Source organism: Seriola dumerili, unplaced genomic scaffold, assembly GCF_002260705.1.
Source record: "Seriola dumerili isolate Sdu_G_001 unplaced genomic scaffold, Sdu_1.0 BDQW01000161.1, whole genome shotgun sequence".
Classification (NCBI taxonomy): domain Eukaryota; kingdom Metazoa; phylum Chordata; class Actinopteri; order Carangiformes; family Carangidae; genus Seriola; species Seriola dumerili.
This window is the reverse complement of record NW_019174416.1, coordinates 1468939-1757296: the sequence shown is the minus strand read 5'-3', so window position 1 is coordinate 1757296 and position 288358 is coordinate 1468939. Positions and strand designations below refer to the sequence as shown.

The following is a 288358-nucleotide window of genomic DNA, read 5'->3' as shown; positions in this document are numbered from 1 at the left end:
GGTGAAATCGGTATGTTTGGGAGTATGCACGGAGACTCTGAGTGTGTGTGTGCATGCGTGCAAGATGCGACGCACTCATGGCACGTCTGGCAGACCACAGACCTTGTGCTGTCATCCTCTGTTGAGGAGGCGCGACTGAGGTGACATTCACGTCCCCAGTAATTATCAGGACCATGATGTGGGAACATTAATGATGTATGAGGGCCCAGTGAGGGGTGAGAGCCGATGCTTCACAGGGCCTCATTACTGAGAGATACCACCAGCGAGCAAGACTGCACTGCCACACCCAGTACGGACTCAACTGAGCATTCTCCCACACTTCACACTCAGTTTTGCTTGGATTTTTTTTTTTTTTTTTTTTTCACTTTTGTCACTGTTGTTGTCACACAATAAATTAACTTCCAGACGCTGGCATCAACATGATTCTGTGAACACATCCCACTTCTTGCTTTTGAGGAGTAATCATGTATAGCTTGTCAATACTGACTTATCTGCTCTGTACAGGGAAAAAATCTTGGATTAACAATGTTGTCAAATTAAAGAAATTGGAGTCAGAATGTCAAATTGAGAACTTTGATCCCAGCAGACCTCGATTTTGCCCTCTTGTAACTAGAATGGACAAGATGTCTGATTATCTCTAATTAAAAATGATTAAGCACCTACTTGCTGCAGTCAATGACCATTGATTGAGGGGAATGCTGATGTGGTGAGTGTGGCCCTGTTTTGGGCTAATTCCAACAGGCTGTCAAATTTCTCATTTCAAATCAGAGAAGGTGCTCATTGACAAGATTTAAATCATTAAAGCCATCCACTTCTCTCCTGTAGGGGGATTATGGATCTCTGGGCTCCCCGTGCTATCCGCTTCATGCATGCTGAGCAGAGGGAATAGGAAATGGAGCCAGTGAATGTGAAAAGCGAATAAAGAATTTAAAAAGAGAATAAAGACAGAGGACAGAGGGGGAAAAAAGTCGATTACATCTCTGGATTGTCAAACATTTGATCATGAACCAAAGTCAGAGATCAGCAGGAAAAAATGAAAAGTCAACATCTCTGTGCATCACTGGGCGATGGAGAGAATTAAACAGGATAAAAGGCGATTACATGTTTGCAGGCTGATAAACAGAAACTATTGTGTTGGTTTTTGTTGTTGTTGTTTTTTCGTGTAGTACAGGTTCTTGGAGAGATGTCATCCGGATCGTCTTGCTGTCACAATCCAGAGGGCACGTGCATGACTTCATGTCTAATCAGGTGTGGTATCCATGGAAACTGAGGTAGCGGAATGTCATGTACAGCATCTTGTGTCATAACAGTCTTGGCAAACAGCGAGGCTGCGGGGCTGGTGGCCCACATAGAGCATGTTAGCTGTGTTCAGAACAACACATCCCATCACAAACACGCCACCAGACCCGGCTTCTCCAAATCCTAAAGGCTTTCAGCTACGAATTTAGAAGCATTTGGTTGGACATCTATCTATCTATCTATCTATCTATCTATCTATCTATCTATCTATCTATCTATCTATCTATCTATCATTTCAAGTTATGATGAATATTTCTCCACAATCTTTTTGCTAACAGTGTGAAGTTCGAGCTATCATACTATTATAACATTAGCTAGTATGCACAAATCCCAAAGTATAGTAGTGAGCAAACCAATGTACTGGACGACTTGAAATTTTGATCTGATGATCAAAGTCATTCAGTTTCATTGTCAGGGGACCATTAACCAAATTTAGTGCCAATGCTTCCAGGATGTTGAGATGTCAGAGAGAATAAATGAATATTTTGAAATACTAATACTACAGGAAGAGTCAGGGGATCACCACAGTCAGTGCGATTCATCCTCTGGGGAATATGAATGTCTGGAACAAATTCTATGGCAATCCATCCAATAGTTGTTTAGATATTTCAGTCTGGATCAAAGTAGTGGACCAAAAATCCAAACAACAAGAAAAAATGTATAAACTAACGGTAACTGTCTGGTCAAAATTTTCATAAGTGATTAAGGGGTGCGTTTAGGAGCCTCACTATTCCTAAAATCCTGACTGCTTCCAACAATCTACTGTAAACAAAGCAGTGTTCTGTATGAAAATGACACATAGATAAGTCGTCATCCCACAATTTTAACCAGGCAGCACGTATGAAAGGGGAAATTATGGATAAAATATATTATTGGGGAAATAGGTTTTCACAACCATTCACCTTAGTTTTAAACTCCAAATGACTACTTTTGATAGTTGGGGTTCTTTGGACATTTATTTGTGGAAACCTAGTAAGAGGACATGGTCATTGTTCAAAGAACACACAATACAGAAGTGCAACCACTTTGGTGGAGTGCCTTTAATCTGAATGCGAACAATGCCCACAACAAATTTACTCCCAGCAAGGTCCAATTGTTTCACTCCACAGCTGAATACAATTGCTTTCTGATTGTTCATATGTGCCCAAATGAGCCAAACTAAGGAAATCACTGCAGGGTGTCTTCCATAAACAAACTAATTCACTCTAAACACACACTGCTAACAATTAAGTACCATTTTACCAACAAAAAGACTGCTACGTATAAGAGAAAATGTTTGAATATAACTTTGTTGACACATATGATCGAATATGAAACAGTAACTTTACACTGAAAACAATCTAGGACATATAAAGGTTAAAGTACATGTGATGAAGGTTTTCGTACAGCTATCCATCTCACAGAGTAGATAGAAGTAGACTGAAGTGTATACTAATTTCCATCATAGTTACCATCATTTTTAATTTTCATCAGAAATAGATCTATGATTTGCAAATATACAGAAAGAGTCTCCATCCTGTGACTCATGCCCAAATGATGAGAAGAAAAAGATTCTGTAAAGTTAATTCAAATGCACTGCATGCTGGGAAGTATGCCAGTGAGCATAATTAAGATGTTCTTTCAACTTACAAGTTAAACTCATAGGAGTTCTGAAGCTGATAACTGGCAAGGGAAAACTGACAAAAGCATGAATAAGAAGTGAATCACTGATTAAAGATGAATCATTTTCTCTCTATTGTTTGAACAACACATGTTCAGTGTCAGGCAGTAACTCATGGTCATGTGTTGGTATCATGATTACTTTTTCAACACTTGCTACGCTAAAACATTTTTGCTCGACTGACGATCTGTACGTTTTTGACTTTGACGAGCCCTTTTCACAGCAGACACTTTGACTCGTCTTAAGCACAGGTGTTACTGATAATGTTAGGGATGGCTCAGTAATGCCGCGTTCATGTCATATCATTTAAAGCATAATTACAAGCAGCTGCAAAAAACACCTCACGTCAGCCTCTGACGTGTAATTCCAAGTCAGAGATATCCCGAATTTCTGACAGTGACGATATCCCCCACTTGGTGAAAAATAACTACAGATGTGTCAACAAACTGTTGACAGCTACATCAAAACAATACAATCCATTCAGCTCATTTTACAGGACCTATACACTTAGCTTGTGTTTCAGTTTACTTTGTAATAAACTGCTACAAATATGTAACGCAATAAAAGAAGTTAATTTATGCAGTTTATCTGGTGTGACGACAAGGTTGGCACTCAAGCTAACCATCTTGAAATAATGTCTAAACACTTTTGAGTCTCAATAAAGGATGTTTTTTTTCTCTTCTCCCCATGACAGTGTGACAGCAAGCCAGCATGCATAATACCGTGACCCTGAAACTGAAGCCGACAAATGGAATTCAGCTTTCATTAATTGTACTACTTCTACCTGTGCTTTTCTTATTGTGACATGTCAAAATGTCCTCAGTGACAAAAGGCTTATCTATGAGTCATATGACTTTATCTGCCAATCAGATGTTATTTGCGCCTGTCATACATGTTAGTGCAATAAGTGCTTTACAGGCGACTGAGAATGAAAACCAAAAACATATAAACAGAAACATGAAAACGTGTTGTTCTGCCATGTTTTTCTGCTAGCGCTCTGTGTGTATACTGGATATACAGTCATGTCCTACATAGAGCTGGACACAGAAGCCTCCTGTCTCCTGGTTGTAGGAAGATTTCTTCTTTTGTAAAATAGAAATTAGTTGTCGTAGTTAAAACATCTTTTTCTAGTCAACTTTTAGTCGGTGGACATATCAGGTACAAACCAACTGAGCAATGATATCCTCTTAAAATGATATTCCTGTAGTACCTCATGTATTATTTGGAATAATCACGCTCAGGGTCCCCTTTCCTTCAGAGGAATCTGTTGTTGTCTCTGACCTGCTGATTGTAGTTTTGCTCTTTCCCCTGCGTCTGCTCCTCTCGCCTCCTCTCTCTGCAGGTAAGGATTTTGTGGCTAAATGTCCTGCACCGGAGCTTCCGAATATTAAATGTAAATTGCCAAGACATAACCGTGGAGAGAAAGGAAGATTGAACCGAATGAGTTTTAGCCCACATCTTCTCTTAATTGTATCTGTGTGGACAGTATGTAAAGCCTGCGGCTGGTAATGTGCCCAGAGCTAATATCAATTAGCATGCAATATCAATTAGCTACCAATCTCACAGCACATTAGTAGGGATAATGGGTTGACCCCTAATACCATTCGTCCACTTCACTTCAGTGGGTCTTTCTAGACCACTCTTTATAAACACTACATGCTTGAAAAGCTAGGACTGTTTGCAAAAACAATGCTGTAAAGGACATTAATTATTTAAATCATCTGCTCCTGAGGTCAGAATTTTAAAATTCAGGTATCACAGAGCTGCACCACAATGAGGAATATTGCTATTCTTTTATCCCCTGCTTACTGCAGGAGCTGGCCTCGGCCTGTATAGCGACTGAAGGGTCTATAAATGTTCTATGCTCTGCGTCCCGTGAGTTACAATGCTCAGGGCAGGCAATAACTCACACCATTAAACATAACGAGGGCTTAGACAGGGCTTAGGCATCAGCAACAACGAAAAAATAATGTCTAATCCTTCTATGATGTGGTGTAATATTCTTTTCTTTAGTGTTATCAACCAGCAACAAATCCAGACAAACCCAGTAGATGGTTGTGTCATGCAGTGACTGACAGCATCCCTGCAGGGAAGATCCATCTTGCAAAAGATCGATTAATCTGATTTGTATTAGAAGCAAATACTGTTATCTGAAGTGATCTGCATTAGCCTATCACCATATGGTGCAGCTTTTTGGCAAGAAAATTCTTGAAATGAGTGAAAATGCACCACGAACACAAACAACAGAAACAGCTTTTCAGATTTAAAAGATTTAAAAAAAAAGATTTAAGAGTTAGTCAGCCTTTGTGATGTCATTTAGAAAGCGGCAATCCTTAGAAACCAGACAGTCTTGAGAAAAATCAACTGTTGTGATGTCCAGATCTACAGTAAGAAATCGAGGTTCAACTTGAAAATAACAGGAACTCTAGCAGAAATAGTTCAAACTCTCTCAGATGGAAAAAAAAAGAAAAAAAAGAAGTGAAGTTCAGTGGTAGATAGCCGTATAACACAGGCATGTCTTCAAAAGTCCTAAAGGTCACGTTCTTTGATGTATTGCAACATGCAGTATGATTGTGTTTTTTTAATCTCTGAGTCATATTTTAGAGTGGGCGCTCTAAATCCCACTAGCTCTGGGATATGGGAGCTGGTTTAAATTTAACATCATGAGATGAGGATGATGCAGTTCATTGACATATACAGTACATGCAGAGTATTTGTTAAGCTAGAGGGAGTTCATCTATTATTTTTACTCATCCATGATATGTAGATTTATGTCATTACATACCTCTGTGATTAGAATTTCTTCACTCTGACACCATTGTGCCACACCAGACTGCTGCGAGCGAGAGATAGCGATCTGTTATCTATCTGTTAACGCCATACTTTCTCCTCCACATTCATCTGTTACAGCATGACAATCAAAATTCAGCAATTAACCTGCTCTGTCACCCCACACTGAGAGGGACTGCTGGACTGAAGCTGAACTTCAGAGGTGGCAAATGAATTTAAAAGGGATGAGGGGGCGGCGGGTAAGCTTCCAAATGAAAGCTGACACGCTGTGCTCAACAGATACCGTACATATTTTATCAGTAAGTAGAAGATATTTCCAAGATGCTGTTAGATAACAAACATCACTTTTGTTTCTTATTCAAAACACTCACTGCAATTGTCGGTACAGAACATAATATTAATTATCATGGGGCAAACAAGACATTTTTTGATTACTAAATATTCAATTTCATGGGATCAGTCTATTTTATTAATAGGGTAAAGTTGGTGTGAGTGTTATTAATCACAGAGACTAAAAGCAATAAGCTGTAGCTGGACAATGTTTTCTGATATGGTAATTCCTGCTTTGAGTGCAGGCCAAATGTGGTCTCAATATTAAGCTTATTACATGTGCATCCATCTAAAAAGAGAGTTTTATGGTGTTCTGTGTGTGGCCTGCTATCATCACCTTTCAAATTCATACACCTTCATACAAACCATCTGTAATTTTTACCAGCAGTCAGACAAGAAACAACTCAGAGCTTCAATGCACACTTTAATCATTCAAAGCAGCTCTGAACAATTTTTGGCCGCACATTATCACCATATACAGCATTTACTGTGAACACGTTAGCAAACTGTTTCCTATTTATCCGACACACATGGAACATTTGCAGTTATTTGGCGTCTCCGTCGACCCCACAGGGAAACATCTGGTTCTTTAGCTGATAAATGTTATTCATAACTATATTCACCAGCTAATCACTATATCACACAGCTTACAGGTGGTTTATCAGGGCGCTCTCACCGAAAACAACAAGGTTGATGAGAGCAGTGAGCGTGAACCGAAACTATAAAGTTGCAGGCCATTAAACCAAATTTTGGGGTGATGATTATCTGTAGGTACATCGCTACACTGTGGTCATTTGATGTTTGGTTTAAATAAAAATTTTGATTGGTGCAGCTTTCTGTTTGATGGTCGCTTTAGCATATATCCTTATACAAGTGCAGCAGCTAAACCTTTGTCTTTATCTGTTGCAAGTTTTTCCAACAACACAGCATGCAGCTGTGATGTTAACGCAGTGGATCAGCTTGTGTGTCTGTCACAGCGGGGTTTTGTTGTGGCCTCTTCATAACCCTGCAGGGTGGAGAGCAGTCAAGGAGGAACCTGAGACTCCAGCTTGTTCTCCAAGCAGCGTTTGAATTACATAATGTGGGTGAAATCCAATTGTCTCCAGTCATCTCAGGCTCCCATGTTATCCATCATTTTTATTAGTGCAGCAGTGAGATAAGACTTTGTTATGTTTCTTGGGGAATCCATTTTCACATGACAAAGAATTCCGATTAAATATGTTTTAACTGTGAGGTTACTTGAATCACAGAGCTACGCTTCCTCTGTCCAGGTCGGTACTTCCGAGGCAGAGAAATATATCACACAGAGAAGAAGATAATGCTGATTTTACTAAGTTTGTATATTCAAGTAACAAATCCTTCCTGCAAAAGAGAAACTGGGATGACTTAAAGAGTAGAGCGGGGCCTGGCAAAGAGGCTGTTGTACAGCACAGGGATTTATGAAATTGAATTTCAATGGCACATTGAGCAGTTCATTGAGAGCGTGCCAAAAGTGAGAATCCTATGACGGATTGAGACAAATCACTGCCCAAATGAGCTGACAACAAGATGCCTGAGGCATTGCTTTACTATTCAATTAGCATTTAAGAGGGCTTTGGGGAGAATTGTTTTGTTCTATTTTGCAGATAAAATATGAGCATCTCCCACAGATTTCTCATTAGGGCCACTTCGAGGGTAACTCTCACCCCATTTATCTTCTCCAGTGTGGACCCCTGGTGAATTGCAAGCTTCAGATGGAGAAGAGAGGAGACACGCTATTGAGTTATGCTCATTGAACTGTGGTGTGATGAGTAGTTAACTACTTTCCCTTCAGTTCCTATCTGGATTGGTTGATGTTGAATGTGTTGTGTACGTCTGTAAACATGATTGTAGTGATAACAGCATCCTTCCATATTCAATTTGTTTAGGTTTTGATGAGTAATCACACCGGTGTCTCATGTCTCTTAGTCTCCAATGAAACTCTCTTTGACATCCCAGGTTCCATCATACCATCACTTTCAATTTAGACCACTATCTATCGTCTGCTATTTTATAACACAGTTTTCTCACACTACTGTGTGGCCTTGAAAAAAGGACCTCCAAACTGCAAAAATGCCCACTTTTACATCATAAATTCTGACTAATCTCAGTCATCAGCTTATGCTACTTTCATTTTGTTTTTTATAAATCCGTTATGAAGACTAATATGCGTGAGAAACATTTTCTTCAGTCTCATGGCGCATTAATCACTGGAGCTCTAATATGCTTTTGTTCTGATTATGGCAGTGGCTAGCCCAGAGCTGATAAACACCTATGACGTCTGGTTAGTGTCCCTCCTGGGCTTCTGTGTGACAAAGAAGCCAAATAACATCAACACAGTAAAGGCCAGTTAAAGTCCACTACACAAACGAGGCTTCAAAGAGCACACAGCTCTATTCAATCTCTACCTACATGAACCTTTTTTTTTTCCCACAATCAATTTGATTTTCTCTTTTTAATTATGGCAGGGTGATGATGTATGCTGCACTAATAAGACATGAATGGGAAATGAAAGGTCGGTGAGACCTAGATAAATGACTCCCATTATTTCACCAATCGGATAGAAGCCCCTCTATATGTTCTAATTTGAATGATAATAAAATTCTGAATTGCTTTGTCCTAGCAGGCCACTTTCTCCATGATAAGCAGCCCGGCAAGGTAACCTTGTCCTGTAACCCAGGCTCCCATCGCCTTCAGAGACCTGTAATTGTTTTAAATTAATGCACAAAACACACACAGTTCAAGGCTGCATCTCCTCTGAAGATCATATGACTAAATACTGTCTTGATTTTGCATTTTTGTATCAAATGGTAAGAAAATTAAGTTTTATGAAAAGATATGCATTTTCCAAGAAGGAGAATAAATCAGCACCTCTCAATCAATGGTTATATAGAATTGGTTAAAAGTCTATTATTAAATAATATATGTCCACTGTACTTCAAAGCACATTACGTCGAAGATGACAATGTCAGACTGAATAAAGCACAAAGTATCCATTATATGTGCTTAGAAGTCCTAAATGAATTGTTTATTTTTAGCCTGCCCATTGGCAGAAAAGGATAAGGTGGCTTTGGGAGTATAAATAATAAATCACATTGTCCTTGTCTTGGAATACGTTTGAAAAGCAATGAAATGTGATAAAGTGTCTCATCCGGGTTGTCTGATATTTGTGGCAGTCACTTGTGAGTTGACATGCGGTGCTGTATAGGTTACTGATGGCACAGCAGAGCAAGTCTCAGTGGGTCTATAGCACAGGAAAGGCGAAGGCAAAACAAGTCGATCTCAGTCTGTAACTGTGGAGCAGGGCTGCAGGAGCTGCAGCTGTCTCGATTTAACACATCAAACGCCAAGTAACACACTTCGTACTATTCCTAAAACTACTACTTTTACTGCTAGTAGTAGTACTACTTCTAACAATAATGATAATAGTAATGATATTAAAACAGTGTAATGCTTTACCAATTACTGTAAAAATACAATAAAACCTAACTAATGGCTAGTGGATACTTTTCTGACTTGGGCTGCTCAACATTCTTTGTTTTTCATTGTCTGAAATGTAGACGTTTGAGGTATACTTGTACTAGGCTTGATTACTGGGCCTATTTCTATTTTATGCCACAATTCTACTTTCTACTCATTTCTGATGGAAATATTGGATTCTTTCACTCAACTACATTTATTCCACAGCAGTACAGTATAGTTAATAGTTAGGGACTGTATGAAAATGATTGGGGTGGGGAAGGAGGGGCGCTGAATCTTGTGGTTTGATTTATTTGCTTGTAATTCTTGCTTTGTTAAGGTTATGTACTGTAAGTATAGGAATTATACCTAAATACCCTTACGTCAGATGCATGACTGTCCATCAGAACTAAAGTCTTTTGTCTGATAAGAAGCAGCTTTAGATTTTATCCACAAAACATGATGGTACTCAGAAATGTATAAAGTTATTTAAATGAGTTCCACTTTGACCAGCAACATTAAGCTGCTGTACATGGATGTATAAGTAATCATAATGATTTTTTTTTTTTTTTTACACCTATAAGTGAATGCTTCAAAGTTTTATTTTAATTGCAGGACATTTACTTGTAATGTAGTGGCATATTTGTAAATGGTGGTGTTACTACTTTTACTTAAAGGATCTGAGTATATCATAAGAGATCCATTGGTGAATTGGATACAAATACATAGGGAGCTAGCTGTATAATTTCAGTGATATCAGCCACCTGTACATTACCGTAGACACGATATAGGGGCCTATAAGGACTTTGCCTCAGTTCTAACAAATACAGTGAGTCACTGTAATCACTGTATCACAGCATTCAAATTACCCACAATGCTCTACAAATTAAAGTGCTGTCAAAAATGTTTAACAACATAAGACTGGGCATTTTTGCAGTATGTATAGCAACTATGGACATGCTGCTTTTGATAAAGGCCAATACAAGTAAATGAACTTGAACATAACTTTGTCAGCGTGACATCCAACTTTATGGCATCTAATGTATGGCACAAGTGAAGCCAGATTTGCGTCATGCCCATTTAACTTGCTGTAAAAGCAGCTTGGCTGTGATATGTCTGAGCCAATTGAAGAGCTAAGTTGAGCATAACTGGGTATGTCTTTTAATTAAGTGGGAATAACAGGTCAGTGCATGGATATTGGAAAGCATCATACCAAATTGGAGAAATGTGTTTTTGTAATAAATAGCAATGATGTGGTTTTGTGGATTCATTTATTTTGATTAGGTCCAGTATTGTTCCACTTTATGAAATTAATTGAATTCCTCATGCGTTTGAGTAAACGGACAAACAAATTTATCAAGAACTGGCAAATGGGTCTCCATTCAGCTGTGCTAGGAATTTGCCATTATGTGTGTGTGTGTGTGTGTGTGTGTGTGTGTGTGTGTGTGTGTGTGTGTGTGTGTGTGTTCTGTGCTTGTTGGTAGCAGTGTAGTTGGGTTCTGTGAGGATGTGCTTTGGTGTCTGACCCTGTCTGAAAACTTGAAGAGCTGAAATGAGTTCAGTGACAGTAACATCAGAAAGATTATCCCACAGCAAAAAATGGACTTATTTCACACATGTGATCTGTGCCAAAGCTTTCTGTGAGCTCTCTACTGGCACATATTTACTGTTAACTCTCTCTCATCTCTCCCATTTTCATAACTGTAATATTCAACAATCATTATTATTGAACAGCATTTGCCATCTTCTTTACAATTACAATCAACCAGCTGGTGTAGGCTACAGCTCAACACACTGCAACGAAAGAAAATTAGACAAAACACGAGCACAGGAAGAAAACATCTTCATCGATGTCAACACGTGTGCGGAAAATACAGAGAACAATCAAAAACAGAAAATAGAACCAGATACTGAAAACTCAGAAGAATACAAAAGAAAACCAAAGTAAGTTTCAGCAAGAAAAATTAAAAACTGATGAAGTCTCCTGAGCATATAACCTGTATCATGTAATAACTCCATGTTTGCTCACGGAGTTATTACATGATATAGGTTCTATACTCTATAAACATTTGCAGTGCAGTGGGTCTAAAGCAGATATCTGCAATAATATATGAATCGTGTAAGCACAATGTTAAAAGTGAAGTAAATCAAAAGTAAGTCAAAAGCTAAACTGGCGAAAAGATAACCATTCAAACGTTTGAACTAACACTGTAGTATAGCATTGTCGTTTTAAAAAAGTCCAGACTAATCTGGATAACTTTCCTGCCAAGTGAACATAATGGCTAAAATTAGCAGTCTGATGGTTTACGTGAACCTGGGAAGGAGTCAAATCCGCAGCCTGAATTATTGTTTCTGTCCCTGTCGGTATTTGTTTGTGTTTTCTGTATTTTGCAGTACATTTATGTATTCACAGTGGGTTGTTGTTGTTGTGTTTGCTGTGCAGTTCTGCATCTGGTTGTACTGTGTTTGTTGTGGTGCTTCTTTATGGTGCAAATTGTGTTGTGACATTTCTTAATTTGTTTTCTTTGCAGTATTTTTTTTTTCTTCTATATGCTGTTTTAAGATGTTTGTTCATCTGCTTATGTTTCATCTATTGGAACATGTTTTCTTGGAAACCTGTCTGAATTTTGCACCCACCACAGTTCTCAGTTTGCTACAATTCAGAGGAAATCAGGAGCTTAAAACTTCATCTTCTTATCTGTATTTTGGCTAATGGCCATAAACTCAATGAATTAATTATATGTAATTTAACAAACGATTTGTTGCTAATTTGCAAGAAAATTCAAATAAAGTTTTACAGCTAGATTTTAAAAAGTTAAAGAAAAAATTCCTCCTCCCCCCCGGTCATTACAGGGAAAAAAGGGGAGAGAGCGCTGTCAGAGACATCAATGGATTTTTTAAAACATATCAAAGCACAGTTGCTCTGAGGACATGATAGGGTGGTATACCTGTTTTTATCTCCGAATGCTGCCCTGATGTTTTCTGAAGCCTGCCTACCCCTGACACAGCCTTCAAACTATTATCTCTCTGCTTCCTTCCTCCTCACCCCGCCGCCCCCCCACCCCCACCTCCACCCCCCCTTCTCCAACCCCCTGAACATAAAAAAACACTCTCTGCAAGTCCCTGTCTCAGCAGAAAATTTTGTGAGATATAATGATGATGCGACACGGGGAGCAGAAAGAAAAAAAAAAAAAAACACTTTGTACTCCACTGCATGCAATTTGTTAAAAAGAAAAAAAAGAAAGAAAGAAAAAAAAGTGATTTAAAGAAAAATAGAAAAATGGTTGGTTTTTAACTGTTCTCAAAATACAAACACATGTATGAGACAATATTACCATCTCAGCTAAAGTGGAGAGGATGAGAGGTATGTTTTAATGGAGCTAAATTTAATCTGAGTAAAGTAGCGATTATGTAAATTCCTCCACACAACAATGGGATCATCAATAAGAGCGGGATGTTCATTAGGCTCAGCAAGCTTTAATATATGGATGTTTTGGCTAATACACAGAGCAGATTGGTAAGCAAGCTCGCTCATGCATGATTTCTCTGTTAATCGCTTGACTCTGTATTCCAATGTGTCAGCCGCAATGGGATGTTACATCTTATGCTCTTCTTACAAATCATATTAGCAGCCGCAGCTTACAGAACCAGCAAATGCAGTCACTGCAAAATGAATACGGAACTCCTTTCTGCCCATAAAGCCCAATATTAAAGACAAGTGTTCATTTTTATGGATAAAATGAAAGACAGAAACTATTTATCTATCTGTGGAGGAAAGAAAGCACCTGCTAAGCACCGCGACGATCAAAAAGTAATTGGACTAAAAGTGATGTCTCAGTTTGTTGATGAATACATAATGAGACAAAAGTTATTAAGAGATCAATGAACGTTCAAATTGAAGAAACTTATTTGCTGATTCCGCCTCCTTCCACCCTCAACTGGATGTTTACACAAAGACACACACAGTGAGGTCAAATGAATGTTATAAATATATCAGAGCAGGGGTTCGGAAGTCGGAAGGACTCAACAAATCCAGAAGAGAGAAAAAAAAATGTGAACATTATTTCCTGCGGTTGTTTACACTTATATCAAACTGACAAAATAACAGATTATGATTGAATTGGATTTGTTTTTTTTTCTGATAATAAAACAGTTGTACATTCACTACATTAATGCATTTATTTCAACACTGAAAGACAAACAGCCACCAGACTGACGTTTATACTATAGGTGTTACAGCTGTTTTTATGATGATTAAAAGAATGAGAAATTCTATGTAAATTGCTGCATTATTAATGCACTAACCCCATAATCACATTTATCTAGTGATATGACAAATAATGTTGTGTTTGCATCTGTACTACATAGAGCACTACACTATTCTTACCTGTCTTATCTTCATCTTTTTTAGGAGAGTATTAAGTGTAAATAAAAGACATAATGGTGATAAACATGCAGAGGAGTGCCTGCAGTATTCCTCTCAGGAGACATGAAGCTCCGACCACCTCCACCACTAAGGTTGGGTGTACTGTGTGTAGTCTGAGAGGTGAAATCTGAGGTTATTAGGCACTCACTGCTCCTCTCGTCTCTCATCTTGATCCTGGACAGTCAGAGGACACTGTTTAGAGATATTTGTTATGAGCAAATCAATCAAACTGAAACAGTAAAATAGCATTTTGAAAAGTGAGGCTGTATGTTCCCCTCATCCCAGGAGGAAATTACACCCTTGAGTCAGTGTAATAAGAACTTCAATAAAATGTTAATGTCATCCATTTTTTTCCCCCACTGTGATAATTGATCCTTATAGGAGAATTTCACAGCTAGCAGCCAACAGCATATTTATAAATCACACAATATATATGTGACATGTTACCAACCGCCTGCATGGCCTCCGTATTGATCCCAGGAGACAAAAACCAAATGCAAAACATCCTCCCACTCAAAACCTGCAATTTTGAACTTGTTATTTAATGTATAAATACAGTAGCTATGGTATTAATGTGTAAAGATCAAATCTAGCCCATGGAAAACTGCAGCACCGAGAGCTAATGGCAATGTGTGTGTGTGAACATATCTGGGGCAGCTGTGAAAGTGACATAACTTTAGGTTTATCTGTCTCCACCATCATTCGATTTATTGCCTTCTTCACCGACTCAGAGCTGGAAATAAAGAAGTCGATGCTTTTTCTCTGTCAGAAGTCATTGTAGAAGCAGAAGTAAATGAGGAAGGCTGAAGGGAAGTGGGTACACCACAAAAGTAAATTACAACACTTCGGATATGTAGCTGTGAGAGTGTCTGAGCTGGCCGGGTGTTTGCTCTGATGTCTTGGCTTTACCACCAAGTCAGCGACTTTTCTTTTTTTTTTTTTTTTTTAGAAGTGTAAAGTCTGTGCATTTCAGCAGCGGATGAGTTTTAACCTTGGATACACTCTGCACTGGTGTAGCTGTGTTTTTGCAGAGGAGTTGCCCAGTTATTGGTGTATGTTGAAAGCATGATGCAGTATGTTGCTGATGTTGTTCAAACAGACCTCAAATTCCCTCAGTCTAAGGAGTCTCAGTGAACACCGTCCACAGCAACTCATCAGACATCATCCGTACTCATCTTGACTTCACACTTCAGCCAATCTCACTAACTACTGTCTAATGAGACAGCTGACCTCGCTGGCCTGGGGCATCCCACCCAGCAGAGCACAAACAGTAATTCAGAACTGAGACAGTAATCGGTTAATGGAAAAAAAAAAATCAATATGGACAATTTAGAGGGCTTTAAGAAACAAGAGTATGAAGAAAACATATTTTTCCTTCTTGAGAGCCTCTAAGTTTGATTGCATTTTGCTACAGGGAATGTTTTATTTCTCACTGGTGAAATGATCAGCAGTGTCATTGCAAAATTACCCCTCTGCATTGTCTCACGCCCTCCAGCTCCTGACCTCTCTTTCTATTATCAATGCTCGCCGGCAGAGGCAGCGCCTCATCTGTTTATTTATTGTCACAAATGGCAACAGATCCCTGTCCAGCAGGACTTTAGATGCATCTCTTAAGGAAAAAACGGGGATAAAAGAGACAAGTGAATTCATCCAAAGGCCTGCAGCATCCGGCTGCGCTGCTGCTGCTGCTGCTGCTGCTGCTGCTGCTGCTGCTGTTGCTGTTGCTGTTGTCTAACTTCTGACTGGCGTCTGACGGCCGTGGGTGCAAATAAGCACCAAGGAAAAAAGGAGTACAGCAAAGGGTTGTGAACTTTCTCTCTCTGTTTTTGAGTGGCAGAATGTTCCCCCCTCCCATGAATACCAAGGGCAACCTGCTTCCATTATTCATAACCCAGCTGTTCTAAGGTGCTCATATTTACACTTATATTGCAGAAGCAGCAAGTGGCTCTCCCTTCTTAATATTGTGGCTGCCAGCCCTCTCTGACTTCTGCAGCTGAAGGACCAGCCAGAGTTGCTCTGGGGCAAAAAGTGTGCACTGATGGGTGGCAGTGTGGCGAATTTATAAACAATTCCTGGTAATATCATATTTGCTCTGTGAATTATTGAACAGAGTTTTATGATGCTTTTTAAACTCCATGAGAATTTGATTATAATTTGATTATAAGCCAGCTATAGTTCCTGAGGATGTCGACTTGATTAGGTTATTCATACGGTTTAGACCGCAGCTCTGTGCCTCGCTTAGGGATGTCTGAGGAATAATGAACCGCCGAATTTACCGGGGCGAAAATCTCAATCCAGTATACAACTGCAGTGATCAACAGTCATTACATGGCCAGCAGCCAGCAGCTCAGGCAAATGAATAACACATGAATCCCTGTTGATGAAACATTGGAGGGTAGTTACCAGTACCCAGCTGTCTCATTGAGATAGTATTCATCGCCAAGTGGAGCAGATCTGGTCAGAATACAAGCCAAGCAGGTGGTATGTAAGCCTCATGACACCATGGGGGCGACCGCTAACAGGTTTGAAAATGACCTGGTCCGGCGACCACAGGCAGATTGTTTCAGTGTCTCTATTTCCCTAATAATCCCTCACAAGGACAGAGGCAGTTTTCTGGTGTCTCTTACACAGACTGAGCCGGCCAACACAGATATGAGTCAGATATACTCTCACTAGACGGCTCTCACTGGAAGATACTGTTCCAGTGAGAGCCGTCCCTGATGGCTAAAAAAAAAAAAAAAAATCTATGACCGGCTTCTGCAGTTTGAGCTGGTCTATCCACTGCAACGTTCAGCCTGCCCGTGACTTTGGATTATACCCCCCAATCCTGTTCCACCCCCCCTGGGATTCAAGATGAGAACATGGTTGAGAGCGGAGACAGGATGAAGTTACTGAACGAGACACATTTCTTATTTATTGTGTGTGGTCAGACTGCACGGGAGGTTTGGGCCTTAGCTGGAAATAGCCATTTGTTGCTGTTGTTTTTCATCATTTTCCACAAGGGACACCTTCAGCTGACACCATCTGAGACAGTGTAAACACATTTTGATGTGAATTATACACCTACATGAAAGGGTGTCTGAACATCCTATGCTCCTTTTTCACCATTTCTATATATTATATGGAAACACCTCTTTGCAGCACAAAGTGAAATTTGACGTGTGATGTCAAACTGAGTTGCATGCAGGGATTACTTTCTAATAAGGCGCCCTTTATAAAGTTGTAAGTGAAGGATTTTTATTATCATTATTAACAGTTAATTTACTGCTTTAACACTTACTTTCTCATTATATATCAGTTATGTGTTATACAATACATTTAGGTTGTGAACACTCCCTTTGACTTGTTAAGCCTACAGTTTCCAAAACTTTTGACTTAGACCACAATTCATTCATTAACCTCCTATTCACATTTATAACTGCAGACTTAATGAGTTATCAAAAAGTGAGAGACCCATGAGCATTTATTAGTGGATTACTAACATTTCATCACTGCCCTGTGAAAACTATGTATCAGCAAAACATTAACTTTTGTTTATTCATTATTCATTCAATTAGTGGGAGATATTTCTCAGGCCATAAAGAAAAACTTCCAGGAAAGCTTCAGTTTTTCTGAACTATTTAAATCACCAAATTAGGAGATACTTGGTTTAGCTATAACTGCAGTATTACAAATTAAAAATGATGAATATACCACTTATTACTTAGGCTACATTACTTATCAACAAGACATGACTTACCGGCCTATTATAAAAGGGTATAAAGTGGTGACGTAATGTCATTTTCATATTAAAAACATAACCAAAAACACATTGTGATGTCAACAGTCTCTTACTTTTTTTCTGAGAAGTTACTGCAGCACTAATGGAGCTCTTGAGTGAGACTCTGAGGAGAAGACGGCTGTGCATCAACATGTCTACACAGGTAAAACCAAGATGTTGATACATCTGAGATAAATGGGTCACGGCTGCTCAGGGGGAGACAGGGAAGCAGACAAAGATGCAGAGGTGGGGAAAACTGAGGACGGAGGGAGGGAGGGAGGAGGCGTTAGAAAGGTGCAGTGCATCATTTGCATGGCTGCGGCTTAAGTTTTGTTGCTGTAATTGTTGTTGTCAGTGTTGTTGAGTCACAGGAGAGCGGCGGCGGAGGTGATGATGTCACGGAGACTGCCTGGCATGTAGGGCAGCAGCTGCCTCATTTCTGAGCCGTTCCACATTTTTGCGCATCGTTGTGAAGGAGATGTCATCTGAGCAGAAACCTATCTGACAGCTGAGAGTGAAATGAGGTGAGAAATCAAAGTCACATTCTATTTGGGAACGTCTCCGTGGTGCCTATCTGCAGACTGAGATCACCAACAGCCTCCCTGCCGACCCCCCCCCCATCCCCACACCCACCCTCTCTCCCTCTTCCACTCTTTCCCTGTGGTTCCATGCAGGATGGGCCCCGGTCCCTGCTCTCTGAAATAAGAGGTTATTATTGAGCGCGAAGGAGCACACATAAATATCCAACATGTACACATGCGTAGGCGCTTACAGCTGGATTCTGTATGTGCGGGAATGCATCAATTTTCCAATTCCTGGGGAAATTGTTTTTCTAGTTGCTGTGCTGAAAATGCAAGAAAAACAATGTCATCTGTATTTAAAAAAGACTGCAGGACTCTGTGCAGCTAAAGGGGATCACTTCCTCCTCCGCAGGCTGTATGCCACAATATGTTAAATAGATAATAAACCTCAAATCTAACACTGGGATCTATGTATATTTAGGTGACACGAATAGTTATTCTATTGAGCTTGTTTACTTTTAGCATGACTTTCCCCCAGAGAAACTTGCATGTAAACACTATAGCTTTACCTCACCACCAACAGGAAAGTAACCAGTTATTGGGCGGAGAAACTAGCAGGATGGATGGCTCCTTTCACAGTCTGTCTATTAGTTTTCATTAGGCAGCCCAGGGAAACCTGGAGATTTATAGTGCACATTTGCTTTAAATTCAGCCCTGCAGGGTTTCACCTGATTGCTGCATGGGACAGACAATGATCAGCTCCCATCCGTCTCAACACTGCGCTTCCATTTTCATAAATTCTCCCTGTCTGTGGGAGAACAGGAGCCTGTCATAGTCTACAATGTCACAGCGGAGACATCCACCCCAGCTGGACTTCTAGTTGCTCCAATCCCCAGCTTATTCTGCCAGGGCTTAGCGTGGATCACTGCTGACAGATCTGCACCTCGAGTTGTTCACGTCTGAAGACATGTCAATCACGACTGTTCAGGGACACTTCCTTGTGAAACAAAAATGCCTTTCTCTCTCTCTCTCTCTCTCTCCCTTTTCTTTAGTCGAGGCAAATTTTCCAGCATGAATGTTGCAAGCCATTGATTTGCCGGATGACCCAGCAGAGCCGGCAGGTCAATCAAAGATGTTTGTCACAGAGGGAAAAGGGTCATTTTCTCAGAATGAAAATAATCAAGCCCCTCAATGCATTCGCTGGAACACATTACACATTATTCCAACCACCGCTGACACGGAGTGCCCATTATTCATCAGACAAATAGTGAGACGAAATAGAGGCGAGAAACTTTTGAAATAATTTGATTGGATTTCTCTTCTTTGAAGTGACCAGTTAAAACGTTTTCATTTATATTTGTCGCACTTGTTTTCTAGCTTTGAGTAATAATTCCCTCATCGTTATTCCAAACTTCTCTCAGACAGGGTGTGATTGCTGCAGTTATGCAAAGAAATGTCATACAGCGCGTCCAGTGATTAATCTGAACTGGCATGGTGATATAGGATTTCCTCCCCACAGCGGGATCAATAGCCTCTTCCTCAGCTGGGTAAAGGCTGAGATTTCATTAACCCATTTAGAAAGACTTGACCATCTTCTGTGAGTTATTATGAAAGGGTAAGAAGGCCAAACACATTCTTTAGCCAAGAAGACATCCTCTTAGGTTGTTTTTTTTTTTCTCACCACATTGGCTGTTAGCCTACAGAATAGAAATGATGATGATGATTTATGTGCATTTCAGTCAATGGCAGAGAAATCCCTGTGTTTAACCAATCAATAATGCTGCGATCCATCAATTGTATTTCACTATTCCTGTCAGAGACGCTCTCCTCCTTTAAACAATATTTTGTATTCACTGCACTGGTCATGAATAAATGTTTTGCTTAGAAATTCCAAACCTCCCATTTGGTCGGCAGCCATGTTACTTCAGACCTCCTCCATGTTTTATTCATCTTTCTTCCGTCCAGGCGGCCGAACTTAAAAGCAGCAGACCTGATGTATTTGATCCCTCTGATGTTTTGATGAGATCACTCACACTCCGAAGCATGTTTTCCACCTCTCTGTCCACTGTTTCATTCAAACCTGATGACTGAGCTCCATCTTTTTCCACAACATTAGGCTACAACACATTAGAATTGGAGGGGTCTATCTGTTCGAGCCAGGCAGCCTGGCGTGGCTGTGAAAAGAGGCAGGCGGCAGCCATCTTCATGTGCGTCTGAATGGCCTCGTCTGTGAGTCATTCCGCCCAGTGAGCTGCTTCTTGCTGCCTGTTGTCGAGATGAACAGCTCTCCTTCTCTGTCTGATTGTTGCTCCTGTGGAGCTGAACCGCCTGCTGTTACCAGGCCTGAGGGACAGCCTGCCTCATCCACAAGAAGAAAGAAAAAAAAAAAAAAGACAGGAGGAGTGAAAATCAATTTCTCATTAAACAAATTTGTAAAAGCTGCATCAAAAGGTGTTCAACATTTGCTTTGGCACAGCTGTCAGTTTGATGTGACCTTGAGGATGCGATGCGTCGCCTGACAAATAGCGTGCATGCCTGTTGAGGAAGAAAGTGATGCTTTTGTCTTACTCTTGATTGATAGTTGGGTCATCGCTCCCTTCACTTTCTAACATGGAGAAACAACGGCTCGGCGACTCACAAATCAGAAGGCAAATCAATAGGAGGGTGTGTGTCCATGTGTGTGTGACTGTCTGGTTGTCTGGGGCTAAAGTCTGGATATTTGCGAGTTTGAATTAAACCCAGAGAGCAAATAAGAAAGAGGAAGTGAGGGACAGAAAAAGCCAGAAGAAACTCTGAAGTCCCGTCACAGGCCAGAGGAGGGAATGTCATCTTCTCCACGTCCTCTCTTGGCAGAGGAGTGGAATTACCCATCCTTATGTGCTCATACATCTTTTCTTTTACAGATGACCAGCTTTCCCCTTTGGAATTGACACCCACAATTTATACTCATTTCACTTCTCTCCACAGGCCGCACAAGGGCTCCTTGCTGAGGTGTACCTGCCACGGCTATCAATAGAGTGAGTCGTCATGGGCTAGCTAATGCAGCCCACTCCCACTGAGGTAATCCTTCAGAGGCGTCCCGCGGCCTGAGAGAAATGTCAGAGTGCTGCTGCGAGGATCAGTCTATACTTGCATACAGAGATGGAGATATATCTTATTTAAGCCTGATTTAATTTGGGCTGCTTGGCACTGGCAAGGGGTAGTGTTGTGTGTAGAACAGAGGGTGGGAGCTGGGGATGCAAAAAGTCTGTCTTTATTTAGAGAAACTGGCTTCGGTACAACACAGGCCAGATGTACCGCAAACCGAACTGACAGATGTAGTGGTCACAGATATTTCTCTGCTCAGATTACCACCTGTACGGCCATATGAATATTTACTGAATGCTCGACCGTCTGCTGTAATGCGGCTTCCACAACCGACTGTATTCTGCCATATTGTGCCGTATATAGGGAATGCTGCCAGCGTTTGACAGTGTTACATTGATAATTCATTACACTCAGTAGGGGGCTGAATCAAAACTTATGAATAAAACTTTGTGAAACATCTAGTTTCACCAGGGTTTCACCTGTTTTCAGTTCCCTGTAGTAAAGACGTTCCACCGGGATCTAAAGAGGGTTCACATTAGAGTCTTCTCTTGGTTGACCAGGATAACAAACCCCTGGTGGAAAACAGAAGTGATACCGATGATTTTACATGTTTTACTATGCATTGAAAACACCTAACCATCTTCCAAAGCATGAATTCAGTTATTAGAGTTATTTTTTACCTGTTGGTTTCCATTTATTTCTGTTTACTTTTTAAATTAACCTGCGTAAACTTGAAACTTGCTACTATAAGCAGGCTAAGCTATCATAGTGTCTCACCAAGTTATGTTATCTTCGTGTGGTACTGAGGAGGTAAGCTGGCACCGTTTCTAACAACCCTTCTTGGTGATGCTTCAAGGAAGAACACAAATCAATGTTCGCCGGCCAAGAACTGCTGAGTTGTCAGTAAATCAAATCCATACTAGCAGCAAGCAAACATGGACATTGTAAAGAAGATCATGTAAATTTGGCAGTTACCACTGAAAAGGTCGCCACGCAGCAGCTGGCTCACTAATCTCAGATGTTGTCGGATCTTACTGTAAATGCACCAAGAGGGAGATTAGCAATTAAAGTTTCTGCTCACAACTACATGACAACTTTGAGTTTAAGGGGGAAAAAAATTAAAAACAGCATGGTAGATTATACATAAGTGAGGAAAGTTCTAGTTTTAAGTAATTTTTCAAACACAGTAAAATGGATTGAAAACCGTGGCTCTCTTGAAGGCAGTCAACCTAAACACTTACCAACAAGTATATATACAAGTATAAGTATATACAAGTATATATAGGTTGTTCCTACCTCCCCTCAGAGACGTGGGGAGGAGTGTACCAGCGGCAGGAGTACCTGACCTTTGTCGTCATAGTAACAATGATAAACATGCAATTAAGATTGTGGAAGGATCATGGTTTTGTTCATTTTGGGCACAAAAACAACTTAGTTAGGTTTAGGAAAATAATGGATTAAAATAGTTCCTCCTTAAGGTAAGAGGTCCTTTGTTGTCATGGTTACAATAACAAATATGCGATCCAGTGTTTTGTCAATCCATCCATCCACCCCAACCTCCTCCTAATGCAGACTTTATCTCTCTTTATCTCTCTTTATCTCTTTATTCTGACTTCCTTCTTGGCTCCAGTCATAATTACAACAACCACTAGAGGTCGCATAACTATAAAACTATGGGTCGTAACACACTCTGTGCACAGACGACCTATGGGCTCGTTTTTTACTGGACAGTCTCAAACTTACTGTATGCTTTGGAAAATGTAGTAAAATGAAACAAAAAAAAAGATAAATAAAAATGTTCTTTTAGTTAAAACTGTGCACAAGTTCCACTTTAGAGCAATGATTTGTGTAAGAAGTTACTAAGATGTCTGGACTATACATTAAATTCAGTACATTTTTCCCCATATAGAAGACTAATTAATATGTTGTTTGTTATGGCAAGAAAAATTGCTTTTCCTTTTTGAAGTTTTTCATTTGAAAATAAAAGTATTATTTTAAAATAGTGCCAGACATCTGCTGCTTCCCTCAATTTTTTTTTTTTTTTTACTGTGAGAGATTAAATATTTTTGGAATGTTGTACTTTCTACTCCACTACATTTCTGTGATGCTGGCAAAGTTTGAAGATTTTACAAGAAATCACACAGCATGACAGCACAATATGCTTAAATATAAATATAAAACTTATGACACAGTGCTTGCATCTACTTAACAGCACACCTTGTTCCATCTGGACCGGTTAACACTAAAATATCAGTTAAACATGATACTTCCATAAGAAGAGCTAATCATAGTCTTCCTGAATACCTTGAATGCACAATGAAATTTTCAATCTCTTACTTTATATATTATTACACTGTGGTTTTCTTCTTCTACCTTTGAGTATTTTTGTAAGATTTATTATTAATTGTACCTTAAAGCTTGACAAATCAGGTTAAAATATTTGTCTTGCACCATCTCTCTAATTCTGTGTAATGGAGACCTTCAAACACAGCGCGCCTCTGAATTCCCATATCAATGCACACCTTGGCTGTCATCAAATATGTATAACTAATATCGAAAATAATGTTTTATCTCTTGTATGCATGGCTGCAGATATTTCATGAGTTTGGAGCGGCATTGGGAGGTGTTGTTCTGTTTCTGAAGTTTTCCAGCTCACTACTCTCTAATCCATACTGACAGAGGAAGCTCTACAGGAAGGCAGTACAACAGGAGCTCAGCCTCCACAAGTCTGCACTCTGCTGGGAGAGAGAGGTTCTTCTTTTTTACGTGGGATGTATTTATTATGCCTCAATAAAGAAAATTGTTATTTCCTGCCGAATGAATAAATCAGTTAAATGAATTCTGTTGACAAAGGAAAAACTTTCCTCAATGATGTTGCCCCATGGTAAATATCCCCATCCATTTCTGTTGTTATTTATTTATGCTGTGGGAAATGTAGTGTTAATGCTCAGAGGTCACTAAGAGCCGGATCCGTCTATGTCTCATGTCCTGTTAATGAAGGTGCAAAGGCATTCACCCTCTCTGTTGAGCTCTCTGTCTGGTAGATGGCTTAATAGCCACACACAAGAGGAGAGATGATGCCTCGATGCATACAATGCTCACAATCAGCCCTTTAATGGCTTTCTTTTTTTTCTTCATTGAGCCAGCAATAGTAACAATCCCTTGTAATAACTACTGATACAGTAGAGTGAGCAAGGGGAGATGAAGAAATTTTCAGCAAAACAAAGAAACCCTGTCGGCTGATGCAGTCATCTACAGGAGTGAGGATGGGTCAATAACAGATGGAGGGATGAATTGTTGGCCCTGTTAGCAGTGAGTGGATCTGAGATGGGGATGAGCATTATCAGCGAGGGTAACACATTCCAGTCCATATCTAGCAAAAATACCATTTGTTTCACACAGAGAGTATTGTTTTGGTGATGAAAAGGATCCAGCTGGAATGCTCTGGCATGTTCCTCCTCTTGGAAAGGATCACAGTTAACAGTTTAGAGCAAGCAGAGCCTTGACTAAATAGAAAATCCTATTATTCTATTTCATCTCCATCGCTGAAGACTGTGAGTGTGTGTAATATATGTACAGAGCAGTAAATAGATCAATCAACACATGCAGCCGTGGTCTTGGAGAAGGAAATTCAACAGGAAAAAAAACAAAAACAACATACACATACATACAATCGTTCCCTCTTTTTCTCTCACCTCATTGCTCTCACACACACACACACACACACACACACACACAACACACACACACACAACACACACACACACACACACACACACACACACACACACGCAGACACAACACACACACGACACACAGACACAGCAGACACACCAGACACACACACACACACACAACACACACACACACACACACACACACACACACACACACTGAGATATTTGTGGTACTTTCAGACCTGTTGTCTGGGAGACCATTCCTTGTTTAGATGTGTTGTCAAGGAAACAAAGATGGCAAAAAAAAAAAAAGAAAAAAGAAAAAAAGCTGCTCGTTGAAATTTTTAGAAAATCCATCTGCTAGGTTGGAACAAGAAAAAAGTAACGCTGGAGACTAGTTGGGTGAGTGCTTCCAATAAAATATATCTTCCAAAGGGGAAGGGGTTTTATCGATTTTGCCACTGTGTTATTAATATAAAAATGGAGCCTGGTTGTTGTAAATAAGCCCGGTGAATTCCTTTTATTACAGGCGAGCTGAACCTTTTACCTATTGAGCTGAAAATTGTGCGAGACAAAAATCTACCATATAAGTCAGGTAACCCGCCTGCAGGATAATTACCGCCTTACTGGCCACCCCTCTCTATAATTCTGAATAACAGGATGTCCAAATGCTTATAATCACCTATGATTACTGGTGAAAGGTTAAGCTGATTCAATCCCCCATCCCAGTTCGCTACAAAATCCATGAAAATACTACAAAGACTGGGGGATTTGTGAGTCTGCTCGTTAGGGACGCTGAATGATCAGATCGTTGCTTTGGGAGAATAATAGCATGTTCTGCATAAGGAGTCACAGCATCATTTCATTGCAGTCGCATTACCCAGGAGAACAGCAGCAGCTGGACATCTGAGGTAGCAGACATGCTGCATATTGTGCAAGCGATTAAAAAAACCCAGTGTGGCCTAAATATCCTCCCACAGCCTGGTTTCCTCCCTTTTCACACATCCCCTGATTCTGTCACATCTTCACTGTTCTACTCCACTGCCTCCCCTCCCTTGCTCCATATCTCCCCGTTTCACATTGTATGTTCAGAAATGTATGATGCAGTCATTCAATAATCATATCCTCCTGTTACCCACATGCTGATAAACCTCGCAAACATCATTTCCCATCTTCCTCTGACAATCACAAGTTTTTACAGAGGATGAATCATTTATTCAGCATGAGAATTGCCTCTGAATTGGCCTGGCTGCAAGGTTCAGGCAGTCGCATGCTTGAGAATCAGGCTCTGCCATGTCCCCTGGTGTCACCTGGTGCTGATCTGTGGCAATCAGGACTGACAGCAGCAATCAGAAATGGGACAACCTGCCCACCGAGGACCTTAAACTTAACCCCAGCGCTCTGCCACAAACACATCAGAACTCATCAACACTGCAGCAATAATTGTTCAGTTATTCTTTGAGGAGACTCCTGGCTTTTTTATTGTGTGTGTGTGTGTGTATGTGTGTGTGCGTGTGTGTGTGTGTGTGTGTGTGTCTCTGTTGTTTGGTTTCCACATGAGGCACTCCTGTGGTTTCTGTTAAGAGCAGAGGCTGAGGTGCCATCACATGCCGTGATGCTTCTGCGCAGCCCGGGACACATCAGCTTCCTTCTGGTTGCATTCGAGTGAGAAAGCCCTGTCAACACGCCCAACACAAGGGGCTCGTCTTAAGGAGTAGAGGGAGACAGAGGAGAGAGGTGGAGGATGACAGAGGGAAGGAGGAGGCGGGAGAGGGGAGGTAGGAAGCAGGAGAAGTCCAGGTCATTGCGGGATATGACAGTGGAGGGCAATGCCAAGCCTCATTTAGAATTCACTCCCTGAGAAGCAGCTGTTACATCTTTTATTGGAGGAACAAAAGAATGGCGTGCTATGTTCGTATGAGAGCAATTTTCTTAAGAGTAGCATCTAAGGGGACAAAAAGGAAACAGGAGTGTCTGTGGGGGAAAAAACGAAATTCTTCTTTCCGGAACACAAAGACAACCAACATGCAGCTCATTACTCGCTGCTTGCTGCTCACTGCCTGTTGTCTCCAGTGCAGGTTCTCACCCTGTCATTGTTTGGGTCAAAAGCCACCTCAGATGGATAGCCAGGAGAGTTGTCTCCAACACTTACAGACAAATCAATAACTGAGATCCTATTTTATTTCTGCAGTAGCCCTCTTTCCCTGAAAATACACTTTTGGCACACTTGTTCAGTCTGAGTTTCATTTAATTAAAACAAGGAATCGCTCAAGCGTGAAGTATAATTACTGTAAAACAATATGTTAGATGCACACACACACAAAAAAAAGGACACACTACATATTAGCGTATGGCAGAGAAGGCATCTCTCTCTCTCTCTCTAGTCTCTGAAAATGAAAATGGAAATTGCAGTTGCAGCCTCCCACTTTTGGTCAACAACCGTGATTCAAAAACTCATTATGATTTCCTTTGCTTGGCATTTTAATACACTGTGGGGGTAAATAACAAGATGGTCCACCGCTGTTTGGAAGGCTAGTGGGTAAATTCGTGTTTTTAAACGTTGGACAGATGCACAGAGAATTAAGCTTTCCAACAACAAGTGAGCAGAGGAAAGCAAATCAAGGGGCTGCCTGTATCTATATCCAGCAACAAGCTGTAATAAATTACTATGATGATGCCAGTAATAATGCTGCAGTTACCAGTTGAATGAACCAAAAACTGACCAGTCTTGTGGCCTAGTTCAGAAACATGTTTATATGCTATATTGTTCTTCTGTGAATGAGCCATTTAATAGAGGCTCTTTAATCTTATTTGCTGTGTCTTGGCACAACACTTTGCTTGGCTCACGTCTGTTGGTTAAACTGTGAATGTTTCATCCCTCACCAAAGAGCACTTATGTGATTACACACCGCACTGCCACATATGTTTTTTATTATTTAAAAACTGTTTCACACCTGTCTCCTTCATTTTCCTCAGATGAAGACACCTCAAAAGAAAGGTGTGTGTGTGAGAAATGTAAGAAAGGTGGGGAAGTATTTACACTTTTTGAGTTTGTGAAGGAAGACGATGTGAAAATATTAAAATAACTCTAACTTTACTGATTTGTCATTGCAGTGCTATAATATTTTTTTTAATAATCAGAATTCATGCAGCAGAACCAGAGAGATCGTCTGTCTTATTCCACACATTCTTCTTCCTTGTCAAAACTTGGCATCTACCCATAATGCAACCTGACCGCTGATAGTTTGGTCAGAGATTTGGGTGTGTTATGGCAGTAGCAGCTAATGTAGCTTTGACCCTTTAGCCTCAAGCAGAAAAGGAAGAGTGGGCTACCGAGGTCTGCTAATCTCACTTCCTTCTAACTCCACACCTCCATAGTTTTTCCTCAGCCCCAGCAGCAGACGCTGACTCAAGTGACATCACTTGTGGTAGTTTATCAGCTTTGGTTTAGTAGTACTCCCCTGGAGAAGTCTTTACTGATTTACACTGTTGTGTACAGTTAGTGGACAGTTCAGCGATTGTTTGGGTAAAGGGGAGACAGCTTTCATACCTGGACTGAGAGGTGATTGGTGGAGGATGGGGATGGGGTTCGGAGTAGGGGTATGGAGTAGGTAGCTGGGGAACACAGAAGGGGAGAGGAGGCCAGTGCATGGGCTAAATGTGCATAAAATGTGTTAGCGGCCATTTCTGCCATTTACACACAGGCGCTCTGACCAGTGTTGATATGGCTTTAGTAAAGGGACCTTATAGGAGGAACATCAAGCGGCAACAGTTACCAGTATGGGCCAAACAAGTGGACCTGCTGTGTTGATCTGGCTTCGGCTGGTAGCTGGTTGGCTAGCTAGCTCCCATGCTAAAAACAAAACCAGGTAAGCTAGCAGCAGTCAGACAGGCAGCAACCAGCTGACTGTGGCTTCAGGTTGCTTGTTCTTTAAAATCCAAATTCCAATGACTAAAATCGGCCTCCTTGATAAAATGTATAGGAAAAACAGCAAGGATCATAAAAATGTAGAATAAAAAAGTGGCTTAAAAGTGGAAAAAATGACAAATTATTAACAGAGCTTCTGGTGGTTTGATGGCTGTGTTCACTAGTTAAAGGAACATTACACATTCATAATAGGTATTACACTGAAGTTTCTGTCAAAAAAAAAAAAAAAAAAAGGAAAAACTGACCATGTCTTGTTTTGTAGAAGCATTGTTGATGGACAAGTGTGGTTAGCCCTGACCACACTGACAATTTCATTGCATTTGATTGATTGATTCAAAATAAAAACCACCCTGTTTTTCACCTCCTGAGTGCTTTTAATATGAGCGATGTACACAGTAGGAAAAATTCAGTTTAATTTTGTACGGCTCTGATATGACATTAGGAGAATAAACAGAGAGAGTGGTATCAATGAGATAAAATGCTGGATTACATACATGTATCATTTCCTGTGAATCCCTCATGCATAGGTTGGTCATTTGAATCCCACAGTTGATTATAATGGTGTGCTCTGCCACTAACAATGAAAACTACTATATAAAAAGGTAATTATAGAAAGTAAATACATTGAATGGCTGTTGCAGAGAAAATCCACAGTGGGGTTTGATTTCATGTAGATCTTAAGGATTATAACTTTAAAGTTAGGACACTTTGCTGCATTGATTTTCACTATTGTTTTAAAACTGTCTCTTGAAAGTTATCCAATTTTATGGACTACCCCTTCATTGCCAATTTTGCAAGGGTAAGTGTAGTACTGCACTCAGGGAGCAATTCATTAAACTGAAACAAGCAATGAGTGTTTCACAACTTTTTTTTTAACAAGCTTAACAGTACCTATGTCTAGTATGCTATGTAGCAAAATACAAAACACACACACATTTAATGAGATGTTTTTTTGTCAGCTCAGTCTTTACTGAATAGCAAAGCCTGTGAATGTCTTCGGGTTCAAAGGCAAGGCTAGTTAGCCTTTCTCATCTACGGCTCACAGTAGGGTGGGCAAGATCAATCGGAAGTAATCTGAGAAATGTCAACCTTCTATTTTGTTTTGCCCCAACAGAGGCTAAGCAGAGAGGAGAGGAATCATCACTGTTAATTATGAAGCCCATTAAATTTTGATCTATGTGAAAGCCCTGTCAATAGAGAGGTGCTATTATCACGCACCCATAGCCTGTTTGCCTTGAAATAATTTCTTGGAATCTGTTGTCAAATATCATAATACCCAGTGAATAACAGCCACAGTGATTTTCACATTGCAGGGTTGTCACAGCGCATATGGCAGAAAAATAAACAAATATTAAAGGACATTCAGCAGACACTTTGGACCGTTGTCATTGTTTGTGCTGTGGCTGATAATAGAATAGAAATGTCTGCTTGTCAGGCTGTGTGATTACAGTGGACTGTGGGTAAGAACATTTTCACAGGGCATATTTCAGACATGTTTCGTGTTTCACTTCAACAGTAAATCACAATTTAGTGGTAAGCTGCAACACTGGCAGTATATAGTTTTCTTCAGTTGTGCTGAAGGATGAAGTATGTTCCTGAAAATGGAACAGAAACGAAATTATTCACAGAAAATGGAAATCGAGTGTTAATGTGATAATATTTCTCTGCCTCTCACAACTAAAAGATACAGCAATACATCAACCTCATCCGCCCAGCACCTTGAATCTTCTGCCAGGTCAGAAAAATAGAGAAGAGAGTGATGATTCTCTTTGTTTGTGAGGCAGAAGAAGAAAGATTTACATTTGTCACCTGGCATGATAACAAGATTATGTTTCATGATTAGATTTTTCTCAAGTGGTGTCAACTGCTTCCATGATCATGATGAAAAATAAATGGATTGGCACATTCGGACTCTGGAGGAGGGTGGCAAGTTGGCTGAGACATAAAGAGGCCACCCAAATACCAGTGTTGTCAGTTTGATCCCTGCCACTCGGAGCTGGGTGCGCTCCAGTCGCATGCTGGTTACTGGAGGTTAGCCGGAGTCAAATCTGTAGCTACAGTACAATCTCCCCATCACGACTGCTGAATGGTTCTTGAGCAAGGCACCGATCTTCTCAGTGTCCGCTGAGGTAAAGTAAATGTTTTGGTAACTATAAATGCAAGACTGGAACTGTAATGACCTATAGAGAATACGCACAGATTGTAGTTTATTAAGTACACCTAGCTAAAACTAATGCCGTCTAAAACAACAGTCCTGCAATAAATCCTCCCTTCATAAAGTTTATAATGTTCAGTTTTCACTAAAATAAGTTTTCTTTTTTGTGGCGCTGTTAAACTGTATTGTAGAGAGGTGTTTCTGTTATTTAGCCTATCCTCATTAATATAAATGAGGGTTTATCAAGAATAACCATACCAAAGCCACCTGTCCATGTTGTTACTTAGCAACAACATGTACATGTAGTTTGCACCTGTATGACTCACAAGTTATTTTGGGTTTTGTCCCCTAACACAGGATATATGCCAGCACTGTGACATCAAACTTTAAGAGGCCACTTCACATGCAGATCTTCTTTGCATCTCAACGGCTTATTAAAGTTTTTAACCATGCTAACAGCGTTACACTAGACAGGCAATGTTGGTTTTATTCAGACTGAAATACAGAATTTCAACCTCTATTGGATGGATGACACTCAGCCTCAGGTTTACTTTTTGTTTAGTGTATAGTGATCATGGTAAACATTATACCCGATGAACATCAGCAGGTTTACGTTGTGTGCAGGATGGCAGGCTGATGTTAGCATTCAGCTTAAGACAGCATGGCTGTAGACTGTTAGGTTTGCTTGTCAGTAAGCCTCGGTTTATATTACTTTGGTTACACAGCAGGAGGAAGCTTCGCACATCTACTCTGTGAGGCAGGTGTGTAGGAACAGTATGTGTGATCTTGCCTGATGAAGGTCTTAGACCGAAATGTCGTGATAAAATTGTTTGCTGCAAGTCAGATGGCGTGCAGGATTTTTTGAATACCACTTTGGTTACACACACGATACTTCTTGAGAACCTGAGTTCTCCTCATGTGTATTGGCTAAGTATTGATTTACAACTGTAAATTAGTCATACACCCAGTCAACAAGTGTTTGCAGTATTTTTGCAGTATTTGTGATTTTTTTGTGATGAAAAAATACTTTAAATCAAAAAATGTTTAACTTACTTTCAGCTGCTGTTGACATGATAGCATTCAATTGTTTTTATGGGCACCAGTAAAAATGGTTCAAAACTCTATTCAACATCATAATAAAGGACTCACTTGCGTTTCTGCAGCCTATGGCAGGAAAGGCACAACGTACTGACTGTGCAAAGCCTAGTCACAACTTTGCTGATAATTGTTGCCTTTCACTAAAAAGCTATAAACTCATAAGCACATAACAACACATGGCAGAGCTTCATTTTCGTTTAAAGCCTGTTGTTGAAGGTCTCTCTCACACCTGACTGCTTAGTCTCATCCCAAATGAGCAGAAGACAACATCTGGAGTCTTACAGGAAGGAAAAGCTCGGAGGACAAAGAGAAAGGTAGAACAGACACACACATATACACATACACATGCGTTAAAACATGGCTGAGGTCATGAAAAGGTAATGTATACATCACAGCACATCCCTGTCACTGTCCAGTGAGCAAGTTTTCTGCTGCTCCCATATTAGATTAATATAATCAGTGCTCACAACAAAAGTGAAATCCTTTTAAATGAATCACTTTCGGACAGACAGGATATTATACTGCATGACTACTCAGACTGTATTATGCAAAGGCAGAGGGTCAGAATGACACTCCATTACTCTTTCAGTCTGAGCGAACTGTTGAGGAACACAAATGTTTATGGTTCAAAGCACAGGCAAATAGAAAAGGAGACAGAGCTCTTTGTCTTTTAAGTGCATTACAATTGGAATTCAAAGCTGCACAAATGAAAGGGTCTTTAAAAGGTTATCGTCTCATTGCGCTGTACACAAAACAAAAAAATGTTTATCTTATCCGTTGTATCTACCCAGACTGCATTTCCCTTGTGAGTAAAATGTTTCTAATGTTACATTATTTGATTATAATGTCTCATATTAGATAAGCAGCAAAGTTAAAGGAATAGTTCAACAGTGTTCTTTGTGTGACGGCAAGGCCATAGCATGTGGGAGGAACGGTCCCGGAATAATGAGTGAACACTCGTTATACACAAGTTTTCCTGTCCTTCTCCCTCTGCCAACATTGTACAAGCACAAGAGCTGATTAGCTTAGCTTAGCATGAAGACACCTCTGAATCTCACTAATTAACACATTGTATTTGTATTTATATGTATTTATATATTGTATATTTATATAATACAGCTAAACTGCATCAGTAAAATGTTCACAGAGAACCTATTTGTTTCCCACCAAAACATCCAATCTTGCTGTACAATATCCACCAAGTGACTGCAGCATTATTAAACTTGTCTATGGTTATTTATTTAGGCACTCACAGCTCTTGTGCAAAGTTAAAGAAAGATTGTGGCCTGGTTTAATACAGAAAAAGTTCACAGTGATTTCAGACACACCATTATTTTACATTTATTTACATTCTTTTGTGTGACAGACGTGCACTTTGTACGTCCACCATCCACCTTAACCCCCCTGGTAGTGACTCTGCTGCCCTCAATAGCGCTTCATCCGTTCCTCTGCACATACTCCAACTTGCAATTACACTTCCTATAAAACCAATTTGCTGTTGCAACTTGCATGGCGTACCAAAGTGTACAAAACATTGCAGCTGAACATAATCCAGGCAGCAATTACATTTCCTTCAAAATGTATTTGAGGAAATCTACAGGCAAAACACACAAGTGATACATAAACATATATAAACTAGATTATAGTCGATCATCTAACTCTCACCCAGTCAGCAAATGAGAGTATACTTCCCAAAATGTCTAACCATTCCTTTAAACATATTGCACTGCTACTTGATAGTTCTGGTAATGTTCATTTCAAGGAGGCGGTCCATGTGTTTGATGGGGGGGCCCAAAGTAAGAACACGCCACCGATGTTGGCACAAAGTGTTTATGGTTGCCTGTCACTTAAATGCCATGTTGACTCGGTTTATTTATATCTTGATCATTCCATGCATGCATGTGTGTGTGTGTGTGTGTGTGTGCGTGTGTGTGTGTGAGACAGAGAGAGAGAGTGAGAGCTAACATGATGACAGCCAATTAATTCAGCTCTTGGGGACTTGGTGAGGAGAAACAGTGACTCGCGGGCTGCATTAGTCATGCAGTATGGCAGCACTGGCATCAGGGAGCTCTCATACACACTTTAAAGGTGACTGTGTGTGTGTGTGTGTGTGTGTGTGTGTGTGTGTGTGTGTGTGTGTGTGTGTGTGTGTGTGTGTGTGTGTGTGTGTGTGTGCGCGCCCACATTAGTTGTTTGCCTCTTCTGCTATCCTGTCATCCCTCCCTCACCCAAGGGGGCCCAGCATGAAACAGCCTCATGACTTAAGGATACCGTTGGCGGCGGCGAATGCAGCCTGAGAAGCTGAGTGTCAAACTTCCAACAAAGCATTTAACAAGCACAACAGTGCACAGTGCTAACAGCTCGTTCAAAGACTATCGCAGAGTTTACCCCCTACAAGCACACAAACAAACAACTTTATTATGGTTGATGTAATGCTGAGTCCAAAGGGATGTGAGGGAAGTTTTTAAAAACAGAGGTACTCTGCAGAAAGCAACAGCGCAGTGATATAATTATCACCGTGAAGTGGGTCACAGAGCTGTGTACAAGTAATTAAAGGCTCAACTGTATGCTTGCTGTTATTGAATCTGACCACAGGACTAAGCAGAACAGCAAGGACGTTCAGGAAGGAATTTGTTTCAGACAACACACACACACACACACACACACACACACACACACAGGTGTGTAAATATGAAGTACACACACACGTAACACTGCTCATTGAATACATTTTATACTCATTATCCATAAATGCTGACCATGAACAGCGTGTGTAAAAGCTTGAAATGTTCTATTTTAAAGCCACAACCAATCACAGATTATGCATTAGCCATTCAGTTCATTTTCCAAACCTCAGTGTGTGACAGTCACCAAACTGTGTGGCATCAGGGCGTTCGCTTTATCTTCAGAAGTCAGGAGTGAAGGCATTGATGCTCGTCTGAGTTCCCTGTCATCCAAATGTCATCCACTGTCGCACAAAATAAGTGCATAGTCATACATTTGCTTGTGCGTCTGTTTACTGTGTGAATGTATATGGCTATGTGCATAATTCCTTTGTATTGTATTTGTATCGTTATGAATATGTTCATTATAATTAAATTAAAATTGAGGTTAAGCTGCAACATTTAAAGCTGGGTTACAACTGAGACACATTACATCTTGGTTTACTTTAAATTCTTAGGTTTACCTTACTCATGTATGTTGTGTGATTCAGTTGTATGAAACGCTATGGTAACTTGATTAGGTTGGGAAATTCTGCTATATTAGTCAAAATGTTGCAGAGTTAAGTTTTATTATTGATACTCTTTTACATCAGAGTAATTTTGTTCTTTTACAGGGAGCAGTCTGATGTGACCCTTGACGAACTGAAGCTGGGTGTGTTTACTGTCCTGCTGTCGCTGCTTATCAGCCGGAGTGACTGGAGAACGATACCCATCAAGGATTCAGGGTTACATAAGAAAGCCTCACTTTATAAATGTTTTATAAGCTGTCTTTATTATTCATCTTTAAAAAAATGTAATAAGCCCTGTATGATGTCAACTTTTGGTTTGTTATGTTGTAAGAAAATATCCATTCGGCTAGTTATCCTCCTGCGTAACTTGCATTGCTTCATTAAGTAGCATTTCAATTCATCAGGAACCCTTCCATCAGATAGTTACCCTCTAAAAAAGAGCTGCAGTGCACCTGGACCAACGTTTATCTGTTAACAACTTTATAATATTTAGAACTGCAAATGTTTTATCTTATTATAAAGTGAGAATCCAATAAGCCTTTAATTTATGACTTACTGACATCACTGCAGGGGTGATGTCTCATTTAAAAGGAAGTCTTTGATATAGAGTCACGTGTGTCTCATTTTATAGGTCTGCAGTTATAAATGGTATCACGTCATTAATAAATTGTTATAATAAATATAATAAATGGTAAATTGTTTTTCCACCATAACAATACATCAAGTTTGGAGTTGTTATGTTAGTAAACTGTTGACAAATTGATTGTTGTCCAGATGCTTATAGCCTTTTTACAGAAGGTGAGTAGTGAAACTGTCATTTGGAGGTGTTTGCCTAATAATTACAGAGCTAGATAACTTTTTAAAACTTGGCATCAGAAAATTTGTCCTAATTAGTGTCTAAATACAGGACTACTGTGGAAAACATATAAAATAATTCATCAACCATTAATAAAGCCAACATTTAAACCTTGTAAAATGTTGTACCAAGTAGGGGTGAGTGCAAAATAAAGTAGTCATTATAATTTCAGTGGTGGAAACCTGTGGTCTCCCTGCCTGCGGTTTGATGATCCTCTGTTCTGCAGGTTGGAGGCGGGATGTCACTGTGAGAAACAAATGATGAGGAGGACCAGTAGGTGGCTGGTGCGCTGCCTGTGCCAGTGCTCTGCTTACAAAGGGCCATTAGCCAAGGTCTGTAGCTGACAGATGAAGGCCCCCTAATGGTGCAGGATCATGCTGTGATTTACAATATTTATATTTAACCAGAGAGAGATTAATTATTGCCGCCAAATTGACAGGTCCAAGGAGGTGAGGGAGGTTTCTGACTGACACTGCCATTCCTCACAGTGCTTCCTGCCAGAGGGCATTGCTCCTGACCTTGGGATGCCAGGCGTCTTTTTTCTTTAATGACCATCCTTTATTCTCCGCAGGGATGCCGATCACCCCGAACGAACTTATAGCCTGACAACGATTGTCAAAGTAAAGCGAAAATTCCCTGTCACACAGAGTTCACTTCTGTTTTTGATCATGGACGCTTTATTGTGGACTTGTGTTCAAGCATGTGTGTGAGAAAGCGTGAGTGAGTGTGAGAGAAAACAAGTCTTGCCCAAAGCAAGAAAATAAAAAGGCCATGATTCCTCTCTGTGTTTTTTCACCCTCCTGGTTTACTGATGCCCTGCAGATGTCCTCGACCACTTTTTCTTTTTTAAAGTATTGTATCTTGTGTGAGGGTTTTTGTCATGTCTTGCGCTGTGTTTGGGTTGCTATCTAGTGTGTGATCCTTCATGCAGGTGACAGGCTTGGCCCGTGATATCTTTGTGGTGTACATTTAACAATAGGATGCAAAATCAATTTTCCACTGTGGGGACAATAAAAAAGCCATAATATGATGTGCTTAGGCTGTAAAGTAATAAAAACCATAACAGTCAGCTCTGAGACTGTAAAAGCCCCCATGTTTCCCTCTTACACTGCTACAGTTAAACTGTTTTTAATTTTGTTCTTCAAAATGTCTAAATCTGTGCAAAATGAAACGATATCCATCTATCTCCTCTAAAGCTCACTAAGTAACATGATAAATAAATCCTTTCAGAAACAAAAGTGTAAAACTGACACATTGTGATTTTACAGTTTTACCTTTTGACATAAAACAGCTGTTTCCTGTTAGCTAAGATGAAGCTAACGGGCTGCAGGTTCCAGCTACACAGTTAGCATACACACATGGAAGCAGTACTGATCTTCTCATCTGGCTAACTCTTGGCAAATAAAGCAAATGTATGTGTGCGGGCACCGATTTTATTACATTTTCAACATTTGTGTTTTTTTTTTCCTTTAAAGGCAGAGAGCGAAAATTTCCAGGAAATCGAGTGTGATTTCTGTCAGCAAGTTCAATCCACTCACAGGCATGTTAGTCAGCACGTAACACCAGTGTTGCTTTTCTGTCAGTTTACCGTCTATCTCCAAATGAATAAATCATACAAACGTTATTTGGCTTCTTATCTACCACATGTGGACACAGCAGGACTCTGACACTGAAATTCCCTTTTGAAGATGAATTTAAAAAAAGAAAAAAACAAACTTAACTGGGAGGGTCATGTTTGCAAATGATTGAGGTAACACAGGAAAAACACATCCCTTACACCTCTCGTCCAACACAACAGCTCCCACCTCCGGACCACACACTCCAGCTCTTACCAGTCTTTTTCACTTTCCTTCTCCCTCACCCCTCACCTTTGCCTTTCTGGTCTCATCCATCTCTGTTCACGGCTTCTCATAGTCAAGAAGCTCACCTTATGGCACTCTCCCTTGCCACCCTCGCCCTCACCCTCCAGACTGAGGATCACAATGAAGGACAAGGTGCTAATGATTTCCATTCACTTTAGCCCCGAGGCTGGGGAATATATGTCCTGGATAAACCCCAGAGATTTATGACATCAACATTTTTATCTTCTTCTACGACAGAGAAGAGGGCCTGCGAGGATGGACAGGGAGCGCCATGCAGGAACCTTTACTAATCCTTTGGCACCCATACCATCTCAAATTACAGATGGAAATCACCGGTCGACTATTACAGCGATTTAAGATGCAGTTTCACCTCTCTCTACCTCCCTTCATTTCTCTCTCCTTACCACCCTTGCATCACACCCTCCTCTATCTACAGTTAGAGCTTTAAAAGGAGAGATCACACAAATCCAGGGTGTCAGCATGGGAACAATTAGCAGCCAGGTGCAGAAAATTGCTCTTTTCATCATCAAGGTTATTTATACATGCCCCCTCGCAGAGCTGGACATGCTGTCTCATTGTCACCTAGTAAACACTGAAGGCTATTTCACTTTCTGTTGCTCACTTTCTTTCTTCGCTCCACGCACACAGAGACAGAGAGAGAGAGAGAGAGAGACACCCATAATTCAAAGCCACAAATACAAAGATGAAGCCTGTTGCTGCCAAAATCTGACATCAGCTCAGATGTCAGTTCAGACTGAGACATCAGTGATTCTCAATCCAATTTTATTAATCGACCATAGAAAATCCATACTGAAGGTTGATGAACAATCCTTATTGCGAAATTACAGGGATGGCATGATTATAATTGGAGCTGGCTGTGGCTGTCACTATCCGCCTTATGAAATAATCTTGTTGAACTAACCCTCTGACCGTGATCATGACAGACATAATTATCTATCTTTTTTTTTTTTTCCAAATATTGTGCTTTATTTCTAGATTATCCTGTCAGCATGGCGATTGTCAGTTAAATGTGCGAAACTCACTTAGTCTCAAAACATTTTGGCGTATAATAGACAGGGTGAGAGATCAAGTCGAAGAGGATGACAGGAGGAAGATGTGAGTGGTCCGTCGTGATTTCCAAGGCAGTTCACTGACTTCACAGGCACTATGAAGACATTGAAGGTCATGCACTTTCAGGAAGATCGCTTACTGAAAACTGGCTTCGCATGATTCGTCCACATGACTTCATAACAGCTCTCACTTTGTGCAGCACATTTAATTCAGCCCGCAAGGTCAAAGAGGTCAGTGGACAAAGTGTTGCTCATCTTATCTGACTAACAGCCGCATGCTGCTCCACATGCAGCTCCCCTATACAAGCACAGAGCACTACTGCTCTCTACTGACAGCTGCCTGACACTGGCCGGCTGAAATGACTAAGTCTTATCCAAGTTTACTCATGAAAATGACAGGAAATGACTGGTGGGACCATGATTCCTTCCTCTGTTTTGGGCTGGAGGAAGTTTTTGGAGGATCTTCTATTTTTTATTTGTTTCCTTTTTTTTTCTTTTTTTTTTAAGAGAGAAGGTTTTAGAGTAGCAGCTGCTGTGCTCAGGATACGATCCCATCTTGTAATTGTCCGTATCATGAGGGATGTAATCCCCAGTGAACTGAGCGGGGCCTTATTACGATAAGATACACATCATCCTCACAGTAAATAGCTTTCTGATTGTTGACCACGGTTGAAGCCTCCAGAGATATCCCCTTCTCAGACAACTGTCCATCTCCTGCAGGATCTATGTCTGGTAGATGGGTGATAAATACCTATCAGCTCTTAAAGGATCACTTAGCTTGTGGAGTGTGTTATGGTATTTATATAATCATTAAGTTTGTTTTGCTTGTCTGATTGAAGAATGAAACCGCCCTTGATATTTAAGGAACACTATGACTGGCAGGTATGTTGTGTTGTCTCCATCTGCTGGTGCCTGGTGGTATTACATTATTTGATTTTATTCACGTGCCTTTTTTATGTCAGTCTGGTCAGGTACATACTCATAAATTCTTCATATTCATATTCATATCTTTACATATAACATTTACTTTACTACTTAACTGGTCACCTAAAGTTTACTGATTTTAGCTCTCTGTTCATATCTGCAACCAGACCACAAGCAAATCAGATTCTGAAGAAAAAAAAAAAAAAACCCACTCAAATAAATCCCATAAAATAAGAAAAACAAGCAGTGGAGACATAGGTGATCACAAAGGTTATTCTCTTTTAAACTGTACCATAGAATTGGATATATGTCAAACGAACTGTATGATGAAAAATTCAAGTTTATGAGTAGCCTGAAAAATAAAAACATCTGTATGATGTAATGCAATGCAAGACTTAGAAAGTACAGATATATAATGAATAGATATAATCATTATTTATTTATAACATAAATATATGTGTGTATTATATGATCAATACTGCCTTACTTAAAAAGTGAAGTTTTTGTTGAAAAAGTGCAACTTCATTTCTGTATGTTGGCATGGTGCATTTAGATGCTGCAACCGTGTTTAGTTTACAATCTTTTGTCACCTTGTGTATTTATCATCTATTCACAACAGCAACACTGATCATCATCATCATCATCACTCTGATACAGTGTTAACAAGAAATAGAAATGAAAAAAAGTTGTGTTTAATATAGGACTGTCTTATTGGGTAGCAACCTAGCCAAGCGTCCTATTTTAGATACCCAATATAGATATAAAAATGGATTGTAGATATTTTAATTCACTTGTATTTGATTTTCTCTGCATCAAAACATCATGTAAAGATGTTATTGCAAACACAATAGCCGGAGCATCCATCCACACATTGTAAGTATTTATCCACTGCTGACAGCTCTCAGAGGTCCTGATGCGCCTGTGTCTTGAAGCCTTTATTCTTCTTTTGATGGACTGGGTCTTTACAGCCTACTCCACTATCTGCCATATGGTGTGCTGGAACAAGAAAACAGCACACTCCAAGCTGCATTTTCATCAACTGTCATACATGAAGGAAACCCACGGATGGCCCATTAAAACAATCCACTTCTCTTTCAGGATTGATTTAGCACTCTGAAGGTTTATAGATGACTACACCACTGATGAGCAATAAACTCATTTTACCAAAATAGACCAATTTGATTATGCAGAGGGATGCTGGAGCCTGGATACTGTGCTGGAAGAAGTATTCAGATCCTTTAGCTAAGTAAAAGTATCAGTACCACAGTTTGAATTTATCCTGTTAGTAAAAGTCCTGCATTCAAAACACAAAAGTGTAAATAGTGTATTTTACTTAAACTATAAAAAAGTAAAAGAAATGACCCCATTCACATTGTTATCAGCTTTTTTTATCAGCCTCATAAAAACAGTCAAACAATAACCAAGAAAATAAAATAATTAATGGTAATAAATTTTTTTTTTTGTTCCTCACATAGTAGCATAATTAGGACAAAGTCTGACACTTTCCATACTGAAATTTAAATGGGCCTCTAAATAAAATAAAATAAACTTTTGGTGAAGTGTTGAAGGTGTGAAGAAATTTATTTCTATCAATGGAACAATATTTTTGATATTACTAAAAGCACATAATTACTAATAGGACTGTTATCAAAGCACATTTCTGTATATTAAACTTTTTTTCCATATATTTTGTATGACACGTTTCTTAGAGATGACATGTTTACAATAGGTGTCTGGTGACACTTGTGATCAGTGATGCAGGTCTGACTCTTAAGACGTGCTTTATTGTCCCCTTCACGCGGTGGAATCCCCTGCATCGTGTGTTACAGAACGGCACCCTGCCGAGACTTGATTTCAAGCATCGCGACATTTCGTTCCACCTCAGTAGAGCGCTGTGCAGCTAATCTCCCAATGAGACGCTATGTTTACAGTAAGAAGCGGTGTGAACATGTGGGAGACTGAGGTTATTGTTGGTGTGCAAAGTCGTCACAGGGTCCGGCGCGGTCCTACTGTAAGGAAGTCATCTCTCCTCTTATTGTCGCTCCCTAGGAGTTCATCAATTAGCCTGCTATCACAGATAACATTGACTTAATGAACCGTTACTTTAACTAGAATATTACTTCCCTTCTCCCAAATTAATGAGGCCTCTAATTGTCCTAATTTGCGTCTGAAACCCCGGCATTAAGATTTGTCTCTTTGCTCTCTAGAACCACCTCCGTAGCTTCGGGTGTGTGAGGATAATTACAGAGTAGACTGCTCCCAACATCAAGAGGTTCACTGTTCCTGGTGCACGACTGTGTGACAAAAAACATGGAGACGCTCTATTGTTAGGGAAGGAAGGAGTCTAATTAAAACACAAGAGAAACGGTGGCTCACTGTATTGACCGCTCAGCTCTAATGGGTAGGCGAGGAAGGAAATCTCACTCCAAGTGTCATGGTGGAGTTAAACTCATGTCCAGCTGCTTGTACACTGTATGGCCTACAGTATTAACACATGCTGAAAACAATCTAAAGGTATAGTCAGGGTTGGATGGATAGGCTACAGGGGATGCAAGCCTGGGAAGTACATACATGGTTGAAGTTATAATGTAGCTGTTATTATATTACCATATATGTCAAAAGCCATACTGTCTTTGATCATAATATCCTAATATCTCCCTGGAAAGATAGAATGTTATACTGTTTATAAAAAAAAAATCTATAATCCCGATATATAAATATAAACAGCATTTTCAAGAAATTAGACCCAATCACCAACATAGGTTTAAGTCACAGCAGGTTAAGTGAACAAAACAAATGTCAAATTCGTTCACATGCAAGCACACAATTCAACCTTTAAATGGAGCATTTCTTTTGAGAAAATTCTCCTCATAATTACTACCAGCTTACCTTGTTCTTTCAAAAGAACTTCCTACAAAATTATATAACAATAATCTATTAATATAATACGCAATTAGGGACCCATACAATAAAGCGTTAACATAATTTTGCAGCCATATGTGGCTTGTATGGATGTGTCATATGTGTTTCAGTGAGGTGTTACAGTGTCTTGAACAGGTGGATAATGAAACAGAGACACAATACTTCAAAGTAAGGCCTTTAAAAAATAGTGTTGAATTAATTATAGATTGCTTGAGGCCATGGTTCCCCAACTGCTGTTCCCCAGGGATAATTGAGGAGGGTTTAAGGCATCCCCAGTGAAAAGAAGACTGGTTTTTATTTCACTATTAGGTCTGCTTCATTTACTAGAAATTAGAACAATGACACAATGTATTATCATTGGAACTACTCTCTGTCTCTCTCTATTCTCCAGCCAACGAGTAAAGAATGAGATGGATCAGAGAACCCCTGCCAAAATATGGGTATTTTACATTGTTCAGCTGCAACCATACAGCGTGATGAGTTTAGAGGCATTTGTACTTCCCAACCTTCTGAGTTGTTACACTACACACTGTAGGCGGTTATAGTTATTAACAGTTGAATGGCAGCCATGGAAGTTGTGTTGACACAAGTAATCGCTGCTATGGTTGGCTGCTTATGTTTAGGGTTTGAATTATTAAGAGGCACAATAAGTAAATACGCAGTTGGCACAATCACCAACGTCATGTGGCAGCTGCAGTAATGTCTACAGCTCTCTGGTTAGAGACATATTGTGAAACCGGTGGTCAACTTAGTTGAGAAATTGTTGTGGCATTTTGTGCGCCTTATCGTTCAGATGGTGACGGCATTGCAACATGTATTGTTGTATTAGTAATGTAGCCTCCCATACAGTAAAGTGTTACCGTTACATTCATTTGACACTACTACACAGAACATACAGGAACTCCTCACTGTGAACACACCACTCCACCGGTCTGGGTTTTATTGAGCAATATTGTGGGAACGGGGACCAAGGCAAATATTCTGAAGGAACCCTGACTATAGGCTTAGGTAAAACCTGATGAGGCTAATTTGCTGTTACTAGTGGATGTGGCTATAACATTTAGGCCATAGCTGCAGGTGGTGACAGCTTTGGAGAAACTAAGAGGGGGGCAAAATTTGAGAAGCAGGTTAAAAAAACAGCTGGGATGCAGCTGCTTACATGCTGTTTGCAGATGTGAATTATTATATTTTTTTTTTCCACTTTTCTATTGGTTATTTACAGTTACTGAGGAGATTACCATCCGCATGTTTTTTTCTTTCAGTGATTTACCTGTAGCTTAGAGTTGTTTTGCATTATTTTCACATTGCAAACTGTTGACCACTAGTCTCTGGGTAAACAACAGCATAAATTCCTCAGCTGCTGTTACTTTAACATTGTGAGGGAAACACCACACTTTGTACACCACTAGATTTATTTGTGAGCCAACAGGTACAAGTTACTTTGCAGACATAACATACAAAACAAATGATGAGCTGGTAAAAAGGAAATGATTCAACAATATTTAAAGCAGTTCAGAACAGCCCCACCTCCACAAACCACAACATTAAAATGCTGTGTACACATTAATGCATTAGATTTAACCATCAAATGATATGAAGTGTTATAATACAACAAGTACATACTTCAAGTACATTTTGCTGATGATATTTTCACTTTTGTATTGTATGGTGTATTGTAGCATTGTGTTATACTGCTTTATCTTAGGTAAATACTTCTTCCACCACTGCCCAACAATAATAATGGCAATCGCTTACAGTCAACGCTTTCATTCGTAATAGGGAGGGGAAATTTTGCATTTATGACCCCCAACAAGGCTTTGGACCAGCACTGAAAGTTGCCATAACTCGCCAGTTGACAGCGATCTCCCCCTCCTCCCTCCCTCCCTGGCTGCTTGGTGGGACACATCAGTCTCCCTCTTGCTGCAGGTCAGTAGAAGTTGACCTTTGAAATGTTCCTCACACCTCCTCGGCCTCCGCTGCCACTCCCCCGCTCACGCCCCGCACCAGATGGGAAGTGTAGCCGCATTTTTAAAGCCTGCACGCAGGGTTACAGGCTGTTGCGCTGGCAGTGGGGCTGAAGGAATGAAATATTCATGCAGCCCCAAAAATGAATGGACACCCCGGGACGGAGAGCGTGCCGATTTATTCAACTAAGACCAGGCCTCGTTAAACTGCTGGCGGCGAGGCAGGTCACGGTGATTTTCTTTACCAGTGCTCGACCCCGACTGTCACACACACACACACACACACACACAAAACACACACAGAGAGAGAGAGAGGGGCACTGAATGCAAAATGTGCCCAAGTCGCTATCACCACACAACATCTCAGATCTCCCTCCGGACAGGTCTGCGCTGCTGCTGGAGAGGTTCCTTCTCCTGTAATTGATGACCTAATGAGTGATTAGCTCTTGTGTCAGGGCAGCGAGAGTCAGTGTGGAAGCTGAGCTGTCGCTGTGCGCAGCATATGGGAGACGTGGGTGACACTGGCTGTGACAGAGGTGTGTAGCTTGCGTGGGGTGCCAGGGGACACCAGCTGATAGGCACAGGGCAGGGGCCACGTGACTATAACCAAAATTTGTAGCCTAATTTATCTTCCTTGATTTGGATTAGATTTGGATAAACTCTTAATCCTATAATAATAATAATACTAATACAACAACTACAACAACTACTACTAATAATAATAATGATAATAATAATAATAATATTAATAATAATAATGATGATGATTATAATAATGGATGGTTGAACGTTTTCCAGTATGACTTATGCATGTTTTCCTAGATGATCCATAAATTACCTTCAGACATCTTATCAGTTATCATGGCTCTGCTGTAGACAGGTGTGTCTCAAGCCTTGTCTCCCACCTGTTGGTTTTATTGTTGCTCTGCAAATAAGATCGTCCAGCTTTTACTGTTTGTTTGAGAACAAACCTCAGCCCTGCCAGATCCTTTAAGGGTTAGACCCAATTAAGGACTCAGTTCCTTTGCTCATGAGAAAGATGTCCAAATTCATTTTCCATGGACTGGGAACACTGGCGGAGGTCCATGGAGAAGGAGGAGGAGGAGGAGGAGGAGGAGGAGGAGGAGGATGATACAACTTTGAATGATAGTGTGTGTAAAAATGGATTTAGGGAATAACAGATAAGAAAACTCCTCAAGCTCGAAAGTTGTTCAATTTCCCAATAAACGTTAATTTATATATTTCTGGAAAACTTGAAGGGTTTAGCCAACAGACATGAAGTCTAGACTTTACTGCTAAGTTCATTAGATCACGTCCTCTTTGGGGACGTATAAGCCACGCTCTTAAATGATTAATACTCCGGGTTCCCCTCTGTGTGAGGATAATAACAAGGTCGTGATTGAGTTACAATACACAATAGGAGAAAAAAGTCGCGCTTTGTCTAATTGTTCTTTGACAGGGTCAGAGGGGATTGTGCGATTGGCTGCTGCCTCCTGAGGCTGCAGCGCTGTCAGAGCTGTCTGAGGGCTGGGAGTGACACCAAGGTGACTGAGGGGAGGCTGGAAAAGTATAAATTGCTGGCGCAGTGCAACCCGTTCCAGAGACGAGGGCATCAGCCAGAGTCTTCTGTGTGACCTTTATTCCCTGCCGCGCACGACCACAGGCCATTACAGTGATGACCGCAAAGGCAGAGCTTTCAAGCTGGCAAGAGTACCCAGAGGATTTCACCGCGCTGCAGCAGCGCAGCCTGGCCCACATAAACTCCAAATGTTGGATTTCTTCAAATTCAATCCGTGCGTTCTCCCGGAGGGATGCGCACGGAGCTCCAGAGGCAGGCATCTCACTGCATGAGAAACTTGTGCCAACCAGTAAACTGCCTGACTGCGTGTCCGCTGCAGGCATCACAGAGACAGACTGTGAGAAGTCAGCTGAGGGAGGCAATGCGAGCCACTTTGGCCCCCAGAAACACAGGCGCGTCGCAGCCAACGCCAGGGAAAGGAGAAGGATGCACGGCCTGAACAAAGCGTTTGACGAGCTGAGGAGCGTCATCCCTTCCCTGGAAAATGAGAAGAAGTTGTCCAAATATGACACCCTCCAAATGGCGCAGATTTACATCAACGAGCTGTCGGAGCTCCTGGCCGGCGTGGTTCAGTCGGAGTGCATGGGTCCAGCGGACAAGAGCTCCAGGAGGAGCCTAATTCACTCTCTACGGCCTGCAGCCAGTGCGCAGGAGCAGCTGACCGGAGAGCAGCGGGATCACCTTATCATACTCGGACCTACATCCGACCTGGGGACAATTAAATCCACAGCCTCTTCCCACAGCAGTGATGGGGAATCCTCGCATCTCAGCGACATGGAGGAAAGTCAGAACGGGAGACAGTAACAGAGAACACTGGCCACTGACTATTGACTCTTTACACCGCAGTGTCTGTTATAGGAAGAACCGGGAGAACCAAATATTACAGCTTGTAGAAATGTTGATCATGTGCTAGTCCATCATATATTCTCCTGTCATAATTTATAGCTTAGATGTTGCACTGCCAAATGAAAAAAAAAAAAACAATACAGGAAAAACTTGTTTTTACTTCCCAAGGCCATGATGAGCTCCCATAGGCCTTTTTATGCACTTTATATGCCCTGAACATCATTAATGACATTTTCATGTGTCATTAGTGACAACTGTCTAAATTAAAAACAATTATTTTGATATTTATGTTTAGCTATGGGGTATTTTATAAGGGCTGTTTTGCTAAAATAAAGACATAGTTAAGAAATGAGTGCATTTCAAATTATTTTTGTATGTTTCATACTGAAGTCAGCAAGACGTTGTATACTGAGTCAATGATATTTTAATATTTCTACCATGTGAAGCAAACCGAAGTGTCCATGTACAAAAAAAAAGCAATATTCACACTTGGGTATTTCGTCTTTCTGTATTGCAGAAAAACTCTTGATTTACATGCAGCATCCATCTTAATTCACTTTAAAAAGGAAGTAGAAGAACAAACATAATCTAGAGGAAGCCTCAAAAGATGTCATGCAACTCACTGACTGTCACAAGGAATCATGATATTTTTTTTCTAAACTGTTTCCATAATTAAACAGTCAAACAATCAGGTGTTCTCTCTGCTTATCAACTAATGGTAATGTCACATTAACATTCCAGCAGTGAAAAACAACACAGACTGAATCCTCTTTTCCCAAAGAATAAAATGACAGACTACACTGATAAACATGAACATCTGCAAGACAAAAATCTGATGCCTAATGTTCCCAGCGGAGGGGATTTAAAAAAAAAAAAAAAAAGAAAGAAACTAATTGCACCTTCTGACAATCTATCATGGTTAAAATTGCTCCTTCTAGTCTGTCTGTTAACTAATAGCCTACTGAGAAAATGTGGGGCTGCCCGCTCCAGAGGGAAGAGGTGGCTGGAACTTTGCCAGGTCCTTAGAAATGATTTCTGCCAGCCTGTGTTTAAAACTGCCAGGGGCCTCTGTGGGGTTGACACGGGTAGAGGAGCCAATGGCCTCCTCCATCTCCTTCATGTCATCCTCTGCCTGTGCCTGAGTATTGAACTCTGGCTGGATGAAGTTAATCACAGGGGGCTGACACTGGTATCTGGGCTTGGGTAGGGCGTAAGGAACAGATTGGGGAAGGGTGCAGGGAAGAGGCGGAGGAACAGGTGGAGGCAGGGGTGAGGATAAAGGCTGCAGCTGGGAGTTTGAGGGAGAAATGCTTATTCTCACAGCCGAGTAGATGCACTCGTTTGAATTGTCTATCTCAGGTTTGAACGGCTCTTTTCTGACCACAGGAGGAGTGAATCTCCTCACGTTGTAATAAATGTCGTCCATGTCATCGTCCAGGCTTAGGGCCTCCAGGGAATGACACCGTTCATCCTCATCCTCAACGTCACCTTCCTCTCCCACAACCTCCTTGCTGTTAGAAAGTTGAGGTTTGACAAAAGATAGCGGCTTGAAGGTGTAATTGATAGTAGAATAATGGTTGTCAGACTTGTCTTCTGTGTCCGCAGCAACATCTGCAGGGTTGTAGACAGGAGGAGCAGGTGGTCGGTTGGGTGGGGCAGGGAGAAAAACAGGAGACTGGTCAGAAAATGATATTCTGTGGTTGCTCTTCTCCACAGAGCACTGCTCTAATATAGCCTTGAAGACCTGGGAGCCATGTCTGGTCAGGAAGATGAACACTCCTTCTCCTGACTGACAGCGACGGCCTGCTTCAATGCTGAACCCCCCCTGTAATCACAGCAATTAATACACATCTTAAAGAAATAGTGGTACCACTTTACAGTACGACTACCCTTATAAAGGATTTATGAATGGTTTATAACTAGCTCATTAATAAGCTTTTGAACACTTTATGAATCATTCGATAGCTGTTATAGCACATTAGATAAAAAGGGCAACAGTGACTTGTTGCTTGCCAAATAGTGAGCCCACATTTCTCTGTACTGTTAAGCCTCATATCTCATTAGTTACTAAGCTTTCTTTGTTTTCTCCATCATCCAGCGTTTATGCCTGCTGCTTCTTTACATATCTGTTAAGTGACTAGCAAATAACAACAATAATAATAACACACTCTTATTGGTTAAATAATAATAAATAATTAATTTCATTCGGCACATCAAATTATGGCAAATGAAATGACCAGATTCAAACTCTAGGTCATTGTTGTCCCTTTTATCTAATGTGTTATAACATCTTATGAATGATTTATAAAGTGTGAACAAACTAATTAATAAACTAGTTTATTACTACAAACTATAACTAGTTTACTAAACCAATCATAAATCCTTTATAAGGGTAGTCTTATCATAACAGTTTGATATTTTGAGAAATACAAATCCAAAAAGCATATCCTTTCCAATTTTAGGGGAAGTACTTTACCTCAACCTGTCCGAATTTGCGCAAGAGTCTGTATGGCCAGCTATAGATGATGTCACCGGTACTGCAGGTCAGCAGTACCAAAGCGTCTTTATCTGGGGAGACCAGATACTCCCTGGCCAGCTTGCACCTCCTCGATGCTTCTGTGCTCTGGACAGTCACTTGGTATTGGTTCGGAGGAAGGGTCAGATCTAAACATGAGAAGATATGAAAATATTTACAACTTCAAAATGACAACAGACTGAGACCAGTGCAGCATGACTACACATGAAAGCATTAGATTAACTATATGAGGTCTGAGCAGCAATGCATCAGCAAAGGGAATAAATGCACATCAAATATATTCTCCTAGAGAAACCAGCTGCTTTAAAGTTGTTTGCATTCTACTAATCGCTCCATGTCACTACAGGCAACCTGGATTTTTCAGCAGAAGTTTAATCCATTAGGAAATAAAAAGAAATACATTTGTATAAGATAAAGCTTGCTGACGCTAATACTGATGGTTTTTCTAAATCATTTTCAGATTGTTTGACTGCTTGTGCATCTTGCCCCCGTGTGGCATCTTTTTAGGGACTGTACAAAAATTTTTGGTGTGTTTTCACTTTGTAAAAAACCAAGGCCCTCACCAGGGTTATTAATGTTTTCTATCCCACAATGTGTCAAAATAATATAATAGTGTCAACTTGGTACAACATGTTTAATCATGTTCTTCAATTTAAATCTTTGAACGTGCACCACCAATGTACACAAGAAAAAATTATGAGTATGAAAAAGAATTTAGGACAAGAATAAAAGAGTCTCCACTGCTCTGCCAAAATAGTCAGACTATGGTACTTTCAGCCAAAAGAAAAATTACAATACGTTTTTGTACAGTCCCTTAGCAATGGCTCCGTGTTCCCAGCAGTTGAGTATAGTGTTTAATTAGTCATAAGAAAGCCAAGAAAAACTTTGGACATAAGAAAATGTTATAATATTTTAACTTAACAACCTGGTAGGAGAGTTGATACATCACACTCTGCGCACATTCACTAAACACCTTTTCTGAACTGTTACTTTTGATTGCTTGTTGACTGATCAGCTGTTTGTGTTACCAGTTTTCCAAGATGAGTAAAGGTCATTGTCCTCCATGGTCAAACCATTTCCTCTCTCCAAACCCCCTTTGTCTGTTTCTCCAGGATCCTTCTGTAAACACAGTGGCATGGTAAATATTACACAGAGAGTAAACCAACCTCTTATCGCTGTTTTATGATTTCAAAGTGGTAAGATGCATGAAACAGCAAAGCTTGTGCAAGCACAAGAATTAGAGAAGTGAAGTGACAGAAGTTGCAGATACTGTATTAACTTCCTCATTGTACTATCTATCTCCAATTGTGGATAAGGTTTATGTCCACCTTTCCTAAATAAGAACACTACCACTGATATAGAAAGGAAAAGGAGAAAGCTGTACTGATCAAGAGGAGAGAAGTGTGATACCTGGAAGGCCAGGAGACAGAGGGCACTTAGCCAGTCCTGGCTTGTTGTAGAGGCCAGAGTGTAGGTGCATTGTGTGGTTTTTAAGTAGAAGGCCGTGCACCCTTGGGGGCAAGACTCCTTTGGAGCAGGGGTGACACTCAGGCAATCACTCAGACGCACCACTTTTCTCTCTGGTGTTTTCTGCCGAGTGGCCTTCTTCTGGTCAGTAATAGCATTGTTGTCGAGTACGGTATAGAGCTCCAACCGGCCAACCCCTGTGGAACTGGGTTTAAAGAGCATCAGCCATATTTTCCTCCACGTTCTCTGTTGCAGATGAGGGGACGGGGAGAAAAAGTGACTGTTAGTAAGTGGGTTCCTTGTCACAGTTAGTGGCTGGTTTAAATCTCACATAACAAGCAGAGAATTTGTTTATTTTGGTTCTATTTCGAGAGTTCATTCTTTTCTGTCTGTACGCGCTGCCATGTTGCCACATCATCAGCAAGTATGGCATCTGTTTCTACTATAACACAGGTGACACACAGCTCTACATTTCTACCACACATGAACCTAGGGGTAATTTTAGATTGTGAACTTAGATATTCACATTCAGAGCACCACTATATGTTCTATCACTTAAAGAGTGTTCAAGGTCACAGGAGATTTGTGAAAACCAGGTTGCGCTTTAGTATATGTACATCTTTATTATTGCAACATATTAGAATAATTCATTTACTGTTCCTAAAATGTCTCAATTGGCTGCCGTTAAGTCAAAATAGTTACTTTAGTTCAAGTAAAAGTTAAAGTATAAATAACATTTTCTTGGTCTAACTTGCCTTTGCCTGTAAGAATATTTCATGTATGCTTCCTCCACTAGTTTTTTCAATTCATTTTTTATTGTATTTTTGGTTTTAATTATTTCCCATATCTGCCAAGTCTGTTGTTGTTTACACTTCCACTTGTTTCCTGTTAACTTCACATCTTTGTGAAGCATATGGTTTCATCTGTTTCAAATGTGCCATATACAAAGTTTGTTCTTCTGATTATTATGCAATAGCTGAAAAAAATAATCAACAAATACAGTCCTCTGCACATTATCATACTGCTACTGCTCTATTTTGTTAAAGGTATTCCAATGACAGATCATTTGAAGCATTCTCATAGGTGCTTAAAAAAGATTTCTCTGCGCCAAATTTGTTAATGTCTGTGCACGCATTGGCTTTGGATATGATATGCTCCGTGTCAAGACTTTAAAACTCTGAAAAACAATTGTATCACCATCTGTGCATTTGCTTATTTTAACTAAGCAGTTAGTGAAAACACGGCAAGCTGCTCAGTTGCCGTACTTTGAAAAATAAACAATACAGGGATAAAATGAGCCACAATATTCTCACAAATACGCTGAATGTGAAATTTATGTAAAACTTACTTTTCCAAACTTGACTCCCTGAAGGTACAGCATTCCTTCCTTGAAGATGACATCCATGCTTGCAAGCTTTGTCTGTATATCTTTCACTGTAACAGCCGTTGCTCGGCAGTTCAAAGATGCTAAAATTGGTTTCCTACACGACAAAAATAATTGTTTCCTTTACATCACCAGCAGCATTCATTCTGTCATCTGCTTGGGTATGTCTATCAGGGCTAAACGTCAAGATGTTTCTGATCTGCAATGTAACTGTTGCAAAAGATAGGACCCACAGGTTGTGTGTTGCTGTTTTCTTGAGTCAAACTTCCCTTTGCATTATTCTGCTTGTTTTAGCAACTTCCTCACCAAACAAAACTAGTACCACACCTTTCTCTTTTTTCCAGATAAGAACAGAAAAGATGAACAACAAATACATTATAAGGTGGTTTTATTTACAATTATCAGTATCAGAGTATCAAAAATGTATGTTACAAAGGCAGAACAGAACAAGTATGAGAGAAACTGGGGGAAAAGGTGCAAGGAACTGAAAATCTTATCTAACAGACCTGCAAACAATGACAGCTGTTGATAAAAAAATACACTTCCTTCATTCGATGACATGACACATAAGTGTACGATTTCCTCAGAAATGTCTCTCAGTTCCATTTGGCCTTGGAGAATCTTCCCCCTCATTAAAACCCTCTTAGAAGTCCATTGAGCTATGAGCCAGGTAGTCTTTCCGCCCGATGTTGGTGACCTGCTTGGTCTGCATGGCCTCCAACTTGGGACAGTCTGTAATACGATGACCAAGACCACCACAAAATGTACAGCCCCTCTCTCCTGTGAGAACACAAATACCAGGTACGTTAGAAAGGGTTTGCAAATATTCCACACCTGCATCGGTGTCTGCGAAATTGAGATGATCAGATGAGATCAGATGAGAGAAATATTTTAAAGTTGATATAGAATGAACCCCAAAGAAAGAGATGAAAACTAGATTTGGTGTGAAAGTCTCACCTCCAATGTCCAGCATGGTCTCGTCTCCGGTCTGGAGCACTTGGAGGACAGGTGGGACCTTCTGCTTGGCTTCAACTAGCAGGGCTTTCAGGTCCATCAACACTGACTCATCTACACCAGAGGAAAGGCATGCACTTACTGTTAATTTATCGCCACTGGGATCAACTAAATTTACTATAATACACTGCAAATATTCTGAAAATCATTAATTAGACTGATATTTTTCCTCACCACAGCCTTTATTGATGAACGTTGTGGCGATACCAGTCTTGCCTGATCGACCAGTTCTTCCAATTCTGTGGACTAAAGCCAGAAAATTCCAACAAACCAGCTTGAGCAAAAACACTGAGGCTTAGATATTGTACTGATTTTAAGGGGGCCAGGTCATGGACCTATCCTCTTACCATAGTTTTCTATTTCCTCAGGCATGTCATAGTTCACCACATGCTGTATAGCTGGGAAATCCAGACCTTTGGAGGCAACGTCTGTGGCAACTAAGACATCTTTTTTTCCCTCTTTGAATGCCTCTATGGCCTTTGTTCTTTCCTCTTGATCTGATAATAAAACACCAAATATCACATTAACGAAACAGTATTTTGCAAGACAATGACAAAGTGGAAAATGTGAGGGAGGAGTACGCAGTTCTTTGGAAATGTTTACTACACTATAAAGCAGAATTGTGACATTTGCAAGCAGGGTGGCATCTGGTGGTAATGATGAGCAACTACATCAAAGCTGAAGAGTAAAGTCTGAGCTAAACTTGATGTTGGGTTGGAAAAACCTCCAGATACAGTAATCCTCTGCATGCACTATTACTAAGTCCTAACTGCTATGTATGTTAATGATTAGAATAGAGTTGTGCGTACCTTTTCCTCCATGGATGGCCACCGCCTCCACGCCTTTTAGCAGCAGATACTCATGGATGGCATCTACATCAGCCTTCTTCTCAGCAAATATCAGCACCTGTCATATGAAGACAGAATATTTTGTAACGCCTGACATGTCTGAGTTATGTATTTTAGATATTTGCCAGTGTCATAACATGTGGAAGTACTGACAGGAGGTGGTGTTTTCTGCAGGCACTCTAGCAGGTACACCATTTTGGCCTCCTCTTTGACATATTCCACTTCCTGCACACACACATACACAAAATTGAAGTTCACAGAGTTTTCACATCAGTGGGTTTTTTTTTTTTTTTTTTAATTTGAATGCAATGAATACCCCTGACAGCACAAACCTGTTACAGGGAAAGATGAACATACCTGGATGACATCCAAGCTGGCAGCACCAGCCCTGCCTACATTAATAGTGATGGGTTTGACCAGTGCACTCTTGGCAAAGTTCTGGATCTTCTTGGGCATAGTGGCACTAAAAAGCAGGGTTTGCCTTTGTCCCTAGATAAAGAAATAATATTGTTGCCAGGATACAGTTTTAAAGGTAAGACTTTGGTTTTGTAAAATGTTCTAAATCTTCTGCATTGATGAAAATGGTTGCTGTCATAAAGGAAGACCTCACCTTGAAATAGGAGAAGATGGTCCTGATGTCTTCCTCGAAGCCCATGTCAATCATCCTATCAGCCTCGTCCAGAGCCAAGTAGCGGCAGATGTCCAGACTCACCATCTTCTTCTGCAGCAAGTCCATCAGTCTGCCAGGGGTGGCCACCATCATGTGGACACCACTAGAACAAAGACGAGACACACATTCAGAGGAACCCAAAACACTATTTACTGCTTAAGCTTTTTAAAAATACACTATTATTAATATCTGGGTTTTGAGGTGGCCATGCTAAATGTTTTATACTGCGCAACACATCAATCTTTCGCCATTATTGTTCCTCTATAAATAATTTAATGCAGCTGAATCCTGCTTGTTTTTGTTTGACACCAGTTTAAACTGCAAATTCTGAATAAATCACAAAGTTTTCATTCAAACTTTCCCTCTTACTTACTGTTTTACTACCTCCATCTGCTCCTTGACAGACATTCCTCCAATGCAGAGGGCAGAGCGCAGCTGAGGTGCTCCCTCCTCCTCAAGCAGCTTGCAGTAATACTCAATGATGCCATGGGTCTGCCTCGCCAACTCTCGCTGGAGTAACGGGAAAGGTTTTAAACTCAGATTTGTTTAGTTGCAGAAAAATCTAAGGTTGCTCACAGTAAATGTCATCTGTCTAGAGTGCAAACAGCAAGAAATACTGTATAATTATTTGGGCCTTTGATGGGCCTAATTACAATTAAATGCAATCTGAAGCTCCTAAAATTTTGTCTCTACAAAATACTACTGTGCACATGTACACATGAAGGACAGCATTTAAGTCCTTTTTTGTAACCACAAATCAGACTGCATTAATGTACTTCAAGCTGCGGTATTAATGATATAGCTTTGTCTTGTATGTCTTACTGAAGGACAGATGATAAGTCCATATGGTCCCTCTCTCTTAAAGAATGGCAGCCTTTTTTCCTGTTCCAGGGAAAACATGATGATGGGCAGAGTGAAAACCAAAGTCTTTCCTGATCCAGTGAACGCGATGCCAATCATGTCCCGTCCTGACAGACTACAGACAAACAAAGGTCAATTTACGAACCATTGTACTTAACCATAACATAAAATTGTTCATTTTACAGTGTTTGCACTCCAGAGTTCCATTTACTCTACTTACACTGTGGGGATTCCTTGGACTTGAATTGGTGTGGGATGCACAATCCCCTTCTTTTTCAAACCTTTCAGAATTGCTGCAAATGCAATGAACAGACATTTGTTGCCAGTTGTTAATCATGTGTCACCAAGACAAAGAGTGTGAGAGAGGGAGTGTGTTGTTACCTGGTGGAAACTTCATCTCCCTGAAGCTTTTGATTGGAGGAGGGATACCGTCTCCATCAACTAGGATATGAAACTTCTTCCTGACACGCTCATGTCGGGTGTCTGGCATGTTCAGGATGTAGCGTGGTGCATTCCAGCTAGAGAGAATATCCAGGTTAAATAAAAAGTTTAAAAAAAAACTACACGTACACGCGCAAAATATTGCTTTACAAAATTCACTGATGAAGAACTTACCTTGTTTTTATTGGATCATCATATATAATACCTTTGGCCATTTCCTTCACAGACATCAGAGCTGATAGAGGAGAGGTGAAAGTTTCCAGAATTAGTTTTGCAAGTTTAAACCATTTTGAACAAACATTTTTATCAAAATCAATTTGGCTAATAATTCAACATGGCTTCATAGGAATTGCATAGTGTTTTCATTTTACCTCTGCCCTCTGCAACGCTCTCAAGAATCTTCTCTTCCTCTTTCAGCTGCTTCTCCTTGGCTGACTCCTTTCGGGCTGAAGATACAAAAACACATCACAGAACCAATATAGTCATGGAAAATGAAAAACAGGCAGTCCTTAAAAATCCAGATTGTGCCCTGTTTGAACAGGATACCTTCTGCTTTTTCCTTGAGGTGCTGATGCTGATCAAGGAGACTGATATTGGAGCGTGGACCGAGACCCTCGTCCTCGTCCCTCTGCTCCCCCCCACTGTCCTTCTGCTCCTCGTCCACCGCCTTCCCTCGCAGACGTAACATCTTCTGTAACTGTGACGTAAACATGTTTAAAAAATGCATTAAATCTGAATATGTGGTAACTGTATGTGATTTTGATATACATGAATAAAATAAAAATACAATTGTATTTTAAATATCATAGAACGTTTCCAATGAATAAATGTACCAAATTTTATAATGACATTTACAGAACCAGCAGATTGGAGCAGATCAGTCCATCGCTATTTATTTCTTAAGTGTCACGACAGTGCACAATAACTTACCATTTGTTGTTTTCTAATCTTGACTGGAACGTATGGAACATAATCATCATCCTCTGATCCTTCTGAGCCAGACCGTTCATCCTCCCCAAGGGATCTCTGTACAAACATATTACCGTTATAGTCTTATAACCTCTGCAGTGCAGCAGGGCCTTGGAGAAAACTTGGTTATCCAGTATACCATAAAGCAAACAGCAGCTAGTACAAAATCAGGTACAGTGCAACGTATTATATGTGATTGATCTGTATATACTAAAGTCATATACAGCTATGCTGACATATGAAGCACTGTTATTTGGTTTTATAGTATACATTGCTGTACGAGATTGTTAAATTGTAAACTTTCATTCAGCTGAAAGGATTGCACTACGCCATTTCTGGTACTCTACTTTGGTTGGCTGTAATTTTAGGCAAGCTTTAATCAAAAGTTCGTCAATAGATATTAGTAGTAGATATTAGTATTAGACTCTTGAATGGAGGCTGCTGGCTGCCATACGCGGGACTTTTCTGTGTCCAGACGAATTGTACAAAGCCAAATTTCTGTAATTGGACCTGCATGTTTTACACTAGATATAAGAATTGTGATGTAATTGGTAGCTACTATTATTCCTCGTTTAAAACTAATAGTAAGTGGTTATAAAGATGGCTTCCTTTCATTTAATGATCATCAACAAGTTACCCACTGGAAAACTTCTGTTAACCAGGTGAATAGTTTTCTTATCATGAGAATACAAAGTAACCTAGAGTTACACAGGATTGCCTTCAGTCACCAAACTCGCATCGTGTAGTCGGATGATCAACATAATCCTCATTAAATCGCTTGATGTTGTAGGGACACAATTGAAAAGAAGCCGTGCCGTTTTCGGAGCTCTGCCATCAACTTTTGACTTTAATTTATGAACTGATAACTCACTTAAGTACACTTATATTTTACTCTTATACAAATGGAGACTAATGCTTTTTAAGCAACGCCGTTTCGCATTGACCGTGGATGTTGTGGGACTACATTTTGGCTAGTTCATCATGGAGCTACCTATTCATGTCGACTCCAACTGAAACCCCCGTTTTATTCAAACACTTAATTCACTTTATTAACGTTATTCAATAGGCTGTTCTAATGCTTTTAACTGCCCAGTGGATAACATAGCCTGATGTATGTAAAACGGATAAATGCTCCGATGCTTGACTGGCTAGCTAACTTTAGCAAGCATTAGCTATTGTAACCTCTTCGTAATGTGAACGACAGCCTATACTGAACTTACCTTTTTGGGTCGATTTTCGGTCTCCATATTACTTATTAATGCAGCAACGTTCTCTATCAGCTTAAGACACGGAGTTTTTGACCAGAAACTATTCACACAGTTCAATAAATACACTTAATCCACATGTTTACACAACACAGGAAGCTTTGAGGCTGTACGGAACGCTGAAAGGGTCAAACCTTATCGAGAAGCCGCGTCCAAACACTTCAGTGCGACACAGTCTGGTGTCGGAGAAGCAGATCGTGCAGATGCAGTTATTGAAACCAAACCAAAAATATAAACTTAGAAAGCAAACGCCACACTTTATTTTTGTCAAAAACTGTATTGTTTTTAATCTTTCTGAACGAAAGATTTTTCACAGTATCAAAAGTGAATTTTAAAAAAAGAAACAAGCCAACATACACTTGGCTATTATTGGTATAATATAAATCTACATTCGAAACATTAAGATAATCTTCTCTAATTGAATATAACCTGAAAAGCATCAGAGATGTTATATGAAAACAAAATCTCAGCACAGATTCAGGAAAGAAATCATCCATCTCAATGAAAGCCATCAGCTAAAACATGGTTACTGGTGTATATCCAGAGGCCCTTGTCCAAAATGTATCAAATCTTCTTTGATTTCTCATCAAAAGATAATCAATACTTGGACTTCAGATGGGCAAGCTGAGGTGGAGGGTGCCACCAAGGTCACAGTACAGAGGGGAATAAAAAAAAAAAAAAAAAAAAAAAAAAAAAAAAAGTAGTATGGTTGAAAATATAGCTCATACACACAACCGCCAGAAACGCATGACAAAGGCTCAAAAGGGCCCAAATAATCACTCAATATGTACAAGCATTAAAATTAACTGCGTCAAACAAAGTGTGATGGTTCCAACGTTAAAATGAATACTGCACACAGGTGTACCTGTCACTGCTGGGACTATAGGCGTTACAGTAAGAGTGAGAAAACTGTGGTAAAGGACTTCTTTCTACAGATGGCAGAGTGTATACTAGATAACACTATAAATGAGAGAACTGTTCAGGAGGATTGATATTGAAGCCACAGACGCATTGGACTTTGACCAATACAGGACTAAGGGACAGTATTTTGATTCTTTTCTGTTCTACATGTCATGCATGGGTACCTAATTGGATTAATGTTCTTTAAGATGCATCCTGTGAGCCAAGTGTCATACACAGCAAATTGATATTTTCCCACAAGGTTATATTAGTGTTGTCGGTGTACTGAAAACTGTCAATCATTCATGTTTTTTTAAACATAATTTCATACAAAAAGAGGAACAGTGTAGCAGGTAGGTCATCAAGTGTTTGTCAGTTAATTTTTCTATCACTGATTCCCCATTAACTTGATAAACGCAATTAAAATTTAAGAAAAATATTCAAATTGAAAACTATGAAAATGCACTGCAGTCTGCTTGTGAGTAAAAATCAATGCAATGGTTGCTACCTTTGCTCCCCGCAGAGAGAAGTGTTTTTCCTTAAAATTAGGTGTTGTCTTGTGCTCCTTTTTGTCAGTTGTACAGTATAAGACAAATGGTCTCTAGTGTCTACAGAGATTGGTGTAGTAGGTGATAAACTAGTGATGCAGAATGTAAATGATGATGAGCACCAAATTGAATTGTTTGGAATTCAGAAGTTTAACAACGTTAAAATGTCTCAGATTTGTGATAAAAACATTTATTTCATGTAAGGTAATTGTTTACATACTACATACGTAAGCACATGGATGCAGTGGATTCAGACTTTTTCCATTTTTGCATCTCTCATTTAGTGAACATTGCAATAATAGCAAAGGGTAGAGTTGGCCTTGAGAATGATCCCTGGCTTGTTAGCCACAAGTTATGTTTCAGTCTTTTGAATGGAGAGTATGATTTTGAACCAGGGTCCCTTGGCTTAGTAAGGAAGAGAAGAAAACAGGGAATGAGAGAAGGCCTCAGGCCAAATAGGGCTCTACTGAAAGAGTTTGTGGTGTGAAGTTTTTCTGTCTGGCACTCATCCAAGTTATTGAGCTGCATTGGAAGGAACCTTTTTGAGGCTGAAGTTGGACCAATTCACTGCTACCTTCTGGCGAGTTTGTTTTGCAGAATCAAGGCAAAACCTACAGGGAACAAAACAGACAAAGAAGAAGAGGAGGAGAGAAAGGGGAAGAAAAAACACTCAGTTTTAGTGATGCATTTAATGTTCATCAACATAACAGATTAGCTGACTTTTTTTTTTTTTTTTTTTAAACATTCTGATACACCTCTGTATTGAGCTTACCTTTTGAAGTACTCCACTTCCCGATCAATCTCATCCATTTCTGTTGGATCCACGTCTTTAGGGAGAAACACGTCGTCTAAAAAAAGAAAATGGAGATGAAAAATTAGATGGAAAGAAAAAAAAATCAGAAACATTCATAGCATAGCATAGCATAACATTCACATTCGTAGATATTCTCCCGTACCGATAGCGCTGCTGGATTTTTCACCCTTGTTCTTGTTCTTCTTATTCTTCCCCTTGGATTGTTGCTGTTGCTGCCCATTTGCTGGAATGATGGGATGAGCTTTGCTTTCTGCATCCTGCTCAGATCGACCTCCCCGTGTCTCTGTGTCACCTTTCCCCCTTTGTGCATTCAAGAGGCCACCATTTGCTCCATTTGCTGCATGTTTGGATGATCTGCCCTCCTCAGCTTTCTTAGCCATGTTTCTCTGGTTGTCTGCTGAGTGCTGCGGCTGTTTGTTTCCAGCTTTTGAGCCATTAGATGCCATTTCTTTAGACTCATTGGCTTTCTGTGTTTCACTCCCAGAGGCAGCTTTGGTTGGTTTGTTGGAATTTTGCTCTGATACAGATTGCTCCTGTCTTTGCTGCTGTTTTTTATTCTTCTTTGACTTTGCACCACCATTCCCAACTGCTGTGTTCTTGGGTTCAAGGATTTCCTCCTTTGATTTAGCTGTTGCTTGTGCTGGCACCTGTGGCAAATTGTCAGATCCAGTAGAAGTGCATCTTTCTGGGGAGCGTACCCTTATGAGCTTTGAGAGACTGGGTGTAGTGTGCAACCGCTGGATGTCCTTTGACCCAGCAGTGACTCCTGATGCTGTGGTGGTGGTATTAGGGGATGAGACAGTAGTTGTGTCCTCCCATCCATTAACCAAATCAAGGTGGCTCTTAAAGGATCCCAGTGAAAGAGGAGCAAGGTCGAGGTCTATCTGCTGCAGGTCAGAAGAACCATTGAGATGGGACAGTAAATGGTTGCCCTCCAAAGTGGCTGCCTTCTTTGGGAAGTCATTGACATCCAGATTGAGGTCGTACATGCTAAAAGAGGCCCGGATTGAGTCTTTGATGGTGTTCTTAATCTCTTCGAGCCGACTGGTGAGAAAACTGTTGACGCGTTCAAGCTCCAGCTGAGGCCAGTCCAGCAACCGGCTGGCTTCAGAACCGTCAGGGATGGGCTCGTCGGCAGGCTCAGATGGATTGGAGTGGGGGTCACTGCCTGCAGCACCCATGTTGCCCTGCTGAGCTTTTTCCTGAAACAGACATGGTACAGGTATGAGAGTGAGGACAAGCGAACAAAATGTTACTGAGACAATACATTAGTAGGGCTATGTATCAAACCTTTTTTTTTTGGTATTGACCAAAAACTGTCTATAGTGGAGTATAAAAAAAAAAAAGTACAGAAAGTTGGCATCAAATGTGGATTCAGATTCCTAGTCGTTTACTTATTTTTTTGATAAATTAGTTCCTAATTTAAAATTATAATCCTTACATTTTTCATGAAATCACACCCAGTCAAACCATAGTAGGCATTTTCTTTTTGTAATAATGATTCAATGAATTTATATTATGTAATCACCTTTCTATATAGTAGTTTACACATGAGGGACTCACATGAGACAGTGCATGTATGTAATCCAGTCTACCAATTTTATCTCATTGAAATGAGTCTCACTGTTTTCTGTTCATGCTCTTAATGCTGAATCAGAGCTGTATTAAGTTACTGCCAATGCAAACCAAATACTTCCTGCTACTGCTAGGTCTGAAATCTTGGGGATTACAACTTTTAACCTTTTACAATTTTTGTCTGTTCAGGCAAAGTTCTTGTGGAGGGTATTGTGTTAAGACAACATTTACCATTACAGAAGGGTTTTGTAGAACACATGTTAATTTAAATGTTACTTTGAGTACCTTTTCAAAAGTACTGTTTTGTTACCAAAACACTACACAGTGCAGTAGTATCAAAATCTTAAATCTTATAAGCCCTACATATTCAATGTTAAGTACTCCAATTGAAACAGGAAAAAAACACTGTTTTTAAAGTTATCATACCTTCTTCTTTTGTTTGTGTCGAGCCCTTTTGGCAGCCTTGGCACTGTTAACAGGTTTGGGCTCAGAACTGTTTATGAAGTCTAGCAGCTCGTCCACATCTCGGTTGTCAATGGCACCAGCCACTGTCAGTTCTGAATCTTGACGCTGAGGCAGCTCCTCTTTACGTCGGGTCAGACGTGAGCGGAGTTTCTCTCGGATCTCAGCATAGTTTCGGCTAGTTGGTGCAGCTGGAGGCTGTAACCAAATAATGTATTACAATATTGAATGTCAGCATTTATAAATGTGTAACAGGCATGAAATGAACTCTTAAGTACTACTTCAAAAGTGGTGACAACAAAGTTTTAAAGTACCGCATTATGTCCAAAGAACTCGCAGTAGCAGCAGTCACAGTACTTCCCATCCTTCTGGTTGGTGGAAGAGGAGGCGCAGGAGCTCCTCTCAGAGCTGCTGTCTTCATCCTCCCCCTCCTCCAACTCAGATGAAGGATGACACAACGTCCCATTTGTCATTTTGTGCCCCTTACATGCCTGGTCCCTACAAGAAATTATTGACATAATAGAATTAACGATCAGAAAGCTTTTGTATTCTGGATCTAGACAGATACAACATACTCAAAAAAAAGGAAATGTTCAGATATCAGTACTAACCTGCAGGCCCCAGCTGTCAGATGACCTACATTGGAAGAGGCCACTGTTCCCGGACTGTGTCCATTACAGGAGTGGCTACAGCCTGTGAGAGACGTGCCCAGTTTGCTGTGTTGTGTGTTCACGGCAGGAATGTGGGAGTTTTTGCACGGGCTGGGCTTATGGACAGATGTTGGGCTATCTGGACTGGGAGAATTGAGTTTGGCTGTGGGGCCGTGGAGATTTGGTAGTAGCGGGGAGAAGGGAGCGTGGGCCGCGTGGGCTGCCACACCAGCGCCAGACGAGGACGTTACGTGGCTGTGCTGCCCGGAGTTTGGCTTTGGGGGCAGGAGGGAGGAATGCTGGGATGACAGGCCGGTGGGACTGTTGGGGGGTACCGACAAGTCTGTGTGTTGATGGTGGTCACTGGGGTGGAAGGCTTCACCTGGACAATGTAAACAAGTAATAAAAGTTACTTATAGATCAAAAATACCGCATCATCTTTCCACATAGTGCATCAGTTTGTACTCTGTTGACCACACAGCTTATTTCACTGGATTTCTTCTTACATCCACACTGGAAGTCTATATAGACTACTACTTCTCTATATAAGTATGCCAATTACCACTAATGTCTTTAATGTAAATTAAATTGGTCCACTTTTTGAGTTCAAAGTAAAATATAAACTGTGGTTTGTCAATTTTGTATGGTAAGAAAAAAGACTGGAAGTTATTCTATCTAAGTAGACTACACTTGTTACTGAAATATGTCATATGTATTTAATTCAAAATAATTTTATATCTTGTTCTCCTTATTGTACATAAGATCCCTAAACCTTAAACAGTGTAGATTCAATATAATATTTTAAACAATTTGATGAGCAGATTCTCTTGTTGGGTTCCAATTTAAAAAAATACTATCGATTAATCACCTGGTGGCGTTGGTCGACGGCACATGGTCTTGAAGTGCTTGGGAGTGGTTTTACAAAGGTCTGCTGAGGTAGACAGGGGGTTCCCAGCAGAAGATCCACTGGAATTCTGGGATGACGGGTGACTATAGGGACAGACTTTGGTCCCTGACGTTTTAGCAGATTTCCCAGGCGCTTCATGAAGTCCTCTTTTCTCATGACAGGCTGATCCTGGTGTTACGCCTGGAGGTGGAGAAAATTCAATGACTGTATCAGGGCACTGATGATTCATTCATAGCAATATGAGTATGGTTACAATAATGAGAAATACTCCTTTTGATTACAGCCATCATTTTCACAAACCTTGTTGATGCTAAAACTTGGTTCAGGGCAGAATAAAAACAGTTTCATTTGTTAAGTTTCAAGATTTAGAGGAGCAATAAGGTGAGATGTTTACCGGCCATGACACAAAGTTACCATGTCTGGGGTAGTTTTACTGATTCAATTAATTCCCTTGAGGATTTTGGTAACTTTTGCTCACTTTTAGGCTGTAATTTATGTTTAGTGACAATAATTCCCTCCTTTTTGGAAGCATGTTTAACTGTCCAGTGTTTCTCTTCTGGGAGAAAGAAACCTGTGCTGAAAGAAATATTTACTCCTGTTTGCTTTCCAAATTAGAAATGAGAAAGTGGTGCTACAACATTTAAATAATTTAACATAACAATCACCCAACAACAAGCAGAAGCTGATAGAAGTTACCATAATGTCCATTTAAACATTTTCTATCTTATGTAATAAAGTATATTAAGTAGCTCAGTTTACGTCCAATGCAAGACTAATATTTGTTTGATATTACTTCTAGTTGAAAAACAAAACATTGTTTACCAACATAATTCTCAGCTAAACATCCACTGTTTCACTCAACACCATGACAAATTTTACAAATTAAAGCTGATTAGACATGTGCACATGTGAGTAGTTGCTAAACTAGAAATACAACCACACATATGCACCAGGTCACCTCTATCACATGGTTTGATGAAATCCAAGAACAGAATAAAAGAACGATCAAAGCAAAGATCGTTATGGTTTCATTTTACAAACAACTGCATTTCCCTGGCCAGAAACAAACATCTAACTTTCACATTCAATTTTCCATTTATGATGCTTCTGTCAGGTATTCTCTCTGCCATGGTTAGACACATTTTCTAGCTGGGTAGTGCATCTGAGGTATTTTGCAAGATGGTCCTGTTAAACCACTGAATAGTCAGAGAATTGAGTAATTAATTAACTTAAAAAGGCAGACTTTTTCAAATGTTCTGTATTTGTTAACTGTCTTGTCATGTGAAAATTCATGATTTCATTCTAATTTAACATGCAATGACTTAACTACAAAACCATTCTTGGAGCAACTTAATGTATCTCAATTTCAGAGTTCCACATTTTTTCTTTTTGTATGACAACAATCCTAACTAGATAATCACTAACATCCATCATGAAAAAGTCAGGAATTTGCTCCCATTTTCATTTCTCAACTCTTGCGCAGTTTGGGTATTGCTGTTTCACCAAAGTGTGATCATGACAGTATGTTGTAGCTTGTCTCAAATATATGCAACTTTGAGCAAAACGCCAGGCTTTCCATGATGAACTAACAGGTGCAGATCATTTGTGGTAAAACTTGCAACTGACAGTGATGTTTTATCTTTTCCAAAGTAGAAAGAAGCATTGTCACTAATGTGTAATTTGATTTCCTATGTTAGTTGAATTTTTAACTCTTTAACTGACAGAGCTTGTATACTGATTGTCATTATGCTCCCTCTTCCCCTCGTTTCAACATACAACATGTCTATACTGTAGCTTTTAAATCAGAAAGAGCCTTCTTTATACTTAAAAGCTGCAAGTCCAGGCATGTGATAGATGTTTAATTCTGTAGTTTCTGTGGCAGTATAGATTTTGGTGGACTTGATGTATAATGGAATTCAAAAAGTGAACAGGTCCATGAATAGGCTGAGGATATTTTATAAATGATGGTCCAAGCCATATTTCTCAGATTCAATTAAACAATCTTCACTCTAAATTCTGTTATCTTTATCTCCACAGTCCGTGTGCACTTGACAGTTGTGACAACAAGCCTAAAACATTATTCCACCTTTCATAATGCTGAGCTCTGAGAGCCTTAGAAAGTAGAGCATTACAAGATTTCACAAGATGCCTCTTTGTTCTTCTAGGATGTAGTAGACTAACACCTGAACAAAGAGGTGAAAAATGTATCAAACATTTAGTTCGCTAACAAGCCAGTAGTAGAGCTGTGATTCTGACCAAATTTGTACCTATTTCACAAAACTGTAGCTCATAACACAACCTGCAACTAAGGTTCGTGTTGTTTTCAGAGATTACTGTAACCGTCATTAAATGTTTTCTTGAGCTGTCTTTTACCCTGGGATGACAAACCTTGTTGTGAGTGCGAAGTGTTGTGGTTGCAGTGTTCCCCGCCGTTGGTGTGGGCAGAGTTCCAGAGACCTGACAGTTTGTGGGCTGACAGGAAGGAACTGGGGTCCCAGTCCACAGTACTTTGCTCCGGGTAACCATTCCCACAGCTCTGGGACTTACAGGAGGAAGAGTGTGACAATGGTACCTGATGGACAAAAAAAAAAACAACAAAAAAAAAAAAACACCCAATTAGTTAATCATCTGGCTGTCTACACAGGCTTACATTTTAACACTAGTAGTGCCCAACAGCAGAATCTAGTCTTAATAGCACAATAATAGAGTGTAACAAAACATGGGAAAACATCTAAGGGGTGCACTTATCTAAGTTAAGTGAAAAACAAACAAACATTAACAATGTTTTAAAAAAAGCAATAATTCCCTTTTCTTTTTCTTTGCTGTTCTAACAAGTTTTTGAAAGTTTAAGCCAAATATCTGCAAAACATTTTGGACACCATGGTGACCTGCAGTCACCTACATTTGCATTTCATGGAAAGTATTTTTGTTGAAACAGAAAGAAAAAGCAATTAGCAATTGCTGTTGCTACCCAACGTATTACACAGAAAAACAAATACAAAATTAAGTTCCTCGTGAAGAGATAACAAGTAGAATGTTTGCATGTTTAAACTTACTGAATACAAGGTTACATTCAGAATGACAGATTTATTTAGTGAGTGACCACATGCAAATGCAATACTTTGTATGATGAATAAAGATGAGATTACATCAGTCCACGGAAACAAACAGATATTAACTAGAAAGTAAAGTATTAAGAAGAAGTAGTAAATAGGACCCAGACATGTGACCCAAATCAGTCCCCTTTTATTTACCGGCGTTGGCTGCTCCTGGGTGCTCCGCCTCTCCTCCTCTTCCACACTCTTGCAGCAGCTTTGACAGATCCACAGAGGCACCTCACCCAGCAGGGACTGAGACAGCGAGGGCACAGCATCAGCAAGCTTACGCCCTGGCGCCTCCCGCAATAAGGCCTGGGAGAGCGCAGGCACGGCATCAGCCAGCTTGGTCCCATGTCCTCCGGGGAGCCCGTTCACAGAGCTTGCTCCCCAGTCCTTAAATTCACGGTGGCACAGCAGGCAGCATGTGTGCATAGGCTGGGTAGAGAAAAAGATGATAAAGAGAATTGTAATTTCCAGTTTTCACTGCAATTGGTGACACAGAATTTAGTTTGTTAATTAACAGTATAAAATAGGCCTGCTAGATCTGATGTCTCTCAGAGTAGTTCAACAATACTTGACAATTCCAACTGAATACAGTAGGCAATCAAACAGGTGATTTCTATGTGTGTAATTATTATGTGTATGTGTATAGATAGTCCGTTGCCACTTTATTAGAAATACTAGCTATAATGAATGCAGCCTAATACAAAAATGATTCAAAACAACTTGAATCTTGCAATTCAAAATTTCAGTCACCTTATATAACAAATATTGAACCAAATAAACTGGCATAGATATTTGTTTCTAAGTATTTTCTGAGTATCACAAAATCTTAAAATGTAGAAATACATACATTTTACATTTTAAAGAATAACCGGGTTATTCAAAATTAATTATAACACATTTCTGCCTACAAAGTAAATATATTCATTCTTGTTATGAGACGTGTCTTGACTGTTACCTTACACATGTGCTATAAGGTGTAATTACTCTGTCCAAGCAGCAGTCAGTCAGTTTGTAAATAAAGGTACAGAGGTCAGATGTAAGGTTAGTTGTGGTTCAGCCTACAGCATACCATCCTCGCTTTACGAGGTTAGTGGTCACCCTCAACTTACATAGCTAATGTTACTAACTCTGATTTAGCCTGCGATAGGCATCATTAGCTGATGGTTAACTGCATGCCATACATTGAAACTTTTGACATTAGCTCCTGTCACACCGATAGTAGACTGGAATACAACAGAATGAAGATAAATAGTATGGCAGAGTGGAATAAACAACTCAAACGATGTCTGAGAGTGAACTACCCTAATTATGAACCCACTATCTCTTTTAGCTAGCTAGGTGATTAGCTAGTAGCAGGTTAGCCACTGCTGGATGGTTGGTTCCTGTGCATGAGTTCAAGTGTAGCTCGGCAGCAAGCACGTTTGCAGCACGCTAGCTGGAGATGATAGCCCGCCTAGCCTCCTGGCTAACGTTAGCTGGGCGGATGAAGAGTTGTAAACGCTGGAAATGGGACGACCTGTCCGAGGCACAATGTCACCTGTCCGGCACAAGAGATGGGCAACGCTAGCCACACTGCCTCAAAGCCGCCTGACGGGAACGATTCTGTTCGCTAAGTTGAGCGTATTATTTATTTAATTACATATCAAAAGACGTACAGCTCTACATCAAAGACTACTACGTTAAGACTAAAATAGCTTTCCACCAAGAAGCGGATGTATATAACTTCACCTCTGCAGAATCTAGCCACATAAAATAAAAGCACAATGGAGGATGCTTGGATTAGCAGAGAGGTGCTAGCACATAGGCTAGCTAGCCTATTTTAAAAGCAGCGATTGGCTTGTTGCTAGCTACCTGGTTCGCCCTGGTAGTGGCCAGCCTATCCAGCCCAGCATCTCCACCGCCACCGCCAGCTGCATCGCCGGGAGAGACTGGGCTCTTCGGTACAGTCTGCTGTCCAGGCACAAGCTCCTTCTGGGCGACTCCTTGCTGCTTGCTTTTCTTCCTTGCCATTACGACGGTGTTTATAATACGCTTTGGCCAAGTTTGCACCAGTTTCGATGAATTTAGGAGCACACTTTCGTTTCTTCTCGGACCTCAAAATGTTCTCTATCTCCTCCAGTCAAGACAACAGTCAATATGGCGGAGGACTGGCACACTCAGGAGTTCATAGGTTAAAGATACTGCTGGCAAAGAGGCTTCACTCCCATACGGAGAATGCAACTGGAACGTTACACAGGCAGTGAAGCCAGATACCGCCATATTTAGTAAGGGCAAGCCTCTCCTCCCACTTTCGTCTATGTCTGAAACATAGAGGTCTGCAGACAATTGAACAGCTACACCTGCTCACAGTGGCTATTCAAACGATTGTTTCAGCATTTTAGCATATTTAAATCCTACATTAATTGTGTTCCTACACTGACCATTTGCACTGTTTTGGTCTCTGTAAAGGGACATATTTATTGTACATACGTATATAATATAATATAATATAATATAATATAATATAATATAATATAATATAATATAATATAATATAATATAATATAATATAATATAATATATCATATCATATCATATATATGCGCAACTTTGTACAACTAGCCTACAGACGACCATCTTACACACTGTATGGTTTTAGGTTTTGATTAGATAGAGGCAGATATGCATAAGCAGGTCAATATCGTTGATAACCAATGTAATAGGCTAAATGTTTGAAAAATAAAGGTGTTTTGGAAGAGGAACGGAGCTTCACAATGACGTCTTACGTCGTCTCTAGATGCCTTCAAACGCATTCGGATATGTCATTATCAAAACGTAATGTTTCCTTTAATAGTGTTTATGACATTATGTTTATTAGAAATGGATAATTCCATACTGTATCGTTAAGTATCGTATTATATATTTGCCATTTTACATAAATAGCAGGTACTGCAATATGCTTCCTATCTGTCTAAACCGTAGGGGTAATTGTCACACTTCTTAAAACAACAATTGTTGATAAATATGACCCATAAAAAATATTTTTTAACTTAAGTGAACCAAAAGACTGCAATACTTTAGGTGGCCCATTTTGTTATTACATTCGACAAACCCGGCGCCCACAGGATCGTATTTATGACTGTAGTATGAAATGTCCGAGTTTACGTGGAGCAGTGAAGGCAGCGTCAGTGTTGGGGTTCTGTGGCTTGAGGACGTAGCACAGACACAGCTTCATCTACTTGAGATTACTGACGCTTGAGTCACAGTAGGTTGTTTACCTGCGTTTGTTTTATTTTAACAAAAACAACAATGGAAGGAAACGTCTGCAACATCCAGGTGCTTCTCCGGGCAGCTGAGTTTCTGGAGAGAAGAGAACGAGGTAGGCCTGTGTATTTTATGACAACTGTCAGTCTACAGGGGAGGAAGTTGCTTATTGTTAAAACAACAAAATGCACAATGAAACGACAGTAACTATGCGCGCAAAACATAACACAGGGATATAATACACAGGAATGGTTCGAGATTTCATCGAGATTCTTGCTAGAACATTATTTTAGACGATCTTCCCCATTTGACTCAGTGACCTACATATCGGTCACATCATTGTACTCAAAGGCGCCAATCTGGTCCAGTTTGAAAATGAATCCAAGCGGCGCCGACCGCTCAGTACGGTGAATGAAAGTGGGTCAGAAAAAGGCGATGCTACAAGTTTCACTCATTATTTAGGCTCTGTAGACACTGTATCAGCTGTTTAAATCGGCGAGGCTGTAAACCCGATTTTATAATAGCGAAGAAGCGGTGTGTGATGGCGCCAAAACCCAAAAACAAACCGTCCAGCAGATGATGCTGATGACAGCAGCAGAGTGCCTTTGTCCTCCTCATTTCATTCCAGCCTTGATGTTGATGATGGTAATAAATGTTTGATGTGTAGAACCGGGGTTCATTAACATTAATTATTGGAAATATTTGTATTTAACACTCTTTTGCCGTTGAATTTCGAAGCTGCTGATTGATCATCTGACTGTTTTCTGACACAGCTGTGATGTGTTTTTTCCTGCACAGAGGCAGAACATGGATATGCTTCAGTCCTGCCTCTCAGTCCAGGTCACTCTGATAAGAGGAGCAAACAGAAGAGCAAGAAGATATCTGCTGGTGGCAATAGGTGAATACATTACATAACAGACAACTGACAAGAGGGTGTGGTTTATAAAGCTTGACTTTCAGTTTTGATAAAACAACCTTTGAAACACTAACACCTCACAAACTGTCATTGCTTAAGCTGCAGTTGCATTGTCATAAATGTATATCAGAACTAAAATATCTGTCTCTTCCTGTAACTGCAGGTCAGTTCACAATGAGCTGGAAAAGAACAGGTAATTCTTGTTTTGTCATAACAATAAATAACATCACATGGTCAGTCTTATCACAGTCTTTAACACCCGCTTTGCACATGCTTGGATTAACCTCATCAATTTTTGCATCCTGTTGTTGTGTTGTGTAGAAGAGCTCAACTAAGACACTGTCTGGAGCAGCTCAAGAAACAAGTCCCTCTCTCATCTGACTCCATGAGGAACACCACCCTCAACTTGCTGAGACGAGCCCAGCTTCACATAAAGGTAGATACAACATCCCTGCATTGTACTGATAAGTGGTTTTGGTAGAGAGCACAGCATTGGGACAGTGAAATGAACCCTCGTATTGTTGTTTGACTTACTCTGCCTTGGATGTCAACTAATAAGATTCACCAGATATAGTGACTGCGTCTGCTGACAGTGCTTGGTGGTCTCCAGGTGCTTATCCCAGCCTGGCTGTGTCCAAGGTTTGGTCTGCAGCTCACTGGTTTCTCTCTCTGCCTTTTCATTTCAGAAGCTGCAGGAGCAGGATGAGCGCGCAGAGAAACTGAAGGGCCGCCTGCGCTGGGAACAGAGAGAGCTGCGGGTTCGGCTCGAGCAGCTGCAGAGAGGCACAGAGAGGATGAGGAACAATAGTCAGGGCTCAACCATGTCCTCTGAGAGGTCGGACTCCGACAGAGGTAGGTCTCTCAGACACAAGAAGCCTCTTACCACAGCCTATTGGTCATGACAATGCCAAGACAGTTTCACAATGGGGCATGTAAATATGAAGACAGGTTTTGCTTACTGTAATTATTCTTCCTTCCTAATGCGCCTCAATTGGCAGTGATGGGGGGACAAAATCCACAGCACTCATTCAGTGCAAAATTGTAATTTAAAGTTTATCTCAAGCTTGAATGAGTTTTGTTTTTAATTTTTTTTATATACATATGGAGGTGATGGTAGACAGATTTTGTTACTTATGGACAGAGCCAGGCTAGCTGTTTTCCCCTCTCTCCAGTCATTGTGCTAAGCTAAGCTAACTAGCGGCTGGCACTAACTTCATATTAACTGTATTCTTTTCATGGAAATTAAACTGGCTAACAAAACAGCAGCTTCATTAAAAACACATTCTGTGTGTCTCCTGAAATTTTTTAGTTTCGACACATTTTTGTCAATCATTATGCACAGTCAATATAGTATTAGATTTACATACATCATTTACACTGATCTGGCTGCAGCTGAGCTATAATTGATAATTCTCATTTAGCATATCACGATGACATGATCTTAACATGTCATAACCTACCAAATTCAGTTGCCTTATTAAATAATTCAAAGCAAAATGTAACCATAATATTGTATTTTATCCTCTTGAACAGTTTTGCTGTAATGTATAATAATGGAACACAATTAATTGAACACCAGTTGGATTAATTTTATTCTGCATCTCCTGTGCATTTGCCACATTGTGATAAATATCAATGTTAAACATATATTGTTGTAAGTTGATGCTATTTTGAATAATATGACCCAACCCTAGTTTAAGTGGGTTAAACATGTGAAAGGTGAATTTCCTCATATTTACTCATGCTAATGGATTTGATCTTTGGTTACATTACAGAGGACGTGGAGGTTGATGTGGAGAGCATCGTGTTTGACTGTGTTGACTCTGACGGACTGAACATTACACACACTGACGCAGACCACTGTTACTCCAGCATGGACAAAGCCTGGCTATGACAGCAGTAAACCTAAGTACCTCACTTAATGCCACCGGATGGAGAGGAAGAGGAGAAAACATTCCAAAAACAAGCAAATGGAGGATGAGGGACAATGAAAAAATATGTTACTGAGCAACTGAACACTTGTTTTTTGTTTTTTCTAACGGAAGGAGTAAGTTTTGATGTTCTCCTTTCAAATTATGTCAGACTACAAGCTAAACAATAATGTTCGTTATGAATGAGCTGTGTCCATTTGCACTGAATAGCAGTTAAGATCACTGGGCTGGGATGGATGTAACATTACGCATATATATATTTTGGCATCGACCATAAATGGCTTTTTTTTTTCCTAAGCCATGAGGTGTAACTTACAGTGATTATGTAAGTTTTCTAAATCCAAATAAGGGCTTTTTATTCAAAACTCTTAACTTATTCTTTACTACAGTATGTCTATACTGAATTCTGCCTTAAATCAGATTTGGTCTAGTAGTCAATACAGCTTCTCTTTAGCACTAAGTTCATATTTCAGTAATGTCATGTGTAGCATGCACTTATACAATAATCTGTGCTATGTTTTGTATTATTGTCCTATTATGTAAGTTCAGTCATGTGTTTTGTTCTTTTTCTTCTGTTGCACAAAACGACCACACATTGCACTTGTTTTTATCTCAGAAGGATTGTGGGTATATCCAAATGAAAAACAGTGAAGAGAAATTAACTGGTCACCTTTGCACATTGATATGTGGCATTTACATAACCATGCCAAATATTAATTTAGTGTATTTGTACACAATTCAGTCTGTGGTTAAGTGCAAGAATTTCAATGCCTGTGTGAAAGATAAATTGTGAGCATTGTGGGTTGGGGGCTCCTTGCACAGATCAAATGAGTTTTCTTCACTGCTTATATTCTTTGCAGTGTCCATTAACACAACTGTACACTTCGCTGCTTGTGCATTTGTCAATTAAAATGTTAATTTTGCATGCACCAAATTCACCACAGTCAAGCAGGTAATGTCTACTTGTAATGATTATGCAATTAATGCTGTATTACAAGTATCTATTCTATTCACTGCTATATATTTAATAACTGAAGGTGCTTTTTCCCTTCATTTTTGTATATGCAAGATGCCTTATTACCTTTTTCATAGTATGTATGCATTCATCTGTCTCTCCGCCCAGTAATATTATGTAGCATTTTGTACTGGTGTAATCTTTTTTTTTATTTTTTATGAATAAATATTTTCTATATTTATGTGCTGTTTATGGTTATTTTACAAGACCTCTCGCTTTGAAACTCAGAGGTTCTTCTCCTTCCCATCCTGTCAGATTTGTCCTGTAACCCCTTCCGGGTGTCCCGTTCCCCAGGTTGGGGTCCACTGATTGAACTATACAGAGATACCACTTATTGTGCGAAGTCATCACAGCATGATGGTTACAAATAAACTGTCCATTTATTGACAAGCTGATATTTAATTGATACAGCAAGAGCACATTGTTGCATGGTTTGTATAGTCAGACCTAAGCTGAATGTACAATACAAGGCCATTTTTGTCTTTGTACACACATTCTAAATTTAAGTGACACTGAAATCCATTGCAACCAGATCATACCACAATATCATAAGTGCCAAGTGAGCATTTCTTCTCAAGCTATGACTGCCAATAACACGTACCCTTCAGTCAATGAACTTCAACCTGAAGCAATCAGTCTTGGTTGGACGATTAAGGTGTGGGTGGGTGAACTGAACTAAAACATAACATGATTGTAACTAAACAACAACTTAAGTAAATCACACACATGAATTTGAAATAATAAGATTCTGTATGTTAATCTTAGCTTCTGGACAAGAAGCTGATAATAATATGATGCTACTACAAAACAACATATGACATACTCGTAAAGATACAGAGTAAAAAGCAAACACTGTTGATGGGCACAGAGGTTGAGCAAAGGTCTGAGGAACAGTATCAAGGTTGGCAAAGTGGTTTTATCATTTTATGGCACACAGAGCCACATCTGACCATTCCTTTCTAAGATCCCTATCTCTGGTAAATACTGAGATGATCTGGTTTTTAATGTACAATAAACTCAGTGTGGCACGGACAGGGAGGCTGGAACAGGCTCTTGAACCCAGCTCAGGCCTTTTATGGTCCACCCACCATTTCATTTGGATGCTACCTCACAGAGGTGTCTACCCATGACTGGGATCAGTTTGTCTTACCCTGATGCCTGACTGAACAATGAGAGGGGGTAAAGAAAAATCTGTCCTAGTGTCAGTGGCTGCAGAACCAGTGATTCATGAGGCTCGTCACACATATTGTTTCTTCTGGGCGTGTGAGGCGAGGTCTTTGGCTTTCTCCTTAGCTGCCAGTGCTGTCTCTCTTGCCCGCTCTGTAGCTGTTTCTGCTAGGGTTCTTGATGGAGTTTCACCTACAGAAGAAAAAACATATTGACCTTAATTTGACTGATCTATGTATTTATGTAGGTCATGAATACCAATGCTATTCCCTAATAGTTTGGAATTGTCTCATACAAACAAACAAACAAACAAACAAACAAACAAACAAACAAACAAACAAACAAACAAACACTTAAGTCAGTGTCCAGGGTTTAAACAGAATATAGGTGGTGGATGCAGATGGATATACTTAAAATAATATAATAATGTATTTTTCCTATGTATTCAATGCCTTTACATTTGTTTTGACAGAACTATGTTTTGGATTTGACCAACTGAAAATTATCATTTCCAAACAGCTGATTTTCTCGAATGACTTAGTTACAGCAAAGAAAGAGATACTTTAACTTTATAAGAAAAAGTTACACTTTTTATATTTACTTTTAAGTTATACTTTACATCTACTAACCTGAATGTTAACAGCCTAGCTAGCATCAGAGCACTTGTGCTTCTATATCATTCCTTTTCCATGGCATCATTCCACCAATTAATGCAATGCAATGCACTAATTATTGGTGTTTTAACTACATCAGATGTAAAATTAAATGTAAATACAGATGGATAAGGAATGATTCATTTAATGATGATTTACCTTGCATTTTGGCCAGCACATACTCAAACCCTTTCATGGTCTTTGTAACACTGGTCTTGAACCTTGCAAGGCCAAATTCCTGGAGAGAGACAGCAGTTAATCAAGACACAAAATACCTCTTAGAGAATAATGTGTCAGCAACCTATAACTCATATCGCCACATATTTACTTGTATACACTCAGAAGGTGACAACAATCAATAAATAAATCATTCTGATGTCATAAATCATTTAGTAACTTGGCAGACAACTTCAAGCATTCAGCTGTTGCATCTTCACACTTAGTATTATGTTAGCAATTACAGAATGACACATAGGTGGGTGATTCTCCCTTTCAGATGCCCCACACCATTTCCCTGTGCTGTTACGTAGTGTGGTGCTCCACTTTGCTCTACTGACCTGAATAGCTCTAGAGAGCCCATAGACATTGGAGGAGATCCAAGCTTCTCTTTTCATCTCTGTCCAGCTGCCATTCTCAGGGTTAATTCGGTACTCGCACCGCTCTTCCACAGACTGGAACAGAGAGCGAAAAACAAACAAAAGCAACGTGAGACCATGTTATTATTCTGCGCAATACTGAGTGCAAATAGATGCAAACACTAATGTACCATGAGCCGAGCGTGGCTGATGTTCCATGTGAATGTGGTCATGGTCCGTTTCTGAGGGTCCACAATGGAGTCCTCAATAATGTACGCTGAGCTGGCCATGTGCTTTGGAAGGTACCGCTCCATCCAGCGAGGCGATCGGCTAGTTTTGGTCAACAGACGTCTGGAAATGAGGCAGTTGGTTGGAGTAACCTCTCGGAAAATGATGTCCTCAGTCAAAACATGGTTACTGTGGGAGAGAAGGAAATGCTATGGATCAAGACCTGATATAAAACTTGCGTGTAGAGTTGAAACCAATGATTATTTTCGTTCCAAATGGTTATGTTAATTATTTTACCAATGAAATGGTTAATCATCTAATCTACAATATGTCAGAAAACAGGAAGAAAAGTCAATTTGTGTTCAAGAGGCCTCAAAATGTAAAAGTTTTAAAACTGATTGCTTTGTCTAATCAATAGTCAGAAACCTGAAGACATTCAATTTGAAATAACAAAACTGAAAAAAACCCCAGCAAACTCACAAATAAAGAAGCTGAAATCCGCATTTTCTTTAGCACTTAAGCTTGATAAAAGAAACAATAAATTGATTATCAAAATTTTCTGTTGCTCGACTAATCAATAGGGCTGTAACTAACAGTTATTTTCATTGTTGATTACTCTGCAGATTATTTTCTTGATTACTTTCTTCTTCTTCAAGTTATGTTTAGTCTAGAAAATGTAAGAACATAATGAAAATGTGAATCACAATTTCATGTATCTACTTAACTATTGTATCACGAAGTCAGCAAATATTAAAATCTGAGAAGAAACCATCTAAATTTTTGCTTAAAAACAAATAACTAATAATTGTATCTAAACTGTTGTCAATTTATCAATTGAGTAATTATTTCAACTGCTGCATTGTATAATGTCACATCACTGCAGTCTGGATAAATACCCAACTTCACCTCAGTGGTGGAAGTGGTATTGACATATTTTATTGAGTAAAGTAGCAAAACTATACTGTAGAGGTGCTTAATTACAGGCAAGTGGCATAAGACATAAAAATATTTAACATTAAATGTAGTTAAAGTATTAAAAATAAAATAACTCACTAGGTGAGATTAGAAGGGAACCTGTCATGAGTATTATTGTATTATGCTATTACTATTACTCATGCATTAAGGTGTAAGTGGGATTTTAATGTTTTAGCTGATTGAGGTGAAACTAATTTAACTGCCTTCTATACTGTTGGATAGTATGTAACAGTGTCACATTATATCAGTTCATAGGTTTTGAATGTAAAACTATTATATGATAGTTTGTCTGTAACAGTGTCACATTATATCAATTCATAAGTTTTGAATGTAAAACTATTATATTCAAAATAACTAGCAGACATATCATCAGATATTCAGCAGTAATAGCTAAGGAATATTAAATACTTAATAAATAAGCAAAGCACACTGCTTGAGTAAAGTATTTCATTACTTTCCACCACTGCCTAACCTTCTTAGTATACACATTTTAAGTCAAAATCTCGGTGCTATTTGAATAAGGATGTTCAGCGATGATCAAAGGTGAAAAATGTATGAATACATCCACTGCTCTCATTGTGCTCACCTGTAGGGGTTGGGATATCGTTGCCAGAAAGCAACACAGACTTGGTCCCAGGTGCTTTTGAGTAAATCTGCGCAGCAGAAATATTTCACCATTGTTCCCTCAGTTTACTCTGGCAATATCCTGTGCAGATCCAGAACAAACAAAACGTGTTAATTTGCTACGTTTGTTCAGCTAGTTTTCAAACGACCCCCGAGAACAAACACGGTGACAGCTAATGGTAGACACACTGAATCCAGGGTGGTGTACGGATGAGGAAATGTAAATTTTTGTACTCTAATGTGACAACAAGCAAAACATGTTATTTACAGAAAAAAGCGACAACGACTAAACGATAGGATTTAAGTTTGTTTAGATATGATGAAATATGTAAAACAAGTCATGGCCGTTAACAGAGACACACAACTTCACGAACTTTCCAGCTAAACGCGACATGACAGCTGTCAGTAAAATAAATACTAAAAAAATAATCATCATTATTTCATGAATACCACACCGGGTCTCCTGGTGTGACTAACGACAGCCTATGTGGCTAACACCACGAACACAGACTAATGAATATTTAATCAGTCAGTGGGTAATATCAGCTATAACGTTACTGTCACATTTGTCACGTCCGCACCATAGGTCCGCACTACTTAGCTTCCTCGTTAGCATAAGCTCGCCTAGCATGAAGCAAACGCCATGAATGAATGGCATACTACGACCCAGACATTTCTCTGAACGACATTCAACGAGCAAACTCATTTCAGAGGCAAAGACGGTTACCTGTATGGCGACAGTATTCAGAAGACAACTATTTGCATTTTACACTCCTATCGGGATGAACTTCACCGGGCAGCCACCCACAATTCATCGCAACCGTCTGGGGCTAGAGAGAAGGTCAAGCATCACGACATATCCGGTAGGCGGTGCAAGTGTAATACTCACTTTGAACACTAGAGGGCAGCAGGTGACTGTATAAATGCCGCACACTGTTTAACAGTATCGGTTATCTACAGCGTGAATTTCGATAAGATTTTTTGGGGTGACATGTCGTCTAATGTTATCAAAACCAATGTAAGTTGCATGTAAGGCTCCTTTGAAAGTGCACCACTTACAAAACCTAAAATTTCTCTTCAACTCAAAGGTTTAAAAAAAAACAAAAAACATAATGATTGTTAATCTGACCTTGTATTGCTATTTTTGCAGATACATGCCTTTAAGCACACTTTAAGCACAGTGGAGGAGGATAGATAGATAATTTATTCCGCTTTGCTAAAATCAACCCTGAAAACATCTGTAGCCATGGGTCGAAGCTTAATGTTTGTCTGCTGGTAGTACTGTTAAAGGCTTAGAGCTTCTATAATAATCTACAGCACATAATGGAATATAGGCTAAACCATGAAATCAGTAATGTGGGTGTCAAGAAGAACCAGCAATAAAAATGCAATAGGTATTTTCTCTGCCTTGAAATGAATCACACTGCGTACTCTACATTTGTCTGATTGTTCATTAAATGCTTTATTGGCTGTTATATGGACCCTCTGGTTTTTGTTCTGAATGTCTGAAAGTTTATGTGTAGGGCTGTTTAACCTCACATTTGTATATTAAAAAAATGCCTCAATCGCTTCTATTTTCCCTCTGTTTTCACAACTATAGATGGATTTTCCAGCTGTCAGGTTCAGGGAGTTGAAGTTTATTTTCCCGTATTACTCTTAAGTATGCAGAGTATATCCACTAAGTGGTACCCCAATAAGTTTTGACTAGTCTACATATTGTTCAAGCAAATGTCTCTTTATTTGAAATGGAGGCACGAAACATAATTTCTTCTGAATGTCAAATTAACTCTGGGAGTTGTGTGTACAGTAGGGGCTTGATGTGTGTGCTCAGAGGCCCAGTCATTAATCAGTTAATTCATAAATGTTCATGTTTCCCTTATTAAAAGACCACCAACAAAGGACACTTTATCAGCTCAGAGTAATCATTATGAAACTGCATGACATCTTCCGAATCCCCCTTTTTCTATATATCCTCAAAGCAGCTGCTCCCATTCTGTGATGAAGATATCATGAACTTGTTCTCACTTCTCACACTTCAGTGGTTTTCGATCCCATTCCTTTGGACACAGAGTCCTGCTGGTCCATATGATCAGGAACAGCTGGTTGCCAGGTGAATACAATTAACTTCCTGGTTGGACAGAAAATCAGCAGTAGCCTTCTCTGGATTCCTTGGATGTGGACTGAATGTTTAATCTGCTAGAACACTGTTATTAATTAAATAAACACATCATTTGGATTAATTAAGTGAAATTCATCCAAATGTTTTGAACAACCAAAAAAATAGAAAAACAAGTGTGACAAATTAAACTTGTTCTCACAGTGGCAATAACCACCAGCTTCTCTTCAGTAAGAATGAACACATCAGTAGCCTGAGATAGGCAATGTATGCGTGGAGAGCATAATTAATTGGACATTACTTACCAACAAGAGCTCTGGATCAACAGGAAACACGTTATACATTGTACCAAGTTACTTAACACCTTAGTAAACATCTTCAACACATATTTGAATACGTTCAACAAATGAATTTTCACTAGTACCATTCACAAAGGAAAGAAAAGCCTTGCATAAAGCAATATACATGCAAAGCTTTGAGTCCTCTCCAGTGACATAAACACTCAAGCTCAGACCATTCAAGTCAAAAGGCTACTTCTGTACCACAAGCACCACAAACCAGAGGTGCGTTCATTGTGTTCAATCATATTCTACAGGCTTTTTAAAATTTGTTAATCTCACACAGCAGTGGGAGGATGTCCACCATTACGACCATTCAGAGTCAACCCTCTTATGGAGCGTGTCCTGAACGAGCCCTCAGGGTGGAAAGAATCTGGCTTATCCTCACAACGGAAAACCATAAGGAAGCCATTCCGGTAGTTTTTATTCATCCACCCATACAGGAGAGGGTTGGTAAAAGTCGAGCACATAGCCACAATATGGAACACTGTGTATATCAGTTTGTACTCCTTAAACCTAAGCACCAGGTCCAGATCACTGGCCAGCTGAAACACATGGAACGGAAGCCAGCAGATAGCAAACACCACCACCACCAGCGCTAACATCTTGGTGGTCTTTTTGCGGCGATTGATGCTGTCGTTGCGGCTGGATGGGCTGATGTGATTCTTCAGTTTGACCCAGATGCAGATGTAGGCATAGCTAATGATGGCTAAAGGAATAATGTACTGTAGGAGCAGCATTGAGAGGCTGTAGATGACTCCGTCCCTGCTGGTCCCGTGAGGCCACTTCTCAGAGCAGACAGCGATACGCAGGTTGATGGAAGGTATCTCTTCATTGCGGTACTCTCTGAAGATGGCCAGGGGTGCTGCCAAGACAGCAGACATAGTCCAGGTGAATGCCATGATGAGGAAGCTGGAGTGCCACGTGAGGCGCCGACCAAGGTGGAAGATGATACAGCGATAACGCTCCAGAGCAATGACAGTCATGGTAAGGATGGATACATGCACGCTCAGGGCCTGGGCAAATGGCACCATGTGGCACAACACAGCCCCAAACTTCCACTCATCTAACAGAGTGTAGACCAAAGTGAAGGGCAAGCACAGAGTGTTCACTAGGAGGTCTGCCAGGGCCAGGTTAGCTATGAAGAAGTTGGTCACTGTTCGCATGTTTCTGTAGCGAATAATCATGTAGATGACAAGAGCATTCCCCAGCAGCCCCAGCAGAATGATTAGGGAGTATGCCATTATCAAGGTGATCTGGACTCCAAGGTGCTTGGTGATGTCAGTGTGGAAACCAGGTGGGTGTAAACCCATGCTGTCGTTAAGTAGAACCGCGGAATCGGTCTCACCAGCATCCCCTTCTTCTGTGCTATTGAATGTGTCTGGTGGGCTCATTTTTTTGGATGATGCCAGATCGAGGCTGTGCAGACACCTGAGCAGAGAAAACACATAAAATAAAGTCATTGTTTGAGTGGGGCCAGGCAGAATATTATCCATGCAAGCTGTATAAGAAAATGACAAAGGTATTCACTGTGAAAAACACTGAAGCTTCAGGTGTTTATTCATTTCCACCTTTTCTCTCCAATTTGGAATTTCCAACACCCCTGATATGCATTTCTTCTTCACTGCCAACTCCACTGTGGCAAACACATGGTGTCACCAGAAGGGTAAAACACGTGTCTAACAACCCACATCTAAATATGGATCCAAACCAACCAGTAGGAGTTATTAGTGCAATCAAGAGTACATGATCCCTCACTGGCTTCCCATTGCCAAAGATTGCCAGTTGTGTCTTTGGTGATTGACCGCTGCTCAGGGTGTTTATTTAGTGTAATACCTTCCCTTTCATACTGTACCTCTGTCACCCAGAGAAATAAACTGTTAACATATTTAGATACACAAAATGCCATTATTAGCATTGTACTTAAAATCCTGTCATTTACTTTAAGGGTCTATTTACTTCATCAGCACTGAATGAACTGCAAGAGCTTTGACTAAATCCAACTTTTAATGAAATATGACTAAACAGAACTGATACACATTCACACACACTCATTTCATTTCTCCTCGTATCACCTGAAAAGAGTGCTTTGCATTGTAAAGCTCATATTGTTATTAAAGCCATCTAGTATTCAACTTGACAGCTTGACTGTGCAATTTAGAAGATAAGACACTTCTCTAATGCACACATCCTAATTATAAGAACAATTGCCCAAGATTGCATTGAGGAAGGAGATGTTCTGAAAAGCTAAGAAAATGAAATATGCATTTCAGTTAGATCATAATCAATAGAAAATCAGTTCTTTTGTTCAAACCCCCCCCCCACCCCCCCACCCCCCAAAAAACAGACCATATTTCTCCCTCATACTATTCATATTGAAAATTCATTACCAACAAGTATTCATTTGGTTACAGCATGCAGCGTTTCCAAGGAACATGAACACCTGTGCCATTATGAAGGCTAAAGGAAAACGATGGAGGAAGCAATGTGATCAACCAGTTCAAAGCAACATCATTAGAGCCACAGGCTGCTCTCACACAAAGTCTGAATCTCATAAAGGGTATATTGTGTGGTAAGCCTTTTTTCAGACCAAAAGACTGGTGCTGGCCCGGGTTACACAACTGTATTTAAGTCATGTCATTTCAATATACTATCTGTAGTTCATTATCTTATAATTTCTGTCAGTTTTCTGTGAGAGTCTGAGAGCTCTTGCTGAATACAGAGAACATTTTGTTATGACATGTATAAGAACTACTGTCAATGTCACTGTCAATGATTCTTACTCTCATGAAGCAGATGAATGCTAATTACATTAAGTGACATTAGACTCAGCAAGTGGCCTTTGACAAATCCACAATACTCTCATTTTAAAGGATTTCTTTTTAAGTGTTAAAAACTGGAAACATTTGTCGTTTTTTTGTGTTTGCTTGCACATTTTTTTCATGGCTAACACTCAACATTTTCACTATAAATAGACAGACCATTTACTGAGAGGCCATCTCTTTGGTGACAGACACTCTCTGGTTGCTTTGGGTTTGGTCCTGTGGACTGTTTCTTGACAGATCATTGAACAGACTTTAGTTTACTGACATCATTGCTTTTTCATTATTTTATTAACAATGAAACTCATGAATATTTCAAAAATATTGACTAAATAAAATATTTTGTGGCATTGTTGTGTCGCTTTATTGTCATATTAATCTTTCTGTAACATGAATGATATTGTCCTCAGCAACTGAGTTCTAGCAACAAAAGGTCTACACAACATGTGTGTGTGTGTGTGTGTGTGTGTGTGTGTGTGTGTGTGTGTGTGTGTGTGTGATGGTGTGCATTTCCTATAAATAAAAGCCCTTCATACAGGCTTTGAGTTTCTGAACATTTAAGTACACAGTATAAAATGTTCAGGTGTGAGGACAACTACAGCGCTGCTCTGCCAACGAAACCAAAACGCATGTACAACCTGCCTTTACCCTCTGTCACCAGGGCACGCAGCCTCACAGTGGCACACAGCAGAGATTCATCAGGCAGGCTGCAGGCGACATGTGCATTTTACCAAGCATCGGTAATTTGTCAAAGCACCCGTTTTTGATCAGGTAGCCTCGTCCTTGACTTTAGGCAAGCTTGTGCCCCTGAGGAATCTGTTCCCTTACACCTGCTGGAGCAGAAAGCCGCAATACAACCGGATTCTAATGAACTCTATGCACTGCCGTCGGATTATGATGAGGTACCTGATTCCCAATCAAATGTGCATTGATGCTTCGTTCGTGCGTAATTTGTCGCCATTTGTTTAAGTTACTGGATAGTGCGCATTCAAATACCTCCAAGTGAGCTTTCTGAGCTTATTCAGCCGATGAGACAGGTGCACAAATAACACAAATAGTCTGCTGTGGTTCGTAATTTGGACACTTGTCCATCCTCCTTGTCAAAGGTTTCTCTCATATCCAAATTACGCACATACAGTGTAGTAGTTCAGTAACCACAGGTTGCTGTCACAAAAGAACAGAGATTAATACCTTGCACCTCAGGTTTCTGTCACCAAAACTAGCCTCGCAATATCCATTCAAAGTCTAAATGAACGCTATCTACATATTAATGGACTCACCTTTCCCCCTATATCTCCTTTTGCAAACGGGTCCTCACTCGAGAGTGGCGTGAAACAAGGGGGGAAAATCCCGAAGCTCCTCCCAAGCGAAGCGTCTAGTGCGCATCTTGTGGCTGGACTGTGCGTTCCTGTGGCAGGTCTACAGGATTCAGTGTGAGCGTCCACATCAGCGCTGCGAGATCTGCGCAGGGATTGATCTTTGTAGATCACAGTTTAAAGAATAGCATCTGTGTTATTTCATTTCCACTGCATTACTCAGTAAAGAAATGCCATTAAATATCTTCTGAATGTCTTCTGAAGTGCCAACGCAGCGTTACGTCACTAAGTTTATTACATTTTGCTGTTTTATCTCCATTTATCATTCACTTTATTTCCAGTAAAGCGTTTCCACTTTATTACTTAAAGCCTGCTGTTTCTTCCTCTCATTCTTGTGAACAATTTTGAATGGACTTTGGAACAATTATGGGTTGTAAAACAAATCCTCATATTGGCCTATTGCTTTATTTCAGGCTCCAGGTCACTGTCACCACTGATCAAATTTCTGTAATCAGAAATCTGTAACAGTATTAAATCTGGGCTGCATGTGGCACAATCTCATATTGTTGTGAAATAAGCTATTGTCAGTTAACTGCAGATTTAGATTTAGTTGCTTCTCTGTGAAGACAATGAAGACACAAATCTCTCACAAGATCATTTCTGTGAGCTAGCATGATTTTCTAACAGAATTAAGTTCTTGTTGAATTAATTGAACTGCACATACTGAATTCTGCTGTGGCTAATGAATTCAAGTACATCTGAATATGGTGCCAATTTTAATCAGAATTTTAGTATTTAGAGTGTGCCATTTGTGAAAAGACTGTTCAGGACATTTCCTCAAGGCAGATTTTTTTTTTATGGTGATAAAACCATATAAGTCTGCAAAGAACATTATAGGACATCTCCAATGGAAAGTTAAAGGTCAAATAAAACTAACTAGGCTTTAAGCAAGAGTTACCTTGAAATAAATTTAGAGTGATGAAAAATATTGAAACAATAAAAATGAACATGTTGCATCTCCCATGACTCTGTTTGAAGTTAATTCACCTTATCAGACCTGCAGCACAGACATGTGGTGGGTATGTCATCAGATAATAGGGAAGGACCTGAAATACACTGTCACTTGAAATTAGACGTAAACAAAGGAGCTTTAGTCTGGTGGAAAACCATTTCCATCCTCTATGAGAATATTTTGTGAATTTGATAACAGAACAGGAGATCATGTTTCCCTTGAGCCTCGTTTCTGCACTTCCCCTGAGCCGTTAAGAGCTGCCTTTCACCGTTCCAGTGCCGATTTATTGTTCAGGGAGCAACGTTGGAAGAAATCCCTGAATCGTCTTGGTGGGATTTTTTTGATGATGCAATAATTGGTGCACTGATTGACTCAGCCACATAGATTACCCTTATTGATTGGGTCAGGCTGCCTCTCCACCTCGATTTATTATTTCAATTATGAAGGCCACGCCTCTGCTTCCACATGCACTGGGTCACTCGGCAGTCAAGGTTGACAGCTCTCTCAGACTTGTATGTTTTCCTGATAAAGGATTTCTGTCCTTGCTACAAACTTGCTTATCGCCAACAAATTCTGAAAAGTGGTGAAAAGGTTTTACAGTGTGGCCTTGCAGAAAATTCTTGTTCGCTTCAATCTCTCTTAGTTTAACCACTTCTTTTAGAAGTAGCTCTTTGCAGCATCATTTGTTTTCCTGGGCTTATTTGAATCTACATGCACCTAATTAGTGAGCTCTGTAGGCTGGGGATCCTGTATTTACAGTCCACTGCCCTCAATCTGATCACTGTTTCTGTTCAGCTCCTCTGAGAGCACTGGTGCCAGTGATCTGATCAGAGGCCATGGCGTCCTCACGTCGCACAGTGTACATTTGTGGCTGTTGTTCCCATCTCTCTGTGTGTCTGTATGTCTTTCTGTGTGTGGGCTATGTGAATTATTGAATGTGGGAGTGAAGGACATACAAAGTCAGGAATCCCATGCATTCCTCCTCCATTTTCCTTTTACTCTTGGATTTTCTCACGGAGGTCAAACCTGACAGGTGGAAAGTGTAGCCTAGTGCAGATAACAGCCTTTAATTCTTCAGTGATTAAAAATATTGATTTAAAAGCATGGAGAGTCTGTGAAGTCTTCAAATTGGATTCCTTGGGTAAACATTCGTGTGGGATGCTCCACATATTGGCTACCTCTACTTTTCATTTATTCTAAGACAAGGACGACGCATTTAGGAAAGTAAAAATTATCTAGGCCTGATACTGTCTCTGATCAAGTTGTATGACAATATATACAACATAATACATAACATTATACAACATATAGGCTTCAATATAATATAACATAATATAACACCATGGACAGTCAATTTAGATGTCCCTTTAAAACGTATTGTACGTTTAGCTATGCCTCATAAACAGTATAGCTACCAGTGATGACACCGAGGCCCTTAATATTGTTTCTGGTGAAATTGGGGGTTTTAACAACATGAAATTATTGATAGTGGTTATGAGGTAAGTCAATTACAGGGTCTTTTTAAAAAAATCAATTTTACACATGGACTTCAGTTTCACTTGTTACAGAGAATAATTCCCAGCCTATGAAAACAGCTGTATAGAGCTTTTTACAGTATATTTTTAAAAAAAATCACTTGCAGTTTGGGCTTAGAGGCGACAAAATTGTTGCAGAAAGAATGTTTTACAAACTGGGCGAGTTTGTAAGACATGAGCAACTGAAGATCACATGAAAGTCATTACTGAGCTGCATGATGGGAAATGTAACATCCTGCTTAACCTGTAGCCTACCAGAGACTTAAAGTCATGGATAACGCTGTCTCTAATCCTTCGATTTTAACCATCCTTTTAAAAACATACATAAACATATTGCATGTCTGCCAACTTTATTGAAGTGTAATACTAAATTACCATAGTGGCCCTTTAAACCACAGTATAAAGAAATGATTGAGTATTTCTTCACCAGAATTATATCCTTGAAGCATATATTTGTGGAGATGGTCTCGTGTTAAGGCACAATGAAGGAAGTGAAAATGCTTAATCACAGTGGACTTCAGGCTGTTCCGTAAATATGCAACAGTGAGGAAATGTAGCTTTTGTTTTTAATGCACTCATTTCATAAAGTGACACAGGAGAGGAGTAAAGTGGAGGAGAGAAAAAGTAGCTGGCTATATTTACACACATCCTGATTGCTGCGTGAGACAGCTGGACCAATCATAAGTGGGGTTGTAGTTGGCACATGCGCAGTTACTCGTGAACGTCCTGTTCCCAAACATCAGGCGAAAGGACCAGAGCGCTGCAGAGGAGGCATTTCCCCGAACAACAGACAACGTAAGTTCATTAAAGTGTTACATAAACGTTGAATGTAGTCCCCACGTCAAATATTTGATATGGTTTTGCTTTATGTTGATGAAAAAAGCTGTTTACTGGCTGTCATACGTAGCTAAACAATAGCAGTGTAAAAACCAAACAAACCGTCTGACCAAACGTTGCTTTCACAATACAAATCACAAGCTAGCTTACAGAGTCCCGTGATATATCACCTGGTTTCTATGGTTTTCATTTGAACTGCCTGTCTGGTGCTTAGTATTAGTCCAGGGAGAAAGTGGAGAGTTATTTACACCAATTCGATACAAGTGTTGAACTTCAGATGGGAGGTGCGTGACCAGGATTCAGTGTTAGGTAATGATTTACCTGAACAACAACAGGAAGCAAGTGCTGTAGAATGTGAACTTTGTAATTAGTTTATTTAATTGCTGCTGACTTAGACAAACATGTCGCCCTGTAAACTGTCTTCATAAAGGGAAGGGAGTGTTCATCTTCCCCTCTTTCTCTCTTCCTCCAGGCTTTTACTTTCATTTCCTCAGACTGCAGAGGGAAGGCCCTGTCACCATGGCTGCTGCTGCCGCCGCTCCTTGTGTTGTTTCATCTACCAAAGGCAGCCTAAGAGAGGATCTGACATGTGCCATCTGCTGTGACTTGTTCCGGGAGCCTGTCATGTTGGCCTGCATGCACCACTTCTGCAAACCCTGCATCTCCAGGTACTGGAGAGGAACACAGGGGCCTGTAACCTGTCCTCAGTGCCGAAAGGAGTTCAGCTGTAGGAATTTTCAAACCAACTACCTAGTCGCAGCCATGGTGGAGAAGGTCAGGGCCACGACCTCGGACACTTACATCCAAAACCTAAAGGTGAGTTCACTGCTTTCAATCTCACCTCCACTGCAGGTTTGACCATGATCCTGTTGGCTTCCTTCCATGCCTTTATTCTTGGTCATCTGGAAAGTATTGTTAAGTGTTACACAATCTTAAACAAATACTTGTTTGCTCCAAAGTAAACTGATCGATTAAAAATGAGCGTTCTGTAACCTTTGAGCTATATAAATTGAATACAATTGTATTCTATGTTTGAGTTAACATCTGTGCTCATATCACTTAAGTTCCACCCTGAACTTATCTCACTGGAATTGCAGGACCAAGTTCACTCTTCACTCCCTTTATATTACTTTGTATGACAGGATATATGACTTAACTACAGCAAGGCAACCAAAATACTCTGCCAGAATGTGTAATGCAATCCTGCAATAAATCCTATCTTTGTCATTTTTGTTATATTTAAACATTTACATACTGTGTCAGAGAGGTCTTTATTCAACTTTATTGACATTTTTAAAGGAATAGTTTTACTTTTTGGGAAATATGGTCACTCACTTTCGTGCAGAGTTACATGGGAAAATACTGTGGGGGTCCTAGAGTCTGTGACTTTTCAGCAGCTGTTCCAGCAGTTGATTAACTTATCTTGGCATAAAGACTGGAAACAGGGTGAAACAGCTAGCCTGGCTATGAGCAAGAGTAATAAAATCCAACTACAAGTACCTCTAAGATTCAATTATTAACATGTTATATCTTGTTTGACTTATCTAAGCAAAAACATAAGTATAAAAACAAGTGGCAGTTTTACGGGGCCTTATGTGTCAGACCATTTCTTGGTCAAGCACAGTCCTGTACTTCCTGTAGTCTCCACTGGATGTTGGGTAACCTCATGGTGCTGACAAGACGGCAGGAAAGCAAGAAAACACATCTTAATACGTTATACTATTAGATAGTTGTATTTGTTTCTGAACACTCTCTCTCTCTGTGTCATTGTCTCTGTCCCCACACTGATTTGTTTTGCATATTGTTGTACAGAAACAACTGAAAGAGACTTTGGAGAGCTATCGCCTGAGGAGGGATGACCACAACAACAATATTACCAGAGACAAAGGCAAGATGGATACCATAAAGGTACACTCCTCTAAGTCATGGGATAGCAGCACTTAACAGATAAGAATGCACGTCGCTCCCTAATGGCTGTTTGCAATATGTCGCTGTACATATTTAGTGGTGTTTGCGGATGTGGTAACTGACAGTATGTGCTTTGATATGTAAAACATAATGGTTTTGCGCTTGGGTGCATAAATGCCTTTCTAACCTTTGAATGAGGTGTGTGTCAACTATGCAGAGGAAATCCTCCTATACGGTCTAATTCTCACAGGATAATGATTCTGTCATAATTTTCATTTGGAGAAAGATCTGTGACGTTAAACCAATCACTTAACACTTTGCCTTAAGTTGCCTTAACAGTTGGCAAGACTGTTACATACATGAGAGACTGTGCAGACCAGAGGGAACAGAAACAAAAAAACATATTGTAGAATGTGTTTGAGACAGATGGAAGATAAGAGCTTGAGTTTAGTTGTGCATGCTGTGATGAGATAATGAACAGGAAATCCTTTCCTGCTTTAAGAGTCTGTAGTTGTTTGATACTTAGATCTTAGATGCTAAATGCAGCTTCATTATCCCTTGTGTATTTCTCTCTAGAGATATGTAGAATGTGTACGCAAATTATTTAGAGCTTCAATGGAACGAGCCACATGGCATCTTGGGTAACTCAATTTCTAACTGGTCAATGAAAATGTGGTACTACCTAGAAATTATCACATTATGTCCTCAAGCTGTAACAACAGTGATTCCTCCCCTCAGAGGTTCGGAGCAGATCTGCAGACTCGTGTCAAAGGGGAATTCAGAGCTCTCCATCAGATCCTGGACGATGAGGAGACATGTATGCTGGAGCAGCTAAGGAGAGAGCAGGAGGAGGAGCTTCAGAAGGTCGAGCGCCACCTGGAGGCCCTCAAGGTGGCCGTGAGGGAGCTGGAGGAGAATATGAGGATGCTCCAACAGGCTAGCGCTGCCACTGAGAACACAGTACTGACTGAGGTAAGGCCTTAGTAAGGACAAAAGGTTTAAATAAGAATCACATTTTGTCTGTCTCAAAGTAGATGTCAAGCTATGAATATATAGATTAAATCTAAACTTAAAATAAAAAAAGTGTGTCTTCTAATTTGACTTGTGACTTCTGCACTGATTTGAAACAACAGTTTTTAATGTGATTTTTTTTTTCTTAATTTCCCTCTGTAGCTACCACAGCTAAGGTAAGTGTTAATTTCAGTGTTATGACTGATTGATTGCTTTTGGCATTTTTGCACCTGTCATATGCTTATTTGATTTCTACCTCCATTTAGTGCCATTTATGCTGAGAATAAATGACCCTAACTAAATGTATGTTTGCCTTTCTTTTTTTTCCACAGACCATGTGTGCAGGTGGATGTTGCCCCAGAGTTTGATATAAATGCTTTCAGCAACAAATACATGGCCCCATTACAGTACATCACATGGAGAAAAATGTTCAAGTCTTTGAAGCCAGGTAATTTCCTCTATGATGTGCTTCATTAGACACAAAAAAGTTTCATCTGAAACTGGTTCTGCCTCGAGAATGGGAGTAATTATGGTGAAATTACTATGGAGAATTTACTCAGTTATTATTTAAAGATGTTAAAGTGGTATCAGAATGACAGTAATGACACCATTGTTCCACTGATAGGATATTTTTTCAATTTTAAATGTGAATTGTTTCATCCCAAAGGTCCTTCCCCATTAACATTTGATGTTGAGTCAGCGCACCCGAGCATTAGAGTGTCCAGGGACAAAACCGTGGCAGTCGAATGTGACGGCATGATATTGCACATGGACCACAACAAGCGTTTCCTCCAGTGTGTTAACATTCTGGCTGCCCAGGGCTTCCAGTCAGGCCGACACTACTGGGAGGTAGAGGTGGGCTCCAAGCCCAAATGGGACCTAGGCGTGGCCTCAGACGCCGTAGACAGACATTCGCGGATCAAGCTGAGTCCTGAAAGCGGATACTGGACTCTGCGACTCCGTAACAGGAATGAGTACTCAGCCGGCACCCAGCCCTGGACTAGGCTGCAGCTCAGCTCTTCCCCTGAGAGGCTCGGTGTCTTCCTAGACTGCGAGGAGAGGAGGGTGTCCTTTTATAACGCAGATGATATGAGCCTGCTCTACTCATTTGCCAATGGGCCGAGGGGCAAGGTGTTCCCCTTCTTCAGCCCTTGTATTAGTGGCAGCAGTCAAGAACCTCAGCCTATCAAACTCCTCCACTACCCACCTGTCGCTCTGTCTGGCTAACATGGCTGCAATCAATAAAAGCTTGTCAGTATATAAGAGCTGTTCATTCACTTATTGACCAAGCGTTGTAATTACCCAACTATTAAAAGACAGCGATGCCCTTGTTTGCATTATGGTGCCATATCGCCATACTGTTCTCTTATTATCCATGCTTTAATTACAGGATACCACCAGATGCTTCTATTCTCAATTTGAACTGAACCTTAAGGGCCTTGAAATGTTATGAAAATTGCAATGCTCACCATATAAAAAATTCCATCATGCTGTAATCATTCTGAAGGGGCTCAATCAGTTTCCAGGAGCAATCAGCAGAAACCCATTAAAAAACCCAGTATTTAACCATTTTGGCTTCAATATAGCGGAGCTCAGGTGCCTGTAATTACATTCCTACTTAAGTCCTACTGGCTATACACTGTTCAACCAAGTATCTGTTATAGATGTAGATAGCTGACTTTTCAATCATCTGAGTAATTCTCTCATTAAGCCAGACTGTCTGTAGGTTTACTTGTAAAAGGATTTTTGAATCACACTTGAGTTTAATCAGCAAGGGTTTTTTTTTATTACTTTGGATTTTGTGTCTGATTAAATGGTCCTTCATGCTTTATACATTTTATTTTAGATTTTTTTGTGATTACACAGATGTAACTTTACTGCACCTTATGAGTTCTGTAGCTGACTGTAGCAGCTTCTGTTGATTTGTCATGATTTGTATGTTCATTTATAATATATGTGCCTAAACTAGAACACGTGGTATAATGCACTTGATTGTTAAATTGTTAAGACTGAAGGAAATACTAAGATGCAGTATATTCTATATTGTTATGTCAATTACATGCTCTATCATTTACTGATTAAAAACAAAACAATTACTGTAAAAAAAAAATGCTGATGTAGATAATAAATGAAATTTTCTTTCTTAAAAAAACAGTCTTTGGTTCACTCTGCAGCTGTGACACTGCACACTTCCATGACCTCACTTGAAATAATCGAGGATGTTATTAAGCATCATCAAAGCAGAACACACAATTATGAACGCCATAGTTGATGGGAATCCAAAGCCATTTAACAAGAGCTACAGCGTAGGGTTGTTGACTCCTCTGCACCTGGACTGGAAACTTTTGAATACATGAGCCATCGCTGACACTTAAACAGCAAGAATAGGCGGGCTCTTGGTTATCTTCACAAACACACAAGAGCACTGACGTCCTGTTTCCTGCTGTCAGGTGAAAGGTCAGATAAACAGAGTGACAGTGGTGATGCCTCCGGACTGCTCAATGGGCCTCCGGGGCATGCTGAAGCAGGATGCTGCTGCCTCCTCTGCTGATTGGAAAAGTGGCACAATGAATTCCACCAGAGGGGGACCCATGCTCTTCCAGCACAGTGGCTACATGGGCATGGGTGCACAACAAATCGCACACTATATGACACACATATCACACACTAGACAGTCACTCAGAATGAAGTCAACTCAAGCTCCTGAATTATTGTATATGAAGAGATTATTATTCTCTCTTATACTCTGACTGGAATTGTGCTTTTTGCTTTAAAAAGTGACATTTTATTATACATTATATACATTTTTTATTTTAATGAGGTAAAAATTGAATGTGGTAGATAGCTGCATGAAAGACATTAAAAGTTAAAGCTGCACTAATCAATGTTTTAATATGAACAAGTGAAAAAAAATCACTGACTGTACAATGAGAATAGTTGCTTCTAGTGGTGAATCCATAAAGAATAATCCCCCAACTTTTCCTATTAGCCTCTTTTAGCTAATTGCCCATGCCCATGAATAAAGTGGAGCATTTAGCAGCTAAAGAGACATTTCCATCAGGAGTTGATCGAGAGCAAAAGGGGAGAGAAAACCAACTTCAAATAAATATTATTTTTCTGTATCTGCTCGATGTTTAACTAGGCAACTGTTTGCTAAACGTTCACTTAATCAACTTTATAAAGAGAAAATATGAAACGTTGTGTTTACTGCTTGTTTTGCTGCCTCCAAGTGCCCAGAAAATCAATTAAAGTGGGTTTAAGATAGAACTTCTAGATAAATGATGAGACTCAAACTCCAGGTACCATTTGCTTTGAGCTGCAAAGATTAATCTTCATACACAATGCATTAGCTTCATGGCTAATTAGTTGGTAAATAATTTACATGCAAGCATGCTGCTGTCCTGCTCCTTCATCTAGGCAGGGAGACTGCCATAACTGTTGACTGTTAACCATCGTGACCTACAACTGATGTGAAATTTTGGCTGCCACATCAAAACAAAACAAAAAAGCCCTCTTGAACAGTGACAGCTACTTCAAAGTAGTTTGGCACAGTGCTTTTGTAGTGCACGGGCCCATGAGTGGGAACTTCGGCGAGAGGGTGCGTAGCTTGCATGCGTGCTCCACATCCTTCCTATGAAGGTACCCGTGGATCTGTAATGTGTTTCCTGTTCTGAGGATGGGCCGGATAGAGTGCTGGCACTTCAAGGACGGGTCCTTGAATCCTCAGTTGTCTCTAAGGAGCCAGCAGGATTATAAACTCAAACCTTTTCATCTGACGCAGCAGGGGCGATCATGCTATCCTGCATAAGGGCTATTGTTTGTTATCACTGTTGTCTGAATGCTTATGTGTGCAGTTTATTATTATATTAGCCACTCAAGTGTTTTCATGTGTTTATGACATTATCTGTTTTATATTTGTAATGAGATTTGATAACTCCCAGGACAAAGCTTTGTTAGACTATCAGCACGATTTAGTGTGTTTATTTTCCTCTGAAGCCGAGGGCGCTGTGGGGCTGACACCAGGGGAACATTTTAATTACAACCATTCAATCACAACATTGTGTTTTAAGGTCAGAGAGGTGGATTGCTGTAAGGGATATGGGGGGGGGGGGACGACACATGCCCACAATAACACAAAATGATCCTCTGACTCCCTGTTATTCCACAAACGCCTGACGTTAGGTTCACCGAGAATAACAACATAATCATATTGAGAAAAAATATTTTTTCTCATACGTCTTATCAACAGCTGCTGTTTGATGGGTGGACGGGCTTTCAGCACTTCTGAAGGCAAAGTTTTTATTATCGCTGTAATGAATTTCCAAGTGGAGATTCAGCATGCTATTGATTTCACGTCACACTCCTGGTGCTGGAAAGCAGAGGTGTCTGGGAGTGATTACGTTGACTTGAAATGGGCATGCTGGTTCTTCTGTGGCTCCGTCACAGGTCTGATTGGAGGTCCCGTCGAAACTGCAGATACTGCAGACAGTTAACGAATGAAAAACACACCTTTACTCAAAACTTTGTCCGTGTGTGTGTGTGTGTGTGTGTGTGTGTGTGTGTGTGTGCAATCATCTGAGTGCACACACCTTGTACCCTTTTTGGCTTTTCACTTCTGATTGTATATGGTACATGAGTTTTCAATTTTCCAAATCCCTCCCTGTAAAATAAAACAGTTCTGATAGCAGCTCACCATCGGCATGTTGTGCTCTTAGTACATGATTTTCATTCACACTCTGAGGACTCCCTGAGGAGCATGGTTACATAGACAGATGTGGGGGCGGAGGGGATGAACAGGACTTGGACAAGGCTGGAAAAACTCAGCACAGTTTAGTTTTATTTTGGAGGCATCACTACATCTAACCTTTGCAAGAATAATTACAGACTCTTAGAGAGCTACTCCCGGGGGCACCTCTGCTCGGTTTGTTGAACATCTAGAAGAATTTGTGTTCCTAAGCACACAGGATAACTTTTCTACCTCTAATTAATAGCAAATATTTGAACTGAACAGATAAAATTGCACTGACATATTACTTTGCAGACGAAATACAGCTGACTAGAGGTAATATTCTTCTAATATTCCTCTGGAGTCTGAGTGTCTTTGCTCTTTATGTGGTACCTGTTTGCTTCCTGAGATGACACAGCTTTATTCCTGCGCTGGGTTTCATAAATCTTCTGATGATATTAGGATTACCTGCCGAGCTATTTGGATGTCAAGAGGCATTTAAACCCCATGAAATGAAAATCAATATGAAACAATTTTGCACTGACGCAACAGATGGAAATACCACAGCTTTTCTACAGCATCATAAATTCTCACATTATTGAATTTATTAAGTCCTCATTGTACTTTGTACTATCCTATATTATCTTATACTACCAATCAAAAGTGTTGCAACATCTCCATTTTTCCAGTTGGTACTGAAATTTACATAGTGTAATGTCTCAGTGTACTCTGAAATGAAAGCACAGAACAAATAAGCAATTTCAAAAGATTTAAAAAAAAACTGACTCATTCAGCAACACAAATGTGTTGCACTTGTTGCTTTTCTTTCACCTTGTGTCCAGTTCATTCAAAAGCAGCTCCATGGGGTTTAAGTATGGAGATGTGCTGCTCTTCCATCTTTCTTTGCTTCTAATGTTTTGGCTTTTAGGATGAACCCCTGACCAACCAGTCGGTCTTCCTTCGTTACTTGCCTTTTTCTCACCATTCAGTCAGCAGTTTATACAACTACGCCCTACAGGACAGTATTACCCTAATGTTGCATCGGAGGGTGTAGTAACACAGTTTGTTTCAACACTGCCTTTGTACACACAGAGGGGTTGTTAGTGATCTTCTAAAGTTGGGCACTTGTAGGAATTGCCTCCATTAACTTTCAGGGTTTCACTTATTCTCTTTGCTGCTGGAAAGCTGTAAAATTAACCAATTTCTTAATCCCTGAAAAGAACCTGTTTTCTACAAAAATGTAAATGATTATTCAGCCTTTGGTGTCCTGAACTCTTTTTCTACCTCAGGCAGTTTACTGCTCCTGCCATGTAAAGTTATTTAGTGGACTTGAGCTGCTGTACCTTAAATGAAAACTGAAAAAATAGGGGTGTTGTAACCTTTGGTAGAGGGCCTATAATATGATTACTATAGGTCTTTAACGCAGAGGATAAAACGAATGGGATCTTGCAGGAAGGAAATTTGTCATGGGTGTTAGGGGGGGTCCCCCTCCCCAACACACGCTGACACACACCCCACACCCACCAACACACACACCCCTCCAATCCAGCTTGTTTTATGAAGTGAATGGATGGGTGTGCATGCGCTCCGGTCACGACCAAAGGAAAGGGAAATCATTGTAAATCCCATTCAGCGCCGTATGCATCGTTTTGACAAAAAAAGACGTTTTTTTCCCTTTTCCTCAGCATTTCGCCCCCGTCCTCCCTGTGAGCAGAGTACAGACAGGCATCGATTGACCGACATTCACCTGGGTTTTTCCCCCATCCGCGGACAGTCATTCAAACCACCTCTCCACTGTCTCCACCGGAGTTAAAACTAACACATTTTTTTAAATCAGATACATCGCTCAAGCTTTCTGCGCTTCTGGACCGGAGATCTGGAGATGAAGACAGATTTTACGTTTTTCTGTCGGACTTGGATTGGAATAGCATATGCCTCAGGTGAGGAGACTTTTACAGCGAGTCTGAAAGTTTTGAGCGCACAGGTTTTTATGAAGGGAGAGGTCGAGCTGACTGTTTGCACTGACTTGAAGTAAATAATTGATCCGTGGTTGATTGAGCTTTTATTTTTAGAGGCTCAAAGTTTTATTCATGTTAAGCCGAGGTCTTTAACTGAAGCTGGGTGGATACTGAACTTTGACGTTTCAGAATTTTACGTGCTTGTTTTCAAATTGTGTTTTATTAGGATTGGGATATTTCTTATGGAGTCACTGGAGTGCCATAAAAAATAATAAATCTATAAAAGAATAAGAAAAATGTATTCGGAATATAAACAGGAGTAAATTAAAGTAAATAAGGAGGCTAAGCACAAAAATGTGGAAATATAAACAGAAATAAATAAAAGAATTTTAAGAATGCCTTGACCTATTTCTTTGGCTTTTATCCTATTCATTGCGTTTGCTTTTCCCATGTTGCTTTTGCTTTTACCCATTGCTTTTGCTTTATTCCTGTTACTTCTGCTTATTACTATTGCTTTTACTTTTTGGGGGCCAAGCAGCGAAGCTTGTTTCTATCTTTTCCTCTTCATCTTTTTTTTTTCTACTGCCATGGTAATCTATGTCAGCCCCTTGAACCATATGCTAAAAAGTTTTGAAATTTGGCACACTGATTCGGGAGACTCTGGTGATCCTTTCCACCAAGTTTCATGTCTGTGCCTCAAGTGCTCTAGCACCACCAACAGGTCATAGTTGAAGGTGTTTTCACGCATGTAACTAATGAACCCTATGCCCAGTTTTCAAAAATGAGGTATCATTGTTTGGATCAAGCTGAGTTGAATGCACATGCATGGAATGAATTTCCATTTTAGACTGAAGAGTTTTTTTCATTTCTACTCAGACAAACTTTGTCCAATCTTCTCTAAAATTGGCAAAGATAATCTTCAGAGCAAGTCTCACAAGTGCCAAGTAGGAAGTAAGGTCATATTTTATGTAAGAAAAGTAAACTGGGCACATGGATTTAGGACCCCATCAGAGTGAGATGCAAGAAATCTGGTGCCATTTGACCTCTAGTGGGTGGTGCGATAATAAAAATTGCAATTTGCCTTATAGCTTCTTATGTGTTTGTCTTAAAGCCCAAATTCTTGTGTCTGGTAATATCATAGAAGGGCCTAAGGTTGAAACATGGCCACTTGTCAGTTCAACCTAATTGACGCAGGTGACATTTTGGATTCAGAAACAGTTTTTTCGCCACTTTGCCCAATTTTACTTTTCCCTTATTGGCTTTGCTATTCCTTGAAGGGCCAAGATGACAATCAACTGGCTTGGGGCTCTCCATCTGCCCAATCCAGCTTTAGCAGGTGCTTTAGGCACAGACATCAGGAAGTTAGACATGGACTACGCATTCTCAATTTGAATGTGGTTGCTGTTTGAATCGGGGTGGGAAGGAAAGAAGTAGGAAAAGATTTCTTCCTCCATGTGTGCACTGTCCATTGTCTGGTCATTCACATGGAGAAATCTATTTCAAAGTCGTTGAGGGAAACTGCTGACAGGATGGATGCTTTAAGTTCACCATCCACTTCAGCAGGTAGTCCACAGTCCAGTTCAGCCGCCATGTCACAGAGGATGGTAAGATCACACCACACAACCTCATCAATGTCTGTTAGTCAACGCAGACATTTGACCAAGACTCTCCATGACATCTTCCACAACCCTCAAAAAATAGTCTGTTTCAAAAGTTTCCTCCACATACTGAGCAAGTCTTAAAAGAACTTGGTGAACATCTCTCCATAAATCTACTTCTCCCATTATGTTTCCCTACCCGATTGAATCCTCAACCACATTCACATGAGAGAATCTCAATAGTCTGTGCCTACATCCTGTTGTCCACGCTAAATGCTCCAGCCAAAGCAGGATTCATGTTTGCAGGAATGGACTACTCAGCCTGGGCAGGAAAGCCCACCCAAAGCCAGTTGATTGACACCTTGGCCCTTCAAAGAATAGCAAAAGCAACAGGGGAAAACATTTCTTTTATTCTTTTATTTATTTCTCTTTATATTTCTACATTTTTAATTCACTAATTTATTATTTTTATTTATTCCTGTTTATATTTCCATATTTATTTTCTCCCATGACTCCATAATGTATAAGTTATTTCAAAACTAATGCATTATATTGAGTCAAGATCATGAAATCTTACACTTTACTACTTAAAATCCCCTCCGTTTGCAGTCACAAGCAACAATTTTCCCAAAAATTTTGAATAGAGCTAAACCCAACCTGCATCACCCATAAATAATTGAAAGTTTGGGACTGAGTTACTAACCCAGTAAATGTCTGCATGCAGATAAGCACTAGGGGGAGACATGCTGTTGTTGTGTTTGATAAAGATGCTGCTGATAATTGATTATGCTTAACTCAGAAAAATCCGATTTTGCTATGTTGGGTTTGAGTGGCTTTACATTGAAGTGTGTGTAGGCCTATGTAGGTCAAAATTTTAGAGGCAGAGTGGGAGGAGAGCTGACTCATCTAGACTGGACATGTGACATGAGGAGGGGGGGGGGGGGAATTTTATTTCTGTATACCAAGTGAAAGGTGAGTGAAGCCACTCTCACCCAGTACAAACCAACTTGTTTGAAGGACTTCTGGGTTATTTTCAGTCTAAGTCTGACCTGCCTCCAGAAAATCCATTAAACAGGTAAAAGTAATACGACAGCTCAATGATTTAAAGCACATTGTTTCCATAGTGCTATTTTAAATCACATACTTGAAAGAAGACCATCTGATCGACTACATTATCTGGGAGTATGGCTGAGGTCATTTGCAGTTTTGCTCAGCAACTGAAAATGTGTATGTTTGAGTTGTTCATGTCTGATTGGTGTTGAACAGCTGTTCTTAAAGGGAACAGAGGATACTTTTGAGAGGAGCAGTCACCATATGGCTACCCAAATCATAACCTCAGGGTTGGCGGAATGGCTCTCGCTCCTTTCATGAATATCACTGTGAGCTGTGCTGGGTGGGTCTCATACATTCAGAGGAACAGATGAACTCACTGTGTTTTTCAGAGAGGAGTGAGGACTAATGGCATCATAAGATCCATTTCAGGGGAATCACTGCTCTCAGTAACGGTAAACATTATCGATCCTCTGTGATGATAGATCTTATAATGCGTGACAAATGGTGTTTTGTGAAAACCGAGTCTGAAGCCTCTCTCCTCTTTTCACCTGCCCATATGGACTTTTGTGGCTCTATTAAAACTTTTGCAGAGCCCAAAACAAAGAGAAAACTCACAAGAAATACACATATGAGTTTCTCATATATCCACAATGTGTGTCTTGGAAGTGGGAAGCTCTGTCTGTCTTCTGTGATCACGCAAACCTGATGTGCCCATCAGAGTACGGGTGATGTTATCTGTTGAACTCCCACTTTTCTCAGTTGATGCTGAAAACATGAAGTAGAAGCACAATATCATGGAGGCAGAGAGAACCACTACCAGAGATGCACTTTTTTCAATTACAGCCTCACAGTATATGTCCCTGTGAGACAGAGTGCCACATTAACGTAGGGAGGTGAGAGAAAAGAGGTGTTTGTGCGTGTGTGTGTGTGTGTGTGTCTGTGTGTGTGTGTGTGTCTGTGTGTGTGTGTGTGTGTGTGTGTGTGTGTGTCTGTGTGTATGTGTGTGTGTGTGTGTGTGTGTGTGTGTGTGTGTGTGTCAGAGATAGATAAGCTGGATAATGAGTGAGTGCATGCAATTAACCTTTTGTCTGCATTCTGACATTAAAGATCTTTTGTTGAATAACTTAGGCATTTTAAAAGTCTTGTTATAGAACATACTATTACTAAATATGTATTACTAAATAATATGTCATCCCTAAAATAATACCTAAAATTTGTCTGATTTGTCTTCAGTCTCGCCCCCCCCCAACAAATGGCATTTAAATGACACTTCCAAGTTGGAGACTGATGCAAGTATGATGAGAGCAGTGGCTTCCCATTTTTATGATCAGAGGGGAAGACTGAGGGAGAGTGGATTGTAGACTTGCCAGTCCAGAAGTCATTGCATTTAGGGAGATTCAAGATTTCACCCCAAGCTATTTTCTACCATCTTCCTGTCACGCTCTGTCTCTGGTTTGAATTATGGTGTTTCCAAAACATTTATTACACAGCTACAGAATTTCTGTCTCATTTGAAAAAGACATCTTGGCCCAGCTTCTCTGGTATAGGATACTATTGATTTGAATTGTGAATGACTGATTGATTCATCTCCTCATAATTTTCTTGTTTTTGTTGAATCATAATTAGCTGTTAAAACATTCCAGGTCAAAGAAGCCACATATGAAAGCAGTGAATCTTTTTTTTTTTTCTAAAGCTGAGCTCTAGAGCTGAATGATCTTTGGCTTACCCTAGGTCTTGGGTGAATAGTGTTGATATTGCTTTTAGCAGAGTGTTTTCTGTACGCATACCTCTGCTTGATCAGATCATCCCAGAAATCTGACTCTCAACTTTGGGTATTATTCTTGTCGTCCACTTATAGAGGTTGAGTTGTTTTAGCCAACAATAGCCCCCTATTCTCAGTGCTGATCTCAGGATTCAACCTCAGGACTCCAAGGAGCGGACCCTCGGTGTCTGTCCTTGAGTATCTTGTTCTATCAGCTGGAGAGCAGCTCGGATGAGGGAGGAATGTTGCTGCTGCTGCTGCTCCATGTGGGAAGCTGTCTGCAGTAAAGTCCAAATAAATAGGGAGCCCGGTGCTTCACTCATCACTGGCATGGAGTAGTGAGGCCTCTTGGGCATTTCAATGTCTGGTCACTCACTTTCTCATCATGTTAAAGAACCATCACCCCAAATATGGCAAGAGCTGAGAGATAAGCTCTTTCAACACCAGGAATCTGCGGCAGAAGCCAAATACGAGTCAAAGTTGGTGTTAGATAGTTGATGAAAACCATCTGCGGTATTTTTGTTTTTAGATTTTTGACCCCTCCATGTTTTCTGTGCCCAGTTTTGAGCCACACTTGCAGCATGGTTCTATAGATTGCAATGTCAATCAGTCTGTTCACCACTTTGGTCCAGACTGAAATGTCTCAATAACCGCTGGATGGATTTCCATTAAATTTTGTACATATGTTCATGATCCCAAGGGGTTTGAATCTACCACTTTTTGTGGTCCCTGGATCTTTGCTCTACATTTATGGCTTTCAGTTAAATATCTTGATGGCTATCAGATAAACTGCAAATGGATGTTGTGCCATGAAATGAGGTACAGCCCTCAGGATGAATTAAAATAACTTTGGTCACTTTATTTTTACTCTAGCACTAGAGTTACATCAACAACATTTTGGTTTATGACTATCACTGACCTGAGCATTTACAGCTGCAAACAACCACACTCATCAAAGAGAAGGAGGAGATGCGAGGTCATTTAAATATGGGGAGAAAGATGCTGACAGTCTCTCCTGAAGGTCGTTCATAGCGTTGACTCACACAGGAATAGTTGCATAAAGAAAGAAAAAGGAAACCTGAGAGAGAAGCTCAAACCCCGGCTCCTTTCTCACCTCTGCATAGCTGGCCAATCGCGGTGTGAAATGGGCGTGAATGTCAGATTGTTAATTTCGGAAAGTTATGGAAATTACTTCACATAACCACCCCTTCAATTCTGATGTTGTAAAAATGTAAGGGGAGGGGGTTACGAAGCTGCTCATCCATCCGACAAACAGTCCTGATGAATCACACTGGCAGCTTTAGTCTTGTTATAATGGCAGAGCTTTCTAAATGGTCCTTTCATTGCTTGACCTACAACCACAAAGGACAAGTAGGGGTTGGTACAATTATTGCCCTCTCAATCTAGCACATAACAGCTTCTCAGTCCTTTTAGAATCTATGGGATTGTTGTCTTTCACTGTCAAAGTCTGACTTGCCTGTTAAAGGATGAGTTATGAAAGAGACTCTCTTAAAGGTGTCCATTCAGACTCTTCTCTTCATGGTCATTTTCAGTGTCCTGACGGTGCAAAAGAAATGTTAGCCACAGCAAACTCCCCTTTTTGCTCTGACAATGCACATTTCTCTTTTTCTTCATTCTTAAAATAAAAAAAATATTTTTTTCCCCTCTTTCTCTGTCCTTTCCATCAAGTTCATGCAGACCTGAGTTTCATATTGCAGCCAGCAGAGCACAAAGACAAAATTAATTTCAATTCCTCTCTCATCCGAGCTTCACTCACTGAGCATTGACTCTGAGTGTGCACAATTAAACATATAAGTGCTTTTACCTGGGAGATGAAATAAATGATATATTGCTTCCGCTGTTAATTGAGACCAAAGATGATCATGACGGACTGCTGCACAATTTTCTGTTCATCTTAAATCTTGGCGAGGTACTACAATTACATTGGAGAGATTGGTGTATCACCATATTTAGAGAGTCCAGAATAATTAGTGGTTTTTAATTTACAGCTACAAACACTTATCTTGGTTTATGTGCTAATGAAAGGCTAATTATGAGATCCAGCAGCTGTAAAAGCCAGCAAATAGACATTTATTGTAAGTAGTAGTACTCTAGTGCAGTCAGACACTGAAGGGGAATTACATTGTGGCGTCTCTTTCCTTTATTGGTTGATCACTCTCCACACGGTGTGAAGCCAGAAACTGGATCCTGAGACATGGTGGCTGTTACGAGGATATTACAACACACCAAAGAGCTTGCGTTGCTTAGAAACAAGCATCAGTTAGAGCACTTATCAGATTAACGAGAGCCACCATCACTATTACGCTCAAATTGCTGCTCAGTGTCAGCCAGCTGTGTGTTGAAAGTCCATGTTGGTCACTCATACCTCTTGCCATGCCATTGGAGGCTGCTGAAGGTTCATGGGAAAGAGTCCAATGGCAAACCCTGAGGAAATTACTAGCTTCCCTCCCTTTAGGCATTCGGCACCTTAATTGTTGACCCTGCACTCCATACTCTGACCTTGTTTTTTACAGCAGCTGCCGTAGTGATTTAGCTCACTGCGACATCTGACATCGCAACAGAGACTTGTTTATGACCCAAATCTCCAGGAATTAGGTAACAAGCACAGTAATGGGGCTCCTCAAAGTTTGGCCTCTGAACAGTCACAGCGTGAGTTTTAGGAGCGTGCAAGCCATCGCAGCAGGCCTGGATTGTGCTAATCTTTGGCACTTGCTTGTATTCAAAAACATTTTTTAGATGCTCCCCAACAGAAATGTCATCACCAGGAGCTGGGACAAAGCATTAAACAGAATATGCTCGGTTCCTTTCTCAGCAGAGGAAATAATTTCTCAATGATAAAAATGATGACATGCAAAAAATGGTTCGCCACACAGGAAGCGCTTGAGTTGTCCGGTGTGCCTGTGAGGCAGGTACAGGAAGATTTAGTCAGGGACAGAGGTTTTAAAACATAGGAAGCAGGCCCAGATGGCTTGTTGCCGCATCCTTAATTTTGTACCCCTCCTCTGGCAGGATGTTGGAAAGGCCTAACTCCTCCACTAGTGGAGAGGACAGGGATGTCATCCTCCTCCATGGTAACAATGAAATCAAAGCTGGGCTGCCAGTCAGTCCGTCGCCTGGCTTTGGCCCGGCCTTGTCTCCAGATGACAGAGGAAGCGGAATTTATTTCTCTCAGAGAGAGAGGGAGAGAGGGAGAATATTGTAGCCTGAGGCCGGCTGACTCCACATCCAGAGAGCAGGTCTGCTCCGTGGCCTGCCTGGCCTCCTGTCACTTGCCGGACATACAGGGTGTTTCTATTTCAGAGTGCTTCAGCCTTGGCCCTTTGCCAACTACTGTGGCACTGAAATAACTGTGTAGATGTACTGTCACCTACATGTTGCTCTTCGACCTTAAAAACTTACAGTTTTGCTCTTTGCAGTTCCAGTAATTACAGTTGCTGTCTCATTCAAGTCTGTTTAACCCTTTGAGCATCAGTTGAAGGGGAGCCACAGCTGTGTTCAGTATATGGATCAATTTAAATGACTTTCCAGGTGTTCCACTCATTCATACAGTATATAAACACACAGCAACAGCACGAGTAGCTAATTACAATGACTATTTCTGTGAAAACCTTCGTATTTTTGAAGGACTCCCACGTCGCATCCTTTCTGCCAAACCGAGACGCTGAAAAAAAGCTTTATTTGTTTACACAAGGCTCCTCTTTTCCTGTTCCTGTCACATGACTGATCAGAGACAAAACTACAGAGGATTGAGGAAACACTAATGGCAACATCTCCTTCACTGTCCATGAAAAAGGGAAGTGGGAGAAGCGTGAACATGATAAAAAAGATTTAAAAAACAGGATATTTGCTCGCAATGAAAAACATTGCGCCGCTTTTCACACGAGTTTCAGTGTGGACTGTGACGTAGCCACAGGGAGAGGAGCTCTCGTCTTCACGTGTACCTTTGATGGGGCTCGACTCTTGCCTGCCTTGTATCTGTCTGCTTGTCAGAGAAGCTTTACATTTTTAACTGGCTTAGTGTGCCTTATGGCAGCTACACTTCTTCCCCTGTGTGTGTTATGTGATTTATCTTTACGCACCAGGTGTCCTCCATAAGCTGGGAAGTCCAGTTTCAGTGACTGTGACAAAGCCACCACTATGAGACCACTAAGAGAGCTCAGCAGAGGATAAAATGAGCAGAGGAATTTAAATGGGTAAAACATCTACTGTGTTCACCACCGTGTTTTCTCCCACTTAATTGAGCAATTCCACATTTCATTTTGCCATAACTCTTCTCGACACAAGCACATAATGCATTGGAACTGAAACTCTCTTTGCCTTTGTAACTCTGCAGAGCTACTGTATATTTAGTTGGAAATTTTCCATTATTTCCATTTTACGGCATGAGAAAGAGAAGTCATGTACACGTCTAGACATCAGTAGGGACAGAAGAAGTGGAAACAAGTGATTTGAGATGCACATTTGTTTGATTTATGTATTTCTACTGTGATTTTTAAAGAGTGGGCTGCAATATATTTTGCAGTTTTCCCTTTTTATTACTTTGTAGGAGGTTTGCCTTATTTTGATAGGGTACAGCAGCAAATCAGACAGGAAATGTGAGGGCAGAGAAAGACCGAGTGACGCGTAAAAAAGATGTCCCTGGCTGGACTCAAGTTACAGGTACATATGCTTTTCAGTGTGCATATGATTTTGTAGTTTTAATGTGAAACCTAAGAGTGATCGGAAACCAGCTTCATTGTGCATCCGCATATGTTTTGGGATTGCATTTTTCAGTGTCACTAATTTCATATTTCTAGCATATTTCACAGCACTAAGTTGTTGCAAAACTCTCGCAGCAGTCCTCTGCACCTCTTGGTATTCTAACCCTTCAAGCCTAAGTGCAGAGCTACTGAAGATGTTCCTCTGGCATGCTGTTTACCCATTTCAATTGCCAAGAAGCCAGTGGCACATCTTTCCTCTCTGTCAACCAGGTATGTGGAGCTGACACATCAAAGTGTAGCGTGATGCACATGCTGAGTGAAGAGGCACAATAGTCCTAGAAAAATTCTGACTTCTGGCACATGGCTCACATACATACTGTACGTACATCTGACACTTCCATCATGACAGAGGAATGCAACACAAGAAAGACACAAAGACCAGCTGCGTCAAGCCATATGTCTAATGCAGTCATATCTATATGATCACATGGTGAGCATGTCCGAGAACACGACAAACCAAAGTGTTTTCACTGCCTCATCCTTATCTGTATTACTTTTTATCTACCTAGGCATTTATCATTTCCTCTCTTTTATTGCTGTTTTAAACAAATACCCGCCTGAAAAGTTGTTTTAGGCCACTCAAACCTTCATGTTTACTTGGCACATCCAGCTGGAGCTGGTGCAGGATACACACATGCATGGCTCCCACAGTGAGAATGGGTTTTCACAAAAACAGAGAAATCACATTTCTCAAGCGCAATGTCAAGTTTTTACAAGGGCATGTTCAGTGAGCTGTTTCTCCAAGACAAAATCATGCGAGATGACTCCCAATGAAAAATTATTTTCTGAATCTTCAGTAATTGTTGAGTTTAATTATTTGTGAAAAATCCCAGCTGAACACAAGGTTTTAGAAGTTCATTGAAGTCATTGTCATTTCAAGTTCTTGAAACAAAGAAAACTGGCTACAACATTAATGCTTCACCATCAGAGACTGTTAATGAAGCTTTTACGTGTCTGAAGGATTTTACATATCTCACCTTGTGTGTTTATGCAGTGTATAATAACATGATAACAGAAGGAGTAAATCAGCTTTGGATATACTTAGTTTTATTCTTTGTGGGTAAAAATGTGACGTTGCTTTTTGTTGGTAGAAGCTAATCACCCAAAGCTGCTGCTTATCTCCGCACCACCAGCTGGAATGCATGGGAAAAGAAGGAAACTGAGCTCAAATATTTTTTTGGCTCACTGCCCCGCATGTTCACATTTGTAAGGTGGTTCTCCACGAGCCAATCACCATGCAACGGATTTTTCTTTTTTAACCCTGGCAATCATTCTGAGCAAACAGATGTTGATCTGTCAGATGTTCCTGGCTACAGAAAATTATCAGCAAAACGTATTTGTTTTGTGTGTTTTATCAAATTTTCAACAAATCACATATACTTTGCATTCCTAGCCATTTTGTTTACCACGCTGCTGTGTATTAAACTTTAAAATAAAATCGAATTGTAGATTTTTTGCAACTGATGTGTAATCTGTGATCATCAACTCTGCATTTGTTTTTGCAAGTCCCATTGTCATTATGCGTTAATGCAGTGTGCACTTTTCATATCAATCTCACTGAATTACAATGCAATGGTAATGTACCACTGACAAAAATGAATGCAGACAAGCTCTTCACTGTGATGGATGAAGCAACTCAAGCAAGTCTCAAGTGTGTGGTGTAATGGATTGATTTTCATATCTCACAGAGATGAATTTAAAAACTCGTGGCTTTGTGGTAAGTTGGAAAGATACGTTACACAAAAGAATCCGTTTGAAAATGCTAAACTCAGGACTGAACTGAGACACCAGGCACCAGGCATTTTCGGTTTGAAGCTGCTGCCTTGTGTACAGAGGGATAACATAGTCTCCTTAAACCAGAGTTCACAGCTGCAGCTCTGCTTACTCACTGTCCACCTACATAACTGTCTGTGCTGACTCTCCCCCAGCTGAAACTGCTGTTCAGGAACAAAGCTTGTACAATATATGGAGACTGTTAACCTTTTTTTAACTTCACTATTTAATGAGTAATAAGATAAATGAGGTAACTGAGTGATAACAGTCATAACAATCTGTCAAGAAACGCAGCATGAAAGGTCACGGCAGGAAAATGTGTTTATTATCAGGACAAGATATGTTATCAGCCATGAACTTGTATGGATTGATGTGTTTGGTTTTCTTTGGCATTCGCTTCACATAGCTGTACATTGGAGCAATGTGTGCTTTTAATTATATTTGACAGAATGCAAACACTTGCTAATGGGATTATAGATTTTCTCAAACCCTTTATGTAGCTGACAATCTGTCAGGCCTCCATATCTGGTGTCTCACAGTTTGGAAACATGGTGTATACATTATATAGTACATCCATATGGAAGATATTGACATCTGACACCAAGCATTTTCATCATTGTGAAACATGGGGGAAAGAACTAGCTTCTCATGGAGCATCAGGGCCAAGAGTCACCTACAGTATGCATGGCATAGAAATGCCCTCTTCCCACCTCTCATCAATCTGTGGTGTCCAAACAGTGGAGATGTCGTGGCTGTTTTGGCCCGCAGCCATGTGTGCAACCCAGCAGGCATTAAGTTATGACTTTGCAGCACCTCCCCCAGCAGTTATCAGAGAGCCACTTCACATGACAAGTGATGTATTAGAGATCCAAAGCCTTGACAAATAATGTGGCACACATTAGCCCCAAACTCACCCTGGAAACAGACCATGTCGGGAGTACTGAGCTCGGAGTACACCAGCATATTTGTTATGAATTGTATCAGTTTGAATGATCTGTGAAACGTTCTGCTTGACTTCAAAGAGCTCTTAGCTTGACTCCGTGTGGGTGTAATGGCATCTTTGCCCTCTGGTGTATGACACTCTTGTGATAGACATTTCAGTCAATCTTACTGTACGTTGGAGCATTTCAAATAGCTAAAGCTAAAGTCTTCCCTTTTATAGTAAATGTAACTCATCCAGGTTTCCCTCCCAAATACACCTGCAAACATCTTGATGTCTCTGAGGCCATGCCAGTCAGTCGTGACATTTCAAAAAGATTCACAATTTGCGTTCTGTCTGTCAGTGTGGGCAATCTCTTGACAGATTGTGAGGGAAGCATCCATCACTGAGACTCAGCTACAGTTCAGATTTAGCTCAGAGCTCATCACTCAGTCTGTACATCTGCCAGAGAGAAAAATCACACCAGCACACATCAGCCTGTACAAAATTTCTCCTCAGAGATATATGGTCCTATGTCCTTGTTAAAATCATAACTCAACTCAAATAATTCTGAGGGCATTCATTTTTATTTGTAGGAAAATGGAGAGAGTCGTATCTGTGGTGGTGTGTATTGCTTTCTGCCACAGTGTGTTATTTGATACTATCGCTGGAGGGAGACAAAGCTGGTCATTTTTAAACTCTAAGTGACAAAACAGGTCATTGGCCATTACCTTTAAAATGAACCGTGTAAGTGTTTTCTGACACTTTTCCCCCATTTTCCACAGGAGGAGATCATTTTTTTACAAAAAAGGTTTTCAGATCTGCCACACGTAATGTTTTAGTTTGGCTAAGTTTAAGCAACTACAACATCTTGGATAAGGATAGGTAAAGATTTTGGTTAAAAGAAACCAACATTGAATGTCGGTAGGGAACAGGATGCAAACTGTGGTCCTCGGGGTCAAAGTCTTTCACTTTGTACATCCAAACATCCACCCCGACATCCTTCTGAAGACGTTTAGTAGCCCTAAAGTCACATAACTTACACTTTTGCCTGTCAGAGCAAAATTCATTATTCAAACAGCCACAGGTGTTATAGGTGTTTGAACATCAGACCAATGATAAAGCTTTAACATTTTAAAAAAATCAGTACTGATTAATTCTTCACTTGGGCCAATGCAGCAAGCTGGAAACACAACACTGACATAATCACCTTATAAAGTTCTGAGCAACATTAGCACTTATGTGGAGATAAATTTCTCTTCACCCAACAAATGTAAGTCCAGTATTCACTCACCTTTCACCTCGGTTTCTGGCCTCAAATCCTGAAAAAAATATTTGGCTCTTTAGCAGCCAAATGCTCCACTATGTTCACCAGCTAGTCGCTACCTTTGCCTGTTTGGTGCTGAGCAGCTTTTATACAATTAGAGATTTCAGTACTGATGAGAGCAGTGAGAGTGAACCAAAGGGGTAAAGTTGTTGGCCAGAAAACCAAAACAACGTGCTGAAAGAAGCTAAAACACTCTTTAGAGCTGAGGGCAAATTTAGAGTCAAGCGATGATACTGTTCATCACTGTGGGCCACCAATGTCACAGTACGCATAGTCATTTAATCCATTGTTGATGTAAAAATATTGATTAGTGCAGCTTTAATGTTGTCAAATGGATTTCTATTCTAAATGTACCTCTCACAAATCATTTGAATATTTTGGTCTGTGGCCAGAGTGGAACATCCTGGTCTGTTGAGCACAGACTGAAATCTGACATCTGAAATCTCTGGGATGCGTGGGAGGTCCAGTACTCATCTGTCTGCTTTCCTTTGAAACTGAACTTGCACTCAAGGAGATGAACTCTCATGCTCTCCAACCTTAGCATGTGTGAGGGAAAACTGTTATTCCTAAAATAGTGAAGACGTGAGCTGGTCCTGACAGAGAAATAGCTCTTGGGGGTTGGCTGGAGGCCATAATTGGCCCCTGTGTATGTTTCTCAGACACATCCTGCTGTTTGTCTTCACAACATTTCAGGTGTGAGGACAAAAGCTGTGTTGTGTTGTGGTGGGGTGGTGATGGGACTGAAGCTGGTGGCAGGTTCACATCTGAGCTGAGACAATATGTTGGGAAAACTTTGCTTATCCTCTGGGGCAGAGTTAAAGATCTCTGAACGTTTAAGGAAGGAATACCCTGCTGTGAGCCGAGCTGTGAATGAGTAAAGGACCGCCATCGCTTCCCACTTCAGCTCCTCAACATGTTTGTTTTGTGTCAGTACGACAATACTAGCTGTCCTATTGTACATTAATTCAAGTGTTATTTTGTAGATTTTATGTGGTTTTAAATTAGCATTACATACATATCCGCACAAAGATAGAAACAGGTGTCACTTAATGGTTTTGGCTCAACTCTGATCCCTGCAGCAGATCAACAAGGATATTGGAAATGTGAATGGATATTTTTCACCAGAAATAGTAAAACACATAGGAATAGACATTTTGGGAAATATAATTATTTGCTTTCCGGCCGAATGTTAAAGTCTGGAGCTAGTTAGCTTAGCTTAGCACAAAGACTGGAAGTAGGGGAAACCACTAACCTGGCTCTGTCTGCAGGCAACAAAATATCCCTCTAAAGCTCAGTATCTTTTGTTTAATCTACAAAGTGAGGAATCTTGTTGTTTCTGTGACTCCAGCAAGTCACTGCATCAGGCCAAGAAATATGCCGGACATCAGTTTTTGTACAAATTAAACAAACAAGATACACAAAGTGTTAATTAGTGAGCTTTACTAGTGGCAAGCAGATTCTGTTTGACCTCCAGACAGAGCCAGGCTAGCTGTTTCCCCATGTTTCTAGTCTTTGTGCTAAGCTATGCTAACCACCTGCTGTATAATCAGAATACAGACATGAGAGTCTGTCAATATTCTCATCTACAGTTCGGCAAGAAAGCAAATTTGAATATTTCTCAAAATGTCACATTTTTTCTTTTAAATAAAACTAAACATAACATAGAATTGACATGCTATTGGCAGTAAAAAGCTTCTGGTAAAGTATCTTTCTTAATTTTTATTAATTATTTCTCATTGATAGTACAGTTTTATTGAAAACAAAACCCTTTCAGTGATATAAATAACCAAATGTCAAAAGTAAACAAATGGAATTTGTTTACAATGCAGCAGAAAAGTGGCCTTGAATGTTGTACTGTACTGTCTATATTGTAACTTCACTGTATTTATGACTGGCCGCTCGGAGTTGAGGGTATCTTTGAGTTGAGTTGAGTCTGTTTGTGGTATTGAAGGGAACCCAGGCCGATCAGTCTCCTTCCACTGGGACCAGCCTTTACTGTAAACATGATTAACAAAATATTTACATAAGAATAACTGGGCTCTATTGTGCTCCCTGGGCAGCAGGATGTGTTGGAGGAATGAGGTTTGTGTACAAGAATTGCAGCTGTCCAGAGCTCTGGGTTTTGATTGGCAGCAGGTCATGAGTGACTGTTATGAAATGGTTCTTGCTGCTTTCAGCTGCTCGGGCTGAAGTCTGTCTGTACAGCCTGTTGTCTGTATTACACATGCTTGAAGATGTGTGAGTCATTAATTTCAAAATGTGAATCTGATGCTCTGTTGCACATGCCACCTGACCCCAAGCACTTTTCTTTTTCTGTGAAAAGATAGACTTTAGACATTTGTTAATGGTATGCAAAGTATTTCTTGTTAGCTTTCAGGTATTTGAATTGCTGCTCTGCTTGTCCTTGAATAGTTTACCCTGCTTTGTTTATTATGCTGGGAATCATACAGTACATTAAATATGTATCACAATTGCTTTCAAATGATAAAATGGTTATCATTTGCTTTTATAAATGCAAAGAAAGCCTCTGCAGCCTAATACACACCCTCAGTCTGTGCTGTGTGTGTTTTCATCTGTAATGATATCCAGGTGGGGCATGGTGACACTTTTATATATGATAGACTGTAGGTGTGGAGTCTGGCTAAGTGCTAATAGCACCCTGAGGGGATGCTGGGAAGGTAATGACATTCTAGACCGGCTGTATTAACCAAGCAGAAGTCAGTGAAGTATATGCATTAGTAATGAATCAAGGGCAAATGGTCTTTGTGGCTATGTCAGAGGAGGAAGCAGGGAGCTCTGAGCAACACCACCTCATGAGTGGGCTGTGATTTCTCTGTCTGGGTGTTCTCAGCATGAGTGACCGAGTGCTTTACCCACAGATTGCCTTACAGCTTGTAAATTAATGTAATGAACAACGTGCTATCTGAGCTGCCATTGTGTCAGGTTTCAGATCCTTAATGTGTTACTGGGATTTGACAGCCTAACCAGCAGCCCTGTCAAATCCACTAGGTCCTGACTGACCTGTGTAACATGAAACTAATGTAGTTGCTGTGTTTTCTCCCAGGTCTGGTGATTGGCTTTTCTATGACTCCACCCATCCTTGACAGCTCCAGAGGCGACCTAGTGATTCCAGTCCACGAAACACTCACTATTACATGCAGGTATGTGCAGTTGCAGTGGTGGCCTGTAAACAAGTAGGCTACATTTGATCAAGTACAAATTTCAAGTACTTGTACTTGAGTATTCTCATTTTACTTCGACTCAAATCAGAGAGAGATTACATTTTTTAAACCAGTACAATTGGTTATTTTTATACAAAACCTGTAATAAGCTTAATATGATGCACTGTTAGATAAACTGAACTACCCAGCTGTAAATAAAGTTAGAGATGTTACCGTTGAGATGTTGCCGAACATTTTATGGTGTCAGTTTCTCAAATGTGAGGATTTGCTGCTTAAATTAAATACAAACAAAACAAGGACAAAATAAGCAGTTTGAAAATGTCACATTGGGCACTAGGAAATGATGATGGGCATTTCTCGATATTTTCTGACATTTTACAAAGCAGTTGACTGATTGAAATTAATTATTAGATTATTTGATTACGAAATGAATCATGAGTTGCAGCCCCATATGAATAAGTTAAAAAAAAAATAGCACATGCTCAAGCAACTACAACAGTAAAAGGCTGCTTTATGTTTCAGCAACTAAAATTCAAGCATAAAAGCATATAACACTAATAGGGGCCATTTTTTGGCATTGAGTACTTTTGAGTACATTTTGAACATTTATGATTAAAGTTCCTCTCCAGACATTTTTTAAACTATGTAAAGAATATGAATGAATATTTTGTTTAACATGGTTTTCCCACATAAAAAGTGAAGCACATAGAGGCTTACTTCCTCATTGAAAAATGTGGATCAGGCCTTATGCCCCGCCCTACACCGATTGTTGTCAGTTGAAACAGTGCATAACAATATGGTTAGCAGAGGAAACATGGGAGAGACTCAGTCACATGCTTGAGCCTCAGTCAGACCCAGACTTGGGAGTTTTTGAGGAGTTTATTGTCAACAAAATCAGCAACAAAAGATGTATCAGAAGGTAAGCATAGTTAATTGATTATGTTGTTTGTTTGCTTGTAACTGGCAGGCTGGCACAGTGTTAGCGACGGTGCTAACGCAAACTCTTGCTCTCTGTGCTGATAAGGTTTTGGTGACTGGGGAGGAAGCAGTGTATATCAAGATAGTTATGTTGGAAGAAGCATCAGAGAGCCTCAGCCACATGTTAGAGCCTCGGTCAGACCCAGACAAATGAGCAGTCTGTTGCTACCAAACTCGGCGACTAGCAGACATATCAGAACGGTTAGCGCTGTTAGCATCTTTTACTTGTTTATGTTGTTAGTTAGATCGCAACTGACAGTGCCTTCGTGGCTGTGCTAGTGCAAACTCTTGCTCTCCGTGACAAGTTTCCGGTTTATTCTTCCCGCTCCTCCATTCCGCAAGTTGACAGGATTGGTTCCTTAGGTTATATGAGATATGAAGGTGGAAATACTCAGTCATGCTGTTGACTGCCTATTTCGTTCATGATATGGCTTCTATTATATAAAACATATCATACAGACATGTTAACAAGGTTAAAAACTTGACTTTCATTGGAGGACTTTCCCCCTTTAGCCTTCCCAAGTGGTATTAATGTTGGTGCTGCTGTTGATAAGACCAGATTGAATATAATAGAACATAGTAAGTTCTTTATTTAGCTTATCAAATGGAGTCTGAATCATAGATGTTTCTGGCTGCTTGAAATAGTGTTAGCAACATGGCTTCTGCTATCAGCTTGGCTATACTGTACCAAAAGCAAGCGACAACTGCAAGAATCCCAAACTAGAAACCCTGATCTCACTGCTATAATAAAGGCAGAGTAAAACACCCAGTTGTGTTGATTAGTGGGCAGGTTTTGTTATTTAATGATCTAGTAGAAATAAAGCCAACAGAATGTTGGTTTGGAGCTCTCTAAATAGACGGACTGGCCATCAGGACGATCGGGACTACTGGGACAAATCCTGGTGGATGTCAGCGCATTCGTTTATTTACAATAAGAGTTCTCCACTCGAAGTTATCCGTTGAAACCAATATTTATTTGCTATTAGAGAGTCACAATCAGCATGTACATGGATCTCCTCCAATCTGAAAACCACAGTCTGCAAGCAGTTAGCTGTGGCCAATGTCCCAGAGAAGAGTGTCTATCGTAGCAGTTACACAGAGTTTTGTATATATTTTTGTAGCTATCTGATTGGTGAAAAAGCTGGGGAGAGGCCGTGGTTTAGACTCAGCTCTCCCTTCGTTGGTGCGCAGGCTGGTCCCAGCCTCTTGGCACAGTGCCTCCTTCTTCTGATCTGACCGCACCTGGAGAAAAACCTACTCTCCCTTTTCATGTAACCGCCACTTCGCCATGCTAGAAGCTGTTGTTTACTTTAAGCAACTGAGGCGGTCACATGACATCCTGTTCTTCTGGTGTCTCCCTATGTGTGCGTGACTGCCTTGAGTTTCACCCTAGCGCCCCCTAACGCATAGCAACAGTAATCATCATAATATAAAAACAACACTCTCTTAGCAATGTAACATAACTTTTAACATTTCTCACAAATCCCTCCTTTTACACCTTTTAAGGTGTAAACCTTCATCAGTAGTAAGCAACAGTCACAGGCTACAATACCTAGTCTTGTCTTCTCCTTGTACAGGTCATCTGTTGTGACCTGGAATCATATAACCCTCTTTGCCTGTAGGTAGAGCACTCAATGAACTATGCTATTGTCCTTCAGTAAACTGTATGTTAAGTGGGGCTCTACTGGAGGTGAGCTGTAGCTGCAATGCTGTCAGTAGTATTGGTGGCGTGATTATTATTAATCTTCCACAATATAATGGGGAGTACTATGATTAATGATATGAACAAAAACGCACACAATGTTCCCCTTAGCCCACACCAACCTGGGTGCCTAAAGGGGTGCCATGGTCGTCTGTTTAATTCAACCATGGTGTTGTTGAGGATTTTGTCTTTCTTTTTTTTTTTTCAGTCTATTTCCTTTGAACCCTCACCTTGTTCAGCCAAATCAGTTCTAACCTCCGCCAAAGTGCGTGAGGGTGGAGATGCAGGTGCACAATGTGTCAGGTGGTGCCAATTAGCTCCAGCTTTACCTTTTACCTGGACCGTGTGGGAAGTTACTTCAGTAACTTCATAGGGTCCTGTCCACCTGGGATCCAGCCACTTTCTTTTGTGGACTTTCACCCGCACCCAATCTCCTGCCTTGCTGGAGTCTCCGCTGGAGTTGCTTCGGGTCCGGCCAGCTGTACCTGTTTAGACAAAACTTGAATGAGATTAGTCAGTGCAGTCATGTACTCATCACAGCTCACCTGCCACACATCCAGAGAGGGCATATGACCTCCATCTCGGGGTGGTCCAGGCATTGGCCTGCCCGTCAGCAACTCATGTGGTGTTAGATGTGTTTTTGAACCTGGGGAGGTCCTCATTGACATAAGCACTAGAGGGAGTGCATCCACCCACGTGAGCTTAGTGCCATAGCATATTTTCGCTATTTTTCGTTTTAGCGTTTGGTTGGCTCTCTCTACTAACCCTTGTGACGCAGGGTGGTACACTGCTCCAAACCTGTGTCTTATGCCTAATGCTTTTTCTACTTCAGCTAGTTCTTTGTTGCTAAAGTGTGAGCCATTGTCTGAGCGAATGCTCTTGGGAACCCCGTATCTGGGGATGAGCTCATTTTTCAACCATTTTACTACAGTCTGTGCAGACTCATTCCTGCAGGGAATGGCCTCTACCCACTTGGTAAATTGGTCTACCATTACCAGCAAGTATCTGTAGCCTCTTGTTCTGTTTTCTGCTCCCATGTCTGTAAAATCTATAGTGATGTCCTGGAATGGTGTCGTTGTCCAATTTCTGGTGTCCTTTACATTTCATCACTGCTACTGCTGCTGGCAGTGACATGGAGTATATTTGATACTTGCTGTTTCAGCAGACGGTAGGACAGTTTCTTTGTCTCCTCCTCTTCTTGCTCTAACTTGTCTTCATATCTATGATGGTGGTGATCCAAGTGTTCAACCCACATTTTATATGGGAGCTTCTGAAGTCCCACCACTTATTTCATTGCTTTCTGGACTCCTTCTGGGAGGCCTCTTATGCACTGCATTCGCCACAGTGCCTTCATTGAGTCGCTGGAATCATGTCTAGCCCCCGTGTGTTTGGCCCACAATTCCGCTGCTCTCTTTAGATAATCCAACATGTCTTCATCCTTTTTCATTTTAACTTCTCCCACGCTGTCCACATTTCTTTCCGTAGGATATTCTCTTCTCATGGCGTTCCACACTTGGTTTCTGACAGCATTCAGAGGTGTGTTATCAGGTGTTCCACTCGTCACTCCCCCTTCTTTTAGTATTTTCTTCGCCACTTCTTTCCCTTCGGTTTTCCCAAGGAGGGCTCTCAAGTCTCCTACACACAGGGTCTCTCCCATGGTTTAGCTTTCTAAGGTAGTGATCCAGTCAGATGCTCCTCTTCCTAATGGTGGTAGCTTGGCCAATAAGCCTTCCATGTCCCGGTGTGCGAAAGGGACGTAGGCCGGGGCTCCAGTAGTCGTTACCCTTAATGGATAACTGCCCACCCCAGTAGGAGGTTCCTTTGAACCACCTTTGTTTCTGGGCCGTAGCTCCATGTGGTGGGTAGATGAGGGGTTCCTTCTGGGTTCAAGATGTCCGTTGAACTGTCCGGTAATTACGCCTGCTACCGGCTTCAGATTCACACTCTGCCAGCCATTCAGGTCAGGGCCCTGTAGTTACCATGGCTCCTGTCTCTCCTCCTCTTCATTTCCTTCTTCATCCTCAGTAGTTTCTTCTTTATCATCAGCTGTGCATTGAACTCCAGATGCCCCCATTTCAGCCACTAGTGGGGTAGGGCCAATGTCTCTCTTTGACCTGCACGAGACAGTGGAGGCGGAGGAGGATGCGTTATCAGCATGATTGGTGGAGAGTTCTATTGTTGAGCTCTCTAACTTTCCCACTTTCTCATTAATAGTCTTCATTACACTCACCATTCTTTCAGACATGGCGGCCATCTCTTTTTGGAAACTCTGATTATTTTCATCAGTTGTCATCTCTATGTCCAAAACCCCTGTCTTAACACGTAATAGAGGTGCTTGGATGGCTTTTTCTTTAGTCTGTCCTTTCATTGAAGCATTGTGGTATGGGGGAGGCTCGATTGGTAGGGCTGGGTACAGGGAGGGTGCCATAGCCAGACCTTGGCCCTTTTTGTTTTCCTCTTCTGGTGTGGGTGTGATGGGAGTCATGACTCTCGTGTTTTCCCTTCCTGCCTCCCCTCGCTTATCTTTCTTTGACCTTTGTTGTTGCTTTCCTATGGTGGTGATGATCTCACACAGCGCTGTGGTTGTTACTTCTTTATCTCTTATTTTCTTCATCCTGGCATAGGCAGAGCCCCAGGAATGTTTTCCCGCTGTCACAACTAATGTGGAAGCTATGGAGTGTTACTGCCTCCCTCCTTGCCCATGCCAATGACCTCTCACAATTCACTCTCCCCCAGGCTCTCAATTCCCCTCAACAGCCAGCCAGTTTGTATGGAGTTCACCCGAGCAACTGGCCCAATTGGTGGAATGCTGCTTCTGTTAACACCACTAGGTTTCCACAGCTCAAGCAGGTTATGTTATCACCGCTAGGTTTCCGCTGCTCCCCTTTCCACCAAGACACTGTTGATCACTACCACCCCACTTCACCATTCACTCATTAATTGCATGCTTCACACTTCTAAAAAGGCCTCTTATTCACTGCCAACGTGTATGTGAATTCCCAATGTCTCCTAAGACTATGTAACTATCTGAGCACTCCGTTAGCGTTTTCACACCCTATTTTGCTCCAAACAATACACGTCCGTCCGCTTTTTACAGGAATTACCCCATACAATTTTTACTTTTTACTTTTTAATTTCATGGTCTCCCCTGAGCTTTTGCCTCTGCCGTCGAGCTCATTAGGAGACACACACACATCTATCTCTTACTGACAATGCAACAGACTAGACACTGCACGTCTACAGATGTGAGTTCTTAGTGGTACTTTTCAGACTAGCATGGACTAGTCAGCTGGCTCCAGGTACCATTCACGAACCAGAGAGTTTAGTCTTCCTCCAGTCTTTACTTCATATTATTCCACTAGTCACATCTCAGGTATTACAGAGATCAAATATGTTCCAAACTTTTACATCCACTGATCACGATCTTAGGTCGTGAGTCAACAGTGATGTCAAAAACCTTTATTCCAATTGCTATCCTCCCAACTTAAGGTTGTAGGTGCAGTTTCACGTATCTGTTTTCTCAATACTTCATCTCATCTTATCTCATTTACTTCCTTCTCTTCATCTCTTTTTTCTCTTTAATTTTGATTCTCCAATATTACACAATACAATGACATTTATCTTTTAACTCTATTCACTTTATTCCGTAAGCCACCTTACCTCCTATGCACTCACAGGAATTTAAATGTAGCCAATGTACAGAATTTTGGTTCTTAAAACAACAGGCTTGTGTTTACCTTATTTCATGAGCACGCTCGTGAGTGACTAGGAGTCAAGTCAGGTCAGGTCCCACTGAAAATCTTCAGTCATGGGCCGGATCCAATTTCTCTTTTGCAAATCACGTCAGGGTCACCAAATTTGTCAGCGTATTCGTTTATTTGCAATAAGAGTTCTCCACTCGAAGTTTTCCGTTGAAACCAATATTTATTTGCTATTAGAGAATCAAAATCAGCATGTACATGGATCTCCTCCGATCTGAAAACCAGTCTGCAAGCAGTTAGCTGTGGTCAATGTCCCAGAGAAGAGTGTCTATCTTAGCAGTTACACAGAGTTTTGTATATATTTTTGTAACTATCTGGTGAAAAAGCTGGGGAGAGGCTGTGGTTTAGACCTNCTGAAAATCTTCAGTCATGGGCCGGATCCAATTTCTCTTTTGCAAATCACGTCAGGGTCACCAAATTTGTCAGCGTATTCGTTTATTTGCAATAAGAGTTCTCCACTCGAAGTTTTCCGTTGAAACCAATATTTATTTGCTATTAGAGAATCAAAATCAGCATGTACATGGATCTCCTCCGATCTGAAAACCAGTCTGCAAGCAGTTAGCTGTGGTCAATGTCCCAGAGAAGAGTGTCTATCTTAGCAGTTACACAGAGTCCTGTATATATTTTTGTAACTATCTGGTGAAAAAGCTGGGGAGAGGCTGTGGTTTAGACCTAGCTCTCCCTTCGTTGGTGCACAGGCTGGTCCCAGCCTCTTGGCACAGTGCCTCCTTCTTCTGATCTGACCGCACCTGGAGAAAAACCTACTCTCCCTTTTCATGTAACCGCCACTTCGCCATGCTAGAAGTTGTTGTTTACTTTAAGCAACTGAGGCGGTCACATGACATCCTGTTCTTCTGGTGTCTCCCTATGTGTGTGTGACTGCCTTGAGTTTCACCCTAGCGCCCCCTAACGCATAGCAACAGTAATCATCATAATATAAAAACAACACTCTCTTAGCAATGTAACATAACTTTTAACATTTCTCACATGGACCTTAGAAACAGTCCCTGCCAGTCTCTTTACCAGCCATCTCTTCAGTCCCAGCAGTAGCCCAGAACTGAATTTCTGTCCCAGTTCAGTTTCTGTCACTCTGTCTTCGTCTTTTTTGCCTCCTCCGGCAACGGTGCTGGGTAGTGTGTCCACAGGTACTCTGGTTGTTCCACCATCCACCATTTCTGCTACCTAAAGCAAAGCGCTATCCTCTTTCTGTTCAGGTTGTGCAGTGGCAGATGCACTTCCTTTGTGCCGTAAATCAAGCATTCATTTTCCTGGGAGATTTTGTACCTGGTGGCAGACAGAACTGCATAGTGAAAGCAAGGCTTATAGGGAACCAATCTAAATGCAGATAGTGTCATTATTCTATAGCCTGCAAATTCATTTCATTTCATTTACTTCATAATGATAAATTAAAACAAAATTTTAAAAAACGTATTGCTGCTTTAAGTAACATAAATGATGTAAGACTTTTACTTGTAATTGAGTATTTTCAATGGGTGCTACTGTTATTTTACTACTACTTCCTCAACCAGTGATTCATTGTTATTATTAAAGATTTTCAGTCCAGTTTTCAGAGCATTTTTTATGCAGTGTGTTTCTGATGGAAAATAGTCATGTGAATTTTATTCATGAAGCACAAAATTGCAGGTTTTACTGACAGCGACTATTCTCAGACGCAGTTTGAATAAAAAAAAATCACACAAAAAACTCTGTTAACAGGGAAAAAAGTGGTACTCTACATTTTCTAAACCATACAAGTAATAAAAGCTCATGTCCTATAAGAGACATAGAAACTTTTTGTTCTAAAACAAAGCCAGCACTCATATAAACCAAGTCAATGTGAGATATGAATTCACTCATAATAATTGTCCTTTATCCTTATGAAATCTCTGCTACGCTGTCCACTGCCAAGCTGTCACTCCACTGACCGTTTTGTCTCTGCGGCACAAAAAAATGCTGTCTTTGGAAAGCTGGTGATACTTTTGGACTTTTCCCAACACAGGTCTTGAATAATTGTTTGCATGTAAACCTCACATTTTCGCCAATCCTGAGGGAGAGAAAGTCAGTTTCATTTTAGTCAATTTAGTCTTCACAATGTACATTTTTATCGAATCTAGACAGATAGATGCTATTCACAAGGGCTGGAAAATAACCCACAGAATACTTCCATTGCCCTTTGCCCATTCCCTGTCATCACATTTTGGCACCGCCTGCAAATGTTTGTACATTGACATTTGCAGTTGGTGAAGGCAGGTGGTGAAAGCATAGCTATCAGTTTTCAGACCACCATTATTATCCTGCTCAATCTCGCTCATAATGCCTCCAGGTTAGCATGTCCACCCATAACTGAATTTATGTGACAAAGCACAAAGCAAACAGGGATATGTGGATACACAGACGAATTTATAGCATCACACACACACACACACACACACACACAAACACACACACGCACACACACACACACACACACACACACACACACACACACACACACACACACACACACACACACACACACACACAAACACTTTGGTCTCAACTTTAATAGTCAAAACATGACACTTACAAGTAGAATGTGAGTAATGGCTGTAATTTGACTTTTTAAAATAGAAACTTTAAATAGTTAAAGGAATAGGTTTATATTTTTAAAGTACTAATCAGTTGTGCATATATATACAAAGAGCTATTATTTTAAGATAGGCTTATAGAGATAGAAAAATGTGAACCTATCCTTCCTAATATTACCTGTGGGTGATGATTTATTATCCGATGGTCATACTAATGTCAAATCTGTTCCATGTCCTTTGACTGGATGTATCCTCAGGGGACAGCACACTCTGGCCTGGACCTGGCCTGATCAGACTCTGGTGGGACAGGAGTTAACCGACCGTCAGGCCCAGCTGTCGACCCCCAGGGCCACCGGGCAGAGGGTCGCCTTAGTCAGCGAGTGTCCAGGGCAGCCGGGGAGGCCGTACTGCAAGAGGCTGGTCCTGAACAGGGCATGGGGCAAAGACACCGGCTACTACCGCTGCTTTTATAAGGATGCCAAGGTCATCATTGACGGCACCACTGCCGTCAGCATTTATGTCTTTGTCAGGGGTGAGCCACACATTCACAAACACAGCCACCCACACACAGACAGATACATACACGCATACACTCATGCTGATGCAAACTCGCTTGACAATGAAAAGTCACAATATTTAAATGACTCATTCACCTCGCTGGCTCAGCATAAAATATTCATTATAAAGGTCTGCTTCAGTCTTTCCCTTATTTCATTTAAAAGTAATTGTCAGGGTTCAGTGCATCTCAAATATGAAAATGAAATGACAAAACATCTTATTTTCATCCATGACTTTACTTTTCTACTCGGAAGTCATTTTATGTTGTAGTCAGTCTGCAGTTTGCGAGGCCATTTAGCTGTCTGAACTTGCTCTGTATTTAAAGAGAGCATCTTTCATCTCCTGCCTGCTGCCCTGGTCTGCAGCTCTTTGGCTTGGCTATGTGGACACTTTAGGCTTTAGTTTCTCTTTTCCTTGGGTTGTTCACAAGAAAACCATAGCTGTCGTACTGCAACAGATCTCCTGTTTGAATATGACTTCAATATCAAAGCCACCCCTGCATTATTAGAACTGGAGGTTGTTGACTTGGCCCCAGGAAAACCCTGGAGGCTGGCAAGATTAATGTTTCGGAAATTAGAGATGCAAAGTGTTTGATAAAGGTAGGAAAGAGCTGTTCATTCACTTTTCTAATTACAGAAAGGATATTTTATTAATTTATGAAGATTGAAATACAGCATGAGCTCTCTTTTAGTCTCATGAGGCTTTACATGTTATTTATGAGAGCCTCAAATCTGATTGGGGCTGCACGATAAAATGTTTGCTACACATCTTTCCTTGTTTCATAGTGTGTCATATATTAGGATTCAGAGCCATTGCTCTCACTTTCCCTGTTTTAGGCTGACTCTAGGACTCTGAGCTTGGCCTTAAGAGCTGCCTTTTTACTTTTCTTCACTTTGCTCCATGTGCTGTGGGAGAGAAGTAGAAGGGGGAGGATAGAGAGACAGATGATTGTCATGTAGGGGAGTCCTGCTGACCAGTCCACTCGTGTGAAACGTCTGTTTATCCCCTCTGACAAGGTGCCAAAACAGTTTCCACAGATCTAACCAGGGGGCTGATCAGAAGCAGATGAAATCACAGCCATAAATTAGACCCAGCGTGTAGGGAGATGAGAAAGGACGCATGTGGGTTCAGTTAAACAGGCAGACACCGACCCTTTAACCCGTATATGCTGCACACAATCCTATAAACACTCAAAAACACACGAGTGTACAGTATGACCCAAATGCATGAATGTACTGTAAATGCGCTGGCTTGCATACACACACACACAGGCACATGCAAAATATACAAACACTTCCTCTGACACACATTTTCACCTACATTCTCACACACACACACGCACACACACACACACACACACACACACACCCAGGCTCATATCCCTCATGCTTTGCAAACTCTTCTTGCCCCGGGTGGGACATTTCCTCTTCCAAACCGATTGCAGTCTAATACCTACAGTGATTTATTGTGAAGAACTTAAAACTGCGAGGAGTTGTGTATTATTTCTGTTACCTGTGTGTATTTAGACCACCGCAGGGGAGAAATATAAGCCTCTCGATAGGACTGTTTGTACCCACCCCACCCTTGCACCAGCTTGAAGTGCTGCAAAAAAAGCATGAATATAATAGGAGGTTTATCATGTCAAAAAAAGAAATAAAGAAAGAAGTGAGCAGTTTGTAGTCATACAACATCTTTGGCTGCTATACAGAATTCACTGCCATTGACAGGAAGAACTGAGAGATAAGCATTTTCATTATAGTGTGCGCTCATGCTGTGGGAATATAAGGTATTATAGTGATAACGGTTGCAATGTAAATTGGTGACAGTTTCTGTGATGTCTCCCACAGCTGTGTGCAACACTAGCTGCAAGTCGCAGACAATAAAAAGGGAAAAATCAAGGTGTGACATCTCGGGGTGAAATTGTAACACTGTTTAGAGGAGGATTAAACCCCTCGGCTTTCTGTTCCTAAGCTGACATGTAATAGTAGCTCTTAATGCTATTTACTGTGCAGGGAAAGGTTGAACTGTTGCATTACATGGTAATCGTGATTAAATCCACGTATGGTGTGTCTTTGGGGGTCATTATCAGGCTGTGAGATATCTGCCTGTCCGTTCATGAAGTTACCTCAGTAATAGCTGTCATTATCCCAGCTGCTATCAGCGTTACCTTTTAACAGCTCTCTGTTTCTATCTGCATCCAGACCCTGAGCACCCTTTCCTCAGGAGAGGCAGCTACAGCGAGGGCAATGGAAATGACCTGGAGACCATTTTAATCACACGCTTCTCCACGCACATCACAGTGCCATGTCTCGTCACGGTGCCCGATCTGAATGTCACTCTCCATGCGGTTTGTACTCGCCACAGATTTCTCACACTCTATCCCTCCAATTTAAGCTGTCAAGTTTTAATTAAGGATTTTAGCTCACGCAATTATTTTTTTTTGTTTGTGTTTGTGTGTGTGTGTGTGTGTGTGTGTGTGTGTGTGTGTGTGTGTGTGTGCATGCGCGTTATCTCAGTATCCCTCACCTCTGGAGCAGAGCGGGATGACATGGGACAACAAGCGAGGCTGGTCTATTCCCCGACAAATCATAGACAGTGCATCGATGCTCATCGGAGTTTTGTGTGTGGCCACACTGGGCGGCAAAGAGTACCAATCTGCCAACTATCTGCTCCACACTACAGGTGAAACACATCATATCGGTGTTGACTCAGGTTTACAGGGTTCAGTACCCTTTGGTGTTTTAGTCAAATGTTCATACAAACTTTAAATTTAGCAGCAATAGAAACACAGCAGAACAGCAAACGCCCAGTACAAATATTTATTAGATTAGATTTGAGGTTGTGCTCTTGTTGAAAAGAAAAAAAGCTTGAAAATGAAAGATTGTGGTAGGCCAACTGCATTGTCACAACAATTTTGTAAGGCAGTCATTGAGCAAATTATGCCTTAATAGTGTCTCTGAATAATAATTTAATGTCAACTACTCCCTTTTTTATGTGGGAACATGCCATTATCCTAGCAGAATTTAAAGAAAAGAATGGAAAGGAAGAGAAGGCCAGGGCATAATTAAATTTTAAGAAACTAAGATGAAGGGACAGGATTTTATGTCGAGGTTCCCTCTCGTCGGGACTGAACTCTGAAAGACCCGCAGGCTCTTTGCTATGTTGTGTGAGATCATTTACCTCTCACTTCAGAGGGCGAAAGGAAACTCATACCCACCGCTGGCCAAAAGTAACAGCAGCATCAGTCACAGGAGAAACTGAGAGCTAGTCTTCACTCGGAACGGTAATGGAGCGTTTGAACAATCAGGCTATCACAGTCTGCTGCAAAGACATCACCAGCATATGGGTTTTTTTTCACCACATGTCATTTCCAGTGACTGCACAGAGAGGTGGCTTGAATATCAGAGGCCAGTGTCCAAAGCTTTCTTGCCTTTTCTCTCTTATCTGGAATTGAGGCTTCACTGTACTCCATTTTAATTTCCTTCACTGATATATAGCTTGGCACATAAATGTGAACTTGTGACAGACAGCTTTTTTATAGTGAGATGGCTCCTCTGGTCCAAAGGAAAGTCATTTCCTCTGGTCCAGCAAGGAAGGAAAAACTGCTGACAATGTCACCGTGACCTCTCTCACTGTCTCCCTCCCTCTGTCCCTCTGTTTCTCCCTCCCCCTTTTTCTTTTTCCCGGACAGGAAGTCAGGTTTACGATGTCAAGCTGTTTCCTGAGGACCCAGTGGAGCTGATGGTGGGGGAGGCCCTCACCCTGAACTGCACAGCGTTGGTGGAGTTTAACGCTGGGGTGGACATTCAGTGGTCCTACCCTGGCAAAGAGGTACGTAGCAGCAGCAGTCAACCTGAATTTCAGAGAGTGTTTTCTGATACTCAGAGTGTGTTTCTTCTTGCCAGACCAACAGCTGGGTGGACACCAAGCCCCATCGTGAAGCTCTGTCTCATGCCACAGAGGCTGTTAGCATCCTGACTATCCACAGTGTCAATGTCACAGACAGTGGCACATACTACTGCAACGTGACCAGCACGGACAGAACACAAACCCAACAAACTCAGGTCATAGTTCATGGTAAGCACTAGCAAAGAGCAGTCTACATTTACTACCTGGCCTTCCTCTATTTCAGTAGATCAGTCTCTTAGCTTAAATACATACCAACCATGGGTATATGTAGATGACAACAATGCTAAGAGTCTAAAGCCATGCCAGCAACTCTGTTAGACTGTACTTAGGCACAACAGGGCTTTGAGCCAAATGCCAACATCAGGATGCTAACATGGTTACAATGACAAGGCTAACAGGCTGATGTTAAGCAGGTATAATGTTTAGCATTTGTTAATTAGCACTAAACACAGGGTACACCTGAGGATAGCGGAGATGTCTCTAGTTTTGCAGGTATAAAAGTTTTGGACAAGTTAAATTTTGACCTGATGGCAATAGATGGAAAGAGATGCAATCCATAAGTTTTTACAATTCAATTCCTTAGTGGGACGTGAATGTCTGACCAAGATTTCATGGCAATTCATCCAACAGTTGTCGAGATATTTCACTTCAAACCACATGTCAACCTCAAGGTGCGGCTGGGAATGATGAACCTCCAAGCAAGATTTTGTGCCAATCCTGTTTGTAGATGACATTTCACTTGATAAGTTAAAACTTTGACCTGCTGGTGGCACTAGAGGAAAGGTCAAAAGAGCACCAATGTCAATAAGATTTATCCTTTGGACACCCTGGATATCTGTAATGAATTTCATGGTAATCCATCAAACAGTTGTTGAAATATTTCAGTCTGGACCAGACAAGTGGTGGACTGAACCACAGACTGACATTCTGTCCCTAGAGCCATGCAGCTAGCATGGCTAAAAACATATTAAAACAGCCTTATGTCACTTGCTGAAGTGACACATAGCACACAGAACCCTCAGGGCATTGAACTGAGCAATGGTGCATTTTATTGCTTAAACTTTCCATTTGGAAGAAGAAGAAGAAGAAGAAGCATAATTTCTTCCTAAAAGAACTGCTTTAAATGAATTGCTAAAGGAAACCAAATTGAATGGTGGCTCTGAACCCAAAGATGACCCAGACTCACAGCATTAAAATGTGTTGGAAATTTCCATACAAACTTAAGTTACTGTACAGATACAACACAGGTTTGATCTGAGAAGTTCCAGTGGACATTTCTACTGACATTTTGTGAACAAGTGAATGTCTCTTCTTTCAGATAGGCCATTTATCAGCCTCGACTACAGAACTGGACCAGTGGTGGAGGTAACTGCTGGCCAGAAGTCTTTCAAATTACAAGTAAATGTGACTGCCTTCCCCACACCCGAAACACAGTGGTAAGATCAGACTCTCTTATGTATTCATTAAATCTAATGGGCAATTTCGAAAAGCGTAATTAAGCCTCACGCAACTGAGATGTTCAGATTTGTTTAGGGGCAAAGCACCTCAGCAAGAGTGTAGTCTGTGGTGTAGCAACTGTGTGTGTGTGTGTGTGTGTGTGTGTGTGTGTGTGTGTGTGTGTGTGTGTGTGTGTGTGTGTGTGTGTGTGTCTGTGTTGTGTCCAGGTATAGAGATGGAAAGCTGATAAACCACCGTCCGGAGTTCAAGATGAAAAGAATGAGGATGCACCTTAACCACGCTTTGGAGATTAAGGATGTTTGTCAGGAGGATTCTGGGAACTACACGGTGGTGCTGAAAAATAGTGCCGCTGCGCTGGAGAGGAGGCTCAACATCACGCTTGTTGTCAACGGTAACTAGACTGTTTGTCTGAATCACACCAGATGTTCTGTGTAGATGAGCACTAGTTGACAAAACTCTAGAGGTTTTTCTAAGACAGGCAGAGACAGTGCAGTGCATTTTAAGTTGTTTCAAGCACAACAATGGAAGAATTATGGTAAGTGCTTGGCTTTAAACATAAAAGCATAATTAGGGTCTATCCTGATGTTCTTTTGAATCTGTGGGGAAAATTTAAATCTTATTTTTTTCTTTTTTGTCAGAAAAAAAAGCTTAACTATTGCAAAAGCAGAAACAGTAAACAAAATATGCACAAAATGGTGGTGGAGACAGACTGATCAGTTGTGGGACCTGCTTCAACTTCTTGTTAAATTTCTATCTGCAGATGTAACATCAGCTTATTGCTTCCACCCATTGTACAAATTACAGAGGGCGTGCAAAGACAAATGAGCTCATGAAGGTATCATAAATGATAAATCATAAACTAGTTCTACACCAAGAGAATTTAAATGTCTCACAGCTGTGAATGGGAGTAAAAGACACAGAGGGTGTTGCCCTGTGAACATACACTGGGATATGTCTTTGACCCTAAATATTATGGCTGGCTGTATGGATGGATTAATTGCCTCTCGTCTTCCCCAGTCCCCCCACAGATTCATGAGAAAGAAGTGGCAGAGCCATCCAGCCCGTACCCCAGTGGCAGCAGTCAGACTCTAACATGCACCGCCTATGGTCTCCCAGCTCCTAACATCAGCTGGAAGTGGAGAGCGTGGGGCCCGTGTGTTCTCAACAGCACCCGCAGCAGACTGTGAGAAAAACTTCTCTCACATTTACACACACTCACAAACAGGACTGATACATGTATATCTTCGGAAACTCTGTGTAACCACTGTGGGAGCAAATAAGGGTTGATCGAACGGGACAGAAAAAGGAGAGGAGTGGGATGCAGGTAGTGAAGCGTTACGTGAGGACTGAATAACGAGAAGAGGTCAGTTTGAAATTATCCACTGGCTCAGAGTGACGAAGACAAGGAGGAGACAATGAAGAAAGAGGCGGTTAAGAAAGAGAGGTGGAGGTGGATGAAAAGAGCAGAGATAAAGAGGAAGGTGGAGGAGAAGTAAACAGAGGAAAGAGGCGATGAAAGGAAAGTACGTCTGTGTGATGTCGAACCTGTTTCCTCCCCCGTGCAGTAATAATGTGCCTGTTACTCTGCGGCTGATCCGCCATGGTTCAGTAGTTTCACTTTCTGACATACACAGACAAACACATAATGTGCTCACAGACCCTCACACTATACGCAAACACAGACTTCACTTGCTCAATGATGAACATAAACCACCTAGGTGTGTTTGAGCTCATCTGCGTGCAATATAGGCTATCACACACACACACACGCGCGCACACGCGTGCACACGCACACACGCGCACACACACACACGCACACACACACACACACACACACACACACACACACACACACACACACACACACACAGAGTCAATTATTGCCAGGCATTGCCCTGGGCTTTTTCTCACCTTCATCTCTGCTGAATCCTACAACATGATATAATGGACTCTCAGGACAGCCATACACAGTAGATTACAGTTATTTCCTATTCCTTTAAACCCCCGCTGTGTGGCTGCTCCCACTGAAATATCCTAATATTCACCTGCCTCCTCAATCTTCCTCTGAGGCTTAATTTCGGAATTTATTGCTTCTCTTGACCTTTCCATGTGGGTGTACCACATGAGTGCAGACCTGAGGCGCCCACCCTGTTCTCAGACAGTACACACTGAAACACACAACAGTGGCAGGTTAAGCTCAACCTCACCTCCAGCTGTCCAGTTCATGTTCTGTTTCATGTACATCCAATATGACATTTCATTGGCACTAACTGAGAGATGGCTGTGCTGACCTTTTGCGGTGTATAAGATTGAATTTCCTTTTTTTAAATCTGATGGTAAAACATATAGTGTAGGACTTGAATGAATTTGTCTTGGGTCACAGCAGTCTGCCGAGGTGTACTTGAGAAAGACACAATTCAACTTAGCTGTTTTGGGCATAATTCTCTGCAAAGCTTGAAAAATCATTTTCATAAGAGTGAAGAGTCCCACAAACACTTGAGTAGTATGTGAGCAGTATCTGGATTAGTCGCATTGAATGGACAAATATATGCTCACATGGTCCAGTTGTTGGGACTCTTCTCCCATTTGAGGATCTCATATCTGTACATTAAAAATGAAACTATACAGGCAGAAGAAAGGTAGCTTAGCTTAGCATAAAGAATGTAAACAGGGGGAAAAGCTAGCCTGGCTCTGTCCAAAGGTAAAAAAAAAAAAAAAAAAAACTCAGCCTAAACATCCAACCTTCTTGAGAGCAACTGCCAGTCAAGGCAAGCCGAGACTAGCTGCTGATATGCTAAGCTAATCTGCTGCTGGCTGTAGCTTCATAGTTGGCATACAGACATGATTTTATATCCCTACGGTATTGTCTAACACTGTCTGGTCGAGAATACTATCTATCTTTTTAATTTATTTAGTCTTTCTGTAAAAACAGTAGTATTCATGTGTTATGACCATACAGTAACACAGGTAAAGCCAATTCTGTGGTAATATATCACAAAACCTGTGGTACTGTACCATAGATTTAGCACAAATTGCATTTTCTAAGGTAATTAACCCGTGGTATGGGAGCACAGAGCCTGCGATATGATCCTGTGATAAACGTCCCCAAAAACAACACAGCAATTTACCATAAGCATGTGGTACACCACAGAAAGTAAGGTACAATACCACAGAATTTATGGTACAGTACCACAAAGCCTGAGGTACAATCCTGTGGTAAATGTCCCAAAATACCATACAAGCCACCACAGGAATTTACCACAGGAGCATGTGGTACAGCACCATAGGAACAGGGACTAGTAATAGAGAAATTGTATGGTTTTTCCCACATGAAATTTTCTTTGGCACAATGGTGTTAATGGCTGAAAGCAAACATGCTCACAATGCTAACGTCCTGATGTTTAGCAGGTATAATGTTGTTCACCGTCTGACCTTAGCATGTTAGCATGCTAACATTTCGTAACTATTCACAATCCAAAGTATTTTACAAATTGAAAGTTTGATCTGATAATAACGCTTGAGTAAATTTCAGTCTGCAGTGGTGGACAGATATGGAGCAACTGACAGACCAACTTTGCCATCCCATAGAGACACACTGCAAGCATGGCTAAGACATGTCAGAGTTTGCATTAAAAACGTGTAATATGTGTACAGTTAAAAAAAATACTCTAATCAACCTGCTCCTATTCAAAAAATGTTACAAAGGCCATGACTGCAGATAATATTGGCTATGGGATCTTGTACAAACGGTCATAACCTAATGTTTGTTGACTATAAAATACTTGGAGGAAATTAAAACGAGTTGTTTCCCCGACATTGGGCTCTGAAAATGTATTATGTATAAATTTGATTTATTTATGAAGCATGCATCCTGTTTGTTTGATCGTGAGTAAAATGAAACTGACCCTCATGACCTAAAATAGCTGAGCAGTGCCTTTAGGATAAAATGCAACACAACATTTCATTTCATGTTTCATTAGCTCTGCTATGATATTCACACTATGGATTTTCATAATAGCAATTGATACTGTAGTTTTTCCATTACTTGCCAGGACACTTAGCATAATTGCCTTGGCTTTAGGATACGAGCTGATGCTCAGATGGGAAATGCAATCCAGTCAGTGGAAAAAAATTCTCATAAAACCTCAGGATGTCTGGTTTGATGTGCTTCTGAAATCTCCCCCACTGCCCACTCTCTGCTGTGCATGTCAATTAGGGGAGATGTCATGAATGTGTTTGTGTTTCTCTCCAGGGTCCGACGAGACAGGAAGGGCCGGAGTGACAGGATCGCAGACTGTCAGAACTGGCAGGACATTAACTCGGAAAATGCAGTGAATGAAATTGAGGCTATCGAAAAGTCCGTTGAAGTTGTGGATGGAAGACAAAAGGTTCATCACAGCTGTTTAATTGTTCATCTTTGGGAAAGGCAAACCTGTTTATATTCAAAAATCAATAATATTGTAATATGATTGTGCGATTGTAGGATTTGAATTTCTGTAAAATAATGACAGAATATGATTAGGACATAACCCAGAAAAGAAGACATTTATGTAAGTGGACTTATCTATGGGCTCCAATGTTTTTATGTAAGCGTTCCCAATTCTGAGCTCCATAACAAAATTTGTCAATCAAGAGCCATTTCCACAGTAGAAATATTTAGAGCAGTCTTCCTCTGCAGACTTCCTGTAAAGACTGGTTATAAACACACCCAGACACACATGCAAGGGCACATGTGCACATCCCCACGCCTGTACATTTATAAACCACAACCATCGGAGGAAATGATCACACGGAGGGACTCGCACATGCAAACGTCCTGATGTTTTTTCAGTCACACCTGAGTGAGTTTGCTTCTTGTTGGCCTGTCAGCACAAAATCGGGTTTGTGTCAGCTCTCAAAGATTTACATGACAGCAGACTGCACTTCCTTTTTAAAATATGCGTGTTTTTCTTCCAGATAATTTAAAGTCTCATCCATCTTCCCTCACCTTACAGATAGTGAGCAGGTTTCAAATCCGAAATGCCAGTGTTTCTGTCATGTACAAGTGTTCTGCTGAAAACAAAGTCGGCAAAGATGAGCGGCTGATCTACTTCTATGTAACAAGTAAGTGTGTCGGGTTAGACTTCACCCTGTGTTTTTAGCAAGAACACACAGAATGGGTTGTCTCCCACAAAGTCGCCTCTAATGGCTTTATTTGCCCAGGGTTGAGGTATCCGTCTGTGAGATTTCTGCCTATACACCATTACAATGGAGTAGTGAATAGAATTGAATATGTGCTGCTCACAGCATTGGAAAATTTGATTTAAAAAATTCAGTAGCAACATTACTTTCTACTAAAGAACTTGGAGGGATTATTGAACGGGCCTCCTACAGGCCCGGGGGCCGAACCCCTAAGCACAAGCCTCTGTTTTGAGTGACTGTTATTAACATTTCTCAGTGGTAAGTCAAGGGGTTCAGTCAGAATTAAAACAGTCCTGATTATGTTGTTCTTTCTCTTGATCCTTTATATTGAGTATCAGAGTGTGAACTTATATTGAGTTTTATTGTGCATTTAAGCCGATGTAGTGAAGCAATTCAAATGTTTCACAGCAGAATAGCCATACGTGACACGTTTCCTTTGAGGATTTTAGTAATATTTTGAAGGTTTGGAGATGATTTAGTCAGCCTCTCATGAACAAAATAACTTAAACCAATAACAGAACTTTAGACTTATGGTTACATGTTAAATATATGAATAAAAAACTGTGACCAGTGCTGCAGGGAGGGAGCTCTGGTAGTCTGTCTCATGGACTCATAATCCATCCATGCCAAAGAAATGAAAACTGTTCAGTGTGAGGTTGGTGTGTGGGTTATCCAGTTCCTGTTGAATTTTTTAAAAGTCATTTTCCAGTGCTGTGAGCCCCTCAAACAAAATTCACTACCATAGATTTTTAATCTCAAACTGAGCATAGGAAACCAAAACTACATGGCTAGCTACCACTGGATTTATGTGAGAAAATGTGTTCCCTTTTTTTTTTAGGAGGGGGTGGTGTATGGGGGGGCTGTTACCCAAGCCAACTCATTAAGGAATACCTTTCATTAATGTACAGGGTACAAGCTCTGTTTTGCAAGGTTACGTAACTGCTTCACCTGCCGCTGTCTGTATCTTCAAAGCCATCCCAGAGGGGTTCAGCGTGGACGTCCAGCCCTCAGAGAACCCCCTTGAGCAGGAGAAAGTGTCCCTGTGCTGCAGTGCTGACAATTACACCTACGAGCAGCTGCAGTGGTACCGCCTCGACCCCAAGGCCCTGCAGGATGAGCAGGGCAAGCCCCAAGAGCTGGACTGCAGGAGCGTGCACCTCTATGCCAACACACTTGATGGCCAGCTCAGCTTCCAGGAGCACTCCAACAGCTGGGTCCTGGACTTCACCATCCCCTCCATACAGCTGCATGAGGAGGGTCATTATGTGTGTGAGGCTCAGAGCAGGCGCAACGGGGAGAAACAGTGCCTGTTCAGATATGTCTCTGTCAAAGGTGAGAGATAAAAGAGATGAAAGCTCCAGACACAGACATATACACATCGCCCGGCGTAGAGAATAGCCACTCTAACCGCAGCTAATTATAGAGAAAAGCTCAACCTTTGGCAGCAGAAACACACACATGGGTCACAGTGGGGCTGGTGCTGAGATGCTGTGGGCATAAAAATACATGCACTCACAAAGAAGTGCCCACGCACCCGATAACCCACATCAACACGTAATGGAGAGAGTACCTGGTGTTTGCACAGCATCAATATGTACTGATAGAAACCAGAGCTGAGACACTGCAGGGCTGAAACGCATAAACAAATCCATTTTTCATTCATGTTGTGTGCTGTAGCCTCGTATCAGTGCCTGGAGGATAGATGTACATCTAATGGGTTTCTTTGACTTCTTGCCCTTTCTTTAGTCCTGCGAGACCCGTCAGTATATATCATGTTCATTTACAGTCCTTGAGTTGATTATCACACTGTTCACAGCAGTGCAGACAAGTCATAGTGTTGATTTCCTTGTCCTTCTCCTGCTCTTCCTTTCTTTCCCTCTTTTGGACTCTCCCTCCCTCCATAGCCCTGGAGGCGCCTCGGTACAAGCGGAACCTCACCACCCAGACGGTGAATGTGACCGAGTCTCTGCGGATGGAGTGCGACGCGGAGGGCAGACCCCTACCCCGCCTCTCCTGGTTCAAAGACAACCAGCCTCTCCACCAAATGTCAGGTGCATGAATACACCTACGCAGGGAATACACATGTTTACACAACGGTGCAGCCGCCCACCTGCCAACACAGAAACCACAAACACATACACACACTCTCAGGAGCTATTCATAAAGTTTGCCCCTCTGGATTTTTATTTAGACTCACATTCTCCCATGAGTTTATTCTGCTCTGGTGAGTTCCCATGAAAATCTGCTACACTCATATTAGATAAAAGAGTGAATTTTTAGTGAAACAATAAGCCTTGCTAATATTTACCCAAATGCTAACAATTTTTGGCAGATGTTGCCGTTTTTTTTTTTTTTTTGCACTTTCCATCATGATAAATGCCAATCATACTATTAAAAGCCAATATGGGCTCACACAGGCACACAGATACACAACCACCCACCCGCCAGCCCGCCCACACACACATCGTCGAACAAATGTGTCAGAAAGAACCAGTGACAGGAATTCTTGTGTGGATGTGTTCGATGCATATATGCCCTCCAACCCCCCACCCTCCCACACACGCACCCACCCACACACGCTCACACTCACACACACATGCATAAAACCCCGCAGGCCGATAGACACGGCTCATTAGCTTTCTCAGTGTGTGCCTCTTCTTAACATCTGAAGGAGCTGAGAGGGGGTAGGGTGGGGTGAGGAGGGGCGGTAAATATGGCTGTGAGTGACAGCTGTTGCTCCGGGTTCGCTCAGAGGGGCTGTTGGGACATGTGGTTCCAGAATGCAGGACGGGATTATGAATGAATGAAGTCCAGACGTGTGACGAAAAAACGAAGAAATGTAGTTGAAAATGCTGCTGAATTTATGATGTGAGGGGTAAAGGAGTGGCTGGAAGTCACAGCGCATTGTTTCACTGCCATTGAAGTGTTTGTGTGTGTGTGTCACTAACCGTCACGTGTCACCTCCTCGCAGGCATCCAGCTGCAGGATTCAAACCGCACTTTGAGTATCCAGCGGGTGAGAGAGGAGGACGCTGGGCTTTACACCTGCAAAGCCTGCAACCAGCGTGGATGTGTCCATTCCTCAGCTGCTGTCAGGGTCATCGGTGAGACAGCTGTACACACACACACACACACACACACACACACACACACACACACACACACACACTAACACACACACACATATAGGTACATACATTCACTGAAACACCTGAATCTGTTCACCACTGACATGTGCTCTTTCAAGTGCACTCACGCCTAAAATCACAGTTGCCCTTAAGTTCACATCTTCACACACAAACTGTACAGGAGGTCTGGATGTTGAAGTCATTCACCTCTCACACTTTACACAGCTGCTATAATTTTCTGTGCTTTCTTTACGGACAGCTCTCCAGACTAAAATCGAAGCCATTGACTGCTGGGACATTTCATATGCAGAGTGAATAATTTAATGGGTTTGCTGGAAGTGGTTTCGTGATGAATGGCTGACCTCAGTAAATGTGTTTTTGGCACATTGATGTAAACTAAAGATATAATGTAAGGAGCTTGCGAGAAAGCCCATGTCAATAGTTTGTAATACAGCACCTCCTACAGGTGGTGAAGAGTAATGTCATAAAAGAGATTACATAAGTGTTTCTAAAGCTCACTTTTCAAAACATTTGTATCTAAAAGCGACTTTCTTTCCTTCTTTTTTTCTGTCAAGGTTCAAGTGACAAGGCCAACGTGGAGATCGTTATCCTCATCGGGACTGGAGTCATCGCTGTTTTCTTCTGGGCCTTGCTCATCCTCATTTACTGCAATGTGAAACGGGTCAGAGGCCACCACATTTCACCGTGTGTCTGTGTTTGTGTGAGAAACTGTCAGGCTGTGACAGGGGGCACTTTAACCTTCTTGACTCCCAACGTGTCTGTCGGCATTTGAGCACGACCAGTTTGATCTCAGGGAGAGTCTGTGATGTACAGCAGAGAAAGATCCTGAGACCTCCTTAGTCACTGTTACTGCGGGTGGCTCCAACAACAAGCAAGTCCATACTGAGGCTCAAACTGATTTTATTTCTCTTCACTTGTCATGCCACTCGTTCATTAGATCAACACAGTTGCCGGAGCAACATCCACAGGGTGGTACTCTCATTAACAAATACATTTAGTTGTCTTGTTTGCTCTTCTCACTAACAGTGTCTCATTCTTTTAGTGTCTTTTCCCCCTTTTGTTCACTCACCTCCGTCTGTGTTTCCACTTCTCCATGGCAGCAGGTTTGTCACAACAAAAGTCCCAGAGGTGAAAGGCGTATTGTTTACATGCCTCTGAGCAAAACCAGGTAGATACTGTCCATATGTACAGTACGTAGATTGTTGGTCGCCTAGGCAGCCAAATGAAAACTATCAGATAATCAATACTGAATAGAAGGTTTGTACAAAATGTCAGGTGACTTTTCAGGAAATTAAAATGTTTCCAGCTTGAGTACATTTCTTTTTTCTTTTTTTTTTTATCGAGTCGTATGATGTTATAAAAACAGAATACTGTCTCCCCAACACGAATGAAAACATATCAGTTACATGTTAAAGCCAAACTGGAATTAAATTGCATTTTTTTTTTTTTTTGCTACAGGATGCATATGTTTTCTGTAAAGCCACCTGCCCGGTGATTTCCTTTGGGAGGAAAGAAAAAAATCAGAAAACAAGAGAGACATCTTTGCATTAAATCATGAACGATGAATGATGATATATGAATGATGACTTGTTTTCAATCAAATCCAATCAGATTTTTTCCTTTTTAGTAATAAAAACAATTAACAATACATTTTGAAAAAAAAAACACTGATGTCATTTTTGACTGCAGAAACGAATCACCGAAGGTATTTTTTGCTGGATTTAAAAACACACTACAGTAATCATTTGCAAAATACCATCGGGTTTGCAGTTTTTGCTTTTATTCTTTCCTCGCTCACGTTACTTGTGTTTTATTTTTGTGACGTGTTTAAGTCATTTAATATTTCCAGCTCTGATTTGCAGCCCGACCTGATCTTTTACCTCCACCTCACACCAGTACTCTCTCTCTACTCTCTCTCTCTCGGTACTTCAGGTTAACCCGGCAGACATAAAGACAGGCTATCTGTCGATCATTATGGACCCAGGAGAGGTGCCTCTTGACGAACAGTGTGAATACCTGCCCTATGACTCCTCGCAATGGGAGATCTCCAGGGACAGACTCCGACTGGGTGAGCCAACGGGACGAGTGGGAGAGAAGAGTGGACGCGCTGATGGATGTTGGATAAAGGAGCACATGGGGGGGGTGTATTTGAAGAAATATACAGGCGGGGATGAGAGCGAATAGATGGATGAAACTGAATTACTTTTCCATTTCCAGAATCTGTAATGGCATGAGTTTGGATTGCAGCCAGCTGGGCAAAGTGCTGCCAAGTAAAGTGCTAATGTTAAATATGCGCTCATTCCCAGCATAGCTTTTTAAAAACACCCTGAGGAAAAGCATCTGTTGCACAACGGCAACTTATGGGAACATGTTGTTTTTTGAAATGCTGCAATTCAGATGTTAATTCCTCCCCCTTGTCTATATGGATGCCAGATGCATTTGCATTTTGCAACTATTCCCAACCACAGCTGTTTGTGTTTTCCAATGAGGCAAAAATCGAACCTATGTAGATCAATGATCAATGATGTCTTTCTTCTGACACAGGAAAGGTTTTAGGCCATGGTGCCTTTGGAAAAGTAATTGAGGCATCAATCTACGGCATCAGCAAGAGCAACAGTTTGGACACCGTGGCTGTCAAGATGCTGAAGGGTGAGATTTGTCTTTGAGCATTATGACTATTGCAGCTTTCTAAGACCCCACTGCTGCACAGATTTGAAGTAGTTCTGGATCAGAGTAAACAGCACTGTTATGTGTAGCACTGTGTATGCAACATATGACTGGTTAGATGTGCGTTTCAGATGGCGCCACAGCCAGTGAGCACAAGGCCTTGATGTCAGAGCTGAAGATACTGATTCACATCGGTAACCATCTGAATGTCGTGAACCTGTTAGGAGCCTGCACCAAACCAAATGGTGAGTACACACATTTATTTACATGCGTTATGTGTGCGGTATATTTTCATAATGTGATGCAATGATTATAGTGTGTGGTCTATAGCTGTGATATACAGCTGCAGAATTTCAGTGTAAAAGGTGCAGACAACGTATTGAATTGTTGATGTTCGTCTCATCATTGTGTTAGAGTTTCAGCCTCCATTCATCTTTGTCTATGAAAGATATGTTGAAAAAATAAATTAAAAAAATTAATTGAACTATAAGGAGAATATTACTGCAGTTTGACCTTGTTTGAGCTGTGTTATTTGTTCTGTTGTTAATTCCTTTTGTATGAAGTGTTTATATCATTCTGTCTACCCCCTGCAGCCTTCACATCACTTTTTTTTAACAGCAAACCTAATGAGAAAGTACAAAAGTTGCCTTTTTTTCTTTATCCATATATCAATCTGACCTAAAGAGCACATGTTTGAGGGGTACACATCTGAAAATGTTTACCCTGTTCACCCTAAACCAAACCAGCCTGGCAGATTATCTCTGGCAGGAAGTGCTTCGAGAATGCAGCCCCCACTATTTTGAATATGGTATAAGAAAAAAAAAAAGGCTCTTAAACAAGAGGCAGAAATCATTTTAATGTTTTTTAATCAAGTAAGAACATAATGTGAAGTGTAGTGACACATTTATATTCTTTTTTATGCAGCACTGTCATGATAAAAAAAAAAAAAAAAAAAAAAGAACAGCTGACATTTATGCTGTGTGTATCACCAGGTCCATTGATGGTGATAGTGGAATACTGCAAGTATGGGAACCTCTCCAACTTCCTACGAGCCAAGAGAGAGTTCTTCCTCCCATACAGGGTATCAAAACTGAAGCCGTTTCTACTCCTTTGTATTTGTTTGTCCTGTTGTGATTATGTGACAGCAGTTGAGTCATCAGAGAGAATCTTGTTTGTTTTAGTTTGTTTCCTTTATTGAACAACACACATAACACTTTTATTTTTATCGGTATTGATTTTGGAGATGATGCATTAAACCGTTCCCTCACTCAGGATCGGTCTCCGAAAACCCAGAGCCAGGTGAGAAGGATGATCGAAGCGGGTCAAATGGATCAAAGAGCTCGTCACCCGCCGTCTCCATCCTCCTCCCGACTCACCAGTCCTCAGAGTCCGTCATCCAACGCGTCCGATCAGAATCCCGCTGTGGAGAAAAGTGAGTCTCTTTTATTAATACACAAGAGTAAATGATTTAACTCATTGTCAAGTTACAAATGTGGCTTCATTCCTCCTCCTTTTTCTCTCCCTGACTGCCCTCCCGCTCGCTTTTTCCTCTCTGCAGTGGAGGACTTGTGGAAAACCCCTCTGACAATAGAAGATCTAATTTGCTACAGTTTCCAGGTGGCTCGTGGGATGGACTTCCTGGCCTCCAGAAAGGTTAATTGTCAGCATTACAAAGGCAATTTGTGAATGAGCTGTGGTGAATTGTCACCACAGGTCTGCTTCAGAGGCAGTAGGTTGTAACCAGGATTACACAGCTTTTCAGTCCTTCGTGCTTCTTAATTAACCACATGACCATAACTGGAGCTGTGCAACAGGTCCATACTGCACACTTATTCTAAGCAGGTTGGAGTATGTGGTATGTTCTCACATGAACACTGACAAAATTTAATTTTTTCCAACCTCAGTTGTCATGTCATGTGCTGTCGATGATCACTATTGTTCCACAATGCAATGCACCAAGGAAATTCAAAAGCTACTCACAGCTGCAAAACATTAAAACAACCTTCAGTTGTCAGTGGCATAAAAACATTTTGTGCTTTACCACATTAAATGCATTATTTCCTGTAAAGTCTAAATGGTAAAGTTAAGTATAAATAACACTATGTACTATGAACATCATGAGCATGTGTACACAATTACCATGTAGTATGAAATAAGGACACAGCTTAGGACTGTCCCAGGCTGTGGTGGAAGAAGAATTCAGATCATTTACTTAAATATAAGAAACAATTCCGCAATATTAAAGTAAAGGTTCTGCATTTAAAATCTTACTTAAGTAAAAGTACAGGGGTATTTTCAATTACTTGTTGTTTTATGTGTTGTTATTTCACACATAAATCATCTATAAGGGTCCTAGCAATTGCTAGCAAAAAGCTTCAATCAAATCAAATTGCCAATTATATTATATTAAATTAAAGTGGCTATAATCTACCTTTTTTTTTTATAACTGTATCAAAAGACAATGTGAAAGGAGTAGCTCATAGTGATTAACTAATTAAAGAGCCAGATAGTTCCTTCAGGAGTTGGTAGAAAAGAGGAAATATTGGACTTACATTCACCGTGTGGACAAAAACACAACTCCACATGAATGACAAAGTCACTGAGATGAGATGAGGGTAATTACATGGCAACTGAATAGCATATTGTACAGATTTTTTCCATGTAGTTGTGCAAATTGTCATCTGCGGTTGTTACTGGATTACAGGCTACAGTGTATCTGATGAATAATGTGATTAAAATGCTGACAACAAAAGCAACTATAACTGATGATGAATATGAAGGAGCTGACCGGACTCTAAGCAGACTGTCTGGCTCCGCCGGCACGTTTACCTGACAGCTTTGTGACTTGTGTTGGATCTCCTGCAGCGATTCCTTAGAGCTCAGCCTGGCTGAGACACAGTCCAGTCCCAGTCACAAAGTTGCACAGAGACACACACAGGCACACACACAAACAGATTTTAATGCCACAGATTATTGTGCTATTTACTTTCTCCAAATCATATCTGTTACTCAGAGAGAAAAACAAGGTGGAGAGAATGCATGCAAGCGCTCATGCAAACACACACATGCACACACACCTGTCCGCAGAGTTATGATGCATGCGTGGTCGTGTGTGTATCCGCAGTGTATCCACAGAGACCTGGCAGCCCGAAACATTCTCCTGTCAGAGAACAACATCGTGAAGATCTGTGACTTTGGCCTGGCCAGAGACATATACAAAGACCCAGACTACGTCAGGAAAGGCAATGTACGCCATCCTCACACTCACTACACTTTAGAGTTAAGCTCCTAGGTTTATTATCCATCTCCATTTACTGTGGGGAAACTCCTCTTTTTCATTTTTTAAACCACCCACATAATGATTAACTTTACAGACAGGTGTCATTTCGGTTTATGTAACTATCTTGTAATATGTTTTAATATTCTCCCAGGCTCGTCTGCCTTTAAAGTGGATGGCTCCAGAGAGTATCTTTGACAAAGTGTACACCAGCCAGAGTGACGTGTGGTCTTTTGGAGTTCTCCTCTGGGAAATCTTTTCACTTGGTAAAGACAAAATCATCTTTTATAAATACAGTCATTTGTACAGAAATGAAAGGAACAGAGGTGTAGAGTAATTGTGTTTTAAAGTGAGATCTCTGTTCCTGCCAAAAGCAATCTGGAATTTATCCTTTGTTAAATTGTAGAAGCAGAGTGAATCTTCATCACTGTTCCCATCCCTGACCCATTAATTAATGCCTCTTCTTCCTTTTTCCCCACCCTCAGGTGCGTCTCCGTACCCGGGGGTTCAGATTGACGAGGAGTTCTGCAAACGATTGAAAGACGGCGTCAGGATGAGAGCACCAGAGACGGCCTCCCCTGAAATGTAAGCGTTAACTTTCACTTATTCTCTGTTTTAAACAAGAATCTGCTCCTAAACAGATGATATAGGAGACGATACAGGATTAAATTTGCAGTCATTTTACTGAGTTACAGAGGTTGAAGCCCTCAGTGTTGTCCTTGTTGTGATGGTGCTGCCCTCTGCTGGTAGATATGGCATCATGCTGGCCTGCTGGCAGGGCGAACCCAAAGAGAGACCAACCTTCCCCGCTCTGGTGCAAATCCTGGGAGACCTGCTGCAGGACAACAGCCTACCTGCAAGTTCACTGCTGGAGAGAGATTCATTCTAGCAAGTTATGTTTTTGTTTTAGTTTTGTAAAGAGGTTTCAGGTCTTGATCTAAATCTTCTCTGCATTCCCTTCAGGATGGGAAGGACTACATCCCTCTGAATCACTCACAGAGCTCAGAAGATGACGGTTTCTCACAGGCCTCATCACGGCCGCCATCTGAAGAGGAGCTGAGAATGGCCTGCAACACTCTACCCACCAGGTACTAATGTAAACCCTGCAGTAATTCTCAATCAGCTTCTTATTATGAGGAATGGGCCTTACACAAACGGTTTTCTGTATTTGATTTTTCTAAGCTTAGAAGGAAACTACTCAATTGGAAAAATGTGATTTTGTGTACTCACATACACCGATTAAGGTTTCAGCAATATTTGAATCTAAATGCGACAACAGTTGGTGGGTTGTTTGCGAGAAAATAATCTCTCTGCCTATCAGAACAGCTGCTAAATTTATCCTGAGGTGTGGTGATCAAAATTCTTTACCCTGTCAAGCCATCTCAGCTTTGTTTTTTTAACTTCTTTGCTCCCACTAAGCCTTACCCCGACTGTTTCCTCTCCCACTGGTTTATAGTTTGTAAAGGTCACTCACTGTGCTGTTGGTATTGCCTCATATTAAAGAAGGCCCCGTGTTCCATAAAGAGCAACTTGTATTTGTATTTTCAGTTTCTTATATCTTACATGAAACCTACACTATAAATTCTGTGATTTCAAAAGTAAATATATGTTACAAGCTATTATGGAAAAACTCTGAAATTAGTGTGAAGTGTCAAGTCCAGTGAAAATAATTTTTTTTTTTTAAGGAAATCCACTGACTGTTCTTGAAGACAAATGTTCAAAAGCCCTCACAGGAAGCCCCAAGATCATTTTTAGGTTTATTCTTAGATATTTTATGTGCAGGGGAAAAATATTGTACCCAGTTGTATTATAGTGTTTGCTCTGACCTTTTCCTTATCTTGTATAGTGAATAGTTTCAGCCCCTAGGCCCTCACTCACTGATAATTAATCAAATGAAGTGAACTGAAAAGAGAAAATCACTCCACCACCAGATGCAAGCGATGGGAGTGTCCAGTTAGTAAAAGTTTAGAAACACTGATGGAGAAAGTCACACAGCTGAAATCATCTTTACTTGTAACAAAAAATTACTTTAAAATCAAAAAACAATATACTGTTTTTCTCACTGAATCCGACATACTTTGCTAACGTTTTGTCCTATCTTTTTCCTGGCACTTAGACAGGAAGCTCTATCGTGTATTCATCTAATAATCTAATCTAAATACTTCCTGACCAGGTATTATAACTGCGTGCCCTTTGCCGGCTGTGTGTTTGTGGGACCCTCCAAAATATGTCAGCCCAGAGTGAAGACATTTGAAGAGTTGCCCCTGGAGATGCACCCGCAGAAAACTCCTCAAGTAAGCTCTTTATCTTCTCATCTATGGTCAGAAATGTGAACCGGCTGGTGACATTTTCTGAATGGCACTGAACTTTAGGAATTTTTCTCCTCAGATAATAACTAAAAATATTTGCTGCTGACGGAGACAGACAAAGCAACTAAAAGTCAATTAATTCACATGATGTGAAACTGTGTCTCTTCCCAGGATAACCAGACAGACAGCGGGATGGTTCTGGCCTCCGAAGAATTTGAGAGAATTGAGCACCAGCACAGGGGTGCCGTCTCTAAAAGGTTAATGTTACAAAAGCATTGATGTATATTCCTGTCTGAAACTGAAACTAACACCCAGGAGACATACAGCCTGTTATTTATTCACAATGTTTGTCATCTGGACTGTCATACACTTATCACTCACAGTGAAACTGTGATCTTAACGTCAAATATATCAGTTTTTGAGTTAATATGAAAAAACTGTCATTCTCTCTCGCTTGGAAACGTAGAGTGGAGTGACTCACAGCCTCATGTGGAGCTAAACGACAGTAGATTTGCAAAGGAAGTAAGCATCAGCAGTCTTAATTTATAGATGAGTAAGCAACAGTGTGAAACCAAGGGTCTGTATTTGTTAGATTATCGACAAATACATGTGAGGGTGCACGAAAGAAAGAAGCTAAAAAAGTAATAGTGAAGAATAAAAAGTATTTAAGTAACTCACTCCTACTTAAAGCAAAGTGTAGGAAGAACATTTATCACATGTACAGTCAGAATGTGGAACACAGACACAGTGGTGTGATGTTATAACAGAAGTGTGTCTGAATATAACAGCATGCAACAAAGTAGCCGCAAAAAGTGGCAAGTTATAAAGTATCCTATCCTGAACTGTACACACTGATTTAGATCATTTTTACCAATAATATCCTGTACCAATGAGCTGTTTTTCGTGTGTGCGTGTCCCCAGTCGTGTAAGCAGCAGCAGCAGCACAGAGCCTCTGACAGCCTCCCATGGTTCCCTGGGTCGAAGCTTTGGTGCCAGCAGCTCCAGGCACCGTCCCAACTTCTTCAGCCAGCTGTCAGGACAGACCTTCTACAACAACGAGTACGGACATCTGTCCGAGGAGGGCTTCTGCGACTTCTTCTCCTCGCCAGACGCCCCCTGCCTGGCCTCCTCCAATGTGTAACCTTACCAAAGATGCAACCTGAAAGAACGTAAGGGGTTAAAACAAAACAAAAAAAAGTGGACAGCTCAGGTTGTGGGAGGTGTGTAGGATTTAATAACATTCCAGTGTTGACATGTAACTAGTCATTTATTAATGAAGATCAGGTTATAGATCATTATGACCAGAGTTGACCTCTACTCATCTCATTGTTCTTACTTTGTCCTCTCGGGCTGCTGCCTCAGCAAACGCACTGAGCTGTATGTGCCTGAAGTTCCTCTAACCAGCCACTGGGTGGCAGCATTATGACAAAAACAAACCTTAAGTATTTTCTATTCACACAATTATATTTTTATCTTTTATATACAGAGTATTCTTCCTTTATTTGTACAAATTATGACTCATATGGGAAGAAATAAAGAAATTTATCTTCTCACTCTTCTCTGATTCTCTTCTATGATAAATATAAAGGATCTGTCATTATTCCAGTAAAGTGCAGGTCTGAAGTGCAAATTTGAATTTGTCATGCTGCGGTAAATTACAGGTCCACATCGACCGAGCACCACAGTGTCTGTGATGATCCATGTAGTGGACCAATCAACGCAACGAGCAGATATTCGTAGTATCTGTGTCATTCAGTGGCTGTAGAGATGCTCGGATACACAACACCATGAACAAGGAATAAATGACAGAGGTAAACAGAGAGGTGTAGGCGAATAAAGGAGTGAGTCACACTAAGCACCTCTTATCAGAGCTGGACGTAAGCATGATGACAGCATAGACAGCTTAATACCCTCTTACATGCTCACATCACAAATGACAACCTGCATGATGTTGACTGTGGCTGCCAGCTGGGGGAAATGAGCAGCATCTTGAGTGCAAAGTCCACTTGATACAAACATAATTAGAGCCACTACAGCTTAGTTTATGTTATGAGATCAGATGTGCTAGTGTTCCATTTTACATTTCAATGAGTAACTGGTGATAAGGGCACATGGATAAAGTTAGTAAACTGTCGGAAAAATGGTCCAAAGCCCTTTGAAACTGTCAAAACAGATTTAAATGAGCAGTTGAAGCCAAAATAAAAGTTTGTAAAATGGCAGCCAGTTTATAGCAATATAAAGAAATAAAGTGTACAACAGTCAGTGTCGCTATGGTACCTTTACTTGAGGAACACATAGCATTACAGAGTAATTTGAGACACAACAGGAAATGGATGACCTTTACAGTAGAAAGACCAGTTCTGAGGGCTTGTGATTATCACCGTCCTTGATCAGGGACGCTGCAGTAACAATAGTATAAAAAGAAAAATAATGACCAAAGAGGAAAAACATCTTGGCCTACATGTTCTCTTCTTACAAAACCAAACCTTCTTCACAATTTATATAACAATAACTTCATGGATTAACAATCAGTAAACAAATTCAGGTACCATGTAAAAAAAAAAAAATCAATTTATTTCTTAGCAAAAACAAGACATTCACTATATTTTTTTGCAATCACTGAAATGGAATGGAAACAGTCAAATCTAGGACCTTTAACAGCGTTGAGGAAATATTTGGTGTAAATGAAATGAAAGGTACACAATGATCGCTGTATTAAAAGAAAACCCTAATCTAAGATACTGTATCTGTAACATGCATGAAAGAACCTGTGAAAATACTGGTTTTAGTGGCAGCCACTGAAACAATGAAATAATGAAGAGCTGATGTAATCCTGTATGGTGGAACAGTAAACCCAAAGGCACACAGTTTGAATACTGGAGATTAAATGTCAGATTGGAAGAAAAAAGCTCACGTTACGTGATAGAAAATGTATTTTTGTGGTACAGGTACAGGTTTATAGAAAAGAACAACACTTCCTTCAAACAATCAGTCCCTTTTTCAGTACTGGGAAATAAACAGTGATATTCAGGTTGACAAATAGATTGGGCTGAAAATAGAAAATAGTAAATAATACATTTTGATTTCACCCACTTTTTTAAATCTGTAAATCAATCAGCCATGATTTGAAAATTTCCCTATGATTGAAGACATGTAGTGTACAGATTTGTGTCATGTGTTGCTTGATCATATTTAAAATATGTGAATATCAGCACAAATCTCCGCTATTTTTTTTTTTTTTTTTTTACTTCATTCTAAAAATATCAGCTGCAGCCTTCAAACACCCATACTGGTTGAACCCTGACACACAGTACTTTAGATTTCATCTCCACAGTAACAAAAAAGCTTCCCCCTCCTCTCCTCTCCTGTCACTGAAGATGCAGGAAGCAGACATGTGATAGTCAGCGTCCACACGTCAGCAGAGCAGATGGGAGCCTGAGAGGAGCCCCAGTAACTGAGATGCAGTAGTGGCGTGTAGCCTGGTAGTTAGATCGAGTGCCGGAGCCACTTCATTGGTCACGGTGATACAATCTCCACAAGGAAGTTGGTTCGAGCAGAACTGGATTTAGCTAACAGGCTAGCAACTTTGCACTTATAAATAAAATGTGTTGGGTAAGGTGAGGAGCGATCCTCATGACATCTTTCCTATCTGGATCTTCTTCCAGGCCTCTGAAGCGGTGAATATACAGGAGTCGATGATGCCTGCGACTGTGAACGTCCCTCCAACAATGGCACAGATCTACAGAAAACAAGTCGTCCCGTCAGTCTCAGTGTTTCAAAGCTGTTAAGTTTTCTTCTCTGGTTATAAATGGCTCGACATCAGCTGGCTTTAATCACATTTAATCGTAACAATACATTACACGGACAACTCGGTATGCACTGGAGTCCAGCAAAGAGCTCTGCTGCTGCTTGACTCACAATCTTAAGCCATGACTCATAATCACACTATACGCACAGTCATCTCCTACCCATGCCTTAAGTCATGATAAACCTAAACAACACAAAGGACAAATAACAGTGTATCTCAACAGCCAGCAGCCAATATACCTCTGACTGCATTATCAGTCAGCAGGAAACTTTCCTCATGAGGTGGTACAGCAAAAAATTTCTCAACTGACAGGGTCAGGTGGGGGATGGAGTCAGATAAAAGGAATTTAGGAGGTAAAAGGAATTTTTTGTACAAGGCAAAATATAAAGAAACAAAGAAAATATAGAAAATATAAGACCTCTTATATGACCACTAAAAAAAAAGAAACCTAAATGTGAAAAGTGAAAAACTACAGAAGTAGTCCCACTTTAGGTCTGTGAGACATACTGTGTAACAACTGATCAATTTAATAATATAACATTACATTGTTTTACTGATGTTGGAGCAACACAAAACGCTGGAATTATACAGCTGTTATGGCTAACATGTTAGCTAACAGCCTTTTTACACATCCAGCAGACACAGAGCAACATTAGCATTGACCTGAAGTTGTATTTCTGGCCACCTGATGAATACAAGAAAATATCCCCTCTCCTTTTGGCTCAGTTTTTTGTTTCTATCAACTCCTGAGGGAAATATATAGCTCATTAGCTGCTAAATGTTTGCTACGTTCACGAGCTAATCACTAACTGTCTTCTGTATGGTGATGGGCAGGTAGCGTACAGTGGGTTTATCAGAGATGTCTTGAGGTAAACTGTTGCCTGCTGATGAAAACAGCACTGATGAGAGCACTATGGGTCAATCAAAATCAAAAAGTGGTCGGCTGGAAAAGTGAAACAATGATCTGAAAGAAGATAAAAGGCTCTGTGAGCTGAGGGGAACTAAAATGTTGATTTTTAGTAGGTATAATGTTAAACATGTGTAGGTATTTGGTCACAAAGTATTAGACTAATTTTCGAACCTGATGGTGGCGCAAGAGGAAAAATAGGATTCATCCTCTGGGCATCATGAATTTCTGTCAAATTTCGACCCACTGACCAAGCTACTGGCGTTGTTAAAAATACATTAGAACCGCTTTGAGGTAGTGTTTTAAAATCATCACTTTCACTGTTTATAAGACATTGAAAGGCCTTGAATTTAAATAAATCAACATTAATGTAAGACATTTTGCCACAGATTTTGGTTTCTCTCAAATCCCAGAGGTGAATCCACTCACTGTTGTGATGAAGCGGTAGAAGGGCTGTCTCCTCTCCGTGTACTTGACCGTGATTGGACTGAGGTCGTATCTGAACCAGATGGCCGGGATGATCCTGCCCGTGTGGCTGTAAGCAACGTATTCCTGTGTGGGAAGGAAAAAAAAAAAAAGAGAGAGCGTGTTACAAAAAGTGTTTTGGACTCTGCGACATGTAAGATCGATTTAATCAACGCTGAGGCAGTCAATCCCATTATGTTTAGAAAACTATTTAGAGCAAACTGTAATTTCATTCTCATCTGTAGTGATGTTTACGAGTCATTACAGAACTGGTTTTGAGTGAAGTCATTCAAAAATCTTAAAATGACTGTAGAAACAAAAAGAACCTTGGCTGAATAAACTCAGATGAAGTAAGCAGGAGGCGGCTACAATGAGCTGAGTTATTGTTACGTGATGTGATGACAGGACTATCAGTGAGTTTCTATAAATCACATTTCTACTGAATCAATCCTGATATACCTACAATAAATTTGATAAGAATAATAAATTTATCATGGAAAAAAGACTGTTGAAGTCCAAGCACAGATGCGTGCCTCAGCTGGACCTTTATTTATGCTCCTGCAATGAGATTTTGGAATATTTTGCTCAGGCCCTCATCCTCCCCGCTTCACAGCTGACCTGCACTGTTATTACTTCAAACTCCAAAACCCAGCTGTCAGTCAACACAGTTCTAGGAAGTGTGTTTATGGTTTGTTGACATCTAGGGAGCTTTTCCAGTCACTAGGGGTGAGCTTTCACTTCCGGGTGAGTGCACAAGTTAACACGGCGATACATGCTCGGGCCATATGTTGGGATGGTCACTCTGCTTCCATGACGAGTGCAAAAACAACATGACATAGCGGTGTGATTTAATGAGAAGGGTGGAAAGAAAAAGAGAGGTAATAGCGAGGATACAGCACCTTGTTGGCTACCGTGTACTGGTAGGAGAACCTCTGTCTGCCTGACAGGTCTTCATACACTGTTGGAACAATCTTCAGTATGTAGTCATGAGAGGCCAGAGCTGCAAGAGCAACAAAGTAATTTCAATGACAAAATGTCGTTTCCGGGTCCAAAAATGGATACAGTTTTGATCATGACGCAAACGGCTGGAGACTTTCTGTTTGAGCTGCAGTGTCAGCTGTTTGAATCAAATTTCCACTGTGTTTGGATTTAATTGCCGTCCACTAGGTGTCTCATTTCATTGCATCACGCGAGTGGCCTTACATAAAAGTCACATAGTGGTTATGATGAGTACATGTGCAGTTTGGATACGTACGATTAGATGAGAGCTTGTCGGCCCCTCCTAACGCATTGAAGGCTCCCTGTACTTTTTGTACCTGTGTGACAAAAGGGGGAAAAAAAGAGATCTGTGTTGTGCCTTCATGCTGCAGATCTTGTCAAGTTTTCTAGGCTGTGTTTTGTGTGTGTGTTCCTACCTGAAGCTTTTCCCCAAAGGCCAGTTTGTGGATGGTGTGTGTCATGTCAGGGTTCTGGGGCTGTGCAGTAGCGCTGTGTGTCGAAACGTGGAAGTTTCCTGGTACCTGAAGGCAGGCAACACGCATAAACACATACACACAGCAAAGTTTGTAAGCCAATAACAGCACAAGCACCTGCAACACATTTAGTTAACTAATGACGGAGTCTGACAACACACTCTCTCAGTTGGAAACTAAAAGGTCCGCGCCTCCGGAAGAAAAATCTTCCCACTTTAACACGTTCCACATATTTCCATTTATTCCACGAGCAAGAGTGTTAAATGTACAACTGCTGGGTTAATCATTTTAAATGCAATGGAAAGACTGACGCACAAAGTGGTGGTGGGACAAACAGAGCTTCACGGGGCCCAGACTGTAGTATGCTGTCAGGTGTAACTGAATCCCCGAGCTCTTCCATTTAGCATAACTCAATTTAGACTGGAGGAGGAAGCAGGTCGGGCTCATTTGTCTCAGACAGGGGATCAGCCACTATGTTTAACTCAAGTGCAAGACAAATATACGGCATATAGTCCAAGAGCTTAGGTCCCACAAAAACTCTTATCTGATCCACCATAATGTAATTACTGGACAGAAAAGACTGACTTTTGCCATTTCCTAGGGGGCGGGGGGGGGGATCAGGCACATAAAACAAGTAATCCCTCGAGTGTGTGGGGGGTCATTCTTCTTCTCTGCTCCACTATGAGATGACGCCTTACTTTGTTGATGGTGAATTCTCCCTCAAAGCGACAACCGTCACCCTGGTTGAGAGGAATCTTCATGGAGTTGTCAATGTGACCGACCTCATGGCGGCCCATCTCATCCTGGATGTCCAAACCTACCACTGAAGAAAACAAAGAGATACGGGAGAAAATTGAAATATATAATGAACAAGAGAGAATATGAACCAAAATATTAAACAGTTTCCTCTGCCGGTTTCAAACTTTTACTTTTCAAGTGCTAAGAAAACACAGAAACTAGAACTGCAACTGACAACTTTTTTTTACTGATTTATCTATCCTTTATTCTAAATTAATTCATCGGTTGTAGTGATTGGTTTAATGTAAAAATAATGCCAGAAAACACTGAAAAAGTTTCTGACAGTTCCCCAGAGCCCAACGTGACGTCCTCAGAATTCTTGTTTTATCCGATTAACACACAAAATCCAGACACTCAATTTAGCACAATATAACACACAGAAACATAGAAAGTTCTCATTTGAGAGGCAGAAACCAGAGGACACTTGAATTTTTTCTTAACAAATTATTAAATATCAATTTTCAAATTTGCTGAAAATCATTTTGTTGTTGTTGTTGTTTGACTAATCAATGCATTGTTTCAGCTCTATAAAAAACATTTGCTGCTTTCCTCAATTTTGATCTTTATTTTGGTCTTTGAGTTCAACAGAGTAAAAAATAAAAAATGAATGAATCCTAAATTTATCCAAGTGCATCATTACAGACAAAACAAGTTGTGTGAAGACGTCACCATCTTGTGACTGGACTCTTTATTGATTAAACTATTCATTGGTTAATCAAAGACATTAATGATAGATTTACAGATGATGAGAATAATCATTAGCTGCAGATTTTTTTTTTCTTTTTTTTTCTACATTCAACAAGCAAACTGGTACTTTCCATTAGAAGAGAAAGAGAAGAATAAAGAGAGAGATTCTCAATATCACAACAGTGTGGCCCGCAAAGTAAACACACAAAGTCCAAACAGACCACCTCTCCTGCCTGTTGCCCTCTCCGTCTGTGTTTTTCCATCTAGACTTCCACACCACCCCCCACCCCCTCCCCTGCAAGCCGACGTGCATTGGCACACTGGCAGTGGCCTATTTTCAGAGGCTGCCTGTGCTGTGTGTTGGCCAGCAGTGCAGAAAGGGATGTCTGCTGGATCTGTGCTAAAACCTCCACACGCCGTCCGTCTGACCTTTGACATTCAAGACAAATTTGACCCCTCCCCCCCTCTGCCCCCCTCTGCCCCACGTCTACCTACATCTCAAAATACAGTGCACAAATGTGAGTGAAGTCCGCCCGTGTGAGAGCTGGTTGTTTCTCCTTTTTAAGACATTTAGGACTGGAAGTGTGTTCATGTAAAGTGGGTGGGCTGGTGTGTGTATGTGTGTGTGTGTGTGTGTGGGGGGGGTTATTATAAGGGTATTACACGCGGTTCTGCTTTTCCATGAAGTCACAAATCAAGACCTGGCAACCCGTAAAGGTCAGTGGAGGGAGACAGTGTTTAACTCTGGAGCAGCAGAGCAGATAAATAGTAAAAAGAGATGGAAATGCCAGCTTTTCCATGATGAGAATGATTTCTCTCTGCAAGTAAATTTGTAATGGATGACAACCTGTTTGGAGGCCTGGAAAATAAACTGACAATATTAACTTGCAGGGGCAAGGCCTGAGGAACATTTCTGCTCATTACATGCAGCTGCACTGTGGTTACACCAACGTGTTTGAACTGGTATTTAAGAGCACCCTACATTTCTGACAAAAAAAAAAAAAAAAAAAGTTTAAATTCTGCAAATAAACAAAACCACCATACATACAATAATCAAGAGCTTTAATTGGAAACGGCAGGGGACGGCCTTTGTTTAGGCATGCCATGAGCGAGCTTGTCTAAACACATGGCCAACAGCTGTGTGTCTGCATGCCAAAGCCTCTCTCGCTGAAATCTGGACTTCATTTTTCACACAAGCATTTATTGGCTTTGCCATTTTTGGATATCGCTTGAACTGAATGGATGTGTGTGTTTTCTGTGCTGCCGGAGTAGCACCAGTGTGTGTGTGTGTGTGTGTACATGGATGTGGTGTGTGTGTGTGTGCGCGTGTGTGATTTGTCATTGGGCATAGTTTCTGAGGGGAGTCATGAGGAGCAAATAACCAGTGACTGCTCTCCGTCCTGGCACGCTTCAACTGCCCTGCCCACTTCTCTGACATCCAAAGTACAGTAGACGAGCCAACCGAGGCAACTTCATGTCAAACTCAGATCACGGCTGTGTGGCAGCATGAGATCAAACAGAAGCGACACAGATCTGAGGTTTGGCGTAAAGTCTAGTGTTATCTAGCAGCATGCAACAACACCGCAGGGTAAACAAACCATTGTGTAGCTTTGAGTCTATTCTTTATCTAGGGAATCATTTATCTTTTGCCAATATGCCGTGTTAAATGATAGGGCAGGGCAAGTATGCCACTGTCTGATAAAGGGAAAAACAAACTGTAAAAAAGAGGACATAAACAGTGTGAAAAACATAACACACAAACAGGAAGTGTAATGAAGAGAAACTGAGGGTTATATATATGTATATATATATATATATGTATATACTCACAATCACAGTGTAAGTTTGGCAAACTGATGTTTAAACTCACATCTATCTTCCCACCACTGTCTTTATCAGGATCATCCACATAAAGTTCATTTACTCTGTAATAGGCAGAAAAGAGAAAAACAGTTAGATAAGCTGAAACCTTTAATGAGAGGGGGAAAAAAGTCATTTATACTAAGAAAAAGACCAGTTTCTCCTCTGACAACGTGTCATTTGCGCACTACTTTAACAGTCGAGGATTCATCTTCTGCCAAATTGCAAGTAAAAGAGCATTTGTGTATCTGTGTCAGTGTATTTCCTTTCTGTCACACCCTCCCCAAGTCATCACTTATTACACATTGCCAAGAGGCTGACGCATGCACAAAGCCAATTTCCTGTGAGACAATTGACTCCACTCATTGGTTACAACACAGGCCGAGCAGGATACATCATAATGAGGGCAACGACATTCATGATTAAGTTCCTGTCTTGTATATTTCAGATGGCAGGTCCTGTGCCTGTGTGGCAACAGAGGGGACTGTCTTACGATTCGATTGTTTCAGCTACAGGATATTACAAGATAACGCGGCTGTTAAAGGCAGTTCGACTGGTGTTGATACCTACATTTCAGTGGCTATGAATCCCGTCAGCTCAGACAGGAACAGGAAAAGTATGAAGACACAGCAGAGAATGGAAACTGTGGGCAAAGAGGAAGAAAGTTAGAATGAACACCTTGTTTAAACTTAAGTCACTGCTGAGTTTTATGTACGGCACTTCAAGGAATGATGTAAACAAAATGAGCGAGGGCTCTTCCAACCTTTGAGAATGGCTGACCTAAGCTATTGACATTAATGAAATCACAGCAGCCGTAAAAATTGTCCCGAAATAGCTGTTTTACTGGCAACGTTAAGCCTGCCATTACGCAGGTTTTTAAAAGACCCTCCTACACTAATTACACATTAAATACCAGCACAACAGGCAGCCATTACAGCATATCTGCTTTCAGAGGGGTGAGCTCATGCTGCACAAGTCCTACAAACGGCTCTTTTTGGGTTTCCTTAAACAAACTTCACACAATCACCCAGACCAAAAATGGCTCCAACAAAGAAGCTTTACAGTGAAGGTTTTAATGAACAGCAAGACAGGGACCAGATTAGGAATATTAACCTTAAATATTAAGTATTTTTGTTCAATCTGAGCCAAAATAAAGTCTGAGCTTAAAAGGAGAAGCAGCCAGGCTGCCTGTTTCATTTCATGTGTCAAACTAATCAGCCGAAGGGTCATATAAAAACGTCATGTGTTTACTAAGATAAATATGGAAGGAGCTGATCTGTGTCTGCGCAACTGTGGTCTATCTGGTATGACAAGAGCCTCAGTCAGACAAGCTCTCACTCAGCAGGTGAGGCGTGTTTACGTGACAACCGTCTCCCAGGATCACAGTCACATGACCTTGTGGTCGGCAGAGCGTCACAGCCAAACCTGTGGTTGGCAGAGGCTTTACATAAGGTAATGTTTAACCAACAAACAATAGGAAGCATCGCTATGACACATAGGTCACTTATTCAGGTTCATCAAAAGACAGTACAGTATCTCTTCCTGAGCTTCAAAGGGTGCAATACTGGAAGGGGATTACTAAAGATGAGTGTAATGGACTGCTGCTGATTTAAACTTCAACAGCTCTGCAATGGAAATACTGACAAGGCAAATGATTTACAAAGACTTCACATGAGTGTTTTCTTTTCTTCTTTTTTTTCCAAACCTTAGCTCATCCATCCTAGTGCTCACACTTAAGATGAAATAGACTCAAAAGTTGCTTCATTCTCACAGAGAGGAAGCTTTTCTTTCAGAGCTGTGACACAAAGGATTGGATATGATAACACCATGAATCAGTCCATGACACCAAAACTAGCCCTACACTTCTGTAATCAGATGTTCTATTTATTTTTGTTCTACCCGAAGCTCATTTTCTCCCACACCGCACAGGCAGGACAAACAAATAATATAATTACTACAAATCAGTCAAACAACAGATTGATATATTATGTCCAAAGTGAGAAGGGCTCCGGAAAAACCACTGTTGCAAAAACAGAGCTATTGTTCAAAGTAAATACCGTAAAAATTGAAGCCAAAGGAATGTGGCCCTAAAACAGAATAACAAAAGCACTTGGGGTCAAATATTTGGCCTTTTGTGAAAGAGGGAGTCTGTTTCTGGTTGCCTCTGAACCACACAAACCAAACTGTAAGTTGAGCGGCACTAACAGTTGTCTAATATCCAAATCAACCAAATGCCCTCACCCCTAGACAGAGGACGGAGACAGGAAGGGAGTCAACTCCATACAGGAAGAACTTCCATCCATTTCCTCATGGGTGGAAACTCGTGTGTATATCTTTAGCAAATTCATTCTCTTCCCTGTCATCCAGGAAGGTGTTTATAATCTGTGTAAAAATGTTCACTATTCACTAACAGCGTTGTTTATCCACACTGTCATCAGGTTGGAGCTGACATTCAGTTCTACCCTGCGCTGCTCAATGAATAACCAAAAATGTGTCATCAGGTCTTTTGTATGCTGTTTAAGAGTGAATAATCAATACTATCCCTGATTACACAATGATTTGTTGGTGACAAGCACGAAACACATGATCTGACAGGAAAACCATTCAGATTCACAGTGATGACTTCTCAGGTGCCTGTGGCAATGAAAGAGCATGCTCATTAACATTCTTACCATACTAGTTGTAGCAAAACAGGTACTGCCCATTGACTGACTCTGTTGGGATACACCTCTGCGCTGAGACAGGTACTTGATTTACAGCTGTCATCTCCTCCCTTTTCCTAAACTGTTCCTCAATACATCCACCCACTGAGTAGTGACTGGTACCTCTCTCTCTCTCTCTCTCTCTCTCTCTCTGTGTTTACATTCTAATGAAAAGCGTGCACGTTAAACTCTACAGGTATGCTAAATACTACCACTAGCTAAGCACTACTAGAATGGCAAAGTCATTTGTTATTGCTATCTAAGAGCCACAGGGTTTTGTAGATGGTAGGAATAGCAAAATGTGACATAAAACATGACTATTAGTTGAAATAAATCATCCAAAAAGGTATTATTTTGATGAAAGTCTGTCTCTGTTACTTTTGTTTTGGTTGTTTTCGTTTCACTGAAAAGAAAATACACAAAACATTCACAATATTGAAACATACAAATTGAAACAAAATGCTGCAAGTACTGCAATTTAAGGCTAAGTTAGCTAATGAAATTGCTGAAAAAATGAAAAGCGTGAACAGAAACATTCAAAGGAATAGTTTGACATCATTTGTAGACACTTGTCTTCTTTCTTGGTCACGGCTGGATGAGAAGGTGGATACCAAAAAACTGAATAAAAATGAAAAGCTGTGGTTTTATTATGAAGCTAGAACCAGTAGCCAGTTAGCTTAGCTCAGCACAAGGATTGGAAACAGTTAGACCACTAGCAGCTATAAAGCTCGCTAACACATCAAATCTTGTTTATGTGATGTTTACAAAAACTGACACAATAATGTGTAAGATTTACACTTTGTTACCTTTGGACAGACTCAGGCTAGTTGTTTCCCTTTTTTCTTTAAGCTAAGCTAACTATCTACTGGTGGTGGTGTTTAATTTTTTATGTACATGAGATTGGCTTCAATCTTTTCAGCTAACTTTCAACAAGAAAGCAAATAAACAGATTTTAAGTTAGTGACACAAGTGGAAATAGAACTTTATTGAACCAAATCTGTACCAAACATTTTGCATATTTAATGCTAAATACTTTCTATAGAAGCAACACTCAGTGATTCCAAATACATACTTGGACAAATGGGCAACTAAAACTTGATTAATCAACATATAAAAATAAAAAACAACCAAAAAAAGAGCCTCATATTTTTGGCCCGTTGAGGGTGAAGAACTACTCACTGAATGCTCCTGTGTATGTGGGCTGGGTGAGATCTTTTGGCACTTTCCTGTAGATATCGAATCTGAGGAGAGAAAGGAAGAGAAGGAAACAAAAAAAAAAAAGGGAAAGGAGGAGTGAGAAAAAAAATTGCAAATGTAAACACTACGTGCTGAGAAAAGAAGCACATTCTGTACCCATCAGGCTGTGCGATATTACAGAAGAGTGGTGGAATGTTAGCTGTGGACCACTGCCATTACACATAACAGGTCCAGACAGCCAGCCGCAACACACACACACACACACACACACACACACACACACTACAGGGTTACACCTCTTCCTGTGAATGTGTGCTCTGTAATTCTGACCCCAACAAAAGGTCTCTCACACTCTGCATGTACACAGCAAAACACAAAGCCAACATAAACACAACACACAGACACACCAATGAAAACAGACATAGAGGAATACAAACACAACTGTAGTAACAATTTACGATGATCCAGTCATATGGTTTGATCTTCTTGGCAGTAAGTGGAACAACACCAGCAGTGAAGGATTCAGTCTGACAACATCAGGCTGTAGATTTATTCTCATTTAAATCTTCAACTTAACATTTTGTATCAACGTAGGTATTTAAAAAAAAGAAGAAAAAAAAAAGGATTGTGTGTACATCAGTGAATCAGAAGCGCAGGAGGATCATTACCACCTGACACAACCACAGCCCTCTTGTGAAATACTGTTGTTGCCTATTTGGGGAGCTCAGAAGGGGGAAAAACTACTCAACACCAAAACTATTTAGGTTCATGAGTTCTTGCGCATGTCCTTTTTGGGCAGTGAAACATTTTCGACCCCAAACTCCATTGCTGACTGATGTAAACCCCACCCACCCTCACTTCTCATCTCCCGTCACACACACTCTCTTTCTCTCTCTCGCTCCTTCCTCATCTCCTTCCAAAACACTCACATCTCTTCAAATTTCTTCCACCGTTAGCTGCCAGAGAAGTAATCACAGCTGATGCAATGCAGGGCAGTGGGGGGTGGGGGGCTGGAGGAAGTGGGAGGGAGGGCTTCCTGTCCAGCTCCGACCCTGCTGCTTCTCTTGTTTCGCCACAGTTCCTGTTCTCGCTCCTGTGTTTTCATCTAGTGCACACGGACCCCTGGATCCTAAACGCCTCGGCCAGCTTCCTTTCATCTCTTCCTCTCTCCCTCTGATCCGCATCCATCTATAACTTCCTGCACCGATGTCCCATCAGTATTAGATCACTGTGCGCTAATAGCCAGCCTGGCTGGATATACAGGACAGACAGCATAGAGAGGGGGCTGGGAGGGGAACTCAGGGAGGGGTCGTCTGTATGCAGGATCAGAATAACTTCTACACTAACACACTTCCTGAATGTTAAGCTTCATGTGCAGAGAGGCAGAATCTCCTTCCCTCACATCCTCTCCACCCTGCCACAGTGCTGACCCCATGAAACAACCAAACAGGTGGGGCACAGTGATGTACACTGCTGTCATGTGAAAACCTTGAAACTCCTGATTCCTGATTTCTGTCTCTCTGAGCTCAGATCAAGGATTACACCCTCCCCGTGTGGGTTCTCCTGTCAAGAGAAAATAAACAACCAGTGTTGTTTTGGAAACTTTGTCAACTTTCTTTTCTTAAACTCCAAACCGCATTTGTGGTCAAAGTGGCCAAGACAGAAACAAGAAGTGTATTTGTTGAAACGTTGCCATGTGAGATGTGACGTATATACACAGTGCCAATAATATAAAGAACTATAGAAAGTAAATTGTGCAAGAAGGTTGTAAGATGCCACTGATTATTACACATTTAAACAAACTCCTTAATGCTCAAGCTACATCACAAACACATGACGCCAATGACTGCAGCCAAGTTGGAGACCAGGTTATAAATACTCACAGAGATCCTCATCTCTTGGTGTGTGACTATCTTTTTTTTTTTAGCTGTCGTGGTCTCCCACTGCTAAAATCAAATGTGAGTGAGGAAACAAAATCTCACTCAAGTGGTCACTTGAGACCTGACATGGAATCTGATGCAACTGATGTGAACTGTAAATAGTCTCAGATTGATGTACAGTAGACAGGCCGGATATATCTGGACACAAGGCCTGAGTTACACTCTAAATTAAGGGATGGAGAGGTGGAGAAAATTAATAAAATGGCATCCCAGCACTATCTTGATATTGATATGATATTTAGTTAAATATTTGAAGTCACGTGATATGTTGGCCTCCTGCTGCAGCAGTCTAACACAAAAACCATGTAACCATATTTTTTGCTTGTTAAAGTCACAGCAGGGAATCACACGTAACCCCCCCCACACACAAACTCATCATTCTGCCTTGATATGACGGAGACTGACTGAGCTCTTGTATTACATTAAAATAAAAAGGCAGGTGTTCATGAGCACAGTTATAATCCCTCCCAACACTGAAAATGCTGGGCAGATGAATAAATACATAGTCATTCGAATCTGACAGAATTATGGCAGGTTTAATTTATGTTTGAGCTGAAATGTCATAATAAAGACACTTCTCATACTGAATGCAAAATTGAAATGCTATAATGTTGACATCTGTTATGTTAGTTGTATTACAAAACATATTACTGGAATAAATCCGAATATTTCTGAATAAAATATTTGATATATTTGATAGCATACCTTATATTCCACCAGTTGAAAATATATTTTTTATATCACATGACATGGCTTTTGTTTAATTTAACTGAAATATGTGAATCAATTTGGTAAGGCAGCATTTAATGTATATCATAACATATCATTTAAAATGCATTCATTGAAATACAAAACACACAAGTGTTATGGCAATAAAGACAACCTCTGTTTTGTGAAGAAATACATTTACTTAAGTGTATTTATTTAAAGTATTGTCATACATAATTTAAAATGTATTTTATTTTATATAGTTACATTACATTTTATAGCAGATTTTGTCAGAGGTGCACAACAGTACTTAAATACGTCCACAACACCTTTGCTAGACTTAGGGAGACTTATTTTTAGGTTGGATGAGAACTCAGTTTCAAGTAATTTCCTTCACTGCGAACACTTTGTATTCATGAATATTAATGATGACTCCCAAGAGTTCATCTCTTGGTCTAACACTGACGTTGGTAATTTCCTGAATTACAGTCAACACATCTCCCTCCGTCACTTCACACTGCTCGGTCTTCTGTAAAGGCCGCAGATGTTTTGTGATTAGTGAGGACATGGTGTACCAGTATCTCTCTGTTGACACCATGAAGTGAAAGCACAGAGCCGCTTTTCAAGGAAGGAACCTGACTAAATGAACCATATCTCGCAAATGAGTCACAATGAGTCACTGCTTCACCCCTTTTATGTATTCCTCCACATTAATAGATTGTTTAGTTCCTCTTCTCACATGTGATCATCTTACATAGGTAACGCATGCTTACTTGTGTAAGTAGATTTCTATTTCAGTCATCTGGTGAAAGTGTACGTCAAGTATTAAACTGCAAAGTCACCCAACACTGTCAAGATTAAGAGATATAACATGCATTGACAAAACACTGTCAGCATCCGTACTGAAACTCTAAGTCACCATGATCTAATCACCAGAGAGGCAAACACACTACCTCATCAGGTTGGCCCAAACCATGCCTACATATGTCAATAAATGACATAATTCTGAAGGTCAATTAAACGTGGGGATAAAAGCCTCTCAGCCATTCACTCATTCAATCAAAAGAGCTGCTGCTCAGTCATTCTGAAAGAGGGAATTCTTATAATTAGAAGCTGATTGTTAGAAGCTGTGCAGAAACACCATCAAAAAGTAACACAGCAAGTCAGCACATGCTGCTATAACTAATCACAGTGTTATTGCCATTTTTGGTAGTAGATCAAGAAACAAAGCATCTCAGAACATGAATCTGACATCCAATCCAGTCAGGTCGTTTTTGATTACATCATGGGAAACTGAATGAAACTATAAAATAATCAAATATAGTGTAAAATGATTAATGATTTGTGAGGGTACAAGAAATTTTCTTTATATTAGTAATTAACTGAGAGTAAAAAAATTAAAATTTTAAAATTTAAAAAAATACAATATTAGATTATTTAAAAGGAACTATTTGTAAGGTTTGCTATTTTTACATAGCCAACATTAGAGACGTTGCAAGTTCAGCATCAAAGTTCAGTCTTTTACTCGCCAAGAGCTGTCTCCAGCGGTGGAAAGAAATGCCAATGTTGACTGTTGTTTTGCTTCTGTCACTGAGGTCATCATGCTAACCAGCTATACCCGGCCCGACAGACAGTCTGGTCACTGTCCGATACCGAGTATCGCCCAGTCTGCCCTGAAGAAATAGGGCTGCTCTGAGTACGCATTATAGCCTTGTCTTGTAAATACAACAATGGCTGAAGCTCTTGGCAAGACTGGTAAATAAATAGCTGTTAATGCTAATGCTGGCTATGTAACAATAGCTAAACTTACAAATAGCTGCTTTAAAGTAAGCGTAAACACATTATGGACGGATGAATATGAATTTATCCTACATACAACTACTGAAACACATACCCAAAGTCTGATATACATGTATCGTCTTGCTTTTGTGATTTGTGATCCGTTTCTTAAGATTTACAAAATCTCTTATGAAAGATGCAATGAGCTTGGGGCTAAGTGTAACTGATAGGATAGGAAAGTCAGAAAGTAATGAGAGACCGGTTCACACATTGTTGATTTTAGTCTTTTCATTGGTTTTGCTTATATAAGAAAAATATACAACACCCGCTGTTAAAAATCTATATTTAATCTAATACAGCTCAACATTCTGGGAATACATGCTACCCTAACGTATGGCGTAACCTACGGTAATCTATATCGTTACACACACTCATCCTGTTGACTAACCCGCCGATGTTTCTGACTGAGCGAAACAACCAGTTGGTTCGTCAATCGAGCTATTTCCAGCTGTTGCAACATGAGTTTTGTATGATCATGGTATCACTTAAGCATCTGAACAGGAAATGACCAGTTCCTAACCCAATGACACATTCACTCTCAGACAACCCTCCAACACAGATCATCTATTGTAGCAGTCGAAACAAGAGATATACGGCAGATGCTGTATTTTGGTAAATTCATTTGCTTATTGCGACACGGCTGTGGTCTGTAGGAAGGATGACAGCAACTGTTAATAGTTTGAGAGAAAGGCAGCTCGTGAGTGAGCTAAGGCTGCAACTGACAATCATTTTCATTATCAGTTACCAAGGTTACATCTACAAACCCTTAAGATATTAACTATATATTGATATAAACCAGAGAAAAGCAAATATTCACATTTGCTTGATTTTCTTCTCTGAAGTTTTTATATTTATGTCGATCAACTAATCAATTACTCAATGTTTCTGCACTATTGTGATCAGAAATAATATCATTCAAATCACCAACCACTAATTATTACTGAGGACATAAATCCAGTATGTTTCCTAATGAAAACTTTGAAATTCAAAATAAAATAAAATTAGAATATTAAAGTACTCCTACATTTTTGAACAAAAACAGTACAAAATACAAAACATTTTCTTGTGTGAGCTTCTCAAATAAGAGACTTTGCTGGTTTTCTTTGTCATATCATTGAAAACTGAATATCTTTGGGGTTTAGACTTTTGGTGAAAAAAACAAGGTATTGTAGACTTCACCTTGACTTCTGGGAAAGTAGTGATGGGCATTTTTGATTTTTTGACAATTTTGTTGCATATTATAACAACTGAAACAAACTGGCAGATTAACCAGTAAAAATAATTGTTTCTTGTAGTCCTACTACTTTAGCTTTTTTTTTTTTTTTTTTACCTTGACAAAGTTAAGACTCTGATTTAAGGACTGAGTATTCATAATGTAAATTGTTGACAGACCACCAGTCGGTATCTGTCACAGCCCAATAGTATGAAGTGACCACTGTGCAAACATCCTGTCCTTTATTTTGATTAGGGTGTGCTCTATTGACAGTTTCAACAGCCCTGTACAGTAGGTGTGACTATTAGCTCTGTGCTAATAGAGTATCAACAGATTAGGTGAATGGCTCTGCAGTACTTCTGCTCAGGTGTATTTCTGACTGCCCACCGTCTGTTTCTTACTGTTTTGAATGACTCTGAATGCTTTGACACATTTGTGTGTATTAAGATTATTGATTCGTAAACAACACTAAACCAGACTGTTACTTTTGCTTATTATAGCAAGCGGCTATGACACCACTGTGTTGACAATAACTGTTACTATGCTCTGAGGTTACTGTTATTAGTTTAACTTCTTGCAAATATTAGGAAGGATGAGGAAATCTGCACATGCGCAGGCTGGAACCCAGACAAAACCTCAGTGAGCATACCTGAGCATCACTCCACCGACTCAACAACAACTCTACACCCCTGCGACAATGTGGCCCATTCATGCCAAATGTGAAACGGTATTGCTCCGACTGAGACTCGCTCATTAGTTGGCGATGCTTTGCCAGCCAGTTAATTCATCCAGAGCTCACCGACTGCAGAACCCCCCCGCCGTCCCTTCATGTCTAAATCCCAATGAACGGAAGCCCCGTACTCACCTCCTAACATCGAAAGGCATGATGTTTGCACGTTTGACAGGGAGGGGGTTAGCGGACAAAGCTACAAACGACGGGCAGCCTTACAGTTCTCTTCAACGCTACCGGCTGTTCATCGGTACCGGGCTGACGTCAGCTTAGGACGCTTTGCAAAAGCCGATTGGCTGAGAGCTACTTCCTGTTCCCTATGATTCTATTTCCTCCGAGAACAGTTCGTCGTTTTTATGGCTTTTTGTAACTTATGTGAAGACAGTGATCAGTTTCCATCCATTTTTTTTGAAAATAATGATAGAAGCGAGTTATAGCTTTGTATTCAAATAGTTTTAAATTATACCTTGTGTATTTGCATCTATTTATCTTCTTTTTTTTTGTTTGTCTGTAGAACCATGCACAAAAACATGTTATGGCAACACTTTGCTTTAATTCCCCCTATTTAGCATTTAAATGCTTGTTTTCCGATTTTGTCATTCATCATATATTTATACAACAGCCTGCACTTATAGGAGCCCACAGGTGAAGTTATGGTTTGTTTTGATAAATACATTAATAAACACTTATATCTACTTACAACTACATTGTAGTCTATTTGTAAACTATTTATTGAATGCTACAAACAAAATAGATACTCTGAGCCAGATTTAACTAGGTTACTTCTCTGAAGTCCCTGAACAATTAGGGTGTACAAGGGTATAGTGTAGGCTATGTTTTTAATCAAAAACTTTTACATGTATTTATTTATTTATCTACAGAAAAAAAATAAGTGAGTAAGCTACAGTTAACCAAATCAGCTAACCCTAGTTTGTCTTTTTTCTCTGGCTAGATCTTAAGAGGGCATCCTAAAAATAGTATAAAATGACATATTCTACAATAACTAATGTAACAACATAACACATAGCCTACCGGTTTGTGATGAACTTGATGTAGCATGAACACATCAATTAGCCTACATTTGAAGAATGAGAACAGGTTATACAGGAAATTACTTTATTTAAGAGGAGTTTCACTGAATACATCCACATCGTATACTGAAGTTTATTAGTCCAAACTTTCCAACTTTGGTTAGGGAGTAACTGTATGTTTATCTGGTTACTCTGTGACAGCCTCATACAACAAGACATAAACCATGTGGCCTTTATGAGAAATTTGCCTTGAAGACATTTTTATTAAAAATTCCTGTGGTGACGTCTAATGCCCTTGGTGACCCAAAATGTATCAACTACACTCTTTGGGTGACATTAAAAAACTCTTAGAACATTGTGAGAAAAGCCTGCAAATAATTAATCAAAATGGATTAAGCTACTTGTTACATGCAACAACAAGAAAAAGGTCACAACTAGAAGAAAGTAAACTTGTAAACTTATGTATCAGATCAGATCAGTTGATAGGCAAATTCATTTTCAAGACAAATGGCCTCTGCCTTGACCAGACTCAACATAAATGAAAGGAAAGTGAATGTATTTTTTCAGCAGGAATTTTTTTTTTTACATTTTGAGTATTACATACAGTACATCAGATATATAGGTATCTGTGTATATTGGAGTGTAGGCTATTATAGTCACAACCCAGAAACAGCACTTGAGATTCTTCCCATTGCAACTCAAGTTTTTTTGGTCTCCCCACACTCATATATGCATGAAATTAAATGTTCTTGGGTCATATAATGTGTCGGCCATTGAGACACTAGAGGACAGGACAGACCCTGTGTTTTCCCACTGATGGCTCAGTTGTTGCCCCTAGTAACAATGACAGTAAACAGGCAGGGATGACAGCAAGTGACAGCGAGGCCAGACCGCAGGAAATGCCTCTCATCCTCTGTTTCACTTCCCTTTCTGGATGAGAGCTACAGTTGGTTGTGGGCCATAATTATGGGAATCAGAAACAAAGCAACAATCCAGGCTCTATTTTCAGACCTCAATTTCAATATTGTGTCATTTACAGTCCACAACGCAAACACTCACACATTTGTATTCTTATTCTAGGAGGACATTTGCACTGATAAATGTCATCATGTAAAGAACAGGAATTTTTGTGTAATTGAAATCCAAGTTTTGGATTCATACCTTTTTTTCTGCTTATCATGACCATGGAGAAAAATGTTGCTTCATCATTGTAGCCTACTAGCTGCCTCTGTTCAACTCGTCATCAGTTGTCTAATTTCTTTCCTATAACTTCCAGAACATAAGTCCACCACTTCATGACTTGGGGGACGCATTTAGAGCGAGGACAAAATGTTTGGGTACAGACTGTTTTCAGAACCTGTTTGACCCCACTCCCCTGTAGAGTGTGTAACATTCCTGCTTTGTGGCATGTGCCTCACAGTTGATTCATCTCACAGGAGTGTGAGGTTAAACCGGCTGGAGAGTTTTTGCACTCTGTTGTGATTCTTAAGTTTCTGTCCTTTAAGCTTCCCCTCCCCTCCCCCTCTTCCTTTCTCACATAACACATCCATCTTCCCTTTGCTTGAAGTTAAAACACTGGGCCAAAACAGAATGGATGTGGATTCACAAGTTACAGTAAAGTGAGAATGACGTTATGGCCTATATGTCAGCCTGATCTTTGGGAACAATATACAATGTGAAACTCCTATAGTTTTTATTATAAGTTGTTAATACAAATAGAATAAATGTTTAGGACAGTGTGATAACATTAACAATGTAACTAATGAAGCACTGCTGAGCTGAAACTCAATGGGATTTTAAATGCAGGGCAATGTTGCAATACTACCTGATTTTAAGTCTGCTAAGTAAACATTTGTTTCACAACAAAACAACCAACCCTGGCATGTCTCTGCTGTGTAGTTTCAAGACTCAAAGATTTTAACACACACCCTCCTGTCAGTGGATGCCTGTTGTCTGTCAATAATGATCCTCCCGGTTCCTTTTTGTGAGACAGAAGTGTTGTCCACTCTGAGTCAGCAAACCACACCAACATCTGAAAAGGGTTTCCCAGGGTGATTGCGATCGTGTTTGCTGTAAAAAAAATATATATATACACACAAATTTTGGGAAAACCACCTCATCCATTTGTTTCAATTAGGTCACACATGAAACATAACTTACAGGTCAGGAGATCTCCATCTGCTGTTGTCTTCCTGGTAGACCGGTGTTTTGTTTCTCAGCATGTGGAAATTTACTGGACTTCAGATTTCTATACAGTGATTAACTTTTATGGTTAGCCTTTGCTCTCGGGGCATTGAACACTATGTACCTCTGACTAATAAAAACAAAGAATAAACTTTTATGGCACCTGTGGCAGATATTTACTTATTATCTTGTTATTTGTCAACTCTCAGGTGAAGAGGCAAAATTGAAATCTAATTAAACACTAACATCATGGAAAATTTGGCAAATTCCTTATTTACTGACATACAGATTCTTTACACAAACACTTTAGAAAATGACTGATTATTATTTAGTGTGATAAAAGTATGATAATGATGATGATTGTAAACCTTTATTAGACCAGGATATGACTGCATTTTTCCTAGTTTAACCACTCCAACTAAACCAACTAATATGGAGCATACAAAGAATCATTCTTTAGCTGAGTTAATGTTATGACATTTAAAATGGAATTGTTATTTACATAGAATTAAAATACACCAGTCCATCAAATTTTAGTTTCTTGGTAACTTCAGATTTCTAGTGATAGTAATTCGTAGTTTGTCCACTCACATGACTGATGTGACTCAATGAAAGAAAACAAAAAGAAGAAAAACAGGTTTTATTTGGGCAGAGTGAAGTTCTGAGATCACCAAGGGTAGGCTATGACTAAACTGATGGCCTACATTTTAGTCATCTTGTGGGCCCTACCCATTATGCTCTCACAACTGATGTTGTCTTTTTACTGCTTTTTAAAAAATCTTTTTTCTGTTTTAGTGCTATACCGTCAAGAGTTAAGAAAGAACGAAAGAAAGAAAGAAAGAAAGAAAAAGTAGACCTCTCCCTCATACTCAAAACTGGCCTAATACCGCGTGCCCGCGTGCGCTGCGCATGTACAGAAATGTCACGCATGTGCGCGAGCCCCGCTGTGTCCCGCTCCCGCTGCACGCTGGGCGGGCACGATGACGTCCGCAAGGCTGGCAGCAGGCCAGGAGGGGCGGCCCCTGACGTCAGTAGCTTTTCATTCACAAGCACGAGCCGTATATAAACGCTTCCCGAGGCGCTCAGAGTCAGAAGCTACTCACTGTAAAGTTCATTATAGGCAACCAAACTTTTAAAGAACCGCACCTACCGGATACACTCAAGAAGAGGAAAGGACCAGCTGATATAGTCTTAAAAGTTTTTTTTTGTTTGTTTGTCTGCGTGTTTTTTTCTTTCTAAACAAGCAAACCGGAACAAAGGACTCGCCGCTTCAAATATTACTTTGTAACTTTGGCCAGAAGCCTTTTTTCACAACAGTCCAAACTTCTTTTGTCGGGCCTTACACTCTTTATGTATTTGGATTTAATACTTCTATCCCGCCGTCCTACTATGGTCATAATGGAGGTCCCCACCATCGACTGTGCGTCCCTGCGTGGCTTGATGGAGGGCGACGTTCCGGGCTGCCTGCTTCTGGACTGCCGCTCCTTCCTGTCCTTCAACTCGTCCCACATATCGGGCTCCACCAACGTGCGCTTCAGCACTATAGTGCGCAGGAGAGCGAGGGGGGGTCTGGGACTTGAGCACATTGTCCCCAACGAGGACACCAGGAATAGGCTGCTGTCCGGAGAGTACCAGTCCGTGGTGCTGCTTGACGATCGCAGTTTGGACTTAAGCCAGGCGAAGAAAGACGGAACGTTGATGCTTGCTGTTACGGCCCTGTGTCGCGACCCCTGTGGAGCCAGTGTTTTTATTCTTAAAGGTAAGAAAAGAGTGGGTTCCACTGTGTAAAAGAGCCCTACACAATTGTTTTACTGTATCCTAACAACGGGACAACAAATGCGGATTACAGCTGTCACCATACCATACCAGCTGGTGCTGGGAGTAAACAATGTTCCAAAATAGCCGCTTGAGCAGTTGTCACCTTTTGGAGACCCGTATTTAAATGTGGATGTGTCTCTGTGCTGTCCTGTGATCTGACCTTGACGAATTTACCCCTTTTTTGTAGGTGGATTTGACACATTTTCCACTGAGTATCCAGAGATGTGCACCAAACCTTCCCCTCCACAAGGGCTCAGTTTGCCCCTGAGCTCCAGCCATCCCGGTAGTGCAGACCCAAGCTGCAGTCCATGCAATACACCCTTATATGATCAGGTTTGTGTATGTTTATTTTGTATGATCATAGATAGAACTCAATACAAGAACACAAACTTTTTTTCACTTCCTGATGTTCTGCTATGGAGCTTTTGTTGACTGAATGGGTTGTTTCTTTATTTTTCCTCGGTATAGGGGGGTCCTGTGGAGATCTTGCCTTTCCTGTACCTTGGCAGTGCTTACCATGCCTCCAGAAAAGACATGCTGGACATGCTGGGGATCACCGCTTTAATCAACGTCTCTGCCAACTGCCCCAACCACTTTGAGGACTCCTTCCTCTACAAGAGCATCCCTGTTGAGGACAACCACAAAGCCGATATCAGCTCCTGGTTCAACGAGGCGATTGAGTTTATCGGTGAGTACATCCACTGCTTTTACACCTTTTACAATCCGTCCACTGCCAAATGTGAGCACCTATCACAGCTGTTACCTCCTGAGCCCGTTGATGGCAGGCAACACAAACACCCAACCCCCCTCTTCCTTCACTTCACTCTTTGACTCCCGGATTTAAATTTTAAAAAGTTCCCTCCAAAACCGACCAGCTGGCTCGGCACAGGCTCCTCACTCCACCACAATAGTGATTACATCATCGCCACCTCTCAGGCGTAGAAAAAGGGATGCCCCCTTTTAAATGAATCGTGAGGCAGTGGCCCCAAACTAGTTTTGTAGTGGGTAGGATGGCTGGGCTTGAATAGCTCCTTCCACGCCACTCTTTGTTCTGACTGAACAAAAGGCAATTTCTCCTCACTCACTGTCGGCCTTCCTCCCAGATCAATACCCCCAGCAGGGGTCTGTTCCCCTCCTTTGTCCATTCAGACTGCCTCCTTTGGGAATAACCCCCACAGGCTCACACCCTGCACCCCTCTTAACTGTGTTCCTGTGTCTTAATGAGCGCCATTGAATTTAAATAGCAACAGAAAGTGTTGCAAAGACTTTTGTGCTTGTGGTTTCCTGTGACAGGCTGTGTTGTAACCTTCAGTCTAGATGCCATCACCTCAAAGGTGTTAATGGTGCACTAATCTTGATTTCTCTTCTCTTCACCCCCACAGACTCGGTGAGAAATAAAGGAGGCCGCGTATTTGTGCACTGTCAAGCAGGCATCTCCCGCTCCGCCACCATCTGCCTTGCCTACCTCATGCGGACCAACCGTGTGAAGCTGGATGAGGCCTTTGAGTTTGTCAAACAGCGCCGCAGCATCATCTCCCCCAACTTCAGCTTCATGGGTCAGCTCCTCCAGTTTGAGTCCCAGGTCCTGGCCTCGTCTACATGCTCCTCAGAGGCAGGCAGTCCAGCTATTGGCAGCAGCAGCACGGTCTTCAATTTCCCCGTCTCTATCCCTGTACACACCTCAGCTGGTCAGCTGTCATTCCTCCACAGTCCTATCACCACGTCTCCCAGCTGCTGAGGAAAGTGTGGGCAATACAGATTTTGTTTGGACTTGAACTGCACCTGGCCAGTGACTCTACACAGAGCACTGCACAAAACACAGTCCTGATTATGATCCGTTTATTGGTGATACTGGTATCACTAGATAGACTGGGAGCTATTCTTTGGGGTCAGTACATTTGACTCTGATCCGCTGGCCAAATGTCTGTTGGTCAGCCTCATCATTTCAAGGGGAGATTTGCTAACTACCGATAGGCAGTATTGATGTTTAACATCCTAAATGTGAAAGTTATCCACAGTATCCGATCCTGGATGACTTGGGAAATGGCTGAAAATAGTTGAGGTTATTCCTTTAGAGGAAATTATAAGTATCTGAATATTCCTTATTCAAAGGACTTTTATGAAGGCAACTGCTTTTGATAATCACAATCATTTTTTTTTTTAAACTAAACAAAATGGAGAGGGCTGACAGTTGTCTCAGGAATGTTGATATATCCTCTCAAGTGTCTAGTTTGCTTTCTGTACTGGTTAAAGAGAGCAGTATTAACCTGTTGTGCAAAATGGCATGGAAGTTACTCCTTCATTTGACGAACAATGAATGTATACCCCTCTTTTCATGTGGATGTGGCAGAAATCTTCATGTTCAGTTTGAGAGTTCAGTGGGGTTGCCAATTCAAACGCAAACACCTGCCTTTCATGACATCATGAAACCATGACGATCCTGACACATTGGGGAAACCGACCATTAAATACCTCATGTTTCTGTACTGTGTACTGCAGCGCTGAGGCAGACAGAACCCCAAAAACTACTAAAATGGGGCCACGTAGTCTTCAGTGACTGCATTCTGACATATTTATTGAACTAAAGTAATATATTTCTTTATCATATCTATTTTTGCATATGTTTGTTTAAATTGTTGTTTTTATACCATTGAATAAATCTCATTTGAATTTTGTATTCAGTTAGAGATCTGCTCATTTTTTTCATCTCTCCAATTAACCATGATTTTTATTATTGATTTAATCTGATAATTGATTTATTTTCTCAATTAATTGTTTGCTTAATGAGAAAATAGTAAGGAAAAGGGTCAAGCACAAATTCCCAAAGCCAGTTGACATACTCAGATTGCTTGTTATGTCCAGTCCAACAGTCCAAAACACAAGCGAACTAGCAAATATACACATTTTGAATGGAAGCTGTAAAATCTTTAGCGTGTTTGCTTAAGAATTTCCTACAATTAACCTTTTATCAAAATATTTGCTCACAACCGACTATTAGTTTCAGGTAAATAGATATATAGATATAAAAAATACACGTTTATTAATTTTGATGCTTATAAGGACTAAAAAGACAACATAGACAGCATTTCATCTTCTAGCATGTCAGAAACATCTTAGTGCCCATCCTTCCCTATTTTGTTCCATGCGATGGAATCTTATCATATATCTGCATAAGGATTTTGCCTACAGAAGAAGCATGATGTCATAGTGTCAGCCATTGTTCGGACCACACTCCCTCTCTACAAACCCATCTGAGGCCAGGGCAACAGCAGGAGGCCTAAAGACTCAGCTAAGGAGCCCTCCCTCTGTGGCCACAATAGGAGCAGCTGCAAGGCGTTTGGGAAAAGTGTGACAACTAAAGAGCTTTCAGGGCTCAGTCAAGCACCAGCCTTGTGTCCTTGCCTCACACACCAATGGGGAGGTGGGGACAGAGACGGCCGTGAAAGGGAAAGGAATATGTTTGGGTTGCAAATTAGCCAAAACATTGGCTGTGACCCTTGATGGGGTGTGAGAAAAAAAGACAAAAAAAAAAAAAAAAACTTCCTGTAGAGGTGATGATGATGATATCCCAAGGCCTTCATTACAAAGAGCAAAGGTTCAGGGGGAGAAACCCAGAAAGTTTGAGAACACTCTGACTATAAATAACTGGTTTCTACAAATGAAAAAATGTATTCGTCTTACTGATATCCACCTCTTATCTGACAATGTAAATGTTTGTCTCTGAAAGAAAACATCAGTAGTGACGATGTGTCTGTGATGAAAGGCTCATTCATTACCTCACCAGCTTCCTCAGAGAAGCTGTCGTTTTGGTGACATATGTGCATCCCCCGCCCCCCACCAGCCCACCCGCCTTTGTGTCTTTAGATTTCCTGTTGTCAGGAGGGAGGTTGGCAGGAGTGTGTGTTCGTTTCTGTGTGTGTGTGTGTGTGTGAAAGTCGTTAGTGCATGCTTTTAAATAATCTGATGAGGGTGCTAGGTTGGGAGCTGGGGGGGGGGGGGGGGGGGGGGTCTGGGACATTAAAGCATTGTGATTTTAAGAGTGCGTGTGTGTGAAGTGATCTGTATGTGGTGTGAGACAATGTCAAGAAGCGCTCAGAATGAAGCTCAATCCTGAAACAAGGCTGTTTGTTCATCTTGACTGATTTTTGTACAGACCAACATTCAAACTTAAGTCAGATTGTTTTTATCCCTGTCTTATCATATCCTCACATTTTCAATATCTGTGAGACAGTACTAACTATAACGTCATTTGCCAGTTTCACTATGTTGTCAATTGGCCGTTCCTTTTGGCAGCTAAGCTCTGATCCAACTTCAAAGTCATTTTAATTAACACAGTCCTAAAGAAACAAAGATTATATAACGTGTGAGACACTGCTGCCATGACAGGAAGAGAGAAAATCCCACCCCTCCCTAATACATCATCTAGTCTGGATCAAATCTGTGGCAGCTTGTGGTGTTCTCTCAGTTTCCTGTCCCTTTCACACCAGTTATGTATAACAGACTGACATTTGCATTGAATTCTCTCACACATACAGAATAATCTACCAGGTTAAAGTCCTTTTCTTATTTGGACCTTCAAGTTCAATTAAGCAAGGTTGTTGATATTAACATGGAATCAGATAATACTCCCTGCAATGTGAAAGATTTGCTAGTAACATACTGCTAATATCTAATCGTCATAGCAGTGCCACAGCACTTGATCAGTGTATTGGGAATCATTGGGCAATGTTGTACATTAATTACCAAAGAGGGTTTTTTGTTTCACTGTGTAATCCACTTATTTGTAGAGTGGTAACAATTGTGGCCATAGGGTTTACATTTGGCTCTACAGATGGGTTTGCTTGATCACAAAGCACACATTTGTCTAGCATTACTGAAAAGGAAAAAAAAATTGTGTTTTTTTTTTGTGTGTTTTTTCCCTGATCCATGTTGTTTTCATATTATCAAACAAAAACATGTGGGCCATCATGTGTCCTGTGATGTGTTAGCAGGACAGAGTTTCCTAAATCTGAGTCATAAAAACCTGATGAGTCGATTGTCAGTCAATATATCAAGACTCATTGCAGTGGGTTTCTTCTGAGTCTTCTCTCTGCCTCTGCATTCAAGTCATAATGAAAATTGAAACTGTCAGATGTCCGAGGAGGGGGAGTTGTTTTTCTAATCAATTTCATACCTCAGGAATGCATCACACCAGCTGTCTTTTCAAGTCACTCTGATGGAAAAAATAATACCGAGCATCAAATCACCGTCAATGAGGAAAAGGTTACAGAGGGACATGACAATATACCTGCATAATTTAACCTGACTTCCTCTGGGAACGTGACTGCTGGTCTGATTACTGGGGGTTGCTGAGTAATTACCTCTCACACTTCATCGTACCTTGAAACTAGATTAAGTCTCTCTCTCTCTCTCACACACACACACACACACACACAACCACACACATCCTTTCTGACACACAGACACGATATCCTGGGTGAGAAGATTTAGTCCACACATTGATGTCATGGCAGAATACTCACCTGCAGTAAATCTGTAAGAGGATTATGACCGTGATGGGGAGGCATCTGTAACGTCCCGTGGCTGAAGTATTGTAGTGGCTTGTTCTAACCCTTGCATGAACACAGAGTGCACCAGACACACTCACTCGGTTTGTGCCGGATGCCACATCTCATATGGGCATTGTCAAAAACAGAGTCAACATGGAACTTTATTGTAAAGACAGTGATGGTGATTTATGTGATAAGCTCCTTTGCTTTTTCTATCACTGCTGATAAAGAAACCGCTCCTATATGAAGCCTTCTGTATTCAGGACATTCCAGAGCAAAACTCTACCAGAAACCCTGCGAAAGAGGCCAGGACAAGCTGCTGTTGCGTGACAGGAGCCGAGATAAGGTCAGATCTGCGACATGATAGGCAAAGATTTGTACAGCCCAAGGAATGTCAGGGCATTATGTATAGCTGTAGTGAAGTGGCTTTTCCTTGCCAGCAGGGCTCCCCTTCCTTTAACAACCCTGTCTGGAATGTCAGACAACAGTGGAAGAGAAACTGTGTTGGCTCTAAAGGTGTGCACTGCTGGTGGACCGGTCATATCATCCAGGGCATCTCCAAAGATGTTTTATGACGTTGATCTCTGTTGATGTTCATGGCAGTTCCACCTAGATAAGAGAGTTCTGCTACTATAAAAGTGGGGCATCAATTCTCTAATTCACTAAGCTGTAAATAATCAGAAGTAACAACTTCTGCATATTGGCCAGTAACAACACTCTTCATAAAAATCATCAGATGTTTGAATGATAGCCAGAAGTAAGACACATATCAATCCCCCTAGAGCCTCATTCACCCCGCTGACTCTGAACAGCCTGTATTTTTCCACTGACTGGAGGTACGGGGTTGTGTTCACAAGCAGAAGTGAGATCCTGTGTGGAGTATTCGAGGAATGTCTGGCATCCTGTCTTCTACCCCAACTGCAGCTCTGAGCAGATGATGTCACACCCAAAGAACATATATATGAGCAGATAGAAATCACAAAGTTGCAGGCAGATGTGTTTGGCTGCTAAAATGTATAACATCTGTACTAATATTTTTTTTGATTAAGAAGAGTTTGGCTATAATGAGGGCATCTGTGCAGACTCATTCAGCAAGCAAGGCAAGTTTATCCGGGTTGTGTTAGTGAACCGCGACCTGAAAACGTCATAGACTGCTACCACAAAACCAAATGCTTGCACGCTGTGGTCAAACCCAAGGCAGAAGCTACATGCCTCTGATGCAAATAGAGATTATTGACAGTGACGAAAACAACAAACAAGATGAAGAATCTTCCCCATTTGGTGCTAAAGTAATGCAGTAATATTAGACGCATCATGCATAAATAAATCATTTGAGGGCCAGGGGCAAAAGCAAGCATGGGACATGCTGACTCTAAACACTGACCCTTCAGTTTGTATGGATACAAAGGCTGGCTTACAAGCTGCAGCACATCCCACATGACTGAGAAATGATTATGGTCTGACTGGTGGTACTTGCAACATTACAGCAGTTATTTATGAACAAAAAAAAAGCTTTAAAAAGACTAACTGTTATAGTGAAGGGAACTGACACAGCTTAATAATAAAATACTTTTGTCGTGTAGTAAGAGGAAGGATGTTTGTTGATAAGCTGTTGAGCTAAATGTGTCCGTCTTCAATGAGGAATGTGATCTTCCTGTGGTATTAGTGACGACCGAGCTCCGGGACACAGCAACAAGCTGCAGCTGTCCCAGTTTAACAGACAACATGTGTGTGACGTATGTGTATTGTCAGTAGCATATTTCCTGATTTCACAAATCTGCATTTCACATGTTCCCTTACACTGATGCCTTGCATTTATTCTGTACTTTTACTACAATAGTTTGACACAACATGTTCTTGTGTGAAAATGTAGACCATCATTTTTCTGTTGATGTTCGACTGGTGAAGGTTTGCTGTGGTGACAAAAGAGAAGATCTCCTTAAAATATATGATTGATTTATGAAATCTGTGTTTACAGATATACTGAGCTGTGTAGTTTAGCAGTGATGTGCAGGGAACTACAGTTGCAGACTGGAGTTTCAGGAATTAACCTATGACAGCAGGCTTAAGTGAATGGATCAAATGTGTTTTGAACACACAGTCAGTCGAGCGCATCACATTCGGACACATCCTGTGGAAGGATTCCTCACACTGAGCAACGTCTCCTTCCAAGTTCACTGAGTAAGAGCGCCATCTTATGGAAGACACTGTGTGTTACCAATGAAATAAATATCTTCCATAATAGGAATGAATAGAAAGTACAGTCTGCACAAAAGTTCTCTTAAACATTTAGAAGTTCTGGCTCAGGAAGCGACACAACAGTCCAGTTTGATTACACAATCAGTTTTTTATATTGACTTCATCACCGAATGACCAGAAACCTGTAGGTGGATCAATTCTCAGTATCTTTGTTGAAGCTGAAGAGGTTGTGAAATGATCAGTGTGGGTGTGGAAAAATCAACAGCCTGCAGTCAAACACAGACACACATTTCAGGAGTTGGACCAGGATATAATAGGTTTACCTCATGGTCTTTCTGCTAATAGTATGTTTTCATATCAGCTATTCAGATTTAAACTAAAATACCCTGAGCCAATAGATGAAAACTGCTGAGCTGAGCTGGATAGATAGAGAGACAGGATAGACTGCTATTGGTCAGACGCCACTGATTCTGATTCAAACTGATGACTTTTGACCAGTACTGTTAATAAATAACACTGCTGATGGAAGGGCTGCAACCAGCATTTTAGAGGGAAATGTAACCACTTGAGTAATCTATAGGCCTATTCATTGACACATAAGAAAAGAAGTTAATGATCAACTGCAACATTGATGCTGATAACATTTAGATTAAAAGTTTTAGTGTAATGAGCAAAAGACCATTTTCATCTTCCATGACAGAGCAGAAAAGGCTCCGATGTTTTTAATAACATTGATAATGGCTGCATTCCTTGCAGACATATCAGCTGGAGGGCCAGACTATTGTGGCTTCACACTTATGGCTTACTGGGACGCAGGGCCATTATATTTATTATTTACAAGTCAAAATGTCTGAAAGCACAGTTTAATCCTGACATGCCTTTTTGGGGATATTTGCAGTGGGCTGTTTGACTCCTTTAAAACAATAGGCCTGTTTCAAAGCAGACAAAGCACAGGTGTTACTAATAACATTAACGATAGTTCTGTTGTAGTCAAGTGTCTGTGACAGTGAGCCAGCATGCACAACACTGGTGGAATGTAACTCAACACTTTTAGCCTACTCAAGTACTTGAGGTACTTTTAGCCTTCATTTTATTCTTTGCAGCATGGGTAATTTCAGCATGAAATATTGTATTTTATTACATTAATTCGAGAGCTGTAAGGTACAAAACATATGATTACTTCATAAATGTAATTCATTAGTATTGATCAAAATACTAGCTCCTTAACTTTTCATTAAATACTTATGTACTTTTACTCAACTAGCCTATATTGAATGCAATACTTTTAGCGTAGTGATAGAGTAATAGAGGTATTACCACTTCAACTTAAGTAAAGGATCTGAGAAACTCTTCCTTCACTGATACATAATACCTGGACCCTGAAGCATTTTCATTGGATGCAAAATAAGTAAACGCCCTTGAGTGCAGGATGAGTCATCAAAAGTTTGAATCCGTTTTACAGGAAGAGAAAATACATGGATTTTTTTTTTTACATATATCAAGAGATAAATGAGTAATTAACACGAGGACACAGGATTAAAACAGGGGAAATTTATTTTTCATTTCAATCTTATTATTTACTACTGCCTTTTTAAGAAGTTGGTAAGAGGAAGAGGGGAACTTGAGCTTACCAAACGAACTACTGTTTAATGTTTTTATTTTAGTGTTATCGACCTTTTTTGCCAGACCTTAAGAGCAAATAAAGATATTTTTCGAAACATCAGTGCTGTGAACACCCCTCAAGGACAGGAATATCACCGTGCACGCCCCCTTACCTTTTTTAGAAACTGCGGTTGTGGGCTGAAACGAAAGTCACCAGTCTTTCCCTCCACAGTCATGTTTATATTTAACGGTCCGAGGTGTGGATAAACACACACACACACACACACACACACACACACACACACACACACACACACACACACACACACACACACACACACTTCCCCACGTGTCAACGTCCTTTCCTCTCAGGTTGGATTTTATTGGGCAGAATAAAGAGATAACAATAGACACGTGCTCATGTTTACACATCTTCAAATTTCAGGCGGGATTTGGTCTTGTTACTAAAACACCACAGTTACAGAAAGACTCGAATAAGACCAGCCACACCACAGTAAGACTATCAAAGTAAGCTTTATTAAGCTCGTCATTTCACTACTAAGTGGAGACGCTTTTTATTCGCAACAACATGGGAAATAATCAGTCGTCAAACCAGTGCACTTCCTTTAGTTTTTGCAATTTGTCTCCTTCCAAGAAAGACAAGAAAGTCAGCCACAGCAATGAGGGTAAGTCATTCGTTCTGCTATTTTCTTAAACCTGCTATTTTCTCAGTATCTATTTTTTTTTTTATTAAAGCTGTTATAAACAGCTTAAAAGTAATAACAATAGACTGGTTGAGGGGTACAAGCTGATATACCCTGAGACTAACTAACTAAAAGGGGAATATGGGAAACATTACAGCAAAGCCTAATTAATTGCATGAAATTACATAACAAATAACATTATTATTGGTCAATGGCTGCTCTAACCTGACTATTGAATGTTAGAAATAGTACTCTTATTATATTTTCCTATTACAGTGTTATTTTACTGACCTTTGTCAGAGTCCTCCCCAGGACTTAACTTTAAATTGATACGAAAGGACACACTTATAAGCTAATAGGCCTATGCTATAACTTTTACAGACTGATGCAGATCTATATCTTTACTGTGAGCTTCAACCTCCATCTGTTTGATGATGAGTTGTCATTTTTGAAGTCTTCCACATATAAGGTACAAGGTAAAATTCACTGTCACTCTCTCCATATACAATATTCAGTATACAGGGGAATTAAATTTTATTTCTTCAGTGCTACAGTTTACAAAATAAGAACAAATACATACAAAAAACAAAACAAGTACAACCACAGTCAAGTGCAGGTGGTATTAAGTTGAGCACAGTCATATGAATGAACAGTGCCATCACACATGTCAAAATGTAACTAATAACAACTGGTATCACATTTTACCATTTGCTCCATTGTTGAGACCCATTTTATTGCACAAATATCTGCTCCTGAACCAGTTTCTGTTAAGTCGTACCACATCTTATATTAATTAAACTGTTATTTGTTGTTTCAGACAGACAGGAAATGCCTGTCGCTCATTTGCTGCTGCACTGAGCCCTGTGTGGCTGAGAGAGGTTCACAGAGGCCTCTGATGATGTCATAGCTTTCCCAGGCTCCTGCAGGGTGATGGGAAAAAAAAAGACAAAATGGTTGTGAAAATAGAAAAAGGAAGTCACTAGACAAGAACCAATGTAATCTAGAAGGAAAGAAAACAAACAAAATTCTGTCAAACCTTTGGACACGCCCTTACTATCTATTCATTTGTACACCTAGACTTTTACATGAAGCTTTCACATTATACAAACACTTATTTTGCTTCAATGCTGCCATGTCCTTACTTACTTAAGCTGCTTATGATAACAACAGTGTATAATGTTCAAACCAACCAAAATAGCACATTTAATGTGGCACATTATAGCTTCTCAAGGGAAAATCTCTTTTCAGACCCTGGATCTATAAGGATTCAGGGCGTTGCTCAAGGGCACTTCAGGATCTTAAAATAGGATAATTGCTTTGTGCCTTGATGAATCTAATATAATCTCCATTTGTATTGATTGCTCTAATGTTCCATTCTTTTTCACTTTATGTTTTAAATGTATGCTGACTGACCCATTGGAAGTCATTCTTTTCATACATACCAATATACGTCACTAGGTGGCGGCACTAACTTACATTGACATCACAAAATATGGAGGGGGCAATAGCGAGCTCAGCTCTTCATGATCTGACTTTGGCAAGTAAGAGGATGAGTTCATTGGATTGTTGTAGCCACGCTAAAATACATCTTCCATCATTTGTTCTCCCTCTATTAGGTCACGGCATAAAACAGTGAACATTGTTTCTATTTAAACATCCATTGTACAAATGTAAACTCACAATCTGTGAAGCAACAGTGTATGTTTACTCTGTGGTTCAGTGGAAGTGGTTGCTTATGTCTTGCTACCTAAAGCAACAGGTGTGGTTGTGTAATGTCTACGGTCTGTTCCTATAGGCTATTTGAAGCTACAGCAGGGCCTGTCTTTGAAGAGTACTGGCGCTTATTATATATGTCAGAGCTCTTCGTCAGCGTTGCTTGGCACTCGCTCCTTCAGCCGTGATGTCAGCAGAAGACCTGATACCATCAGACAGACTGAATGTTTTAAAGGAGGATGAGAATGGAGAGCAGAGTAGCCCTGGTGAAAACCGGAGTATAGAATTTCGGGCCTGGCTTGATCTGTTACACAAGGATCCATCATCATGACTGCTTCATCTGTTGTTTTCAGATTACATCTTTGCTTAGTTTGTCCCGTGTTGCGTAAAGTATCTGAAATGTCCATCTGAATGTGTGGGAAGTAAAATAAGGATGGGTGTGTGAGAGAGAGTATGACCTTGGCCACTTCTCTCACATGTGATGAGGCCCTTGGGTGGCATAAGGGGAGGCAGTTAAACATTCAGCACCATCTTAATTATTCAAGACTGCTCGGCTGCGTGCATGTAAGTGTGTTTAAGTGTGCGAGTGTGTGTCTTTATGTGTCTGACAAAGAGAGAGAGAGAGAGACGAGAGAAAGAAAATGAAACACATAATCATTTTATCAATAATATTCACCGGACATATATATATCATCTATTAAATATCTTTTCAGATGGAGAGTCTATAAGTGTCAAAGCAGTTGCCATACATTTTTGATGTTGATTTAAATTTAATGCACAGGTCATGGCATTTGTTCAGCTTTTTTGTCCATGGAGCAATATCCTTAGCAATTCAGAGATGATGGTAATTATTGATTGTGATTATTATTATCATTATAGTGATGTCTTTAAATAACATGTTTTATCCAACCAAAACCCCAAACCCAAAGGTTTTCATTTTGCAGAAAGCAGTGAAAGGCAGCACATACTCGATTTTCGAGAAGCTGGATTAAAATGTTTAGCATTTTTGCTTGATAAATGATTTAAAAGATTAATCAATCATCCCAATTTAGCCAGTTGATTTTATAATTGTGTTAGCCCTAATTATTATTATTACTCCCGATTTTGTTTTCCCAAAGCAGCCTTATTTTCAGTAGGGCTTATAATGCAGTGCAAGACAACCACTCTCCGTCTTCCATGGACTGTGGAGAATAGCAGCTCAGAGTCACTCATCCGATCCAACCTGAACTGTGTGCAGCTTAAAGTCTGGCAGCAGACCCCAGATCTTCCTTATCGCAATCTCAGCTTCCTCCTCTGAAGTTACAGTTCAGTAACGTTTCCTCCCCATTTTGCTTCTTGTCTTGTCTCCTCACTTCCAAACAGGGGAGAGAGTTCGGGCGTCCCTAGAACTGAGCCGGATGTTGCCCATAAAACTTGGGCCTAATGTGTGGAAGCACCTGAAAATGCTATTATAGAGACAGAAGAACAATTGCTGACAAAGGCAGCTTATAGTTGTGAGCCAGATTCACTGTAATATAACCTGTTTTTGAAAGTCTTGAGCTCAGTCTCATAATATCCTGCTGATTCACACAGAAAAACGGGAGAACAAGCTGCACTTGAAGTGATAATGGACATGATGCATTTTTGACCCTGTATTGCTTCTTGTTGTTAAGTCCTCTGAGATATTAGATACACTTTAGGAAAGGAAGTTCTCATATTTACAAGTTCCAGAAATAGCCCCGTCACCCAGCACTGTCAGTATATCAGTGTCCCGTCCGAAGCGGGGGCCCCGCAGAAGTTTCCCACACGTGTCACAGGCCAATGTCATGACAAGAGATCGAAAGAGAGGCTGAAGTGGTCCGGGGAATGGGAGGGAGGGAAGATTAGCTTTAAGGAGAGGGAAAAAATAATGAGTATGATAAATACAAGCCTACAGACTCATGTTAGAAAGAGACAGAGGTTAACACAAAGGGCTTGGATGGTGGTTGACCCAATGGCAGCAGAGGGACGTGGAGAGAAAAGGGGCACAGATGGGCGGAAGCACTCAGCAGTGTAGAAGTGTTAAAGGTGAACCAAGTGTCTGTGAAACTGACCCCGATGTTTCCCCCTCTTCAAATCAAATGTGAGGGTTATGTAACTGGGTGTTTATGGCGCCCGGAGCTCTAGGCCTAGCTGTTTACCTGTTTGAACGTATTGGCTGCATACTGTACATTGTAATGTCTCAAAGTGTCCTGGACATGAGATCAGCTTACAGGGTTCCCACTGGCTCATGTCCTTCCACGACAGTGGTCTTTGATGTCTGGTATGTAGTGCGTCTATGAAGTGAGTCTCCAGATAGCGGGTAGTGTCCAATCCAACACATTCCAAGTTCCCTAGATTTCAATGGCGCTTCAACTGTTGCATTTAAACGTCACATACTGGCGACCATCCTTATCTATGGCCTTAAATTAAAGAAAAGCAAGTCACAAATTATGGGTCATTATTTTGTCGGATCAACACCCAGTCTGTTTTTCTGAATATTTTTTATTCAGACACGTAAGTTTACTTTGAATGAAGCAGACCAGAACTGTCTGATTTGGCCCTCGATTCCATCAACCTCATCAATCGTCTATCTCATATTGCTATTAAAAAAACACAAAAACAACATTTTGTAATTCTCAAAAAATTATATTTTCAGTCCCTTTGCTTCCATGTAAGAAAATACTTTTGGTGTTGGAATTAAACTGGGTTGGCCAAAACAAGCTGATCTGAATCATAGGAAAACAACCTGGTTGTTTGCCTCTGATCTGTCTCTGTTGCTGCAAGTCGGTCGTGATGAAGAACTGCTTTTCCATGTACATTGCGTATTTTCTGTATTCACTGTCTGGGGATGTAATGGTCAAATGGAAGCACTGCTAATTTTCTGCTTGTGCTTTCTCATTTTCTGACAATTTCCTCTATTTGAACAGTAGTGACAGTAATAGTTGCACGCCCATGAAGAAGAGAAGCTTGAATCCTTGATACAAAGAAATGCATACGATCTCATTTCATTTGTGAATGACTCCCCACAAATGTGTTGTCCTGTATATGTCACTCTCAGACCGTCAGAATTCGTGACAGTGATCCTGAAGTAATGCCTCAGGTAGCAGGGAAGGAGGAAGCCTGGATGTGCTCAGTGAAGGGCATCTGCCCAGAACAGCAGAGGAGTCAGTACACACCTCAGCTTCAAGTTGCTCCATGGGAACCAGGCTTGGATGGCAGCTGTTTCCCTGGAGACCTGGACTAACAGGACCTGCTCTCTAATTACCTACGCCCACCCAAGTCAGCAGCAAGGCAGGGAGCATGCCTCAGCTCAAGACCCTTAGCACAGAAACAACAAACATCTCTTTGATTTAATGTTGCCACTTTGTTCTGAAAGAGTCGGTGGAAGAAAGATGCATAAAGGCAAAAGGGCAGCAGCCGAGCACATGGAAACTGGAACGGAAACGACACAGGCGCTCTGGATACAATGCTGGCGTGGCTGTAGAGCTAAGATGACAGGTAAAATGCTGAAAACAAAGTGCTGAAATTCTTCTTTCCCTGAAGACAGAACTGACTCTTCTTTCAGCATGTCGGACCTTGGACTTGCAACGGAGGCCAGCAAGCACTGAATATGTTAGTGACATTATGTCAGCTAATGAAATTCCAGCATGGCTTTTCCCATTCAAGTCAGAGGACATGAGTGTTGGCATGCTACATGAAGTGAGGCAACACACTAAAGCTTAAGCAAAAAGAGCTGCAGGCCTTGAAATCGCCCTTGACACAAAAAAGAACAGTACATTATTGCTGGACCTGCTGGTACACTGCTGCTTACGGCTTGAATGTCTTTAATGACAGTTGACATGAGTGACTCATGCACCCAGAGCTCTGGAAGGAGAGGCTCAACTTATGTCCCCCAGAGTGTCAATTATATGTCCTTCATAGAGATGCACAGTCCAGTGGAGAACAAAAATCGCTTTGTGTTACAGCCTCTGTTTTAGTTTAGTTTAGTTTCAGAAGTTAATTTGCTTTTGATCTGAGGATCTGTGTTTGGAGGTGAGCCATGGTTGGAGTACAGAAACCGTGATGAAATCTTGTAACTTATAAGGATCTATCAGCAGCCATAAGATAAAACCAATGGGAGTTACATGTTTTGATAACATTTAACACCCATGCCAATAAATTCTGCACTGACAGGAACAACAAAGTAACTTCCATGACCTTTGACTCTTTGTCCAGTCTGATTTTTCTGCCTTCTATGGAAAATTTGTAGCTAGAGAGTGTGTGCCACTCAAAACCTCAAGAGAGGGGCAGAGAAAGGGCAACTGGTAGAAAAACATTTGACAGAAAGGCTACAGTTGCAGTAGGTAACCATACTTACTGTCTCAACTGCAGAGGAATGAATGGAAAGAGAGGAGCTTTGAAAGGAAATATGCTATTATGTAATGTTGTACCTGGAGCTCTCTATCCCTATATGCCCTTTCCTTTGAGACTGAGAGACAAAGCGATCACACACTAATGGTCAGCATATAATATGACAGCTGCTGGCTGTTGTTCTTGAACTTCTTTAACTTTGTGGAAACACTGGAATCTTTTCTTGAACCAAGATTTTGTCCAAGCCTGTTGTTGAAAGTGGGCTTAGATGTATTTCAGCGTACTGATGACTACACAGTGTAATAATAGCTAAGGCATTTTGTGTCATAACCCCAGGGCCCTCAGTGGGTCAATCAGCCCTTTGCAGTCAAGATCTAAATCACCAGGGGGACTGGCAGTGTGTGAACATTTTGTTACTTCTAGCAACATGTAGGAAATATTTGGATCTGTAATTATTTGATTTTGGAAAAGTACCAGATGAGAGTGAAATGCTTTACGCCACATTTTTAATTCTCAGCTGTTGTTCTTGCTTGTGATAGTTATTCCATGATGTAATTTGGAGTTTGCAGAGGAAATACTTTACATAAATAATTATTGCGTATGTTGGGTGAGTATTTATTGCTTTTTAATTATCCATGAGTGTATTTTTAAAAACAACTTGCACTATAATACAGTTCACATTAGAGTACAACAGTGAAAACCCAGTTCCACTTCTCTGGAACATTAACTTTAATAAACTGCTGTCTTAGCTGTAGTGAAAAATTATATTACATGACCAACACATGAAAGGGGAGCAACATAAAGAAATTCATTAAATGGTAAAATGGTTCTAGCTGAAAAGCCCCAAACTGAGCTGCTCAGCAGTTCCTCAAAACCACTTGCGTTTCTCTAATGAGATTTTGGATTCTTTTCTACCGAGTATTTGAGAGTGAAGCAATTTCGAGGTTAGAATTTGGGAGCTTGGAGGCAAATTTTGACAAGCCTTAAGTTGCTTTCGAAGCTATTTCCTTTTGTACCGTGTCATAAATTCTAATGATGTTAACAGGCTTAATTGGGATCTTCTTAACTATAGGTTTGTTGTTTAATACACACCGCAAGAATTCACTGCTTGCCCCCTGTACGCCTGACAGGATTAATGTGAATATGGCACAAGACCTTTTATAACTGCAGTCCAGCAGTGAAATACTGTGGGTCAACAACATCCATCCTGCCTTCATAATATTATCCCGCAAAAACATATTTATGCTGTTACACACACACCAACATAAAACGCCTTCCATATTTACCTACCCCTCTCTTTATTTAGTTTTATATACCTCTCGTCTTTACAAGGCTCACTTTTATTTTTATCCGTTTTTGAAGAATGATGAAAAATATATGGCTTTACCTTGTAAATTTTAATGCTGGGTCAGAATGTCTATTTCTGGAAAGTGCCCTGACAGACTGTGTTGAGCGATCCTGCTGCTGTTTGTGTGGAGTCATGTTAGAGATGACAAAGACCTTGACATGGACACCAGTTAGGACTTTCCTGTTCCTCTTCGCCCAGAAACTGGACACCAGTCAGAGCTGTGATTAGTCCCCTGACAATTGCATGACTCTGAATTTTCCACTACATTAAACATGCTACTGTTGAGTCACTGTTTAAAAAGATGAAAGAAAAAGGAACAAATGAAGATTGAATTCTTGTGTGGAACAATGTTTGTCCTTGTGAATCACAGTTATGAAGACTGATTGCCCCATCTCATAAAACAAGACATTATGGATCATGCATTAGGTAATACCTTCATCTTGCCACAGACTTAAGATGCACTTAAGAAGCCACTATGCAAAAGGCTAGAAGAACTTGGCCGTGTTGTTCTAGGCCAAGAGTATTTCCTGCATCTCCTTCAGTGGTGCATCCGCTCCTCATCCCAGAGAACACTAAGACAATAGAACAGATGGAGGAAGAACACTGTCCGTGCATCTGGTTTAATGCATTGAAAGGCCATTTTTAGCACGTCTCCCACTGACAGAGAGGCCTAAAACAACATTTTAGTGGAGCTGTGCCACTGTTTCATGTTCCACTACTGCAAACCAAAAATGTAGTTCTTTATAGAAAAGTGCAACATTGATTTATTGACAGTTTAGTATACTTTAAAATGTTTTATAACAGTAGTAAATTTCTCAATGCCACCCACTATCTTCTTCTATTGTGCTAGAGTAGCAGGGGTCATTTAATGTCAGAGGCTGACATGTTATGTAATGTCATGATTTAGACTCCTTCAATGGAAAATGAATCAGGAAATTCCCCATATCAGAGTCAATATCTCTGTCCATTATCATAATCATTATTAACATTACCATGGACATGTGCCATGTGGACACAATGTCCCCTCTTCAATGGCAGCTGGGGAATTTTGTCTCGTGTCGTCCACTTATCTGGACCCCCATGTTTCCTGTCATTTTGGCCAATAACTCGTACACCATTATGGCTAAAATCAAGTCAGCAAGACTCCATAGTCGTATAGTGGCCTATCGCAACTTGCTGTAGATGCACGGACGTTTATTCTTGACCTTGGAAAACAGTATTTTGCAAAAAAAAACAAACAAACAAACAACTTAATGTGCACTTACTTGTTTTGTTGTAGAGTTTCCTCTGTTGTGATGAAGATACTGAGTTACTAAAAAACTGAACAATTTCCATGACAACTGAGCAAACTCCAAAGACCATGAGATGTGAAAAAATAGAAAGATGCTTCTTTCTCATATAAAATATTATAGCATGATAACAATGTTAAAATGTAGAAGATTTACAGCGATAGAGTGAATCAAGTGAATTCACTTTCTCCATGAGCTTGAACCTGACTAATGGCTGCTTGAGGCTATATTGTGGATTATAAACTGATTGAGAAGTGGTGGGATGGTTTGAAATGCTTTTTGCAAGAGGATTATTTCTTGGGTCTAAAATTAGCAGTTTTCTGCTCGCCATGTTGTCGACACAAAGTGAGGAATAAGGAATCATTTTAATTGTTTGATGAAAACAACCCAAAGCCCTGAAAAAAAAAACTTCATTATGGAGTGAACATGAGTAAAATGTTATACACTCGATTGTCAAATTACTGCATTACAGTGCAGCGTTCATACCAGCGGCAGTGCTTTGTTTTCCCAATTTACACCATTTGCTGGTGATTCACTTCTCAGTGGTGTTTTTAATTTACTGAAATCTGAAATTGCAGAAGTGAAACCAAGCATGCATGCATTTTGTCTGCTAAAGACTGCCACAGCATTCAGTCTCATGATCTGAGGATTTTGGAAATTAAAACAATCTGTGAGGGCACCGAGCACATGGCAAGAACTCCCCCTAAAATGGCTCCAATTAAAGGCAAATGCTGCACTGTTGGTTTGTCTTGATAAAGAAAAAAAACCCTTTTCAACTCACTATGCCTCATCATCTTTGTGAGGGACTTTTTACTGATACAATGGTTTTGGCAATAGTCGAACTCATACTGCGTTTTTTGAAAAGCAGGTGCTTGACTCCAATGGCCTGTTAAGACAGGAGCACATATTGAAAACAGATGTGAATGCGCTGTAGTAGAAAACAGCGCTTGAACAAAAAGAGGTGACCAGAAAAACATTGTTGTATGAATGTGGCTCATTGTACTGGCCCATGTGTGTTTGATGGAGATGGTTGTGTTCACATTGAAGGTGGGTATGACTCACTTCATCCATTAGATCAGTGACTGGGGTTTGGACAGGAGCCCTCCCCTGATACTGAGACCACCACATTCAAACCCTCCCAAACAGCCATCTGCTCAGCATTTCTACACTGCCTTTGAATCTTTAAAGAGAATTAAAATACTGCAAATGTAACACTTTGCTGTCCAAGGACCAATCACTGCGCTGCTCTGCATGGCAGTAGTCACATTGCTGTGGGCCAAGTTTCCTTGAGCAAACGAGGCATGTCTGTCCTCTTTCTCTGGAAATAACTTTATTTGCTGTAGGGGCTCTCGTGAGAATCGCTGCATCACTGATGCTTGATACCCAAAAGGGGGGACAGTATACATTACGGTTCATGCTAGAGCGAAGACTTCCCGTTTGCATCCAATTAAATAAAAATAGATACAGCTTTCTTACAGTGTGTTGTACAGTATGACCTTCACCTAGTTTTGTTGGTGTAAATCACAACTCTGGACCAAACATTTTCATCACACTAGCAGCCTGTTCGAGGTGGGAATGTTGCACCCTCATTCTGTTTCGCCGTTCGGTATACAAGGTACAGAAGGGACACGGACGCCGACGTTCGATGACGCGCCTCTGATTATTGAACACCAGCATGCTATCTAAAATCACACACTGGAGCGCCATCAAGCCAGCTTTGTATGGTTCAGCATAAACAAGCATAATGAGGGGTCCCCTTACTGGCACTATAGCAGGATCTCTGTTTAAAAGTGGCTACTGACTAATCACACTAAAATCTTAAGTGTTTGCCAGGATGTGTGGCTCACTATTGCAGCAGGAAAGGAAAAAACCTAGATTGAAGTTATGCCAAGTTGAATTTCTGTCGGTAAATAAGTGGTCGGACTGACGATGAAGGCGCTTTCTCAGTTGGTCTCCAAGAAAACTTCCAAGAAGATCAGACTGATACTGTATATCTGTGTTAACAGCATGCAGCAGTCAGGACTGAGGATGATGCTGAGTTGTAAGAATGAGTGTGAGTATTAAGAAGGCTGCTGACACGCTCTCTAAACTACTGCGTTTTGTTTAACATTCCACCGTCTGCAGACTATCTGAATGTACTTAGTGAGGCCAGACTGCGTATCAGAGTTATATATGCATATACAGTACCTCAAAGATGAAATATGCTTTTCATAGTTCATCTTTGAGGGCTGTAGCATATTTTAGAATTGTCCGCTACTGAAAATCGCCACAAGAAGTCTTTTAATCTGACATTTTGAGATATAGACTTATTCACCTTTTTGCCCAGAGTTTGATACCACTCTCATGTCTGTGTTGTCAATATTTGAAGCTACACTGGGCGGCCGGTTAGTTTAGCTTAGCATAAAGACTGGAAACAAGGGGAAACGGCTATCTTGCTTGTATAATCCGTATGAGAACAAAGTGTAAAATATGATATGTTGTGGTTTTGTTAGGGTGATGTACTGGACTATTTCTTTGTCGGGGGCAGTGACTTTCTGGAGTCTTGTCGTAACCCAAAGCAAAACTACAACTTATTGTTCTTAAACTTTGGATTTTGTGTCTATTAAACAAATGAAATATAATGTGTTGATTTGTGAGCAGTAGAGGTGCTAGCAGGTGGATTTTGCTACCTCTTGACACAGTCAAGCTAACCGTTTCCCCTTTTCCAGTCTCTATGTTAAGATAACAGGCTTCTGCCTCCAGCTGCATATTACCAAACTCATATGAGAGTGGAATTGATCTACTCATCTGACACTCTGCAAGAAAGTAAATAAGTGTATTTCCAAAAAAATTGTTCCTTAGACATTTTTTGTAATGTTGAATATTTCTGTAGACATCCAACAGTGGCTTAAATTATTGTGCTGAAAATAATCCTGAAAATACAGTTCCTTTCCTTTGGAATAAAATCAACCCAGTAATCATGCTTTCATTAGCACCCCATAGTCTGCACTCAGGCAGTAAAGCAAGCATCAGGGGAAGCAGCACTTGTTACTGCTGCTCTGCTGTGTTTACAGGGAGGGCTTGATTGCAGACTCCATCGCAGCCTCATATTCACTTCCTGTGTTAATCCCCTTTGCCACTGCAGCTTTTTCTTTCGGAGGCAATGGCGAGGGCGTGGGGGGAATTTCACTTCTGCTTCGCTTCACCCCAAACACCATTCACCCAAGGCTCACATAAGGAGCCACCATATCCTGCTAAAACAAACAGCATTGAGGGGGTAGAAACAAACGCTTTTGTCTCTGAGTTATATTTAGTCCCAGCCTGCCTTCACCCAAACACCATCTCTCACGAGACTTATTTGCCCTGATATTGAATTAGATCATATATGAATGTTGGTGGCTGCAGAAACCCAGAAGCACTTTTCCTGTGTTTGATACGGATCATAACAGCATTGTAAACATGCGCGTCATGAGTCAGAGATTAATCTGTTAATAATTCTGTCATAGGTTTAACAATTGGTCACAATCTGGACATTACATTGACGTCAAGGAGGAATAACTAGCACACATCAACATTTTCATGCTTTCTCATCTCTTAACCAGCAGGCTTTGTTCAGAATATTTGACACACAGCTGCTGTAACGCTTCAGGCCTCTCTAATTCTCCACTATGGGAGATACGCCGTCCCGGCACTCCCTTCTCTAATGGTCTCAGTCCTACAAACCCTGCAGGCCATGGCTCCTCAGAGAGCGGTGTGGTCCAGAAGACAGGAAACAGCTTGAGAGAAGCCCAGCAGTCAAGGCTATGGGAGGGCAGAGGATAGGGTGGGAAAAAGGGGGATTTCCTCATATGGCGCTCTGGACTTTCATCAAATGTGTGAATACGTGATTCATTTGTTGATCACCTCCTTCTGATGAGTCTGTATTCCTTTAGGGATCTGTGATTTAAAAATCTAACTTCATGGAAATCTCTTGACTCTGTTCTGAGATCAGTTTAACGCCTTTAGGATGATACTCAAAAGCAAATGATCTGTCAAAGACTCATGAGCAATGATCTTGTAATCATTGTAGTGTTATCAAAGTTTGCACCATGCTGTCTTCATGATTGTCTATATGCAAATGTACTTGACAGACTTCCTTCCTCTAGATTACACATCCCCTTCAAGCTTGATGTTTGTCCTATAGGCTTCACACTCATTAGGCTTCATCAGAGGCTTTGAGTGAATTATTAAATGAATTATTCAGAGGTTCTGTGATGCTTGAGTGTGGGGGTGGGGGGTAGGGGTGAGAGGGGGTTCTGCTCACTGTGTCTTTAAAGTCGTGCAGAGGGGAGCCTATACTAAAAGGAGGGGGCTGCTGTGCGCCAGTTGGAGGTGTCTGCCTGTCGCAGCGGCTTGGGGTTGACATTAAGAAGAGCGTGTCCATGCTTCAGCGGGGAGATACAGCGCGATTTGAAGGCACTGATACTCAGACTGAACTGGCTGCAGGCAGATACTCATCAGATCATCAGATCGAGGATACATGGATGGACAGAGAAATATTACAATCGGAATTAACTTGTCAGCCGGTGCGAGGAATTTCTGGATATAATGGGGAATACGACACCTAAACCTTTAATAGGTGAGACTTGTTATTCATTTATCATTCACGCGGCTTGTAATGCACACACACACATATATATGCACACGGAGCGGTGCCTGTGTGAAACAGCCTGATAGCGGGAAGATACACATGGCTTGTCCTAATTCCTCGAGGCTATACTTGTGTTCGCTCTGCGTAGAGACGCGCTTCCCATCACGGGGGAGCTGAGCGTGATTCCCAGGGAGCGAGTCCAAGCGAGCGCTCCAGCAGCGCCCTTTCTCTGCAAATTCACCTTCCACCCATCATTTATAGAATCCAAACAAGCGATGCAGCCTTAATTTAAAAAAAAAAAAAAGCAAATGTTGACGATCTGCCTAAAGCATGCAAGGATACATCATCAACCAAAGTCAATTCAATGCTCAGTAAACAGATCAGCTTGATCTATGATAATTCACATCAAATATTATTCAGCATTGGAACTTCAAATCCATTGTATCTGTAATTGTAACAGACAAATGACCAATTTCCAAATTACTTGAAATCAAAGTATCTTATGCATCAAACGGCTCCTAAGTTTCTGCTTTTTGAGTGTCATCATACTGTGGATTGCTTGCTGCCTCCTTCTTGCTTGTTTTGCGTCATTTGCAGAAGCATTGTCTTTATTACCCTTTGTGAAACTGGCTTTTATTTTGGACAGGAACACATTTTTTGCCTCTTTTGTGTCATGTACAACATTGTTAATTCATAGACAGATAGAGTACCAATAACAAATGTTATACTGTAAATATGTACAGCTATATTGCCTGGTAATGCTTGGTAATGTTCTTCAGTGATGCCAAGTATCAAAACTGTCTTATGTAAATTACAACTTCAAGTGATTGCCAGGGAATTATTCCTCAATGTGACTTGATTGTCAGCCTGGGTTTTTACATAAAGCTGTCATTATGAGCTCTTAGAATATGACTCTCCGAACCACTTTGTCATGACACCTAAAGCGTATTACTTGACAATCAGTTCCCCATATCACTTTGATTTAATGTCTGTCACACTCCCACGCCCCCAACAGACCCACTCGGCGGCTAAATGATGTGGTTACTTCCACCAGAGCCAGCTGACACAGGGTTTGGACTGAGAACAGTTAGTCACAGAGAAGTAAGAGCAGCTTGGGTCCTATTGCTTGCACTGTATGGTTTCAATTAACATGGAATTAATAAAATATCTGTCTTTTATGGGAGTATAGAAGAAATGTGCACAATATATCAGAAAGGAGGTTTTTATAGGTTAATTTTCTCACTGCACAGAGTTATGTTGCAGACCTATATGTGATGAAGAAGTCATTACACCAGCTATAGAAAGAAATTTAAATGATGTCATGTAGGTGTTTTTACCAGCACATTCACTTTCGCAAGTTCTAGAGACAAAGATGCAACTAAACAGGCCATGAAATTCCCTTAAGATGCACCAAGTTTCATGTCCTGCACAGTGAATGAGTTACAGTATGGTGATCACATACAGCCTAGAGATATGAGAGAATAAAGAGTCTGATCATCTCGTAGCCACAGATAACTCTGACGAATGCACATAATCAGTTTTACATTTCAAAAAGCTTCCCTTGGTACAGCAGTGTGTCTTGTGCAGTCTTATGATTGCATTCATTTGTGCATTTTCTTTCATTCATAACACGACAGAGAGACACCGTTACCGATACCCAAATGTTTCTTTCCTAAATTAACATGAGTTCTAGCAGAAATATACTCCACGTGAAATTTGCTTTTGACCGTAGCAACCTCCAAACTTCAGCTGAGCTTTACTGGTCAGCTGCCTGGACCAGTCTCTGTTTCTCTGCTGTTCTCATCACTTGGGCGGTCCAAGCTACAGGAACCATCAGGTATCACTGACACTGCTGTTCAGTGCACTCCTGACAGTACACTAAAGAGGCTTGCCTTAAAGTCTAACATCAACCTTTGGGGAACAAAGGGGAGTCTGAGTAGTCATCCATCGCTGACATTGACCCAGTCCCACTTTTACCTCTTATGTACCAGAATTACATTCGAGTCACAGTTTCCAAAAGACTCCTTTAACCATCTGATATTCTCTCAGCTGTGCAATAAAAATCCACTTCTGAAGTTTCAACTACATTTCCTATCCAGGAAGCTGAAAATGACATGTATCTTTGCTCTGTTTGTGCAACACTAGAAAAAATATTAAAGCATATTTTTTTTTGAAAATAGAATATAAAGTAACATTAATATAGATCAATATAGGTGATTGTGAAGTTCTTTAAAGGTGCCCTATAGAGTTATCTCGTAAACAAAGCGTTCAGTGTTCACCAAAACACTGTGCGTATCTGTACGGTCTAATAAATATGTTGAATGTTTTCTTCACATAAAACTTTTACAGAGCTGATTTTTGAACATTTTGAAACTTGCTTACGTTCATGTTTTCTTGCCGGCTGTCTTCTTCTTTTCCAGCTTTGTTGGTGAATTGCTGCATTTCTTGGCAAATTAGCGCCACCTGTAGTTCAGTGACAGTATGAAACCGTTGGCAAGAATGTGTCACACCATCCATGAGCACAAATGCGTGTGCTCAAGACAAACAAAATGGGGATTCGCTCATTGAGAAAATGCTCCATATTGCTGTCCAATGACGATCTGCATTTTTCAAACATAACTGTCTATTTATTCGTCTTTATTCTTCGTTATTCTTCATGTGACTCGAAAGTAATGGTCATATACGAGGAGCACAAACTGGGGCTGACATTGACTACGCTGTAAGCTGTGCCTCGCTTCATGATCTATTGTACTATGCCTTACATCTAATAATGGCAAGTGTCTATATCAGTCCTCACTGTTGGTCCCTTGACTGCAGACTCGCAGTACATCACTCTGTCAGAGAGATAGTTGAGCCTGTAGGCTAACCCTCAACATGTTTTCCTCCATGCACAGTATATTTTACTCCCTCGAAAGTCAAATTCTCCGAGCAGAAAGGAAAGGGGCACCCGCACATCATTTGAGATGTTACAGATGTTCTTGCTGCTGCTTCATAGTTTAGAATATAATCAGTGATAATGTCTAATTTAGGAAATGTACTGTGGAACATTTCACTGAGTTATTGTCTTTACAGCAGATCACAGTGAATTTTAAACAGAAATGTAATCACTCTGTGGCCCTGGAGGAGAATAGAAACATAGCCTCCCTTTGAATGTTGGATTTCAGCCAGTCTATACCATAAACACTCATCTACAGCTTTAGTTGTATTTAATATTAAACCCAAGTAATCCAAGTCTCATTTAAGCCCATGTTCAGTGTGTCTTGTTTGATTTCAGATCCTTGTTAATTCGTTTTGCGGTGCTCATCAAGGAATTCTTTCCTCAAGTAGGACATTAACTCCTGTGAAGATTAAGCCTTTTATTTGGGTATTTCTTTACTGACTAGGCACTGCGTGATTCATTCTCCACTTCTGAAGATAACTGTGGAGGAATGAAAAGGGCTATTCAGGGTTTGTTTATGCTGTAGGCCAAGGGGGTGTGTAGCCCATAAATAAGAGGAAGACTTATCGTGTCTGTTGCAATGTTCTGACTTTTTTAAAAAAAAAATTTTTTTATGTTCCTCTCTTCTGTGATGCAACTAATATTAGCTTTGCTCAAATATTCCCCAGTAATATATACATCAGAGTTTTGTCTAAATTTACCTTGTTTCAGTTCTGTGATATAAATGTCCCATAAGGATGTGGTAAGAGGACTGATTTGGGACAGTTTGCCTTTTTATACTGTAAATGTGGGTTACATACTAAAAGAGACTATTGAGTGTACTTGTTTGTACTTTGTTGAGAGGAGCAGAGAGGCTTCATAGTGTCAGTGTGGGGAAGGAAGTGGGTGAGACTGTGGGCTCCTTCACATAACTGGCCTCTGCCCTCTAAACCAACTGCCATGGCCCACTTGCAAACGAGTTATTGTGTGTGGATATGTTTGCCTCTTTTTCCAGCAGCTGGTGTCACTAATTTTACTATCTTGACCTTGTCTGAGTCACACAAAAGCAGACCAGCTGTTCACATACCATGTTGGCCTCTAATTTAGTTGATCAGCTTGAATCATTGATGGGTTTCTCTTCCCTCACTGTACTCCTGATGTTTTTGCACCTACAGATGCGACTCTGCAACCCCGCCCGGTGGCCAGCAGGCAGTACTACACCCTGCCTAACAATGGGGCAGGTGTGGAGAGGAGAACGTCTGCTCCTCCGGTCAGCATCAATGTGGAGTCACCCCGATTTCACCCCCACGCCAAAGGCAAGAATATCAGGCTGGATGGGCAGCTTCGCCGAGCCACTCGCAAGAACAGCTTCTGTAATGGCATCACATTCAGCCATCGGCCTGTGCACCTCTATGAGAAGGTTTGTTTTCATCTCTTTCTTCACTCACCCTGTGTTTAAGTGATACAGATTTAAAGAATAGAAGTGTATTAACATCATTGCTGTTCGTTCAGATGCGTCTTCGTCTGACTGGTGTGCACACCGGCTGGAGTGGAGCTTTACGCTTTGGTTTCACCAGTCTGGACCCCAGCGAACTGGTTGCTACCGACATCCCCAAGTACGCCTGCCCAGACCTGGTGACACGGCCCGGCTACTGGGCCAAAGCTCTGCCTGAGAGACTGGCCTTGAAGGACAACGTGTTGTCATTCTGGGCTGATCGCCATGGAAGAGTTTTCTACAGCATAAATGAGGGAGAGCCCATCCTCTTCCACTGTGGGCTCAGCATTGGCTGTCCTCTCTGGGCCATCATAGATATCTACGGCATCACTCAGGAGGTCACGCTGCTCGGTGAGCATTTTATCATGTCGTTCACTCACTCTGTGAAAACACTCCTATAGATTACTTACTGTTTTTGTCATGACTGCAGCTGAGAGAGGCGAGAGGTAGCTGATTCATATACAAGAAGGAAGTGAGAGGAACAGATTTCACAACTGACTGCTGACGAATCTTTACACAATATGTCATTAGTAATTGCATACATCCATAGTAGTTTGTATTGAATTAAGGATATTTTTTTTGACTGGAATCAACTTCATCTGTCAGCTCGAAGGCCATGTATTTTGACCATGGCTTTGACAACCCTTAAACTTATTTTTATAATGTCAACACATTCACAGCTAATTTAAGCAGCTTCCTGTGAGTTCAGAGAGCAGCTGTGCCACAAAGCTCTGCAGCAGCACAGGCCAACATAGTGGGAGTAGGTAGAGCTGCCTGGGGCGGCTCTATGATTCAATGATCCGTGCAACAAAACTAGTCACTGTTTAACAGAATGTCATCCAGTCAGTTCCTCTTGAACCTCTCACTCCTAATCACTACCCCCGCTTCTCCTTTAACGCTCTCCCTTACTATCATTTTCCCGCGCTTTGTCTCCTTCTCCCTCTACGCCTCCCACATTTCCATCACCCTTTCCCCTGCGGTTCCCTCTAGTACTCACTGGGTGTGTTTATCTTCAGTCTGACAGGAGCAATGACCATGTTTGGTCAAGACGCAGATCCCAGGAGCTTTGGTGAGGGGCCAGTGCACGCAACTGCTCCAGCAGGACTACTAGTGTCATACTTGTTTATATCAGCCCCTCATACACAGAAAAATTCAGCTCTACTATGAACTCTGTGTATGAATGTATCTGTGCACGAGTTTAGAGAAGAAAGGAAATGAAATAGGGAGGTAAATAAACTGGTGAATGTAAAATAAATTGCTTGTTGACACAGTTTATTTGTACTGAAACGCTCCACAACAAACATTTCAACATGATCGCCATACGAAGGGCTCTCAGCGTAGATTCTCAGTCTGAATTGCTGATTGGTTGTTAGGGATGTCTATCAATGTGTTTTATCCAGCACCTTGATAGTGACCAGTGGCTTACTGTGCCAAAGATGTTTAATCTTGTATTTCTCATCTTGCTGTCACAGTGGGAAAAAGTATCAAATAGCAGTATGGTAATGGACATGCAGTAAACACATTTGTAACAATGAATGAAAATTTGCAGAAATATTATTTCATAATTTTATATGTTAATATTTTATTTCGCTCTCTTTTCCCCAAGCAAAAATGCCAATATTCCCTGGTTCTGTCTTCTTAATAGTGACTATTTGCTGCTTTTCTTTGTCCTCTGTGACAGTAAATTGAATATTGTACTGTTAACAAAACCATTAAAGATGTCTCCTTAGTTTTCTCATGCTTTATAGGCATGTTTTCTTATAGAATAATGTTTATAGGCATGTTTTCTTATAGACTAATCAATTCATTGAGAAAGTAATCAATTATGAAATTAATCATTAGTTGGGCCGTTATAAAAAAAACACACAGGGCAAAAACAAACAAAAAAGATGCAGCAACATGTGCAATCACAATCTCAAAGCTTATTACTTTTCCTGAGGCATCATAGTAGAAAAAAAAGAGAAAAGCTTGGGACAGATCTATGATTCTACGTCTCAGTCATGTACATTTTTGTCCATCTTCTCCGCCACAGAAAGCACGTTTGCTGAGAGTGTGGGATCCAGCTGCCTGAGCGCGGCCCGTCTGAGCGCCTATCTGCCTCAGAGTAGCCACGACTCAGCCAATTACAGCAACAATCAGCTGGAGAACAACCAGACTGCTGCTGCCAAGATGGCCAACCTCCAGCTCAATAACTACACTCAGCTCATCCCCTGCTGCTCCTCCACCTCCTCCTCTTCCACACCTTCCTCATCTGCCTCCACTGGATTCAGCGTCCCCCGGGTTGTCCGGGGCCTTCCTTCCCCGCTGGACAATGACTTGCACTTTCACCCTGTCCGTGGCTCTGATGTAATACTCTCTGCAGACCGTTCAGCCGCCTGCATCCACTTTCTGGACAGCAGTCGGACTCTGGTGTTCAGTGACCGGCCGCTGCATGTGGGTGAGACTTTGTACGTGGAAGTTGGCCACCTGGGCCTGCCTTACTTTGGGGCGCTGTTGTTTGGTTTAACATCCTGTGACCCAGCTAGTCTACATGCCGGGGACCTGCCAGCAGACCCTGAGGTTCTCCTGGACCGTAAAGAGTATTGGGTGGTGCACCGGGACTTTCCCATGCCTTGCTCTGGAGACGTGCTCAGCTTCAGTCTGCTTCCCAGCGGAGAGGTGCATCACGGCGTGAACGGAGTGGGACGTGGCAGGCTGCTCTGCGTGGATTCCTCTCAGGTTCTGTGGGCCTTTTTCACCCTGCATGGGGCTGTCAACAGACTCAGGATACTAGGTAAGCCGAATGTATTTACAGCAGCCAACACGATGTACACACAGAGGTGATATCAAAACCAAAACCAAACTATTATTTATTCTGTTTGAATTAAATTCCTAAAATAACATACCCTACAATTTTATTTGTGCAACTGTTGTAATTAGATGAGACTGTTCTGCTTAAGGCTAGCGACTCAAGGCTACAATAGCCGTTACACTCCCAAATCTCCGACCTAACTGTCAGTGGTTCCGTTGCATTATGGGTAATGCAGGCACCAAGTTATGTAATGGACACACATGAGAGTGGTATCAATCTTCTAACTCAGCTGTCCACCAGAAAGCAGGTATTCCCCAAAATGTCAAACTTTTGCTTTATTATAAACATTATCAATGCCCAAAAAGGACACACAGGCTATTCTTGAGTCCAGGCAGCCCCTGCAATTTATTTTTTCCCAGACTAAAGGAATGCAGTTGAGTAGTTTATGTCTGCATGTTGCCTGTTCAGCTTTGAAATGTGACCTATCTGTCCTACTCCCACCACTCCCACATAAACTCCCATCAGCTCAGATCCCATTCTCACTGGTTTCTGATCCAACAATGTTATCCTCAAACAGCTGAAAGACAATCACCCCATGAAACTTCAAGTAATACAAATATTTAATCTGACTGGTTAAGGCCAGTCAGCATAACGCCTTATACTCCTGCGGTACATTCAAACAATTCAAGGACACGCTGTATTGAAATGATAACTACAGTTAAATATACAGATTGTCTGAATGTCACCATTAAAGGCTCTACATGAGTCTAATTATCTGGTATTTGTTGATGTGTATTTATCTTTGTGACACAGGAACACTGCAGTCCAGTCCTCCCTCCACATCCCCCAGCACCTCCCAGAGCAGCAGTCCAGATGACAGTGACTCAGATCTGGCGTTCAGTGTCAACAGATCCTCCTCTGCCTCTGAATCCTCTCTGGGTACGTTACCAAATGTTGACGGCATGCCTAATGTTACAGTTTGTATAGAAACCCTCATGGGGTCACAGCAGGAAGGCTCTTGGTGCAGATCATTTGGGTCATATAGTATGTGACACTAGACGAGTCTTGGAAAAAGGTGTTTTGTCTTATTTTTGAAGTAGCAACAACAGATCTCCTGACTTATGTTGGATTTTGACACTGTTAGAGATATTCCTCCATGACTTGGTACATTGTAGAACTGCAGTGATTAGTAAATGAATTGATTTGTCAATCAAACTAACCTGCAACTTCAATTTCATAATCAATCGTTTAGGTTTCTTGTGGAAAAAAACAAAAGCAATTCTTGTTTAAGCTTCTCAAAGATGAAAATTCCTTCCTAGTAAATTGAACTAGGTAGGTTGGACAAAACAAGACATATGATGACATCAAGTGGGCTCTAGGAAGTTGTGGGCATTTTTATCAACTGTTTTATGATGTTATATAGACCAAACGATTCACTGGGAAAATAATCAGCCGATTAAGTGATTATAAAAATCCCTGTTAGGTGCAGCCCTAGTACATCGGGTACATGAGAAAAGAATTAAGTATGCAAAAGAAACGGTATTGCAGATCTGAAGTTATCTGTGCACATACATCCATGTCTGCTGCGTTTTAAGACCTAAATTTCTTTCCTTTCTTTTCATCTAGTGACTGCTCCTAGCTCCCCTCTCAGTCCTCCCATCTCTCCCAGGCTCACTGCCTCTGAACTGCCCCCTGCTGGAAAAAACGGAGAATGCACCATTTGCTTCGACCAAGAGGTGGACACCGTCATCTACACCTGTGGACACATGTGTCTTTGCAACGACTGTGGGCTGAAGCTGAAGAGACAGATAAATGCCTGCTGTCCAATATGCAGGAGGCCTATCAAAGATGTTATCAAAACATATCGGCCATGATGGTCCAGATGTTTAAACAGGTGCTGTGACTTTCAATGCTGGATGCCCCCTGTTTCCCCTTCTCAGGCTTTGTTGGACAGGATCTTGACCCTATCCGGAGATTAGCCACACCAGGACATAAATGTGCCTATATACCCATTTTGTATGGGTAAATCATATCTGGAGATAGACCAGGCTTTTCACACGCAGAACTGTGGTCATCGTAATATATAGACTGCATACATGAGCTTCTATATTTTGGCTAAGGAAGAAGAGATGAATCATGTGCTCCCATTTTGTATTTTCCATGTGATGACTCTTGTGTCACATGTATTTGCTGAGCAGAAAAGCCTGCTGTGAATATTTTGTCTTTACCCCCGTTGTCCTAGATTTATGTGTGCTTCAGCAGAATATGCGGACCGTAGTCTATGACTTCTAGTGCCTTAGATATTTGTCACATTGTGTGTCCAAGTAATTATGCTAACAATCCTAGCCATATTTCAATGTACAGTTATGAAAGCTTGTGGTGAAAAAGGCACACAGATACAGAATTTATGCAATAAAGGCTATAACAGTAAGTGGAAAGATGTAAGTGTATGTAAGTGTGTCCTGTGGCGTGCTTTAAGAAAAGTATGTTTGGGAAAGTTTGTTTGGAAAGTGTAAAATGAAGAATCTGGTTTTGCACAGTGAGAGATTATTAAAAGTGGATGTGATTAAAATGTGTCTAGTTTCAATAATAAGACTGATACAACTTTTTAACTCTGAAGGTTCACTTAAGAGAATGTAAAGAAACAAGTTCACAACAATTACTTTTATTTAGCCTTTAAAGATCCCTTTGCTTTTTCACCTGAGTGACAGATCTCTTAGTAATGAGCAATCAGACTTCAGACTGAAGGCTATTACATTTAAAGATACTACTACCAACAATTATTGGGAGTAAAATTTGAAAACTGAATTAAAAAATGTGCCATGCCTTGGTTTAAGATATTTTGACATATTTTTTATGCCCATATCCTCATTGCAAAGTTGCACTACTCCAATGTGTATGAGAATGCTTTGATGCAGTACAAAACCTCAATCACTGAGGGACATTTTTCCCTCTATACGAAAGGTATTAGATACAGTACAGCTGAAAACAGACTCTAGAGTCACTTCATGTTAAGTCGAAATGTTTTTGTGCTATATTTTTTTGTATTGACAATGTAATTAGATCACATCTTTGGAGTACGAGAGGAAAGTGGAGAACCAGCAGAAAGCCCACACGGACAAGGGGAGAACTTGCAAACACTGCTGCAGTCCTGATCATGGGGGGTTGGGGAGGGTAAGGAGGGAGGAGAGAATGAGAGCTAAAGGAAAGAGATCATAGGGTTTCGGAGTAGGATTAGTGGTTAGGGGTGACTGGTCAAGGTTCGGTCCACACAGTTCCTCTGAAGAGCTGGAGGAATCGTTTCCATAGAGATTTCATCTTGGGTTTTCTCTGAACTTCCTTCATAATGATTTTCTAGATTGATTCATCTCCCGATCCGTTCATCCCTACATTTTGCTCTCTCTCATTTTGCTCTGTCATCCAGAGCCTGGCACTGCTGAGAGACTCCATGCGGCAGGACTTTTCCTTATGCCACTGGAGCCTCTCCTTGTCTTCCTGCTCCTGGATCAACACTGCCTTAACTGCAGTAACTGCCTGCACTTGATCAGCCAGGAGACAACCAGGTTAGGCATGTCTCGGCCTCCTTCTGCTCTGTTGCAGCTTTGAGAGCTTCCTCTCCTTTTCTTTAAAACCAACGTTTAAGCCAATATGGATGAGAAGTCCTTAAAGAGCTCAGAAAAAAAATCCATGACAAGTGTGTAAACTCCATCCACTGGTAAATTGAAAGCTCCAGAACAGCTACTTGGACTTTGGGCTGAAACTGTTTTAACAGCTATTGCATTTATTTTATGGTCTATTCTCCTAGCAGACTTTTCTTATTCGTTTAGCTTTGAAGAAAAGTGTATATTATGGAAAAAACTTGCGTGAGTTTGTAGCAAAGTAAATTATGTGTGGAAGGTTTTTTCTATTTTTGAAAACTATATGCATGTGTAACTAGGCAACAGACCTTTTTTTGAAGCAGACATTTTGACCTGTAATAGCACAAAAAGCACAGCTGAAACAAATTTTGTTAACGATGGCAGAGCTAATCAAGCAGTGGTGGGGGGTGGGGGGACTTTTACAGATGGGCAAACAGAACCCCCTTCTCACCAACACCATGTACTACACTCACACAAAAAAATATGGACCAGACTAAAACATACCTTTTCATTACAGCAGCAGCAGCAAATCTCTCTTTAATTCAGGGCCGGATCTGTCTCATGATTTTGTGCTGCGTGACTTTCCTGTGCTGAAAGTCTCTTTCCTGCACCTCGCCGCTCTCTGCCTGGACTTCTTCACCTTTGTCCTTCCTGTCTGAAGAAGTAGTAGGATTATTACTTTGAACGGACAGTAAACATATCAAATGTGCAGTTTAGAGGAAAAATATCTCAAAACCACTGCTATGGTAATCTTCAAAATATTTGTATATAATATTTGTATATATATAACAATGAACTGTATTTACCTGCTTCAGTCCTGGCTCATTGCCTAGACTAGTTGGGAAGCACAAGGGAGACACAGGAACTTGGGTCTTGAGCACTTGTAGCAATTTTCCTTCTCAAACTTACTACAGTTCTTGCACCGAGATCATACATGGGTGTAATTTCCTCGTGTACTCTTGATGCTTAATGCACGTTTAGTATAGTTTCCACACGTCTGTACATGCGCATGATGCGTGCAATATCATACCTGATCTCAGAAAGGTAGAAGCTGAGTCAAAGACATCTGGACAAGCACACTTTAGCTATCGCTAAGCATCAGTCAAAGAGCCCAGGATTATCCTCAATGCGCATCTGCAAACCTCCGAGTTAAGCTGCTTTCTTCTCCGCTTGACAAGCCAGAGCCTTTGTCAATGGGACATGGCTAACACCAACAAAAATGAGGGAAACGATAGATATAACTTTCAGTACGGTGGCCCTGAGGGCTCAACGCACTGCAACTTCAGAAAACACATGCAAACACTACTGAAAATTGACTTGGAAACATTTCCTTTGTGTTGTGTATAATTGCAGCGCATGTGTTGATGAAGATGTGTTCTGAATTTGCAGCGCATGAATTTTTGTATTTGCATGTTTTCTTAAATTGCAGTGCATTGAGCTCTCAGGGCCACCGTATTTCAGAGACAATACTCTGCTGCCACCACGAGTGGGCAGTGAATTACATGATGAATGTTAACAGGCAACAGATCCTTTATGTTTTATGTTTTTGCTGGAAGTTGTATTTTTATGAACATTTGTAATATATGTGAAATTGTAGAGCCAAATGAATAAGGCAAAACTCAACATGCACGACATGTTTTGTGTTTTGTGCTGGTATCTACAGTATGTGTGCGCCTCAGTCAACCAAAGCCATGCAAACTGTGTCCTTTGCACTCTATGTCCTTTGAACTCATATTGGAGCCTGCTGTTCAGACTTTGTCATATGTGCAGAGAAAGCCTGTTTAAGCTATATAACTATTTAGAGTGGCTTTGAGTCTCCCTCTTATTTAGCATGTGATTTGTCTGGGCAGCGTGAGAGCATGTGACAACGTCTGTCCCACGCCAAAAGCCTTTTGGCTTTTAGTGTGACAGATGTACACAGGTATGCCAAGATATTTGGCATCCTTGTCCCAGCTGCAGGACACCCTGAGGGGAAAACATGTCATCTCTCACAAAAAGTAAACTACACATAGTAACTCATACAGTGAGGTTGTAACAGCTGCATTGTGATTGCTGTCATTTAGGCATCTCTGTTGTAGTCATGGTAAGGTAAGATAAGGTAAAGTAAGGTAAGGTAAGGTAAGGTTGTTTTTTGCGACTTGTGTGACCACTTATCACACAGCCAGTGTTTGTGCAAACTGAAACATCACAGTTAATTTGAAACACACAGTGAGTGACAGGGTGCACATTTTCATGATTTAACAGCGTGTTGTGTCAACAGTGTCATTTAATTTTCATAATTTGAGGAAGTGACTGCATTTTAATTATAACAGTAGATTGCCAGTTAATAAGGTTGATGTACCACAATAAAAAAGTTTTTCAAAATTTTGTCTGTTTTTTTTTTTTAATGGGACAGCGTCAGATTAACGGCAGAAATCAACTACTGCTCATGTCTGAAAGAGTTTAACGCTTAACGTTTAAAGGAGTTTCAATTCAAGCCTTTTATGATCCCATAAACGACTGCTTTGAAGAAAACTCATAGAGACAATAAGAATCTCAATCACATTTTATTGAGCCTAGTTCTTGCAATAAGGAGGCATCAGGCTTAATGAAGTGTAGCCTCTGTTACAGGATATTAAATTTCCTCTTCCGTCAGCAAAGGCTTTTTTCCTGATAGAGACTTCGAGCCCTTTTCTGTAGAATGAAAGAGCTGCATATTATAATATGTGCTGACATTTGCCACTGAAACACATTTCAGACCACAACTGAAAGTGCGGTTTGATTTTCAAAAAGGTGTAATGATAGTGCATGCTACAAAAGTCTTCATGGTTCAGGTACTGTCAGCATTCAATGTTGTATTTGTGAGGTATTTACCAAAACATACAGTTTTTACTTTTCAGAAATATAAGGCAGCACACGTTCATTAAAATAGGTTTTGCCATCAGTCCCACACACACACACACACACACACACACACACACACACACACACACACACATGGTTGATGTGATCTACTCACCAAAACTGAAAAAAATAATAATGATAAATGGGTTTCTGGAATAAGATAACTCACCAGCAAATTAGATCAGACCCAGAGCCAAACTGAGTCCCGCTGCCCTCCACATTGTGCCTTGGTGTTACTTTTCATGAAGAGAGTCTCAGGCTGTCATGAGGCTGAAAACAAGTTTTACAGCTACCTGTTCATACCTTCCCTGAGAGAGCTCCTCTTTATACTGTAGTTGAGTTATGCAAAATTTAAGTATCCCCTTCCCTCCCTGGGACAGTGGGGTCAATATTATACTTTATGACAGGATGGAAGTTTGTCTATGTGTTAGAATTGGCAGAACTGTGATTAGAGATTGGTGATGGAAGATGCAGTTTGCTCTCTGTGTCTCTTAAACATGTCTATGAAGGATAGGTATTATAAACCAGTAAAAGCTCAGTCGTAGAAATATGCACCATGATATGAATTCACTTATATCATTTGTACTGGTGGACATATGGTATCGTATGTCATATCATCACATCAGTGCACAGTGAGTTTCGGTGCAGCTGAATGTGAAAGCCCCCTGTGTGAGACGCAGGTGGTAGAATCGAAAAAGACACTGAATGACAGAAGTGCCCAGCTCTACCCACCCAGGCCTGGCTTACAACCCATTAATGTGTTTGCTGTTAGAACGCACCAGGAATCAAGCCTGTGGTGTAAAGGTGGAAATTACAAATCAATAGGTTGATTCGAATTCACTTAAAGATTCATAGCCCCTGCTAGGACGTTAATTCCCTTTCTATCTAAGCAATATGAATGCATTCATTCACTGCCCTAAGCCACTGATTTGGTCAATGACAATGATGATTCAGTATAGTCAGTTCACTTTGAGGATGTGGTGTTCAAGATCCATACTCAGCACTCCGCCACGCTGTTCTGGTAGTTTTGTGGATCTCAACTGGATATGAGAGTTGCTTTCATTGTGTTGTCCTGCTGTAAATCCAATATCTACTTTTAGGAGTCTGTCTGTAGATACTTGATTCTGTAAGCTAGTCTCTTTCTGCTATGCAGGTTGTATTCAGTTTGTTTTTGCCAATGAAAGGAGCTCAGACTTAACCAAACAGCAGGACAATAAGATATGAATTCTGCACTGTAAAGGACCATTTCACATTACATTGAATGTTTTTTTTTTTTTTCAATATTACCATAAAAATGTTAAAAATTAATATCAGACAGGCTTAAAATAAGAAATGTTCAACCATTTAGTAAAGTCAATGAGCAATTGTGGTCATACTTAGTTTTTTCAGATTTCAACACTGACTGATGGCTCAGTCTGAAAACACTGCCTGTGTGTGAAAATGACATGCATCCACTCTAGCAATTTTGGGATTTTTTTTTTTTTTTTTTTTTTTGTAAATGTCATCCACTCTGAAACACCAAAACAGCATAGGTCTCATCCTCTTCGTCCCCTGCGGCTGTATGTCACAGGTATCACATGGTGAGGAGTGGGACAGACAGAGCTCGGTTACTCTGCTCAGTCTCAGCTGGACAAACCGCCACTCTGTCCCCTCCTGTGACCGTCTTGTGTCAGACCATGTCCCCACTCATTTTTCTGTCCATATTGAAAGAGACTGCTTTTTCATTGCTTGAAAATGAAGCTTTTCATAAATGCTCTTCAGATAGGATAAACACAAATATACTGCTCAGGGAAAACAGCTTTTAGGAAACAATGCCACATCCTGCACTGATACAATCAGGGTTTTTTATTTTATTTTTTTTTATGGCACTTAAGTCAGGAAACCAACAGTCTCTCCCTCTGTCGTCCACACCCTAAAAGCTATGGGTGTGGCACATTTTTCTTGTGAAATAAAAACATGACTGTACCTCCAGCTCTGGTAGAAAACAACATCATTTTATCCAGAAGCTGAATTATAACAGCTGCCTTGTTAATATGATTAATTCCATACAATAAACAAATAAATCCAAAATCAGTTCCACCATCAGTTCTTGACAATTGTTTTTTCGTTTGCCACATTATAGTGAATCAAGTGATGCCGGACTCAGACTTTGGCTTCATTTAAAGTTGATAATGAAGGCCGAAAATTTGAATTTCTTAGTACCACTCTCTAATGAGGTATAGTCTTCCACCTCACTTTATACGTGTTTAAAACAGCTTGATTAAATAAGATTCTGACTGTATTGTTTTTACATCAAAAGTTATAAAATGGTTGATGAGTGAATGGATTGTGGTTTGGACGCTCCACAGCCCTTTTCATAGTTTAGTGGTTAAACGGTGCTCATCAACACGTACATGCAACCATGGCAAACCAAAGAAAATGAAAGCTATTATGAAAAATTTAATAAATCTTTTATTAGATTATAATCTAAAAATTTACATGTCAAATTCACAAGTCAAAACATGGAGCTGTTGGCTGATCCTCACCATGAGATCACTACAATATATAATATGTGTGACCACAGCAACAAAATGAAAACAGTTGGGATAACATTGGAGGTGTCCTATGTTTGGGTTTTACAATCTTGCTCAGACAAAACAACTCTGCTCCAGCTGGCACAATCCAAAAAAATAAAAGTTTTTAGGAATGATGGAACTGTTTATTTTAACTTCTTCAAAGTGTTTTTATAAGCAACAGTATTTGAAAGCTTGTGGTTTATGATTTCAGAAGTGCTGCCTGAAAAAATGTAGACCTTTATATAACAGCAGTGATGCACAATTCATGATATTATTTTCTTAGTTGTAAAATATTAACCACTCAGTTCTTGTGCATGTTTTTCACTGTTTGCAAGAGTCTCTCCTGGACACATGAAGGCGCCATTTCTATGCACACGAGAAGCTGAATAAGAAGTTATTAATGGCTGATGTTGTAAACCTTAAATTTGAAATAAGGTACACTATCTTTGCCACGAGCTCAACATTCAGTCGGATCTCAGGGTTGTTATTTAACGAGTGGTGCAGAGAAGCAGGTCAGGGCGCAACGATTTCAGACTATTTATAGTTTTTGAAACAGCTCAAAAATATGTCTTAAACCTGGCTTTTTTATCCAGCGCTTCAAATACCCGCCTGCAGACAGATTTGGACACAAGTGCAGTTTTTTTTTTATTAATATCCCCAAAAGCCAACACGGGGGGCTCTCCGTTGCCCTGTGTGTGAGCTTCGCATCCTCGCATTTCCATTACGCACAGGAGAGCGCTCACATGCCTTCTGGACGAGCTCTCCTGGCAGAATGGAAGAGCCTCGGTGACTCATGAGGACCATGAGGACCAAATGGAGGACGGCGGTGAAACGCGAGCTCCTGCTCTCTCCATCACCTTCGACATGAACTTCTTCAATTTCCCTGCGTGCGTAAAGTGTATTCATTTTATATGTCACGGCTCGCGTCCTGCAACTGCTGCTCCAAAGGCGTGTGGAGTGTGGCTTCGTACCCTGAAGAAGTTCCAAGAGTCCCTCCAGTAAATCCCTTTTTGAATTTTTGTTCTATGAATATTTATTATCATCATTATTATCATTTTCAAGTCAACACTGGAGTATCCCCTGCACAGCCGCTGCACCCTGAGGGGAGATGGATTTAGAGGTGAAGGGTGTGAACGGGTCGAACTGTTTGTCCCGGAATGAGAGCGACGGCGGACTAAGCGCTTCTTCCAGTGGAGTGTCCACTGCGCTGGCCAGCGTGCTGATCTTCACCATAGTGGTAGACATCCTGGGCAATGTCCTCGTCATCCTGTCCGTGTACAGGAACAAAAAGCTCAGGAATGCAGGTGAGAGATAAAGAAAAGATAAAATGTTGATTTTGAAACAGACCCACAGAGCAGAGATCTGTTTGTTTTTTGGTGATGTAAATAAATGATGGAGGGGTGTATGTTGGGAACAAGCAGATACTAACAATAAAGCTGGGAAAGTTATTATTATTGTTATTATTTTTATTTGATCCATTTTTTGTGAAAGAATTTCAGAAACAAAAATGACTTTTTATTCATTTACATCTGGCCAACACCAAAAGGAAGAAATATTTGTTTATTGGCGTTGCTTCTGTATATGGGGTGTCCTGCTTTCCCCTCTTCATTCATAACTAATTATGTAATATAACGTGTGACCTCTGCTGTTTGGTAATCAGGCTTCTGTCTAAAGTGAGCTTCCAGACTCAATTTGATGGAGTTTCCACAGCCTTGCCTGTCTGCCTTCATATCTCTTCATAAATAATAACACCCTCTTCCCTCCATCTGGCTTTATCCTTGGTTTCTCCCTCCTAGATAAATAGCATCCCTCCTTCTATCAGGACCTGTAGTGTGCCATGAGCTGCCAAGGTGAGAGAAGCTGTTGTGTAGCTTCTGTGTCCTTTTTGTGCAGGTGTCAAACACAGCCTTATATTTTGTTGTTACATGTGATGTGTCCTGACAGCAGGGTGGAGGTGAAGAAGATATTTATTACGATCACTTTGATGTCATCTTTCTTTCCTGGCAAATATGCATTCAATTGCCCCCTTTCCTCTCTAGACTTTAGCTGTGTCAAATGGTCACCAAGTCAGTTTTTGTCATGTCCAGTGCCTTGTAATGTACAATGTTTTCTAAAGTCTGTTCTCATGAACTAATAAGGGAATATACAAAAATACAAAAATTATTTGGGAAGGGGCCATGGACTTGTTACTAATGTAAAGCAGTTGATTCTCCTGCCCACAATATCAATTTCTGAGAAACACAGACTTGGATCCTTTTATTAATCAGTGATTGAATGTAACCCTCCAAACAGCATGTCATCTTTATAAACGTTCTTTTGTAAGTTCCAATGTGTGCGTTAGTGTCTCTTGTGAAAATGATTCCATTAACACATTAAAGTCAGTTCATGTAACTTTTCGAAGGAAAAATATGACAGTATTCCTTTTACAAATGAAAAGTTGATGGCGCTCAGTGGAGCGCAAATCTCTGCCAAGGCCAAACAATCCTACACATGTCTGTCAGATCCAGATTGTAAAAACTCCTAGATCTCAACACCATAAATATGTCTTTTTATTACATCAAGATCCGTACATTATTACTTGAGAAGTTGGCAAAAGTCTTGAGAAACACCTCATCTCACAGTGTTTAAGAAAGTGAAAAACTGATTAACCGGAAAACTAAATGGGTTCTTCCCTGGCTCACGCCTCATCCTTCCCTCCAAATCTGGTGCCAATCAGTTCAGTACTTTTTGCATAATCCTGCTGACATACAAACAGACGCGGGTGAAAACACAACCTCCCTGGTGGAGGTAATAAAATGCACCCGTGTTCTGTGTTTTGCTGTTTTGTTCTGGTATGACAAGCAGCTTTTGCTGGCTACCGTTAGAAAACATTAGCAAACTATCAATGCTAAACTGAGTCTATTCACTAAATGTTTAGCTCTTTTCTTCTTCTGTTATGTATGTCACACGTCACAAGTAAAACAAGCAGTGAACATACTGCAGTGTAGTGTAACTCTAAGATTTAAAATGCTTCTTTTATTTATTAATACTTGAGTGAGCTGTACCAATTTAAGGCTGTTATATTATTTTTCAGATATAACAGGGAGGGTGTTGAGTTATAAGTCCAGCAGGGGCTCTAAAGAAAACAACTTTTTGAAATATCTTTTTAAAAAAAAACAAAAAAAACACAAGGATCAGCTCTCCTTCCCACCATAATAACTTCCATACAGTCCCTAAATAAATGCATATGCAAATCCTCGTACCTAGCAGGTCCAGGGTTAAAAATAAAGTCAGGAAAGTCCTCTGCTGAGGCAAAAGACTAAACTCAGCGATCACAACATGATGCTAATGAGAACATGAGGAATTAGGCAGCAGGATTAGGTCAGCCAGTGTTTGGAATAATGAGTTTTTAATTACAATTTCAAATACATTACATAACACTTCCACTGTTCTCCTATGTACACCAGCCAAAAGCAGTTTGGCAAGAAGTTTAGAAGCCTGAAGGATAATTTGATTATCTGGTTTGCAAAAAAAATGACAGTTGACTGGTCTCAAACAAAAGGTTAAGGGTAAATGGCCTGTTCAAAAGTCTTCCTCTCTTCCTCGACTGTGGACACTGCACTGATTGCAGATCTCATGTCACTGTTCTCCTGCTCTAATTGGACTTTCTGGCAGATCCAGTCACACGAGAGTCCTCAGCAGCGTTGTGTCGATCCTCCGCTAGAAGCTTAGAGCCTCCCGTTCCATCTCATGCTATAATTCTGTGTCCTTCAGGGACTGAATTTGTTATTGCTGTTAGCCTATCAACAATCTCCTCTCTGTTCTTAACAAGCTATTTATAGGTTTGGCTCACTTTGTATGAATGTTTAATTGTATAGACTTTTCCGAGAGCAGAGCATGGACACAGCTGAAGAACAGTGAACAGCTGTGGAAAACCTGTCTGACATAAAAAATCAGTTTCTATGATAGATGGGTGTTTTGTGTGTGTGTGTGTGTGTGTGTGTGGGGGGGGGGGGGGGGGGGGGGTAGTATAATCGAACTATAATTGTTGTAGTATAATACAACAACATATTCTGGGTACTACAAAAGGTTTATGATTTATGACTTACAGTTGGTAAAGACTAACTCAGACATATTTTTGCAGAATCTGGCGTGTCAGACAGACTGCTGAAAACAAAATCCCATCTCCTCTGTCCATTACACACTATTCTAACTGCTGGTTTGCTACCTCACACACAGCAGCAGGACCCTTCCGCTCTGCTTAACTTCAACACACTCGCCTTGCACGTTGCCTCATATATCCCTCCGCTATCCACCCCAAAAAAAAAGCAAAACAAAAAAAAAAAAACGTGTGCACATTTAATAAAGATGCTGGTGCATCTGAGTGACAATACATTTGTAGCCTGATATCTTCATATATTTTTGGGGAGAATTGAAGACCCATATGTTCCATCTGCACAGGTTTGCAGGTTCTATCACGCGTGCAAATGTAATAGGATCTATCCAGCGAGTCTTCAAAGGGTAGAGCATGGCACTGCAGGACTGCCAATGGGGTGTTAACACTAGAGTTTTCCACTGGGGGTTAACCATACTAAAAATACACTAACAAAATGCACTCATGAGAAAAAGAGAGAGGAGGGGGCAGAAAAAGAATAGAATGAAGTGGAACAGATGGAGGAAAGAATGAAATATGACCTGTGTGTGTGTGTGTGTGTGTGTGTGTGTGTGTGCGTGTGTGTGTGTGCAGCTTGCACCTCCACGTCAGGAGCTGGGGGGTCATGGGGGTGTGTAAGGTTGAGGATGGGCGTGAATTTTGTTAAATCATGCATCGCATCCAGTCACTCTCCAGTCATGAATAAAACCTAGAAACTGGAGTGTCCAGAGGGGGGTTAATTGAGTCAGTGGACTTGGTGAGTCAAACCAGAAGCCGATTTAAATTGACAGCGCAGATCCACGGGGAATATCACTTAGCACACTACATTAAACATGTCGTCTTTTCCTGACAATAAAATAGCGGATGACATTTAGTCTGCTCGTGTGGGAGGTGCGGAGGTAGGACATTATCAGATTAGGATTATTGGAATAAACCACACCTGGATAAGGTAAATGTAACCTCAAGTGTGCAATACTTCTAGTCTTTCGCTCCACTGTAGGAGGATGTTTTGTCCCTAATTCACCATCGTTCGTACGTTTCTGGGATTGCGGCTACAGAGTGAGACGCCGTTGCACCAGACGCTGCTTGTGTCCTGACGGTCTGATTTCTCCCAGGGCCAGTGAGTCTTATTTTCTGAGACATTGGGGGTCTGATTGGTAGATGGTCTTTGATGATGACGATGATGTTTTTGGCCGGGCTCATGCAGGCTGCATCACCAAAAGGCAGCTCCTGTCAGTTTAATGTTAAACTTCTTAGAAAAAAATTCTCTGGCCCCTTGAACACGAGTTCATGAAGTAGTCACTACTAATTCATCAGCGTTAATGCCCTTGCCGAAAGGTTACTCTTGCTTATTTATGATAACACGACTGACTCAGTCGAATGTAATCTAATTTGGGATATGCACTTGTAGTAATAAGCCTCGTGCCGCTGACATTCAGCCGGATTCAAGCGATGCCAGCCCTCCTACACATTTTTTATGAATTCATCTTTACTTCAAAGGTGTATAAATATAGCCGGGTGAATCAAAGCGTAGTATATCACGTTTCCAGCATGAGTGGTGGGATACAGATGGTGGGTTTGACAGAGGAACATAAGCCCTTGAGATTCACATGTGCACACAGCAATGCAAGTTGTCAGATTGAAAACCGACTCGGCCGGCAGGCTTTTGTTTTGTCTTTCGGTTTGTTTATCTCCTGCACTTCATTATGTACCTATTCCTGCTCCACCATGCCTCCTCTCTTATTTCCAAATTTGTTCTTTTTACTATTCAAAACTATTCAGCTGGAATGGAGCAAATGTGCCATAAATATGCCTACATTTTATACAGAGCCTATTTTAATACATATGCAGGTTGGTATAATGGAAGGGGAGGATGTGAGGCACTTTCTGTCTGACATATTTTTGAATATGCTGCATCCTGGTGTGTGCTGGATGATTCTGGTGACAAATATCCTGTTTCACTCACGCAGAGCTGAATATTTCTCTGCTGTATGAGTTTTCATTCATGTTTCATCTGCCAAAAAAAAAAAAAAAAAAAGTTGTATGTGACAGACAAAGAGAAAGAGATGCACTTGGAGGAATTCAGTGGGTGGTCGCTCAGCTCTCGGGAGGAAACTTTAAAGCAAGAATCAGTTGATTTCATTTCACTGGGCTGACAGTTTTTGTGAGAGAATACTGAAACATCACATAATTACAGAGACAGTGGTGTCACAGAAGTTAAAGGCTGCGTGTCAGCTGTCCCTGATGGCTTGTAACCAATCAGCATCCAGGTTAAACTCTATTCAACTCACACTCGATAAAAATAGCTCCCAAAGATGTCAGCGAGCAAGACTCTCTTCCGGTACGCGGGCCTGAGAGTATCATCGTTGGTCGGCTGTTTTACACTAAAACAATAATCAGACTGAGTGCTGTGAGTTTGGACGTGATGAGCATCAGGCCGGCCAAGTTGGTTAATTGAACGGTGAGAGGTAGTGGGTTGTCCAGTGTTTTAATAATGAATACCAGCAAAACATATACTGTCATCTGGCCGCTTCACAGCAATCCTCTCAGCCTCTCAGTGTTTTAGCGCTTACCTCATCCTGTTGGTGATAACGGGGGAGAGAGGGTTCAGCCAGAGAGAACGTGCCCTGTCCAGACAGCGCACATGATAACACCGAGCCGCATGATGTCAGCGAGGAATCAAACCTCTGCACAATGACAAATGCACACAGTGAGTACTGTGAGCATCACAAATACAATCTGACAGATTTGCCCACTGAGCTGACTCGAGGATGAGGAGCAAATGCTTTTATTTTTTTTCGTCTCAGCAGGCTTGAGAGACGGCCCATGCTGTTTTAGTAACTTGAAATAAATTGACTCCCTGTGAATACCTGAGCCAGGTCTCTGGAAAAATGTGGAACCAACATCTTCTGAAATTAAAAGAAAATATCAGAGAAGACTTTGTTATTTTCTTTAACACAGTAAATGAATCAAGTTAGGCAAGTAGACTAAAATTAGGCCGGTTGCTAAACAACATACTGTAGCTGTGTGGTCCCGGGGGTGCAGGGATTGTAACAAGGCTTTGAACGCTGAGGATTGATGGCCAACATGTGTTTTAAATCCACTCCCGTCATATCTGCCAATCAACGCTGTTGTTTCAGCTGTTGTCTGAGCAAGTGAGAGCCTCATGCCTTCACATTTCAACTTCAGGAGGTGGTTTATGTTAAATTCACCCTGGAATCACCCCAACGTCTGACACAAAATGTTGTGGAAATGAGGCACATTATATATAATCCTTCGCAGATTATTTATTCTAACCAGTGATGTAATTGTGCCAGAGAAACTGGCTGTAAAATGAGCAGTAAGACGAGCAGTGGGGAGTCATATATTAAGATTTTTATTGTGCAGCTTTATTCAGATGTTACTTCTCACTATCATGTTTTATTGCTAAAAAGCTGGGTAAAGTTAAACGGCAGCAAACTCTGGACAGAATCTCCACTTCGTCACACCTCAACCTTTACTCTGAAAATGTGCAGCTCGCACACACAATAGAGCCTCTATTGCACAGCGTCTACTCAAAATGTTTGTGAAGCTCATTCTTCTTTTTGAGAAACACTAGTTCAGCTGCATTATGGCTCCAGTGTATGTTCTTCTTATCTGACACAGCATTACAATTTGATTTATTGTTTTATTCTCCCCCTCCCCAGAACAGCTGCACTGTTACAATATCAGACGTCATTTTCAATGATTCATGTCTTCTGAGGAGATCCAGTGTCACACTACCATCAGCTTAGACCTCCGGAGGACAGGAACTTGTTTGGATGTAATCAGACGTTAAAATTTCCCATGTCTTGGTTTTTATGTGCTTCAACTTTGTGTTCAGCTGTCTGATGCCAGGGGCGAAGAAGCTTTGAAACAAGAACCGCTTGATATGAGCATTTTATTGCGATGGACTGACAGAAATAAAAAAAAGCACTGTTCTTACAATTATTCTGTTGTATCCTTGACTAAATATGTTGGTGTATGCAGAAAAGACTAAGCAGCCCACAACCATGCTGCTGCTCTGTGAGGCTGCAGTTATATACACAGCGCATACCATGGGAATACTTGTTAAAATATTTCACTCAAAACCATTCATGTGAACCTCATGGTAGCGCTAAAGGGAACGTCAGAGGATCACCAAAGTCAGTGGGACTCATCCCCTGGGCGCCATGGATATATGTACCAAATTCCATGGTAATCCATCCATCCATCCATCCATCCATCCATCCAGCTGTTGATATCTTTCAGTCTGGGCCAAAGTGGTGGATTGGCACCACTACTATGGCTAAACATGTTGGTTTTAAAACCAGTTACCATGAGAAGAAAAGGGGTTGTGACATGGAGAGCTGTGACAATACAACACTCGCCTGGATCCAGATTAGTGCAGTGGAGAGTACATGGTAAAAGCCTCACCAAAATGAACCCAGTGAAGGGGCAGAGGGCACAATGAAGTTGCTCTTTTATGATCATACCTCCAGTGACCCAGTTTATTTTAAGAAATTTAACCCGGAGCGGTAGAGCTGTATGCTTTAATTATACACCAGTCTGGGACACGTTTTTGTCTGTTGTCTAAACCTCTTCTGTTTCTCCAGGCAACATCTTCGTGGTGAGTTTGTCCGTAGCAGACCTGGTGGTGGCATTGTACCCCTACCCTCTGGTCCTGACAGCCATCTTCCACAATGACTGGACCATGGGTGACCTGCACTGCCAGGCCAGCGGCTTCATCATGGGCCTCAGCGTCATTGGCTCCATCTTCAACATCACGGCAATCGCCATCAACCGCTACTGCTACATCTGCCACAGCCTCCACTACGACCGTCTGTACAGCCTGAGGAACACCTGCTGCTACCTGGGCCTCACCTGGCTGCTCACTGCCCTCGCCACAGTGCCCAACTTCTTTGTCGGCTCGCTACAGTACGACCCCCGCATCTACTCCTGCACCTTCGCCCAGACGGTCAGCTCGTACTACACCATCTCTGTGGTGATCATTCACTTCCTGATCCCGCTGCTGGTGGTGTCTTACTGCTACATGAGGATATGGGTGCTGGTGATTCAAGTGAAACATCGGGTTAAACCGGAACAAAGGACCAAACTGAAACCGAGTGATGTGCGGAACTTCCTGACTATGTTTATGGTGTTTGTGTTGTTCGCAGTATGCTGGGCTCCACTAAACCTCATAGGCCTGGCCGTAGCTATAAACCCTGTGAAGGTTGCACCCAACATCCCCGAGTGGCTCTTCGTCACAAGCTATTTTATGGCGTATTTCAACAGCTGCCTCAACGCCATCATATATGGGCTTCTAAACCAAAACTTCCGCAAAGAGTACAAGACGATCCTCCTCGCTCTTTGCGTCCCGCGTTTGCTCCTCATGGAGACATCCAGGTGTGCCACAGAGGGACTGAAGAGTAAGCCCTCGCCGGCTGCAACAAACAACAATGTAGCAGAGATAAATGTATAAAACATCTGCTTAAGATTAAGTGTCTCCGGTGCATCAGTTGTGGTTGTGTGCCATGATTCACCAAGTGCCTTTTCATGAGATGTGTATCATGTAAAGAGATAAGCACGTTTGGAGAGGACACTGCTACCACACGTATCCCTTTCAGCCATGTCGTACACAAACCGTTTCCTCATGACGAGAGGAAATTGTATCACCAGTACATTGTGTTCCTAACTGGTTAACAAGCAAGACAGAAAGAGTTCAGACAACTAGTCAGTATTCACCACGGAGGACCAGGGAGGGGAGTCAGCTCATACTGTAAAGCCTATTTTTGGATGAGAGACTTCACTTTTCAAGCCACATCCCAGCATGTGTACATCACATGCACTGCCTGTTTGCTCAGTTCAATCATGAGTACATCAACAACATAGTGAAAATGAAATAAATGAATTTTCTATCACCACAGTGTCATTGCGGTTTTAAATGCAACATTAATGATGGGAAAGCCTGAGGGTTTGTTTTTTCCCTTAGGTGAAATCCATAATCTAATTATAGATTTACACTGAAGCCCTTTCATTCAGTTCTCAGTCCAATTTTCAAAGAGTTAGGGCTATTATTTGGGTTTTTGTGATTGAGAATATTAAAAAATAGGCCGTGTGCCCATTAGGAAAACACATTTTAGCAGCAGTCTGGAGAAGTTTGAATCCTATAATTGATTTTCAGTGTATATGGATATCTAAGACTCCTTCTGTGTGGTGTGTATTAATTGACCGCTATGTTCCTTCACCCTCAGGCTTGTCTTCTGAGCAACGTTGCCCTCATAAAATACACTGGAAGATTGTGGAAGCTTTTGCTCTGGTTTCAGTTTGAGAAATTAGAAACAAGAACCAAAGCTAAGAACTGGCTTTGTGTGCTCATGGACAACAGACAATTATTCTGGTAAACTTTTAACTGTTTCAACTACCACATGTCAACTACCAATTTAGTCTTAAAAAAGTTCAAAGCCCGGGGCGTTCCCTCTCTGACCCAGGATGATTTAGGGAATTATGAAAAGTGGGAGAACAGATGACAAAACACAAAGCTAACTTTCTTGTTTATTAAATGCCCGGGGGACATGATACACATCAGGAGCAGGAGATGTAATTTTGTGATAGTGCGAGTGTGCCCGCGCACATGTCACCCTAGCCGAAATGAGCTCTGACAGCCTCCCAGCGTAACTTCCACCCGGCAAACAAACTATGAGCGGTTCACCTCACAGGGAAGCTCCAAGATGTCAATGTGACACATTCTTGACATGATGCACTGTTGCTGGAATATTAAAGACACTTCACATTCTCACTGTCTAATTGAAATGATTTATAAATATTCCCAGTATATTCCAGATCTACTTTCAAATAAATTTTCAGACTTTTATATTCCGCTGTGCTTTGCTGAATCTAGAAGCCTGGATAAACTGTCTGATGTCTGGCTAAATTAAAACCTCAGTGGATGATTATAGATGCAGGGATAGGAACCTGAATCCATGATGGATCTTGGATCAGCACAGGGAGAGTCCAGCTGTCTTGCAGAGTCAGGTGCCATCTATTTGCAGAGCTGCGAAATGCCACAAAACTGTTCAATTCTGCTTGCAGTCTTACAAGTCGGTGTCTCTGATGTGGAGGAAAGAAGCAGCCCACATGCCAGTGCAAGGTCAGCCACAGATGAGTGGCTAAAGGGGCTTGAGGGAGGATGACAGTGTCGGCTCTACAACACCAAAGAGTCAAAGACTAATGGCAGGGTCATTCTTCTTTTTCTCCCCCCTCTCACCTTCTGCTCTTCATTCTCTCATTTTCTTGCTCACCATACTCCTATATATTTATCCTGCTCTCTCCTAAGGCATCTGAGGTGTACCTTGACATTTTGAAAAATATGCGTCTTTTGCTTTCTTGCCAAGTGTAAGATTGATATTATATACAGTGGGTTCCAAGAGTCCAGAGACCACTTTCCTAGTATGGGAAGTTAGAGATGTTTAAAATGAATGAGAAATAGAAAAACACATATAAGCTTATAGAATTTCTATTGCCTATTTATATATGTATGTATCATTAACATGTGTGGTTACAACCTGTTATACCATATAAAATTCATCATACAGATATTTCTAATATATGTACATATACAAATATTTACTATGGGTATTTCATGTTATATGTTATAAACTTATATCTTCATATGTATATATGTGATAGTAATATATCCCCTTATAGTTTACATATGGCAACATCACTCTTGATATGGGGCACATTCTGTATATGTCATATATTACAATTCTGTATGGGCTGTCCAGCACACCACCCTTGAAAACCACTTTTGTAATTAGTGTTAATTAGTGAGATTTAGCTGCAGATGTCTTTATTTACTTTTTTATCTCTAGAAAGCATGAGATGAGCTGTTTACACCTGCATAGGAATTTTTGCACCAAACATATTGATAAAAAAATAGACTATGCACAAGTCATATTACTCAGTAGATAGACCAAAAGTACAATCCAGAGTCAAGGATGAATAGTTGAAATGACTGGTCTATCCACCCACACTGCCTGTCATTTTGCCAGTGATTTAATATGAAGGGCAATAGCTCGTGGAGACATTTTTCTTACGGTTATGTTCAAGGACAGCATGATCTATCCATGCCGCCCTACCCTATAAGATCCATCATAACTCATGACTTCATTTTGCCGATTCCATGTATATATGTGGTTCTGTCTCACTGTGAGTTACATTATCTTTCCAAGAAGTGTTTTCTCTGTTTTTTCTCACCGACATCAGCTTCATTTGCTTTTGCTTTAGCTGCTACTTTGTGTCTCACATGAGCTTTCAACAGCCAGGCCACATCATAAGTAACTATGTATTATCATATAGGGACATATCAGAATTTAATAACATAAATTATATGGTTTTATTGTCACATATCAGATCCAAAGCATACCTGTTTTATCTTTTGGAAATATATCAAAGAGAAATACAGTGCCCTGTGCAGCATCCACTTTATGTCAGTGAGTATTTATTGCCAAAAATGGACCAAGCACAGGGGGAACAAGGCGTAGACAGTTAAACTGGAGGCTGTGTGAGGGCATGATACTCTACTCCCTCCACAGCCGTGTTTTCACTTGCTTATTTTCTTCTCCTTCTCAATGGTATGTGAACAGGAGAGGCCTCGAAGAAACCAATTCTCATTTGTGGGAGATAAAGATTATTTCCACAACAGCAGAACCCTGCCACAAATGCGATTAACACAAAATGCATGAGCAATGAGACATTATATGGCCTAACACTAGTTTGACATGATGGTTTTCCGCCCGCTGGATGAAGCCAAACATAACACAACTCTTTGCACAGAGGAATTTCTACAGCTCTTGCACATCACTGCATTTTACAGCAGTGGGGTCTCACTGTGGGCCTACTGCCACAATAGCAAGTCTCCTAATGGATTTGTGCATCGGGTCTAGCACTGCCTGTGTTCTCATGCATATGATGTGTTCCTACATGTCCCAGTGGGCTCTGGGTCACAACACTACCAGGAGGTTTTAGGTGTCGTGGGTCCAAGGAAGCCAATGAGAGCAGGAAATAGGGATGATGGTGATTATTTGCGTCAGATTTCTTGACTTTATTTTTAGACTGAATCATATACAGTGGAGGGGATTATGGATGCATCTGTAAACTATTAGTTATTTGTACTTGACAAAATGTTCCCATGCTCCTTGTTTGCTGACACTAACTTCTGGTGTGTCAAGAAGTACTCAGATCTTTGATTTACAGTAAGTGAAAGTATCAGTACAACAAAAATATTCCATTGCAAGTAAAGGTCCTGCCATCACAATCTTATGTAGAGGTATTAATATACTGTATAATTACATGCTCTACAGAAAAATGGCCCCTCACATAGTCAATGATATTTATTCAATTATTAGATCGCTAATACTGATGAAACCACATAAACAGGAAGAAGCTTTTGTATCTGGAGATAGTTTTAACTACTCTATTTGCAGTTTGGCAGTCTAGTGGCTTTCAAACTAGGCTTCAGGCCTCCAGACGGTCCCAAGATAAATCTGAAGCATCGTGATTAATGGGAAATAATGAAGAAAAAATTGATGTGCAGCACATATTTCCATCAATTGTTTTCCTCTAATCTTTGCTTTTTGTGAAATAATCGATCATTTCAGCTCTTTGGACCTGGACCATATTTGTGTGAACCTCTCTGTTCTGCAGCGCAGAGAGCACTCAGTCCACAGAGAAATGCACACAGCCTGTATTCAGACACTGCGCCTTAAAACAAGCAGTCAGGACTTCTGTAACTTTGTGATGTCACAACAAAGCAGTCACCACTCTGCCCTAAGCCCAACCCACCTGGAACCACCATCCAACCTTGCAGGATTTGGTTTCTCTGAGTGTTTACCTTTAATCTACTATATTTTTTATTCAATTACTCAGAAAACAGTCAGCCAATCGGAAGAGAGGCTCAGAGCCTCTTCTCTTCTGATTCTTGCCGACCCGTTGTTACTAGAGCTCCAGAGAGAAGCCTGAGAGAGGAGATGTAAAACTACAATGAGATGGTTTTTGGTTCTTAAAACCGCAAATATATCTTCTTATGGATCAACACTTCAAATAAAACACTGGAAAAGTGTCAAATATGGGACCTTTAATCTGAAAAGAATATTTTCCTCTGAAATGTTGTAATGAAATGTTGAAAAGTATAAAGAGGCATAAAATTGAAAAACTCAAGGACAAGTACCTCAAAGCTGTAATTGAAGTACAGTGGCCTATTTGGTTACTTTCCACTTCTGCATGCCAGAGGAAACTACCAACTTATGAACTTGCTGACTTGAATTAATGCTGACAACAATCATCTCATCCTTTGCAGTAGTTGTAAATGCAGTGAATCACAAGGCTAAAAATAGCACTGAACTATTTTTAAAGTGCTTTATTCTCTGTCTCTTTTCAAATGGAAACTTCATTTACAGTAATAGTACCCATTACGACACTGAATATTTTCCGAAGGACGCCGTGTCGCTTGGTCAAAATAACAGGTGTGGCATGCAGGGTGCCTCGTCTTTGACATAGACCACTGGTGACAGGTGGAATGCAAAAGGCATAGCTAGGGGAGACCAGACAGAAGGAGCCGTGGGAAATACTTCGAGAAGGTCAGAGGTCGAGATCCATGAGGAAGGACAACCTAGTATTGAACTTGCAGCCAGAGACCCCTTGACCAGATCTACACACTGCTATTCAATTGAGAACATGGATTTTGTCAAGCTTCTATTTTTGAACCAGTTGTTTTATTAAAATTGATAATCCCACCATAACGAGGTGAACATGTGCAGCCACTGACTGCAACAGTTCTGTCCTCTAGGGTTTATGGTCTATTCCCAATGGTCACTGCAATAAACCATCAAATTAATTTTGAGTTTTGCATCTGTTTCCAGAGAAAATAAAATTCCAGCGCATTGGGAGGATGTACTTTTGACCTAGAATAATTGCTGTTTATGGAAAGAGGTCATTGCTTATTTTGTAATTGTTGCCAGCACTAATGATTGACATGAGATATTTTGTTGTACAATTAGAAAAAAGGGAAGTAACTTATGGGAGAGTGAGATTTTAAAACCACCACTAACATACAGTATAATGTGTTGAATGTTAGTCAGCAGCTCATAAACACAGGTATGTGTGGAACATTTTGCACGCGGTTGATCTGTTCTCTAGATACATTTGTCACACTTCTGTCATTTAAACTGAGAATAAATATTATTATACACAAGACATTTTGAAATGCACCTGCAATTCCTTAAAATTAACATCTGTATGCATTTGGAAAATTTGTCGACCTGATTATATTGTTTGTGATGTAAAATTAGGTTTAAGGTTTCAGAGGACCCCAAACCAAGCCACTAAAACATTTTACATTTAAATGAATGATTCCTCCTGCTTATAAATAAAAATAAATGTATTTTAATATAAACGAGGCAAGTCATCACACAAGCCTGTCTGATCTGCAGGTTGCTCTGAGTGAAAGAGGGTTTAAAACACTTTCCCATGCTTCCTGTTTGCAAAGTGCAACATCTAACAAAACTATAAAGGCAGAACATAATTTTTGAAATTGCTCTTGGTGCTTCATCCAGCAGCAAATCAGATAATAATACAATTCACTGTGACACTCCTCAGAGTCGGTGGCGTCTTGCTGGCTTCTTGTTGGGTAACAACTTGGGAGTGAAATTGCCACAACAAGCAAAATGATTATTTTAAACACATATCACTGGAGTGTTCTTAGTGGCTCCGGCTGGTCTCTTTTGAGTGTCTTTTCAAATGAAATGTGTTTTGGGGAACCTGCTGAGCGTGAGACCGGTGAGAATGAAGCCAACTGGAGCAGAAAGTGCCACTCCTTGACACTCGGCTAGGGAGACTTCAACCAGAAACACAGCCAGTGTACCGACACTAAATGTATATACTTGGCATGAAATAGATTTAATGGCTCTCTGTTACATCTGCAATTAAACAAGAAATAGTCTACAGTATTACATTATTCAGGAATGTAGGGGAACACAGGCATATAGGCGTACTGTATATGTGCATTGTGCATGTACAGCCACTGAGGACACTGATGTGATGTCATCTCATATTTTTATTCCACCAAAGTTATTTAAGACTGCAACAAATGATCCTTGAATAATGAAACTATATGTTTACTTCTATTTTAGATTGATTATGAATGGAAGAAAAGACAGTGATGTAAGTATGAGTGGACATTCATATCTTGATAAGAGGAAAACATACAGCTCACATTGTAACTAGTTGAACAGTTACACTTTTTTTTTTGTTTTTTTGGCTCTGAGCTTGAGCACATTCAATTAGAAATAAAATAACGATAAAGTGCCAGGTCTCAGTTTTAATTTGAGCAGGTTTACATCAATATAGAAAAAACTATGTGGGAGATATATACACAGATATATACCTAGACAAAATGTATACAATATTTTGTACTCTCCAACCTGAAATACTCTTTGGTTGCTTCGGCCATATGTCATCTGGGTGAATGATGACATGTCGTCCAAAGAGTTTTGATGCATTAGGCTGAATGTGAGCTCACATAAACAAAGATTACTCCTGTAGACCACTGCATTCATCCTGCTGGGAAATCCTCAGTAAATGTCAGTATGCCAGTTCCACCAGCATCCATACAAGCCCAAGCCATAACAGAACCACCACCATGTTTGTTTTTGTTGCTGAGGCTTAGGTGTTTGCATCTTGTGGTGAATCTCTGAGGTTTTATGGTCATGAAGTCTTCTCTTGAGTTATGCTGGAGAGCATTCTTGACTTGCTGTGCAGCTATAAAGATGTTTTTCTTCACCATGCGAATGAATTTCTGGTGATCCACATGAGTTGTGCTCCTCTGTCTACCTTTTCGTTTGACATTTTTTGCAAATTGCACTTTTTTTGTTAGAATTTACCCAACTGTTAAATTTAGCCTTTAATATCTTTCTGACATATTTTTGCTGTTTTTGAGCCACATCATCATCTTCTTCACTTGTCAGGTGAACACTTCAATCTAAATGGCAACTCTCAATCAATTCAGAGCCACATGTGAGCTCTTTTGTGAATGAACTTACATAATATTCAGTAGTGAAGTGTCCAATTACTTTTGAACCCTTGCAATTGAAGAACTATCTTTTAAAAAGGCAATATCCACACAGGGTTTTTTCTAAATATTGACATAACCTTCTAAAATTAAAGCTGAGAGATGGCACTTTTATGTGGGCCTATCTATTATTTTATTTTTAATTGAATGTGCACAGTGCGTGAAGAACAGAAGATGTACAACTGTTCAAATAGTTACGGTCTGGACTTTAGATTTTGAACTGTTAAGGATGGGTCTCACATTATAGAACTATGAGTATAAACATATTATTAAAAGATGTAGTTCTTGAATGATGAGGCAAGAGAGGCATGATGAAGCAATCCCTTGCAATGCAACTGCAATTTTATTATGTGACGCTGATTTGAGTTTCTTCTTCGGGGTATGATATTAGAATGCCCATATATTGCTTTAGGAAAATGTATAACAGATGTGTTTACTATCTACTACGAAACAAGGCTTGATTATTCAACAATCCAGACCAATAAAATTCTGTGGTTTCCCATTCAAAAAGAAAACTTTTACACAATCAGTCCACAAAAGGTGCAATGTTTACAGAAGTCCTGAGGAGAAATATTTAGAATGAAATAACAAGAATGATCAAATCCAGCTGGTAAAGAGGACACTAGGACCACTATTATGGTCCAGAATGAGATATCGTATATATCGTATATCCAAATAATACATTTCTACAAAAGCACTGTTGCAATCCAGTGAAAAAACATACAAATTTTGGCAATTAGAATTTTTCAGATTATTTTTGTGAATGATTAATGTTTCTTAATTGGTTGAGAAATTTCTGATATTCAACTTTAACAAACCATTTAACACCTTGCAGGATTATCTGACAAATGCCTTATCACAAATCTGAAAATGAACACACATTTTAATAACCCATGGTCCGTTAAAGCGGCTAAATGGAATTCAGCTAATCTTCGTGTTATTTACAACTGTGCGTTTCCTGCTGTGACGAGTCAAGAAGTCTGCTGTGTGAAAAACCTATTCCCAACATAGCTCTGCTCAACTTCCACCTGAGGGGAGGTGTAATCAGTCAGAATAAGTGAAAACATCTGTGTGGGTGTGTAGGGCCTTCAAATGTTATTAAAATATGTGCTCACCTTACTCTTTATTACTTTATTCTATTAATTTATTTTGTTTGATCACAGTATGTATTATAATAATCCCTGTATTGATATGATTGTTTGTATTCTAGAACGAAAAAATTTACGTTTCTTGATTGTAAAGCAGTTTCCATTCCAGAAGCAGGTGTCCAAGGTGTGGATTTAGGAAAATCCTCAGGGGAAAAATTGATTGATGAAAGATTGATTGAAAATCTATCTAATACTTTGCTAAAATAAACTTAGAGCCTAAATATAAACAATGCAAATCCAATAATACCAGTGAATTCTTCGAGACATAGTCTGGCAATAGTCAGCCAGGCTTTGACCATAAAGTCTGGCCTCCCAGAAGAAAGAAGTCAAGATATACTCTCCAAGATCCTAAATGAAACACTGTGTATGTGAGGAACTTATGATTAGCTTTTAACTGCCCACCTATTTTCCTCAAATTTGAATTCATTTGGATTATAGTTATGTAATTTCCACTAAAAAACAACCTTGTTTTTCACAAAATATTATTTATATTATTTTAATGTTTTTTATATGATATTTAAGATAAATTAAAAAACGCACATCTGTAGAATCAAAATATACAACACAACTATTATTTATCAATGCAATACAGCATAACAAAAAAACTGGCATGAATGGTCACTTAAAATAATATATAATATATATAATACAGGCATATACATTAATAATCCTACAATATAAGGGCTACAATAACACAACTTTGAAATGAGTATTCTAATGCATGATGTGTAATTTTGTACTTTACTTGTATTTCACTTTATTTCACTGTGAATCAAAGTCAGGCCCAAAGGAAAACTGCGAAAACAGAGGAGATACATCAACCCTTTTATATCCATTCTTTGGTTGATGCTACAGTCTGGCATCGCGAGACTAACTGGCGTCAAACCTCGTCATGTGACGGTTCCCGTGACTCCATGCGGAAGAGAGGGATTTCAACAGTGACAACACAACAAACAGCTGCACGCTAGCATAAACTGTGTCTATTTTCCATTTTATATCTGCATCTAGCCTCATATCAGCCCAGCAATGGACGGATCTGTCAGAGCATCTTCAGACGCTGCAGCCGGACCGCCGCCTTATTTTCGAGGGTAAGAAAACAAACCGTTACTTTAAATGATCAGCTAGCATTAGCCTAGCTTAGTTTAGCAGCCCCCCTCTGTCTGTGGAGTGACTCTAAACATCCGTCTCCCCGCTCTGCTCGATGCTGGACATGTGCCAAAGTTTAGAAAATACTTTTATCTACTCTGGCATAATCCTGGAACACAACATCACCGCCAAGGGACATCCCCACGCCAGTAGTCAGCATGTTGGAGTCCCGTTGCTCCTCAACAGTAAGGTTGCTGTCTTGTTTCATCTTGGCTGACTCATGAACTTGTACTCCTCTGCAGAAATGAAAGCTCCCTGGTTTCTGCCCTCAAGACACTGCTATTCTTCACTATCCTGATGGTCACGCTTCCCATAGGACTGTACTTCGCATCAAAGGCGTACATCTTTGAGGGTATGGTTTGTAACACTACATTGTTTGTGTTGCCAGTACAGTACCAGCCCTTTGATGTCTATTTCGATTCACTGTTGATTTAAAGAGGATGCTACCACCAACGGCCCCTCTCACGTACTTTCAAGTCTTTGTTCCCGATCAAAGAAAGAATTTGTTCCCAATCCCAAACAGAGCCTCACCGGTACTGGATTTGTGTTTCTGTTCATATTGGAGAGTTACAAAATGCGATCAGGGCTGCAATCAATCGTTAATCTGCACAACATTTTCAAAAATAATAGTTAATTGTTTGGTCTATAAAATGCAAACTACAATTACTGCCCCCAACCAGTGAAGTTACAGGAAATAATCTCCCCTTCTGGTCATAATCTCCCCTTCTGTTCCTAAATTACGGTGTTGAATAATGGCCTAAAGTGTTTTTTGAAGAACATTATGGCATAAAAATTGACAATTTTTGGATAGAAAAAATTTCATCATTTTATCCTATTAGATTTGAATTTGAGTTGAATTGTGTCATAATAAGATAACTAATTTTTGGTTTATGGCCTAAATTGTGTTTTGTGAGGTCACAGTGACCTTGACCTTTGAGCACCGAATTCTAAAAAGTTCATCCCTGAGTTTAAGTTAACGTGAGTGCCAAATTTGAGGACATTCCATCAAGGTGTTCCTGAGATATTGCATTCACGGGAACGGGACGGATGGACGGACAACTTGAAAACATAATGCCTTCTGCCACAGCTGTCACTGGCGCAGAGGCATAAAAAGCAGTGAAAAATACTCATCACATTTTCCTAGAGTCCTTGTTTTTCTGAGCAAAAATCCAAAACCCAAAGATATTCAGTTTACAATTATATGAAACAGAAAAGCAGAAAGTCCTCATCGTGTTTTAGCTTTAAAAAATTACTTAAACAGTTAATTGGTTATCATAATATCTGCCAATTACTTCTGTCAACCAACTAATTGTTGCAGCTTTAAATCAAATTACAATACATCAGCTGACATTTGCCTTTTAATATAAAAAAAGCTGATGTTGACAGATAATATAAGCCAATTTATAGGTCAGGCTCCAATAGTAACTGAAAGGCAGAGAGATGATTTGCAGTATTCTTGCTATCATTGTTGATGCAAACTGTCATCAGATCATTTAGAAATCAAGACATTTAAACTCAGAGCTTAGAAAAACAAAGAACTCAGAAAAAATAATCAGCAACTATTTTGATAATCAAATAATTGTTTTAGTTATTTCATTTATTTATGTATTTTTAACATTCGCTTCTCCGCCTCCTTTTCTCAGGTTCAATGAAGATGTCGAGCTCTGACAGCTACTTCTATGCAGCCATTGTTGCTGTTCTCGCTGTGCATGTGGTTTTGGCTTTGTTTGTTTATGTAGCCTGGAACGAAGGCACGCCTAAAGGGAAGGGCAAACACGATTAAGGCATGTCCTTATGAGCTTGTATAAGACCGGAGGAGATGGAAAGACTCGGAGATTCACAGGCCCCCCCCCCACCCACTCCACCATGGGCTCCAGCACTAAACATGGCAACATCTACCAACCAGACAGTTAGGGGTTCTGGTTTGAGCTTAGGCTTTAACCTGAGGTTAAAGCCTGAATCTACTGTATATTCCCTGGGGTGGGGGGGTGCTGTTGGGTGTGTTTTTTCACCAGCCTCAGCAGGCCTGCTTTTTTGACTTTTTGTTCTCTGACATTGTTACTTTTGTTGACAGAGGACAGCCCACATTTTTAAGAGGCTTTCTTATAAGCTGCCATTTGGCTAAGTGCTGTAAGTCCCTTCACAGTAGAGACTTTGTCATGTAGGAAAACATCTTGGGCTTTCGATGATGCATGCGTGTGCAAACACACACTGTATGTACCTGTAATGTGTGTATGAAGGATTTGATTTCAAAAATACTCTGCTACATCCTTTCTGTGAAAATTTGTGCTTCTAAATTGATCGTTCTGTCCTCAAATTTCAGTTCTAATCTGCATTCATTTAAAGGTGACTCTTAACTTCAATATAAACCCATAATGTGCTTAAACTTCAGGCTGTGTTTTGGAACGAACTCTTCATGATGTTTTGTCGATAAAATAATCAGTTTGTTCTTCTGTGTTTTTCTTTCTGTTTTAATGCGTTTGTGTACTGTAGTGAAATTATATGTTGCAACTTTGAATTAGGACATTATTGCAAGATCAGGCTGTATTTAAAGAAATGTTTTGTATTGAAGATGATGGGTGAGCTTGAGGATCTAGATGTCATTGAAGTCAATGTAATTCAGAAGAGGATATTGACTTGCTCAAATAAACTTGAAAAATTGTAACATTGTATTTGTTTCACATATTTTCAAGGGCTTCTTGATGTTCCCTATAAAAAATAAAATTCCAATATACAATATTCATCTCACACTGGCAACATGGCATGATTAAAAAAAGTAGAGTAGTAAGTAGACAAGTATTAACATTTTTGATTTATTGTTTTATTACCTTATATATTATTAGTACATTATCTTATGAGGTAAAATGTCACTGACTTACACAGATTCTGTTCATCTATTCACATATAAAATAATGTATAGCAGCGGAGGTTTTATCTTTGAGAAGATTCTATGATAAAATCTAAGATGAACATATTTGCTATATACTCGTGGTTCTGTGCACATGATAAACAAGTTCTATCACACAAGAGGCCATGACTTCCCCTACCATCTGTTTCGTAAGCCACACCAAACCAAAATGTGTGCATAGAGATTTGTGTGTGTGTGTGTGTGTGTGTGTGTGTGTGTGTGTGTGTGTGTATGTATGTGCATGTATTTACTTAGGGACTTTTTTCCTAGGAATGCCAGCTTAGGTTCATTTATGCTCAGTCAAACTCAGAGCTTCTATTGAAAACAAAAGCTCTGTGAATGTAAGGAGAAACACTCCTTGTGTGGTTCACTTTGTCATGGATAGATGGACTTGTTATAGTGTTTATACCAGAAGCAAATTAAACTTTCCCAACATTAACAAGCCTGACATACAATAACAAAATGCTATAGACAAAACTATTAAAATCGATTTCTTTGTTCATCATCTTTCAAAAAAGAATGCACACTAAGGCCTTTTAATATGAGAAATATTTCATATTTTGTGCTAAGAAAAAAAAAAGATCTTTCACTTTTTAAATTGATTGCCCTGATTTTTCCCTGGCCTGAAAGAGATTACAGTGAAAAGAATCAATCAAGTTGCCAAAACAACAAACGCTTTCTCTCAAGGCTGCTGAGATGCCTCAGTGACTTATGCAGAGAATCTCCACTGTCACATGGTGGCAGCAAACAGTCGGCTTGTTCCCACAGATAACTCAACAAAGAAGCTAAGACAAGAAATGACAGATGCCAAGCCATGATGACGATTTCTGCCTCAGAAACCGTGTCAGCAGCTGATTTCTGTTCGTCTCGCACTGCGCCACATGAGTCTTCAGTTTTCAACATCCTGTTTAGCTCCCACAGAGTTTGGTACTAGAGCTGTGCAGTCTGCATTGAGTTTAACAAGGCTGGTGTTGGTGATGAGGTGACAGGCCTGCAAGCAATCAGACTGATTCAGTCAGCAAACATCAGAAGCCCTGTTTCCCTTTTGGCTGATATTTCATAAGCTTACCCTTGCAGCAACACAAAGTTGGTGCAAGGGCAGGCTTTGCTTCTGGCTCTTTGTCATTTATCACACATTAGCAGGTTGGGCGAATAGTGTCAGTGTGATGGAAAACAAGCCAGAGAGCGCTGAACACTTACTTGAGTCAGGGATTAAATAAACACTACTATTCTATTATATTCAATTCAATTTTATTTGTATAGCGTCAAATCACAACATACATTATCTTAAGGCACTTTACAGGGTGAGTTCAAGACCTTACAATATTAGAGAGAGAAACAGTTCCCACGATGCAAGAAATATTTAAGCACCCTGACTGACTGTTAAAGTGCCAATAATCATATCAATATCCATCGGTGTAATGGTTTTATCAGTAATAACAGCAGCAAAAGTGACTAAATAATAATGAATGTTGTAGTGGCAGGTCCGGATCCTGTAGCTCCAGAGAGAGAGAGAGAGGGAGAGAGAGAGAAATGCTCAGTGCATCATGGGAGTACCCTCAGCAGTCTAGGCCTATACCTGCTTAACTAAGGGGCAGTTCGGGCCTCACCTGAGCCAGCTCTGTAAGCTTTATCAAAGAGGAAAGATCTAATCTTAGATGTAGAAAGGTTGTTAACACAGGACAAATATGATCTCTTTTCCCAGTTCCTGTCAGTGCTCGTGCTGCAGCATATTGAATCAGCTGGAGGCTTTATACAGAGTTATTGGGACATCCTGATAATAAAGAATTACAGTAGATTACCAGTCTAGAGGTAACACCCAAACAACTACAACACTCCTTGATGATTTTATTCTGTGTCCTGCATGCAACCCACATTCACTGACTCCTTGTATTCATATGTCCCAATTGAACAGAGTAGTAAAGTAGGAATATGTCAGAGTATTTGTTCACTATTTTATGTTTCTAACCAGTAAGAAAAAGAAGAAATTCAAATAGAAATGCCATTTCAAAATATTAAGTATCTCTGTGACTTGGATTTTCTTTGCCCAGCAGGTGGCGTGCCCAGCAGATGCAACCCTCAGACATGCAGCATGGCGGTGTTTAAGTAAGAATATAGGGAGAGGGCAGTAGAGTACTGTATTTCAGCTGGTGAGAAACTAATATGAAGCATTACACCACAGGGAACAAACAGAATAAAGTGAAAGAATAACTCATCTGGACACATAAAATTATATCCACCATTAAACAAAGCCAAGAGAGCTCTTTATTGTGTTAGACTGAGCTGTTATTTCCCATGAAACTCTGCTTAGGTGCTTTTGAGAAGATAATTACTGGCTTCAGCATTGAAAAAATAACAGTAGTGCGGTATCACTTATTTATCCCAAGCATGAAGCACATGCTTTTTTTAAATTTTTATTTCAAATAGCTACAGTATAGCAGGGTAAAAGCATAGATAGCATATATAATTACTTTGCAAGTTTTTAAGAAGAACCAAGTATCCCCAGCCCTGTCACAATAGACTATACAAGCATTGCTGACATTATGTTTGTGTAGGTGTTCTGCATTAAACTGTGTATGCAGTGTTATGCAAGTACTACTATGCCGGTATATTTCGAGCTTTAGTGTTTTTAATTGAACTGAACGGTAATTGGAGGGCTGTTGGCTCCTTCATAGCATTTTTAAAGTTGCTTATGGCTCCCATTGGGATTTGAAAGTCCAAAAAATAACCCATTATCTCTAATGAGTATGGTAAAGTAAATAAGCAGCAACTACACTTTTGACACTCTTGTAGCAGTTTCACCGTGCCCAGCTTGTAGGGACTGTACCAAAATTATTAGGGTTGAGGAGAGAGGGATGGGGGTGCTCAGAAAAGGAGGAGAGTAATTTGCAGAAGGGAGGGTGGTGTACATTTTTTAGTTGTGAGGGAGTGTGGAGTAGGCGAGATTCTTTAGTAATTGAAAGTTATCTCTACAGAGAGTTTGTAATTTGTCATCTATTGAGGCCATTTTTACAAGAGGGAGAAATTTGTAAATAAATTCTATTGTGCTGTGTTTAATTTGCTAACACTAAGCAGCTATGTAGATATAGCTTAATTAGGACCCTTAATGACTGCAGTCAGCTCTGCCGTCTGATTGGTTAAAATGAGTAAGCTGCCCATGCTTAGTTAGTTTAACTGGAGTTATGGAGCCTTGAGAGCACGCCAGTGTTTGCCTGTGCGCACCGTGCTTGTCGTGTTTAACTGTGTATGCTTAAATTGGTTTGTTATCATGTTTCATGTTTGTAGTTTTTCAGTAAATGGTTGAAATAAAGAACATGGACCATGTAGACTTATTGCAGTTATATGGTTGAATTACGTGGGTATTTTCAAGAAATAGACAGAGCCACAGCTCCCCAAACTAACAACCTTTGAATTACGATGCTCTGCATTATACAGTATGCTCAGTATGCCTAAAAATGTGCTATACTGTACGTCTTCTATCATGGACTGACTGTCTTGACACAATTTGAAACCTTGGCCTTACACTAGAAGGATTTCATTTCAAAGTGCTGGATAGCCAGCTATAGTCATCACTCATAACTGTTCATCTGTCAACATTTCAAAAACATATAATCCTTGTCTCAAAGATGATCTCTTTATTGTATTTTAAGATGATGCATGTCTTAAAGAAGCTGTGACTAACCCTCATGTTTCATTATTTGTAAAATCAGATGTGACAGTTTTTTTTATACATTCGTAACAAATAACACTCCTGGTGGTTTTGTCTGGTGATGCTATTATTTATTTTCTCAACTGACATATTGGAGATTTGAAATATGTTGTTTTTGGCACTACAACACACTAAAATAAAACATAGTATATCCAGACTACACTCTAAACTCCAGCTGAAAGACATTGAACTTTAATACATTAGTAAGTAAAAAAAAAAAAATCCTATCTGCTCTTCCCAAACATTGACAGGAAATCACGAGCAAAACAGTCCAAGGGCATGAGAGAGCTTCTTCGTCATCCACATGCTATGTCATTAATTTCAACGTTTCCATAGCAGGCTGTGCTTTCCTGGCACAGATGAGTATGCGATGTGCATGTGGGGGATATGCAGACAGGAAAGACTTTACGAATGATACGTTTATTCCCTCTCAAGCACGTCAGTTTTTAACAGCCGTAAATGTTTATGCGTAGATACTGATGACTCACAGCTTCAGTCTTCAGTAAATTTCAATTTACTGTTGTAATTTTCTGTTTGAAAAATATGGCTGCAGAGCTTGACTGTGTGCTGGAGCTACTGTGTATGAATATTAAACACAACCAGTATTATTGTCTCTGCTTCTGGGTTGATCTTGATTTATTATGTGTTGCAGTGAAATGGTTTTCCGTGCTCCTGATAAAGACTGGAGATAAATACAAATGCACTGCTAACGCTGCAAATTTAAGACAGGTTTATTTCAGGCAGTTTTACAAATATGGTTGTCACCAAGTGCTTTACAGAAAACTAACGACACAAACACAGATATAAACACGGATAAACAAAACAATGTGCTTATAATTATGTACTTGATGGCTGTCGCAATAAAAAGAGAGAGAATGTGGGAACTCCTGAGACCAGTGCAATTTCTTTTGAGGCGCGTCCTGGAATTAGTTACAGTGACTCCAGTGTCCAATGTGTTGTCAGGTATTGCACAACTTTTCACTTCAAGTCTAAGCAAGTGAACTATGCTAGATGGTGACCTCAAAACAGTTAAAGGAAGTTAAATTTAACTATTCGCCCTATCTGATTTCCTTAAACAAGGTCAGGTCAACGCTGAAACAAGTTTCTGCCCTGGATTCTGTTCCAAAAGTTTGGGCAGGGTTCATTCACATTCATCACATACTGAACAAAGAAAAGAAAAAAAAAGATGAGCTCAATCTAAAACCTGAGCCTACCATAGTTTTTGTTGATTTTGTTAATAGTGAAGAGAGATAATAGTGAAGAGTGGAACGATACACAAATCAATTCACTTCACAAAACATCAGTACATTTAATAAATATGAACATTTACTGAAAATATGGTGTTGCCACAAGTGGGGTACCATAAACCATTTGTGCTACAATCTAATGTGAAATCCAATCAAGTTTTTAGAAAGAAAGAAAGAAAGAAAGAAAGAAAGAAAGAAAGAAAGAAAGAAAGAAAGAAAGAAAGAAAGAAGAAGAGAAAAATTAGGTCTTAGTTCATTAGAAATGCTTTTGTTGAGCCACAGTCTTTATTACATATCACAGAACAACTGCAGCTTCTTCATGTTCCCTATAAATGTCACTTCCCTCAAAGCTGGAATGAGTCAAACCTGTGCCATCTTATAGAGGGGAGTCAGTTCAACATGTATGAATGCGTCCAAACAACATATGATCCTCTAACAGCAATTTAAGACCCCTCAGAGAAACATAAACCTCCTCATATCTTCAGATCGTCTATTCTAGTCTTGTTGTTGCTGTGTTTGGCACTGCGGCCAGGCCTGGCCTGCGTAGGTGACCCAGGGGCTGATCCTGCTCCCTTCTTTCCTTTCAGGTCACATTCCTCTGGCTTGCTGCTGCTCCTTTCCACCGCCAAGTTGTCTTTATTCTGTTTGTAAGCCGCCTTGCTGTGGTATGGGTGGAACGATGAGTCTGTGCCCTCGGACAGAGGGGAGAGGTTGTAGCTGGGGACGGGAGGGTAGGCAGCCTGGACTTGGTGGTGCCCGTGGAAGTAGTCGTCATAACTTGGCGCAAAGGGCACAGCGGTATCACTGGGCTCCTCGGAAATGCTCCCGGTTGACTGTTCACCTCTCCTGAAGATGATGCCCTGACGGCACTTGGTGAAGCCCAGGTGGTAGATTTCTATGAGGTTGAGCAAAAGAGACACGCTGGCCACCCCCAGCATGAAGATGATGAAGATGGTTTTCTCTGTGGGACGGGATATGTAGCAATTTACCACATTGGGGCAGGGCGGTCTATCACATGTGTACATGGGCCTCAGCTCAAAGCCGTATAAGAGGTATTGAGCCACAATGAAGCCCACCTCAAACAGGGTTTTAAAGATCACATTAAAGACATATGTGCGCAAGAGCTCCCCCTGCAGGCGCACTCTGCCCTTCTCGTCCCTCACCAGAGCCTTTTTGTGGTGACCATCCACAATGAGGGCCTGTTTGTCCGAGTGATGCGCATGTTCCCTCTCCCTCTCTTTCTCCTTCTCTCTGTGCTTTTCCTCCATCCGCACCAGATGGAGGATGTGCCCCAGGTAGATCAGCGTAGGCGTGGACACAAAGATGATCTGCAGCACCCAAAAGCGGACGTGGGAGATGGGGAAAGTGATGTCATAGCAGACATTCTCGCAACCGGGCTGCTTGGTGTCACAGGTGAAGCCCGACTGCTCGTCGCCCCACACCTTCTCTGTCGCAGCACTCAGGATCAGGATGCGGAAGATGAACAGGACGGTGAGCCACACCTTCCCCACCACGGTGGAGTGCTCCTGGGCTTTTTCGAGAAGTTTTCCTAGCAGGTTCCAGTCCCCCATGGCTGTGTGAGCTCAGACCTGGGACTACACAAGCATTGAGAAAGAGCTCAAATACAAAAACACTTCATTTGATTTTCCATGATCAAAATAAAAGTGGTCTCGGAGTCAAAGTAAGCTGCCGTGTAACTAACAAAGTTTACTCTATTTGTTAAAATGTCTTACCAAGTTCAGCAGAGCTCAGACCAAAGGAGTCTCTAGGGAGCCAAGTTACTAATGTTCAACCGGGGGACTCTGCTGCCGAGCAGGTAGTGGCCTTTAACGTGTGGACGCAGACAGGATTATATTTACTTTAGGAGGGTATATATTTGGCAAGTGTGGACAGGGGAGGAAGGCAGTTCCAGTCATGATACTGCAGCTCCTGGCCTTCATGACCTGAGCCATGGCAACCTGATCCACACGAAGTGAAATCAAACCCCAGGCAGATGTGGAAGGAGTGCGTATTAGAAACATTTGAGTAATGTCGGTACTGTCAGTTCCTGCAACACATTATGTTATAAATATATTCTGCTTTTGATGGATGTACTATACAGTGGCATGACACCAGATTCTGCATATGCCGCTGTGAGGGAGAATGAATTCTGATAGCTACTGAAATGTGGCAGGTGAATTGATGTTTCAGGAGCCGCAACTAAAAATCTGTCTAGTCTTTTAACAACTATATTGGGTTGTAATTTTAACAAAAGTATTTTTTCCAGTATTAAACCTCTCAGAATATGTAATCTTGCTATCAATCTGCTGATAATGATATGACAAACATTGCTAGAAAAAAATAAAGAATGGTTTTCTCAAGTGTGGAAACAAGGAACTTCTAGTATCATGTTCCCACACAACACAGCTGTAAACAAACTACAGCCTTTGGCCACAACATGTACCTTAAGTTGTCTAAAGTTTATGTCTAACCTGAAAGAGCAAATACTTCAACCCACACAGACGACTAAAGAATCACACAGAAAGTCATATTTACTGGTTAAACTCACCTTGTCAGCTTATACATCCCCTGTGGTGAAGCACTACATGTCTTTGAGGGTCCATTAGGCCGCCCTGCTTCGCTGACAGGCCTCAGTGCAAAGCTGATCTTCGGGCCCCCGGCAATGCCCTTGAATGGACAGGAAAAGTGGACTCCTGCTAGCTACAACCTCGGCTCACACCAGCAAACCCACTGACTCAGTCTTCTGTCTTCAAATACAGCTCAGGCAGGAATCAGGATCCAGGCCCTGGGGTCCTCTACTGACCACAACACACACACACACACACACACACCGGATGCGCTCTCAACCATGTCTGGCCTGCCCTCCCTCAAACCCCGACACCTCCCACCCCCATGGTTAAATTTGGCACAGGGTAAACTCTCTAATATAAACTATTAGAGCCCCTCGACTCGCTTGTTACAATGAGTGACAGGGCAGTTGGCCAATGGTGTTGTCTGGTAAGTCTGTCTGGCCACAAGACCACAAGTGCTCCTGGGGTCTAAATATAGCACGAGGGTCTCTCCTATCATTGGGCATTGAGGGGGGTGATTTGGAGACGAGTTGCCATTTGCATCCTCACACAGTTACAGGAAGGAGGTAAGTCAATACAAAAAAAAGTTCAGTTTCAAAATATCAATGACATGAGCCCCACTTGTGGATACTAAAATGGAAAATGCTGCTTATATATACTTTCCTTTAAAAGAGTTCATGATTTTATCAATTCCCTTCAACCCATTCAAAAGAAAGCCAAGGGAAAAAAAAACAATCAGTTGGATGAAGTGCATTTGTCAAATTATCAGGCAATTTATTTCTTTATATTACATAATGTACACACACTATAGAGTTTCGACCCATTGTATATTTTATCTGGATTGTTTACCTGGATGTAAACTGATAATATGTACATTTAGGCATATGAACATAAGAGTTTTTGTATGCATTACAGTGTGTATAAAAACAGGTTAACTTCATGACATACCAGCGTATGGGACATTACATTTTCAGGACCAGAGAGATACTGAATAATATACTATGCAGGGTAATGTTAAGGAAAGCAGGTGCCATCTGTCAAAGAGTGATGGGTCTCTGTTAAAAAAAAAGTAGGTCAACCTCAAACATTTATCAGAGCCAACTGGAAAATAACTTCAGACAGAAGCTGCAACGAAGTAAGTAGGTGGTATTTACAACTGCATACAACGTTATACAAATCTACAGACATATGTACAGTACTGGGATTTACAATATTCTAAAAGTGACCCAGCAGACAAGTGAAGAAGAGGAATGAACAACTGTAATTTTGCCATTTCATGAGTTGAACATAATGTGATATCTTCCAACAGTACCTGAAAAAAAGCCCAGGAAGGTTTACTGACATGTCAAAGTGAGGGCTTGACTTTACCTTACTTTTGGGATGTAGATAATTCTGATTAAAAGTGTTAAAAAGTCAGAATGTGTTTGAGGGAAAATTGTACTTCAAATTAATTTTCTCTCCTTGTTACATTGGCTATATAATATCTAATGGCAGTTATCCACAACTGGACAAAATTTCAAAACTTTCTTTGGTTTTCTAGCACCAACTGTTATATCTCCAGAGCAGAATGCTAATTTACATAATAGTTATTACTGTCTGCCCATAGTTAATCATATTCACTGACAATAATCCAAGCATTCTACCACTGGATCAAAGAAATGGTACTGTTCCTTATAGTCATTTCACTCACATAAATACACTTCTCTCCAATACTTTGCACTAGCTTTTAGACTGGATTAAATATGATACATAGTAGTATTATTTTTTATCTAAATGAAAAAGTCAACTTTCCTATCCAGCATTTTAATCTCTACAGTAATCTCTGCTTCTTTTCAAGATCAAGCCATTGTTTTTTGCACATTTTGATCAATTTACTAGAAATCACATATACTTAACATTACAGCTTTTAACAGTTAATCTTGTAAGTGTTTTTTACCTTTTGGAATTTTTTGTGCTCTCCAGGCTGCCAGCCATGTCCTTTCATTTCAGTCTGGTATGGAAATCTATTCACGAAGACTTAATGCAACATCCTTAAGATAGTTTATTCATCTTTTTTGTTGTCAAAGCTTCATTTTTGTTGTAAAAGAAGCCATGGCATGGAAGAATTTGAAAAATTTGTTGGATGGTGCATTCGTGTGCTAATGAGAAACTGATATCCAAAAACTACAGTCGGTTTCCAAATAGCAGCCTTTATAATGCAAAAAATAAAAATTAAAAATATTCATGTTAAACATCTCATATGTATTTTATGTTTGTATTTTGGCTTTGGTTTACCTATGCGATAGCTCATAGATACAACTATTTTGGCTATCTCAGCTTCAAACAAGTACACAAACCTGCCACACTTGCAGGATTTCATCAAATCCACACATTAAAGTGAACTGTCACAAAACAACTATAAAACTTTGACAAAAATAAATGGAAGCGTGATCATACTCATGGTTTGTTTAGCTCAAGCAATCATCCCACCTTGGCAACTTGGCAGCTTTTCATACTGAAATGCACAAAAGTTGCTTCAAATTCCGAAAAAACAGACAAAATCTAACAAATTAAGGTAACTGACAATACCGTCAATCATGTTTGATTTGTAGTAAATGAGCTGAAACATGCAAAAATATTGGTATTGGCCATTAACCTTCGCCACTGGCTCCAAATAGTTTAGACAAGTTCCAACAGCAACTAACACTTGTGTCAGTAAAACCGATAAAGAAAAAAAAGATGAATCGATAAGCGATTGATACAATACATAAATAAATGGTCTACATGTTGATGCTGACAATGATCAAATATACAGTATATGTAACATTAATGCAACATGCTCCATTGGACGTGTGATTATTGTTGATTAGTTTAAAGGGAAATGGAAAGGCAAAGTCTCAGAAAGCAGAACACCTCTCACCCTTCTCAGGTGGGTTCTTTTTGGTCACAGTGAATTTAGACTTGAGAGAATGGTCTGCTATCAGCTGATTGATTTCATTTTGCCTATAAGAAGACAATCTTTGACTTATCCAAGCTACTTTGGACTCATCTTCAGAGCCTCGTAAGCACCGTTTGCAGGCCCTGCCTATGAGGTACACCACCTCGGCCAGATTAAGCAGCACACACACCCCAGACACTGCCAGCATGAACACAGTAAATATGGTCTTTTCTGTCGGCCTGGAGACAAAACAGTCCACTGTGTTGGGGCAAGGGTATGAGTCACACTTCACCAAACGCACCATCTTAAAGTCAGGATAGATCAAGTAGAAGATGTAGAGAAAAGCCACCTCAAAGATGATTCTGAAGATGATACTGATCATGTATGTCCACCAAAGAGCTCCGGTGATCTGAAACTTCTGGTTCTTGATGTGTTCCAGGTCCTTGGGGCTGCCACGGCCCGACCTCTTCAAGATCTTCTTGTCGATATGGCGGCGGTGGGCAACATGCATGGCCACCAGCAAGGCGGGGGTGGAGACCAGGATGAGTTGGAGCGCCCACAGGCGGATGTGCGAGATGGGGAAGAACTGGTCATAACACACACTGTTACAGCCAGGCTGTTGGGTGTTGCAGGTGAAGCCAGACTTCTCATCTCCCCAAACACTCTCGGCAGCAACAACCAGGACCAGAATACGGAAGATGAAGATGACCGAGAGCCAGATGCGTCCGATGCCAGTAGAGTGCCTGTTTACGCCGCTGATCACGGCATAAAAGGTCCCCCAGTTCATTTTCGCCTCCAGGTCTGCACAAAAAAGGATAAATATTCAGTTATGGTTACATGGATGTAGGTAACGCTATCTCTCTAGCTCAAGGGCAATTTTTATTCATTAATGTAGATATAGGTAGATATAAGTAAATTTTATTGAAAAGAAAACAATCCTCAAAATGCCTCAAAAGTAGAATAATCTATTTAGCTAAGGAACATGAACCTTTGCGCCCTGCATATTTACACAATCACATTTGGAGAAATGGCTTATTAAGTTAAATAACTTAGCTATAAACACTGTTGTTTTCCACAAACAACTTAGTAAAAGTCTAACTGTTGTAACATTAGTTTTTAGAGGTTTACCAGGCTCAGCCGGCGGTGCAAGCGGCGTAAGCAGCGCCGGGTCCAAAGATGACCATCTTGAGGTGTGGCCTGAGCATCAAGCTGGATTTGGCAGAGTAAGGAACAACAGACAAGAATTGCCAAGTAGCCCGTTGGCCGTATAAAAGCAGGGGCGATGGCTTACCAACATGCACCGTCACAGGACGCAACAAGTTGAAGCCAATTGCGAAACATTCACCGAGCCACGTGATCCTGTCACCCTGTATTAATACTCTACTCCCAAACTGACCTACAGTCCAGTTGCAGACAGACTGACAGACTGCCAGCAAATTTCTCCAAGGATCCAGCAAGACATCCATCTCATTATGAGAATTTTTTTAAGATGTGAGAGATCTCATTGTTTGTAAGAAAGGCTATGGACTTGACCAGACTGCCTGATGAAAACTAAAAATGGTCACACTCTTTAAAAGCTGATTCATTCAAATATGACTTACTCTAAAGGGTAATGATAATTTAAACAACATCATGCCAAGTATTTGTCGAGCCGAGGCACTGGGGCATGTCAGCCATCACTCACATAAAGTCTGACCTCACTGCACACTGAATGTTAGTAGAAAAAGAATGAAAATGACAGAACACATATTTTACCTTCAGCTCTGGTGGTACACAAAAATGTGTACAAAACAGGTGGAAATGAATGAAAATATTGTCTTTTTTAGGAAGCCAAAAGGCTGGACTGAGAACACCATGCGTTTGGAAAATGCTAATCATTCCTCCGCCACTAGCCACTGCCCTGCACCGTAGCAGTCATATGCTCTTATATAAACTATTTACATACAATGGCAGCCTTTATTGGGCTGCAACAAGACTCTTTAGAATTCAGATCAAACGCCTCGATTTCCGCCTACCCCGGGCAAAAGAAGGAATCTGTGTGGACACAAAAGGCCTCAGCCTGCCACATTATTTATTGTGCTTGGCAGGGCAGGGAAGTGAAGGAAGCTTTTGACCTGAGCCACTGTCATTGAGAGCACAGAGTCACTCATAGGTTTGCAGATTCATGCAGGAAATATAGAAGCTTTTCAACTGTTACAAACACTAATGGAATGGAAAATGAAAGTCAGTCTAATTGAAAAGATAATTTATATGCAGGATTTAATTCAGACCCTTTAAATTTTGTTTTCAGACACCTCAATTTTGTAACATTCAAAACACTGCATTACTGTAAACTAGGCATGTAACTGTAACTTCATCAACCAAAAGCTTTGATAAACTACAAATACAGTGTATTGTATATGAACAACAGTTTTCGACCTGATTTCTGTTTTTTGTAATCATCTTGGCCTAAACTACTTTTGATTACCAAGTACCTTTCAATAAAACTTACTTCCAATGTTTTGATGATCTAATCATGAGTTGATGACATATCATATTTCATGATATGCAAAGGAAAAATATCCATCCATTTGATTTAACCCAAATGTTCAGTTACCTACATTTATCTCTGCCATCTGCTATATTATACAAGTCTGATTATGAATGAGCTAATACAGTATGTTAACAAATCTACATATGAACCATGATGAATGCAAACTCATTGCATAAATAATGTTTTGAAATCATTCTTTATATTTTGATTTCTCAACTTGTTCTGGTCAAACTCCTCCCTATGACAGTAGAGACAATTATTTACAGTAACAACAAACTGAATGCAAGTGAAAACACAATGTGGTCATTTGTCATGTACTATCAGATGACCTACAGCAGTTCACTGTGCCATGAGGATTTCTGCGTCACTTATGACAGATGTAGTGGGAGGGTTTGCGTGGCCTGGTAATTCTTTGAATGAACTAAACCTCATTTATTCTCTCCAAGATAAACTACACTACAATATAGAGACATGGGGCACACAGTTATAGATCTTTATTACAACAGAAATTATATATATATATATATTTTTACACACACACACAAACAAACAAAATAATAGATTTGCCATTGTGCACGAACTCGATATCAAACAAAAGCAAGATGGTTCTAAGAATGATTATTATCGAAAGAAAGATATATAAAAATGAAATAGGCGGGTAGATAATCTGACTGAACTGGCATTATCTCATGGCTGCAATAAATCAGGACCTGAGACACTTCCCTGTTCCCTGAGAAAGGAGTACAAAACTTTGTCTAAAAGTGGGAGGATACGTTTAAAATAAAACACCACAAACCACAACTTGGTATAAAATATATTCACTTTCTTATCACTGCTAAGAGTCATAACTTTCTAGACTCTAAAATAGGAATTTATATATAGAAAAGAGCAAAACAGAAATTCTCAAGTTCAAATAATGTTACAAAGCACATTAGCTTTAGACTCATGTTCACTAGACAGTTTTGTAGTTAAGAGTGCGTTGAAAGACTTAAAATACACAAAAAAGCTCATACATACTTAATGTGTACCAATGCAGTGAATGCCTTTTTAATTTTATTCAAATATCCTTGAAGTACCTTTATACTGCCAAGTGCCAAACACAGCAGTTTGTCAGTGTTTACTAAAAGTCTTTTGTATGTTCACTCATACACACATGGTCCATTGAAATTAAATAATAAATTCAAAGCTCTCATTTAAGAATCATTAGATGTCTCAGTGATTAAGATTTTGTCAGCTGTATGCAATCTGCTTTTTAATTTGACCACAACATGAGTTGTTTGTGAGACAAAGTTCTCAACAAAACAACCAGCATTTGCTGCTTTCACAGTTACTTCTTACTTTGAGTGTAGCACGAGATGAGGTATTTCTCCCAGTCAGAGTCCTGTTTTCTCATTTTAAGTTGAACAGTGCCTAAAAAGTAAAAGACAAGATTTTGAATTGCAAGGCAAGTTTATTTGTATAGCACTTTATCATATATAGGAGTAATTGAATGTGCTTAACAGAAATAAAAGAACCATAAAAATAGAAGTAAAAAGCATAAAAGAAAACAGTATAAAAAACTGATTATAAAATAGATAATATCTCAAAAAAGTGCAAGATTAAAAGATTTGATGAAGGCAAAGGAGGATATAGTAGAGCAGTTTTTAAGCTTCTTTTCAAAGCCAGTTAGGGTTAGGGCAGATTTGAACTCCATTGGGAGCTGGTTCCAGCAGTGGGCAGCATAATGGGTAAAAGCCATTTCACCCTGTTTAGCTTTAACTCTGGGCACCACTAACTGACCAGCATCCTGCAGATCTTAGAGACCTATGGGGCTCATATACATGGAACATTTCTGAAATATATTTAGGGCCCAGGTCATTTAGTGACTTATAGACAATAAGTAAAACTTTGAATTGAACTCTGTATCTGACTGGAAGCCAGTGCAAAGACCTGAGAACTGGAGTAATATGCCCTCTTGTCTTCATTTTAGAAAGAACCTGAGCAACGGCAATCTGAATGACTTGTAGCTGTCTAATGGTCTTATTGGGTAAACCAGTGAGGAGAGCATTGCAATAATGAACACAATGAAAACAATGAAGAGAGCTGCTATGGTCACACACAGGCTACACTGCCACCTGCTGTAGATGCACAATTTAGGACAAACAACGTCCAAACTGTAACTCTACTTACTTCTTTTCATAAGACCAACATTCTTCAGTTTGTTGTGTTTTGCATGTCCATTTTGGGCCAGTCTCAAAGACAGTGATGCACCCCTCCTAAAATGAACATTACAATACAATTATATGGTTAACATTTTGTGTTATTACTAGCTTTAAAACTATACTCATTATAAAAAGGTCAAGTAGTCAAACACTAGACTACTTCTTAATTCAGCATAATACCTAATTTGTACCATGACAGCCAGTAATATCAAGTAAAAAGTCCCTTTTGTCGCTACAACCAAGATTCAGATGCATCATAAAATCCTGGTGACTTGTTTATTTTGCAATTTACAATTCTTTAATTCAAAATTTACAGTTCACCGTTAGTTGACCGTTTCAAAATGAAGTACCTCATAGCTCCAAGCTTTCCCTTTTCCAAGAACAGCTCGACTGTAACTATGGGCCCCTGCGGGTAAAGTCTGGCATAGAGTGTCCTGTTGTGCACCATCGCTTTGAACCAGCCCACTGCCTCCTCAGACCAGTCTCTCCCATTCACAGGCGTCACCTGAGGGGGGGAGGAAACAGACACAAAATACCATGAACTGAGATAATTCATTTCCTTTATCAGTGAGCAATAGATAAGGCTGTGACTAATCATGTGGACAAATGCCAATAATTGAGTCTACACTCTCACAGCAGAGTGTAGTGTATTAAACATTTCCATGTATGCAAATCCTGAGAGGGATAATCTGCACGCCTGTCATGGAAAATCTGAACGTGTTCATCAATCAGGTTTGTGTGCTAGTTTACATACATGTGGAAAATTACAAAGCCAACAGTGCTACAATGTCAGCAGGAAACTGCTTACATTTGCCAGTGACACCTGTACAGCCTGAAGAGGAAGCACGGCCATTTCTGGGGTTAGCTCCTTGATGTTCAATAGTGACAGGCAGGTAGTGCCACCAAGGTCCAGCATCTTCACCTCCACCTTGATTGATGTCTCAATCCCAGCACCATCAGTGGAATTATTATCTTACATTCAAAAGACAGAGAGCACAGCAGGTTAAGCTAAAAATACAGTATGAAATTCCCAAGTGGCTACAGGAAAGCAAAGCGACGCTGCTACCATCTAGAGGTACATATTTGCAAAATCATGCTAACACACAAAACTAAACCCACCTCCACTTACACCACATATCTTCGTCACCTGAGCCCTACACCATTGTTCTTGCTTAGGGAACCAACACATTACTTGGGTTCCAATGTCTGGAATGCAGTTCTGCTCGGCATATGAACTACTGGCTTTCCAGCTGCTGCAAATAAGAGAAAAATAATGACAACCAGAAACATGTGGATTATTAAAAAAAAAGGGGGAAAAAAAATCTACAAAGAAAGCTGTAATGAACAAAAAGAGATAAGTGGCTCTTTAAGTTCTGTAAATGTGATCAGGGAATCAGTGAGGGTTGAGAAAAGCTGAGAAAAAGCAGACAAGAGATTAGAATCCATACTGAACGACTTACTCTGTGAGAAAGGCCTGCAGCTTCATGTTGGAGTCTGCGTGTTGGATGTAGAAGTTGCCTGGGCTAACAATATGAGACACCACAACTTCAGTCTCTTCAAACCTCCTGATATGGAACTCGGGAATGGTAACACTGTTGACCACTGGTGTTTTTGCACCAGCAGGATTGTTCTCTCTTTCAGGTTCTGAGCACTGGAGAGTTTGGGGTTTCAGGTAGATGTTTACACAACAGTTTTGAGCGGTTATATTTTGGCAGTCTTCATTTTTCACTGGGATGTTGTCAGAGTGTTCTTGTTTTACCTCTGTGAAGATGTCTCCAATATCCCACAATTCAGTCTTTGTTGCAACTACACATGTGTAGGTCAGAGAACCACTTGACTCCACTCTTTTTACTCTGAAGACTGGGGCTTGGTTTTCAATGTCTGCACACAACGTTTTCTGGGCTAGTCCTTCCATCACACCGTCTGTCACAACATGCCTGAATTGGAAGCTTTGTGTTTTGATGGTGGGTGACGTTGACTGTGGCGAACCTGAAGTGTGCGTGCTTTTACTCCACTGCATGACAGCGACCTCCAGTGCACCCATGTTTTTAGTTTTGGCTCTGAGGAAGTGCAGCAGCTGAGAGGATGTTTGTTTTTGGTGTTGCACCTGGACATCTTCCTCCCATCCCCAGCCTATTAGTGGGGTTATTTTCATGGGTTTAAGGTTACTGATTTCTGGGAATATAGTTTGTATTGGTGGTAGTAATAACGGTGGTCTCTCTGCATTACTCCTGGGACTCTGAATAAGGGCAGGTGGCAGAATCACAGAATCTGGTTGACCTTTCTCCTCAAAAATAACAGCTTGTTCTTTTTCTTCAGCCTTTAAATGACTGGACAAGCTTGGAGTCTGAACTGTGTTATTGTAGCTGGGTGAGATGGTGCAAATCATGTCATCCTCCTGGACCGCTGCAGGCTGGGAGATGAGGAAATGTTTCAACTGCTGAAGGGACAGTGTGGCTCCAAGCACCTGGACTGCTTTTGCTATGGAGCTTGCCATAAGCCCATTCTGCAACATGGGCCCAAATTTGAGAACATCTGTCTTCAGGAGTGGCTGAAGTTGGTTTGTTCTCACTCCATTTTTAACAGCAGGCTGGACACAAACTTGTGGCTCTGTAAAGATGAGAGAAGCAGCAAGAAAGAGTGTTTTGTTAAATTAAATTGCACTGAAAATCTTTTCCTAAATCACACCTTGGACACCTGTGTAATTCTGGCAGTAGACATGGCATTTTTAAATTTGGTAAATTTGTCTTCAACATGGATAACTGTCAGATTAGCAGCTAAAATGATATTATTACTTCTTGACTTACCAACTATTAAGTCCTTTAATAAAGCTGAGAGCTTGTCAACAGCTCCACATTTGGTATCCAAAGCCTTTGCAAGGTCACTGAACTCACAGGCGGGAAAAGATGAATTCAAGAAACTTTGGACTTCTTCATATGCCTGAGTGAAAAAAAAGGGAAAAAAACTTGCATCAAAGATTTTTTCTTTTTAGAAGTTTTTTTTGTTGAGCATATTCGTTGACAGGCAGAAAACCAGCCAGTTAACAATTTAATAATTTACCAGACAACTTGCTTAACAATTGGAAATACTACTAATCAGTAATGAATGTACGCATTTGCAGTTCTGGCAAAACTTACATGCAATTTTCAAACAACAGTGTTTTGTTTAATTAAAAAGAACTCAACTAAATTCTAATTCACCTGTGGCAGATTTGACCATGTGGTCTGTGCGCCTGCTAGCTAGCTAAAATAGTCTGCAGATGATAACATTAATTGTTAACATTACCATGTTGATGAAGCTGCGAAGTTCTTGTTCAAGAGTACTCCTGGCGTTTTCCAGCAGAAACAGCCTGTAAATCAACTGCACCTTCTGAGTGACGAAGCAGGGCTGCGGCTGGCGGGGGACAAGCTGCTGCTGAGAAGGAGTCATGGTCGACGGGGAGTAAGCGCTGCAGCTGCTGGTGCCCGGGCTCTGGCCGCGCGACTGCTGCTGGCTAATGTGGTGAGCTAGGTGTGTAGCCATTTAGCTGTGTAGGCTAACCAAAATGTGACGATGTTGTTACCTGTTAGCACTTTTGAAGGTTCTGTTTGAAGATAGTTTAATGCATCTGGGTCTGGGAAGTTATCACAGTGCAGCTATTGTCTTTTTCTGTCTCTCTGTCTTCTTGACCTCGCCGGTTTCTTCTTCCCGCCGCAGTTGTAAGTGAAAGGTTTCCTGCTCTTACTTCAGCCACAAACAGCTGGACGACGAGGGGCCGCCATGTTGGAAACTCCGGTTTGTGTCCAGCCGAAGTAGTTATCTAATTTGTTGGGAAGGTATGGTGTTACGTAAATATTAGTGGGTGTCCTGCTCTTTTTTAAAGCAGCCTCACTGGTTATGTGTCGCCTTCCAGGACTGCCCCCCTTTAAATGGATTTTGATGGGACTATTATTGGGTGGCCTTTTCCTGGTGCAGAGGGCTGGATGAAGAATAATCAAAACACCGATCTCGCGTAAACAGTGTAGGACATGAGCTGTAAATGGAGAGAAAATGTGAAGAAAATCAATATAACCTCTCCATGGGTAGCCTTTATTTCAGTATTTCTGGGTTTAATGTAGCCCACCGCTTGTTAATTATCTGAGACTGTGCATAAACAAATTAAGACTGCTTCCTACAATAATCTTAACTAGGAGCAGCCAGGCACCTCTGCTGTCATGGATGGATACCTGAATGGGCCTATGGGACACAGGCCTCATGGGCCTGATAGGGACAATGGGCCCCTAAGGCAGGTACTCTGTTTTTCTCTACAAAATACAGCTTCACGGTGCATATAAGCTACAGCAAGCCTACATTAGAATTTTGTAAGTGACAACTCAGTAGCTTTCCTGGAGTATTTTGTTTAGCATCCTATCGTAAAATTACATATCTCATAAGAAAATACATATTTTCAGCTTCCTGTGATAATATGATTATTAGGATGTCTGTATTATGGAGCATGGCACCATATCTTTTCTTGAGTGAGTCTGTATTTATATCAAGAGTATGTTGTAGAAGGAGCACAATGCGTTTGATAATAAAACTACAATTGCAGGTCAGCATATTGCTAAATAGAACATAGAGCAAAAACAGAAAACGAAAGCAGAACAAACAGCTGAGTGCTGAGATAAGTAACTATCAAGGAATGAGTTTACAGCAGAACAGATAGAACAAAGAGGATTTTATTCTGGATCAAACAAGATGTATGACTTTTGCTACATTTGAAGAAGAATATATCATGGATGTAAGATAAAAATGATGTTTTCTTAGCATCAGGTTTAATTGGGCAAGGATGGCAATCCTTTACTTGTATGGATGAGGTTTATTGGAAATACAGTTACCCTAGGGACTGACAGTGATACAAGTTTTACTGTGCTAACAGTTCATATGCTGTGCTAACAAACAAGCTGCAGCTGATATCTAAATGCCAGCTACCATTAACTGCCAAGTAGAAGAATGAATACAATTTGCTACTTGCATTCCTATGGTTTTACACATAATACTATACACACAGTGTTCTTTTCTTTGAGTGCTCTTTGTTTGAACTTGTCAAGCTGCTACTTGATCTAGTACCTAAATCTTGTGGGTGGGGCAACAAAGACATTTCCTACAGTTATATTGCTCAAGAGCTAGATTGATAGGCATCCTGGCTGTTTTGATACTAATGCTGGGATCACATGCCTGGCTCTAGCCAGTGGACAAAGTGGTAATGGGCGTAAGAATTGCAAAATGGCACTTGCTTGCATCAGTCTAAAGGAGAAAGTTGAGTCAATAGGTAAACAATAAGAGAATTGCTCAACAGGATATCCTGCAACAGTAGTTTCTCCCTGGTGCACCCAAAGCTACTTGCTCAGACTGTAATAAAATCTTCAAAATTTTCAATATCTATTCATTTCAGATGCATTTTACACTACAATGCCATAAGGCTTTTGCCTTATGGCATTTTTTAATGCAACCCCCCTCCCCCTTTTGTGTGGATCAGCAGTGTGGGATAAAATTCAAAGCTGATGCATGTGTTGTTAGTTTAACTTCATGCTAATGATCATGTGTTTCACAGAGGGGTCTCATTTCCTTGAAGTAGTGGATCCAAATTCAGTCAGATTTATTGAATGATAAAGCAGCACACACTGAATGATAATAGTCTTCTTCTACTCAAGATTTTATGGGATTCAAGTTGATCAGCTAAAAACAGACATTCACAGAAATCAAAGTTCCCCTCTGAACCTCAGTGCTTTATTTTGCTGATATGGAAATGGGTGATTCATATTCTAAAATCAAGATTGACAACATTTTCTGATTATTAGATAGAGCATATTTATTATTAGCCTATGGCATGCAGCAGCATTGCCACATTTACCACTGTATTTGATAACAGTCTCCCAGGGTCAGATCCACACAAATTATACATTACAAAACACAGATAGCTGCAGATAGTGATATTAAAAATGGATCTTGTGTATACACACTTTAAAATAAGTTACATTTATTTAAAAATATATACATGTTTATACAGAAACTCTTACAAGGTATTGTATTGAATTTTTGAGGAGGTCAGTCTTGATTCTGGGAAGATTGTGCAAGGCTTCATGGACGTCATAAAAATTTGAGCCAAGGTTAAAGTTTTAGTTGCAAACAAACATTTCACAACAAAGGATGGGGCAAAAAGTTCTCGGGCTGATTAGTGATTTGGCATGCACTGTAACCAAACAGCTTGGGAGTCGACAAAGCCAATTTCAATCACAACATCTTAGCTACGCAGGTCACACAGCGTGATACATGTCTGACAGACGAGTAATGTGAAGAGAAGTGAGAATAGATCCATGTGTCTGATTATGTTACTGCATTTACTTAACCAAAAGTCTGCTTGTTTTTACAGCCTAAGCAGCCATTAAGCCACACTTCTGTTAATGCGTCATGCAAAGTGAAATTCACAGGAATTATGCTTCAGTTACTCAGGTCTGCTCTCCAGTTTCTTACTGACTGTATTTGGTTTGCTTACTTTATGTAACCCATATGTTGAGCAATGTGGAAAAGAAACCAATGACAATAGATTTTAGGTATCACACTAAAAATGATTTTTATCTGCAACACAGCTTCCTGCTAAATATGATGAACACTGTTAATATGACAAATACAAATAAAACAATGATGAATATTTGTCCAAAGTGAACTTCCTGTGCTTTTCTGTGAAACAAACAATACACAAAAGAGCTGTTCAGATACTCTGTCATCATCATCATCATTTTACTATCATCTGTAAAGCATTCAGCGTCTCTGATATCAGCCAGTTTTATTGCCGACTCATTTAAGATTCTCAGCCATTTACTGTCACAGCAGTTAAAATAATTCCCACTAATATACATGAGATTAAGGTGATCAGATAAATTATGAATCAAAGAAAGGTTTAAAGACACAAAGTGGTTGTTTCTTATGTTGATTTCTCTCAGAGGAGAGCAGCTTAAACTGCTGGGAATAATATCAAGATGGTTGTTCGATATGTCCAGCTGAGTTAATGCTGGCATACAGGGTAACGACAGATCAGAGCTGGTCATGTTTATTTCACTGATAATCAAGGACTGAAGAGTTTCCTGCACACCCTCTAGTGCACCTACATGCATTACCATGTGCGGATTTCTTGCAAGATTGAGGGAAACCAAAGAAGTTTCCTGAAATGTGTTTGGATGAAGCATTTTTATATTGTTTTCTTTAAGACTGAGGTGTTTAAGAGTTCTTAACTGCCCGAAGGCAACACAGGATGTGTTGAGATTTAGTTGCTGTGTTGATTGAGAGCTTCCCAAATGGTCCATGAGAGCACAAGGCTGCACAGAGTTGTCTTGTAGATTTAATTTATCTATTTGTGTGAGTGCATTGAGAAAGAACGGTGAAATAAATGCAAGTCCATTGCTCTGCAGCTCGAGGTGCTTTAAGGAGGGAAAGAAAAGCTGCCGACGGATTTCTGAATCACTATAATTTCTAACATTCCAGATAATATTTCGCAGACAGTTGTGACTGAAATTCAGCGTTTTTAAAGAGGAGAGAAGGCTCAACGTCTCCAGTGGGAAAGACCTGAAGTGGTTATAGCTCAGGTCAATGTAAATCAAGGGCATCTGCCTCCAGTTTGCATGTAGGTTATTTTTTCTAACTATTCTCTCATTTGTAATCTCAATATAAAGAGAGTTGGCCTCTGATACCATTGTAGCCTCTGAATTTAAGGTACCAACCATATTATTCTGTAAATGAAGATACCTCAAAAAGTTCCTTTTTGGAACAATTGGGAAATAAAGGAGTTTGTTGAAACTCAAGTCAAGAATTTCAAGCCCATACAACTGGTCATCCTCACGCGTAACAAAAAACTCCAATGAATTTTGACTAAGATTTAGATATTTAACTTGATGTAATTTAAAATCACAGATATGTTCAAGGTTATTTTTGGCCAAGCTTAGCATCTCTAGTTTGGTCAGTGGTTCGAATGTCCCCTGTTCTATCACTGATATCAGATTATCATCAATAGTAATGGCCCTCAGACCTTTACTCTCCTTGAACAAGTTGTGTGAAAGTCTTGTCAAAGCATTACCAGTCATCTTAAGTTGATCAAGAGAAGGTTTGTTTCGAAGGTACAGCTCTGCTGCATCATCACTCAGACCGTTCATTGATATATCCAAACTCCTCAGTCTACTGATGGATTGGAGAGCTTTGCTGTTACTGCCAAGGTTGTTGTTCAGCGCATTTCTGGACAAATTCAACTCTTCAAGTTGAGCCAGATTTTCAAAAGCCCCCTCGGAGATGAGATCCAGCTGGTTGGAGCTCAGGTCCAGCTGCTCCAAGTATGGCAAAACAAGTGTGTGCAACTGTCTGATGAAGTTATTGGACAGGTCTAGTCTTCTAAGTCTTACATCCAAATCCAGGGGGACAGAATAGAGGCTCTGGTTGTTCCAGGACTGCTCCTTGAAATGAAAGGAACATTAATCATAATCAGAGAGTGAACCATGGAAACCAAAGTCAAACAATCTTAGCAGTTTCTAAGATCTCAAAACCAGTAATTGTGCAACTTTATAGACTAAAATAATTGAATAAATTGCAACGATTTTACACATTTTGCACTTAAATTACCCATCTTGAGCCTACCTTTGGATCATCATAAGTCAGTCCAGTTATATAAATGTCCTGGCTGAGTGACCAGAGTAATAGGAGATTGGAGAACATATGTTTGACCATTCTCCCTCTGCTGCTGCTTCTGCTGCTGTTAAACTGCACAGTATCACTACTGTTGTCAGAGCTCATATACACACTCACACACACCCTCTTATAGCCATGCTTCATAAAAAAAAGGGAGAGAGAAAGCAGCTGTGGACACCAGATAGACACCGTGGATACTATATTTAGACAATAAAGGCTTTGCCACTGATATATCACTTTCAATAAAGCTTGAGAAAGCATCTGAGTAAGGACTCTCTAATTTAGATAAAAACAGTTTTTAGACCAAGTTGGTCATATTTCTGTGTTAAATGTAGTCTATTACACAGATAAATACATTTAAATTAGTTAGGGATTCAAATACCAATTGAGAATTTGTTTACACAAGGGAATATTATCACATTTATTACAACTTTAACTTTATCATGATATACCAAAGCATTTACAATATTGAGATTGCATGTTAACCAGGAAAACACATCCTGAGTGATATAAATTTATACTTATATTTGTTCCTGACATAGTCTAAGGGAAACGGAAACCATTCAAAAATAGATGAGGAACAAATAAACAGACAGTGTGGAGGTGGAGCTTGAGGGAAGCAGCTCAGCAAGGTATAAAGAGCCATGCAAAAATAGACTGATGAAAGGAGGTGGCACATATAAACAATGCAAAGAGACAGGCCCAGGTGAACTAGCTGAAAGACACACTTTAACACTTTAAAGCAAAAGAATTTTAAAAGTAGCTTGGTTCAAAAATGAAAAAAAAAAAAAAAAAACCTGACAGATGAGATGGGCAGTTCATTTAAAAAGTCGATTCTGTATTTTCCAGAGATTAATAACAGGTTCCTACAGTCTTCCTGCTGCTGTCACTCAGTCCTTTATCAGCACGCCTTCACACAGCTCAGTGTCAGCTTCCCACTTCCTGAGCTGCACCGGTTATCTTCTTCATTCTGTCTTGTTTCAGTTTAGCTGTATGACACCAAAAAAGGTCGAGTCTGCCTCCACTGAGATGAGGGCTTGGGGCCTGTATGGGATCACCAACTCGAGCTCATCGTTCTGATGCAGCTGCACAATACCTGTAACAGATACATGCTGTTGAAACAGATGGTATCAGGATAGACACAAGATGGGTGATGTTAAAGAGAAAACTGACATAAAGTGCCACAGTAAGGAGTTTTCATTGCTTCAGTGCTTCTTGGCATACACTCTACATGTCTCTCTCTATGTCTCTATAATGTCTAACATATCAATCCACAATCTCCCGTAGGCTGAGATATGGTGACTGTGAAAATGATAGCAGGTGATTAAATTGATTGTCGCATAACCATTCAGTGACCCCATGTGTGGAAGTATCTGCATTTATTATATTTCTCAACTCTTTAATTCATGTTTTTCCTTCAATTTGTCAAATAATTGAAAGACAGATGCTACTTGAACCTATAACTAGCTTTCTTGCCAAGAGTTAGATGAGAAGATTGACGCCACTCACTTCTCTGAACGGTTATTCTGTAGGTGCAGCCAGCAGCTGGTTAGCTTATTTAAGCACAAAGCCTGTTAACTGGGGGAAACAGCAAGTTTAATTAGTCGAGTTTGCTTAATCCATATAAAAACTAAAGTGTAACAATGACACTTACTTTTTACGGGGGTGTGTGATGTGCCAGCCTTTTTCTTGGTCTTGGCCTTAGACTCCAGGAAGTAACTGCTCTGGGCCAAGAAATAGTCTGGCACGTAACCACCCTCACAACCATGTGTTGTTTTTTAGACTTAAGTTTTGTATGTAATGAACAAATGAGATATCTAAGAGGTGCTGGCAGGTGGATTTTGTTAGTTTTGGACGGAGCCAGGCTTGGTTTGTGTTTCCAGTCTTTGAGCTATGCTAAGCTAACTTGCTGCTGGCTACAGTTTTATATTTACTGTGCAGCCATGAGAGTGGTGTCAATCTTCTATCTAAGTTTCAGCAAGAAATGCAAATGAGCATAAATTTCTATTTCTTTAATGCAGAGCAGCAGTAATGCTTCACTGACCTGAAGTGTAGCATGTGTTGGCAGGAGTTGCATCAGGCATCTCTTGCAGGCAGCGCAACACCTCTGTTGATGTCGTCTCTGCATTAGTGGAGCCCAAACTTCGAATAATATAACCCATAACTGTGCTTGGGCTTGTGAACAAAACCTGTGAATTAAGCAGAACATTAGCTGAAAAGCTGGAACAAATCAGATGTAATATCAACTTAGTTATGCTTGAGTTACAGTGACACAATACTTGTCCAAACACCAAGTAATAACCATCCTCTTGGACAACAATTCTGTTTTCCTTTTGTGAAATTGCATTTCCTTGCTGCGCAGAAACAGTCCAAGGGATCACTGTTATATTTCCTATGGGAAAAGGCAAGATACACTTATTCAAAATAATGGCAGACGTTGCGATGCTAAAGCCAAAGACTTGAATTTAGTTTTACCTCTCATGTCTGGCTGTTTGTTAGTGTTAGCAGTTAACTGCAGGAATGATGTTGGAGCTGGCAAGAGGGGGAAATAAACATAATACTTTAATTTTATTAACTTAGCATGTACTGTTTATGGTCTCACTACCAGATTAGACCGTAACTAATGGACACATTTTCAGTTCTCAGCTCCAACCCACCTCTGCAGCTGCCTTGTTCCCGTTTTACTCTCCTTGAAGACATCTTCAGAGAACTCTGAGCTTTTTGGAAAGTACTTGGCTTAATGTCCTATGAGAAAACAAAGCATTAAGAGAAAATTTATTATTGCAGCGTTATCTGAATACTCACTAATAGCATAAATCTCAGTAGTACAATGTCCAAGATGACTCCATCCTACATAATCAGTGACATACCTCCCTTGTTTTAGACATCTTGGCCATTTTCCCATTGACTCCCTCAGAACGTGGCTGATTTAATTGTAGAATTAAGTCCCCTTGGAGTTTTCGAAAATCATTTTCTAAAACACTGGCTCTGTGCACCAGGAAAAGACTAAGACAAAACATAAATGCCATTAGTGATAATAAAGCATTGTAAAGCATACCGAGACTTGCAGACTGGATGTCCTCAAGTTACTCAAATGGGTGAGGTCACACATGAGTTAACCCCGGAAATCAATGTTCAGTTTCAAAACTAGTTTCTAAATGAGGAACTATCTCCTCTCTGCCTCTCAAGATGGATTTCATTTAGATTCTATGAAGATTATGGCCAAATTGCAATGTATTGTGAAACTTGCAGTCAAAGTAAAAGCCACGTTTTAATAAAGACAAAGGCCTCACTCAAAGAACATCATTTGTTCTTGTCAGTACTTGTGCCAGCAGAGTCCAATATGAAAGAGAAGTTTTAACCTTTTAAATCAATACCACCGGCTGCACAAACAAAAAAGACAGACAAATGCCTTTAGACAGAAAATGAAACATTTTAATCCATCAATCAACTCCATTTACAAAAGTATATCCCATTTTATATACAATATGTACAGAGACGTATAAACAACTATCAGTTTTCCACATGGATTCACTCATATGGTAACTAAACAATAGCACTGTAACAAAACATATCACTGGTATTCTGCAGGGATGCTGTAGTGCAAATGTGTGCAAAATATATAGTGCTGTTGCTCTGTGAATACCTTATAAATCCAGTTTTAATGGGGTTTCTCAGCTTTGCATAGATACCTTTGTCCTTGCTTTGAACATTTATATGCTCTTTTAATCATTTTTATAACCCAGGGGCATATGGAGCTTTAAACCCCTTGTTAAACCACTCACTTATAACTGTTAATATAATTAAATTAATTAAAAAGGCCAAGTATACAAACTGCAAATAAAACATTTCAAATAGCTGGTGTTTTTGGAGATACAAGATTATCATTCAACAGCACTTAAAAGTATGTAAATATTAAGTATCTGTCAGCGCAGTGTCCTTCCTTGTTATAAAGAGAGATGCTGTCTGTATTGACACAAAATGGTGACTATAAATAGAAACCTTTGTTTGATGAGGACACGTGGCTCATCAAGGCTGATCTCTTTGCACAGAATCAATGTGAGGGGAACCATAACAGTCTATATTGTCCTTTTTAATACAGAGCTGTGAACGTGAACTAAAGTCACCCAGGGGCTCCCTCAACTTTAATAACCTAGAGGATTTAAGTGCCCTCTAAACAGGGGCAAGACACGGGCTAGAAGTTGCTTCTAAAAACAGTTCTAATCAATTCATAAATCCTAGATCAGGCAGAATGGTAGGACAGTATCACTCTGGACTGATTTGACCGTTGTGAGCAACTTTTTCATTTCTGTGGAGGCCTGGTGGCTGTGTAGTTATCAGTTCTGTCCAGCAGATGGAGCCTCTCCTAGTCTGACACTTCCCAGGAAGGTGGTGTGGTTGGTCATACTGATGAGTGTGTCCTCGTACACTATGCGTATGGAGATCCTCTGGCCGGCGCGAAGCAGGCTCACCCCAGCCGTGTAGCAGGTGTTGAACTTGCGTTGGCCTGTCTCGATGCTGCAGGTGCAGCGGAGGAACGGGTTGGAGTCCACCATCACCTCATAGCTGGCAATGTCGGTGAAGTTGAGGTAGTACACCTGGTGGAGAAGGGAGACATAAAATTCACAAAAGACTGAGAGGGGTAGTCAAAACAAGTCCACATAATATTTAAGAGCTCATTTAAAGCTGAAACAGCTGGAATATCAGAGTGGCCGACAAGGATTTGAGTTATAGAGCTTCACATTTAGCCACAGGGAGTGGGGAAAAAGAAATATGTCTCATAATATAAATCAAAGAAATTACAGATAAGCAAAGCGAGCAGGTTTTTAAGCTTAACTACAGAACAACTGCCAGTTCTTTTGACTCTGAACTGTAAATTTTAAGAGTTACGTCAAGGACCGTACTCACTTCTACCTGACTATATATGAAGTAGACACCGTCCAACAGCACCTCTAGCTCTCCAGAGCGAGGGTGCATTTTAAACACGCGGTGATGGATGGACACCATCTTCCAGTTCCTAAGGATGCCTTCAGACAGATCTAAACATGTCACAACAAACAAAAACAAAGAGGCAAGCAGTCAACATAAACAGCTTTCAGCAGGGTTTAACTACAACCAGAGCTCATCACTGACAGAAAATATAAACCTGCTAATGATGCTTACACTCATTTCAGACAGACTGACTGATGCAGGGTAAGCTGAGCCTGCTAGCATGCGAGGCTTCTGCTCCTGACCTGAGTTAACATGGGCCTGACTTAAAACATAAGCCTATAACTGTTTGCTAATCCTCTAATAGCTATAGGATTACATTAGGGTTACTATAATCTTACATAATCTTTCAGTAAATATTGATATTAACATTTAGCCCTCTAAACCATAAGATCTTAGGTTCTGTAGGTGACTGCATCAACTTTCCATAGGGTGATCAAATAAAGAAAAGAATATCTGGCGTAAACATTTTAAAAATCAACCAAATGTAGCCAAAACAAGGTGTTGAGGTTAAGCAGTCACGTGTATTAGTACAGTTGCGGATCCAGGACTTTGACAGCGATTACACATGTTTATTGTTTTGTGTCAAACACAGTGGTGTAACTACAAATGAGCACAGACAGAAGGCCCCACCTTCTCTAACTTGGATGGTTGTTTCCTGCCCTTGTAAATGAACGACTGCAGGCTGAAAAACAAAAAAGATCTCTGGTGACTAATCTGGACACACATTAAAACAGGAGAATGGCTGTTTTATCTGGGATTTAGTGTGGGATAAAATTAAATTTCAATAGGTGACACACTCTACCTGGAATTCCTTTGTTTTCGTCTTATCGAGTACCCCTGCAACAACAGGAGAGAGACATGATAAAATTCTGGCCTTCAACATGGCAGAGGAACAAAGAAGTGATGAAGATTAAAGCAAAACAAACACTGACATAGTTTGAAGATAGATCACTGCTATCCCACACAGTGTTTGACATCCTGAATCAGTAACTCACACTGTGCAGACAATGAGTTCATCGATTTTGACAACTTGAGCCCCTTCTAGTGTGGGAATATCTCTACTTTCAGGAAAATACTGTAATCTAAGAACAAATCTCTCAACTTTTGGGTGTTTTCAGGATCTCTGGCTTGAGTTTTGGCTATCTCAGCGTGTTATCGTGTCATTTCTATTTTAAGTTTTATACCTGCTGGACCTTGCGCGCCCGGAGGTCCCTGTGGCCCAGGAGGTCCAGGGGGTCCTGCAGGCCCCACACCGATGCTTCCTGGAATACCGGGGATTCCAGGGATGCCCGGTGGCCCCTGTGGGCCCGGGGGACCAGGGGGACCAGGGGGCCCCGGCACAGACCTTTTCTTCCCTGTAAAGAGAGAAAGCAAAAATGGTTGGCAAACTGAAAAACCGAGGATGTTAATCTTTTGACTGTCAAATCAGTTTCATTTATAAAAGCCAAAATAACAAATTTGCCTCCAAGGGCTTTACGATCCACTCAACTTCTGTACAGACTGTAAACTCTGATATGAAGGGCCGCAAGAGTCGGGAATAATATCAGAATTTTTTCAGGTCGGACAGAGTCAAATATTGAAAGCTTGTCATTTACTTTAAGCAAACACCATGACTGGATTTTGGATGACATCTCAAGAACACTTCCAGAAACCTGACGGCAGGTTGCAGTCTAAACAATACCAAAAAAAGTGGGAAGTGAAATTTAGGCTGAATTTTGAAATACCTTTTTTCTTCTCTTTCCTTTTTTCCTTTCCTGTCGATTCTGTAAGAAACAAAAACAGTGTGATTAAGCTTGAAATGGTCTCCTGAACAATTATCATCTCAGATAACATCTCGGGTATCCAGCTCATTCCATGTAGGTATCCTAAATAGGCTAAAATAACAGATTCAGATGTTGTGCGCTGAACACTGGAGTGGAGGTATGTCAGTCTGTGGTATCTTCTAGTGTAGTAATTTGTAAGTGTGGTTTCACCTCCTCTGTATGAACAAGTGCCTTAAGCATTCACAGGCAGTGGAACTGGAGAAGATCATTAGAGAGATACTTTATCCTGCCAAAATCCTTTTCTTTGAATTAAGCCCAGATGGAGAATGTAGATGAAAGTGTGTGTGTGTGCGTGTGTGTGTGTGTGTGTGTGTGTGTCTCCCCTTTACAACCATGTGTATGTGTGTGCGTGCATGGATGTTGGTGGGGCATCTATGTCAGTGCTTGAAAGACAAAATGCACTTAGTGTGCTGCTGCGTGTGTGTCTGCTCCGTGTGCAGCTGAAGAATCCTTTTCAAAAAGCCGTCTCGCTGTTCTTGTGTTTACCATGTCATTACAACTACAAAGGCCATTTAACCTTAAAACCTCACAGTTTGAGTCCCCCTCAAACATATGGCCAGTGTTTCTCCTCTGGCTAAATGACTGGATGCATCCGCATAGATTTCTCTTAACGAGCAGCCCTATCTGGAATCTGGTGCCCGTTAGGAGTGCTGAGAACACACACACACACACACACACACACACGCGTGCACACACACAAGCACACGCGCGCACACACACGCACGCGCGCACACACTCACACACTCACACACTCACACACACACACACACACACACACAAACACACATCTAAGGCTGAGATTACAAAAGCCTTTGTCTGTGCGCTGAGAGCAGAGGAGAGACCTGGGAATGATTAGTGTTTAGAGGCTCGGGACTTTGCTGATTTATGTAGAAAGTCTCAAAGGTGAGTTTTTTCTTCTAATTTAAACACAATCACTAAACTTCCCCCCAAGTATTCAGTGTCACGCCACAGACATTGGAATGCCTTGTGATCATGCTGCACTTGTTGCACTCAGACATGAAACTTCAAAGGCTTTGCTTTTTTATTTGCATAGCTCACATTCTAAACAAAAACTACAAAAGCAAATTCAGACATATTGGCCAGATGGTTTTCTGTGGAGCTATTGATTATGATTTATCAATTTGGTGGAATTAATGAAAGCCATCAAAGTCTCAGATGATAGCCCATACACCCACCTGGTTCTGTAAAATGACCTTGTTCTCAAAAGTGATGTTTTTTTTTTTTTTTGTCTTATTTTCTGACAGTTTGGGCCTGACCGATAACACAGATGGATTCCAAAGCCTTAATCTGCTTAGCTGACAGATACAAAAGATATTTTGGGGACCTGATATTATTTTGAGATGGGGGAAATCAATGCGGGCTTTGCTGTCTGTTTCAAATTGGTGAAACCCTCCCAAACCCCTTGTTGTCCTTGTTTGCTATCCAAGTAATAATCAGTCCCATTCTATTTAATCTCTTGCTCTATAAACTCAGCAACATTATGTGGTGCAGCACAGAGCAGTAAAAAATCAATTCCACAAAAAAGTGAGAAACCATTAACAAACTGTTTTCAAAATTTAACAGCCTTAAGCCCACCATAAGCCGGTTATTTACACTGTACTGAATCTCCTCCAAACACACAAAAGTTACAGAAACCTCTTGCTTGTTTGGTACATATCCAGAAAATAGACTGATGCAGGTGCACCAGAGAGCAGAGTGTGTGTGTGTGTGTTTTTTCATCATTAAATGTACTGAATTTAAAGTTAGAGCCTGAAAAATATAGATGGGGAGACAATAAAGCTTAAGTATCAGCATATGTCTGTGTCAAGGTGTGAGGATAAGAGACACAACATGATGATAAATCCTGAAGGAAAAAAAAAAAAACCTGGTACCTGTCTCTGGCTGCTTGCCGGGACTCCTTTTCGCTCGCTGAGTTATGCCCCTGTTATCCTCTGTGGCATGGAAGTCGCTATTTCTGTGCAGTAACCTCTCCTGGTGAAAAACAAAAGAAAATATTAGAAAATATTGAAAATTCCTATTGCATAAAATTCGAGAGTGATTACTCACCGTGGACACAGAGACCACCTTATATTAATTCCATGAAGGAAACAAAAGCAATGAGTGATACAAGTTTTTGAGAGCGAAACCCATGTTTCAAGTGGCCTTTCTATTCTTGGGGTATAATGTTTGCACAGGGACAACTTGGGACATTTGAAAAGATGTGAGACACTGTCAGCCAGCACATTCATTTGTGGCCAAGTCATTGTCTGTCCCACTGGGGCTGTAACCTATCCTGTAACCCAAGTCACTTTTGTCTGTGTTTCTGCCGTTTGAGACAGTCACCTGGACACGACTGCTCTAAAATTCACCTTTTTATACAAAAGGAGGGTATGAATTGTGGTTAATCTGAGAGCAATACCCATTCACATGGCACCTGGTCCCAACCCTATTCAGAGATAGCGTGAATAAGCTAAAACAACGGGGAGAAGAAAGAAAAGGATCTGATGGAGCTGGTCTGAGCTCATCCCTAAAAACAGGAAAAAGGCTATGCTACAGTGGTAGGGTGTTCCCATGGGCCAGCGAGTGGCGGGACAAACCGCATGCCTGTGTTCTTATGTGACTGGTTCTGGTTGACCTACATTCACATGAACTCTGTGGGACGTGCTGACCTGACTGTGGCACGCTCGAGACATGAACGGCTCTGACAACAAAATATTTCATGCACAGGATTTGGAGTCTAAAAAACGCAGATTGTTCAAAGTCACTTTCTGTTAGAAGAGCCAGTTTGTGATCACATCTCCTTGGAGGATTCCCAGAACCCGATAGACAAAGGAACGCGGCACTGGAAACACAACAAGGCCACCCAAAGCCCTCTTTTCGTCGAGCCTCGCAATATTACGAGATCACTTTCGGTCACACTTTGGAGTGTCAGCATAAATAATGGTAAGAGCGTGAGGTATAAAAGGCTGAGGACAGACGACCAGACAGCTTGTATTGTGCTGGACATCTGCTTGGAGTTTGTGTAACTGACATCTCCAAAGCAGTGACACGTGCAGCACCTTAGCATGGATCAAAAGATAATAAATACCAATGTATCATTCATTCTGCGGCGAATGAATCAGACATGGTTACTGACAGACACTTTGACCTCTCTCGTTCCATGGGGGGTTTATCCCAGTTGAGGATATGAGATGACATATTCCATGTTTCCATCAGTGAAGCTCAAGTAAACATAGTTGTTAAACCCCCCCCCCCCCGCCGGCGAGAAATCTCCTTCTCCCGAAAGCAGCGTGAACTCCCAGTGCCTCTTTGTGTGGTTTTCGAGCAGAGCCACTGAAAGATCGTAAGAAGACAGACAAGAAAAGTTATGTTTCGAGTTTCTTCTATACCTCGTCTCAGATGTGGGAACCCCCCCCTGCGGTGAAGGATGAGCTGTATCATGTCAAACACCCCCCGCTGGCTGTGTTGGGCAAGCTCAGAGTATTTAAAGTCTACATCCCTGACCAGCTGCCAGCCATGTCTGACCTTATAAGCACGGGAATTCCAGCCTGATGGAGGAGTATGTGTTGGAATGGTTTATCGACACACACAGACCTCCAGATGTTCCCGCAAGCAGCGACGTTTGCTGTTCATTTGGTGCGCAGGTGTCTCCACATCTCCTCTCCAGCTGTTGGCATATAGGGGGCTTTTACCTCTCAAAGGATTCTGGGTGTATGTTCAGGCATATGGCATTACACTTTCGTCTGTTCTGACAGCCAAAAATGATTCAACAGCCAATTTCTGGCCCGAGATTAAGCTCCAGCAGAACGACAAAAAACAAACAAGCAATCTGCTAGGCTACCACCAAACTGGTGTGGCTGGTGTTGAAGATGAAGGCAACTAAGTGATTTAAAGAAAAAAAGAAAAGAAAAAAAGTATACCATTATACGACTATAAGAAATGGTTTTGTGCCCTTCTTTGCTTCATTTCACTTCATTACAACATTTACAGCCTTCATACCCTTCAAAGGCACGCAGAGTTACAGTAAATCAGGATGACAATGTGTTGGTATGTATGCCAAGTGCCAACTATTGAGTAAACCATTCTTTTTCAGCACGAGGGAAAAAAAATGCTATTAATTAGAGGGCTTTCAAATCTTCAAAGCGTGGGGGGGTGCTGTTACGCTCACAAGACGCGATTCCCCGTTGCTCCGTGAGGATATGACTAAAATTCAGTCACCTCAGGGATGTGTAATTTTCTGATCACAAGATTTCTTTTTGCCCTATTAACACTTCCTATTACAGCTTTTATTTCTACCCTTCTCTGCACTTATACTACTGAAATTCCCTGACATTCATACCATTTCAAACTGATTATGGTAATAAAATGCAAGAGCTTGTTTATTCTTAAACCATCATGCCTTCAGACCTGCTTCAAGCTCACATTTTCTCCACAAACAGACATTTGTGGCAACAGTAATGCCTCTAATTTCCACAGCTCGTCCAAGATTTCATCACTAAATTGCGGTTAAGAATGTGAGGTTACAAAAGTTGAGGAGGTGAAACTGAGGGCTGGTGGCTAAGGGTGCCAGATGGGTGCCCATCACCGCAGTACAGGCATTACTAACTTTAATGGCATGCATACTGTTTGAGAACTCAAGTCTCATAATACTCCTGTGATTCACACTCCTGGGCAGAACAATGACAGCGTGTTTTCCTCTTAAATATCACCAAAAAGGAGTGTCCCTGCCTCAGCCAATATCACACACTGTTCTCTCGAAGGCCATGTGTTTCAAACCATAACTTGGGTAATTTAATAACAGCTTCCATAGATTGTCATCGAAAAAAAAGCTGTGGAGCTCAACCTAAGGGAAATGTTGCCTGTCAGCAGCCAGTCACATTTCAGATTCTTGCAACACTTGCTGGCAAAGTGATGCCGAGCTCAGTGCCGTGAATGCCTTGAGAATTTATTATTTTGGTGGATGTTTGTGACTCTGGACTTAATCTTTACTGGGCGTCTACTTCATCTGTCTGTCAAGACAATTCAGTCTTATATGGAAACGTTTGCAGCCTCTTATCGCTGATGTTTCTACCTCCCCTGCCTTATACTTTTATGACACTTGTGCCCACACTGATTAAACCCTGATATGTAGGCTTGCTCTATCTGTACATATGATACTGCCATTTGAACTAATCATGCACTGGTCACAATTAAAGTACATGTGGGTGATAGCCCACCCCGGACCCCCAGAGCATGTATGCTGCTGAGGACTTTGTGTCCCATCAAACTGACTTTTTTAATAGCCGTTAACTAGACTCCAGATGTTTCAGCATCTGTTCTTTGTGAGGCTTTGAAGGCATACTTCAGAGGAGAAAATTATTTCATATAAGGGTTGTAAGAAAAATGTTAGGCTCAAGAAGAAAACACAATCCGAGCTAACACAATTCTGTGGATTGAATTTCATTATGTTTTACTTACTGAGGTCGGCCGACTGTGAGTGACACTAATTCACTCATGCCCTGCATCACACTCGTACCTCGCACTTCAGAGCAACACACACCTGGGAGGGGCTTTTTACTGTTGGGAACTGGGCAGATCTACCGGACAGCTGGGATTTACTGCCTTGCTCAAGGGCATACCAACTGTGACTGTTGAGTGGACGAGTGTTTGTTCACTTCCCAGACCCACATCGTAAATGACCAGATCATCTGCTCTCATTAAGAAGCAACTACAGGCATCTGAAAAAGTGTGAGATGTTAAGTGGTACATAACGTTTAACTGCAGGTCAGAAATGAGTGAATTTCTCCAACAAAGACCTCACCAACGTGTTCCTGACGCTTTTATTCTATATTTTCCTGTTACAGTGAGTCTTATTGCTGGGGAAATATCAGAGGATCTATAAACCTTTCAAGTGGCAGTTTAGATAACAGAGCAATACCGTTTCTATTTCAGCTCTTACATCTGAGAAAACAGATGAAATAAAATTTTTATAGGTATCCTGTCAAGTATAGATAGGCTCAAATTGTGTTATATTGTTACAAATTTGGTTTGATAGCATTTGCTGTTGTGTCTTGTTTTCTTTATTTGCTTCACACCACCCCACAAATCAAGTTACAAGCAGTCCCTCTTCTGTTCACACAGAGATTCTCAAAACTGATTAGAGACTTGGAGCATTACAGCTTATACAGCCAAGGTCCTTATTTGGCCACAATAACTCTCTTCAGATCAGGTGTGTACCTATAAATTATTCCAAGTTTCAGTACAAAACACCTGATCCTAACTGCTCCACTTCAGCAGAAGACTGTAAAACAAGTGACGGGGTGTGGTTGAAGTACAAGAAGACAAAAATTAGATAAAAATGTATTAAGATCTGAACAATAATAAAACTAAAATTTAATGCCACTAGACTAAAACTAAATTTGCCTCCAGAATAAAACACAGGACTGTAAACTGGAGCCAAAGGAACCATAAACGTATGCATTAAAACATTTACAGAAGAAAAAACTTTGCTGCTATCAATAAGCAGTTTTGATATTTACAGCTTAAAACTTTCTATTTTAATCTTTCTTTTTTTTTTCCAGTTAAAAGAAGCTTCATCCTCCATAATACCGTAATCTGAATTGAGCAAAAGTTCTCTTTCCACTCTGTTTAACTCAAGAAGCCACTAAACAAGACAGTTGTGCCAAAAAAGTGTCTTGATTTCCACTGGGTGCACTGTTTACCAAGGTTGATTTATGCTTGACGCTGACCAGCCCAGTTGAAAGCTGACACGCACTAAATTCAGTGTGCAAAGCTGTTTTTGCATGATGAGGAACCACACCATTTGTATTTTACAAAATAAAACTCAACCGCAAATCAGAACAAGTCCATCTGAAGAGAGGTCACACACTACTGATATTTCAAGACAAGGCCTATGCCTATGTTTGTATATTTGTTCCTATACCTGATTGTTTAAGCTTGTCTTTGTTTTCGAGTTAGACTTGTCATGTACTGTTACACTTGTCTGTATACCTGCACATCACATCAAATTTCACTGATGCTGCTGAAGTGCCTTTGATGAAGAGCTGTGTGAAAAATCCAATAAACAATTTTTAGCTGTACAAAAGGGATTCTTCAAAGGAAATGCCTGAAAAGCTAACAAGTGCGGCCGCTGCGTCCAAATGCCACATGCTCCTGTTTCTCCAACTATGTAAACTGTGGGATGTGTAATCAGAGTTGTTTAATGCAGACATCTGGCAAGGACAGCATCACAGCGCTGTTAAATATTTACAGCTGGGCTACAGTCTTTCACCTCATGAAGCGTCACCATCTGGGTTGAATACCAGGCCCATCTAACTCGGTCCTAACCAGGGAAACCGCTACTATCTAAAATAAGCTTAGCAAAGGACACACTAAGGACTAAATGAATAGGTTGAGCTTCCCACTTGTGAAAGGAAAATGTTACAGAGCAAGCCCCAATACTTTCCTACGGAGAAATAAACGCCTCCATCCTTAATAACCTAAATTCCTCTGAATGACTATCAAGTAGACGGTTCTGCACAGCGAAATGTCCAGCCAATGCTCCACACACAGAGGATCAATTTCTCTGCAAAAAAGGTTACACAACTGGTGACATATGAGCTAATTGAGCAAGCAATGCAAAGTTGAGACCTACACTTGGTCCCTTTGTACTGATGAAATTAGGGAGTGTGTGGCGGTGCTGGTGGTGGTGGGGCTGTTGCCAAAGCCACAGACAACACAATGAACATTCAATCAGCCCGCTGCCAGAAAAGAAAACACATGTGAGACGGGCTGGCTCTGCTCCAAGTACCAACTGCCCCATCTAAGTCCTGATGAATTTACATCAGCCCTTGGGCTTTGCACCTGCTGGTGATCCAGTTAATTTTCCGTCCACCTGCTCGAGCACACTGACTGACCCATCTCTGTGAATCCAGCTGGGCAGCCTGCCTACGTTTTTAACATCAACCTCTGTCTGCTGAGGGGGAGCTCTGGAAACAAGACAAATTGAGTTAAATGTGGTTTGATTACAGAAAAATAAAAGTCATTTCAGATGTGAATTATTTTACTGAAGGACATTGTTTAAAAGTCAGGTTCTTGTTTTGTTAAGGTAGAATTTGGACCATACTATCCTAACTTCCTTGATATACCCCCCCACCCCCCCACCCCCCTGGATGTGTTTACCTCAACATTGGCCAGGTGACAGACTTGAAGCTTATACCTCTGCGCATCTTTGCCCAAAGAGGCTGAATCACGCACACGGGAGCGATAATTCAAAAACATATTTGTGTGTAAACGGAGCTGGCAAAACTTCGTGACAGGCTACTGTAAAATAAGTTGCCCAGAAACATGCCATAACAGAGCACAGACACAAAACCTGACACCGTGATACGGGAACAGGAGGACTGAACGGAGGTGAATGAACACGAACTGCCTCCGTGTGAGGAATGAAAACAATGTCGTGTTAAAGAAGCTGATCTTCATTTAGCTTTGTGTTTTTTTTTTTCAATTTTTTTTACGGTTTCATTTTATTGTTGGATGTTTTTACCTCATGACCCTCTCCTCCGCCGCGGCTGCTGCCGGAGTCCAGTCGCGGGTGGCCAGGCGAGGAGAGCACCGCCGCCGGGTCAGCCAGGTCACTCCCCGCAAGTGTCAACATGGAGTCCCGCTTCTGGTGGATAATTTCCCTTTTGACTTCGGACCGCAGGTCCAAATAGCAGACGAGGGTGACAGCGTGCAGAGACAGCGACAGCAGGAATAATCCCAGGAAGACGACACTGCTGCTCCGACTCCTGCACTTCTTGTTGCACGTGCAGGGAGCCGCTCTGGGCATCACTTTGCCCGGGAAATCCTCCGCGGGTGAACCATCGCATGCCATTATCGGACGGAGCGCGAGTCAGATGCTCTTTATCTCGGCATAATCAGCTCGTATGTCTCGCGCGGGCCGCGGCTATTCATTAACGTGGAGACTCATAGGTGCAGCAGCAGCAGCAGGTCGACGCAAACTTCTTCGAGTATCTGTAGTAACAATGGAGACCCGCCTACCTCCTCTGTGATTGGTCCGGGACAATTACGAGCCCAGACGATCCGGGCCAGAGGTTGAGGGCTGGATGCACCTAGGTGTAGTAGTCGAGCGACACCTAACGGACAAAGGGAGCTGCTGCAACTCCTGTGGGATGCTGATACTGAGAGGATGTTGTGAGAATATTCACTACTTTATATCTGTTTGCCGTTCACAGTCTTGTGTGATTATTATTCAGCACTTTAGAAAACACATTCCGTGATCCTCCTAAATTGATTTATCCTCTGTCGTGTGAGTGTGAATGGGAAGGGGCGGTCACTTATGTAATGTATATTGTTTATGCATGTGTTTTATGTGTTTTAGGTTTTGGACGTGCCATTTTTCATGGGTGTGCTTTGTTTGGCGCTTTGTTTTGTTGTGTGTGGGTGGCACATGGGTGGTGGTGCATGGAGTGGTGGTCATGTGTGAAGAATTGATTCAAATCCCTAGTAAATATTGCCCAGTGTTGTTATTGAAAAAGAACAAGCGGTTGATGATTTCATCATATCATCAAAGGGTGGAAAAGTATTACAAATTATACTCTTAAACAGACTACACATTATATAATTATATTTCATTGCATCTGGACCCTGTCAGTCTCAACAATGTGATAGCAGCCCTGGAAGAGAATCAGTGTCACAATGAGGTCAGCACCACTCTGTGTACAGCACCATCAAATACTCTAAACACGTGTCACTCAGCTGGACTGGGGGAATAGTTTGACATTTATGTTTTCAAAAAAGCCAGCTGAGGACAATGCTTTAACAAGATTGAATGTGGCACTGTGGTTTCCACGTTTTCAACATCCAAAAGCCGACCGTAGTTTTGTTCTTTTCAGATGTAGACACTTTGATCTCTGAGGCAAGAAACCAGAGGTAGCCTGCAGATCAGTCCGTCCTTGAGGCTTGAGATGATGAAACCGGTGCACTGAGCGGGGCTGAAACTCAGGCGCTTGATGGAATGCCAGCTTAGATTAGTTTTCGGGCAAGTGCCACAAAACATCTGTCTTTATTTCTTTGGGACAAAATCTGACATTTGCCTGCACTTGACCTACAGAGAGGTACGCTCTTTCATGATATGAGCTCACGCTGATTAATTGCTGGTTTTCACTTGGTATTGTGGTTGGAAATAATTGAGAAGAATGACTTTTGGAGATCAGAAAAAGGTTATTTCATCACTGTGAAATGTTTTCAGCATGAAGTTGATTACTATAAGAAGGTGAGAGTCTGTTACTATATTTCTCTGGGTTTATTCTGACCTTACTGCCCCTGCATCACAGCCTTTTTCTCCTCAGCATGACCAGTTACATTCCTCTTGTGCCGAAAAAAGTGATTCTAGTCAGCTGCCACTGAAGGGCAGCATTGCCAAGCCATAAATCAATAACACTGCATACCAGTGTTTTTATGAACTTGAATTTAAAACATAAAATAGCTTGATATTGGTTGAATAATTAAATTTAAATACATTCTGTTTTTTATGTTCCGTGTGTTTAGCTTTTTATAGTTTCTCTGTCCACTATTGATCTCAGATGAAGATCTTCCTTCTTTCTCTCCCGGGAAGTCACGTCTCCATTGTTAGACTATAAGATAGTGAAATCGAAGAGAAAAAGACATTCAAAGTAACCCTCACAGGGCCTGTGACTGAGGGCTCAGCCTAAGCATGTTTGCCACGCTTTTCATCCAAGCAGAAGGCACAATGACTTTGAGAGGCAGATAATTCAGGACTGGAATAGTTAGGCACATGCATCTCACATGCACCATAATTTCAGCCCATTTTTAAAAATGGCTCGTGTATGTAAGAGGAGTTGCTTTAGGCTTTTCCCTCCATCAAATTTAATTGTAAATCATTTGTCATTGTTTGTTTTTGTGTGAAGAAGAGGTCAGGCGGCCCTGAGGAAAAGGTCGAACTTGACATAATGCCACTGTTTGAGTCACCTCCGTGTTTCCTTGTCTCAGACGACACAACATTAAAACCTGTGACAATTAAAATCAGTTTTGTCATGATTGGGGTTTTTTTTGGCATCGAAAAGAGCAATAATAATTCTTATAACATCCCCTGGGCTTCAGTGCAGCGTTCATAAATGGTGTGCCACTCTATCCTCTCTGAGCTTATAACAAGATTTAGAGGCTTTCCCTGCCAGATGATAGAGTTTTGCAGGAGGAATAGGCACATATATTTTACCACGGAGAGCTGACTGGTGGGCTGAGGCTTGTGGCTTCAACAAGCTGTTGGAGGATGATGGCTGCTTGGTCTCTGCTAAAGAGGTGCTATCTGTAAATGTATCCTTTCTCTTATACTCATTGATAAAAGAGCACAAATCAAAACCAACTTTCAATTGCAATTATTAGGAATCACATATGAGCTAAAGTCATTCAAAGCTAATAGAATAATACTGTTACATATCACAGTAAATTGTGTTAGACCTCCCCACCCATATATTACCTTCTCTGGTGTCATTGTTTCTGCACATTGGATTGTGGAGGTGTAACCTTGGCTAATTGATATGCTGTGGCATTTGATTTCCTACCTATAAATCTCCTGTAAATTGGACCATGTCTCCCATTTCCCTGAACAATGATTAATTTATTCTCATTGTGGGTGTCTGTCTTAAGAGTACTTATGAAAGACCGGAGAGCTCTCTTTACCTCTCTCTCTCTCTCTCTCTCTCTCGTCTGTCTCTCTCTCTCTGTCTTTTTGTACTGTGCTGCTTTTGTGCCATCACCTCGCTCCCTCTGCTTCTTTCTATTTGCTGACTGTTGTGTGCAACTCAGTGTAAAAATGCTGTGGGTAAACTTAATTGATTATTTTTTATTCCACACAGAATTGGTGCAGTTTAGTGGCGTTTTTAGCATGCATAGGGTTGCTCTGTGTGTTTTTTTAAGGCATGTTCAGGGGAATCAGCAAACAATACCATTTTAGAATAGGATTTATTCATTCACTGTCTTTGTTTTTATATTGTTCTTTACAAGTCGTGCCTTTAATGGATAGTGCAGGTACAGGCAGCAAACATGGGGTATTCAGATCTTTTACTTAAGTAGCAATACTACAATGTATAAATACTCTTTTACAAGTAAAATTCCTGCATTCATTCTTACTCAAGTAAATGCCACAAGAATTACCAGCAACATTTTCTTAGAATATCAAAAGTAAAAGTGTGATACCTCTCAGTGTTAAATTAGTATTTTTATAATTATTACTGACAAATTTACATGTCCATCATTTTTCATGTTGTAGCTGGTGGAGGTACTATTTTTAAATCCTAAGCTATAACAATGCATCACATTTTCTAAACAGAATTAACATTATCATATGTAGATTTAAAATCAGCAGTGTTGGCAGCTACAGCTCTCAAATAAATACACAGTTTTTTTTAGAAAAGTCTAATGTTTCCTCATAAATATAGTGGAGTACTAGTATAAAGTGATAGAGAACAGTTGCCTAATTAGACGCTGAACAAAGAACAGAGCAACATTAGCATTCAGAGTCATGTTTCCAGTCCGATTTTAACTCTTCTTTTAGCTCTGATTTTGGTCTCCTGAGGGAAATATGTGGCTCTTTAAGCTGCCACAGGCTCTGTTTCATTCACCAGCTAATCAGTAACTTTATCTGTCTGCCATTTGGTCTTGGGCAAGTAGCATTCATTTTGGTTTATCAGAGCTTTTATGTTGAAAAATGCTTCCTGCTGATGCTAGAAACGATGCTATTCGAGTAGTGAGACGGAGGGACAGTAAAGTTGCGAGCCACAAAACCAAAACTGAAAGATGCTAAAACGCTCTACAGACCTGAGGGGAACTGTCAATTCTGGTGATAATTCTCTGTGGGGTTTTCACTACAATGGGCACCTTTCACGTTACACAGTCATTTGACCCATTGTTAATGTAAAAAATATTAATTAGTGCAGCTTTAAGAAAAGTATCGAATAAATGTACTAAGCTGAGTTCCTCTTTCAATAAATATCGACTGCAGGAGTCAGTCTCAAGGGGACAGCTCAGAATCAATGATGTATATCATCAAATAGTCCCCAGATAACCAATGCAAGTTAAAGTGAAACTGCAAAAGTTCCCATCCCTTAAACTTTATACACCCCTTTGTATAAGTGTCTGTCTCTAAAAGCAGTTTCTCACACGCCAGGTTTTCACTGTTTAAGGCAATTTATTAAACAGTGATGTTTTGCTGTAAAGGCTGTAATTTTTTGCCTTGCCTCAAGCTCAGCAGCACTCCTCTGGAGTAACCTTGTCTTTTACACTGCAGCAGCATCAGCAGAGACACGATTCTGTAATTGAATTTATTAATGAAAAGCAGAGGACCTGTGAGACACACAACACACTCACATGACAGAGTGAGGAGCTGTGCTGATCATCAGTTGCTTCCCAGATATCAAAAGAAACCAGAGTAACACCATACACTACACTTCCCCTTGTTAATGCTTAATTAACCAATGATTATGCATTAATTAATTAGAACCACCAGTTTTTTGTTGTTGTTGTTGTTGTTGTTCTTAAAGATACAGGCTAAGGTGAAAAATACTGAGAAAAACAAACAAACAAACAAATAAGCTTCAAAAAGTCGCCATATGCTACCTGCCCAGCAATAAACAGACAAAGTAAGCAACTTGCTGGTGAACATATGGAGCATGTGTCTGTTAAACACTCAGATATTTCCCTCCGGGGGTCTGGTGGCCACAAAAACACAACTCTAAATGAATGCTAATGATAGCCCATGAATGTGTACATAGGCAAGTGTTTGCTAACATGTTCAACACAGCAACTTTATGAGGTGAAAATGTAAAATTCTTTCAGTTGTGTTTACATTATTGCTGCTTTAAAGTACTTACTTAGTTATTATACTGAATGCGTTAGCAAACACTTGCCCATTTAAGCATCTAGCAAATGTGAAGCAGCTTAAGCATTTATTTGAAAATCATATTTCTGGCCACCTGATAAACACCAACAGTCCAGTATTCACTTTCTTTTTAGCTTTTGTTTAAATATATTTTAAATAAATATGTGGCTCCTCAGCTACCAGGTAGTCACTAACTTTGTCTATCTGCTGTTTGGTGCTGGGCAGGTAACATAACGTGGGTTTATCAGAGATCTTTTGCAGCTGGCTGCGGCTGAAAGTGACACTATGAGAGTGTAGAGAGTGAACCGAAACATTACATTTGCAGAGTAGAAAAACCAAAACAAAGAAAGCCTGAGAGGCATTATTACGATCTGTGAAGCTGAGTAATTGTTTGTTAATACAAAAATATTGATTAAAGCCACCAATATTAATCAGCACATGAGCCAATAGAAGTATACTGAATGACTAAGACGAAACGTATGAGATTAACAGGTATGTAAACAAGAAAATAAATTACATCTGGCTCAGGCTCTTCCTACTGTCTTTAGATTTAGAAAATGAAAATAAATGTCACTGGAAGAATTCATAAGATATGAGTCAGAATATTTTTGGGCCATTACCCCACTCTGATTTTTTAATGCTTAGCTGCCAGCTCCATCATCGGAGGAATGTTTACATTTTGGGTTTTTAGGCATCAAATTGCTCAGTAACTCACAGCAGGTACAGTGATAGAGAGATAATTTAGACTATCTTCTTGTAGACACTTGTATATCTTGGATGTGCTATGAAGCCGAGTCCAATAAAGAGGTGAAATACGAGTGAGATGCATGTTTATATCAGCCTTTATATGTGCCAGGATGATGGTTTATGGCCTCTCTGTTCCCTGGATGTTTTCCACGCTGCTTGTTTCTGAGGCTCATGTGAGGCTGCCACCTCCGAGAGCACAACCTCTGCCAGCTTCAATAAACAGTCACTACCCATATCAAAATCTCTAAGCCAGACCAACAGCATGATCAAGAGGCACACCTGAGGTGAACCCAGAGGTAATCTACCCTTCAGCCTCCTTCTCTGTGCTGCTCTCTTTCTTTACTTCTTTCTGTCTTTTGTGTTTTACGGGCTTATATTTTCTCCTGGTTTGGAATGGGAAGAATATTTTGCATTGTTACCCTCCTGATTTGACTCCACTGAATCCACAACCATTTCATATCATGATAATCTAACACTCTCACATACCATGGTTTTCCATTTCTCACCTTGGACCCAGTGACCTTCATCCATTTCGTATACTGTCAGCTGTGCACTTTGTCATGCTTGTTTTTTCTCCCTCAATTTCACTCTTATTCTGAACTTAGATCCCTGCTTCCCACCACAGTCATTGCTGCGAAGAAAAATATCCGTTTGCTCGGGTCAGTGTTCATATTTATTTCCCCTCATGGGGTGAGTTCACCTGTACTCTACAAGATGAATGACTTGAGGTCTCTCACTGGGAAATGGCTGTAGTTAAACAATACGACCCCCCCGCCCAACCCCTCTCACCCCCTTACTCCAAATAGCTGAATGGACAGGCTCAAAAAAAAAAAAAAAATGTGAATGGGAGGTGTGAAAAGGCCAACCACCGAAAGTAATTGCTGTTGTGTTCACCAGAGAGAAAGAACACAACTTACAAAGAAGTTGTTTGCAGCACACCATGAGGGCAACATATCAAATTGCCCAGGCAGAAGTGGCACAGGTTCAATCACCCGAAATGAACTAATTCATTTTAAAGCATGAATCCTCTGTTATTTTGACAACAAACTCTCAACACAAAGACCAGCATTAATCCTGCTGGACCAGGCACCTTCACACATTGGTGGCTTTAAAAGGCAGCAAGAGACACTTGTTTGAAAATTTTATACTCTGATACCCAGACATTATTTAACGTGGTGTCGATAAACTACATGCAGGTCTACAAACCCGGCTCACCTGTGATGGTGTATACTAAAGGATACCAGAGGGACAAGAAGGGGAAAAGATCCAACACTGTTAAGTCCAGCTTTTCCTGGCTAAAGCTCTTGTTGAGGGCCTGTGTTTCACCTTCAAGTGTTTTTCTTTTTTTTTCTTTTTTTCTTTTTTTTTTAAATTTGACTTACCATGCTCATTTATGCATATACAATTTTATTATACAATGAATATGTGACATTTTGGGTGCGGGCCAGACAAAAATAAATAACTGTGATAAATTGAGGATTTGTTTAAACTCTGGGTGTTTGACTGCTTGTGGTGCTTATCCTGCCGGGGGAAGGCAAAAGTATGAAAGAAAGATTCAGGTTAAAAAAAAAAAGACTCACTGTTCATCCTGAGGGGAACATGATTGTCTGTATCAATGTCAGTACGATTAATTGTCAGACAACCATGAAGCATGGACATGAAGTCCATGATAACATGATGATGGTGTAAGATGAAAAGTCAAGTCAGTGACATTTATCCTCTGAGGACCATGGCTATCTCTAAAGAAATTGCTAGCAATCCATCAAATATTTTATCAGATAGTTCAATCTGGACCAAGTGGTGCTAAACAGACCAACACTGCTATCCTTAGAGCTACGCCACTAACATGGCTAAAAATAGAATATTCTTCTCATGGAAAAATCCTTTGTTATTTCTGAAGCATCCAGTTACAGTTTAAAACCATTGGCCTCATAACCTGTTCCAACAACTGGATCCACAATCTCCCACATGATGTTTGTACATGTGGCTAAGAAAGATATTATTGCATTGTCGGGTAAGAAATGTGGTGTCCAAGAATGGAGTTGTAGGGTTCAACAACTTGCCGGTGGATGGATGATTTAGAGTGAATACTCCATCCTGTGAAGAAGTAAAGTGCATGCTATCAGCATGACTGCATGGATTCTGGGCCAGTATGAGGTTAAAGGCCCAGAAATTACAGAGCTGGTAATCAACAAGGAAAAATGAACCTTTATTAAGAGGTTTTTGTGGCTTGGTCATTGTGAAGTCACCCCTTTGACTCCAATTAATAAAGTGCCTCCTCAAAGACAGGAACATCTCCAGCACAGAGGCAAGTTCAAGGCCCGGAAATAACATCCTCCACACGTCACGATTTATGTTGTCATGAAAGTGCACCTTTTGACGTTAGTGCTATAGAGTCTTCTCTGACAGGGACTGGATCAACATGCAGCTCTGCATCTGGCTGGTTTTCTCTCCAACCCTCAACAATATCAGGTTATACTTATGAGCTGGGCCTGTTATAACTACCTTTGACTGTTGTAGCAAAGCACAGGGCCACCTAACACTGTTTGGGGCTGTCTCATCCTTCTCATCCACTGCATGGGAAACATTCCCAGATGGTTCCCACAGAAAAGCTTAGGGAAGCTTACTCTACCTGATATTGAACCTGAATTTAAACAACTACCACTCCACACTCTGTAAGGCTACTTCTACACAGCGTTCTTGACTGGTGGAAACAAGTACTCTATTACATCTGAGCTTGCAAAGGCAGTGGTTATGTATAGATGACTGTGGCTTTCACAGGATGTATTACCAGCTAAATTAACAGTCCAATAAGTAAACCTTTGTTTTAGATTTATTACAGGTGCCATGATACATGAATCCCCCAGGTTCTCGATGATTTAGTTTTCAAACTATCGAGATTTAATGCTGCCAGGCCCTGAAAGCCTGTTAGTGAACCACAATGACCATAATTCATTGCACCTATATGAAACAGAGCATCTGTGCGTCAGGGCATCAGTGCTCCTCTGATTTGCAGTGCGTCTGTGGCAAAACAGGCTGAAGGGAGAGTATATTTGAAATGTAGCCCTGATGCTGAGGTGGAAGCACAAGAGTCAGACTACGTTGCTGTATCATTGGCTCATACAAGTGGACTTTGACTGGACTGCAGTTCTTTTTATCATATGCTCTTTTTTAATGTTAGGGTCTAATATGTTCTCATTAGATAGAAAAGGTAAAGGAAATCTGAACTAGTTAAAATTTCAACCAGTGCCTGTTAGAAACTGATGAGATGAGTATTTTTTACCGGAAAAATGTGAGCTACACTTTCATTGTCAAGTCAGTATATTTATCCTTTCAAATGTAGAAAAGTGTTTAAAAGAGCTCAAGTTTTTTGCTTGGAATATCTCAGTTTGACCTTGAAAAGTGCCTCAAAACTCCGACTGTCACTTTGTGTTAAGACTTTTCTAATGATGATCTCAGCTCCTTCACACTCTCCATCTCCTTCCCTCCATCTCATTATCTCTCCAAATATCATAACTTATTCAGAGGCCCTTAAAAGGCAGACTATACCCTGACACAGCAATATCCACCAGGAGTCCGCCAGTTCATTAAAAAACCTCATCAAACATGCACAACACAAACACGCACTGACTCACACGCACTGACATACACACTCAAGCTAATTCAGCTTTCTGGGAAGCATCGCCCTGTGGTGCTAACAAGTTTCCCCAAGCTCTCTTATATAGTGTCTTATCAGGGTGCAAGATCTGGATGTTGCCTCCTCTGAAAGGCCTTTGCCAGAACAGACACACACACACACACACACACACACACACACACACACACATACACGCACGCACGCACACACACTGCATGAAGTGTAGCTTGGCTTTAGGCTGCAGCAAGTGAAATTTAATGTACATTTGGAAAGGAGCATGCTGTCCACAACCTGTGAGCAACCTGTGCAGCTTTGGTGTGTCACAAGCAGAGCTGCTGACCTGAAAGCGTTTACATTATGTCGTCAACTGTCACATACCCTGATAATTTTCCCTTCTGGCATCCAGCATTTAAATTACCCGCACCTGGTTGCCATGTTGGTTGCATGTTTTTGATGAAAGTCACTTGCCAAGAAGGAATGCTTTTCAATAGTCTCTCGGTAGAATAGCTTAGGGCTTTATTAGGGACCATACGCCTGTCTGACAACACACTCCTGATGTTGTGTTAAATCCCATATGCAGCTGTGTGTTACTCAGAGCGTCTTAAGGTATGTGTGTGTGTGTGTGTGTGTGTGTGTGTGTGTGTGTGTGTGTGTGTGTGTGTGTGTGTGATCTGTGTGTGTGCATGCTGTTGGGTAAACGGCCCTCTTCAGCTTTATTACCTGGCCATGAATCATGAGCCTTCATTACAGCCTGCTCATTGTGCTCTGAAGGTTAAGCAAACCAATTAGAGTTCCCTACACGCCGTTGGGGTTCTCAGCAACAACTGCATCCCCACGTCTTGCATTTTAAATAGGCAAACGAGGGCTGGGATTAAAGAAAGAAAGGAAGTGAGAGGTAGGAATGAGGATGTTTAGGAGGCTGGGAAGAGTTCACGGTCAGCAGTACAAGAAAGGAGAAAAGCAACTATGGTTGAAGAAGAAGAGAGAGGAGGGAGGAAGCAGACTATGAGAAAAAGAAAAGAGAGAAAGAGAGAGAAAGAAGCCCTATTAAAAGAAATGACACCGTCATGGTTCACTGAGCGCCTGCACTGGGCGGCAGTACCCCTGTGCTTAATGCTCTCTGGCTGTCAGCGCCACAGTCAGCAGCACTGCCTGGCTGCTCCCAGAGGGAAACTGTGTTGGTCTATGCTCTCGATTAACTCTGCCGCTTATTAGAATAGATACCGGGAAAAGGAGTCAGCCAACCAAAGAGCAGATCCGATAGAGTGCAGACGTGGCACTCTGTAATCATAATGTGAAGTGTAATTTTGAGAGTTCCTCAACAAGTCAGATCTGAGGTTTAGATACAGCAGCGGCACCATCAGATTCTTTTATTACACCCACATTTGAGCTCCTGGTGCACTGCTTTTGACCGATACACGGAGGCCTTTCTTAATTGTCATCGCATTCATTTTCCTTGAATGAATGAGTAGTTAGATGTGTCTGTCAGGAGGATGAAAACGCCCGTGTCCTTCCGCATCGAGAAGAAATTGGCGCCATTTGTTGCGACGGTGAAAGCAATAGCCTCTCTCATATTCTGGAGTGCAAGCCCCGAGATTCAGGTAGACTGAAAGAACTGTCAAGGGAAGTTTTGAGAAACAGCTGAAATTATAGCTTTCATCTACATGCAAAGCGGATAAAGGTGCCTGAAATTGGTTCCTTTCAGAGCAGTACAAAGAAAGGTCACTGTGTGGGCGAATTGTGACGAGGAGTACAGTGTTTAATAGTATGTGGTTGATGTGTTTTTCCTGTCTCGGAAGATGCAGAATTTACATGACTGCTGACCTTCTCATGAGTTTGTAGATATTTTAAATAAGCCGGAACTAGACTCCACTTTTTTTGCACATCTAGCAGAGGAGACAGAGGGACAGGACGAGGAGGAGCGAGAGTGATCTCATGCAGGAGATATAAAGATGTGAGGCTGGGAAAGGCTGACGCTGGCGCACTAAGTTGCCATATTAGCATTTCAGAGGGAATAGTAGAGGAATCAGCTAAGAAACAAAAAGGCTGGATCAGCACTGACTGACAGAACCAAGGACTAATGTTCAGTGGAAAAAAAAAAAAAAAAAAACCTCCTCCTACTCCTCTTCTTCCTTCTGCTTTTCCTTCCAGATCCAGTCAGCCAGAACACCAGCTAAAGATGAATGACTGTCAGGATTTCATGTGTCTGGTCCTTTCTAGCTGGAATCATTGTTGGTGCAAAGACTTTTCATATTTCCACACATTCATGGCCCTTACTGTTTTGTTTAAGAAAATAACGTGTGCTACGGTTTTGACAATTTTTGTGAACGCAATATCTCAGTAATGCCTTGAGGGAAATTTTTATTTTTATTTGGTAGAAACGTTCACCTAGACTCAAGGACAAAGTGATTAGAATTTGGTGGCTAAAGGTCAAAGTTCAAAGGTCAAGGTCACAGTGACCTCACAAAACATGATTTTGGCCTTGTGAACGCAATATCTCCAGAACTCCTCTAGGGAATCCTTTCTAATTTGGCACAAACGTTCACTTGGTTCTCAAGGACAAACTGATTAGATTTTGGTGATCAAAGGTCAAAGGTCAAGGTCATGGTGACCTCAGAAAACATGATTTTGGCCTTGTGAACGCAATATCTCCAGAACTCTTAAAGGGAATCCCTTAAAATTTTGCACAAATGCCCACTTGGACTCAAGTTTAAACTGATCAGACTTTGGTGTTCAAAGGTCAAAGTCCCGCTGACCTCAGAAAACACTTTTTAGCCCATTACTCAAGACTTCACACAGCAATTATGACAAAATTTCCCACAAATGGTTCATATTTTATATGACTCTGGATAAACAGGAATGTAACCTGAATTTAGTCTGAGTGGTGGAGGGATACAACTGCAAGGCAGTAATTCTAGTTTTTCTTTTAATATGATGCAGTTTTAGGGAATAACATAATGACCAACAACATTAAAATGCTTCTTCCATGTTCATGCATCAATGATAGTAATCCATTATTATAATGTATAATAATATAAAACTGAATGGGGTCATTCTGCATAATGAGTACTTTAACTTTTAATACTTTAAAGTAGATTTTGCCACGACGACTTCTGCAAGATCTGAATACTTCTTCCACCGCTGCCAGTTATAAAATCGAGTTATAGATTTTCTGTTTTTCTTAGATCCTGAAAAGTTTGTAGTTTGTGTTTGAAAATGTTGTTTTCATTTTCTGCTGTAACAATATTTTGTGTTGCCATATCAACTGTTTTTGATTTTCTCTTTCTTTTTTGCAACCACACTAAAAAAAACATCTCACACCAAAAAGACATACCAGAGAGAGTATGTCACTGTTTATGTTTGTATGTTCAGCTATTTTCTGCAGGTGTTTACATCTCTGTACAGTTAAAACTTGATGTGCATGTTTGCAGATGTATCATTGGCTGAATGTGCTGTTCTGTTTCCTGGTGCGTGTAATGTGGCTCCAGGAGCTGCCCTGGCAGTTTGACAGTCCAGTCGGCCCATCCTTCAGTCAGATTTTCCTCCAAGTGGAGCGGGGCACAGGGGTCCCGGCTGCTGCCCTATCAGCTTGACCTGCTTTAAAACGCCACCATCATCAGAAGAAAAGAGCCTTGAAATGCCTGTTAGTGCTGAGCTCCGGCTTCCCATTCACAACCCTCTGAAAGCCCCACTCACCGCAACCTGATAACAGCTCCAGGTGTCTGGGTGGCATCCAAATAGCTGCCTATAGTCTTCACTCTGTTAGAATAGCTCAGTCCTAGCGGCCAAGCTTTCACTGTCTCCCTCCTTCACTCCACCACCACCCCTCTCCTCTTTCATTCTCACTCCTACCGCCCCCCCGCCCTACCTTCCACACATCTACTCATTTTCCCTTTGCCTGTCCTCCTGCCTGAGAAATCTTTGTTAATGTCTCCTCTAAAGGACGATTCTGTATTGATAAACACGGGTTCCTTTAGAAAGTCACTTCAGCCTGTGTAGTCTTCAGTTCAGTGCCTTTCAGCACCAGTTAAACCGCATGCTGAGATGGGAGTCATATTTACCGCAGTCAGCAAGTTTATTATGGCTTATATTGCTTTGGTAGCTGCCGTTTCCGTATGATTTTTTTTTTTGTAATGTCACATCTCTTGGGATAGTTTGTATAAGGCGAGGTAAAACCATTAAAGTTCTTTCTTTTTCTATTTTATGGCCTTGGTACATTATTCATATGCTCGGTCATTCTAGGTAAATTACTTTGGGGCATCCCTGTTCTCATATTGAACCCAAAGGATTTGTATTTCTCCTTTTTTTCTTCTTACGTGAGCACAGCACAAAGTTTTGTTGGAATTGTCAGATTTTGTATTTGATAACCTGCCTTTGAGACACGGGCTTTTGATGCAGGAGTAATTCTTACAACGAGTTCCCCCTTCTTCTGTTCCCGTACCGCGGTTGTGTAAGTGGTCAGACACTAACTCCTTCCATATCCTGCTGGAAAACTGCAGTCACCAAAGTTCACTCACTGAATTAAAACTTGGTCTCTTCTTTCGAGCACTCCTGAGTACAATGCAAATGCTCAAAAGTTCTCCCTCCATTCAAATTATGTGACTGGAATGTGAGAGTGCTAGTTTGACCCAGTTTCTCTATTATCACAAAATGTTGAACATGCAAAAAAGGGAAGATGAACCTTAAAATGAGAAGACCCAGTATATCCTTGAGGCATATGGCTGGAATGAAATCTACCCAACCCAGGCAATCTGTTTGCCAGGGAAGGAGACATTCAAGCCTTTTTGATATATTCATGTTCCACTCGTCCACCGAGCACCTGCCTTCATCACGTCCCTGCCTTCACTTGCTTCTTGGCTTGCTCTGTGGATGGCTCCAGTCCCATGGGCCTTCTGGCACTCCAGGTAATGGAATCATGAGGCAAGTATCAGTTAGACATAGAGGGTGTGAGCGTCTCCTCTCAGTGTGACTTAAGAGACCGCTGATATGTGTCCTCAGCTCCCTGTCATATTATAACCCTCACGGTGCCATCACAGAGGACACCTTCATCTGGCGAATAAGCTGATCAGGTAGTGTCATTACTTATCTGATAATGTTCGGACAAAAATAACACATTTTATAAATTTAGCCTAAAGCAGCTGCCAGCTTTTTAATTTAGGACTGTCAGTTCTCACTGCCTGTAGTACAATTAGGAAATGATTTAATAGTGCAATTAAAATACTGTCAAGGGTTTTCAGTTGTGTTTGCATTTTAATTC

At 40.6% G+C, this 288358-nt stretch overlaps 19 protein-coding genes across 23 annotated transcripts; 8 read left to right on the top strand and 11 right to left on the bottom strand.

Moving 5' to 3' along the window:
• The first annotated feature begins 46713 nt into the window (after positions 1 to 46713).
• On the top strand, positions 46714 to 47421 carry LOC111226761 (protein atonal homolog 1-like). Its single transcript, XM_022752072.1, has one exon. The coding sequence runs from the start codon at positions 46714 to 46716 to the stop codon at positions 47419 to 47421; it is 708 nt and encodes a 235-aa protein (XP_022607793.1).
• Positions 47422 to 48310: 889 nt separating this feature from the next.
• Positions 48311 to 52961, bottom strand: dok3 (docking protein 3). The gene is made up of 5 exons (XM_022751994.1): positions 52815 to 52961; positions 51410 to 51712; positions 51027 to 51118; positions 49940 to 50108; positions 48311 to 49288 (listed from the first exon to the last, which is right to left on the bottom strand). Exons 1-5 carry the CDS (start codon positions 52869 to 52871, stop codon positions 48422 to 48424), a joined length of 1488 nt encoding a protein of 495 aa, XP_022607715.1. The 5' UTR covers positions 52872 to 52961; the 3' UTR covers positions 48311 to 48421.
• Positions 52962 to 53221: 260 nt separating this feature from the next.
• ddx41 (DEAD-box helicase 41) lies at positions 53222 to 59030 on the bottom strand. The gene is made up of 17 exons (XM_022751902.1): positions 58874 to 59030; positions 57615 to 57710; positions 57231 to 57381; positions 57056 to 57130; positions 56859 to 56919; positions 56625 to 56761; positions 56464 to 56536; positions 56205 to 56358; positions 55756 to 55892; positions 55323 to 55485; positions 55070 to 55201; positions 54866 to 54937; positions 54674 to 54770; positions 54212 to 54361; positions 54039 to 54110; positions 53808 to 53918; positions 53222 to 53630 (listed from the first exon to the last, which is right to left on the bottom strand). The coding sequence occupies exons 1-17, from the start codon at positions 58898 to 58900 to the stop codon at positions 53494 to 53496; spliced, it is 1845 nt and encodes a 614-aa protein (XP_022607623.1). The 5' UTR covers positions 58901 to 59030; the 3' UTR covers positions 53222 to 53493.
• A 1505-nt stretch (positions 59031 to 60535) lies between these two features.
• Positions 60536 to 69996, bottom strand: fam193b (family with sequence similarity 193 member B). The gene is made up of 10 exons (XM_022752105.1): positions 69730 to 69996; positions 68029 to 68307; positions 67163 to 67346; positions 64736 to 64954; positions 63829 to 64249; positions 63532 to 63715; positions 63182 to 63415; positions 61323 to 62382; positions 61139 to 61214; positions 60536 to 60977 (listed from the first exon to the last, which is right to left on the bottom strand). Exons 1-10 carry the CDS (start codon positions 69886 to 69888, stop codon positions 60881 to 60883), a joined length of 2913 nt encoding a protein of 970 aa, XP_022607826.1. The 5' UTR covers positions 69889 to 69996; the 3' UTR covers positions 60536 to 60880.
• Positions 69997 to 71068: 1072 nt separating this feature from the next.
• mxd3 (MAX dimerization protein 3) lies at positions 71069 to 75477 on the top strand. The gene is made up of 6 exons (XM_022751855.1): positions 71069 to 71236; positions 71920 to 72019; positions 72201 to 72230; positions 72359 to 72473; positions 72724 to 72889; positions 73813 to 75477. The coding sequence occupies exons 1-6, from the start codon at positions 71167 to 71169 to the stop codon at positions 73929 to 73931; spliced, it is 600 nt and encodes a 199-aa protein (XP_022607576.1). The 5' UTR covers positions 71069 to 71166; the 3' UTR covers positions 73932 to 75477.
• Positions 75478 to 75573: 96 nt separating this feature from the next.
• prelid1 (PRELI domain containing 1) lies at positions 75574 to 80047 on the bottom strand. Its single transcript, XM_022751853.1, has 6 exons — positions 79933 to 80047; positions 79168 to 79287; positions 77570 to 77795; positions 77361 to 77474; positions 76963 to 77041; positions 75574 to 76342 (listed from the first exon to the last, which is right to left on the bottom strand). The coding sequence occupies exons 2-6, from the start codon at positions 79257 to 79259 to the stop codon at positions 76221 to 76223; spliced, it is 633 nt and encodes a 210-aa protein (XP_022607574.1). The 5' UTR covers positions 79260 to 79287; positions 79933 to 80047; the 3' UTR covers positions 75574 to 76220.
• Positions 80048 to 80908: 861 nt separating this feature from the next.
• Positions 80909 to 85802, bottom strand: LOC111226611 (neuropeptide Y receptor type 2-like). The gene is made up of 2 exons (XM_022751852.1): positions 85762 to 85802; positions 80909 to 83090 (listed from the first exon to the last, which is right to left on the bottom strand). Exon 2 carries the CDS (start codon positions 83051 to 83053, stop codon positions 81938 to 81940), a length of 1116 nt encoding a protein of 371 aa, XP_022607573.1. The 5' UTR covers positions 83054 to 83090; positions 85762 to 85802; the 3' UTR covers positions 80909 to 81937.
• Positions 85803 to 89072: 3270 nt separating this feature from the next.
• LOC111226619 (zinc-binding protein A33-like) lies at positions 89073 to 94223 on the top strand. Its single transcript, XM_022751865.1, has 7 exons — positions 89073 to 89139; positions 89654 to 89997; positions 90994 to 91089; positions 91828 to 92061; positions 92263 to 92276; positions 92433 to 92548; positions 92768 to 94223. The coding sequence occupies exons 2-7, from the start codon at positions 89701 to 89703 to the stop codon at positions 93325 to 93327; spliced, it is 1317 nt and encodes a 438-aa protein (XP_022607586.1). The 5' UTR covers positions 89073 to 89139; positions 89654 to 89700; the 3' UTR covers positions 93328 to 94223.
• A 4194-nt stretch (positions 94224 to 98417) lies between these two features.
• Positions 98418 to 149261, top strand: flt4 (fms related tyrosine kinase 4). Its single transcript, XM_022751710.1, has 30 exons — positions 98418 to 98766; positions 115062 to 115158; positions 124445 to 124719; positions 126947 to 127092; positions 127262 to 127427; positions 128437 to 128576; positions 128651 to 128822; positions 129973 to 130090; positions 130319 to 130503; positions 131130 to 131295; positions 134365 to 134500; positions 135107 to 135215; positions 136266 to 136625; positions 137198 to 137344; positions 138265 to 138396; positions 138996 to 139102; positions 140374 to 140509; positions 140986 to 141090; positions 141240 to 141353; positions 142101 to 142189; positions 142381 to 142540; positions 142667 to 142761; positions 144233 to 144355; positions 144540 to 144651; positions 144871 to 144970; positions 145136 to 145241; positions 145349 to 145473; positions 146559 to 146679; positions 146866 to 146951; positions 147616 to 149261. Exons 1-30 carry the CDS (start codon positions 98709 to 98711, stop codon positions 147833 to 147835), a joined length of 4206 nt encoding a protein of 1401 aa, XP_022607431.1. The 5' UTR covers positions 98418 to 98708; the 3' UTR covers positions 147836 to 149261.
• Positions 149262 to 149921: 660 nt separating this feature from the next.
• Positions 149922 to 167287, bottom strand: ergic1 (endoplasmic reticulum-golgi intermediate compartment 1). Its single transcript, XM_022751711.1, has 10 exons — positions 167156 to 167287; positions 160573 to 160634; positions 157262 to 157334; positions 156662 to 156756; positions 154045 to 154169; positions 153290 to 153394; positions 153130 to 153190; positions 152774 to 152874; positions 151839 to 151961; positions 149922 to 150433 (listed from the first exon to the last, which is right to left on the bottom strand). The coding sequence occupies exons 1-10, from the start codon at positions 167173 to 167175 to the stop codon at positions 150326 to 150328; spliced, it is 873 nt and encodes a 290-aa protein (XP_022607432.1). The 5' UTR covers positions 167176 to 167287; the 3' UTR covers positions 149922 to 150325.
• Positions 167288 to 171316: 4029 nt separating this feature from the next.
• Positions 171317 to 174734, top strand: dusp1 (dual specificity phosphatase 1). The gene is made up of 4 exons (XM_022751962.1): positions 171317 to 171994; positions 172241 to 172386; positions 172522 to 172741; positions 173436 to 174734. Exons 1-4 carry the CDS (start codon positions 171586 to 171588, stop codon positions 173789 to 173791), a joined length of 1131 nt encoding a protein of 376 aa, XP_022607683.1. The 5' UTR covers positions 171317 to 171585; the 3' UTR covers positions 173792 to 174734.
• A 20407-nt stretch (positions 174735 to 195141) lies between these two features.
• Positions 195142 to 205175, top strand: neurl1b (neuralized E3 ubiquitin protein ligase 1B). Its single transcript, XM_022751856.1, has 6 exons — positions 195142 to 195404; positions 199509 to 199753; positions 199846 to 200179; positions 201861 to 202601; positions 203433 to 203558; positions 204246 to 205175. The coding sequence occupies exons 1-6, from the start codon at positions 195374 to 195376 to the stop codon at positions 204491 to 204493; spliced, it is 1725 nt and encodes a 574-aa protein (XP_022607577.1). The 5' UTR covers positions 195142 to 195373; the 3' UTR covers positions 204494 to 205175.
• A 7628-nt stretch (positions 205176 to 212803) lies between these two features.
• On the top strand, positions 212804 to 221306 carry LOC111226607 (melatonin receptor type 1C-like). The gene is made up of 2 exons (XM_022751848.1): positions 212804 to 212999; positions 220441 to 221306. Exons 1-2 carry the CDS (start codon positions 212804 to 212806, stop codon positions 221304 to 221306), a joined length of 1062 nt encoding a protein of 353 aa, XP_022607569.1.
• Positions 221307 to 231012: 9706 nt separating this feature from the next.
• Positions 231013 to 233917, top strand: vma21 (VMA21, vacuolar ATPase assembly factor). The gene is made up of 3 exons (XM_022751892.1): positions 231013 to 231189; positions 231490 to 231599; positions 232891 to 233917. Exons 1-3 carry the CDS (start codon positions 231128 to 231130, stop codon positions 233028 to 233030), a joined length of 312 nt encoding a protein of 103 aa, XP_022607613.1. The 5' UTR covers positions 231013 to 231127; the 3' UTR covers positions 233031 to 233917.
• Positions 233918 to 238611: 4694 nt separating this feature from the next.
• LOC111226572 (gap junction alpha-3 protein-like) lies at positions 238612 to 241816 on the bottom strand. The gene is made up of 2 exons (XM_022751788.1): positions 241660 to 241816; positions 238612 to 240706 (listed from the first exon to the last, which is right to left on the bottom strand). Exon 2 carries the CDS (start codon positions 240680 to 240682, stop codon positions 239585 to 239587), a length of 1098 nt encoding a protein of 365 aa, XP_022607509.1. The 5' UTR covers positions 240683 to 240706; positions 241660 to 241816; the 3' UTR covers positions 238612 to 239584.
• A 672-nt stretch (positions 241817 to 242488) lies between these two features.
• LOC111226591 (gap junction beta-1 protein-like) lies at positions 242489 to 245818 on the bottom strand. The gene is made up of 2 exons (XM_022751823.1): positions 245727 to 245818; positions 242489 to 245399 (listed from the first exon to the last, which is right to left on the bottom strand). The coding sequence occupies exon 2, from the start codon at positions 245383 to 245385 to the stop codon at positions 244558 to 244560; it is 828 nt and encodes a 275-aa protein (XP_022607544.1). The 5' UTR covers positions 245386 to 245399; positions 245727 to 245818; the 3' UTR covers positions 242489 to 244557.
• Positions 245819 to 255144: 9326 nt separating this feature from the next.
• LOC111226733 (leucine-rich repeat-containing protein 32-like) lies at positions 255145 to 258430 on the bottom strand. 2 transcript variants are annotated; one of them, XM_022752030.1, is made up of 2 exons: positions 257973 to 258430; positions 255145 to 257785 (listed from the first exon to the last, which is right to left on the bottom strand). In XM_022752030.1, the coding sequence occupies exons 1-2, from the start codon at positions 258282 to 258284 to the stop codon at positions 255926 to 255928; spliced, it is 2172 nt and encodes a 723-aa protein (XP_022607751.1). In that variant the 5' UTR covers positions 258285 to 258430; the 3' UTR covers positions 255145 to 255925. The 2 variants fall into 2 exon arrangements, with proteins under 2 accessions (XP_022607751.1, XP_022607750.1); XM_022752029.1 differs by having other exon boundaries at positions 255145 to 257791; positions 257973 to 258429.
• A 29-nt stretch (positions 258431 to 258459) lies between these two features.
• On the bottom strand, positions 258460 to 261114 carry LOC111226735 (tumor necrosis factor ligand superfamily member 13B-like). 3 transcript variants are annotated; one of them, XM_022752032.1, is made up of 6 exons: positions 260894 to 261114; positions 260681 to 260768; positions 260499 to 260555; positions 260303 to 260415; positions 260068 to 260212; positions 258460 to 259119 (listed from the first exon to the last, which is right to left on the bottom strand). In XM_022752032.1, exons 1-6 carry the CDS (start codon positions 261077 to 261079, stop codon positions 259004 to 259006), a joined length of 705 nt encoding a protein of 234 aa, XP_022607753.1. In that variant the 5' UTR covers positions 261080 to 261114; the 3' UTR covers positions 258460 to 259003. The 3 variants fall into 3 exon arrangements, with proteins under 3 accessions (XP_022607753.1, XP_022607754.1, XP_022607752.1); XM_022752033.1 differs by having other exon boundaries at positions 260315 to 260415; XM_022752031.1 differs by having other exon boundaries at positions 260068 to 260415.
• A 353-nt stretch (positions 261115 to 261467) lies between these two features.
• On the bottom strand, positions 261468 to 273814 carry eda (ectodysplasin A). Of its 2 annotated transcripts, none has more exons than XM_022751923.1 (8): positions 273363 to 273814; positions 266731 to 266830; positions 264740 to 264778; positions 264200 to 264370; positions 263818 to 263852; positions 263646 to 263697; positions 262932 to 263062; positions 261468 to 262621 (listed from the first exon to the last, which is right to left on the bottom strand). In XM_022751923.1, exons 1-8 carry the CDS (start codon positions 273690 to 273692, stop codon positions 262361 to 262363), a joined length of 1119 nt encoding a protein of 372 aa, XP_022607644.1. In that variant the 5' UTR covers positions 273693 to 273814; the 3' UTR covers positions 261468 to 262360. The 2 variants fall into 2 exon arrangements, with proteins under 2 accessions (XP_022607644.1, XP_022607646.1); XM_022751925.1 differs by having other exon boundaries at positions 262938 to 263062.
• Positions 273815 to 288358: the final 14544 nt, after the last annotated feature.

Bases quoted from the DNA above. Each gene is read 5' to 3' on its own strand.
- LOC111226761 (XM_022752072.1), top strand. From the start codon at position 46,714: ATGACCGCAAAGGCAGAGCTTTCAAGCTGGCAAGAGTACCCAGAGGAT.
- dok3 (XM_022751994.1), bottom strand. From the start codon at position 52,871: ATGGATGTCATCTTCAAGGAAGGAATGCTGTACCTTCAGGGAGTCAAG. The intron at 51,119-51,409 runs GTATCACACTTC...CTGTGTTTACAG, and splicing joins TCTGTCTCCTGGCCTTCCAG to AAGGATCCTGGAGAAACAGA. The intron at 49,289-49,939 runs GTAAAGTACTTC...CTGTGATTACAG, and splicing joins GCAAATTCGGACAGGTTGAG to GGGGGGTTCAGCATTGAAGC.
- ddx41 (XM_022751902.1), bottom strand. From the start codon at position 58,900: ATGGAGACCGAAAATCGACCCAAAAAG. The intron at 54,362-54,673 runs GTACGCACAACT...TTTTATTATCAG, and splicing joins GGCCATCCATGGAGGAAAAG to ATCAAGAGGAAAGAACAAAG. The intron at 53,631-53,807 runs GTGAGACTTTCA...GTGTTCTCACAG, and splicing joins GACCATGCTGGACATTGGAG to GAGAGAGGGGCTGTACATTT.
- fam193b (XM_022752105.1), bottom strand. From the start codon at position 69,888: ATGGCAAGGAAGAAAAGCAAGCAGCAAGGAGTCGCCCAGAAGGAGCTT. The intron at 67,347-68,028 runs GTAAATAAAAGG...TTTGTCCATCAG, and splicing joins CCCAGGAGCAGCCAACGCCG to GTACCATTGTCACACTCTTC. The intron at 61,215-61,322 runs GTACGGGAGAAT...TTCTTTTTTTAG, and splicing joins AAAATCCAGCAGCGCTATCG to ACGACGTGTTTCTCCCTAAA.
- mxd3 (XM_022751855.1), top strand. From the start codon at position 71,167: ATGGAAGGAAACGTCTGCAACATCCAGGTGCTTCTCCGGGCAGCTGAG. The intron at 71,237-71,919 runs GTAGGCCTGTGT...TTTCCTGCACAG, and splicing joins TCTGGAGAGAAGAGAACGAG to AGGCAGAACATGGATATGCT. The intron at 72,231-72,358 runs GTAATTCTTGTT...TGTGTTGTGTAG, and splicing joins AATGAGCTGGAAAAGAACAG to AAGAGCTCAACTAAGACACT.
- prelid1 (XM_022751853.1), bottom strand. From the start codon at position 79,259: ATGGTGAAATATTTCTGCTGCGCAGATTTACTCAAAAGCACCTGGGAC. The intron at 77,796-79,167 runs GTGAGCACAATG...TCTCTCCCACAG, and splicing joins CGATATCCCAACCCCTACAG to TAACCATGTTTTGACTGAGG. The intron at 77,475-77,569 runs GTACATTAGTGT...TCTCTGTTCCAG, and splicing joins TCAGCCACGCTCGGCTCATG to TCTGTGGAAGAGCGGTGCGA.
- LOC111226611 (XM_022751852.1), bottom strand. From the start codon at position 83,053: ATGAGCCCACCAGACACATTCAATAGCACAGAAGAAGGGGATGCTGGT.
- LOC111226619 (XM_022751865.1), top strand. From the start codon at position 89,701: ATGGCTGCTGCTGCCGCCGCTCCTTGTGTTGTTTCATCTACCAAAGGC. The intron at 89,998-90,993 runs GTGAGTTCACTG...ATTGTTGTACAG, and splicing joins CTTACATCCAAAACCTAAAG to AAACAACTGAAAGAGACTTT. The intron at 91,090-91,827 runs GTACACTCCTCT...TCCTCCCCTCAG, and splicing joins GCAAGATGGATACCATAAAG to AGGTTCGGAGCAGATCTGCA.
- flt4 (XM_022751710.1), top strand. From the start codon at position 98,709: ATGAAGACAGATTTTACGTTTTTCTGTCGGACTTGGATTGGAATAGCA. The intron at 135,216-136,265 runs GTAAGTGTGTCG...GTATCTTCAAAG, and splicing joins GATCTACTTCTATGTAACAA to CCATCCCAGAGGGGTTCAGC. The intron at 136,626-137,197 runs GTGAGAGATAAA...CTCCCTCCATAG, and splicing joins CAGATATGTCTCTGTCAAAG to CCCTGGAGGCGCCTCGGTAC.
- ergic1 (XM_022751711.1), bottom strand. From the start codon at position 167,175: ATGCCTTTCGATGTTAGGAG. The intron at 154,170-156,661 runs GTGAGTATATAC...TGTTTTCTTCAG, and splicing joins GCCAAACTTACACTGTGATT to TGGTAGGTTTGGACATCCAG. The intron at 150,434-151,838 runs GTGAGTGGATTC...TGTTTTCTGTAG, and splicing joins TCTACCGCTTCATCACAACA to ATCTGTGCCATTGTTGGAGG.
- dusp1 (XM_022751962.1), top strand. From the start codon at position 171,586: ATGTATTTGGATTTAATACTTCTATCCCGCCGTCCTACTATGGTCATA. The intron at 171,995-172,240 runs GTAAGAAAAGAG...CCTTTTTTGTAG, and splicing joins CAGTGTTTTTATTCTTAAAG to GTGGATTTGACACATTTTCC. The intron at 172,742-173,435 runs GTGAGTACATCC...TCACCCCCACAG, and splicing joins CGAGGCGATTGAGTTTATCG to ACTCGGTGAGAAATAAAGGA.
- neurl1b (XM_022751856.1), top strand. From the start codon at position 195,374: ATGGGGAATACGACACCTAAACCTTTAATAG. The intron at 195,405-199,508 runs GTGAGACTTGTT...TTGCACCTACAG, and splicing joins GACACCTAAACCTTTAATAG to ATGCGACTCTGCAACCCCGC. The intron at 203,559-204,245 runs GTACGTTACCAA...CTTTTCATCTAG, and splicing joins TGCCTCTGAATCCTCTCTGG to TGACTGCTCCTAGCTCCCCT.
- LOC111226607 (XM_022751848.1), top strand. From the start codon at position 212,804: ATGGATTTAGAGGTGAAGGGTGTGAACGGGTCGAACTGTTTGTCCCGG. The intron at 213,000-220,440 runs GTGAGAGATAAA...CTGTTTCTCCAG, and splicing joins CAAAAAGCTCAGGAATGCAG to GCAACATCTTCGTGGTGAGT.
- vma21 (XM_022751892.1), top strand. From the start codon at position 231,128: ATGGACGGATCTGTCAGAGCATCTTCAGACGCTGCAGCCGGACCGCCG. The intron at 231,190-231,489 runs GTAAGAAAACAA...ACTCCTCTGCAG, and splicing joins CCGCCGCCTTATTTTCGAGG to AAATGAAAGCTCCCTGGTTT. The intron at 231,600-232,890 runs GTATGGTTTGTA...TCCTTTTCTCAG, and splicing joins AAAGGCGTACATCTTTGAGG to GTTCAATGAAGATGTCGAGC.
- LOC111226572 (XM_022751788.1), bottom strand. From the start codon at position 240,682: ATGGGGGACTGGAACCTGCTAGGAAAACTTCTCGAAAAAGCCCAGGAG.
- LOC111226591 (XM_022751823.1), bottom strand. From the start codon at position 245,385: ATGAACTGGGGGACCTTTTATGCCGTGATCAGCGGCGTAAACAGGCAC.
- LOC111226733 (XM_022752029.1), bottom strand. From the start codon at position 258,284: ATGCTTTCTCAAGCTTTATTGAAAGTGATATATCAGTGGCAAAGCCTT. The intron at 257,792-257,972 runs GTAGGCTCAAGA...TTTCATTTCAAG, and splicing joins TGACTTATGATGATCCAAAG to GAGCAGTCCTGGAACAACCA.
- LOC111226735 (XM_022752031.1), bottom strand. From the start codon at position 261,079: ATGCTTTACAATGCTTTATTATCACTAATGGCATTTATGTTTTGTCTT. The intron at 260,556-260,680 runs GTGGGTTGGAGC...CCCTCTTGCCAG, and splicing joins GGAACAAGGCAGCTGCAGAG to CTCCAACATCATTCCTGCAG. The intron at 260,416-260,498 runs GTAAAACTAAAT...CTTTTCCCATAG, and splicing joins CAAACAGCCAGACATGAGAG to GAAATATAACAGTGATCCCT.
- eda (XM_022751923.1), bottom strand. From the start codon at position 273,692: ATGGCATGCGATGGTTCACCCGCGGAGGATTTCCCGGGCAAAGTGATG. The intron at 264,779-266,730 runs GTACCAGGTTTT...TGTTTCTTACAG, and splicing joins CGGCAAGCAGCCAGAGACAG to AATCGACAGGAAAGGAAAAA. The intron at 263,063-263,645 runs GTGGGGCCTTCT...TGACATGTTTAG, and splicing joins AACCATCCAAGTTAGAGAAG to ATCTGTCTGAAGGCATCCTT.